Here is a 259,422-nt window from a genome sequence, read left to right as displayed (position 1 = left end):
AGCCATGTTCATCCCGCTCACCAGAGCTCAAAGCCTTCAGACAGCAAAACAGCACCACCTAGTGGACCCAGAGCTGCTTATACTGAGCCCGGCCTCTGTGCAAGGGAGGCCCAGTTCCACCAGGGCAAAGTCCACCTGAGAATCAGAGCAACAGGCCCCTCCCCTAGAAGACTGACAGGGACAACTGGCTGGTACCAAGTTTACTGACGGTGGTGGCTGCAAAACTTTGGCTCTTGGGGAAAACAGCATAGAGAATTCGTGGTTGTTTTATTCTCTAGTCTTTCAGTATTATTTTTCAGTTATTTTCTTATTCTTTCAATTCTTTTTAAATTCTTTTTAAATTTTTATTTTTATATATACATTATATATATTTTTATTTTTTGTTTCCTTCCATTGAATTTTATTTTCTTATATTTGTGTGTGTGTGTGTGTGTGTGTATATATATATATATATATATATATATATATATATATATATAATTTTTTTTCTTCTTATTTTGGGATCTTGTTTATTTTAATAAGCAGACCAAAACATACCCAGGATCTAGTTTTTTGTTTTGTTTTGTTTTTGTTTTTTTTTTCTGGTTTGTTTTGCTTTGTTTCCGTTGTCATTGTTATTGTTGTTTTTTTCTCTTATTCTTCTATTCTTTTCTGAACAAAATGATAAGATGGAGAAATTCACTCCAAAAGAAAGAACAGGAGGCAGTACTCACTGCCAGGGATTTAATCAATATGGGTACAAGTAAGATGTTTGAACTAGAATTTAAAACTGTTATAGAGATACTAGCTGGGCTTGAAAAAAGAATAAAAGACACTAGGGAATCCTTTACTGTACAAATAAAAGAACTAAAATCCAGTCAGGCTGAAATTAGTAATGCTATTTTTTTTTTTAGCTGTAGTCCCTAATGGAAGCAATAAAAACAGGATGAGCAAGGCAGAAGAACGAGTCAGTGATATAGAAGATAAAATGATGAAAAGTGAGGAAGCTGAAAAGAAGAGAGAAAAGAAATGATTAGATCATGAAGGGAGACTTAGAGAACACAGTGATTCCATAAAGTGAAATAATATCCATATATTAAGAGTCCCAGAAGATGAGCAGAAGAAAGGGGCAGAAGGTTTATTTGGACAAATTATAGCTGAGAATTTCCCTAATCTGTGGAAGGAAACAGGCATTCCAGTCCAGAGAACCCCCCTCAAAATCAATAAAAATAGGTCAATACTTTGACATATAATAGTTAAGTTTGCCAATTTCAAAGACAAAGAGAAAATCCTGAAGCACCTCAGGACTAGAGGTCCTTAACCTACAAGGGTAGACACATAAGGCTGGCAGCAGACCTGTCCACAGAGACCTGACAGGGCAGAAAGGACTACATGATATATTCAAGGTGCTAAATGGGAAAAATATGCAGCCAAGTATACTTTATCCAACAAGGTTATCATTCAAAATAGAAGTAGAGATAAAGAATATCCAGGAAAAACAAAAACTAGACGAATTAGTGAACCCTAAACCAGACCTGCAAGAAATATTAAAGGGGATCCTTTCAGTGAAGAGAGAGCCCAAAGGTAACAAAGACCTGAGAGGAACAGAGACAATCTACAGGAACACGACTTTACAGGTAATACAGTGGCACTAAATTCATCTTTCACTAATGACTCTGAATGTAAATGGACTAAATGCTCCAATCAAAAGACATAGGGTATCAGAATGGATTAAAAAAAAAAAAACAACACCCATTGATATACTACTTTCAAGAGATTCATTTTAGACCCAAAGATACCTCCGGATTGAAAACGAGGGGGTGGAGGACCATTTATCATGCCAATGGACATCATAGAAAGTGGGAATAACCATCCTTATATCAAACAAGCTAGATTTTAAACCAAAAACTAATGAGAGATGATGAAGGACACTATATCATAATAAGTGTCTATCCAACAAGAAGATCTAACAATTATAAATATTTATGCCCCTAACTTGGGAGCAGCCAAATATATAAACCAATTAATTACAAAATTGAAGAAACTCATTGATAATAATGCAATAATACTAGGGAACTTTAACACCCCATTCACAACAATGGACAGATCACCTAGGCAGAAGATCAACAAGGAAACAAGGGCTTTGAATGACACACTGTACCAGATGGACTTCACAGATATACTCTGTAAATTATATATAGAGATATAGATATATAGATATAGATATATAATATATCTATAATCAAAGACCCCACTACAAGGGAGATTTACAGATCAATATTCCTGATGAACTAGGATGCAAAATTCTCACCAAGATATTAGCTAATAGGATCCAACTGTGTATTTAAAGGATTATTCACCACAACCAAGTAGGATTTATTCCTGGACTGCAGGGGTGGTTCACCATCTGCAAATCAATCAGTGTGATACACCACATTAATGAAAGAAAGGACAAGAGCTATAGGATCTTCTCAGAAGATGCAGGAAAAGCATTTGACAAAATACAGTGTCTTTTCTTGATAAAAACTCTCCACTGTGTAGGGATCGAGGGAACATACCTCAATATCATAAAAATCATAAGTGAAAGACCCATAGTGAATATAATCCTCAATGGAGAAAAGCAGAGCTTTTGCCCTATGGTCAGGAACACAACAGGGATGTCCTCTCTCACCACTGTTGTTCAACATAGTACTGGAAGTCCTAGCGTCAACAGTTAGACAACAAAAAGAAATATAAGGCATCCAAATTGTCAAAGAAGTCAAATTCTCACTCTTCGCAGATGTCATAATACTTCATGTGGAAAACACAAAAGACTCCACCAAAAAATTGCTAGATCTGATACAGGAATTCAGCAAAATGGCAGGATATAAAATCAATGCACAGAAGCCAGTTGCATTTCTAAACAATAACAAGGAGGCAGAAGAAAGAGAAATCGAGGAATCTATCCCATTTGCAATTGCACCAAAAACCATAATATACCTAGGAATAAACCTAACCAAAGAGGTAAAGGATATGTACTCTAGAAACTACAGAACACTTATGAAAGAAATTGAGGAAGACACAAAGAAATGGAAAAATGTTCTCTGCTCATGGGTTGGAAGAACAAATATTGTTAAAATGTCTATTCTACCTAGAGCAATCTACAATTTCAATGCAATCCCTATCAAAATACCATCAACTTTTTTCACAGAAATGGAACGAATAATCCTAAATTTTATATGGAACCAGAAAAGACCCCAAATAAACAAAGGAATGTTGAAAAAGAAAACCAAAACTGGTGGCATCACAATTCTGGACTTCAAGCTCTATTACAAAGCTGTAATCATTAAGACGATATGGTACTGGCACAAACACAGACACAAAGATCAATGGAACAGAATAGAGACCCCAGAAATGGACCCTCTACTTTGTGGTCAACTAACCTCTGGCAAAGCAGGAAAGAATATCCAGTGGAAAAAAGACAGTCCCTTCAATAAATGGTGCTGGGAAACTTGAACAGCCACATACAGAAGAATGAAACCGGGCCATTTCCTTATACCTTATACACAAAAATAGATTCAAAATGGATGAAGGATCTAAATGTGGGACAGGAATTTACCAAAATCCTAGAGGACTACAGAGGCAGCAACCTCTTCGACCTCAGCTGCGGCAACTTCTTGCTAGACACGTCTCCAAAGGCAAGGGAACCAACGACAAAAATGAACTATTGGGACTTCACCAAGATAAAAAGCTTCTGCCCAGGAAAAGAAACAGTGGACAAAAACCAAACCAAACCAAACCAAACCAAAACAAAACAAAAAAAGCAAAGCTGGGGGCATCGTGTTGCCTGATTTCAAGCTATACTACAAAGCTGTGATCACCAAGACAGCATGGTACTGGCACAAAAACAGACACGTAGATGAATACAGACTCCAGAAATGGACCCTCAACTCTACGGTCAATTAATCTTTGACAAAGCAGGAAAAAACATCCACTGGAAAAAAAACAGTCTCTTCAATAAATGGTGCTGGGAAAATTGGACAGCTATGTATGGAAGAATGAAACCTGATCACTCTCTCATACCATACACAAAGATAAACTCAAAATGGATGAAAGACCTCAAGGTGAGACAGGAATCTACCAAAATCCTAGAGGAGAACATAGGCAGTAACCTCTTCGACATCGGCCACAGCAACTTCTTTCATGCCACGTCTCCAAAGGCAAGGGAAACAAAAGCAAAAATGAACTTTTAGGACTTCATCAAGATAAAAAGCTTCTGCACAGCAAAGGAAACAGTCAACAAAACAAAGAGGCAACCCATGGAATGGGAGAAGATATTTGCAAATGACACTACAGATAAAAGGCTGGTATCCAAGATCTATAAAGAACTTCTCAAACCCAATACCCAAGAAACAGATAATCAAATCAAAAAATGGGCAAAAGATATGAACAGACACTTTCCAATGAAGACATATGAATGGCTAACAGACACATGAAAAAATGTTCAACAACATTAGCCATCAGGGAAATTCAAATCAAAACCATTGAGATACCACCTTATGCCAGTCAGAATGGCAAAAATTGACAAGAAACAACAAATGTTTGAGAGGATATGGAGAAAGGGGAACCCTCTTACACTGTTGGTGGGAATGCAAGTTGGTACAGCCACTTTGGAAAACAGTGTGGAGGTCCCTCAAAAAGTTAAAAATTGAGCTACCCTATGACCCAGCAATTGCACTGCTGAGTATTTACCCCAAAGATACAGACGTAGTGAAGAGAAGGGCCATATGCACCCCAATGTTCACAGCAGCATTGTCCACAATAGCCAAACTGTGGAAGGAGCCGAGATGCCCTTCAACAGATGAATGGATAAAGAAGATATGGTCCATATATACAATGGAATATTATTCAGCCATCAGAAAGAATGATTACCCATCATTTGCATCAACATGATGGAACTGGAGGAGATTATGCTAAGTGAAATAAGTCAAGCAGAGAGAGACAACTATTATGATTTCACTCATTTATGGAACAAAAGAAATAGCAGGGAGATCGGTAGGAGAAGGAAGGGAAGAATGAAGGGGGGGTAAACAGAAGGGGGAATGAACCACGAGAGACTATGGACTCTGGGAAACAAACTGAGGGCTTCAGAGGGGAAAGGGGTGGGGGATTGGGATAGGGTGATGGGTATTAAGGAGGCCACATATTGCATGGAGCACTGGGTGTTATACACACACAATGAATCATGGAACACTACATCAAAAACTAATGATGTACTGTATGGTGACTAACATAACATAATAGAAATAAATAAATAAATAAATAAATAAATAAATAAATAAATAAATTTCACCAACTGTCAAAACAAAAACAAAAACAAAACAAAACAAAACCAAAAGACAAAAGACAGAATGGAGAAGATATTTGTAAATGACATATCAGATAAAGGGCTAGTACCCAAAATCTATAAAGAACTTCTCAGACTCAACAGCTGAAGAACAAATAATCCAATCAAGAAATGGGAAGAAGACAGGAACAGACATTTCTCCAAAGAAGACACCAAATGGCCAACAAACACATGAAAAAATACTCCACATTACTTGGCATCAGGGAAATACAAATCAAAACCACAGTGAGATACCACCTGACACCAGTCCAGAATGGCTAAAATTAACAACTCAGGAAACAACAGATGTTGGCAAGGATGTGGAGAAAGAGGAACCCTCTCATACTGTTGGTGGGAATGCAAGCTGGTACAGCCACTCTGGAAAATGGTATGGAGGTTCCTCAGCAAGTTAAAAATATGACCTAGCAATTGCACTACTAGGTATTTACCCCAAATGATCTGAGGGGGCACATGCACCCCAATGTTTATAGCAGCAATGGCCACAGGAGCCAAACTATGGAAAGAGCCCAGATGTCCATTGACAGTTGAATGGATAAAGAAGATGTGGTGTACATATACAATGGAATACTATGCAGCCATCAAGAAAAAGAATCTTGCCACTTGCAATGCAGTGGATGGTACTAGAGGGTATGAAGCTAAGCAAAATAAGTCAAAAAGAGAAAGACAATTATCATATGATCTCACTGATATGTGGTATTTAAGAAACAAGGCAGAGGATCATTGGGGAAGAGAGGAAAAAGTAAGACGAAACCAGAGAGGGAGACAAACCATAAGAGACTCTTAATCATAGGAAACAAACTGAGGGTTGCTGGAGGGGAGTGGGGGAGAGAAGGGGTAACTGGGTGATGGACATTAAGGAGGGCATGTGATGTAATGAGCACTGGGTGTTATATAAGACTGATAAATCACAGGCCTGTACCTCTGAAACCAATAATACATTGTATATTAATTAATTGAATTTAAATTTAAAAACATTAAAAAATAAAAAAATAAAAAGAGGATTCCTAAAGTTTGAGAGAGGAAATACACAAAAACACTGAGAACCTTCCAAGGTCTGCATGTTTGCTGGGCGTCCTCTGGGGGTGGAGACAGCAGAGGCTGTGAGGAGCCAGCTCGGAGGGGACTGTGTCCAGCCTGTGTTCAGTGCATCCTGGGCTTTGACATGGACATTTCGCAGCTGAGTCATCATCGCTGCTCCCTTGTCCCTGTCCTGCAGGGGAACCTTGTCCCACCTGGCCCTGGGACCACAGGGACTCTGATCTCTCCTGTCCCCAGGACCTTGTGCAGCACGAGCTTCCTGTGACCAGGGCAGCCTAGACTCAGACCTGGGTCAGGACTCAGCCCCCAAGGTTTGGGGGTTTTTTCTTTGTTTCTATGAAGAATTAGGCCTGTTCTTCTTATGTCTCATGTTCCTCTGGTGTTCCCCAGTCTGGGAGCGGCAGGGGACCTTTGGCCTCTCATTGTCCCACAAGACCCAGTGAGCCCCCGCACACAGGAGTCTCTGTGATATTGAAACATGAATTTTCAGACCCATCCATCTCTTCTCCTCCTTCTAGGGCTGTTCTGGATCGTTCTTTCCATATTTCCCCCATCTTTTTAAAACAGCAGAGTATGGAATTAAAGACAGGATCTGATCATTTCTCATCCTTAATAAATTTCAGTCAGTTTCTATCTTCTCTGCTCACCCACATGCCCCCCCCATCCCCCGCCCTTGGCTCTAGTGATCCTTGTTCTGGTTCTGGTCCTAATTCTTAAATGGTAAAACAGTGTGTAACTTGAATTCACATTTGTCTGGAATATGTGACCCATAAGCCTAGATAGAACTTTCTGAAGGGAGAACTGTCACTGTTTCCTGTGCTGTGCAGGCGGGATGGTGTGGGAAGGAGGACATGGGGACGTGGAGGACACACACTGGTGAGAGAACCGGCAGCTGCCACGAACAGCTGTGACCTGAGGCTCATAGAGCGAGGGGCTCTATGGGGGTCATTTGTCCAAGTGATGACTGAGTGTCAGACACAGGAACACGACTGTAGCGTCTAGGACACCTCAGTGAAGCAACAGCAGGCCAAGCGGCCCTCCTGGTGGGGCGTACGTGCTGGTAGCGAGGGGCAGACCAGCCCCTAGTCACTAAGGGAGTGTGTGTGTTAGAGGCTGGGAAGTGCAGTGAGGAAGGTGACCCAGAGGAGACCTGTGTGGGGACCGGCAAGATGGCTACTGCAGTACAGTAGTAAGCTTGAGCCTCACTGGGAAGGTGACCTCTGAGAGGTCTGAAGGACACGAAGGAATTGTGTAAGCGGAGGTCTGGGGGGAGCGCTTTCCAGGCGGGGGAGCTCCAGTGCACACGCCCTAGGGCAGGAGCGTGTCCTGTGTTCAGGGAAGGGTGCGGGGGCCACTGTGGCTGGAGCAGAGAGCAGCTGAGGTGAGGTCCGATGTCCAGGCCTTAGGATGAGAGGGGTCTGGGGATGCCTGGGTGGCTTCGTAGGTTAACCATCTGCCTCTTGATTTCTGCTCAGGTCATGGTCTTGGGGTCCTGGGATCCATCCAGCTTTGGGCTTGACACTCAGTGGGGAGTCTGCTTGAGGATTCTCTCTCTCCCCCTCTCTCTCCCTCTGTCTCTGTCCCTACCCTCTCTCATGGGCTTGTGCTCTCTCTCAAAAAAGAAAAATTAGAAGGGTTTGGAGTGTCCTCTGAGATGTGCAGCTACAAGATGGGTTTGAACAGGTGATCTACCTGGCACGACTTGTCTGTAGCAGCACCTGTTTGCCGCTGTGCAGAATCGAGAGGTGCAGGGCGAGCGACCAGTAGGGAAACTGCAGGAAACCAGTGCAGTGTCCCAGGAGGGGACATGGGATGTCCGTCTGAGGTGTGAGGAGGGGAGATAGAGGAAGTGATTGGCTGCTGGAGATATTTACAGATGGACTTGGCAGCATTTGCTAAAGGATTCATTCTGGGTGGTGAGAAGGAGGAATCCAGGAGGGCACTCAGGATTTCAGACTGCAGGTAGAAATGTGGGGTGCCTTCTGTGGAAACAGGGAAGACTCTGGAAGTGGGACACTGGGGGAAGCAGCATCACAGGCATCCGGGTTAGGCATGTGGAGTCCGCGATGTCTACTGGAAATGCAGTGAGGTTGGCAGTTGGATACAGACTGCAGGGTAGGAGACATATCTGGGTGGGAGAAATAAATTTCGGAGGTGACACCTCCGAAACACATGATGTTTAGAGCCTTCAGCAGAGATGAGGTCACCAAGGGGGTGAGGACCATAGAAGGGAAAGGAACAGGAGCGAACCCTGGACTCCTCAGGGCTCAGCACGCTGATCAGAGCGCACACCAGAGCGTACCGCACAGTCTGGTTCTGTGTCTAGAAGGCACGTAGGCCAGGGAGGCCCGGCCTTCAGTGCTCACAGGAATTTCCTGGACTGTGAAGATCTAGACAGGCTGGAGCAGAGCCTGAGAGTCTGGGGTGATAACGAGGCTGGTGCTGCTGCTGGTCTCAGATCCCACACGGAGTCGCAGGCACAGAGAGCAGGATCCCCACGTGGCCGTGCGTCAGCCCCTCCTGTAGGGCTTGTTACACAAGTGACTCCTGGGCCCACGGCCTACATTCTAAGATGTTAGGTCTGGGGAGAGACCTGAGTGTTTGGTAAGAAACCCAAAGCAATCCTGGGCTCCTCCAGACAGGGAAGCACTGAAGTCATTGAGGAGCTCCCTCATCGTGGGAAGGGTCTTACTTACACATGTATTGGTTTTTTTGTAGGAAGATAAATGCAAGGCATTCTGGGAGATACGTATTTTCTCTCTCATGGGCACAGTCAGGTGGCAGATGGAGAAAGTGATTATCAAGTCAACATAAAGAAAAATTCTGGTTGCTAAAAGAGTAAACCTTAAATGTTCCCACCACACACACAGACACACACACAGACACACAGACACACACACACAGACACACACACATACACACAGACACACACACACAGACACACACACACAGACACACACACAGACACACAGACACACACACACACACAGACACACACACATACACACAGACACTATGGTGGAGATCAGTTTGCCATATATAAACATACCAACTCAAAAGGTTTTACTCTTAACCCATTAAACGTTATACGTCAATTATATCTCAATGAAACTGGAAAACGTTTGTAAATCTGTGCTCTCAATATGTATTCCTTCATGGATTTCTCACTCTTTCTTTGAACAGCAGAGTCCAAGTTGTGTCAATTGAAACTATACATATTTATAGGGAAATACATTTATTGGGATATATGCATACATATACATTTCAAATATAATATGTAATATAAAATACGTTATATTTAATAAATATTAATGAATTTAAAATATTTTTAGATAAAATATGAATTATATTTATATGTTATAAATATGTATTTATAGGGAAATATTATATTATGTGTATATAATGTTAGAGAGAGTACTGGGCCTCGTTTCACCTCAGGGAAAGCCACAGAACAGTCTCGAGGCTGCAGAGCCAGGAACACAGTCCACCGTCCCACCCTAGGGTGAGGCCCAAATAGGAACCACTGCCCCCGGCACTGGGCACTGATGCCACTGTCCACACCACTGCACCTGAGGCCAGGACTGCTGTCGCTGCTGCTCCTGGCAGCTGGGAGACACGACGGCCACTCACGCCCCCTGTGCCAAATGCATGCAGCCCTGTCCCAGCTTCTGTGTCACCACATCCTGAGTCAGAGTCTGGCACGTGGTCACCTGACTGGTGGAGCCTCAGGCCCTGTCCCCCTGCAACAATGTGTGACATCCCGACTTTGATCTGGATTCCTGCGGAGTGACCACCAACACCCTTGGGCTTGAACTCTTCATTTAGTCTGGTCTCTGCGTTCCTAGTCACAGGCCTGTGAGAGGCCACGCATTCAGGTGGTTCCCAAGGTCACCCCTACTGTAGGCAGACTCTGCGATGACTCCAGTGTTCCCATCCCCCAGTATTCCTGCCCTTGTATAATACCCACTTTGGGACCAGAAGCTGGACATAGTGACTTGCTGGCGACACATAGACCAGGGTGAAGTCATGCAGTGAGCATTTGGAATCACCAGGAGACAAGATATGAGTCACCTGGAGTCTACAGTCTCAAGGTGGGCCATCCAAGCCAGGCTGGGTAAGTACAGATTTCTGATGGAACCCCATGACAAGTGACCCTGCGTTCCTTTTCCATCTGAGGGCATTCTTCTCCAGATCTCAACCCCCACAGCCACCGCCATCAGACAGGAACAGGAGGAGGAAAGATCACCAGCAGGGATTCTCATCCTGGCTGCAGTGAACAGGGGAATTCTGGGAAAAGGACAGGAAGGGAAGGGAAGAAACACAGGCTCCCAAATGTAGCAGCTGGTGAGCCCACGCACGACCCCAGGGCAGCCCCGTGGCTGCAAAGATGAGAGCAGAACAGTGTCCAGTCTCCCTGTGCTGCCCCTGGGGCCCAGCTCTCCCTTCCTCCAACACAGATCGTGTCCAGGGAGCCCACAGTGCTGCCCCCCGTCTGTGTATCTCTGCTCATCTCCAGAACAGACCACCATGGCCACCACCTCCCGGAAGTCCTCCCCTCTCCATGTGCAGTAGTTCAGTGTGGGCAACAGAAACCCAGCTAACAGTGGTGTCAATGGGACAGCAGCTGTGTGTCCCATGTGTGAGGAGAGCCGTCCAGGGCTGTAGGGTCACTGTGCACCACAGGGCTGTCCAGTGATGATGACCCTGGGACGTTCCCTTATTAGCATGACCAGGGCACCTAAGACCATGTCCGTGGTCCATGAGCAGGGCAGGGAGAGCAGAAAAAGAGAAGTTTCCCTCCTTTTAGGGTGACACCTGCTACCTCATTCTGCGTCACCATAATGGCCCAAATGTAGTCACACAGACAAAAGTAGCCTCCTGGGAGGCTGGTGAATGAGGCTGTTTTCAATCTGAGTGACCATGTGCTCCCATGAAATTGTGAAGACAGACATCCTGCTTCCTCCTCACAACGTGAATGTCAAGTTCTTACCATCCTACTTGCTTTCTTCTCACTCATTGGGAGGGCCCAGGAGGGAGCAGTAGGCAGGGTGGGAGGACGTGCCATGAGCAGGGGTGAGGCTAGACTTCCCCTCACCTCTCACCTTGGAGAGCAAGCATCACCAGGAAGTCAGATGGAGGAAGAGGAGTCGGGGGCAGCAGGATTGGAAGGACATGAGCGGTCACCCCAGTGTCTGTCAGGCCCACTCAGGCTGTGCTTTCAGACTGTGAATAAAACAGTGAGGAAGAAAGTCTGCCCACCCACTGCTGGTCTCCCCGCTTCTGCATTCTGCACAGCCCACCTCACAGCCCAGATGCAGACGCCACGGATTCCCTACAGCCCAGATGTGACCCTCCCGTCCCACCACCTCCACCAAACACACTCTGTCAGCCAATGCACAACCAACTCTCCTGTCGCTTCAAACCCCATGGACTCACCTACAGGGACAGTGAGGAATGCCTACTCCTGACAAGTCTCAGTGCTGGAGAAGGAGAAGCTGTCAGAGTCACAGAAGGAGGTGACCCTTAATGAGGCGGGTGAACAGTGTCCAGAGGTCCAAAACAATGGTGGCCTTTGGGCTCAGCACCTGACTGTTCTGTTAGAATCATGGCTCAGCCAATTGAGTCACTTATCTCTCAGTGACCTTGGTTTCCTCACCTATAAATTGGGGTTGGTACCTTTCTCTATCTCACATGGTTATTAGGATGATGTAAATGATTCAACTCATGTGCACCCCTTAAAACAGTTCTGACACTTTTATCAAGCAGAACCCTGGGGAGGAGGAGAGTCTCACCAATGTAGCTCCTGTTTTCTTCTTCCTACCATGACGTGCACCAGTTCTCCCCACCGCTCATCACCCCGAGCCCATCTCACTTGCAGATGGAGAGCTGTTCTGTGCTTATAACCCGTGGGGTGGCAGTGGGGCAAGCATGGACTGGACAGGGTGGAGGCAAGGATGAGGAATTCTCAGAGCAGCAGCATATGCTGGCACACACACACACACACACACACACACACACACACACTCACAGGCATGCATATACATACGAACACCCACACACGCTTGTACACACTCACTCACAAACACACACAAACCTCCACACACAAATACCCATACACATCTCTACAGGATTGCAACCCCCTCCCCCCCAGAGAGACACACACACACATAACACACTCCTTTCACATTTCCCACTTCAACTGGAGTCTGGCTTACTCCCACTTCATCTTTCTAAAAAATCTAGGATCTTGAGGGTGGATGTCTATCGACAGAAGAATGGATAAAGGAAAGGTGGAATATATATGATGGAATATTACTCAGCTATCAAAAAGAATGAAATCTGCCATTTGCAATGACCTTGATAGGACTAGAGGGTATTATACTAAGTGAAATAAGTCAGTCAGAGAAAGACAAATACCATATAATTTCACTCATATGTGAAATTTAAGAAACAAAACAGATGAACGTAGAGGAAGGGAAGAAAAAGTAAGATAAAAACAGAGAGGGAGGCAAACCATAGGAGACTCTTAAGTGGGGGTTACTGGAGGGGAGTGGGTGGGTGGGATGGGGTAACTGGGTGATGGGAATCGAGGAGGGCATGTGATGTAATGAGCCCTGGGGATTATATGCAACTCAGGAATCACTAAATTATACCCTTGAAACTAATAATAAAGTATACATTAACTAAATTGATTTTAAATAAAACATTTTTATAAAATTTTGGATCATGAGAGAGAAGGACCTGAGAATTTGTGTCCCACCAGAAAGAGACCCCCTCCCCTAGGAACTGTGGTGCTCTCTGGATCTCATGCATGCCTGCTCCTGGAACCCTCCTACAGGAACAAGAGATGTGACCTTAGGTCAAGATCCTAGAATCCAGAGGCAGCCAGTGCATTGCCCCAGCTGGTATTGGGGCTCTGGGAGTCCAGCAAGTCTCCAGCCTCCCACCTTCCTTTTTAAAAAAATCTTAATTTATTTAATTTTTAAATTATGTTCAGTTAGCCAACATATAGTACATCATTAGTGCTCAACTATTCATTAGTTGTGTATTATACCCAGTGCTCATCACGACCCTGCCCTCCTTAATACCCATCACCAGGTTACCTCATCCCCCTACACCCCGCTCTCTGTATCCCTGTTTGTTTTGCAGAGTCTAGAGTCTCTCATGGTTTGTCTCCCTCTCTGATTTCTTCCCATTCAGGTTTCCCTCCCTTCCCAAATGGTCTTCCGTGCTATTCCTTACATTCCACATATGAGTGAAACCATATGAAAATTGTCTTTCTCTGCTTGACTTACTTCACTTAGCATAATCCCCTCCAGTTCCATCCATGTCGATACAAATGGTGAGTATTCATCCTTTCTGATGGCTGAGTAGTATTCCATTGTATATGTGAACCACATGTTTATCCATTCATCTGTTGAAGGATATCTCAGCTCCTTCCACAGTATGACTATTGTGGACATTGCTTCTGTGAACATTGGGGTGTGTGTGCCCATTCTTTTCACTATATCTGTATCTTTGGGGTAAATACCTAGTAGTGCAATTGCTGGGTCATAGGGAAGTTCTATTTTTAACTTCTGGAGGAAATTCCATACTGTTTTCCAGAGTGGCCATACCAGCTTGCATGCCCACCAACAGTGTAAGAGTGTTGCCCTTTCTCCACATCCTCTCCAACACTTGTTTCCTGTCTTGTTAATTCTTGCCATTCTGACTGATGTAAGGTGGTATCTCATTGTGGTTTTGATTTGTATTTCCCTGATGGCTAGTGATGTTGAATATTTTTTTCATGTGTCTGCTGGCCATTTGTATGTCTTCTTTGGAGAAGTGTCTGTTCATGTCTTCTGCCCATTTTTTGACTTGATTATTTGTTTTTTGGGTGTTGAGTTTGAGAAGTTCTTGATAGATCTTGGATACTAACCCTTTATCTGCAATGTCATTTGCGAATATCTTCTCCCATTTCGTGTGTTGCCTTAGGTTTGATGACTCTTTCCTTTGCTGTGCAGAAGCTTTTTATCTTGATGAAGTCCCAAAAGTTCATTTTTGCTTTTGTTTCCCTTGCCTTTAGAGACCCGTCTTGAAAGAATTTGCCATGGCCGATGTTAAAGAGTTATTGCCTATGTTCTCCTCTAGGATTTTGATGGATTCCTGTCTCACATTAAGGTCTGTCATCCACTTTGAGTTGATCTTTGTGTATGGTGTAAGAGAATGGTCCAGTTTCCCTCTTCTGCATGTGGCTGTCCAATTTTCCCAGCACCATTTATTGAAGAGACTTTCTTTTCTCTATTGGATATTCTTTCCTGCTTTGTCGAAGATTAGTTGACCATAGAGTTGAGGGTCCATTTCTGGGCTCTTTATTCTGTTCCATTGATCTATGTGTCTGTTCTCATGCCAGTACCATACTGTCTTGATGATCACAGCTTTCTAATATAGCTTGAAGTCAGACATCATGATACCCCCAGCTTTGGTTTTCTTTTTCAACATTCCCCTGATGATTTGGGGTCTTTTCAGTTTCCATGCAAATTTTAGGATTGTTTGTTCCAGCTCTGTGAAAAATGTGAATGTTATTTTGATAGGGATGGCATTGAAAGTGTAGATTGCTCTGGGCAGCATAAACATTTTCACAATGTTTATTCTTCCAATCCATGAGCATGGAATGCTTTTCCATCTCTTTGTGCCTTCCTCCATTTCTTTCATAAATGTTCTGTAGTTTCTAGAGTACAGGTCCTTTACCTCTTTGGTTTGGTTTATTCCTAGGTATCTTATGGGTTTTGGTGCTATTGTAAATGGAATCGATTCCTTAATTTCTCTTTCTTCTGCCTCATTGTTAGTGTATGGAAGTGCAACTGACTTCTGTGCATTGATTTTGTATCCTGCCACGTTGCTGAATTTCTGCACGAGTTCTAGTACTTTCAGCCTCCCACCTTCTCTTAGACTGCCCTCCCACCAGCCAAGGTTCCCTGCGCTGCACAGCAGGATGTCTCCATACTTCCTTCAGAATTAACAGGAGTAGGAGTTTCAGTCGAGCCATTGGGGTCAGACAGTTATAGATCGGAATGAGGACACTAGATCTCTTCCCTGCCTCAGTTCTTATTGTTCTAGAGCACAACTCTAGCAACTACAGTTCCAACCATCTAAACTCCTGCTAACACAACCCCAACAATAAGAGTGCCAAGGGGAACCTGGCCAGTAAATGCCCCCTTAATGAGCACGGTGGGCTGGGCGAATCGATCTGAGGAGGAAAGGAAAAGTAAGAGGTGCCTCTGTGCCCTGACTCTGCTGAAAGTCTCTAGAAGGTTCCTGGGTCCCTGATATCTGGCTCCACTCCTCATCTCCTCCCTTCCGCTGTCTCATGGTGATGGGCTCAGGCAGCCCCTCATGCTGCACATGGCATGTGTATCTCTGCTCATCCTCAGAAGACAGCACAATGGCCACCCACTTCTGGATGGTTCCATCCCCTTCTGTCTGGTCTCCACAAGCTCCTATCCTAGGTCTGGTGCTCCCTGGCCCACTGCCAAGTCAAGGTGATCTCTGAAGGGCAGGAGCCCAGGGCACACAGCCCCACAGGGTGACCCTATAGTAAGAGAGGGGGTGCGGGGTCATGTGTGTTCTGGGAGGCTGTGTGGAGAGCAAACAGGGATGGCTAAGGCAAGGTCTTCTTGAAAAGCATCGACCGCATAGACCAAGTTGCCAAACCTGGTGAGGGTTTGGCTGCCTGCCAGGGTGAGGCAGGGAGTGGTCCCTATCAGGGGGTAGAAGGGACCAGCTCTAGCCAGGCCCAGGCCCAAGACAAAAGGATGGGAACCCCTACTGACATTTTCCTCCGAAGGAAGAGCCTTTTCAGAGGCTCTCCGCCCCCTTATCAAGCTTGTAACTCAGTATTTCTAGATAAATATTGATAGGTACTCCCAGCTACTGTATCTCTGGTGGGAAAGAGCCTAAAAAGTGAAACACCTTATGAGCCTCAGAGCTACTCCAGTGCTCTTCTGAGAGAACTTCCCCAGCGTGGGCCTAAGAAGAGTGTGTGACATGGCACTGCCCAGGGGACTGGGTGTGGGGGGGGAGGTGCTGTCCTCAGCACATGGCACCCCCATCCCACACTAGATGTCCTCCATCCCTGTGTGTGATTAGCTCTGGGGCGCCCCCACCACTCTGGAGAGAGGGCTGTCCCGAGCTGGGGCTGGGAAGAGCTGCGTGGCTGGGCTGTGCGGAGTCCTTACCAGTGTGGTTGAAGTTCTTGTCCCCAAACTCCAAGTGTCTCTGCAGCCACAGGAAGTCCTGCTTCTCCTGTCCATCTCGTCCCTCCATGAAGTGCCTACTGGCCTCCCATCTCCGCTGGTGTGGCAGCAACAATGAGATGACCATGGATGGCAGAAGCTCCATGTCCAAACTTGTCATTGTCATTGTCCTAGCCATCCTGTCACCTCCCCAGGGTCCCGCTGTCCTCCTGGAGCTCCCCGCCACTGCAACCTGCAGGGTGGAGGTCCTGCCCACCTCCCCCCAGGACCAGGCAGTGTCCGTCAGGGCAGCGCATGCCTCCAAAGCCTCCCCAGCATTTGTCCCTGTGCCCCACCCCCACTAGCTTCTCCGTGGGGAGCATTCACCCTATGGATAGATCTCTTCTTAGATTTTGATCCCAGATCCTGAAAAAGCTCTGGAAAGATCCTGGTCCCATCCTTCCACACTGTACCAAACTCCACCACGTACTGTCTCTCTCCTCTGATGCTGTGAGCCCTTAGAAGCCAGGACTCGGTCCGTGCCTGAAACATAAGCATCTGGGAAACTGTGCAATTCATGCTCCCATACGGATCAGCTGGGAAAATCTGAGCAGCCTCCCTCTCCAGCTTTCATTGTGCTGCTCACTGGTTTAGGCCTGGATTCCACATGCAGTCCCTTCACTACTGTTTCATATGTTACCCTCTAGACGTTAACTAGAAATGATTAACTACAGCCTACGTCCTGACGTCCCTGTGTCCACTGCCACCCACACCTTGCCCCCCTAACTGCTGACTGCTTGGAACCTCCCCCCCATCAACCCTGATCATACGCACATGTCGGGGTCTACACAGAGCTCCAGCTCATTCACGAACCTTCCCCAGACCACTGGAGGGTGTGGCTGTGACACTGTGAACTGTGTCTTCTTCTCACGTGACATCTAAGGAGGTGTGTGTCTTTAGTGGCTCCCAGTCTGCCTCCCACACTCAATCACGTGCCCACAGAAGCATGGGTGCCTCCCCAATTCACTGTAAGCTCTGTGAGGACAGACACGAGCTTATACTTTCTGGCTCCCCACCTACAGGGCCCTAAACTGTGGCCACGACCCTTTGAGTCTGCTCAGTTTCATTGAGTCTGCAAAGAGTTTCCAATTAGGCACTCTCGTTATATAGATCAATACTTGGTCTATAATGGGGTGCCTAAGAGATATATACTGATATATATGTGTGTGTATAAGAAATCTCTTAGGCACCCCATTATAGATCAAGTACTGATCCATATGTGGGTACCTAAGAGACATCCCTTAGGCACCCCATTATAGATCCACGGGGTGTCTAATAGAATCGGGGTGCCTAAGAGTTTTCTTATACACACATTTACATATGAAGTATTGGTCTATATAGGTGTCTATAAAATATTTCTAATACACACGTATTATAAAAGATTTCCTATACACACATATTATAGAAGATTTCTTATACATCCCTTTCTATACATTTCTTATACACATATTTATATATGTGTATTGATCTATATAGGTGTGTATAAAATATTTCCTATACACATATATTATAAATGATTTCCTTATACACACATATTATAAAAGATTTCTTATACACCCCTTTCTATACATTTCTTATGGACATATTTATATATGAAGTATTTATATATAGGTTTGTATAAAATATTTCTTATACACACATATTATAAAAGATTTCTTGTAAACCCCTTTATATATGAAGTATTGATATACATAGGGGTGCCTAAGAGATTTTTTATGAACCCCATTATATATGAAGTATTGATATATATAAGGGTGCATAAGACATTTCTTAAACACACATTTATATATGAAGTAATGATATATGTATAGTAATGATATATATATAGATATATATGATATATATATAGTAATGATATATATATAGGTGTGTATAAAATATTTCTTATATACACATATTACAAAAGAGTTCTTATACAACCCTTTATATATATTTCTTATACAGAGATTTATATATAAAGTATTGATATATATATGTGTGTATAAAATATTTCTTATACACACATATTATAAAAGATTTGTCTTAGACACCCCTTTATATATTATTATATATTAAATATTGATCTATACCAGGGTGCCTAAGAGATTTCTCGTAGGCATCCTGTTTTAGATCAAGTATTGATCTATCTCTTAGGTACCCCATTATAGATCAACGGGGTATCTAAGAGAATTGGGGTGCCTAAGAGATTTCTTATACACATATTTATATATGAAGTATTGCTCTATATAGGCGTGTATAAAATATTTCTTATACACACATATTATAAAAGAATTCTCATACACACATATTATAAAAGATTTCTTTACACTCCTTTATATACATTTCTTATACACACAGTTATATATGAAATATTGTTATATATAAATGTGTATAAAATATTTCTTATACATATATAATAAAATATTTTTAACACACATATTATAAAAGATTTCTTATACACTGCTTTATATATGAAGTATAGATATATATAGGGGTGCATAAGAGATTTCTTATACACACATTTATATGAAGTATTGATATATATATGTGTGTATAAAATATTTCTTATACACTCATATCATAAAAGATTTCTCTTAGACACTTTTTTTATAGTCATCCTAGGGATGTGGGCTTAAGCTGCTAGATACCGTGCCAGTGTTTGTTGAAGCCTCTTTGTGTGTGTGTGTGTGCGTCTGTGTGTGCGCGTGTGTGCGCGTGCCTGGAGGGCTGGGCAGGCACGGGGTGAGAGGGAGTCTGCAGTTTTTATAGACCAAGTTTGAAGCTTAGTCCAGAAGTGAGCTCAGAGGCGCCTCACCAGAGTTTGTCAAGATCCTTGTTGGGATCCAGCCACAGAAAGTTTTTCGAATGCTTTGATTTTTTATCTCCTTGGGCCCATAGTTTGAGTCAATGGTTTTATAGGAGGACCTAAACAGATATTAAGCAGAAGGACGAGATTAATCAAAAAGGGGAAAATGAGATGTGGGAAAAAGAGGAACCAGCATAAAGATCCTGCAGCAACGGGCTGGCTCCGTGCTGCATGTGAATTCGATTTTGACTAAGTGATGAATCTTGACCCCTTCTTGCAGCCTTTCCAGGTCTGAAACTCCCCAGGAGATCTTTCAGTCTTTCCTTCTGCAGGGGGACAGAGCTCAGTTCAGACAGAGACGGCAGCTCCAGCGCCCCTGAGTTGATTCAAACAGTGATCCAAAGACCTAGTGGACCAGTCTGGAAGCTCAGCAGTGTTTCCCCGAGACAGCTTTAATTCCTTCCATTGCTCCTTCCTTCTCACAGCTAAAAGACCTTGGTGAATACCAAATCCCCTCCATTAGCTCAAGGAGAGTGGTACTGGCCAGGCTAAGGCACTGGAAGCCAGGACTGGAGTTGGCCTGAGACCAAGGTTTGGTAAGAAAGAAGCGAGCAAGAACTCCATTCAAAACAAATTCTGAGTAAAGAAAGCAAGGAAGGAGAAACAGACAAGGGAAAAAAGGGAAAAGCTCTCCCTAGGACTGTGGTGGAGGAAGAGACCTCTGACCTAGTAAGAGCCCAGAGGCTGGGAAGAAAGCCTTTCAAGGTGCCTGTTGGGTTCTTAAAGTAACCAGTCAGAAGATCAAAATCAAAGAGCTAGTGAAAGGAGAAGCAGAGATTGTCCATTAAACCTGAGTAACACACCTCAGTCCTGCATGGATTTTTTTTTTTTAAACTCAGATTCCAGTTTTTATTCTCACAAAAACATACACAGTGTCAACACAAACCAGTCTGGATTACTGTTTCCCAAAGGGAGTTCCATGGGACTCTAGTCGAGTGGAACACATTTCGGTACTACAGAACTTTAAAAGATTCATGTGCATTGCAAATCTCTAGATAGAAGATGGACATGGTCTGCCGTCTTTCCAAACTCTTCCAGACATGTCCTAGGAACCGTCAACCTAAACTTGTCAGGGAGCAAAACTTAAGCAAAAACATTGATTTGAGATCAAAGAATTGCAATTCAGGGTACATAGATTTGGGTAGCAACCTAGAGAGTGTTAAGGTGCAAAAGTGAGAGGTTTCTAAAGAGAAAGGAGAAGCTTCTATACATTGTTTATGAAGAATTTTTGATTGGTATTGGTGGCAGAAAGCTAATCCTGGCTAAATATAATTGGTTACCAAGGCTATCGCTAAGCAAAGTCTTTACTGTAGCAAGTTGTAGGTGTTCAGGTCGAGTCCTCGGAATATTTGTGTTTTGGCCCAGTTCCAAAGTTCATGGTTCTACCACTGAGAACGTGCATATGGCCAATCTCCTAGTGGTCTCCTGGCTCCATTTTAAAACCCCTTGATGTGAGTTACTCCATTTCATTTTACCTTTCATGGAACTACGAACTAAGTACATTGAATTAATATTATAAAGATCACAGCTGAAGAAAGTCATCATACAAATGTATGTATGATCCCATGTTATCATCCTGTATTTTATCTCCTTCTTTCATTTAGGGCAATGTCCTTATTCACTGCAGTGTGGAGAAACAGCCTTCTGAGGAAAAGATTATAAAACATGCTGAGAAACTTTCTGAGAAAAAGATTGTAAAATGTCTCCATCAGTAAATTATTCCTTATGTATTAATTAGGATATGTGTTTAGTTGCTGTCAGTGAAGCCTGATTAACAGTCAACAAGGGGTTTATTTCTCTCTCATCTAACAGTTTAAGGCAGGCATGACGGGGGCCCAGGCTATCTTGGTGCTCAGCGATCTCTAGGACATTACTCACTCATCGCCTGAGATGGACAGTATGTTCACATTCCAGAGCGGGTTAGAGGCAAGGGGTTTAAGGACATGTTCTGAAAGTAGGACATGCTATTTCTCCTAACATCCCATTGGCCAGTACTTGGTCTATTGGAAGTTCTGCTGCTGTAAAATAAGGGATATTTCAATGATCTATGGCTATGTAACAAAACTACTCTAATACTCATTGGTTACGACACAATGACTTTTTTTTTATCGCTCACAACCTTAAATCAAATGGTGGTTCTTCTGCTGATTTCCGGTGTAATTGCAGTCAGACAGCGGCCGCCACTATAATGTCCACATTGGCTTACTCACCTCTGTAGCTCTCTGGCAGGGATAGCTGGAAGGCTGGCTTCAGCTGACAAGCATGGACAGCTGGAAATTTCTCTCCATGTAGACTCAAGATGTTTCCCTTTCTACAAGGCCTTTCCATGTGGTCTCTCCAGCAGGGTAGCCAAACTCCTTAAGTGGCCTCTCAGACCTCCCCAAAGTACAATATTTTAAATGCTAGGTCTTCCCAGGGCTTTGGCCCAGAACTGGCCCAGCCTCACTTCAGTCACCTTCTGTGGGTTACAACAAGCCATGGGCCCATCACAGTTTCCAGAGGAGTGGAGTGAGAAGGGCATAGATCCTGGGAGGCGTGGTTCCTTGGAGGTCACCACTGGAAGTGATGATTGAGTGCATTCGCTTCCTAGGGCCACCATAGCAAAGTGCCACAAAGCACATGACTTAAAAAACCGAAAACTTACTGTCTCACAGCTCTGGAGGCTAGAAGTCCAAAATCAAGATGACAGCCAGTTTGGCTCCTTCCTGGGGCTGTGAGGGGAGGTTCTGTTCCAGGCCTCTCTCCTTGACTTGTAGATGGCTGTCTCCTCCCTCTGTGTCTTCATACCATCTTCCCTCTATGCTTGTCTCCATGCCCAAACTTCCCCTTTTCCTAAGAACATCAGTCATATTACATTGGACCCACTCTTATGACCTCATTTAAATTTGATTATCTCTGTAAAGACCCCATCTCATATAAGGTCACATTCTGAGGCACTGGGGATCAAGACTCCCACATATGAATTTGGGGGAAGACGCACTTCAACCCATAGCACTGAGGAATAACTAATGGTCTTTGCCATATTCTGTAATACATTAATATTCTCCCTCCCTAGCAATATGCTGATAATTATTTCCTCCTTGCATTGCTCTTTCTATTATTTCTTGAAAAAAGAAATCAGACATTTTGAATGTCTTTTCTATTTTTTTTGCAATATATAGTATCTTATTATAAATCAATATCGTCACTAGCAGCATAAACTCAGTGTCACAAAAAATGATAGGAATATTCAATTCTTACTTTGTTTCATCTTTTCTGTTAAAGAAACTGACTTTCAGCTTGGAAGGGAGGAAGAGAAATTTTTTTTTAAGATTTTATTTTTAAGTAATCTCTACACCCAACACGGAGCTTCAACCCACAACCCCGAGGTCAAGAGTCTCATGCTCTACCAACTGAGCCAGCCAGGTGTCCCAGGAGTAAGAGAAAATTTTAAACTTAAAAAAAAAAAGTGAGAAACTTAAGAGAAAACCTCTAAATCAATCTCGTGCCCCAAAGGAATGAAGTTGCATCCTTTTGGGAGAACATGCAGAATAAATCATCCTGTTGCTATAGTTATCTGATTATATCAGGTCCACTTGAGCCTGTCAAGTGGGTGATGTGTCCAAAAGCAACATAAATCTAAACTCCACGAGGTGAACTGCTTGGGGATGTGTCATCGGTATCGATGCTTTTGAAAGCAAATGAGCAGTAATGTGTCCAGCTACAGTGTATGTTTTTATAACATACAGTAACTCTTCCATCATTGATAACTAGGGTAATGATGTCGGTATGACGATGGAGTTATGTTGGATCAGACACAGTTTTTCCCAGGCAAAGAAATCTGGAAGAGTGGAAATAGCATTAAGAACCTTCTAGAAGAAAGACAAAAGAGCTCAGATCAACTGTTGCACACAGGCCAGAGTCTTCAGCCCCATCAAATAAACAAATGATATCAGTGTCCCACCTCCTCCCTTCTTGCCTTGAGAGGTACATCCCCATCTTTGCACAGGTCTACCTTCCCGTGTCTACCTTAAAGGAAGCCCCCTTGGCTCAGAGCTTCACTTCCAGGTGCATAAGGATAGTGTTTTGGTGCATTTTTAGTATCTCCTTTAGGTAGCCCCTAGCCTTGATGACCTACCTTCCTGGGCTGTCTGGGAAGATTGTTCTATGTAGCCAGGTCAAACTTGTATCATAATAGGCTGAAGGTCAGGCCTGGAACGGGGGACTGAGCAAAGACAGTTATTGTTTTTGTTAGTGTTCTGGTTATAAAGCTGCATAGCTTTTGAGTCGTCTGCCCTAGCCCATTATTTTCCGTAAGTACCATTATTTGGGGAGCATGATTTTTCAGAAAATAAGATTTCTCATGAATGATTATATCTAGTAGGAGCACTAGATACAAAAATGGTAATTGTAGTAAAATTGTAATTGTATTTTGTATATGACCGAGCGTGTCTACTTTCCAGAATCAATCTTTGCAAGACTCATATGTTTACACAGGAAATATGTATGAAAATGGTCACTGCAGCATTGTTTGGAAGGGTAGAAAACGGGGGAAGCTAACTGTCCAACTCCCACTGGGGAAGTACTTAAATAAAATAGAGTATGTCCATACCATGGAATATTATGCAACAGTTGTTTCTCTTTTTTTAAATTTTTTAAAAAGATTTTATTTATTTATTTGACAGAGAGAGAGAGAGAGAGCACAAGCAGGGGAAGCGGCAGGCAGAGGGAGAAGCAGTCTCCCCACTGAGCAGGGAGCCCAATGTTGTGCTCAATCCCCAGACCCTGGGATCATGACCTGAGCTGAAGGCAGATGCTTCATCGACTGAGCCACCCAAGCGCCCCCTTTTTAAAAAATATTTTTAAGTTGGTTCCATGCCCAACATGGAGCCCAATGCAGAGCTTGAACTCACAACCCTGAGATCCAGATCTGAGCAGAGATCAAGGGTAGGATGCTTAACCAACTGAGCCACCCAAAATGTCCTGCAAATTTTTTTTTATGTAGGCCTAGAAGGATCTCCAAGACACAGTTCTGAATAAAACAAAATTAAAAAAAATAAAACACACCAACAATATTATGTATTTTCTATAATTACATATATACATATGTATGTGGGTTTATGTGTGAGCATATATGTGTGTACATGGGTATATACGGACACACACATACACATGCATACCTACAAATATACAGGAGATAAAAGATCTGGAAGAATATGATTACCTCTAAGGAGGAAAAGAATAAAAATTTGAAGATGGGGAGTGGTTCAGGGATGGTTTGTCTTACTTATAGTTCAATTTCTTTAGCAAGGAGCCTATCTTCATTTTTATATGTTTAATAAAAATCCAATGTAAAAAAGGAAAAGAAGACGCAGAATACAGTGGCTAAAAGCCCAAACTCAGGGGCCAGGTTGTGAGTTTGAGGCTCAGATTTGTCACTTTCTGCCCAGGTGACCTTGAGCTATTTATCTTCTTTGTGCCTTCGTTCCCTCAATAATTAAGTAGGAAAAGTAACTGTGCCCACCTCATAAGTTTATTATGAGAATTAAATTATCTGTAAACCACTTAGAAAATACCTGGTGCACGTAAACATGTTCGATAGTTATTTTTTAAATGTTTAAAATAACAGATTTAATTTTTTTTCAAAATGTAAAGGAAAATGATATAGGATATGTTGAACGAGAGTCATTGGGACACAGCCACCAGGGGACGGATAGGACATCACCACCCACAGCAGTCTAAAACTCCTCTCGTGTTTGACTTGTTTCTTTATTTCCTCCCTCCCCCCTCCTCCTTCCTGAATTTTCCTTACTGTGCCTTCTCCTTCAGAGAGGGTCTTTCCCCTACCTGGGCACCTTCAGTTTGACATCTCCACTCACTATTGCAAAGGCCTGGGAGCAAAGGAACAGGCAAAGGGTGGTCTGCAGGATGGGGGTGGGTGTGCTTTAATCTTGTCTTTTCCAAGTATGGTTGGTCGTTGCCTCAACGCCAAAGATACCAGAGCTGTTAATGGAGCTTCTGGGAATGCCAGAGGAAGCAATCGAAGTAAGTTTTTTCTAAGGCCTACCAACCCCACTGGTTGAGGTCCCTGGAGTGCACAGGGAAGCGCGGTGGTGGTGGTGGTGGTGGTGGTGGTGGTGGGTACAGAGCATCCTCCTGAGCTGCCAGTGCACGGGACAGCCTTAGCCCAGAGAACATATCATGCCTATTGTCTTGCTCCCTCTCCTTCTTCCTCCCTCCTCCGTCGCTCTCTCTCTCCCTTGCCCTCTCTTTCTCTCTCTGTCATCACCACCAGCCAGGTGGAAGGGGAAGGGGCACGAGGGGGCTTCCTCTGCAACAGCTGTTCATACAGAACAGGAGGAGCCCTCTCCTGTCCCACCCTGCGTCCATGTCAAGGTGACGCTCCTCAAATCGCTCCTGCCTGCTGCAAGAGGGTGAGTAGGCAAAGCAGGGCAGGGACACTGAGACAGAGGGAAGGGCCAGTTCTCAACCCTGCCTTAAGTTCCGACCCCTCCAGGGTACCAGTCTACAAACTAGCCATCGCCAGCAGTGTTCGGAAGCCATTTAGCTTAATCCTTTATATTTGTTTTCTGACTTCTAGAGAATAAGCTCACCTCATTTTACATAATGTTATTTTACTACTTTTATAGTGATAAGATAGTAAGCTAATTTTGAGGTCAGAAAATACTATTATTCTTAAATATTGGGTTTTTCTTTTTTTACTTATTGGGTAATTATTCTTTAACTTTTTTAAAAAAAAGATTTTATTTATTTATTTGACAGAGAGAGAGACAGTGAGAGAGGAAACACAAGCAGGGGGAGTGGGAGAGGGAGAAGTAGGCTTCCCGCTGAGCAAGGAGCCCGAGGCAGGGCTTGATCCCAGGACCCCAGGATCACGACCGGAGCGGAAGGCAGATGCTTAATGACTGAGCCACCGAGATGCCCCTATTCTTTTTTTTTTTTTTAAGATTTTATTTTTATTTATTTGAAGAGAGAGAGACAGCCAGCCAGAGAGGGAACACAAGCAGGGGAGTGGGAGAGGAAGAAGCGGGATCCCAGCATAGGAGCCTGATGTGGGGCTCGATCCCAGAACGCCGGGATCACGCCCTGAGCCAAAGGCAGACGCTTACCGACTGCGCCCCCCAGGCGCCCCCAGGTGCCCCTATTCTTTAACTTTTACATGCACTCTGATGATCCTTCTCAGCTCATTTAACATTTTTGTTTACCTATTTTCACACTGGAAACAGAAAATGTTGTTTTTAGAAAGGAACCGATACTCTCACACTCTACGCCTGGGGATATACCTTCTCTGTACTAGTTGGCCTTAAACAGGCCCTTCATAACTCAAACCAGATTGCCATGGCGATCTCAATGAGCACCTAACTACAGTTGGCTAGGACACACTGAAGGCTGTATTTTGAACCATCTAGTCACTTTGGACATGCTGAAACATCTCCAAAGGAGATGTTTGGAAACCATTCAAATGATGTTGCCATTTTCTTCTCAAGATCATTCATTGTCCCTTTGGAGATTGTTCTGCGTGGCTGGGCCAAGCCTACATCATAACAGGCTGGAGGTCAGCCCTGGAGGGGGGGGTGGGCTGAGGAAAGAAACAGGCAGCAACATCAAAACAGAAAAGGGGAAGCACACCTCTGTTGATGGATCTTCAGCAGCTCATTGGCTTTGGGGGGCTGCCAAGCCAAAGACCTCACTCTTCAGATCGTAAAGTGGCCGAGGACCTGAGCTGGCTCTGGAAGAGGCAAGTCCTAGCACTCTGTAGCACTCATTACTGCAGCCTCGATTGGTTCTTCAGAAACATCACAAGGCCGTGGCATCCCTCCCCTTCCCCCCTCCTCCCCACCTGAGCCCCAAGGGGAAATGAAAGAGGAATACACATCCTGATGGAGGAAAGGGACCAGAGAGGGCATGCACGGCCCTAACTACCCACGTACAAATACCTGCGTTGTGCTGGACAGCGCCTGGCCTCGGACTGGTGTCCTAAAAACAAGACACCGTTCCCTCTCTCGGTTACTCAAGGCCCAGCAGGAACTGTACTTCACCAACAGGGTTGCTGCCGTTTCACTGAACGACAGTAACAGCGGACATGACCAAGCTTTTCCTAAGCGCCAAGCACTGTTCTGAGCATGCTCTACAGGGCTGGAGAGAGTTCGATAATCCACCCAAGCTAGCCCAGCTAATAAGTGGTCCGCTGGGATGGGGCCGCCAGCACTGTTGCTGTAGAACCAAATGCTTTTGATCTTCACGTTCTCCCGCTTTCAACTTCTCTTTACCTCCGTGTCTTCAAAATAACAGTAACGGTCTCTTATTGTAAGGATGCTGTGAGGGTCCTAAATAAATAAATAAATAAACAAACAAAACAAAGCCTTGCCACCTGCCTAGTAAGGTCAAAAGCTCAAGGAGTGTCAGTCGCCAGGAGCAGGAGATAACCTGCCAAGAGTCACAGAAGGAGGTGGCTGAGCCAGGACCCCAGCTAGTGAGCCCGTTCTTCATGCTGCCTGTCCCACCACTTCCAGTCAGTGACGTCACAGGGGAGGTGCCCAGCACCACGCCTGGCCCAGAGTGTGCACTCGGGAAACGTCTTTTGTGTTCCTCTCCCCCATCTCCCTCCTCCTCACTGAGGGATGAACCACGGCACAGAAACACTCTTATTTAAGCTAGTGACCAACTTTGAAAGGAGAAGCCTGATTCAAATTCCACCTCATACTTCCTTTCTCGTGCTCACATAGACAGAAAGTAAAGCACATGAAATAGAGGACACAATTTTTAAAAACGTACCGTGTATTTGGCTTGATCCTCTTTCCCTCCTTGCTTTGCTGTATTCAGACTACCAGGATGGAACGTATCCCTCGTTAGTCATGAGGCATCATCTGCCTCGTGTCGATCAGAACGCTTAGATTACTCACAGGCTCACAGCTATGGTAGACACCTTGCACATTTCATTGTGAAATGACAGCGTCTGCTGCAAGCATGAGCATTCAGGTTTCAGCTATGAAGGAAGTTAGTAACGACCTAAGAAGCATTTAGCAATGAATGTAATAGCGCGCTTCTAGATTTTCCTCCTTAAGACATCTTGTACTCCACATGTTGCGGAAAACTCCGTCCTCTGATTTTCTCCGTGTGATGGAGTCATCTTTAAAATCATGAGGACATCACTCTGGCCTTCTTGGCTTATCTACATTGTGAATCAAACCTTAAATAGATCCAGAAAAATTTTAGCAGCTCAGAGTCTCTAGGAGAAAAATAGCACATAGTTTCATTCTTCACCACTCTTGTCTCTCGTCCTCCGTTATCACCTCCCTAGGTCGGTCAGGTCCACCTTCGCCAGCACTCCTGAACACCCCTTGCTGCCATATTTTAGGAACATACGTCTAATGTAAAACCTTTTATCTGGTCCAACTTAGCCCCAAACACTTGGTTTCACTCATTGCACACACACTCATCTGTACTATAGACCCTCCCACCTCTTGAGGGCGGAGGCTTTCTTGCTGATCTCTGCATACACAGATGTTATACTGGCCCAGTCCGTGGTAAACACCTATGAAATACTTTCAATATTGAATATATCCAAACCCATGTGGCTCAGTGTTGGTATCATGTTTATGAAACACAGTCCAAATGCCAAAAGTAAGGAAAAATAAATTGCATTCTTTACTGAAATATCTTGTAGGACAGTTAAAGGAATCCAAACACATTATCCACAGCACCACTTAGTGAAACTCCCAGTCTTCTCTTACTCACTCTTTCTCCCCCACGGCTGCTTCAGAGCAGCTGTCCTTAAGCCCCTTGTCAGAGGAAGCCCCTCTGTCCACCTTCTAAGTGCCAACTGTTTTCCTCTTTCATCTTCCCTACTTCCTCAAAAATTTACTATGTGGATGGATTTTGCTTTTGGTCTAGCAAGAAGAAGTCTTCCATGGACAGGGAGACTGGGTTGACAATGATAGAATTTCTATTAGGGTTCTGGAAACACGCTTCCATTCCTAATTGTATTCCATCGCAGTTACAATAACAAAAGAATTTGACCATCAATTTAGTGAGGAAGGAGGAAGGGGAGGGGAAAGAAGGTAAATCGTCGTCTTATAAATTCTCCAGATACCAGTGCTGTTGAAATCCCATCGTATTCTGTTTCCCTTTTTTATACATAATATAATATATATATGCATACATGTAGTATACATATATGTATGATACTGACACATGTGCATGTAGCGTATATGATAGTAAGTTTGTGTAGGTTTCTACTACAAAAGTTCTCTCACATAGGCACTGTCTTTGAAATCTTGCAGCAACGTAAGTTTGCTATTATCGGCCAATTTTAGATGGAAGAGAACAAAATCACAGTTTAACATGGCCAGAGTCATACCTTAAATTAAATGTCCTTTCCCTGTGCTTTGGCTTGTGGCCTCCATCCCATTGGTATGCTTATTTTAACTCCCTCTATTGAACTGAAACTAAAGGTACAGACATTATGTCTTATCTTTTACACCTATTATGTTCAATGCTCAATAAATACTTCTTGAATTCTTGACTTTAATCCTCAGGATTCTGTGTACTATTCTACAGTGTACCTGTCCTCTTGAATACTGACTGTGCCCCTTTACCCTGTTAATTCATTTAACATGGATTAACATCTCTTCAGAAATAGAATACGTTGTGTTAGAGATGGAAGAGAGCACCTCAGTAAAGAGGTGTTTGTTTTCTTTGTATCAGTGGGAAAAAATAGGAAAATCAGTCATGGTTTGCTAGCTGAATAAACATCTGAAATGTTCTAAAACTGCTGGTCAGATTGACCAATTTCCTGGTTGATGAGAAATGCTCCGTGGAGCCTAGAAAGGGGCTGACCGATGGTTCACAGAGCCTTTAAAAATAGCTGGTTTAGTTAATGAACTTAAGTTGTGACTACCAGATACCAAAACAAGAAGTCAATTTGGCCACATGGGTTAAGCCAACTCGAGGAAAAGCATCCATCAAGCCAGTTATTTATTTGAATCAATTTGGTGTTAGATTAACAAGAATGGGTTTAGCTGTCAAAATAGCTGATCCACACGCAAGCAAAAAACTGTTTGAAAAAGATCATCTCATTCACAGCAAATCTCCTTCCATAAGTTGTTGACATATTTTCAGGGTAAATATGGGGTTGGGTTAACATGTCCACTTTAAGTTTCATTAAAAGGCACCGAGTGGACTCTATTTAGTTTTTGGAATATGATGTCATTTTATGAAGTATTAATTTCTAAAAAGAAAACCCGATTTACCATTTGTATTATTCATGGGATCTGATTACCAGGACTATATTTCATTAGATCAGTCAAACCTTTAGATGCCGTTGAATGCAATGACATTTTTTCTAAGCCAGGAGACCATATGAGACTGAACTCAGTGCTATTTAAGTTTACAGAATGTTCTAGAGGGAAAACAACTATGGCTGATTTAATTAGAAAGAGTAGAATTTACCGAAGTTGGTACTGCTCTTTTGGTATGCAAGTGTTCCAGTTCTCAAACACTAAAAATGTTGCAAATGCTGAAAAATGCCTGCCATACACAAAATTATATTTGTCAGGGAAAGAAATCTAACTCCACAATTTACATAAGATTTTCCAAATTCGCACAACTCAAACTCAACATTCAATTTGCTATAAGTTCACAAATTGCCTAGTTGAAACCATGCAAAACAAAGTATTTTCATTATGCTCACATGGTATAGATCAAATAGCATTTTTTGTACGGTGCAAAGCAATGCTCTTATCTGTGCTTTATTTAAATAGTTGGGCATGCCATTGAAATCTGCCCTTGTGCAAGGAAACCACTTTAGGCAGAGGAGAGACCTAGAGGCTAGATGCAGGTTTCTTTCCCTTGATTTCACCACCTTTAGCCCTGGCTGCCAACTGCCACCTGCATCATGGAGCTTCCCCGGGACCAGAGCCCACTGGAAAAGTCAGGTTGGGTTACATTTTTTACTCTCTAGAGCCAAGAATGCATTTCTTGAAAGAAGGTGCGCCCCAGGTTTCAGAACTCGCCCTAATCACAGAAAAAGTCTCCTCTTTTGAAGCCAATATTTGCATTACTAAGTCTTGTTAGGAGTCTGAGCTTTTTGGACAAAACAGAGGAAATGCTTTTCGTGCTGAAAATGGAATCTTTGCTTTATTTGCTATTTCCTCTACTATATCTGTGTACTCCTTCCCAAAGAAGCAGCCTTAAGATATTAAATACGTACTTCTCACAGGGCACAGTAATTATAGGGACAGTTTCTAAATTTCTTTTGCAAGTGTCCAAATTCTCAAAAATGATGATAAAATGTATTTTCTTCGTAAAATTGAGTATAATAAAATTTTAAATTTATTACCCTGGGAGACATATTGCAATCTCAATTTTGAGAAGAGAACACTGACAATTGAAGGCAATATAGGCTTGGATGTTGGGTTGTTGGCTTTCCTCAGTCGCTAGCTAAGAGTTAATTTTCTCTGACACTTGGCTTCAGCAGAAAGACAAAATCAATATATTTTATATATACACACATATATAAATATTATGTACAAATATTATAATATTTATAATATAATTTATATATACATATATAAATTTTTTTTTTAAAGATTTTATTTATTTATTTGACAGAGATAGAGACAGCCAGCGAGAGAGGGAACACAAGCAGGGGGAGTGGGAGAGGAAGAAGCAGGCTCATAGCGGAGGAGCCTGATGTGGGGCTCGATCCCAGAACGCCGGGATCACGCCCTGAGCCGAAGCCAGACGCTTAACCGCTGTGCCACCCAGGCGCCCCTAAATGTTTTATATATATATATAAAATATTTTACATATACATATATATAAAACGTTTTATATATACATACATAAAAATATTTTACATATACATAAATACATAAAATGTTTTACATATACATACATACATAAATAATGTTTTACATATACATACATATAAAAATGTTTTATATATACACATATATATAAATATTTACATATAAAATATATATGTATTTACATAGAAAATAGATATATTTGCATAAGAAAATATTTATATACATTTACATAGAAAATATTTATATATATATTTACACAGAAGATATTTCTATATATATTTACATAGAAAATATTTATATATATATTTACATATAAAATATTTATATTCTTTTCTGCGACAGTCTTTGAAACTTTGGTGGGCTGGGTCATGATTCTAAAGGTAATTTCATACTGATTGATACCCTGGCGGTAGGTTTTATGCCAAATAAACCCACTCCCGATTTCCATAATGTTTTATAATCACAGTTGGCCGGTGACGGCAGGATCCTGAGGAAGCAGCTGCTGGCTTTGCCTCCCGCTTTCCAGGGGACTCTCTGGTTGTAGGGGTGGAGAAATGATGGCAGCAGCGAGGACAGAGCTTGTCAGGGAAGAGAAGGAGGTGGGGCTTCCAGATGCAAGTGTAAGGCTGTAGGAGAGACTTGTGAGGACTGACGCCCATGGGCTGGAATGATACTCCTTCCAAGTGAAATACTTGTGATGTACAAGATGCCTCATTATCTATGTAACCCTAACAAAGAAAAGATTTCAAACAAATGATGACATAATACTTTCTTTTTAAAATTTTATTATGATATGTTAGTCACCATACAGTACATCATTAGTTTTTGATGTAGTGTTCCATGATTCATTGTTTGTGTATGACACCCAGTGCTCCATGCAATACGTGCCCTCCTTAATTCCCATCACCAGGCTACGTCCCCCCCCTCCCCTCTGAAACCCTCGGTTTGTTTCCCAGGGTCCATAGTCTCTCATGGTTCTTCTCCTCTGATTTCCCCCTTCATTTTTCCCTTCCTTCTCCTAACGTCCTCCATGCTATTCCTTATGTTCCACATATGGGTGAAACTATATGATAATTGTCATTCTCTGTTTGACTTATACTTTCTTATAGTTTTTTTTATCTGAAAGAGAGCGAGAGAGAGCAGTCGCTTGGGAGCAGGGGAAGGGGCAGAGGAAGAGGGAGGGGGAGGGGCGGAGGGTTCTGGCTGAGTAGGGAGACAGGCAAGGGGCTGGATCCCAGGACCCCGGGGGATCATAACCTGAACAGAAGGCAAATGCTTAACCAACTGAGCCACCCAGGTGCCCTCTTTCTTATAGGTTTTTAAAAAGTTTTATATTTACTGAATACTTATTGCTGTTTTTCAGGTTTTATTTAGATATAGCTTTTTGTTCTGTAACATTCTTGTACATAGTCGGAAAATGTAAGCAAAATGTTGGTGAAGATATTCCTAAAACTTCTTTGCTTCAAAGCTAAATCATGGCGTAATCTTAAAAAATTTCATTTAAGGGGTGTCTGGGTGGCTCAGTTGTTAAGTGTCTCCTTGGCTCAGGTCATGATTCCAGGGTCCTGGGATCGAGCCCCATATCAGGCTTCCTGCTCAGCGGGAAGCCTGCTTCTCCCCCTCCCCCTGCTTGTGCTCCCTCTCCAGCTGTCTCTCTCTGTCAAATAAATAAATAAAAGCTTAAAAATTTTTTCATTTAAAAAGTCAATAAAGCTTAACATGTGAGATTCTAACCATGCACATATCTGAGCTCAAGTGGTGGCAATGTGAACAGTATGGCCAGATTCCTCCTAGCTCATGCAATACGCCCTTGGTCAAGGGCAGGTGTAAGACTTCCTTCACTGTAAGGCACACCATGATTTCAGAGATTTAAAGATGGCGAAAAAAACGTGCACCTTGGAATAAAAGTAATGTGGTGACTTTTTTCTTCTTTCCTCTCCTTCTGGCTTGAATGCATCCCTGATACTAACTTTTTCTTTGTCATCTGTTGAGTTAATCATGGAGAAAATCAGTTAGGCAGAGTTCAGGGTGTGCTGGGTTTTTAATAGGTAAAGTTTCACTGCATTTTAACTTAAACGGATTTAAAGCCTTCTTGTTTGTTCACATAGATGTTTTAAGAAGTGTTTTTCAAATCTATACCCCCTCAATGATTCTACTGCACTATCTGAAAATGTCACTGAGAAATGATCCAATAGGTCATAAAACCGATGGGCTGAAAAATATGGTATTGTGCAATCATTGAAACGTCTGCAGTTAGCTTATAATTATGGTAGAAATCAATATATGTGAGGAGGAAATACTAGGGTGTCTGGCCTCAATAATACTACCTCCTATGCAAGTCAAGGTCGTGGTGAGCGATACAAATTGCCTAAACTACAATTTCCAAACTTTGAATGACATCAGAACGTCATTGTTCACTAAAGCAGCTCTTCCCATTAATCCAGAGACTGGACTGCAGTTAATCAATAACTTCTGCACCAGTGACATAATTTCCTGCAAAATCGGTATTTTGTAATGGTTAACTTCTCTCCTGGCTGTTCACAGCAGGGGGTGGTTTGCTTTCATCAAAGTCTTCAATTTATTACAGTCCCCTGTGGCTTAAGACATTGTATCTTAAAACAAAACAAAACCCTCCCAGGTACTAAGAGATAGTACTATTTTACCTCATTAATCGTCAGTGATTTAAGGGAAGTCTTCCAAAGCACTTACTAAAAAATTGGTCTTCCAAACTGGGCACCTATGATTTTGCCGGAAGTAGCCTTTTAATGATGATAGAGCCAGACACAGAGCCATCTAAGCGTACTTGCTGCTGTTAAAGGAGAGTGATTTTAATTTTGGAACCAAAAAAAAAAGAAAGAAAAGCAAATTTTGTGCCGAGGTCATCTAGAATTAAGGTCAGTTAGCCTGTCCATCGTGTGAAAACACAAATAGTGGAGAATAGGCTTTAATGCTGTCTTGTTGCTTTGTTCTATTCTCCAAATCCGAATTATGAAAGGATACTCACAGTTTACCACCACCAACAACAAAAAATCAGCAACCTCGGATGTGCATTCCTCTATTTTCCACTGTTGTGAAATCGGATAAAAACTTGGAGAGGCAGCGAGCCCCATCACTGACCCAGAACTCCATGAATTCTCCGGGTGGGGTGGGGGAGGTGCATCACTGACCAGAACCCCCTGAATTCTCCGGGTGGGGTGGGGGAGGTGGTTAATTGCTCATTAAGCTTCGGCTTTATTTGTTTTGGTAAACGCCACTTCTGACTTACATAAATAAGGTATTTACACCTCTTAATGATTATGCAGATAAATAATTTGGAGCTGAGAGACAGAAAAACAAACTTAGTTTGGCACAGTAAAACCATTCCTAAGGTATGTGCCAGTTCACAGACTCAAGCGGACAAAATGAGTAACAATTTTATTAACTTGGAATCAGAGAAAGTCTTGCTACTGTTGAGTGACAAAAATAATTTAATTTTAAGTGAAGGGAATGGGGACTTGGCCGAAGTGTGGAAAGGATTTTGACCTTAGGTTGTCTACTTCTGTGAAAGCTCTTTTCTCCCCATTGCCGGACCGTTGAATCACCACAGAGGAGATATTGCTTTGTTTAAATAGCTTTTCTGTTCCAAGAACCAGAGTGTCCCAACAAACTCCTTGTGAGAGTCAATTGTGCCATAAGTGAATTACTCAAAGAAAAGTTTCTTTTCATTTTCTTTTTTAAGATTTTATTTATTTATTTGAGAGAGACAGAGCACAAGCAGGGGGAAGGGCAGAGGGAGAGGGATGAGCAGACTCTGTGCTGAGCGCGGAGCCTGATGCCGGGCTCGATCCCACGACCCTGAGATCATGACCTGAGCAGAAATCAAGAGTCCAACACTTAACCAACTGAGCTGCCCAGGGACCACAGAGAAAAGTATCAGTATTATATCTCCTTCCAGCTGTCCTGCAGGCAAGTTAAGGCAGCCTAGGAGCTTCTTGCCCTGCCGCTAAGCAGAAATCATTTAAAAAAGCCAAGCTCTTTGTTCTGGTTCTTACGGGTCACAACTGATTCATTCTCACAGGGGTTCTGGTATTCTGTGAGAGAGCATAGTATTCATTCTTCAGTTTCCAGAAACTAGACTGTATAAGAATAAAGGAGATCGGTGAACCAAATGATGTATATTGCCATGTTGGGGAAGGTCATTGAAAAGATATGACTGGGCTGTGAGCTAGACTCGGGCATCGGAGGCTCCGTACCCCCTCCCCTGTCCTGGGAATGTCGGTTCCCCTGGCCTTTCCCACTGCCAGAGGCTGCTCCAAGGACACAGCTTTGAGATGATGGTGTGGTGTTGAGAACACCTGCATGTATACAGGACTGAACCCAGTTACAGCCTCTTTATAAACGTTTAAGGTAACGGCAGGTGGATGTAGAGATCTGTTCGTCTTGCTCCGACAAGACAAGCCTCCTTGAATGTCTCCTTTGTTATTAAAACTGCCACCTACCAAACTGGAATGGCCTGCTTCTTCCTTCCATGTGTCCTTACAGCTGGTTTCAGCTCATATCCAGAAAGCGCCAGAGAGGGTATGAACCAACCTGACAACAGATAGAAACAGATCAAAGGGTGAATGAACCGGTGATCACTTTAGTTCTGACTCCTGCTACATTCTTCTCTGCTACCTCCTGCAACTGAGTTATCATTTAAAGGCTTTTCGAGGAGCGCCTAGGTGGCTCAGTTGGTTAAGCATCCAACTCTTTTTTTTTTTTTTTTAAAGATTTTTATTTTATTTGAGAGAGAGAGACACAGCGAGAGAGGGAACACAAGCAGGTGGAGTGGCAGAGGGAGAGGGAGAAGCAGGCTCCCTGCTGAGCAAGGAGCCCGATGCGGGGCTCCATCCCAGGACCCTGGGATCATGACCTGAGCCGAAGGCAGACGCTTAACGACTGAGCCACCCAGGTGCCCCTGATCTTGATCTCAGCTCAGGCCACGGATCTCAGGGTTGTGGGATCAAGCCCCGGGTGGGTTCGGAGCTCAGCATGGAGTCTGCTTAAGATTCCCTCTCTCCCTCTCCCTCTGCCCCTCCCACACACTGGCACACATGCACAGCAGGCACTCTTTCTCTCTCTAAACAAGTAAGGGGCTCCTGGTTGGCTCAGTGGGTTAAGCATCTGCCTTCGGCGCAGGTCATGATCCCAGGGTCCTGGGATCAAGTTCCACATCGAGCTCCTTGCTCAGCGGGGAGCCTGCTTATCCCTCTGCTGCTGCTCCTCCTGCTTATGCTCTCTCTCAAATAAACAAAATCTTTTAAAAAAATAAATCTTTAAAAAATTAAAGGCTTTTTGAAACATTTGATGGTTAGTTTTGCATTGGCCACCAGCTGTAAACTCAGCTTCAGTCCACACTAAGACCTGTAGGTCCGTGCACTTTCCCAGAAAGGGAGTAAATGGGTATAACTAATAGATATAAACCAGATGCTTTTAGGACAAACATTGTGTAAAAGAAAGGGGGTGGTGATTGGCTAGAATCGGGACGGCTGTAATTACAAATAATGAATATTATGAGCTGAATTGTGTAACCCTCGGAATTCATACGTTGAAGTCCTAAGCCATGTTGTCCCAGAATGTGACTGTATTTGACGCTAGGTTTTTAAAGAGATAGTTAAGTTAAAGTGAGGTTATAAGGGTGGGCCCTAATCCAGTCATTGGTGTCCTTACAAGAAGAGGAAATTAGGACACAGACGGGCACAGAAGGAAGACCATGTGAAGACACAGAGAGAAAACAGCCATGGACAAGCCACTTCAGGAGAATGTTTCAGAAGAAACCACGCTGCTTACACCTTGATCTACGACCTCTGGCCTCCGGGACTGAGAGATGACACGTTTCTGTTAAGCCGCCCAGTGTGTGTGGCTTTGTTATGGCCGCCCCAGCAGACTGATGCCATGGACACCTCTGTTCTGCGCTCAGGAGTTGTTCCTCCCCTGCAGCTCCATACGGCACTCTGAGGTGTTGCTGGGTTCTTCTTAATATAAATAGATAGTAGTTTATCTATATTATAGGCGAAATACGTTAGCCTCTGAATAGTATCATCATGTATTTATACTTTCCTCTTATGATCATACACACAAAAAGTGGTTTAGAATATGAAGATTTTTTTTAAAGATTTTATTTATTTGAGAGAGAGAGAGAGAGAGAGACAGCACGAGTGTGAGGGCGGGGAGAGGGAGATGTGGGGCTCGATCCCAGGACCCTGATATCATGACCTGAAGGCGGGAGCGTAATCACTGAGCCACCAAAGTGCCCCAAGAATACGAGGAGCTTTTTCAAAATAGAAGAAGCACTATGATTTATAATTAGCTGTACAAAATGTTCTATATGTATTATCTTGTTTAGTCCTCACTATAACCTATGAAATAGGTACTATCATTAAAAAAAATTTTTTTTAAAATTTATTTGAGAGAGAGAATGAGAGAGAGCACAAGCAGGGGGAGCTGCAGAGGGAGAGGGAGAAGCTGACTCCCCACCGAGCAGGGATCCCGATGGGGGGCTGATCCCGGGACCCTGAGATCATGACCTGAGCCAAAGGCAGACGCACCCAACTGACTGAGCCACCCAGGTGCCCCGAAACAGGTACTATCTTTGCTCCCATTTTACAGATGGGAAGACTTGGGGCATAGAGAAGGTAAGTGCCATGCCTGCTGTGCAGAATCAGAATTCAGTGCCTAATTCAGGCTATGTTCTTTGATTTAAAATATATATTAAGTATCAAAAAAATAAAATATATATTAAATATCTCACGCAGTACCCGTGGGACATACAGTATTTATTAAATGCTAGGTATCTCCTAGTTTCTTAAATGGTACACTACAGAAATCCTTTAAAAATGTTACAGGAGTTGGGTTCTTGGGGCCGACAGTGATAGCAATGAGACCGGACCCCCAAATCAAAGGCGCAGAAAGGCTCTATCGGGGCTATAGCTTGAGCTGAAAAGAAGCAGCACCAACATAATAGTTAGGCCGACCTCCCGGAACAGAGGGGACACCTGCTTATACAGAAAAAGTTCCTGCTCAGTTTCCCACTGTGGTCCAATATGCTAATGAGGGAAAGGAAAAAAAAAATGCCTCACCCTGATTGGGTGGAAGGGCCTCGTCCTGATTGGTCGATACTGGCAGGCAACTCAGGCCCCTCTTGGTGCTTTTTGGAGCCGGGGTTCTCTGATTTGAGTCCGGCTTATAGATGGGGCCCATCTTGGCAGTATCTGGGTTGTGCTCTGTAGGAGAAGCAGTTTAACAAGAGCAGTCGACAGACAGAGCCCCAGGTGCATAATGTTTTTCACTTGGGAGTGGTTCCCATGGTCCCCAACTGTCTCAAAAGCTAGATTCCAAACTATCTGGAGACTTAAGGGAAATTGACCACCACTGGTCCCGACCGCAGAGAGGATGGGGGTACAGAAGTGTGTGTGTGCACGTGACCCCAAGATCTGCTTGAATTCAGTTGCAAACGAACCTTTCTTCCCTTACTTCGTTTTCTTTCCCTCTTTCCCTTCCCCCCTTTATTCCTAGGTATACAGTTGTGTATTGCAGAGCACAGGAGAGAGAATATGTAGATGGATGGAGGAAGGGGAGAATACTAGCCACACTGTGTAAATGAGAAATAGTGCTATGTACAGAGTAGATTCTGAGCTAGCATTTTCTAGTGGATGGATGGAGGGATGGATGGATGGATGGATGGATGCATTGATGGATGGATGGATGCATTATGTAGGCAGCTAAGGTCCAGGACTAGAAGTTAGAAAGTCAGAATGGGGAAGGTCATAGGTTTGTATACAGTGACTAATTCGGAAATGCTTTCAGGGTAACTGGAAAGAAGCCCAGTGAGGATGTGATTTTGGGCGACATATCACAAAGGGCATCTTCCACTTGCTTTCACAGGGGAGCTCTGACATATGCCTTCTGCCTTGGAAGGAACCTGACCTAAAGCAGGGGTCTGGGCTTGCACACCCTTGCTCCGGGGGCATAGATTGAGGGACAGTGGGCAGGTGCAGGATGATTGGTAGATGGCAGCCGGGAAGAGGAAGACACTCTCGGGCACTTTGCTCTCTGCCGGTTCAGAAGATGCTGCTCCAGCAGCCTCCAGGCCACCCGTGAAGAGGAGTCTCAGGAGTGGCACACAGAAGGCCGGGCTAGGACACACCCAGGGTCACAGGGATCCGGAGCACCTGGGCTGAGCACCAGCAGTGTCTGTCTCAGGCAGTGAGGCACCTGACCTCAAGGCTAACCCTGAGACAGCGCTGCCTTCTCCGGGCTCTCTTAGGTTCTGCCGAGCCTACCGATTGCTCTCTAGGCAATATCTACAATTGACCACACTCATCTCCGCCAGAAAAATTTATTTAAAAAAATAAGAGCTAGTGTTTATTTGGTGCGAACTATGTGGCAGTCACTTCTCCAAGCACCAAACGTTCACTGTGTTTTAATCCTAGGGTTTGGTAGCTCGTTTTATAGGCGAGGGAACTAAGGTGTAGAAATGTGAAGCGACAGACCCGTGGTGACCCAGCTGTTCAGGGTTGGAGCCAGGATTCAAAACGACGTTACAAGTACCACGGACAAATAGAAGAACACAGCTAATCTACTTCGAAGCGTGGCGAGACTTTCAGCGAACCAAGTGAAGATCAGTTGTGAGCCCATCCCTAACACAGATGCGAATCTTTACCGAACCAAGAGATTTTAGCCATTCGATGAATGCATTGCCATGTGTATGCATTTTAAAGATTTTAGTTTTATTTGAGAGAGAGAGAGAGAGAGCAGGAGAGGAGGGGAGGGACAGCGGGAGAGGGAGAAGCAGACTCCCCGCTGAGCTGGCAGCCTGACACAGGATTTGATCCCAGGACTCCGAGATCACGACCCGAGCAGAAGGCAGACACTTAACAGACTGAGCCACCCAGGTGCCCCAACAATGTGTATGTGTTTTAAAACATAAAATATCTCAGCAATTTTCAGTTGTTTTTTGTAATAAAAGTCTATCGTCACTACCAATACCGAGTGAGTCAATTTTGGATGTCAGACTCTCTGTCATCTGGAATGTATGATTTTTGGTCACACCTACATGAGATCTAGTGTAGGAAGCGAGCAATCCTTCAAGAGCAAAGTTTTGTGCCTAACCGACTTGTGGCAGCTACAAAGGATCATCTGACATGTTGACTCCGATGAATTTAACTGTAGCTGAAAACCTCGGGCAATTTTTTTCATCCTTACTGTGCAATAATTGTCTAGAGATAGGAATTCTCCAGGTGGCTAGTTAAATGCCTCCAGAAGGCATAGGACATTGATGAATCCCTCTGAGAATTTCTATAGTTTACGAGTGGCCTTATTGGTCAAAGAACCTCATTAACCATACCCCTTAGAATGGGATCTCCAAGAGAGGCATGTTTGAGAAGTAGTCATGCCAATCTCAGCATCTCTGGATGAAACTCTAATGCAGAGTTGTTTCTTATCTCAAAAAAAACCCCCCAAACAAAAAACACTGATATTTAAAATAGTGACTAACTCATCTTTTTCACCGTGACTAGACTCTATTAATTTTTTTTAAAAGATTTTATTTATTTATTTGACAAAGATAGAGACAGCCAGCGAGAGAGGGAACACAAGCAGGGCGAGCAGGAGAGGAAGAAGCAGGCTCATAGCTGAAGAGCCTGCTGTGGGGCTCGATCCCATAACGCCGGGATCACGCCCTGAGCCGAAGGCAGGCGCTTAACCGCTGTGCCACCCAGGCGCCCCTAGACTCTATTAATTTTTTGCATATACCCCACTCCCTTGCTCTCATGACTCAAAGCCCTACATTTTCCCGGGCCACGGGGTAAAGTTGGTCAAAATTAATAAGGCACATCTTGGCAGGTTCTTGCTTCCTATGAAAAGTACAGGTGCATCCCATAACCCTCTGAGCCCCTGAAAGTTCCCTCCAGTGATTTCTAGGAGTTCCTAGGAAATGAGGTCTTTAACCAGCACAGTTTATGTAGGTCCCCCATGCCTTGCTCTAACTCCTTTTGGTGCTCTTTCCTGAGGTATTTACTGCTTGTGAAGGCAGGTGCCAGACCCTGTGCACCTTTGCCTCTTGGAGTGACGCTGTGTCCTGCCAGGTACCGCCGCGGTGGATGCCGCCTTAGAGTCCTCGGGGTCTGCGGGGCGGGGTCCGCTCCCTGCTCTAGAACGCCTCTCTTCTTCCCCCCTCCCTTCCACACTACATTTCACACACCATATAAAAGTAGGACCGTTTGTCCTCAATGCTTTATAGCATTTATAGTGAAATATTTATTGCAGGTCTTTCAGCCATAGTTTGTCGACCTCTGATAATGGATCGATACGGAAAAGCTAAAAAATAATAAACAATAAATTTCCACCTTCAGAAGTTGGGGGGAAAATGCAAAGTAAACTCAAGAAAATAACAGGAAAGGTATTTTTGTAAAGCAGCAGAAATAAATGACAAAGTGATAAAGCCTACCATAGAGATGATTAATAGAGGCAAAAGTTGGTCTTTTGGAAAGATTTATTAAAATTAACAGAAATCTGGTGAAATTAATGAAGGGTGAAAGAATGCACCGTAAGGGAACAATGGCAGAAATGGAGAAGACAGGGTGTGCCACATATGCCGCAAACTTTTAGAAGATAAGACTTTACGCCAATGAACTTGAAAAAGAAGGAAATGGGCATATTGCTGAAATATATAACTTCCCAAATCTGATTAAAACAAAAAATGACTAATAGGGCCCAAATGAGTTCCCTGGTGATTTCACTGGTGAGTTTTACCAAACATTTAAAGAACTATAATTTTGATCTACTACCAAACCTTTCAGAAGCTGGCATAACTTTAGCATAACAAAATCTGGAAAGGCCAACAACAACAACAACAAAAAAGCGAATTACATTAATGCAAGAATTCTAACCTAGATGTTAGCACACAAAATCCAGGCGCGCCTAAGTTTCTGAGCACAAGTATAAAGATCTATTGCATTTACATACATTGTCAGCCATAACTAGAAAACAAAGCTCTTAAATGACTTACTGAGTCCGATTATTTAGTTATATATTTAGAGAATGTTTTACTTTATTGGTTTTCAAAAGAATTAGTGTAATGTTATACATAACATGCTCTGATTTTCTTTTCAATATCTGTAGGATCTTCAATTAGCCTCCCCTTTTTCATTTCCAATTTAATTTCTTTGTTCTATCTTTTTGTTGTTGTTGTTATGGGGGAGCAAATGCCAAAAATGTCCTTAAAAAAAAAAAAGAAAAATATGTTAGGACAATGCCTCACAAAAATATCAGGACTTATTATAAGCCATAATACTGAAGATAGTGTAGTTTTCCTGCAAGCCTAGCCAACTGGACCAAAGGAACAGAGGAGAAAGGAAAGAAACAGATGCACGTTATATTTGGACAGTTGGTATATGGCAGAGAGAGCAGCATGTGATCAGAGACCATATAACAAACGAAGCCAACAGTATGTTGTCCATGTGAATAAAATGAACTTTGATCCCTCTCTCACAGCACACAAAAATCAGTTCATGGTGGATTAAACCTACCTGTGACGGGCAAAACTGACAAGCTTTTAGAAGGTAGTATAAGAGAATATCATTGCGACCTCAACGTAGAAATAATTTCTTACATAATACACAAAAAGCACAAAGCATAAAGGAAAAGACATCTAACACATCTGACTTAACTAAAATTAAGAATTTCAGTTCCAAGAAAGCCATAAATAGAAAACAAAAACCCACAAACGAGGAGGTGATATTTGTAAAATATATAACCAATAAAGAACTGCTACTGAAAATATATAAGGAGCTATTCAACATCCAAAAAGGTAAGAAGAAAACAAATATCTAACATTAAACTCAATTTTTTAAATGGGCAAAAGATTTGAACAGGTTCTTAATGAAAGGGAAACTTAGATGACTGATAAATATATGTGAAGGTATATTTAGCTTCATTAAAAACCAGAGAAATTCTTTTTTTTTTTTTTTTTGATGATTTTTTATTATATTATGTTAGTCACCATACAGTACATCCCCGGTTTCCGATGTAAGGCTCGATGATTCATTAGTTGTGTATAACACCCAGTGCACCATGCAATATGTGCCCTCCTTACTACCCATCACCGGTCTATCCCATTCCCCCACCCCCCTCCCCTCTGAAGTCCTCAGTTTGTTTCTCATAGTCCATAGTCTCTCATGTTTCATTCCCCCTTCTGATTACCCCCCCCCTTTCTTTATCCCTTTCTTCCCCTACTGATCATCCTAGTTCTTATGTTCCATAGATGAGAGAAATCATATGATAGTTGTCTTTCTCTGCTTGACTTATTTCACTTAGCATTATCTCCTCCAGTGCTGTCCATGTTGTAGCAAATGTTGAGAACTCGTTCTTTCTGATAGCTGAGTAATATTCCATTGTATATATGGACCACAACTTCTTAATCCAGTCATCTGTTGAAGGGCATCTCGGCTCCTTCCACGATTTAGCTATTGTGGACATTGCTGCTATGAACATTGGGGTGCATATGGCCCTTCTCTTCACTACGTCTGTATCTTTGGGGTAAATACCCAGTAGTGCAATGGCTGGATCATAGGGTAGCTCAATTTTTAACTTTTTAAGGGACCTCCACACTGTTTTCCAGAGTGGCTGTACCAACTTGCATTCCCACCAACAATGTAGGAGGGATCCTCTTTCTCCACATCCTCTCCAACAATTGTTGTTTCTTGCCTTGTCTATTTTTGCCATTCTAACTGGCGTAAGGTGGTATCTCAGTGTGGTTTTGATTTGAATTTCCTTGATGGCTAATGATTTTGAACATTTTTTCATGTGTCTGTTAGCCATTTGTATGTCTTCATTGGAAAAGTGTCTGTTCATATCTTCTGCCCATTTTTTGATTTGTTTATTTGTTTCTCGTGTATTGAGTTTGAGAAGTTCTTTGTAGATCTTGGATACCAGTCCTTTATCTGTAGTGTCATTTGCAAATATATTCTCCCATTCCGTGGGCTGCCTCTTAGTTTTTCTGACTGTTTCCTTGGATGTGCAGAAACTTTTAATCTTGATGAAGTCCCATAAATTCATTTTATCTTTTGTTTCTCTTGCCTTTGGGGATGTGTCATGAAAAAGGTTGCTTTGGCCGATGTCGTAGAGGTTGTTGCCTATGTTCTCCTCTAGAATTTTGATAGATTCCTGTCTCACATTGAGGTCTTTCATCCATTTGGAGTTTATTTTTGTGTATGGTGTGAGATAGTGGTCAAGTTTCATTCTTTTGCATGTAGCTGTCCAATTTTCCCAGCACCATTTATTGAAGAGACTGTCTTTTTCCCACCGGATGTTTTTTCCTGCTTTATCAAATACTAGTTGCCCAAAGAGCCGAGGGTCCATTTCTGGGCTCTCTATTCTGTTCCATTGGTCTATGTGTCTGTTTTTGTGCCAGTACCATGCTGTCTTTGTGATCACAGCTTTGTAGTACAGCTCGAAATCCGGCATTGTGATGCCCCCAGCTTTGTTTTTCCTTTTCAACAGTTCCTTGGAGATTCGGGGCCTTTTCTGTTTCCATACAAATTTAAGGACTGTTTGTTCCAGTTCTTTGAAAAATGTCCTTGGTATTTTGATCGGGATAGCATTGAAAGTGTAGATTGCTCTGGGTAGCATGGACATTTTAACTATGTTAATTCTTCCGATCCATGAGCATGGAATATCTTTCCATCTTTTTATGTCTTCCTCAATGTCTTTCAAGAGTGATTTATAGTTTCTAGAATATAGGTCCTTTACGTCTCTGGTTAAGTTAATTCCAAGGTAACGTATGGTTTTTGGTGCTATTGTAAATGGGATGGATTCCCTAATTTCTCTTTCTTTGGTCTCGTTATTCGTGTATAGAAATGCAACTGATTTCTGAGCATTTATTTTGTATCCTGCCACATTACTGAATTGCTCTATAACTTCTAATAATTTGGGAGTGGCTTCTTTTGGGTTTTCCATATAGAGTATCATGTCATCTGCAAAGAGAGACATTTTGACTTCTTCTTTGCCAATTTGAATACCTTTGATCCCTTTTTGTCGTCTGATTGCTGTTGCAAGGACTTCTAGTACTATGTTGAATAATAGTGGCGAGAGTGGGCATCCTTGTCGAGTTCCTGATCTTAAGGGAAAGGCTTCCAGCTTTTCTCCATTGAGAATAATATTTGCAGTAGGCTTTTCATAGATGGCTTTTATGAGATTGAGAAATGTACCTTCTATTCCTACACTCTGAAGGGTTTTAATCAGGAAAGGATGCTGTATTTTGTCAAATGCTTTTTCGGCATCGATTGAGAGGATCATATGGTTCCTGAGTCTTTTCTTGTTGATATGATGTATCACGCTGATTGATTTGCGAATATTGAACCACGCTTGCATCCCAGGTATGAATCCCACTTGATCGTGATGGATAATCCTTTTAATGTACTGTTGGATTCTATTAGCAAGTATCTTGTTGAGGATTTTGGCGTCCATATTCATTAGGGAAATCGGTCTGTAATTCTCCTTTTTGAGGGGGTCTTTGCCTGGTTTGGGGATCAAGGTAATATTGGCCTCATAGAATGAGTTTGGTAGCTTTCCTTCTGTTTCTATTTTTTGAAATAGCTTTAGGAAAATAGGTATTATTTCTTCTTTGAATGTTTGGTAGAATTCCCCAGGAAAACCGTCCGGGCCTGGAGTTTTGTTATTTGGAAGGTTGTTTATCACTGACTCAATTTCTTCATAATTAATTGGCCTGTTTAAGGAATCAATTTCTTCCGGTTTCAATCTTGGTAGTTTATAGGTTTCCAGGAAGGATTCCATCTCTTCCAGATTGCTTAGTTTATTGGCATATAGCTGTTGATAAAAATTTCTAATAATCCTTCCAATTTCAATGGTGCTCGTCGTGACCTCTCCTTTTTCATTCATAATTTTAATAATCTGGGTCCTTTCTCTTTTCTTTTGGATAAGTCTTGCCAGTGGTCTGTCAATTTTATTGATTCTCTCAAAGAACCAGCTTCTAGTCCTGTTGATCTGCTCTACTGTACTTCTGGTTTCTGCTTGATTGATTTCAGCTCTAATTTTGGTCAACTGCTTCCTCGTACGTGGATTAGGTCTGTCCCTCTGTTGCTGTTCCAGCTTCTTGAGGTGGGAATATAAAAACTGCATTTTAGATTTTTCTATTCTTTTGAGTGAGGCTTGGATGGCTATGTATTTCCCCCTTAGGACTGCCTTTGCAGTATCCCATAGGTTTTGGACTGTTGTATTTTCATTCTCAGTGGTCTCCATAAATTGTTTAATTTGATTTTTGATTTCCTGGTTTATCGAGTCATTCCTGAGCAGGATGGTTCTTAGTCTCCAAGTGTTTGAGTTTCTTCCAAATTTTTCCTTGTGGTTGAGTTCCAATTTCAGAGCGTTGTGGTCTGAGAATATGCAGGGGATAATTTCAATCTTTTGGTATCGGTTGAGACCTGTTTTGTGTCCCAGAACATGGTCTATTCTTGAGAATGTTCCATGGGCATTAGAATAGAATGAGTATTCTTTGGTTCTGGGGTGTAGTGTTCTATATATATCTATGAGGTCCAACTCATCGAGTATGGCATTCAAAGCCTTTGATTCTTTGCTTAGTTTTTGCCAGGGTGTTCTGTCTATTTCTGATAGTGGAGTGTTGAGGTCCCCTACTATTAATGTATTTTCATTTATATGTCTCTTTATTCTGGATAAGAGTTGGCTTGTGTATCTTGCTGCTCCCCTGTTGGGGGCATATATATTTATAATTGTCATATCCACTTGTTGAATACTTCCCTTAAGAATAATATAGTGCCCTTCTGCATCTCTAACTATAGTCTGTAGTTTAAAATCCAATTTATCTGATATGAGAATTGCTACCCCAGCTTTCTTTTGAGGACCATTTGCGTGAAAGATGGTACTCCATCCCCTTACTCTCAGTCTGAATGTATCTTTGGGTTCGAAATGAGTCTCTTGTAGACAGCAAATGGATGGGTCATTTCTTTTTATCCAATCTGCAACCCTGTGGCGCTTTATGGGATGGTTCAAACCATTTACATTAAGGCTGATTACTGAGAGATATGATTTTAATGTTGCCATGTTGCCAGTAAAGTCTTTTTTTTGTATTGGCTGTGACTTTCTGTTCTGTATCACTCTTGGGGCCTTTTTACTTTTATAGAACCCCCCGTAATATCTCCTGTAGGGCTGGTTTCGTAGTTACAAAATTGGTTAGTGACTGGCGATTCTGAAATGTCTTTATTTCTCCATCAATTCTGAATGACAGCCTTGCTGGATAAAGGATCCTTGGCTGCATGTTTTTCTCTGAAAGAGCTTTAAATATGCTCCCCCAACCCTTTCTCTCATTCCAGGTCTGTGTAGACAGGTCTGACGTAATTCTGATGCTTTTGCCTTGGTACGTGAGAAATTTCTTTGCCCTGGCCGCTTTCAATACTGTATCCTTGCATCTAATATTTGCAAAATGCACTATGACGTGACGTGGCGTAGGTTTGTCGTGGTTGAGCTTGGGAGGGGTCCTCTCTGCCTCTTGGACACGAATGTTTGTTTCCCTTGCTAGATTAGGGAAGTTTTCAGCTACAATTTGTTCAAATATCTCTTCTAGACCTCTGTTTTTCTCCACCCCCTCGGGGATGCCAATGATTCTGACATTGGATCGTTTCATTGAGTCAGTAATCTCCCGTAACCTACATTCGTGGGCGTGGATTTTTTTAAGACCATCTTCTATTTTCATTTTTTCCTCTATTAACCCATCCTCCAATTCACTAACCCTTTCTTCTGCTTCTGCGACCCTGGCTGTCAGAGCCTCTAGTTTTGCCTGCATTTGGCTCATAGAATTTTTAATTTCTGTCATTCGCTCTCATTTCTGTCCTTAGGGATTCTATATTCTCAGTAACCTTTTCGTTTATAGTTTTTTCAATTCTACTCATCATTTTGACCATCGTTACTCTGAATTCCATTTCTGATAATTTGGTTACATCCATATCCATTATTTCTGTGGCCACAGTCTCACTGTCTTTTCTTTGCTGGGGGGGGCTTCTCCTTCTTGTCATTCTGATGAAGAGAGGTTGTGGGGTTTCCAGAGCCCAAATTATTGACTGGGTCCCAAGCCGTGCCCCTTGTTTTATAGGGATCTTAGGGATGTGGGCTTCTTCTTTAAAGATTTTATTTATTTATTTATGTGGCAGCCAACCAGCGAGAGAGGGAACAGAAGCAGGGGAGTGGGAGAGGAAGAAGCAGGCTCCCAGCGGAGGAGCCCGATGAGGGACTCCTTTCCGGAACGCCGGGATCACGCCCTAAGCCGAAGGCAGGCGCTCAATGACTGCGCCACCCAGGCGCCCGGGTTGTGGGCTTCTTGATTTTTCAGCCTGCCTTCTGGGGGAGGGGCCTGCCGCGCCGATACTCAGGCAGCCATGTTTGGGTAGAGTCTCCGTGTCCCCTGCGAGGGGGGATGGGGATGGGCACTCCCTGAGCCGGTATTTCCAGGCTTTTGTTCTCTGGTGGCTTTCCCTGGCGGTTTGCTGTGCCTCTTCTGAGAGTCAGAGCAGCAGCGGCCGAATCTCAGCCTTTGTCACAGAACAGAGGGATTGCGGCCCGTTCTCTACTAATGTTCTGGCCACTTTAACTCTGTTACTGTTGGTGCTGCTCAACCCTGCAGCGTCCCGGGATGTGCGCCCCACACCCGGCGTCCCAGCCCTCACTTCCAGGGCCGGCGCGTCTCTGTCCTTTGTGTTTCTAACGCCGCCAGCTGCCCCGCGCGCGCTCCCGGATCTCCCGGTCTCAGTCTGGATCCCGTGAGCGCACCGGGATTCCGGGGTTCCGCGAGATGCCTGGTGGCGCGCGCACCCGGCTCACGGTCTCAGTCTGCTGTTTTGCGGGTGCCGACCGTGAGCCCCGCCCGCTCCCCCGTGCAAGTGGCTACCGCTTCCCGGCGCCCGAACGCGGCGGCTCCCTCCCCCTTCCGTTTATCTTCCGATATCTGTGCACAGTTTCATGGCTCCCCGCTTCGTACCTCAATACTCAGCGCTGGAGATGTTCATTTGTAGAGATCCAGATGTGTCTTCCTGCGTCTCAGGCTGGTTCCGTGGTTGTTTAGGCTGGTCTGGTACCTATCCAGCTCGACTCGGAGGACCGGCTGAAAACGGTGTCTCCTACTCCTCCGCCATCTTAACTCCTCTCTCCATTCTTTTTTTTTTTTTAATCAAGAGAGCGAGAGAGCATGTGTGCTAACAGGTGGTAAGTCACCGAAGGAGAGGGAGAGAGAGAGAATCTTAAGCAGGTTCCATGGTTGGAGCCTGACGCAGGGCTCGGTCCCACGACACTGAGATCATGATGTGAGCCGAAATCAAGAGTCTGCTGCTTAACGGACTGAGCCTGCCCCAGAAATCAGAGAAATTCTAACTAAAATCTCTAAGATTTTGCCCCAGATTGGCAAAAATGAAGAGATGAAAAACCGAGGTCGTGAAGGATGTGCAGCTGCAGGAGCTCGGCAACAGCTTGTCTGTGCAGTTGAATACTGCAGACCCTTAGAACCAGTGTTACTGATACTTTGTACATATCCTGGAGAAACTCCCACCAGGTGCATCAGGAGAAATCTACAAGAACGTTAAGCAGCATTTCTCATAAGAAGAATGCAGACAATGCTAGCGCAGAAGAGCAATAGAGTGGGTAAGCAAATAACGACGCAGTCGTCCCTGGAACACCACGGACGGGGAAAAGGAGCTCAGCAGCCTGTGCCAACGTGGAAGAATCTTCACAAACATAATGCGGTGTCCAAATAATAATGCACAAAACAGTACATATGGTAGAATTGTACTAGTGTAAAATTCAAAGGCATGCAGAACTAAATAATTCGCTGGTTAGGGCTCCAAAGTGGTAAAGCTACAAAGAAAGGTCAGGGAGAATGATAGACACAATGTTCAGGATAGTGGTTACCCATCAGGTGGGGAGGGGGAATACAGGGGTTGAGTCTAGCAGGAGCACACTGGGATATCATGGGAAAACGGTAATATTTTGTTCTTGAGCTGGTGGGGGGGGCATACATATCTTTGTATTACTGTTAATGTTTTATGCCCCTCACATACATTTGAAATATTATCATTAGACATTTAAAATATAGTAATAATTTTTTTCTAAAAGGGTTGAGATGAATAAGTTTATTATTTGGAAGGAAGGAAGGAAGGAAGGAATAGAAAGAAGAAAGTGGGGAGAGAGGAAGGGAGGGGAGCTATCAAGAGGGTATGAGTAAGAGTCTAGGATTTGAAGGCGTTCAGCAAAGAAGACATTAATGAAGCAACAGCAATCAGGGAGGGCTGCTCAGAGGAGGTGAGTTTTGAAATATGCCTTCAAGAACTGATATGATGTGATACAGTGAAAAGATGGAGAGGAAGTGAAAGGAATTCTCATGAGGAGAAGAAGATGAACAAAGACAATCTGGAGGAATGAGCCCAAGAAGCATCCACAAGGCAAATAGCCCTCTCTTCTGGACCCACTCAGGAGACGGTAGGAAGGCCTGTGTCTCTTGGGGAGCCTGTGACCAAGGGCAGTGATGCATAGATAGCAGAGGAGGAGGGCCCTTTTTAGGGAAAAATCAGTGAGGCTGTGTGAGAGGAGGCCCAGCCGGTGGCAACCACTGTCTTCTCTAAGGAGCTGAAAGGGAGACCCTGATTCTCATGGGTGCCCCCCTGAGTCCCTTAGCCACCTTGCGGAATCCAGGCTTTATGCTCCTGCTCTATCAGAATGCCCAGACAAGAGTGGAGAAATTCCTACTCTTCATCTCCTAGATCTTAGTTTTGTGGAATCTGGAATTCCCTGAAAATAAGGGATGGGGGGCCAGGGGGATGTAGGCTCCCCACTGCTTTATCCTCACTGTGATTCTGCACCTTGTCTGGGATTTCCCTGAAGTTCTCCTCCCTGTGGAATGAGGTTAGAAACCCTGAAAACCATATGCCCAGAGGCCCCATTAGAACGTGCAGTAAGTTGGAAATATGGCTGTGCCCCAAGAGGGATCTGCAGATGATCCCTACAGCTGAGAGCCCTGTGGGAAGTGCTCAAGATGGACTCCAACATCACACCTGGGTGAGTGGAACAAGCCAACCAGGGGTGGGTTAAGTGTAAAATCCCATCTCTTCCATCTTTAAGGGCAAGGGAAGCTCTCAGATCATGGCATATAACGTATAAGATATAAATATAAACACTGCTACTACCTTGCATGGAATGCTTCAATGCCAGGGTTTTGTGTAGCTGAGTCTCTCTTGTCATTTAGCTGAGCTGAGTGTTTACCTCATCAGGAAGACCTTCCCTAGTGGCGGCATCATTTTCATTCCCACCAACAGTGTAAGAAGTTTCCCCTTTCTCCTTATCCCTGCCAACACCTGTTGTTTCCTGTGTTGTTAATTTTAGCCATCTGACAAGTATGAGATAGTATCTCATCGCGGTTTTGATTTGTATTTCCTTGATGATGAATGATGTTGAGCATCTCTTCATGTGTCTCTAGGCCCCATCTGGATGTCTTCTTTGAAAAAAATGCCTATTCATGTCTTCTGCCCACTTTTTAACTGGATTATTTGTTTTCTTGGGTGTTGAGTTTTATAAGTTCTTTATAAACTGGTACAGCCACTCTAGAAGACAGTATGGAGATTCCTCAAAAAGTTAATAATCGAATCACCCTATAATTCAGCAATTGCAATACTAGGTATTTACCCAGAGGATATAGAATACTAATTCGAAGAGGCATGTGCACCCTGATGTCTCTAGCAGCATTATCTACAACGGCCGAACTACGGAAACAGCCCAAATGTCCATCGACAGGTGAATGGATAAAGAAGATGTGGTATATATAAAATGGAATATTACTCAGCCCTAAAAAAGAATGAACGCTTGCCATTTGCAATGACATGATGGAGCTAGAGAGTATTATGCTAAGTGAAATAAGTCAGTCAGAGAAAGACAAATACCACATGATTTCACTCGTATGTGGAATTTAAGAAACAGAAGAAGTGATTATAGGGGAAAATAAAAGAGAGGGGCAAACCAAGAAACAGACTCTTAACTCTAGAGAACACACTGCTGGTTACCAGAGGGGAGGTGGGTGGGGGGATGGGGAAATAGGTGACAGGGATGAAGGAGGGCACTTGTCCAGATGAGCACCGGGTGATGGATGTCAGTGTTGAATCACTGTACTGTACTCCTGAAACTCATGTTACACTGTATGTTAACTAACTGGAATTGAAATAAAAACAAAAGAAAGAAAGAAAGAAAGAAAGAAAGAAAGAAAGAAAGAAAGAAAGAAAGAAAGAAAGAAAGGCCTTCCTTAACCCCGTGTATCCCTGGTCATGGTCTGCCACAACACCCTTTTCCTGTTCATAGCACTTGGCATTCCCTAAAATGTTGAGAAGAGTGGGACACTATTTTGTCAAGTGCTTAGAGCAGTGCCCGCCAAAGAGTTGAGCAAAGGAACATTATATGTGTATGTGTGTAAAAGGAGAGACACACGACAGTGGAGGAGAGAGAAAGGAAGGGAGGGAAGGAGGAAGGGAAGGGGCGAGGGAAGGAAGGTGTCCAAGCTGGGGTCTCAGCTATGTCCACTACAGGGATTCACATCTATCTGAGCCTGTCTGCCAGACTGTCAGTTGGACCCACCGGGAATGTGTCTTTATGAGAAACTGAGGCATCACCGGAGAAAAACACTCACTCTAGAGTAAAGGTACTAAGAGAAATAAACTTGGTCCCAATAACAAAGGCTAGGACACAGGAGACAGGCAGGGTAAAGTTTAGCGTCTCACTTGTTAGCTTCCAATCCTCACGTACATCCAAATGCCTATGTCCATTCACCAGCTGATGGGGTTGTTCCCACTTCGGGCTGTTATAAATACTGTTTCTGTCAACATTTATTGCATGTTTTTGTGTAAACATATGTTTTCAATTCTCTTGGGTATATGCCTAGAAATGGAATTGCTGGGTCACATGATACACTATGTCTAACTTGTTTTTTTTTTAAGATTTTATTTATTTATTTGAGAGAGAGAGAGAGAGAGAGAGAACATGTGCGGGGGGTGGAGAGGAGCAGAGGGAGAGGGGAAGCAGACTCCCCTCAGAGCAGGGAGCCTGACCCGGGGCTCCATCCCAGGACCTTGAGATCATGACCTGAGCCAAAATCAAGAGTTAGATGTTTAACTGACTGAGCCCCCCAGTCACCCCTGTATGAGCTTTCTAATTTCTCCTCATCATCCTCATCAATACATATTTTTTATTGTTGTTTTTGTTGTTTTAAACTCTTACAACTATCCTAGTGGGTGTGAAAACAAGAGGTTCTTATAATACTTAAATTTGAACACTCCTCTCCCCATTTATATGCAATTATTTTCTAGTATATTAGTTCTTTTTTTAAGGCAGATTATTTTATTTAAATTTTTAAATTTTTATTTATTTTTTATGTTAGTTCTAATTGTATCATAAACACCATACATCAGACATTTTATTATTGTTTCATGTAATCATTAAAAATATTTACCACATAGTTAACAATGTCTTTGTCCATCATTCCTTCTTGCCTTTCAGACTTATTTGGGACCATTTTTTTTACGCTTAAGTTCTTTGGAATTTTCTTAGTGAATTCCTATTGGTGGCAAATGCTCTGAATTTGCACCCATTCCTGAGGAATATAGTTTTGCTGGGTAGAAATTTCATATTCACAATTATTTCCTCAACATCGAAGATCTTATTTCACTCTCTTCTAATTTCTATTGCTGCTTTTGAGAAGTCAGCTATTAATGTCTTTCTTTTGTAGGTAATTTGTCTTTTTCCACAAACTGCTTTTAGGATCATATTTTGTATATTTTCTATGGCAGATTCCCTTCAATATACATAGATGGTGATTGTTTGAATTTATCCTACTTGGGATTCATTTGATTTCCTGAATGGGAGGATTTGTATCCTTCAAAGATTCTGGAAGACACTTCAAATAGTGCCTCTGTGCCAGTGTATCTATTTCTGCTTCTGGAATTTTCATCATACCTCTGGTAAATAGTCTTAATTTAGCCTCTGACCTTTCCTTCATATTTATTTTTCATTTATCCGTCTTGCTGTGCAGCTTCTCGGTAACTTCTTTGAATATACTTTTCAATAACTCTCTCTTTGGATGTGACTAATGTGCTATTTAACTTCTCTGTGGAGTTTTTAATTTTAGTTTTTGTTTTTTTGTCTGGAAATTTTATCTTACCATTTTTTAAAACTTTGGTGATTTCTTAAAGTCTCTTGTTCCTTACTAATATTTGCAATAATTTTATTTCTTTAAACATATTAAGATTAATTATCTTATGTTCTGCCTCTGATGATTCCAGGATCTTAAATCCTTGCAGGTCTGGATTTTGTCCATTGTTTCTTCGGGCTCTCACTCATGGCTTGTTTTCTTCTAAGTTTTATGTGTTTTGGCTGTGAGTCCATGTTCCTTAGGACATGATGGGAATCACTGGTAGATTGAGTAGAAGTTGTGTTCCTCAGATAGGATTTGTGTTGACTTTCTCAGCCAGCTGGGAGCATTTCCAACCTAGAATCACTTTAAATTTAACTCACATAATTTAGATCACAAAGCTAGGGTAATTAATTTCAGTAGCTACCCAGAGTCAACTGTTACGATTATCAAGTATTGGGGGAAATTTCTCCATCCTTCCTTCCCACCTCTACTTCTAGCACGAATGTAAAATTAAGCGTATCTCCTAGCTGTGCTTGCTCTGTGAAGAGAGTTAATTCTTGTTGCCATTACCTTTACGGGGGAACTTGAGGTCCCATATCCACGTGGGGCCTCCTCTCAGTCTGTCCATCCTGGGAAGGTCCTAGACTTACCTCTTGTGTCTGTCTCCCTGTACAGTTATCAGAACATCATTTCCAGGTCACCAGGGCATGGGCAGGTGTATTTAGGGTTAAAGCTGACTTCAGTGCTTGCTTACCTCCCAAGCTGTTTTCACTCAGCTTTTGGCTTTTCTGAATTCTTTTCATTCTTGACAAATTGGCAGTGCATTTAAAAAGATTTCAACATTTTTTAATCCAGCATTTTTTAAATTTATTTATTTTTTTTTACTGTTTTAGAAGGACAGTGATTCAGGATATTTAGCTCATGCTGGAAATAGAGTTCTATCAATATCCTTTTTACGGGCTCACTAAAGGCAGAAATCGTATATGAACAAATATATTCCACAATAGAACTGAATGCAATGCTGGCCACATCATAGTGGCCATTCAGCTCTCCTCAAGATGTCTTAGTTCTTTCTTCTTCCTTCATGTCTGCATCACACTTAACTCTCAGATTAATTCATTTAACAAATATTTTTTGAACACCTGCCTTTACCAATGATGCTAAGTGCTGGAAGATTCAGGCAAGGTAATATTTCCTTCTGCAGTTCAGGGAAAATAGAAGCTCTCTGTGCAAATTCTCTCAACTTCTCTCTGCCTCTAAACTTGCCATTTTTCTGTTGGGCTTGCAGATCACACCCTAGTGAACTGCAAAGTTTTTCACTGATATTAAATCTTGCCATGAAATCGTACGTCTTTCAGAGGAAGAAAATAGTAACTCAGGAAAATGTGATATTTGGCTTATGTGGAATTTAAAGATAAATTGCTATAGGTTCCTTTGGGGTTTACTTTATGACAGGAAGCAATATAAAAAAAGAAGGATCAGGTTTATTGTTTCAAGAGATCGTGATTAGTCATCTCATACTCTAAATAGCAGTAAGTCAGCTAAAGTAGGAAACAATTATTTTTTATTATTAACAACTCCTTAAGTATGTGGCAAGCATTCTTACTAAGATCTAAACCAAGGTAGGAGAGGGGGCATAATGAGAAGGGGAAGGCTTAGGGCGTGTTAAGTAGATAGAACCTACATGATTTGGCTGTAAATAGGAGATGAGGAAAGTCTTTCTTACAGACACCTTTGGGCACTTTAAATATAGCCAACTGGGGTAGACAACCCAGGAACCTGGATATGAAGAAGAGTTTAGTTGTTACTGGAACCAACTGAGTTAACCGGACAAGAGGAATTCAGGACTCATCAGAAGCAGCCACTGTTATCCAAATGTTATCCAAGAAATGTAGTGTCAAGGAGCTGACTCCGTTGTTCTTTCTGAGACTGAGATATGAACACCAATTGTAAAGGTGATGACAATCTTTGAGGGAAAACTAGCAGAATATATCCCGCATTCTATAAATACGTCTATTGCCTTGAAAGACTGTCAAAACTCAGTGGTGGGTAAGAGTCTGGCTCCTCACTTGATGGAATGAGCATGGGTTTTATATGCAACCGATGAATCACTAAATTCTATGTCTGAAACTAATCGTACACTATATGTTAATTAATTGATTAAAAAGAAAAAGAGTCTGGCTTCCTGTGTAGGTGCTTTCGTCTGCATCCGGCTACGTATTTTCTCTCCAAAGCTAAGCAATTAGTTTTAGAATCTCTTTAGTTGTCAAGTACTTTTTTATTTGCTCATCTGAAAGTATAGTTTCTTCCACAGGAGCTTCTAAATATTCTGAGTTTCTAAATATTTTGAAGTTTTATCTTAATTTTTAAACTTAAAACATTTTGCCTTTATTCACTCATCAAATAATTACTTAGTACTAATACACACACACACACACACACGCACACACACACATATATTTATCAGCCTCTGTGGGATAAAATGGACATAGTTTTTTTCCTTCAGGGAATTTATACATATATACATATAGAAAGATTAAACACCTAGTTATACAAAGACAAAAATTAAATATATAATTTTACAAAGGTTTATAACTACAACTGATAAGACGTATGGGGGAAAATATGTAATAAGTGCAGAGCTATTCTGATCTGGGACATGAGGGGAAATGACATTTAATTGGGACTTGAAGTATTGGTTGAAAGGAGCCAAACACATGGCAGTGGGGGGAAGGAGCTGGAAAGTACGTACAAAGTCATATTCAAGGAAGTGGAAGGACAGGTCTTGACGTGGGGAAGACATAGGGAGAGTTGAGTGAGAAGAGAATGGAATGAAACCATTATGAGCCAACATATTCAAGGCTTTGGGATCATTGTGGATGATGTCGGATTTTATCTTATGAAAAACAGGGGGCCTCCACAAAGTTTTCAGTTGGAAAGTGACATGACTAGATGTGTGTTTTTCAACAGTCTTTCAGGCTGGCTGTCCTGTGGAGAATGGTGAGGAGGGAAACACAAGGAGACAGGGTGACACTTTAGGTGATGACAGCGGAAATGGATTTGGAGATGAGCAAATCGATTGATTCACATGTGAAGAAATATTTGAGAGGGAGAATGGATAGAGGTTGGTGACTGACTGAAGAATACTTATAAACCCAGGGAGCAATGTGATCTGCTTTAAGCACAGTAGCACAATGAATTAATTATTATTTTTGCAGAAAGATAGACTCGGAAGCATTTCAGAGATTTTACTCAGGCTCTTGAGGAAACGCCACGCACCTTTACGGTATTATATTTTTGCATATACTTCCTTAAGAATCCTCTTTTGCCATCTCTTACCCTCAAGGTGTTTCTCACACTTAGGAAGAAGCAGAAAAAAAAACTCCTGTCTGTGTGTGTGTGCTAACATTCCCCAGTATCCATCTAAAGCGCTTCTCATTCCACCTCAGCTCTTTGTGATCCGGGTTCATGTAGCCTTTGTGGCTTCCGAAATCCTTCTCCCTTTGCTTGGTGGCTTTGGGATTCTGCGCAAGAGCAAGAGAGCACGGCTCCAAGACGAATTCAGCAAAGAACAAGAGCAGAGAGGTTGACTAGATGACTGTGTTTGCTGTTTTTTTTTTTTTTTTTTTTTTTTCTCTGCATAGTCAAATGTGTTCTGTGAGCAAGAGAAAGGTGTGTGTTCAGATGGGTAGATGAGGGCCCATTCATGGAGATGCAAAACTTAGGAAAAGAGAAGGTGTTGGTGAAAACATGAGATCCTGTGAATGTGTTGCATCTAGGCTGCCTTTTGATAGTCTAGGGTAGCTGTTCAGGAGCATGGTGTGCCGAGAGCTGCCTTGTGAGAGTCAATTGCTAAATTTTCAAAAATTTCAAACACAGCCACTAAAAAATTAGATTGGATAAACATACAGTTAAATAAATTGTATTAAAAACAAAAGTAATAAATGAACTCAAAACTCATCACCACCTATATTTTACTATTATCTATGAAGTTGCACGTCTATAGTAACAGTACAATGGAAATACCAAATAAGGGCATGCAAGTGTGCATCTCTTGGCTTCAGTGAAATGAGATTGGTAGCTGGAAATCAGCCGCATTTGCACTATTTACACTACAAAAATGGGCAAAAGCTATGAATCAAGGCCTTTGCTTCCCCAACAGCCAGTAACTAAATGCTTGTCACCACATCACTAAGAGAGAGCTGGATAAATAAGTCTGGCCCTAGGAGACACATCTGCGCTGGAGATGCTGTTGTGGAAGGAAGCGAACGTACATATGGGGTGGTGGCTTCATGGACTTACAACAAGGCCCCACACTTAGGAACATCCCCGTGTTTGGTTTAATGCTTTGCTGTTGCCATCCTGACATTCTTAATATTTTTTTTTTAAGATTTTATTTATTTATTCGACAGAGATAGAGACAGCCAGCGAGAGAGGGAACACAAGCAGGGGGAGTGGGAGAGGAAGAAGCAGGCTCATAGTGGAAGAGCCTGATGTGGGGCTCGATCCCATAACGCTGGGATCACGCCCTGAGCCGAAGGCAGACGCTTAACTGCTGTGCCACCCAGGCGCCCCCTGACATTCTTAATTTTTGAATAAGGGGCAGCACGTTTTCATTTTGCACTGGGCTGGTATAAGTGGTAGAGAGGTTTGGGAGGCCTGGGGGTTGCTTGGTTTGCTGCCGTCCATCCCTTAAAACAGATATTCTCTTCTTCCCTTGCTTGGTAGCATATTTGCACACATATTCTTCCCATTCATTCCCTCAACCTGTGCATTCCTTACCACTGGCTCACAGAATTCCTTTCTCTTCTCTGTCTGTATTATTCTCTTCTCTCTGGTCCTCTTTGGAAAACCGTTAACTCTCCAGACATTAACGTAGTAGGTAACTTAAATAAAAAGTGTTTCTGCTCCAGGCTGCGATGTTTTACACATTCGCCTTTTAGCTTAATATGACATGGTGGTCAAGGCGGTTCTGGAATGACAGAGAACAAGGCTTGAATTTTTGTGTGTGACCCAAACTGAGTTCTTTGGTTTCTCTATTCCTTCCTTGGTTTCCTCATCTGAGGAAAGAATAATGTTTGCCTCTGAAGGTTATTGTGAGCATTCAATTAGACAATCTACATAAAGACCTAAATACAAAGCCTGCTACGTGGTAACATTCAGTGACTAGCAGTTATTATCAATTTTACTTTTGTTCATTATGATACATTAGAAACAGTCAGTAATGAAGTTTGCACACGACAAGGAGAATTTAAGGAGACTTTTCCTGGCTCCACAATATGTATGTCCCCGAGTGGATCGGGCAACACCTCTTTACCAAAGTTCCACGGTCGTACCTGTGCACTGACCCATACTACTCAAACAGCACGGATGTGGCGTCTTGGGCACAGGCAGCGGGAAAAAGTTCGTCCTCAGCATGAAGTTAGCAGGTGGTAGGCACTCAAAATAGTGCAGGCTGTCCCCTTCATCGCTGTATCCCCAACCTCTAGCATAGCGCCTGGCACACACGGGTCGTCCATTTATATTATGACAGCATGATAATGCCATCCAAGCTTCCCCTCCAGCCCCCCAAACCCTTACATCTCCACTGTCTCCGGGGAGGTCCCGGGCAAAGCCTGCGGGACTCGGGCGCGCGCCAGGACTCGTTCGCCAACTCGGCTCCGCGCGTGGCTGCAGTCGCTATGGAAACGGCGAGAAGTAACAAGTCCATCCCCCCTGGGGGTGAGGGAGGCCCGCGGAGGCAACGGCAGCGGAGGAACAGCGGGAGCGCCGCGCTGCCGCCGAGTTCAGCGCGGTGCCAGCCAAGTCGCCGCACCGCGCCCCAGCCCAGCCCCGCCCGGCCCTCGCCCGAGCCGCCCCTCCCCCAGCCGGCCCTCGAGTGTCGCCAGGTACCCCCGCGGCGGGCGCGTCCTCGGGGACCCCACCCGCTGTCTCCCGCCCTGGGACTCGGTTGTGCGCCGCGGTGTTCAAACGGTGCCCACGGGACCTTCGCCGGTGGTGGCGCGGATGGTCGCCCGAGGGAGCGAAGGGTCCCGGAAGCTCGAGCCTCCCGCATAGCCGCCCTTTTCTCTCTCAACGCACGTTAGGCTATTATTTTTCAGCAAATAAAAATTCGGGCAATTCCAGCCAGAAGCTTAACTGCTTTCATTTGGGGAGCAAGCAGGAGATCAAGGGGTGAGGGGGCAAGGCGAGAAAAGACAAGCGTTTTGGAAAAGTAACACGAATATGATGTGAGAGTTGGAGTTGGAGCATCTTTCTAATTCGTGTGTGCGTGTGAGCGCGCGTGCCCACCTCTCCCTCCGGCGCCCCCTCGGCTCGCGGGCGTAAAGTCCTGGCGTGCTCCTGTCCGGAGGTGGCTACACCTGGGCTCTGCCCGTAGCGTGCGAAGCAGGTGTGCTGCGCGCACGGCGAACGCTGATTGGCTGTGCAGACTATGGTGAAATACCTGGACGTGGACCGTGAGTCCCGCAGCCTGCAGGGTCTCCTTGGGGTGCACGCCTGGCGCACGGCCGTTGCTCCACTTTTTTTTTTTTTTTTTTTTTTTAACCGCGGGCTCGTCTGTTTCGCGTTGGTTTCAGGAGGCGACCCCGCGGGTTGCGTGCGGTGAGGCAGCTGGGCTGCAGAGGCACCTCCCCCGAGAAGCCAGCAGGGCGGCGTCCCGCGGGGAAGATGAGCCGCACAGGCGCCAGGTCCAGCCACCTGTCCCAGCCGGTCGTGAAGAGCGTGCTCGTATACCGCAACGGGGACCCCTTCTTCGCGGGACGCCGCGTCGTCATCCATGAGAAGAAGGTGTCCAGCTTCGACGTCTTTCTGAAGGAGGTGACGGGTGGCGTTCAGGCGCCCTTTGGAGCCGTCAGGAACATCTATACTCCCCGGACCGGGCACCGCATCCGGAAGCTAGACCAGATCCAGAGCGGGGGCAACTACGTGGCCGGGGGCCAGGAAGCCTTCAAGAAGCTCAAGTGAGTCCGTCTGTCCCCTCCGCCCACCATTTAAAGTTGCATTAAAGCGTGCGGTTCGCTTGAGCAAAGGAGTGAGCCCCGCCTCGCCCACCCGCTGTGATTCCAGGGGCTGGGGCTGCCCGGGTGGTTGCCTGTCTGAGCTCCCGCTGCAGCTGGGGTGGGGGGTTGAAAGTGTGACTGGGGAAGGAATTTCACTTGGGTAGGAGGAGGAACAGGAATCTTAGAAAAGTATTAAGTGACCACACTGGTACTTTAGCATATTCTGTTCTGTTTTTTCTTTCCTCTTTTTTCTTGGCACCTGCTTTTTTGAGTTTAAATAACGATTTCTTAAAAATCATTTAGAAGTATTGGATACTATGTAGTTACCAGAGGAGAAAATGGCTTTCTCCACTTCCCCCACACTGCTTAAATTCTTCCAAACTTTCATTCCAAGTAGAACTGACCACGCCCCACTGTTGTGACCCTCCTCCCACCGCCTGCAGGTTTATGCTATTAGCATAATGCTTGGAAAAGTTTATTGGCTTACCGTATTTGTCTCTATGTCTGTTTGTAGATACTTTGTGGCTACCCCTTCCCGCACAGGGCGTCAGTATGGGTGCTTATTCCCAGTTCCTGGCAGGGAGCTCACTCATAGTAGGTGTGCAGTGAGTTAGCAAGCTGTGCTTAGATCTGCGAAGAGAACAAAATGAACAAGATGTGACTCCTTGTCCTAAAGAGTTTGAGATCTAACAGAACAGACTACATGCACACTGATAAGTTTAACGTAAAGTACAAAGGAATAACTGCAATTAGAAAAACAAAGTCATGTGGAAGTTCACAGTTGAGGGACATTGTTTCTGGTGGGGGTGGGTGTTGGAGGACAGGTAGAATTTAATATTCCATAGGATTTTTTTTTTTACAGTTTTATTGAGATATATTTCACATAACATAAACTTTACTTATTTCAGTCATTTTAGTACATTCATGGAGTTGTGCAAACATCAGTATAAACTAATGTTAGCACATGTCCAGCACTCCAACATGAAAGCCTGTTCCTCCCAGTTTCCCCTTCTCCCCATCCTCTGGCAACTGCTAATCTGCTTACTCTCTGTCTCTATGGATTTGTCTGTTCTGGATATTTCGTATCCACGGAATCATACAATATGTGGCCTTTCGTGTTTCTGGCCTTTTTCACTTGGCCTAATGTTTCCCAGTGTAGCATGTATTAGCAGTTTATTCTTTGTATTGTTGAAGAATATTCCATGGTTATGGCTATGCCACATTTTGTTCAACCATTGATAGACATTTGGGTTGTTTCCCTTTGGGCTACTATGAAATAATGCTGCTAGAAACACTTGTGTACAAGTTTTCATTTTTCTTGGTTATATACCTAGGAGTGGAAATACTGGATCGCATGGAAACTTTATATTTCATAGTTGTTACTATAATATTTTTATAGTAATTCGGCTTGGGCCTCAGGATAGCAAAAAATTATCTTTACTGTAAAGTCTAGACTTGTGAATTCCCATTTTCACTATATAGAAATATTTCCCCAAATATCACTGATGTTGTCTCATATCATTTTTCCTTTCCTGAATGTGCTTAAACTGAGTTCTGAGCATTCTGCTTTTTTGTTCTGCTAGACATTCTTCTTAATGCAAGGTGATAGATACACTTGGGTTTCGTTTTCCCTTCCTGGAAACCTCCTTTGGCATACTTTGTCTAACTTCATAGACAAGAACTAAACGAAGTGATGTGCTTCAAAAATACTTAGAACTTAAAAATCAGGAGACATGAGGCTGAGCTGTTTATTAGCTGTGTGTCTTTGGGCAGGCCACTTGACTCAGCAAGTCAGCTTCCTGATACCCACAAGGAGCCTCACCAGGCCTGCCTCACCCGGTTGTTAGAAAAGTGAATTGCAGTGGATGTGAATGTGCTTTGTAAACATCAAAAGGTCATATAACTCCAAAGCATCACTATGGCCATGCACAATACCAGTTTCATCATGTATTTTGTTGATTTTTAAAAAATTAAAAAATTCCCATAAAAAAGCAGTGTCATGGGAATGGAACTCTGTTTCGGAATCTATTAACAGCTCAAAATTGCAGACCCACTTTTGTAACTCATATTCTCTTCTGCTTATTTGGCACTGCCAGCTCAAAAGATAAAAACAGGTCCAGTTCCAAACCAAATGGAAAGTGTACTTCAAGTCATTCTTTGTATAGATATAAGAGATTTGCATGGTTATTTTTGCTTTTAATTCACATACAGAAAACCCCCGAGTTTGTTATAACAGTTTCCATGGTTAGTTTTCCATGCTGACGGATGAATAGTTTATTTCTGTTAAAGTAGTAGTATCTATGGTTATAATGATAAGCCCAGAAGATTTAAATGCTGAATATATTTGAAGCTTAGCAGTTGCAAGTTTACATAACATGGAGCAATTGCTCCAGAACAGAAGAAAGCCCAGAAGATATTGAAGGTAATTTATGTCATTTAGGCCCTAAAGGATGTTGGGAAACTTATCAATGGTAGAAAAAAATTATTCAAATGAAAACGATCAACTTCCTTATTGGATTTTTTTTTACTCAGATTTTTCTTAATATTTTTGAAACCACAATTAAACTTGGGGTAGCTATTCAACCTTTATTTTATAGTGGAGAATTCTAGAGATAATTATTTTCCTTAAAATTTTCCTATGTGTTTTTGGAAGTTGACTTTACTTCATTAATGGATCTGAGATCACTTTTCTGCACGTGGCAGTTAAGCTCTTTTGCTCTTTTGTCAGAAATCAGTCCCTGCAGATTTGCAAAAGAGCCATTTTATTGCTAAACAGGGGGAGTCTTGCACTGTCTTATGTAAACACTGTTCATGTGAAAAAAATATAATTCCCAGTGGTATTGATTAACTAAAGCATTCTATCCAAAAATGCAACTACAGTAACAAAATGAAATTGAATTCTAATATAAACTCTTTTTTTGACAGCTCAGCAATTACGGTAGTTGTATCTTTGTATCTATGGGTATAAATTAAATGCTAGATTTATACTTATTTTTCATATTAAAACATTTCTTTAGCACCTGCTATGGGTGAAGGACGGTGGAACCAGATCACAGGGATAGACTTAGGGCTTGAGGCTGACAAAAGTGTAGTTTGCAGTTTGCACTCACACTATAGCTAAAGAAGGCTCACTAGTTAATATCTATAGCAAGTAGTAATTTAGTAATAGGGGTCTCCAGAGGTTAACTAGTCCACCCATGTGCATTTTAGCCAAACCAATGCCTAAACCATTCCCCATGGCTGAGCATTTCCATATCATGAAAGTGTTTTCATAGGGAAGAAGATTCCCCAGCCTTTCACAGATGGTTTAATGCATGCTATCAGTACTTCCTTTGTTGTTGTTTTTGATGTTTTTTAGATTTTATGTATTTATATGAGAGAGAGAGAGAGAGTGAGTAGGAGGGAGAGAAAATCTGAAGCAGACTCCAAGCTGAGCCCAGAGCCCAATGTGGGACTCGATCCTACGACTGTGAGATCATGACCTGAGCCGAAACCAAGAGTCATCGGGTGCTTAACTGACTGAGCCACCCAGGGGTCCCAGTACTTCCTTTGTTTTGACCTAAAGGCTATGATTAATGGAACCGTTAAGGACCTGTACACGCAGACTACTCTTTCAATCAAAACTGCTGTAAGAATTAGAAATACCGCATAGATAGTCAGGGGCCAACCATTGTGGGGGAAAAATGTTCCCTTGAAGAAGTATGTGTTTCTAAGACTTCTGTTTCATTGAAGTTGGTTGAAGAAGACATGTATCAGCTCTGCTGGTGATGCTCAGAGCAGTTCCTGCCACCCTAAGAGCTTTTAATTAGTAGCTATGGATTTTTGCTTTAGGCAGAAGTATTTCCTATGGTTTGCTTTAGTTTTCAATAATTGTTTGTAAGAAATTTATGTAACTCACTCCAAAGCAATAAAAGAAACCCTTACTGTTTTGTTTTCCTCCCCCAGTTACTTGGACATAGGAGAAATGAAGAAGAGACCTATGGAAGTTGTTAATACAGAGGTAATGTGAACAGTTATCTTGAACGTTCAAAAAAATAACAATGCCATTTTTGTATTTCTTATAGCATGTCTTAAAATTTGGGCGGCATTCTAATCATTTGTGGACACAGGTATCCATGTTTCAGGTTTTGCTTCTGTTATAGCTGAAGAATGACCACTAGTTAGAATCGGTAGCAAGTAGTAAAAAGTACGACAGCGCATCATTGGTTCTGGATGGAATTTTGTTTGAAGGATACGCAACTGTTCAAAGCAAGCTACCTTGCTTGAAATTGGTGACCAAGGCCAAATTTCTGTGATAGAATTTGAGGGGTGCGAATTCTTTAAAAGCGAGCATACATGTGCTCTGGATCCTACGTCTTTGATGAGGGTGTTGACAATGTGCAACAGGTGTGCAATGAATTTTTCGAATCCACTTCCTTAAACAGATTATCCTTCATAAGGGGAAGCGTTCACACAGACTCTAATGTGCTGAGTGTTCTTCCACTGGGGAGTGGCAGCTCTTCTTGGTGTCTCTTACCTGCAGGTCTGTGCACCAGCCCCACAGACAAGGTTCTGACTGATGGACGCACATCTTACCTGTGAGAAACCCACCCCTTCCTCCAACTAGGAGACTGCGTCTCTTCCACTTTATTTCTCGCTGGTGATTCCCTCCTCTTCTCCTTTCTTCTGACTGCATAGACCCTGCTGTCACCTTTCAATTCCGCTCGGCCCTTCCCCACCAACCCTCCAGAGGAGACAAAGAGAAAGAAGTAGAAGCAGTTTGGGCGTGCAGAGGAGATGGGAGCGGTGGTGAGAAGCAGCAGTCTGTGCTCTCCGACTACCCAAGCACTGCTCCTCCCTGGGGCCCTCTGTCCCCCTCCTGTCCTCCTCAGCCTCCCTCCCAGTCTAGCCAAGGATGTATTCCTTCCCCTCACCCACATCCCTGGTCTTGATCTTCAACACAGAGACGCTCCTCCCTGAAGTCCACACCAGGACCATGCCCAGTGCCCACTTTGAGCAAGGGGAGCCCCTGCTTTCATTGCCAGAAAGGGCAAGTTTGGGGTTCCTGGCATCCCCAAAAGGGAAGTGTGAGTGCATTTTCTCATAAAGACGTCACTCTGATTCTCAGTTCTACTGTATTATTCCTGTTGTTTGAGGCACAGCACTAGCTTTTGTGAGCTGTTCTGAGAACCTGTTATGTGTGTAATTCTTACTGTGGGGAAATACCTCTCTCCTTTCCACAACTGATTTACAATCAAACTTTTAGAATTCAGCAAGTTTAAAGTTAGAAGACTATCTGTGTTCAGAATTTGAGAACAGACTTGATGATAGACACCAGGCTTTCACAAAAACTATAGATGCTGTTTTCTTGATCTAAGGTGGTGATTTCATTCAGCATTCTATCAACCGAGAAAAAGTGGCACCCCTTGTTAAGGGCTATTGATGACCACTGTTCTTGGGAGGAAGATAACCTATCTTCTTCCCAGTCACAGGGAGGGGTCCAGAGAATTCTTGAAGTGGGTGTAGAACATGGATACATAGAATCGGATGGTGGAGGGTGGGTTCAAGGGGGGATATTTCAGGTAATAGTAAAGACCAAGCTTATTCAGAGATGTTCCAGTATCAAGGGTGAGTAACGTTACTTATCAAAATTGGGGGCATTTCCCTCAAACCTGAGATAAGGTCATACTGTTCGAGTTGCCTGTGTTGGGCTACGTAATGAAGGCCATCACACCAGTGTACATGATTCAGTTATCTTCATTGCTTTAACATATTAATTCTAGAATCCCCAGCACATGTTACTATAGGAAGACCCTTTACAGTTCAGAGGCATTCTGCTGGATGTGCAGCTTTGTGTCCTGGCCACCGCGGCTCCCTTCACACACGTGGTAGGAAGCCCGGCCAGTGGGTGCTGGGAGTTAGCGGCCTTCCTTCCCTTCTCCCACAGCACCCTCACCCAAGCCCACAATATGATCTGGGTGCTGTTTAGATAGTTAGTAATGTAGACACGGTGGTATCCACTTGCTGACCACAGATCACAGTAATGAGAATGTGCGTGTCACCCTGACATTTGAAGTCCTTTTGTGGTTTCGGTCACTGCTTTTCTGTTCCATGAGGCTCATCTTCAAAGAGACACTGAAAGGACAGCCAGGCCTGTACCTCTTCTTCGTGGCCGTATCGCCAGGACGGAGAAAGGCAGAACTCTCATGGACCTCTTCCGCTAACCCCGAAGAAGTGCATGCCCTTTTTTTTTTTTTTTTTAAGATTTTTATTTATTTATTCGACAGAGACAGCCAGCGAGAGAGGGAACACAAGCAGGGGGAGTGGGAGAGGAAGAAGCAGGCTCCAAGCGGAGGAGCCTGATGTGGGGCTCGATCCCAGAATGCTGGGATCATGCCCTGAGCCGAAGGCAGACGCTTAACGACTGAGCCACCGAGGTGCCCCGACTGCGCCACCCAGGCGCCCCAGAAGTGCACGGTCTTATTTGGCCAACACTTTGGACGGCAGGAGGAAAGGAGGAGAAGCAAAAGGAGATAAGAATTAGAAACTGAGAAGGCGTCTCTGTGGGGGTTTGCATCTGCTCCAAGATGGGGCAGCACGGTGGGCTCAGAGCAGACTTCCCTTGTCTCCCTACATACCCAGCTTGCTTTCACTAATATCCAGATAAAGGAAGCTTCTAGATCAAGCTTGGACTCTTGCTCCTAGTCCTCAGGCATTTTCTATAGCCGTATTCTCTTCTTTCTTCCCATACTCCCTCCATCAGTGGTGGTCTTAATAAAGATGATTGCTCATCTTCTGACCTTGGCAGCTCATTTCTTGTTTACGTCTTCCTGGTCCTCTCTTTGCTTCCTTCTCCCCTCCTCTCAGCCCAGGTATAGATCTCTTATGATGCTTCCACGTTCCAAGTCAACCCACCAGCTTTTCTCTTTCCTCTGCCACCTAAGCTGGCTGTGGGAGTCCTCTGCCCTCCAGGGCTGGGAGCCTCTAATCAGCACGTGGGCTACTTTTCCTCTTCCTTACCAGCCCCACTGTGCTCTTACCCTTTTGCTTTAAGTGAAGGAGTTTCTCCTTGTTTCTCCACCTCATCGGCTTTGCCTTCATGGGCTTGGACGCCTATTCAGCACAACACAGTAGGCAGAGCATGGGGGGCAAACTCAGCAAGACACGCATAACCTCTCACCCAGGAATTTATAGTCTTGCTGAAAAGACAGATGTGTGCGGCTGTCTAGTACCAGATGATAAGGGATTCGATTTGGTAGGGATTCAATCCAGTCTGTGCGGGGCTGTTGGAGTGCTCTTGATGCCATCACGTTGCAACAAAGTCATTGGTGAGCTCTTCAAATGGAAGCTTCCTTCTTTGACGTAGAGTTGTCGACCTTGCTGGCCATCCTGCCCTGTGTAGCGCGTCCTTTGGAGTAGGACAGTCTTAAGTGGTTGTCTGGAGTGCACAGTCTGGTTTACCACGTGAGAGGCCTTGGTACACATCGTATAGACGGAGACTAGCGGGGGCGCCTGGGTGGCTCAGTCGTTAAGCGTCTGCCTTCGGCTCAGGGCGTGATCCCGGCGTTCTGGGATCCAGCCCCGCATCAGGCTCCTCCTTTGGGAGCCTGCTTCTTCCTCTCCCACTCCCCCTCCTTGTGTTCCCTCTCTCGCTGGCTGTCTCTATCTCTGTCGAATAAATAAATATTAAAAAAAAAAAAAAAGACTAGCAGACGGCTTAGCTCGGGAGCACGTGTGCTGGGCTGGGGAAGGGGGGTGCCAGGCAGGAATGAAGACTTCCCCGCTCTTCCTCTTGAGGGGTGTAGAGTCTAGGGGAGGAGACAGGGAAGCAAACCCACCATCGTTACCCAGGGCACAGGTGCTGGGCTAGGGCTTTGCTTGGAGGACTGTGCAACTGCACGTGGGATTACAGTTATTGGTCAGGATGGTTCATATTTTCACCTGTTTCTCTTAGATGAAGGTTCTGAGAATGTCCCTTTCTACAACTTGATTAAGGGAGAGTATATGATACTTACATCCGTGTAAGAGTCAAAGCCTGCCTCTTACTGGGGGAGTGGAAGTCAGCTGGATAGAAGAGAGGGAGAAACAGCCTTGCCTTCGGTCAGGCTTGGATGATGGACCCGCAGCAAGCAAGCTGCAAAGTTCATTGACGACATCGCTTCTCCCATGGTTGTGGGACCCCTCTCTAAGTGGCTCCTGCTTTTTTACTGCTGAACGGTTCAGGCCTGCTTTGCGCTGCCCATATTTTCCTGGGAGACCCTTAATTGCTCAACTGTCCTCACCACATAACAACCCCTACTTAATCTCCGCTTTTGATCTCACCTCCAAGCCGCAGTCAATCCAGAACTGAATCTGCTTCCCGTAGACACGGCCTCAGAATCCTTCAAGGAGAAGCCAGACCTTACAAAAGATGATTCCCTCCCCCTTCTCTCTCAGCCTTGTCTTGGGCTTTCTCCAAGTGCTGTCTCTTGCTGCACCAAGTCAATAAATACAGTTTCATGGGACTGTAAGTTTGTTCCCATTCCTGGTTAGTCTCTAGCTGATTGGGCTGAATGCATGCATCAGCCCTGCCTGGTTAAATGGTCAGCCTCTGGGAGGTCTGCAGAGCACCTTGCATTAACAGGCTGGTAATAGTTTTAATCCCTGTCCTTTCAGATATTCCTTATCAACAGCTAAGAGAGACGTCTCTTTGCCTCGTGCATGCCTCGTTGTTCCGAGTGAGTGGGATGTTGCAAGTAACTTTAAGGTCTTCATGGTCACCATCTATTTAGATTTTGTTGCAGGGATAAAATTAGCTGTAGCTAAACCTTTTAGTGATACACTTATTGTCTCTCCAGTGTAATCTGGAGCTGTATGAAATGAGCGTTATTCACTTCACAAGGATTTATTGTATGCCTGCTATGTGCTAGGCTTTGTGCTTGTGCGCTGGGAGCCAAGCAACATGGCACCGTCCTCACGGACTTGACTACTCTTTAGCCTCTCTTGGTTGCTAGGATTGATTTTAACTCCATTGGCAATGACCTTTGTTGAAGAACTTGTACGTTTGCTTGGTTCAAGGCCCTCATTTTGAGGGCTAAACAGTTTTTGAACTGAATGTCAGACTTCCCCATTATTAAAAGTACCTTGGTCTCCAAGGCCAATTCAGGCTCTGGCCTTTGACCTTCCTTCTTGGCCTCCTCTGTCTTCTTCTTCCTCTGTCCAGTTCTTCTCTGCTCTACCCCCAATGAAAATTTCCATCGATGTCTCGTACAAAACCACTTGGAGCTTTCTCTTCTTGAATCTTGCTAGTGTGTGTTCTCAGAGTCAGCAGAAAAGATCATTTTTACCGATTCTTCACGTTCGTATTTCTGAAAAAAATCAAGGATCTGTTTGGTTTTGTCCTTCTTTTCTCTGCTCTTTCTCACGTGCTAGTGGAGGTAGGAGACACACGCGCACCTGATGACCAGCAGGAGATCAGGCTCTCCTTAGTCTAAGTGATCTGTGCATGAGGAAGCGTGCTGTCTGTAGTTTTGAGAAGTGGGGCCTCAATGAGAAATCTGCAGGTTAAAATCTGAACTAAGACCCTAGTGAATGCCTTTCCAAGGACGTGGGAGCCTCCTTGTTAGATGAGCGATCAGGTTGAATTCTCTCGAATCCACATCCCTCATCTTAGATTTTCAATTTTGGAGAATTTGGGTAAACTTTGTTTCTTTTTAGTGGGGTGGAGCACTTGCAGGAGCACCTGGGAGAGGGGGAGAGAGATCAGAAGAGAGATTTCTGGAATATCAAAACTGAAAAGTTTGTGGTAATAGGAGTTGTCCATACTTTAGGCAAGCTCTCTGGGGCACATCTTTAGGTTCTGCATATAAGTTTTTAAACTTCGTATTTCAGCTTAATCATTAGGTATAATCTCTAATGAAACATACTATGAGATTTGCTACTTAAAGGCTTTTGGTTGGAAATGGGATTCTAGACATTAAATGGGGTGTAATTATTAACCTTGCTGCAGGGAAGGCATGGGGCTCTGTGGTTTAACTCACTAATCTTTAGCCTGGGAATTCTGGGTTCAAAGGGAGAACTACTATATAGTTAAAGTCCCAAATGGTTCTTTCTTTAACTTAGGGAAAGATTTCCAGATTATGTTGGACAGGTTTACTAATTTATTGAAGAATCAAAGAAGACAAAACCCACATCTATGAGTTCTTTCAACAATAATTGTGGCCCTCCCCAATCTTTTATTTCTTACCTTCCCCCACCTCTCTAATATAACTGCTAAGTAAGAGGTATTTGTCCAAGGATAGCTAGTTCCCATCAGTGGTCATGGTGATTCCAAGGTGAGTATGACCTTGCCAAGGCTCTATGAAGACACAATTTTCTATTAAAAACAAGTGGCTATGCTTCATCTTCCTTTCACACGTTCTTGTTTTATTTTTTCCTCAGTATTGAGCTGTGTATGTGTGTGTTTGATCAAGAGTGAGAAAGAAGTGTTTCTGTCAATCGGGACCATAGTGGTCTAATGAAAACTATCCATTAATAGCCCTAACGAGCTCTGATCAAAAGCTAACAGGTTGGCGATTTTTAGTTTGTCCATTAGCATGAGTCATGACATTTGTTCCAAATAATTTGTATTCTCTATTTTGGATTTAGACAGGATTTTAGGAGATTCAGTGTGAAAGTGAAAGGCATGTATTTCGAACATGTATAATTTTTAAATTTATAGTAAGAAGTTATTCTAAGCAAAGACAGACGTACAATAAACATTTGGAAAATAATTACCGACCTTTTAAGAAGAAAACAGAAAAAGTGTCTAATAAAATAAATTGCTAACTAAATGTACATGTTTAAAGATAGCACTTAATTGAAGTGTCGAACTACTTGTAATAAGACATTTAAGTCCCCACTAAACAACAAAACCTATTGAACAGAGAAAAACTTCTTCTTCTTATACTGCATGGTCAGACACATCCAAGTTGAAATTTTAGGAATGTGGACTATGATTTGAAGTTCTGCCAAGGTAGACCAAGCTTCTGGTTGTGCACTTACCAGAAAATCAATACTTAGGTTCACATTTTAGGATCATTGTGAGAAGGAGCCTATTGAATTTTCTGGTAAGGTTAAAGGGACTATTCATGATGAAAGTATGATGATTTCCATATGGTAGGAATAATCGAGAAAGGGCGGCTGAACAAGTAGCAAAGTATAGCCAAGAAAGACAAATAAATTATACTCAGCCATTTATTGAATACTGCCCATGAATGATTTTACATTTTCTCAAGAAGATGTAGCAAGAGTGTGCTGAATGCCAGGCAGTGGGCTAGACTCCTGCCACACAGACATAAAAAGACACTTATCATGTGCAGATCAGAAAGTACAACAAGGTAATTGTTGTAGGGCTCTGGAAAGAGTTCGAAGAGATAAGATACACCAAAAAGAAGAACAAGATGGAAACATAATACCCGAGATTGTTACTCCAAGGGGTGAAAATGATTTATTTAGACCTAATTCATAATTGGCTTCAGTACTTACAAAGAATATGGTGACTAGCTCTTCTCCATCACAGCTGGGTACCAAAAAGGGAACAAAATTAAACTATAGGGTGAGGGCTGAAGCATTTGAGTCAGATTGAAAGAAAACTTTAAAAAAAAATTGGTGAAGACTACTAAAAACACTTACTGAAAGAAAGGGTCACGTCTCCTTTCTGCCTATTTCTAAGGATAGACCCATTCTTCTGACTTGCATGTCTCAGTTGCATACCAAGATGGCGGAGCTGAATTGAGATTGACAGGAGTTTCAAAATGCCCTCTGATCCAGGGTTTTGTGGGAGCCTTCCTGGGAAACCCGGGAAGACCCGTGCTTGGGTTGTCACACCCCTCCACGGAGGAGGGAGTAGGCAAGAGAGAACTGCTGGAATGAAGGTAGCCTAGCGTCCTCGACAGATACTGCAACCATCCTGAGAGACGTTTCGGTTTTTTCCCCACACAGTCTAAGTCTGGAAAAGAAAACTCAAGAGGGTGATGTGTTAAAGGAATAAGAGAAGTGAAACTCAGAGGAATCAGTGATGAGAAACAAGCATATAACATCATCTATGATGATATATTGGTTTGTTTATGGTATTGAAGCTTGTCAGTGTATGCCTAATTTTAAATTTTATTTCCCTTTAATTTAGAACAAATTCTCTCTGTGTGCGTTTGTTTTTCCCATTTTACTCTCAAATGGATTACTTGTAGAAACTTTACTTCAAGGATCCAGCTTAGCACAGAACAGCAATAAATCCTGGACTTCTGCGGGTGGATTAGCAATGGGAATGAAGCCACGGACTTCTGCTTGGACCCCATGGGCCTCTTAGTTCTGCTAGGTCTGTGGCCCCAGACTGACCCCCGGACAGCCCCCAGCCCTCTCAAGTGTGGTGCTGGTGAAGGCATGGGCGAAAGCGTATGCATGATTTAGCTTACCTCTATCACTGTGCTGGAAAAACACCTATAAAGTTCTCTATCTCGCAGGTAGGTAGCAGGATAATAGTTTTATCTTCATATACAAAATAACAGATTTCAGCATACTTCAAAATGGATGGATGGCGGTGCTCTTTTAAGATAGGGCTATTGGGGTGCCTGGTTGGCTCAGTCGATTAAGTGTCTGACTCTTGATTTCGGCTCAGGTCTTGATCTCAGGGTTGTGAGTTCAGGCCCTGCATTGGGCCCTGTGTTGGGCTCCCCACCCAGCATGGAGCCAACTTAAATAGCCTTTCTTTCTTTTTTTTTTTTTTATTTACATTTGGTTGATTTCAGTAGGAAGTATGCAGGTGTCTGGCTTGGTCAACAATGAGAACACCCATTTATCATTGTGAAAGACTCCTTTACAGGCAGCCAGCCAGATCAAGCTCAGATGTCATCCCATGATTACATAGTTTGGATGTTTGGTTTGTTGAAATAAGGTTGATTTCAGCCCACCTGTTAGCTGGGGACAAAACTTGAAGCGGGAAGGATTGTGGGAGAGAGAAAACTAAATTGACTTGGTATATTTGCAGTGTCTGATGTTTAACCTGGAACATTTCTCTCTAGGAAATTTCTAGTGGCAGTCTGTGCTGCTGCTGCTGTGTGTGTGTGTGTCTCACCTTGAGTTTCAGAGATTAATGAACTTCCGTGGTCATCTTTCCTGTTTCAGATTATACAACCTAATGTAACTGGGCTGCCAACTTCTAGAAATTTTTATAAAACAAATCATCTAATATTAGCCATGTTGTAAAGTGTACATTAATTGGTCAAACGCCATCTTCACAGCCTGTTTTCCTACAAGTGAACAGATAGCTCGATTTCTAGTGCTACAAGTTTTGCATTAGTGAGTATGGGATCTCCCACTGCTGTTTTTAAAAACTGGATTAAAAAAGGGATTGGAAATCTCAATTTTAAGTTATATATATGTATTTAATATATATGTATTAAACATGTAATTTATATTAGATATATAATTTATATATTAAATATACAATTTATATATTAAATATATAATTTATATATTAAATATACAATTTATATATTAAATATATAATTTATATATTAAATATATAATTTATATATAATTATATATATATTACTATAGCTTTTGCAAATGGATAGCTTGTTTCTCATGGATGCTAATTGGCTGATACTTAATTTAGTCTAAGAGTATTTGGAAATTGAATTAAATTACCTTTCTGCTAGGCAGTGCTTCTCCTGGTCAGATTGCTGTTCACTTGTGTTTTTCCTGTTTCAAATATTTTATCAATAATATTGATTAACTTTGGCTCTTCTCACCTATTCATCTGCCTAATCACATATGCCTGGGTCTGGATATAATGAAGTGGAGGGGATGTGGTTCGTCCCTGGGAACTTTCAGCATTTTAACTCCGTGACTGTAATTTATTTCTAAACTCTCCTAGCCTCCCCCACCTCCCGAATTCACTTGTTTCCACATAACCATATTCAAATTGTAGTTCTCCATCTGTTTGGGATTTCCCTTTGCTCTACTTTCTGGTATCAAGTCAGTAGAGTTGTGTGCAGGAAATTTGGTGTCAACAGAACATGTCCAGTGCTTACTACAAATGTGTTCATTCGTCGATGTGTACATCTCATCTGGGAGCAATGCTGGTTTAGCTTGGGTGTCCCAGACACCCTGGGACTAGTCTGCGTGTATAGGCAGAATCATAAAATCATAACGGTAGTCTTCTCGTACTCCATCGAAGCCATCCTGAAGACTTTGAAGCAGATGGCCGTGTTTGCGGGGCTTGGGAAGTGGAGTGTGCAGATGAATTGCTCTGCATCTCTGCTATTATTTTAGGCCTTCTTTCACGGAGGAGAAAGTTGGGAGCTTTAGGGAATGACACTAATCACAAGTTTTATGGCTCTTTTTGGTAGTAAAAAATTAATATCACAATTTTTTTCATCAAAAAAAGTATCGAGTCCCTATTTATGTGCCAGGCATCATGCTAAGTTGTACTTACAACGGCAGGGACCAGAGACGGTCACAGCCTTCATAAAGACCATTGTTCGGTGGAGGCGAAGAAGCCATCATAAGAGAGCACGCAGCCCAGGAGGTGCGGGGTCCTAGAGGGGCAGGGACCAGAGCCAGGGGACTCCTGAAATGTTTCCTGGAAGAAATGGCATTTCAGTGGAGCCCTAAAGGATGAGTGGGTGTCAGCCGGGCCGACAGGGTGTAGGTTGGGGGGAAGGTCCCCGCAAAGGGAACAGCACGTGTGAACATCTGAAAATGAGGGAACGTGGGGCACATTCAGAAACTCACACCAGTTCAGTTTGGCTGAAGAATGGGAAGGCTTTGGGGTGTCAGGGAGGGGATGGGGATATGTGAGAGACAAGACTCGGGAGGTAGAGGGGGACCCAGCGATAAGGAGTTTTTAAAGGAGCTTTGACTTTCTTCTAAAACCATTGAAAGTTTTAGAAGGGGTTCAGCAGGGAGTCGACAAGATGGCTCTTGCTGCCCCAGCCAGGCAGGAGGCTGGGAGACCACTTAGTGGAGAGGAACATGGTGCTTATGTTGGGGGAGGCTTAGGAGGGTAGAGGGACTAGATTTGAGAGGCAGGACTTCGTCATTGGTTGGGTGTGGGAGTAATGAAGAGAGATTAGTGGATGATTCTTGGATTTCTGGCTCTGTCAACTGGATAGATGGTTCTATCATCAATGGGCAGATAGATTCCCCCTCACAGAGACAGGGGGAACGGTATTTTTTTTTTTAAAGATTTTATTTATTCATTTTTAGAGAGAGAGAGAGTGGGGGGAAGGCGAGACGGGAAGGGAAAGGGACAAGCAAACTCCACGCTGAGCACGGAGCCTCACGTGGGGCTCAATCCCACGACCCTGAGATCACGACCTGAGCCAACACTAAGAGTCAGACAATTAACTGACTGAGCCATCCAGGCGCCACCCCCCATCTTTTTTCTTTTTTCTTTTTTTTTTTTAAAGATTTTATTTATTTATTTGACAGAGATAGAGACAGCCAGAGAGAGAGGGAACACAAGCAGAGGGAGTGGGAGAGGAAGAAGCAGGCTCATAGCAGAGGAGCCTGATGTGGGGCTCGATCCCATAATGCCGGGATCACGCCCTGAGCTGAAGGCAGACGCTTAACCGCTGTGCCACCCAGGTGCCCCCCCCCCATCTTTTTTCTTAATAACAGTGACAGTCAGAAATATTTGAAGTCTTAACTGTTTGGACATGGAGCCAACCAAAATGTTGGGGGTTGCATAAAACCAGAGCCCACCATGGGAAGAGAGCGAGAGACAGATGGGGGGGGGTTCTTTACTGTGTACCTGGTAGTGTTCCAGGCCCCTCATAGAGATTGTCTAACTCAATCCTCACAACAACCTTACACAGTAGGGGTTGTTACTAAGCCATTTTGCAGAGGAAGAAACTAGTGACCAAGACTGGGTCCTGCAGACTTCATAGTTGAGAGGTACTGACTGTGTCTTTTTTGGTGTTGAAAGGGCGTTGAGAGGGCAAAGGGTCTTATTTATTTATTGTACTTTAATTTAATGATGATAGGAAAGAGAAGATAAAGAAGACTACGGCTGGGAAGTCAATCTGGAAAAGGGGCACAGTTTTAATATCCTTCATACTCTTTAACAAGTTACCATTAATCGTGGTAACTTGCATGGCCTTATTTTAGTTGTATTCTCAATGGACTTTTTTTTTTTTTTTAACCTTTGCTAATATTCCCTCTAGGACAGGATATTTATGCTGAATGTTTCCAATACAGCACTTGAAATGGCTTTGGCATGTCTACTTATAAAACAGCTCCCCCAGGAAACCTAAAATATTTTTACATGGAAATTTACTACAGGGTGTGAAGAAGTTAGAGAAGGACACATCGAACCAAGAACCATGAATGAATTTTTAATTGTCATCGTGTTTACTGTCAAAGGGCCATTTGGTCTCTTCGGCAAACATCCTGACCAGATGTGTTGAGTAACCGCTAACAGCACAGCCTTCAGGATGGGCGGAAGGGGGTAGGGAAGGCATCCGTGTTGGACACAAATTGCATGTTCCCCCCCAAGATCTCAAGGTGTAATTCGCTTGATCTCTGTGGACCTCACTTGCTTCATCTGAAATGTGGAAATAATAATACCTCTTCAAAGAATTGTGGCGGAGATTAGAAGCACATAGATGTGTTAAACTCTCAGCGCTGTGCCAAGCACACAGTTTGAACTCAGTCGATGCAAATCGTGCCCCGGTGTTGTGATGTCAGTCATGTCTGGCCAGTGGAATAAGACATCATACTGCTGTTACAGGCTGTGGCCAAAAGGGGAAAATATAACTGAAGGTGCTTGTGGACGAGCAACCGTGCTGCGGGGCCCTTATCACTCCCTCTGACTGGGGTGGCCATAGAGTCGATGCCTGATAAACGGTTGAGATGATTGTTATATAAATACATGAATTAACTTAGTAGCATAAAACAGTGATTTATTTCCTTATGGGTCCTGTGTGTGTCTGGAAGTCGGGGAGGACACAGCAGAGAGAGCTTTTCTCTGCTTCAGGATGTCTGGAGTCCAGCCTTGAAAGCTGCGTGCTGGAATCCTTTGAAGGCTTGTTCACTCATGTGAGTGGTAGCGATGTCGGTCATCAGCTGGGCTTAGTTCCCCCTCACCTGCCCTGTCCCGTGTGGCCTCTCCTTGTGGGCTAGATGGAGCACCTTCACAGAGAGGTGGGGGGTGTCAGGGGCAAGTGTGGAGAGGGAGGGAGGGAGGGAAGATGGGAGAGAGAGAAAGGAGGAGGAGGAGGAGGAGGCAGAGAAGGGGAGACAGAGACAGAAAGGGCAGAGGAGAAGGAGAGGAAAAGAGAGAGAGGGAGGGAGGGAAGAAGAAGGAGGAGGAGACAGAAGGAGGAAGGAGGAGGAGAGGGGAGGGTGGGAGAGGGAAGGGGGGGATAGAGAGAGACATAGAGGGAGAGAGGTTCAGAGTCCTTTCCACTGCATTCTTTTCTTCCAGTCAGTCCAAGGTCCTGTCCAAGGTTTTCAGGGAGGGGAAATAGACTTTACCTCTTATGGGGAGTGCCGAGATTCTAGCAAAGAAGTGGGCCAGGAATATTGCTGTGGACAGTACAGTCTGCCACACTGGAAGTTCTTTTGCTGACAACATGTAGATACGGTTATCGCCTGCCTTCAGGCACCCATGGATTTGACGATAACCTTGTGAACTAGCGGACAGGTCTCCTCCTCTCTCTCTCCCCTCACCTTCTCTCTTTTCAGCATCCTGAAGAACACGGTATAAAAGTTTTCCCCAGCTGGAAGACATCGTAGAAGGAGACTTCACTAGTAATATGACAAAGGAGTCCCGATTCCCGCAAGTAGGCCAAGCGGTGTAGATGATTTAGAACGTCCTCTCAGTTAAACGTTGTCATCTAGTTATTAGAAGCGCAACTGCGAACAAGGATGCGTGTGTTTCATTTGCCATGTAAACCGCGTAAGGATTTTTTCCCCCTAATTTATAGGAGGTGCACCCTCTTTTTCAGAAGCTGATACATGTCGGTTGTCATTTAAAGAAATTAGTAGGGACTTTTCACGGAATTACAAAATGAAGCCATTTCTGTCCAATCATTTGCATGACCTGAGGGCAAGTCCGCAGCTGCCTTTCCTTGTTTCATGGTCCTCAGGCCCCCGGGGTGGGTTGCTTGTCAAGGAAGAGAGCGGGGCAGTCCTTAGGAGCTTGCATTGGAAGCAGATGGTGCTGAGAAAGGTTAGAAGACCCGTGAAACAGCCCTGAGCTAAGACATGGATTTCGAAACGGCTGGATGCGTGTTATAAGGCTGTGAGTGAGGGAAGACCGATGGAAATGACATGTTCCCAGACAGGATTCCCTTCCCTTCTTCACGTAAGTAGGAAAGATTTTATAGACTGGGTGAGATTATAGTAGTTGCTTGAGTAAAAGATGGGAGGACATCTGAAGAGCTGGGGATGCAGGAGGGGGCACTGACGGATGTTAGCATTTATCTGGAAAGAACACAAGAAGAGTCTTTTATTTCAATATTCCTTTTCTCCCCCAGATAATTGTACTTGTGGAGTAGAGAAAACGCTCCAGTAGCTTTTCACCGTGATTCGTTTTAATGACGAGAATACTTAGTTTTGAAAACTGCAATTTAAGCTTTTTGGGAACTCAGCCGGGCACGTCTGTGCTGGGGAAGAGTTCATCACAGTGCAGAAAAATTAGATTCAACTGCGGCCTAGCTTTTTCTTATTCAGACCGAATGACGTCCATTTAGGACCCTTCCTCGTGGGTCCTATTTCCCTGTCCCTCAGTGGCTGGGCTCTCTTTCCTTCCAAATTCTCTGTTCCTCTTGAATCGTGGGATCTTATCTATACGCAGTAATCTAGAAAGAGACGGCCCAGTCTCGAATCAGGAAGGTAGCCTGCGTTATGTATTAGCAAAGCAAATTTACAAGGATAAAAATTCTTAAGCATTCTTCTTCATGGTGGCCCATTTTAAAAGGCCAAGTTTTCAGATGGTGTAGGTGGCTGAATCTCTCCTCCTCTGAAGCCAGACAGAATGACTTTTCAGGGCAAGATTGCCCAACCAATACTGTTTATACGGGGTGACCCTTTTCTTTGATTTGTTATGCTATTCCCCATGGGTGTGAAGATTGCAAGTTATCTTTTGATGCATAGGGCAGGTTTTGGAGTCTTTGGAAAAGCATGTCTAGAAGTTACAGCCTGGGATTGTTTGGTAGTTGGTAACCTGGAAACCTAATTGCAACAACAAGCCAGCCAAACACAGTTGTCCTTCTGAGTGCTCATAATGAAAGCAATACCGGGAGGGGATCTGCCAGGAATTGACTAGACGGTCCTTGCAAACAAGACTGCCTTCTCGTTCGTGGTTATTGCTAATTGGGGTACAGTAATTCTGAGGCATTGTGCAGTGGAACTTTTTAAAAAATCATTAAATAATCCCACAATCCCTGGTAATGTGTTGGCTAAAGTTGTTAGTTGGGACTGACAGTGGAAGAGGTGCCATTCTTTTTCATTTGAAGGCTCGTGTAGCTATTTTTTCTCCATATCCAAGAAAGGATAAGAGGCTTGCTTTCTTTAAATAAATATTTTTTTTTCCTTCAGCATTTCATATTATGTAAGCACGACAATCAAATGGAAAGGAACACAGTGTGGAAATTAGAACACCAATAGCCCCTCTCCATTTTATTCATTCATGTCTTCATTTTGGCATGAGGAATATACGTGCTGGCGGACCAGCAGATAGATAGTGCAGGGAGGACTTACAGTTTCGGGGTGGGGGAAGCTGATTTTGTGTCATCTCAGTGGTTCCTTGAATTCTTTGTCCTGAATGTAATTAAAGCACCAAGTATATGAGACCTCTTGTAAAACCCAGATGAATCAGGGAAATGGGTTGTTTCCGGTCTGGGGGCAATGGCAGGCATCTCTCTTCAGTTTCCCATTCTGTTGGGAATTGAGGTGACCCACGTGGAGTGTTACCCAAGCTGTCTGTCTCCGTCCAGCGTATCCGTGGTTACTAGCGGTCCCCATTCTTCCTCACCTTTATAATCACGCGATCGCAGGGCGAAAGTGAGGAGTTGAAATGAAGCAGAAATGCAGTGGGATTCATTCCAACGAGTGTTTCCACGAATCCAAGTTGATGAAAAATTTAGTGAAACTTGCTTTTTCTTCCCCGTATGATACTTTATGCCCAGGAAAACCAACACGCAAACTTGGTGAAGGTGTTTCCAAGAAATCCATCTTTGCGCAGCGCAAGTAAGGGTGAACTTTCTCCTTCATTTGTGTTACTGTTTTATTTTGTATGTCTCCCCTCTTACTCCATATCTACGTACATTCTGGGTAATAAAGCGTATCTACCCTGGTTGACGTCTCCAGGCCTTCACTTACGTGTTTCCATCAGCAAGGGAATGACCATCTGCTTTTATTTGAAAGTCTTAGGTTAGCATTGTCGTGGACAGATGGCAGGGCCTGGAGGAAAGAACATGAATTTTGGAGCCGAAGAGACCTGTCTTTTAATCCCGATGCGGGGACCTAAAGCACAGTTTCCTCATTGGAAACCGGAGAGAAGTCTTGTCTCGGCGCTGTAGTTATCAAGAAACGTTAAGTGGAGGTCTGCCATGTGCCAGGTGCCAGGTATGGGAAATGAAAAGCAGGCGGCCCCCATTGTCCAGGGGTTAGTCTTGTGTAAGCAAGAATGACAGACAGGCGTCGAAGTGACAGTCACGCACCACAGTTAAGCCCAAAGTTGACGAGCGTCCGAGGGGACGTAGTTAGTACTGCCGTGGCGGGAGGATCGGAGAGAGAGGACGTTTCAGACAGGGTCGGGGTCTTATAAAATCAGTAGTTCAGTAGACGTATTGCAGATGAGGTAAGAATCCCATGAGCAAGGGCACAGAAGCATAACGTTTCACAGCTGCGGGGGCCTTCAGTTTGCGCAGCAGACCCGCGGGGTATGAGAGGCCATGGGCCTCACGTGATGGAAATGCCCCCTGGCGATAACCAGTCCCCAAAGCAGGGATCTCAGTTCCTGGAACATTCTAACTATACAAATTCCCCCTGTGCCCAGCGATGTTCAGATATAAGTTGTGGCCTCAAGTAGTTGGACTCACAAGCGTTGCATATTTGGAATGCCCAAAGCACAGCCAGCTTAATATCCCCGTCCTGTGCTTGACGGGAATCCAAGCTCTTCGTTACCTGGAGCCCTGCTAACCGTAAAGGTAGGTCTACACAGGGGAATCCGCTTGAAAATCTTCGGTTGCCGGCAACTCGGTGCCAATAGGCAGGGGATTTAGACCCTGTGACCTGAGCAGGAGCTTGTCAAGTTTCTGTATATATGGAGGAGTATTCCTCTGTGGTTCTTGAGCAAATGCCACGCATTAGACATCTTTCGACACACAAACTATTCTTGTGCATCGTCAGGGAATTTATACTTTACTCAGAAAGTAGTCTATACTGTCCTCCTTGAAAGGGGACAAGATTAATCTAGAACTCCTTTTTTTGTGCTTGCCAACTTAGTCGTCTGTTGGAGAGTAGCCGACGGTGCGCACGAAAGCGTCAATCAAGCTAGATGCGTATTAAGCGAGACTAATACAAGCAAGGGGAAAGACGCGTACAGTAGAGACTAGGCACTAAAAGCATTCTGTAAAGAGTATTAATTTTGTTGACTAGCAACACCCTATTTCTTCATTGTAAGTTTATAATGTTAACAGGTCTCTGTTGAGCGGATTGCTGCAGTGAGAACTAATTGCATCTGAGTGACTCAGACCCATTACACGCGGGCGGTTGCTAAAAAAGACCCGGAAGATTCTAGCAGAGATGAGTTTCAAGTTAGGAGGTCAAGAAAGAAAGTGTTGGTAGAGACGAAAACAAAATGCTTGGGTCCAGTTGAAGGATCTCAGGATTGACAGTCAGAGGTGCTGGGCTGGCTTGTCTTGTGGCCTCAGTTTCCCTAACTCTGACTGAGCTGTGCATGGCCCCCTGAAAACCCCCAGATGTCCGTTGCTGCTGCTCTCGGCGTGTCAGCCCCTGGGCTGCATGGGAGGAAAGCCTGAGGGGTAAAGTAGTCCCTGGGCTCACAGGGTGAACAGTCCATCCAGGGAGAGACAACAGTCACCAAATGTCCTAACCAGAAGGCAGGATGGTATGGGTTCAGTGAGGATGTAAGTGGAAATTCTTCATACATTCTCATTGTCCTTCCTTCCTTCCTTCCTTCCTTCCTTCCTTCCTTCCTTCCTTCCTTCCTATTCTTTGGTTTAAATGATATGAACGATGGTGGGGTTTTTTTCCTTCACGTGCTGGATAAACTATGACTTCTTTCCTCTGTCTGTTCTCTTGATGGCTAAGACACCTGCCAGCCAGCTCTTCATAATCTTCATGAGATGTTTGATTTTTTTTTTAAAGATAGAGACAGCCAGCGAGAGAAGGAACACAAGCAGGGGGAGTGGGAGAGGAAGAAGCAGGCTCATAGCGGAGGAGCCTGATGTGGGGCTCGATCCCACAACGCCGGGATCACGCCCTGAGCCGAAGGCAGACGCTCAACCGCTGTGCCACCCAAGCGCCCCGATGTTTGATTTTTTTAATTATCTATAGTAAACTTTGAAATTTGGACTGATTTTCTCATCTTGGGAGCCATCTAAGAGATGTCCTTTTGCTGCTTGATGTGTTCTAAAAAGGAAGACTTACTCTCACAATAGCTTCAGTTGCAAAGGGAGATAGTAAATACATTGGCAAAATGCTGATTTAATGAATTTTCATCTTAAATGACTTTTGGATTAGCCAGTGCTGTGATTATCCATATCCCTTCTCTCCATCGATAGGGAGAATTGGAAGTTTCGCGTAGATGTGCTTACTCACAAAACTGCAAATTATGTGTGGGCTCATATGCTTCTTCAATTACCTCAATTGACCAGACATTTTCTTTTCTTCCTGCCTTTTCCCCTTTTTTCTTTCCTCCCTCCTTCCTCTTTCCTTCCTTCCTTCCTTCCTTCTTCCTTCCTTTCTCCTTCCCTCACTTCCTTCCTCCTTTACTTCCTTCCTTCTGTCCTTCCTGGTTTGGGAACTTCCTGTGAAACCTGATGAACAATTTCAATTCTCTCTTCCCACATATGATGTTCAAGAAAAATTATACTGGTTTGTGGTCTAGGATTCAACAGGAGAGTGGGAGAGGAAGGTCTGAAGTAATATACGGTAGTGAGAATGGTGAGGTGGTGTGACTGAAAACAGTTTTTGGTCCTCTTACTTCAAAACTCAGAGACGTGGTGAGATAAACGTGACTCGTCTTGCACTTATAGGTATGCATTTGTTTCTTGAAAACAGACCTTGCTGTTACACTAAGGAATATACCCTATTGTGGGCTGAGAGATGAGTGTGAGGACAGAGAAGAGAGTGAGACCAATGGTCTCCAGTAATTTATTTTTAAAAATAATACAAATCCACTCCACCGGCTTGGAATTGCCGATGATTTTGCGGAACACATTTGTCGAAAACTCCTGGACTAGGACGTGCTGCTAACGTAACTAAAATCTTTAATTTGTTCTTTGCACAACCACGTTGCAGAAATGGGCCTCCCATGTGATGCGGGAAGGACAGTTAGTCTCTCAGCGTGGAGGGGGCAAAACACCTGCTGTCCTTGCAGGTGGGAGGGAAGGTCTAAGTTTTCCAGGATGCTTAGTTGGTTGAGGCTCCAAGACTTTCAGGGTTTCTCCATAGGGCGTATTAAAAGCATAATAACCTACACCCTGTGGTGCTTTTCCTATCACTAGGAGGACCTCCCAATGTGCCTATTTACTGCCTTTATCTGAAAAGCGGCAGAATGGGAGGAAGTGGACACCGTGCTCCCTCCTAGACAGTGTTGGATTTGAACAGGGCAGCTTTAGAGGTTCTGGTTTTGGACGATTCCACGAGATGAGGTTCACTCCAGGGACCTCTGAATTCCAAGGCTTTCCCTGCAATAGGCAGACCAGGAGTAAGATGAACTTGGCTTCACGAAGGTGTATTTGATGTGAAACTCTTCCTTCTGGCTCTCGTGTTCCTTGATTTAGTCAAACTGTTTTAGATACCGAAGTGCCAAGGCTCGGCAATGAGCTATCTTCACGCAAGCAATCTAGATGGAGAAGGAAGAGAAATATGAAAACATGGGGCACACAGAGGGAACAGACTGATTTTCTTGCTAACAATTATTCATAAGTGAGACACAAAGTATCTATCCTAAGCTTCCCCCCCAATCTTAAGTCTTTAATGGGCCAAATACAAAGTTTATTTCTTCCTGTGTTTTCCTTAAAACAGTTGCATTCTCATTAATTTTCTATTCTTCAGGGAATGTACTTCATTCGTGTAGGCAGGAGGGGAGCTCACAGTGAGTGAATTACATAAACTGGGGTGTTCCTGGGCCAGTGATAGTCTCGAACTGTTACTTTTTGAGCTTTTTCTTATGCTTTTAATTAAGGAAAAAAAAAAAAGTCTCCACTGAACCTTGAACATTCTTTATGCACATCGTGTGCTTTGACCCCCAGGATGGTGCAGTTTTGATATAAGGGTGAGATTCTCTTGAGCTAGTTGTACCCTAAGGGAATGCAGATATTTTCCCACCTAAGCTAGGTTCCCTGGTTAACAACAAACCATTGTTTCTTACTGTTCTGAGCTAGGAAGCCTGCTGTGTGAGAAAAGACCCCACCTTTGCATATTGGTGACAAACCCCACGACTGATCTTCAGGGAGAGAACTGTACCTTCTTCTCTGATTTAGGGTGCAAGCAATAACTAATTTAGTGTCAAATGTAGCTTGAGGGTTTTTTTCCCCTCTTTTCAACTTGTCTCAAGACAGTAATGGAGGATCCAGTTTCTTTGAAACTAACCCCCAAACTCAATGTAATCGCAAGTCAGAAGTGCTTAAGCTTAGTCTGGTTACAAATGGAGAGCCTATCGTTGATTTTCGCAGAAGGTATTTTTTTTTTCTCTTTCTGTTAACATTTCTGTTAACATTTGAAATGCAGAGTGGTGGTTGATAATGGGGAGAAGACAGGGCAGGGGAGGCGAAGACAGGGTGAGGGAGGCCTCCTAGGTATTAGATCTTTAGTTAGGGTAAAGGGTATTAAACATCACAGTTTTTAAACTTTTTATTTTGAAATAATTTTAGGCAAAAGTTGCCAAATAATGCAGAGACTCCTTCGCGTGCTTTGCTGCACCCAGCTTCCTTTGCTAGCAGCTTACACAATCCTGGGATTCCCTGATAGCAGGGAATTGAAGTCGATACGGTCCACTGTTTTACAAATCTTATCTAAATTTTGTCAGTGTTTTTTTTTTTTTTTTTTAAAGATTTTATTTATTTATGTGACAGAGAGACAGCCAGCGAGAGAGGGAACACAAGCAGGGGGAGCGGGAGAGGAAGAAGCCGGCTCCTAGCAGAGGAGCCCGATGTGGGACTCGATCCCGGTACGCCGGGATCACGCCCTGAGCCGAAGGCAGACGCTTTAACGACTGCGCTACCCAGGCGCCCCTAAATTTTATCAGTTTTGACACTGATTTTTTTTTTTCGGGTTCAAGATCCAATTCAGGATCCCACACTGCGTTTAGTCATCATATCCTCTTAGTTTCTACTAACCTGCAACTGTTCCTCAATTTTTCATGATCTTGACAACCTGAAAGGTTAGTGACTTTGTAAAACGTCCTTCGGTTTGGGTTTTCCTGATGTTTTTCTTGTGATCAGGTTGAGGTTGTGCCCCGTCCAGTGCATCGTGTCAGAGGGTACTGTTGGGGAAATAGAGTTAAATGCAAAATCTCCTCTTTCCAGCCAGAAATCCTCTCCACAAAGCAACAGAGGAAGAAAGCACTATGATTATCAACCAAGCATTAAACCAGAGTGCGATGGGCATCACAGGGCAGAGATCGCCAAGACACAAGGAAATCTTACTCTTTCATACAGCCAAGCAGATGCCCTCCGCCATCCACATTTTGAAGATAAAAAATAACTGCTCAAGTAGAGGACTTGAGAACACACACAGTTCATCCTGAATTCACCGGGTAACTGGGGTGACCAGTCTGTGTTAGCTAGTTGGCTTTATTCAGAAGAAAACCAAACTACTCATATTTTTATAACAGCACACGGTTTTGCAACGTGGAGCAACGTGCCCACCAACTTAGGCTCCTGTCCACCGGCTGACGCTGGGAGATAACGGTGCGATCTCGCTTGATGTTTATCGACATCCCCAGTCCTTAGGAAGACATTCTTGGGACCTGATGTTGATAAAAGAGTATCTAATCTTCAGAGGGCTGTTGCATACATTTCCGACACAGGAGAAAGTACCTGCAGCTGCAAGGTTTCTAAAGTAAATCCTCCGAGAAAAAGGTGGGGAGAGAAAACTTCTATTTTCATCAGGGAGGGCTAATCCTTTTGTTTCGTCTTTGTTTTTAGTCTACATGTTTCATATGCCTTCTCGTTAGCGGTATTAGTTTGGACCACTTGACTGAGGTGGTGCCTTGTCCGTGGTGTGAGATAGAGATGTAATTTTATCTTTTTCCAAAGATGCATGGGCTACCCAGCTGTCTCAGGATCATTTACTGAAAGCCTGTCTCTGCCCCAGTGATCTGAGATGCCCGTTTGACCATACACCAAATTGCCAGTGTACTTACTTTACTTTCGTCTATTCGAGTACCACACTGCTAAAATAAATTTTTAAAACCGTAGCTAAAAATTATCAAAATAGGGGTGCCTGGGTGGTTCAGGCAGTTTGGCGTCCATCTCTTGATTCTGGCTTAGGTCATGATCTCAGGGTCCTGGGATAGAGCCACAGACTGGCCTCCACGCTCAGCGGGGAGTCTGCTTCACTCTCTCCCTCTGCCCCTCCCCCTGCTCACGTGCTTGCTTTCTCTCTCTCTTTCTCTCAATAAATAAATAAATAATTTATTAAAAAATTAATAAAATTATCAAAATATTAGGTTAAAATAAGTAAAAAAATAAAGTGAAAATTGTATTTTCCCTAAGCCCGTCGTTGAAACAGTTGGATTTCATTTTTGTAAATTCTCTTCTACTTTTTCTCCATATACATGTCTGTCTTTTATTTATCTCTCTGTGTATAGAATTGTAATCACAGCATACATCTTTACAAATTTTATACATATCATATATATATTTTATAGACTTTATATTATTGACCGTATTTCACTTACATTGTTTCTCTATTTTTCACCTTTACATGGCGTTTGTCATCGTTTTTGATAGTAATGTATACTGTTTTATTGAGTTGATGCTTAAGTTACATTTATATTTGGATCAGCTCAATTGCTTTTGCTCTGTAATCTGGTTAACATCTTTAAGTATATAGCTTTTTCTACTTCTGAATGATTCTATCAGGATAAATGTGACAAATTCAGGGTCAGAAGGTATATACAGTACATTTTATGCCTCTGGATATGAAATTCCACAGAGTTTTGAAAAACTATTATATTAACCTAATGTTATCAGTAATGTAGTTTTGCCCCAAATCTCCTCGCATTGGAACAATGGTATTTAATTAGTCTCAAGAATATGTAGGAATTTCGATTTTCTTAAAGCACTCTGAGTTTGGTAGTATTTTGGTACGTGTTTCTCTTGTTGGTTGAAATGCTTCAAGCAATCTCTTTGGAAAGAGAAAAGTGGATAGTAATTTTGTACAAATTTTCCAGTTTGCACCAGTTATATTTGGATAATCCAGCTTCGTGCCCTGGTGCAGAAGTGGTTTGCTTTCCTCGGGCTCCTTCTTCCCTCTCCTTTGCCCAGCCGACCTCCTCTGTGCTCCTTCTGGTCAGCAAGGTCCCATGTCCTCTCGTGGCTGGGTTCAGCGCCCTCCTCATCCATGACTCCGTATATGTGACACATGTAATTTTGTGACCCCAAAGCTCTCCCTTGCTTCGCTTCTTGAGCTGAGCTGCTTCTGTGTTTGAAGGGAAGCTGGACGTTCTCTTTCCTTCTGTCCTGAATGCCTCCTACACGTCCTGGCTTTAGCAGGTATGGATACAGGTATAGATAGGAAGGAGCTTATCCCTAATTTATTCGGTGTTTCCTGCGGACACTAATAATGCCAAGCAGAAGGGTCCCTCTCCACTTCTTTGCCCTCTTTTCGAGCCCTGCACTCACTTCAGCAGGGTTCCATGCCTTGCATTCCTCTTGTGATGCTCTTGTCAAGCTCTCCCCAGCGGTCTGTTGACCAATTCAGCAGGCATTCTCCTGTCCTCATCTGAATCTGGCTGGGGACCGCTGGCCCTAGAATGTTGCACTCTCTTGGTTTACCTGTTCCTTGTCTGTCCCGCTTTGGTCCCGTCTCCTGTGGAATGATTTCTCCTCTGTAATCCAACCCCCGTCTTTGCTTTCTGCTCCCTCCCTCGGTGAGCTCACTCAGCCTCATGGCTTCACATCTGATCACCCCCACTTTGCATCTCGAGCCCTGGCTGCTTCCAGGAGCTCCAGCTCGCCTATGTGGTGACACGTCTGCTTGGAGTTCTCACGGGCATCTCCAGTGTAACGTACAAAACGAGACCCTTGATTCCACAGCTGGGGCGGATCTTCCTTCTCTGTCTCCTGTGCAGCACCCCTGGATACCCACCTGCTCAAGCCCTCTTTCCCTCGCTGTCCACATGCTTCTTCCAGTAGGTTCTAATTTCTACCTCCAATATCTTGGCTCTACCACTTTTTCTTTCCCCGTAGTCAGGCCCTAGGAAAAGCCACCCCTGTCTCTTACTTGGATAACTCAACAGACCCCCTTTTGGTCTCCTCACCTCCAGTCTTGTTTTCTGCAGTTCCTCTCCAGGCAGCAGCAGCTGGAGTGACCCTTGTGAAATCTGTCGTCGAGACTGACTGCACTTAGGCTGACATCGAGCCTCCCCTCCTTGGCTGGTAGGGCTGTGCATGGTGCCTGCCAGCTTGTCCTTTCCTGCTCTCACCCGCGTGCTCTGGCTACTCTCCACCTGTCTTATCTCACCACTGCCTCATCTTCCTCAGAGCACTTTTCATCAATTGTGATTATGCATTTTTTTTTTTTTTTTTTTACTTTTTGTTTGCTACTGACCCCTGAACTATGTTCTATGGGCTTCTTAAGGGTGGGAATCTTGACTCATTTACCAGTGAGCGCTCAGCCCTTACCCCAGTGCCCAGTACACAGCTGGTAACTGTGACAACTGACAGATGTCACTGAATGAGTGAGCCATCTAATGTGGAAAGAAAACAAACTATGAGATGTGTGGAGGGTGTTTTTTTGAACAGTGTGAGTCAGCGACTACTTGCTAATTCAAATTTCATTACTATCCTCCTTGTTCTGTGAGGTGTATGGTTGCAGACATGCCTCTTGCAAGCAGTTGAAACTGAAGTTTATAGATGATTTTTTTAAAAACCCAGTTGACTGGGTTTATCTAAGAGTTATGAGACTACACTTGTCTTGGACCCGCCTTAATGTACATAATGATGTTTTGTTCCGAACTATAGAGATCTCAATTGCCTTCCCAATTCTTTGACACATAGGGTTAGCTAATGATATTTTTAATCGTTTAATTTCAAAAGCTTTACTTTTCGTTTGAGACAAGTCGCATTTTGATCATAGGTTAATATTTTTGGATAATGTGGGAATTTGAAGGGAACTGAGAGATAACCAGAATGTGGTCCCCTCGTCCTACGACTGAGTGGACATGGCTGCCCAGGTTGGTGAGGCCACTGGCCTCAGTGACTCAATGAGGAGTGGAGCTCCTAAGGCCTTGAAGTTGCCTCCCAGCCCAGTGCTCCTCAGTAATGTTGTGCTGCCATGTTTACGCCCACATCCCACCCCACAGGTAGCTCCACGAGCGTGGAGACCCCCCCATCTGACCCCCTCAATACCCTCTCATCAGCACAGAGCACAACCAGCACGTGTGGGTGAAAGACTCACAGCCCCTCAGAACGCCAGGGGCCCTTCCCTTGGTCTCTGCTGGTGGGTTAATAACGTCCTTGGTGCTTATGAATGGCTGAATGAAGATCACGTACACTTGGCACATTCTTCTGTGGGAGTCCTGGGACTCAGTAACTTCCTTAAATGCAGGCGAAGCTGTTCTCTGCCCCGCCCACAGGACCAGGCTGCACACTCAGCATTGCTCACTTTCATCTTGCATTGTTATGGACACACTTCCCGCTGCTCCGCATTCCTAGTGGAAATTTTGCATTCCACTGCCGAGATTGGCTTGGTAACCAAAATCCCACTTGGGAAAACAAAACAAACAAAAATGACAGTGGTGAGATAGTAAGCGGGGTATAATGAGTAGAGAAGGAATAAAGGAAAGACAATTAAAAATTAATTTTTTTAATGCTTGGTTGGTGGTATTTCCTGTAATTTCTCCTGAGTTTTCTTGGGTTAATTGGTTATTTTTTAACTTCGTCAGGTCATACTATCCTCTTCAGCACAGCATTAGGGAGACTCAGGCAGACTTAACTTACAAATGCCTTAAAAATGACTCAAGTCATGTTCGGTTTTCCTATAAGGTAAAGTGCCCATTGCAAATAATATTTTTAGGATAAAGGTAATAAATGTGAGGTTTAGCATTATACATTCAGAATGTTCAGGCTTATCTGATTTAAAAAAATATTCTACAAAATGCAGTAAAGAGAAAATTGAATGAGAATGCCAGTGGTTTAAAAATTTGTGATATGCTGGGACATTGACTTGCTGATTCAAAATTTGATCACAATTGATGGCATTCTGCTTTTTAAGTCAAGGAGATTTGGCAATCTGGACACTTTATTTAAATTTGTAGTTATACTTAAGGGTTTTCCAAAGAATGTGTTACTTATACTTGATATCTTTTGGTTCACTTTTTAAGTTTTTTTTTTATTAGATGTTATTTTTTTTAGAGCATTTTCATGTTCATAGCAAAATTGAAGGGAAGATACAGAGATGTCCCTTGTGCCCTCTACCCTCACACGGGCACAGCCTTCCGCATTATCTGCATCACCTGTTAAGAGTGGTATATCGACACATTGTAATTGCCCAGAGTCCATATTTACATTAGGGCTCACCCTTGGTGTACATTTTATGGGTTTGGACAAATTCATAATGACACGTCACTCTTGGGTCACTTTTAAGCTAAAAGGAAGTCCTTTACCGTGCCATGGTTTTGAATGGCCATGCCATTTATTTGTGACTTTGTTTTGAATTGTTTTCCTGCTCCAAGGAAGGGAGGCATTCATTTAGAGAATAGTTCAAAAGACAAATCTGCAAACTGATGGCACTGTATCTTGTATTGGCAGAAAAATAACCCATGAATAAGAGATACTAATCCACACTTGACGGATGAATTTAACTCCTTCCTCTGGGAATCAGCCCTGGACTGGGTACAACAACATGGGGACCTACAGGGGACCCAGGGAGAGATGAGTGGTTTCATCAGCTCGTGGAAACTAATTGGACCCTTCTGGGAATGTTCTAAACAGCCTGTTCATTATAATTTGAGACATCTTCTATAACTAGGTCCTCACTGAAGTTAGAGTAGTTGGAAGTTTTATTATTATATAACAATGAATGTATTCTCTCCAAAGTATCTCATTGGCTGGGCTGATTTTGCCACTACGCCTTTCTGGAATTTCTAGAAAGTTCTGGGGGCTAAGGGATTTAAATGTTCATTCCCATTGAGGTTCCATAAATTATACTGATATAATCATGTAAAGGATATTTGAGAGAGAGAAAGTTGAATGATCTTGAGAAAATATGGGGACCACCGAATAAGGGCATTCTAGGTGTATATATGTATGTGTATATATGTATGTATATATATATGCATATATTCAGTTACAGATAATTCGAGAAAGATCTTATTTAAATAGGTGTGAATACGTGTCTGCTACACCTGCTAGTGGGCCATTTCTGTCTTGGGCCTAATTAGCAGTGGAATTGAATCCTGCTTGGGCTGGGAATCAGAAGTGGGTTCTTGGGTCTGCTGCTTTGCTTATCATGCGACCTTGACAGATGAAAGACTCATCTTTTCCCATTCATACAGTTAGAATAACACTAACTTCATAATGCTATTTTGAGGAACAAATGTCACTGTAAATGAAAGCATTTTATCTTTTTTAAAGATTTATTTATTTGAGAGAGTGAGAGAGTGCATGAGTGTGGGGAGGGGCAGAGGGAGAGGGAAAGAGAGAATCCTCAAGCAGACTCCCCACTGAGCACAGAGCCCGATGGTATTCAATCCCAGGACCCTGAGATCATGACCTGAGTTGAAGTCAAGAGTCGGACACCTAACTGAATGAGCCACACAGGTGCACCACTGAAAACATGTTATAAATTCTGATGTGTTTTACAATTATAAACTTATTTGAAAATAACTAGCTTGTGAAGATGATGTAAAAAGTTAAGATAACCTATGGAAAGTTGTTTGATGCAGTTCTAGGCATGGTATACACTAAAAAAAATTGGTTTGGTATCAGGAGAAAGATCTGGACTAAATATAGAGATTGATCATCATCAACAAAGTGCTGCTGATAATAAGTAACATCAAGTTGGATAAATGTGACCAGGGAGAGCGTTTGAGTTAAAGAGAAGAAGGCTGGGGTGGACTCCTGGGGGAAGAACCAACATTTAGGTGTGGGCAGAAGTATTTATTAGGCTAGGAAACTGGCAGTGGTCACAGAAGGATGGAGTTGGACAACATATTGCTGAACTCGGATGGAATTTCCAGCTACACATTCCATGTTTACTTTTCTTCACTATCATAGAGGATCATAAACCCCAAATATCTATTCCAGATTAACAGTATTTCTGGAACTTAGTCTCCCTAAGTCCAAAAGAGACTAGTACTAGAAAAAATCTGACTAGTATGTCAGATATTGTATAGGATATGTTTTGTAAGAAAGACCCAAGGTTAAAATGTGTATTTGTTTTAAAAAACCCTTTAATAGAAATCTGTTATGAAAATGAATAGAGCACATGGACATTATGTATCTCTTGTGATTTTGCACTGATACAAAAACATCTGGAGAAGGTTCAAGATGGCAGCCTCAGGAAGACCCTGAACTCACCACCTCCCACAGACACACCAAATCTACAACTACCTATAGAACAGTTGTCTGTGAAAGAGACCTGAAAATTACCTGAATATCTACTCCAAAACAAAGAATAAAAAGACCACATTGAGAATTCTAGGAGAGGCAGAGACACAGTCTTGACCAAAACGCCACTCCCAGTGCAGCGACCCACAAGATGTAGGGATCTTGCAAAAATGGAGCACATCCCTTGGGACCATGCTCTGGAGAGATGAGCCCTCCATAGGTCTGGCTTTGAAACCTGACAGGGCTTATGTCGAAGAGACCCAAACGGCTGTAGGAAACTGAGACTCTGCTCTCAAAGGGCTTGTGCACAGACTCGCTTGCCCTAGGACCCAGCGCAAAAGCAGCAGGTTGAAAGGTGCCCAGACTTGACATCAAGGGAGCTCTCTCTTTATGCTCTAGCCCCACCTCCAGCTTTTCACACCATGGGATTGCTGGTTCTGCTCTTTTACTGGGCTCTTCGCTTTTGTTACACTTTGCATGTATGTATGTATGTATGTATGTATTTATTTATTTATGGTTTTATTTTTTTGACAGAGAGACGGCCAGTGAGAGAGGGAACACAAGTAGGGGGAGTGGGAGAGGAAGAAGCAGGCTCCCAGCAGAGCAGGGAGCCCGATGCGGGGCTCGATCCCAGAATCCTGGGATCATGCCCTGAGCTGAAAGCAGATGCTTAACAACTGAGTCACCCAGGTGCCCCACTTCTTTGCATTTAAAGAGGTCCTATGGGGAAGAATTAGTGGGTGAGATAGACTCGCCCTACATCTGGGTCTCCTCTCTCCTGTCTGTGGAAGGTTTTTTCTTCTGCCTGCTGTGCCTCTGGGGGTGAAAGCTGCTATAGGTTTCTTCTCAGTTAGAAAGGGCTCATCCCTGTCTGATATTTAGTTCATTTAGACTTCTCTTTTTAGAAAATATGTTTATTTTTATTTTTTTAAAGATTTTATTTATTTGTCAGAGAGACAGAGCACATGGAGGGGGAGAAGCAGGCAGAGCAGGCAGAGGGAGAAGCAGACTCCACACTGAGCAGGGAGCTTGATGCGGGGCTTGATCCCAGGACCCCGAGATCATGACCTGAGTCGAAGGCAGATGCTTAACCAACTGAGCCACCCAGGTGTCCCTTAAAAAGATTTTTATTTATTTGTTTTAGAGAGAGAAAGAGGGAGAGAGTATGAGCAGGGGTAAGGGGTAGAGGGAGAGGGAGAAGCAGGCTCCCCTTTGAACAGGGAGCACAATGCGGGACTTGATCCTAGGACCCCAGGATCATGACCTGAGCTGAAGACAGACACTTAACTAACTGAGCCACCCAGGTGCCCCAGTTCATTTAGACTTCTTTGCATCCTACGTTCTTTGATGCATTAAAAAAAAAAAAATTATAGGTTCCAGTTTAAGATGGTGACATAGGGAGATCCCAGTCTTTGTGGCTCCCACCTGGGGGACACCTCTTGACTGCCTGATTCTGGAGGCCAAGGGACCTTGTGTTCCTGGTCCTGTGGGACTGTAATAATTGGTGTTACCCAGAAAGGAGCTTAAATCCCTATCTCACACCCCAATTCTTGCAGTTACTGATGGGAAACACTTCCATATTGCCTGGTTCCAGAAGCCAGTGGGGCTTACGCTTGTGGTTCCCACAGGACCATAACCAATGAAGAAAGAGTTCTTATACAGCTCCCATGCCCCCAGGACCAAGCAAGAGGCAGCAGATCCAGGAGCTCAGTCTTTCTGTGAGGGAGGCCTATAAGCTAATCATGATGGCAGCCTGAGGGGCAGGCTTCTAAATTATACATGCCGAGGGACTAACTGAGATCTTCTGGAGACCGTGGAAGGTGGGTGCTATCTTCATGTTCTCCCTCTGCCATTCTCCCGAGCACCAGTGTGTCCTAGATAGGAGCTGGACTCACAGCTGGTACCCTGGTTTTTACGTCTAGCACCCTAATTTTTGTGACTGCTGCCCATGGGACCCTGCCAGATCTCCGGGCCAGTGGGGCTTATGTTTGCCGTCCCTAAGGCTATATACAGAACTGTATATTTTTACATGCTTTTAAAAGCTGTTGCCTGAGGATCTAGATTCTAAAGAGCTTGAATCTAGGTGCTGAGAGCTTCTCCTTAGGGACACTGACAGGTCTTGGCACATCTTCAACTACTGGGAGCTCTTAAAAGTGTAATAGGCTGCTTGGGCAAGCTCAAAGGTTGGGAGGTGACAAAGGGCTGGGGCAGGGTTGAACAGTGCTTACCTGCTACACAAAGCCACTTCCTCAAGGCCGGGAGAGTTGGTTGTTTCGTATACTGTATGGAAACGAACACAGAGAGTCAAACAAAATGAAGAAGCTGAGGAATCCGTTCCAAATGAAAGAATAGGATAAAACCTCAGGAAAAAAACCTTAATATGATGGAGCACTTCCACTTCTGGGTATTTTCCAAAGAAAATAAAAGCATTAACTTGAAAAGAAATATGCACCCCCATATTTATTGCTGCATTATTTACAAGAGCCGAGATATGAAAACCACTTAAGTGTCCATCGATGTGTGATTGGATAAATATTGTGATATATACATTTTTTTAAAAGATTTTATTTATTTATTTGACAAAGATAGAGACAGCCAGCGAGAGAGGGAACACAAGCAGGGGGAGTGGGAGAGGAAGAAGCAGGCTCACAGCGGAGGAGCCTGATGTGGGGCTCAATCCCGTAACACCGGGATCACGCCCTGAGCTGAAGGCAGACGCCTAACCGCTGTGCCACCCAGGCGCCCCGATATATACATTTATAATGGAATATTATTTGGCCATGAAATATTATTTAGCCAATGAATTCTTTCCATCTGTGACAACATCAAGGGCATTATGCTAAGTGAAATAAGTCAGAAAGAGAAAGACAAATACAATATGATCTCTCTTATATGTGCAATTAAAACAAAACAAAACAAAACAAAACAAGCTCATAGAGACAGAGTATAGATTGGTGGTCGTCAGAGGTGAGAAGGTGGGTAGGGGACATGGGTAAGGCGTCAAAAGATAAAAGTTATATAGAAAGGATTGAGGTATAAAAAAGGGAAAGTACCTTTATAACATCCCCTCTACTTACTCTACTCCAGCCTACCCTCCAAGACTAACCACACTTAAAAATTTCACTCTGTGTTTGTGAGGGTGTGTACTAGTATGTGTTACAAGTACATGACATGGGATGTTTACACATAAAAAATTATGCTATTTAGCTTATCTTTCAGTTTTTGTTGTCACGTTGGGAACATTAGTCCCCTACAAACTTCTACCTCCTAACCCGAAGTGGAACTATCCTTTAGTTTACTTGAATATGGAAAAAAAACAAACAAACAACCTTTAAACATGGAAGAACAATCTGACACAGGCAGAGAGATGCATTTTATTTATCAAATTTATTAGAATTTACTTTCTCAGATATGAAAAGGGGAAATAGTGGTAGGGAAACGGTGTAATTTTTGTGTCTCTGAAGGATCTGTGTTAATCTGAAGGTTAGAATATGGCACAAGACTCATACTAATTGAGATGCAATGTAATGCCATTGATAGAAATCCAAGGAGAGAGTGAGTCAGCTGTTCTTTTGAGAAGTTTGGTTATTGTCCTTACCTCTTGTTACACAGCCTTCCCTTGCTGCACTGGAGTATCTCCATGATAAATGGTTTCATTCCATGAGGCTTAGGACGTATTCCCAACGTGAGCTATCCTCTGACAGAGGCATTTTCCGATTGTTAATTATCATATAAACCATCACCACAGGACATGTACCATCACCGTCCATCAGGCATCTTGGCCAGTCTTCCACGTAAAAATTAGTAGGGGTGCCTGGGTGGCTCAGTCTGTTAAATGGCTATCTCTTGATGTCATCTCAGGTCATGATCTCGAGCCCCACATTGGGCTGTGTGCGCAGCAGGGAGTCTGCTTCAGGATTCTCTCTCTCCCTCTGCCCCTCCCCATGCTTGCTCGCTCTCTTTCTCTCTAAAACAAATACATAAATCTTTACAAAAATAGTAATATTGAAAAAAGGATAATTACTTAAAATATTTCTTTGGAACAATTCCTAGTTTGGACGTGTCTGCTCTATTGACTGTTAGGCAAGTTATTTTCAACTCTGATGTCTTCTATGAAAATGTTTGGCCCTTTTCTTCTCACTTATCAAAAAGTGGTGAAAATTGATGAAATATTTTGTAAAGGACTTTGTTCTCCTCTTTGATGCTGTTGTGCTGTCTTTGCAAAGTAGTAACAAAGTTTCCCCAAAGATTACCATTTGGAGAACCTACTGTTTCTTAAATCCATACAATAAGGATAATAGAGTTGAAATTTCTTTGTGTGGGTTGGCATATATTTGGCAAATAAATGACTTTATTACATTTTTTCCTCTAAATGCCTAGGTTCATCTTTATTATGGACAGTCACAAAAACCGGATGTATTTTTAAAAAAGTTATTTAACATTGACTTTTAGAATTGTATAACGTATGTTTACAAGAGGTTGGCAGTCACTTGATTTTTGGGATGGTGCTCATTTAACAGCATCATTTTCTCAGGCCCTGAGACTAGTTTGATCGTCTTGGCCTGGATTTCGAGAAGTTTCAAGAGGTGATGAGTACTGAGATTTGAGGCAGGTGGATTCTCTGAAGCATTCAGCCTAACAGCCCTAGGGAGTGGCATTGCCTCTTGGTTAATTAGTTCATGGAGCCTCCCTTTGGGCTAGTTTAGCAGGATTATCCCTATTTTTGCAGATTAAGAAAATGAGGTGTGAGGCATTGAATTGGTTCTCATTGAAAGTGTTGGCAGTCAGTCCTGGAGCTCAGAATCGTAGACCTGTAGTCAATTACTCCGTTTGTAGACTTTGGCGTTATTATTTCAAAGATATATTTTCAAAGCAATAACTTTGTTTTCACTGAGCTCATTTTTATAACAAACAGATTCATATTTTTTGAGTCTTGTAGGTTTTTACTTGAATTTGACCCAGTGGTGGTTATTGTCCTAGGTGTCATGTGGAATTTGATGAACTTGAGTTAAATCACCTATCGACTTACTAGGTTCACATGAAGCATTGTGGGCTCTGAAAAAGTGTTTATTACGGCCATCCGTGACATAAACACAATCTAAAGAAGACAGAGACTAAGGGATATTTTGGAAAGCACCTGGGATTTGTATCCGGAGACCTGGTTCACCTCATTCTGCAGACACACTCTTTGATTTACGTCACTTTTGCAACCTTTGGCTTTAGAACTAGTTTCTAGAAAAAATATGAGCCAGATATTTATTCAGTTCTCTGTCTCCCTACCTACTGACCTACCTATCTGTTCACCTAACTTCCACTCAGGGAATGACTCTTCTCTCTGATTAATTAGGCTTACCCACTTCTCGGTATCCAAATAAACTGGCTTTTCCGAGACAATGTTGAACCCAGTGAAGAATGCAGGCAAGAGGGCAGCTGTGAGCATGTCCCCCCATTACTTTGTGGTGGGTTCCCAACTGACCAAACCAATTAGGAGGATTATTAGTGTGCTGGGTCCAAAATGAAAGTTGGAGTTTTGAATTGATATGTTTTCATTTGATTTGGTCCCATAGTCCTAGATTCCACAACTAACACTGGCCAGCCATTGATCAGTTACCAACAGAAGTCATTCCCTGGTACCCAGTGTCTGAGTAGGAGTACCTCATGTCCTATCCCTGGGTGTCCATCCCTCCCTAACTAGGTGTGTTGATACTTAACATTATACTCATATTTCAAATACTATTTATTTTTAAAGGGCAAGGGAAATTGTATGGGCTAATAAGGAAATTTACAAATTTTAGAGACCTAATTGATTATTATGTTTTCCATTATCTAAAGCCATAATTCTCTACATTAGTACCAGGTGACCAGTCCCTCATCCCTGAAAAGGTTCTGGAAAAACTTCCCTTACATGCAGTTGATTTGGTTTATTTTTGTGTGTGCGATTGAAGTTATTATTTGAAATGCCGATTAAAAAAATGCACTGTGAATTAAAAATAGTACCTTTTCCAAAAACTTTCAGTTGTTTTATACAATGGCCTTACTTTTTTTTTTCAATTCAGATATATTACTTGGATTATTTTTTCAGTTTCTATTATTAGTATATTTGAAAACAACCTAGTTAATTTAATTATAATGACTCAAAGAAATATATATTTAAGGTTAATCTTCAGTTTACCTGGTTAATCGTGAACATTTGGGGAAACTTTTTGCCATGCTGAACGAGGAAAACAATTATTATTCAAAACAAGTGGTTTGATTTAATGCCAGTAACAACTTATACACTCAGAATTATATAATTATTTTTAAGTAGTGCATTTATGAATTTATGTTATGTTTATAGATATGTATGCTCTAAAGAAAAATAGCACGTTTTAGCCAATTTAACAAGAATTGTGAAGTTATTTGTTTATATAATATGTTCACCTTCACCTTTAATTCAAGAATCCAATAGGAAGGTCTTAAATAATCAAAGTCAAGAGGCAAGACACTAGAGCAGAATTACTAGAATTTATGAAGTTATGTGCTCAGTACAGTACTAGGGAGTACTGAGGGTAGCACCAAAGGGACGCAGTAGGGACAAGCAATTGAAAATCAAATAAATAAAATGTGTCATGTGTCAGATATGGTAAGTGCTATGGGAAAATCAGCAGGGAAGGGTGCTGGGGAGCCAGGGATGTGGCAGCAGCTTTAAGACAAGCAGAAGATTAACGGATCCAGTACAGGTAGCTGGAGACAACCCCAAGGTGGAGGTTAGCTTTATAAAGGGCTCAGGTTCCACCGGAGACAGGCAGAAAGGAGAAAAGTGGCGAAGAGGAAGATGAGGTGGGTTGTAAAGGGAAGGGAGCTCTGGGGGCTTCATGCCTGTTGGCCCCCATTTCCTTATGTTTGGAAAGAAGTGATCTGCTGAGAGTGAGTGTGTCTGCAGTGGAATTTTAGAGTGCAGCGTGAGGGGTAGAGATTCAGGAAAAAAACCCATAAATAGTTGAGTAGGGAGGAGAGGGCTGCTGGAAGCCCAAACCTGGCCTCAGGTGAAGGGGCCATGGGGGGGCCTTGAGCTTCTTGCCACTGGCCCTGGAAAGCCTGGAAGCAAAGGCTTGGGAAAGTGGGCTGATGGAGAAGGGAGAAGTCGAATCCGTGGGGAAAATGGGATGGGGTCATGTGCCTGGGGGGTGGGGCTAGATTGGGTCACGTGCCTTGGGGACAGCGTGCCTAGATTCAGCCCCAGAGAGGAGTTCCAGATTTTGTAAGATTACTTTGTTCCTGTGTTAGGGAAAGCAGTGTTTAAAATGTTGCCTTAAAATTCTCAGGACAGGCCCGATTGTGGGCACAGATCATGAGCAGTAAGCCAGGGGTTAAGGGAAATTTTTTTTGAGAGCTTTGTTAAGGGCCTGCGATATTGCTAGAAAGTGGGCCCAGAGTGTTTTGTAATTGGGGAAAAAAGCGCAAGATTTTAACAAAGGCGCAACAGGTCTCAGCCCGTCCCTGAAAACCTGTAGTTTTAACTCCTAGAAAAAAAAGAGAGAACCTCACAGATGCTCAGTGACGTGCATTTCTTTGCTTTTCTAAAGGTGAAGCCGGTAATGCACAGCAGGATCAACGTGTCCGCTCGCTTTCGAAAACCCCTTCAGGAGCCCTGCACCATCTTGTAAGTGGAAGACTTTTACCTGAAGTTGGAAGGTTGCTTTCCTTGTGGTTTGGAATTTGTTTTGTAGCTTTAAAAGTATAACTGTTACAAATGGCATGGCTGGCTGGTTTTGTTTTGTTTTGTTTTTCTAGCTTGATTGCAAATGGAGACCTCATAAGTCCGGCTTCTCGCCTCCTCATCCCCAGAAAAACCTTGAATCAGTGGGATCACGTGCTACAAATGGTCACGGAAAAAGTAACTCTGAGGAGTGGGGCTGTCCACAGGTATGCCAGAGTCATCTTCCCTGGGGGGTTGGGTTTCAGAAGCGTTCAGGAGAATCCCACCATGCTCAGGAGTCACTGGTCCCCAGTCTGGCTCCAGAGCCTGTGCTTTTAACCACTAAACTGTTCTCGAAATAAATGCCATAAATTTATTATTCGTTATATATGAACTATCTGTATCGCCATTGCATGTTTATCTTATTGATTTATAGACACTCTTTACATATTAGGGCATCTGGCCCTGTCTCCCATGAGTTTTAAATATGTTTCCAGTTAGTATTTTTGATTCTTTATTATTATTTTTTTTATATACAGTTAAGTTGAATTTTGGTACAGTCAAATTTTCAGTCTTTTCTTGTGATCATTAAGTTTTGTGACTAGCTTAGCTTTTCCTCATTCCAAGGTTATAAAAATATTCTGCAGTGTTTTCATCTTATACTTTTAAATTTCATTAAACCTTTGATCCTTCTGGATTTATTTTGGTGTCAGGAGTGAAGGCAGATCTTAAAAGTTCTTTCTTTATTCTTTTAGATATACAGTTGTGTCTTTTGACAGATACATAAATGTAAACCGACTCAATAAATAATATAAAGCACCCAAAGATATATACAGTTGCATGCCCAGATATACCTGTTGATATGCATAGTGATTTGAACAAATTCACTCATAGAAATAAAATATATGCAAGTATAAATACAAAGTGAAAATATATGTTCCCCCACCCCCACTCCAATATTTGAATACTTGGAGAAACTTAATTCTCAGTATAATGCCAGATATGAGTGAGATGTGGTTGCCGGTCATTTGGGACATGCCCATTTTCCTTTAACAGAGCATTAAAAAGTCTTATGGTTGGACCCTCCCTGTGCCTCAGTATGTTTATATATCACAGGCATCCCATTAAAACTGGCTCAACTCCCCATTTATGTCTTGCCCTTTGTGAAAAAGGAAGAAAGCAGGTCAACCAAAGTCCTATAAATGAAGGCTAAAATCATGGGTTTGAATTTATTCAGTACGCTTAACTACCTGCAGAGGAAACCAGTCAAATCTTGGCTATTTCCGGATCCACAGTGATGCTCTTTTTTAATTTCAAGCCATAAAAGTTCACTATGGACTCAGATCTCCCTGTTTTGAAGGAAAATGAATATGGGATCCAGGCCAGGGGTTCTCAGCCTGGGACTATCTTGCCTCTAGGGGACATTTGGCAGCATCCAGTCATTTTTGGTAGTCGCGGCTGGGGATGGGATGGCTACCACTACCATCTACTGGGTAGAGGCCAAGCTGTTAGCTTCCTACAGTTAGTTTACAGGCAGGCTCCCACCCCTCCCTTCAGCTCCAACAATTATCAGATCCAGAATGCCAATAGCACCATTGTTCAGAAACCCTGGTCTAGGTTAAGGAGGGAAAACCAGAAAATCTGGATTAAGTGTTGATAATTAGACTCGCAGGGATAGATTTACAGGGTTATAAAGAAGGAACATCTTTATATTAAATCAACCCAAACAATTTCAGGGTTTTTGTGGCTGTTTTCTATGTACTTCTTGGCTCCTTTTGATATGGCCATTTACATCATCGGTGAAGAAGCAGACAGATCAGTGTCTTTCCTTTTTTTCCTTTGCAGATGCTACTAACCTTTATTAGGTAATATAAGAAGTCTGAGAGGTTTTTTTTTAATGATTTTCTTGAACTCCTTCCAGTCACGAACTCTGGTTTATAACCTTCAAAAGTAGGCATTGCTGTTCTCGTGTTGTTTTCTAATAGTCTGCTATTTCTTGTTCTTTAAAAAAAAAAAAGTTATGTGGATACTTTAAATCGTCTAGTAAAGTTTTCACTGTTCTTTTAATAAGTAACATATTCATGTTGTCACTTGTAGCAGCAGTTCTACAGTAAAGGGAGGTCCTTGTGAAATCCCTTGATTCTGGGAAGCTGAGGGGAGGCAAGGAAAAAAAAAGGAAGAGGCACGAATGCTATGCGGTTCTGCATCATTAAGCCTCGCCGTGGGCCCCTTTTTCTCTTGTTCTCTGACCCCGTTCTGTGTGTGTTTGGCTGTACTGTTTTGGCTGAGGGCTCTTGCACAGAATGCAGTAAGTTTGTCAACCTGACAAATACATTAAGAAAAGAAACTGTAAACATGCTCACAAAACAGAAATAGAAGATTCGATCTTCAGCGGGCGCTGAGCTCCATTTAAAGCACCACATTCGGGCACCTGGGGGGCTCAGTCTGTTCAGTGCCTGCCTTCGGCTCAGGTCACGATCCCCGGGTCCTGGGATCGAGTCCCGCACCGGGCTCCTTGCTCTGCGGGGAGCCTGCTTCTCCCTCTGCCTCCCTCCCTCTCTCTCTCTCATGAATAAAGAAAATCTCAAAAAAATGATAATAATAAAAATAAAGCACTACGTTCTGTGCGAGTCAGTGCTTTCCATCTGAAATCTCACTCGGGCAGCAGGAGAGGATTCTTCTGTTGGGTAGGTGGGTTTATTGGGATGAAGTGCCTGTACAGAGAGGGGGTAACTGTCTCTATGTTGTAACACTGGCATTTAGTCAAATCTAATGACTTTGAGGCGTTTCGGATTCAATAGTTAGAATAGTAACAAATGAGCAGCTTAAGAGAGGAATGTTTTTATTGAACTTTGTAATTTTATTTATTTATTTATTTATTTATTTATTTATTTATTTATTTATTTAAAGATTTTATTTATTTATTCGACAGGATAGAGACAGCCAGCAAGAGAGGGAACACAAGCAGGGGGAGTGGGAGAGGAAGAAGCAGGCTCATAGCAGAGGAGCCTGATGTGGGGCTCGATCCCGGTACGCCGGGATCACGCCCTGAGCCGAAGGCAGACGCTTAACCGCTGTGCCACCCAGGCGCCCCTGAACTTTGTAATTTTAAGTGGCTCTTTCATGCTCGTTAAAATTTTAACTGTGGGCATTCATGTTTCGGCAGACTTTACACATTAGAAGGAAAACTTGTCGAGAGCGGGGCCGAGTTGGAGAATGGGCAGTTTTATGTGGCCGTCGGCAGAGATAAATTTAAGAAATTGGCTTACAGTGAATTACTTTTTGACAAGTCCACCATGAGAAGGTCCTATGGGTAAGTGTTCATCCTCATTCACGTCTCCTATTTTAGTTATCACTTGAAATAACATTGAGTCTTATGCTGACCACTGGTATGTCTTCTATAATCTCACTCATCAGTTAGAATAGAAAGCATGTGTCATACATATTGACTTGATTTTTTTTTTGCCATGACTGGAGATTGGAGGTTTTTTTTTTTTTTTTTTTTTGGCACGAAAATATAATTTGGGGGGATCTATGAAAGGTTATATAGCATTTTTTAACCATTCACTTATGAATTTTTAGTAAATATAAAGATTTATTTTTGTGAAGAAGATACTATATTGCATACATCGTTCGAAGTTTAATAATGTCTCTGCTGGTTAGCTTGACCAAATAATTTTCAGTTGGTGCATATACAAACATCTACAAGTGTTAAAAACAATATTTTATATGCCTTTTAATGATAATAAAAACAATATAATTCTCCTTAGGCAAGTAAGTAGAGCAGCAATAGAGACTATAATTATTACATGTAAAATTTTAAAGATTACACTTTTAATTACAGTGCACTGTGACCCTTTTTTCTCTATGAAATGTCCTGTATTTGTGACAGATGCCTTATTTCAGCTGAGTTGAGGGCCAGCAAAGGCACACATGCAAAGCCCTGGCCCCCGGCAGATGCAGGCACCTCCTGGCTTGCTCATGGTGTGGCTTTTTAACACCTGTGCTGCTTTTCCCAGACATTCTGTGGCCACTTAGCTCTCAGAACCTGACTTTTCGTGGCTGTCCTCGCTGGGCTGTGTGTTACTTGCACAGAGATAGCAGAAGGTCACCAATTTGTTCTTCACTAATTTGCAGTTTGTGAAGCTTGATGGAGCGGGCGGCTGAGGGTTTCCAAATAAGTGAGGGATGAAATGGACTTTCAGGGCGGTGTTTGGAGTGGGTTTTCCAAGCACTTTAGAATTATTTACCAGCAGACTTATTGACAACCATCCTTAGCCATCCATGACGTCAAATTCTTCACAGTCTCTGCTGAGTGACACTGGATTCACTTGCTGTGGGCTAACGTGTTCTTAAGTGAGAAGTCTGTAGCTCATGGTGGCCTCTCTCCGACAAATTAGACACACCTTCATCTATGTGTGGTCTTCTTTTCAGAGGGGGTCATTGGGTTCCAAGCTAGGTCACTTCCTACCATCTGTGGAACAGCATTCCTACAGCCAAAGAGAATTTCTATTTTTTATTGAGAATGACCAGCCTAGAAGCCCCCTGGTTATAAATGCTAGTAGTTTTTGCCATTCTGAGCTTCTGACATAGACACTGCAGATATTAGGAAAACAATAGACATTTACTGTTTTTGACTCAATCTGGCAAAGCCATCACTCAGTTTGGGCAACGACTTTTTGAAATACATCCAGAAGGTTTGGGGATTTGAATAAAAATGCAACAAAAAAAATTTAAGGTGGTACTAAAAGTTTATAGGCAGCATCGATGAAAATAGTTCAACATTAAATATTAAAGATCTTTTGGAATGGAATTTAGTAATTTTATGGTTGGTCTGTGTGAAAGCAGGAAAGTATATGGTACTTTTTGTGAAGCATGCGTGTCCCTTAAACAGTTGACTTGCAGGTTGGGATGACAAGGTGGGATGACAGTTATCTTGCGTTATGTATTATTTGTCAATAACATTCAGATTTCTTAATTGCGATTTGTTTCCGCAGTCAGAAAGCTTCTTCACTACCTCCTATTGTAGGATCCAGAAAGTCTAAAGGGAGTGTAAGTATCAGATGCTTTACTCATTAATGTTCTCTATTTCTATACGATACGGAGAGGCTGTCCTCTGGGTTTCAATTAAATTTGAAGACATAAAACTGAGCTGCCTTGTGGTATCTGAGCAATTATGTGAAACAACGCTAGAACATTAAGGTTGCAGTTAAAGTCTTCAGAGTGAACTAACATTTTAAAAACAGAGGTTCCAAAGTAGGTGTCTTTTTCCTTGTGTATAGACCTGAGGTAACTTCTCTCACAGCTGAAATCTGGGCAACGATGCATAAAAGTAGAGGAAAGGCTGGATTAGGTCACATTAGTGGTCTGCTCAGTCTGGTTTTCTATGTCTGACTAAAAGAAGGAAGGTTTTGTAAAAAAAAAAAAAAAAAAAAAAAGCAATCCTCAAGTTATCTTCCTTTAAAAGATTGGGAGTCACTCTACCTCGTTCCCTCTCAGAATTCTTTCCGTCTGTGATTGGTCCAAGTGTTTGTTAACTCAGCGAATGTCCCTCAGTACCTCTCCCGGGGGAGCTGTGGTGAGCGTTTAGTAGGTGGCTCCGTGCCCTGTTTGTATTTTCGGGCCTTACCCCCTCGCAGGGAGGGGTGCGATGCCAGGCCGGAGGTCTACTCTGACAGGTTTTTTCTGGCGGAGGCTTCTCTCTCTGCCCCTTTGGCTGAGCTGCCTGACCCGCAGTGATCAGAGCTGGTTTGACGTGTCCCCCGGTCTGCACACTGCCCCCTGACTTAACTAAGAATTCTTCTGTTGGTATTTTGTGACAGAAACGATGGCTGGGCGATGATATGTCTCCTGATGATGATTTAGGTTCCCCCTCCTTCAACCTTTTTGTCTGTCATGCAACATTCTTTGGAAAAACAAAAAAGGAGAAATACTTTTGTGTGATGTAATGCTGAACTCAGCCCAACAAACAACAGATCTTTATCACCCACTCGTTAGCTGAGGCCCTTACACTGTTCACGACAAAGCTTTTGCTCCCAGGAAACGTACAATCTAGTTGAAGTGGAGAACAGAGCCCGAAGAGGTGACTGACGAGCAAACGCTGAACAGCGAGTACGCGGTGAGGTCGGTAAACGCGAGGCGGAGGGAGTGTGTGTTCGCCAAAGTACACGAAGGAAGTCGCGTGTGAGCGCTGCCTCTGAGGGCTGTTTGCGACAGATGAAGGTTGATGAGGGGGAGGGGTTTCAGATGGAGAGGATGGTGTGAGAAAGGAGCCCCGATGTGCTCCCCGAGGGCAATAATGCAGGCTGTGATCTGCACTTAACGGGAAGGGGCATTCCGCGCAGACAGTAGGAGGAGCACATCCCAAGGCTCCCTTGAGTCCAGATGGCCCGTCCGGTGGGAGCTCACGCTCATGACTGCGGGGCACAGGGAGTCCCTCCGGCTGACTGGAGCGGAGGACGCATCACGCGTGGAGGCTGGAAAGCCTGGAGCGGTAGGTGGTGGCAGTTTCGGATGGCCTTGAATGTCAATCAAGAGGCTAGTCCTTATCTTTGAGTAGAGGGCAGCTCACGAACCGAGAAGTGAGAATGTGAACCCAAGTCCATTCTAGGAATCATTTTCTGTGGGGGAAGACTTAACGTGGTGAGAGGCCATGCATGAGAGACGTCTGTTATGCGGCCATTGCAGGCAGGAACCTTGGCATCAGGTGGAAAGAGCTAGGCTAGGAAGGTGCCTGTTGCTCTTGAACACATGGAAGACCTTCTTGGTGGCGGGACACAGGGGCTTAATGCAGAGGTTGGAGCCAGAGATAACTGCAAGTTCTTGAGTTTGGATGGCCCAGAAAATGGTGCGACTCTGGCCAAGAAGAGGGCGGTCAGAGGAAATAATGACCTGCCTAGTTTCAAACTTACTGAGTTGGAAGAGTCATCACAAAATCTATTGGAAAGTGTTCAGCAAGCAGCTGTAACTGGTGGAGACCGAGGCCTGAGGAGGATCTGAGGCCCAGATTGCAAGTTCATCCGCAGAGCCGTCCTAGCTGGAGAGCAGATCCGTCGTCGCTCTGCTGTTCCTTCCTGGCACTGGGCCCAGCCCGGCGGGGGTTGGGGGGGCAGCTCTTCTCCTGCTGTCGAGTGGGAGCCTGGAGACAGTGCTCACACACCACAGAGGACCCGCCCCGAGGCAGCCTGACTGCACATGTCTACACAGGAGGAGGAAAGAGAATGTTCCAGTGGCTCAAAGATAGATATTAGTCACTACCAAAGCTAAATAAAACCCGCGAATTTAGGGTTTGGAGATTTTGTCCTCTTGCTCTTCTTCAGGATTTTGGGGCAGAGTCTCCCTGTCTACCAGGTATGTGTGGGCTGATTGATTCCCACGATGCCGATGCCTCTGGAAGAGTGGTCGTCAAACAGAGACCCAGGGGACTTCGTAAGTGACCCTAGGCCAGCTGGGAAAGTTGGTGTCAGAACCTAGACCATAACTCAACTCTTTGCATTCACAATTACCAGACTTTTGTAATTACAGGCTTATTTTTTTTTTAATATGATCTAGCATCATGAGAAATTCTTTTTTTTTAATTTTTATTTTTTTATTTTAATTTTTATTTTTTTTTAAGATTTTATTTATTTATTCGACAGAGATAGAGACAGCCAGCGAGAGAGGGAACACAAGCAGGGGGAGTGGGAGAGGAAGAAGCAGGCCCAGCAGAGGAGCCTGATGTGGGGCTCGATCCCATAACGCCGGGATCACGCCCTGAGCCGAAGGCAGACGCTTAACCGCTGTGCCACCCAGGCGCCCCTAATTACAGGCTTATTATTCTGAAGTTTGGAATGTCTAAATTTTTTATTAAAAACGTGCGATGTGTTTCCTGCTTTAAAATTCACGGGCAAGAGGCACATCCATGCAGTTTTCTTGCTTGCTTGCTTGCTTGGGAGTGATTTAGAGTCTGTGGCGTGAATGCTGGTTCATGTAATGGTAAATGGAGTTTCCTGCGTATCTGGAATGGAGCAGAGCCCCAGGGAGGTGGAGATGAGCAAAAAAGACAGGGTGCTCTGAGCTCAAGGCACGCCAGGGGGGGAACAAGTTTAAACTAACAATTCCAGAAATCAGTATATAACAAGGCGCGGTAGGAATGAAAGAAAAGTACAGAGCGATATGCGACAAGGAAAGGAGAACCTGTTCAGGCAGATAGGTCAGGACTGGTCTTCTCTGGGGAAGTGACCTTGGAGGAAAGACTCAACGTCGTGACATGCTTCCATCTCATAGAAAGCAGAGTCAAAATTACACGTCCACTTAGAAATGTAAACTGACGGTAGAGTTTACCTCTTTCCAGAACACTCCACAAGCATCTGCCCACCTGCTCGCTCAGTCAGCCATTTGACACACACTAACTGAGCGGTTATTAATGTGCCAGGAGCCACCTAAAGGACCAGCTCACAGGCCAACAGATAGGTTTCAGACCTCATGGCACTTTCCCTTTAGTGTTTGTGTGTGTGTGTGTGGAGGGGAGATGGAGCAGGAGGATGGGGGTAGACAACCTCTAAACAAATGTATACATAATTTCACATGGTGCCAAGCACGAGGAGGAAGATAAAATGTAGCAAAGCACGAACTGATAGAAAATTCTCTGAGAGCTTAATGACTAAAGGAGCCAGTCCTGCGAGGCAGGGCAGGACCAGAAAGAGCCTCTGTGGCAGAGGCAACGTTCACAAAGGCCTTTGGTGAAGAGCCTGGCATCTTGGCATGTGAGGAAGGCAGGAAGAGGGCCAGAGTGGTCTGAGATGAGCTTGGAGAGGCACGTAGGGCCAGGCTGTGGACGCTGTGCTAGGAGCTGGGTTTTATTCCTTGATGGGACAACATCTGAGGCTTAGAAGAAAAGAAGACAGGGGTATTGTTGGATTTACATTAGTGAGAGATCACTTCAGCTGTGGTGTCTACAGAGAAGTGGGTCGGGGGAGAACCGAAGCAGGAGGCAGTGGGGCGGCTGGACCCAGGCACGGGACACAGGTGACCTGGTCAGGTGGTAGCAGGTGAGCTGGACGTCTGTGACGATTCCTCCTCGAGTATCTTGTAACCGTTCTGATTGGTGCATTCAGCCAACAGGCATTTACTGAGTGCTTGTTATGTCCTGGGCCCTGTTTTAGTGCTCGTGGGGAGAGGGAGGCAGGGAATCTAGAGAAAGCACGAAAGGTATGGAGTGTACCTTGTAGGGGAGGAGATAGACAAATACGCAATACATTTGGTATTAATTGAGGACAAGCTTGAAGAAAAGCGCATCAAGGTATGGGAAGAGGGAGTGTATCATCTGGGTGGTCAGGGCAGGCCTCTTTTAGGAGGTTATATTCGAGCAGAGGGGCAGAACCCACCTGGCACACGGCAGGTTCGCACAACACCTGTGCAGTGGGTGTGTGAATGCCGGGCAGTGCGCCGCATGGAGGGACCATCTCTGTTGGCAATTCCAAAGTCACAGACTTGGTTTTTTAACAGAAGGATTATTTTACTCCTGTCCTTTAATTAATTGGGTCCCTGGAGAATGTACATGTTTTTAAAGATCGTTAACTGCTTGGCACCAAGTGGGGATGTAGGGGAGGGGGCGGGGGGAGACCTAGCTCAGGACTGTAGGGACCACCCCCGAGTCAGCGGGAAAGGTACCCCCAAACGGGTAATACAAATTGAAGGGGATGCAGAACTGGATTTTTAGGAATTCATTTCTTGCAAGGCTTTCTAGGAATCGCTCTGTTGCATAAGGAAGGGAGGGGGCCTGAGAGAACTTAATGAAAAAAAAAAAAAGGGGCGGGGAACTGCCAGAGTTTGCACAGGGGCTCCTGCTGGTGGGTCAGCTGCACCCACCCTTGTGGTAGGGAGCGCGGGTGGTGAGGGGGACTTCTGGGCTCAGGCAGAGCCTTTCAGAGCAGCTAAGGAACGCCTGGTGCAGAGCAGGAGTAGACCAGAAAGCCATTCCCTGCACAGACTCCTAGTGCTGGGGGACTCACACACGCGAGCAAATTGAGTTATTTTAGCTTGCAGTTCTGGCCTTGAAAACAAAAGGAAGATAGAAGTGAATCCTGTTAAATTCTATTAAGTGTGAAAAGCCACCCCCTCAATCGGGATGCTGCCCGGGCACACCACGCAGGATCGAGGCGCCCTCTCGTGGAAGATGTGTGAACTCAGCGTTCTTGTTCCTATTACCAATGTGGCTGATAACGTCTTTTGATCAGTACACAGACTCAAATGTTATCATTGCTAACATTCTGGAAAAAACAAAAACAAAAACAAAAAACCATGATTATCCATGTACCACAAAGCCACTGTGAAGCAAGATAAATTCCAGGGGCTCCCAAAGCTCCCTTTTGCATTTTGGGAAACTGAGTCCTGTATGGTTAAAAGGGCTTTTTGCACACTTGCCATCACCAGATACGCCAGTGAGAGAAATGCCAGCCCGAGTGTGGGTCTAGCTTCCTGGTGAGGAGTCTCCCTTCTGGGTGCATCTCCGAAAGACACCGAGGTGAAGGCTGCTCCATGAGACAACCCTCACAACAGTATCTTAAACTTGATGCTTTCGGCCCTCCGTGCCTGTGCTCACGGGGGCAGGGAATGAATTTCCTGTGGTAATGAAAGAAATCTGAGTTGAGTGACTCGTGTTGAAAAGAGTCTAGGGAGCTATTAAAAAAAAAAAAATCCTAGTTTCAGTAAAGTAGGGGAGAACGAAGGGCTCCTTTCAGTTTCTTGTTGATTTGAGCCAGAGGATTGCTGGTGCTGCAAGATACACGCTGTGTGGGGTGGGAGGCGAGGCGGTGGTCCACGTCCCGCACGGGTCCAGTTTTCGCGTAGGACATGCTGCAAAATCAGGTTGCTTCTTGATTGTCTCCACTTTGGCATAAAGCCACAGTCTGTCACTTCCCGGGGGCCTTCTCACAGAATCATGCCATATAATAAATATTTGCAGGGCCTTGGCATCAGAAAGCTTCCATGTAGTAGAAAAATCGGACCTGGGTGACCTTGAGAAGGTTAACCCCCTGTACCTGTAAAATGGTAACAGTAATACCATATTTGTGTTAAGCGGGTATTTACCATTAATACTGTTTTATCAGCCGGCGGAGCTGTACGAGAAGGGCAAAGCTCCTTTATTTCCTGTGCCCCCCAAATAGCCACACTCTCCATTTATGTATCCAGGTTATTAGTCACATGAGGAAGTCTCAAAAAAGGAAGGAAAATCCCCCTCTCCATTCCTTTGTCCCCCCGCCTTCTATAATTTATTGGTAGATCACCTATAACTTATGTAATTAACTATGTGAATAAATATGAATATATATAACATGTATTATATAGTTTACATTTTGTGTATCATTATTATATATTTCTTTTATATTGTTAACACTTTAGATGAAATCAACATTTTTTCTTTGTTAAAAAACACAGGCACTTACATTGTTTCCAGTCCTCTAGTTACAAAACAAATTCTTCCCTTTCTTTTTTTTTAACGTAGTCCTCACAAAGCGTCTGACGATCGGTCATGATTCAATGATTGAATGCATGGGTGTCCGTCACCAAACCCATGCCGTGTATCGTTACTGGAATCCAGCAGGATTTCTCGATGCTCCAAAATAAACCCTTTTGAGTGTCCTTACCAGAAACGGAGTAAATCAGAACTTTCTGTGCAGTCAATAAGAGAGTTGACTTTTAAAGTTGTATGAATCCTGGGCACAATCCCGCTCCTCCCGTGTCATACGCGGTTTGTGAAAATGCCTTTTCCCAGAAAGCTGTGAGGGACCGTCCTGCCCATATCCAGAGGCTCTCACTCACTAAGGTTCATTTTATTTCTCGAAAGTTCCACAGCATCTCTGAACCTTCCAGTAGGCTTGCTAGAAGGGTGACTCCGCTCATCCAAGGTTTTTGAAGTTTCAAAATCATGGAATGAATAGACGCGATGGAAAATAGGCTGGAATATGAGATGTGGCGGATGGGTGTGGAATCGCCACTTTAATCGCATGGTCTGTTTCTTCTGCCAGGCAGTCCACGGCCTCGTGAGAAAGAATCACTGGAGAAAAGGAGAGAAAATAAGCAACAACTCTGGTTGCAGTTAATGCAATAATTAAATGGAAGTGTATGTTTAAATTGCAGTTGGAATGGGAAATTAAATTGTGCAAAGGAGAGTTACAGATTTGGACAAGTTTTCATACTGTTAATAAATCTATGCATGATTCATTTTCTTGTAGGCTACGACAAGATAGCATAAATAGCTTCATTTGTAAGGCTGTGAATCTTTCTATTCTTAATTGGGTGATGGCTAAAACCATTTAAATGCTTCTGGATGACTGCATATATAAATGTTTAAAATGAGCAGTTATAATAGGTTTCTAGGCAGATTTGTTTATTTAATATTACTACGTTTATTTTCAGATCCTAGCATAGTACAGATGTTGCATAAAGATTTCACCCAATATGGTATGAGTCGGGTATGATTTTTAAGGAAAAGATATTAACTCTGCTCTTGGAGAAAGCACTCTGCTACTCATCGAGCAAATACTGCCTGACAGGCACTGTACTTGGTCTTTTATAAATGTTACCATTTCCTCCCCACGGTAGACCTAAAGGCAGGCAGTTAGCCCCACTCAACTGAGAAGGACACAGTCAAAGAAGGCAGGAGTTAGTTAGCCTGAGGTCCCATAGGTGGTCAGTGGCAGTGCAGTGGCTCCGGGCCACGTATTTTTGGTCTCTAAAACTTGCATTCTTTCTACTTCCTGCAGCCTCACACCTTACGCATTCAAGACATTCAAGTGGGTTTAGCACCTGAGCATCTGAGGACCAAGTTGTCTTGTTAGGAGGGAGGTACTTGCTGTAGCAATGGCCAAGCAGCGACTGAGGCTGAGCACAACTGTTCTTTGGGTGCTCACAGTGGCCATCACTGTGGTGGCTGTTAGTGTGGCTCCCCGGGATCTGTACGTGGGCCAGGGAAACCCAAACTCACCTTCGTGCTGAAAAGCCTCCTTTGCAGAGGCAAGGTTTTCGTTTCCAGAGGCGCGTGGAGACCACAGGAAACCACTGAATGTATGATCATTGGTGGCTGCCTTGCAAGAGCGTGGTCTTGAGCTGCTTGTGTCCACGTGGCTCTGGATTTGCGATTGTTGGGAGCACGGCAGTCACCAACAGATGAGTACGTATTTGAGGATTTCTACAAGCACAGTGGATGTTCCTTGTATGATGATACCTGCATATTCACAGTGACCACTAGTTAAGAAGGTATCTCCAGATTAAGTGGTCAAACTGAGGGCTGTTACCCTTCTTCATTCAGTAGATTTTTCTGGAAGTCACAGGAGGGAGAGGATGGTTAAGGCAGTGGCCTCGCTGGCTAGTGACCTTGGATAAGACTCCACCTCCAAGCCTCATTTCTTCCTCTCTGCAATGGGCGATAACAGTGGCTGTCTCAGGGTTGTGAGGACTGAAGGAATTTTATAGAATGTCTGGTACATATTAAGCATTCAATACTTTTTAGCTACTTTTATTCTCATGCCTAGGCTAGACCCTTCTCCTGGCACCAGGAAAAGTTAATGTACGTATTAAAACAGAGAGCAGGGAATCAGCAAATTACATCCACTCCCACGCCTGCCCCATTTACTGCTGGTTAATGACTGACATTGAGTAGGAGTCACTTTGGGACTTCATTAGCCCATGGTAAGGGTCTCATCTTCTGCCACTCAGGGAAATGATCGTCAGTCCAAGTCAACGGTTGGATCCAGCGACAACACGTCCCCTCAGCCCCCAAAGAGGAAAGGGAAAAAAGAGGAAGTGAATTTGGAAAAACCCAAGAAAGGGAAACAAAATGTAAAGTTGAAGAACTCACCACAAATAAGCCCAAACAGTGGTAAGTTTGTCCTTGTGATTATTCTATTGTTTTTATTGATTATCATCTTAAGGCTGTGGTACGATTTTAATTCTTAAATAGATCTGTTTATTTCTCTGGACCCACGGAAGATACTCCTTATAGTCCTGAAGGAGAGTTTTCAAAGAAGAGTTTTTGTTGTAGGAGAGATTCTTCTGTTTTTCCTGCCAAATTTCTGTTTGTAATTAGAGGCTGTGTACAAGAGCACATGTTTTGAGGTAACATATTTCTGGTGGTGGTCTCATATTAAAAAAAAGTGAATCTTATCATCCTTTTCTTCTACAAAAAGGGCTTGAGTAATGTGGATACCAATTACTGTTGACATTGGTCTTTCTTACTTGTGTGTCTGCAACCCTTATCCACGTTGATCACAAGTTACTTTGAGTCATAGATCCCTTTCTCCAAAAAGATGTTTTCCTAATTTTACCGATATCCGAGAGAATGTGACACACCCAGAAAACTTAATAGTAGGACAACATGTCCGCAAATTAGTTCTGTATCTTGCATCACCAGGTAAGAGATGCCATAAAATAAGTTTTTAAACATTTTCATCAGTAGAGATTTGTGCAGAGTTGTGAACTTTCATGGGAAGACTTTTCATGGGAATTTTTGGGAAGACAGGCTCTTTTTGGTTTCATTCCAAGCATGCTGTCGGTGGGACGAGCCCGCTGGGCCACAGCCCTGTGGAGGGGCTGCTTCTCCTTCACCCTGGGCTCCCCTCACACACCTGCCGGGGGACATGCTGGGCAGGAGGAAGGAGGGTGAATGGGCTGTTGTTTTGGATTCATGGTCAGCTCTCTGTCTTCCGCTTGGGAGAAGCTTCACCTTCTTTCTAATGTGAAGAATGACAGCTACTGTGGGCCTCACAACAAAGGGGACACGTGAATTTGTGGGAGTTCCTAGGATGTGGCAGGTGACAAAGGAGTTGTGGGAAAGCTGCGTGAGACTGAGAGGAGCAGGCTTCATGATGAGTCAGTTACAAAGAGGAGATAGAATGGAGGGGGCTTTACGTCATTTCAGTGATGGAGACCAGCTGGAGATGGAGGGTCCTGGATTCTCGTTGCAGCTCTGTGATGGACCAAGCCACATAACTTTTGGGGGCCCCATCAGCTCTCTGCAAAATGTGGGTTCATATTCAGATTTAGCTTGAAAGTTTGCTTATCGTTAAGTCTATATAATCCTTCGCGGTGACGAAGAAACGGGAGAGGCCAGGGTCCAATGTGGCCAACGAATGTTTATTGAATGCATATTTTATCTCAGGCACCGAAGGAAAGAAGCTAGCCTGGAAGAGTATGCCATACCTCAAGGATTTAAAATCATAGAGGCTTTGTTTTAATCGATATACCAGACTGTGAAGCCCCCAAGGCCCTGAGCTGGGTCTTACTAGTTGTTTTGTTTTTATTCACGACTGGCATGGGTCTGATGGATACGAGACACGTAATAAGTATTGGCAAACTAGTGCTGAACGGGACAACGTAGACAGGTCTCTCTCATACTTTGAAACCCATTACGAAGCAGGACCTACTTTAAACTTCTCACAAATATTTTCATTAAAGGCTTTTGTAAAATGAGGCTTATATTCTGTGAGGCTCGTCTTAGCCTGTGAAAAATCCCAATTCCTCCTTCTAATATGTATGTTTTGAAGTCTTTAGTTTCAGTAATTGCTTCTCAGAAGAAAGGGGACTTTCACCTTGTCATTTCTCGCAGAAATTCTGTAGAATGAGGTTACATCCACAGTTCCATCTTGCACTGGAAAGGAACATTTATTGAAAAGTTAAATGACCAGTATTTTTTGGTTTCGTAGAAATTCTCGGTTTTCAACAACGGTACCTACGGGGATGATAATAACAAGAAACGTGTTGAGCATTGAAGCAAGTTAGTTTTTAAAAAGTGCTCAGGAAAGGTGGAAGGCCATTGCTGTTTTTCCCTTGTCTTTGGAGAGCCTGGCCGTTGTTTTAGATAATCGCCCATTTTAAAGATTTTATTTTTATTTATTCGACAGAGATAGAGACAGCCAGCGAGAGAGGGAACACAAGCAGGGGGAGTGGGAGAGGAAGAAGCAGGCTCATAGTGGAGGAGCCTGATGTGGGGCTCGATCCCATCACGCCGGGAGCATGCCCTGAGCCGAAGGCAGACGCTTAACTGCTGTGCCACCCAGGCGCTCCCTCAGATAATCGTCCATTTTAAGTGTCTGTTTTCCAATGTCGTTTTATAATGAGCGGAATGTACACTTCTAACTGCTGGACCTCACTGTTACGTGGAGCAGCTGCTGGTGTGTTTCATTTTACTTTATTTTAAAGATTTATTTATTTGTCAGAGAGAGAGAGGGAGGGAGCACAAGCAGGGGGAGGGACAGAGGGGGAAGGAGAAGCAGACTCCCCACTGAGCAGGGAGCCCAGTGCGGGGCTCAATCCCAGGACCTGAGCCGAAGGCAGATGCTTCACCGACTGAGCCCCCCAGGTGTCTCCTGCTGATGTCTTTCAAGTGACAGTTTAGGGGAGTGGATTTTCCCCCCAGTAAGAAACTTACATGACCCAGAAGTGTACAGAAGAGTTGAGATGAAGCATTTTGTATCTTTTCTTCTCGATAGAAAGAACATATAACCTGGAAAATGAATCTTGGCCTCCAAAAACAGTTTTTTCCAGGGAAAATGAAAAAAAAAGATCTTGTGCAGTTCACTAGATTACATCATCACTTGACAAATTTAAGGGGATTAGCTTAAATCCGTACTTTTGAAAATTGAGCTATTTCCCCCCTATCAGATCTCTCTCCAGATGTCTTTGGCTATAGAAAATTTCCAGGTTATAGTATCAAATTTCTCTCTCTTTTTTTCACCCCTTAGTTCAGCTTCATATTCGTTTATTCTTACAATTGCTTTTTACTTTTATGTCCTCTAGTGATTGGAACCAAGTGTGTGCTTTTGGATAGTCTTATCTCAAGAGCACTCTCATTGTCTAGAAAATTAAAAGCAATAGGACTATAAGCAAAACAAAAAGGAAGGTGTGTGGTGAGTCAAGTTAATTAGTAAAAAATGCAAGAATTGAATACCAGATTGTATATTTGAAAGTTGCTAAGAGAGTAGATATTAAAAGTTCTCATCACAAGAAAAAAGTTTTTTTTTTTTGTTTTTTTTTGTTACCATGTATGGTAACAGATGTTAACTAGACTTACTGTGGTGATTGTTTTGTAACATATACAAATATCGAATAAAAAATGCAAGGATTTGATGTTAGAGATGAAACATAGTTTTTTTCTACTTACCAGTATTTTACATTTGGAATTAAGTGGTTGATTCAATTTTCTTTCAAAGTGTTAAATTTTAGAGGTAGAATGATCATCTCATAACATAGGTGAAATTGTGCAAATTTTTGGTCCAGCGTTCATTACCTATACTGTTCTCATGTTAATGAGAAGAGAGAGACTCTGTAGGCTGTCTTGATTTTTATTATAATGAAGGCTGTAATCATACCTGTTGTCTTTCTTTTACTGTTGATATTTACTGATATTCGGTGTCTAGTGCCATATGAATGAGCAGTGCTGATATCTGTCTGTAGATGGCAACCTGGCTCTAATTTTATTTTTTTCTTTTTCTTTTCTTTTTTTCTTTTTTTTCTTTCCAACTCTGTTTCTTTTCGTAATAGTAAAGCTTAATAATTCAAGCAGAGTTGTGACATATTTCTTCAGGGAAACAAATCCCATTTTCTTTTGGTAGCCAAGATGCAAAGTAAGATTGGTTGGTGATTGATGAAGTTGGGTGTGAAATGCATTTTTAGTGCCGCATTTAAATACCAGCTTAACTGGCCAGCCTGTTTCCCGTATACTTTCCACTTGATTTGTAATGCCTTGAGATACGTTTTAGAGGCTGTTGACTAGCTACCCTTTCCACCACGAGCAAAGTAGCAATGATGATTGTCTCGAAATAGTATTTCGGGATTGATTGTATTCGCTGATATTTTGAATATTTTCTGCGTGAAAAAAATTAGCGTCTTAAGAGCTCTTGGGACACAGGAAGTACAGTGAACTTAGGGCTCCTTAGAAATATTGGAAAGGCTGCAGAACAGGTAGGTGGGTCTGTGTTGCTGCGGCTTATGTGGCATTGATCATTATAAACACTTTTTAAAGCAGAATTTTAAAACGTAAGCAAAAACAAGACTTGTTTTCTTTTGAAGGATGTTTGATTCTCTGTTTGTGCATGTGTGTGCATGAGTACACACACACACACACACACACACACACACACACACACACAGAGAGAGACTAGTTAGTATCCTACTTGACGTAGTGCCTGGCTTATTCCCAGCATCGTTCTGTGATCGTTCCTAAGGAACTTGCCACGTTTAGATTCCTGATGAATGATGTGCAGCAGGTGCAGAGCCGGGAAGGGATGTCTGGATATTATGACCTTGCTGGGTGACTGCCCTTGAGCGGTCATGCTCCTGAATTTTCTAATAGCCACAATCTGCACATGGTTTGCTGCGTTGCCCCGGGCATGAAGCACACGCTTGAGCTGCTTCGGTTCAGCCGATGAACCGGCTCAGGCACTTGCGTGGTTCCCAGTCACAGGAGGCTCTGAAAAGAGAACAGGAAGCACGTTTCCGAATGCGCTCCCCCAAGCCTCAGACTCTGAGGGGCATCAGGTACGGGGAGACGGTCTATAAGAAGGCACCAGGATGAGTTCACAAAACAGGGCGCTGGGTTTGTTTAAGAGGCCGCGGTAAGATTTCGGCTCCGCTGGTGCGTGGTGCCACCCGCTCGGCTTGGGGCGGAGAAATGCGGGCTTTTCATTCCTTCATCGAGGGTGACTTCTCTGTGGGGACTGTGGGATACGGGTCACATCTTGCTGCGATCAAGTCCTAGTACGATAAAAATTTGTAAAACAGGCATTCCCCTTGTTGGAATGACCTATTTATTGTACGACGGAACTCTAGTACATTAAGGATTTTAGTAATTTCTTGAGGTTTTACTATGGTATTCCAATTCTATTACTAAAAATTCGTTTAGGAGTGTCTACTGTGCTGTTCACTTCAGAGCCGAGAGGTTGAAAACTTAGAGGCTGGCCGACTACCGGCAAGATGTTTATCTTTGAGAGGAGAACCTTTTCAAAAGAGAGTCTGTTTGTATCCTGCTTTCTTACACACTTTGTACCCCGGATGGAGAACCACTCTGAGAAAACCATTCTTTTACAGCGGATGTAGGGTTGAGGCCTCTGTAGGAAACGTCTTTTGGGGGGCTATTTTTTTTTTTTATGTAGCCCACCATTGGGGTGTGAAGATGCTTTTGGTTTTCACAAGGCAAAGTTAGGGAGCTGTTGAATTACAGAGCTGCTTCCAAACCTTTGGAAGATTTTTATCCCAGAAATTCACCTCCTGTAGGTGTTTTAGTACCTACCCCCCATTTTCCATACAAGCAGCCCGCAAGTTCTGTGTAACCCAGAATGCATTTTAATTCTTGCCCCATACCCATGTATGCCGTGTGCGTTCCCTGCCGTGCACGCTAGTGAGGCTAGTGGGAACATGAGCTGGAAGTTCCATCTGTGGGCCGAGGACTCATGGGACCCTGCTGCCCAGGCACGCAGAGTGGCCCTCGGACAAATTCCTGGCGTAGGCTGAAGAGGCTGAGGTCAGGATTCAACTAACTGGATTTGAGTCTGAGGAAGAATGCAGAGGTTGGGGGGCCAGACCTGGCATTATGGGGCTTGGGGGGGGACACTGAGGTTTGAAATGAGGTTCTTTTATTATTTGATATTCTGTAAGAGGAGAACGTTGGGATTGTCTCATCTTTATTTTTTCCCCTAGCTTCAGGCTTTGGCTCGATGCTGCCCATTACTTGTAGACAGGGCCTATTCCTTCTTGGCCCCTCAAAGACCCCAACGGATTCACAGTTATTTCTTTGATTCTGCTACCTCCAAAGTTAGCGGCAAACTTTTCTCTAGCGTCCTGTAGAGACAACGTGAAATCTATACCAGCGGTGAGTGTCTGGCACACAGAGGACTTGAGTGTGGCTCGTCAGCTTTTCAGGGAGAAGCTGAAACTGGGTTATCCCCAGCCGGGCCTTTCATCCTGGGGTCCGAGGTGGGGCCCAGACTGAGGCTGCGTTGGGGCGGGTCTCACGTCGGGGATGCCTGTGAGACGCTGATCGTGGGGCTGACATGGTGCAGGATGAAGAAGAAACAGCCAGGCCTCTTCCCAACTCTCCCTTTCTTCTGTGAGCAGGAGGTGAGGTAAAAGTAGGTTGGGGGGCCGGGTCCTTTCGGGTGTTGGCGACCCCTCAGCTGTCGTGCTCTCGTGAGACAAAGACTAGCCCCCGGAGCTCCCACTCGGAGCAGCACTTAGCATTAGTCGAGTGTGTGCGTGTGCGTGTGTGTGTGTGTAGGTCCATTATGCCTACCTCTGTGGTAACTATTGAAATTAAACCCCGATGAATGGCACAATTCTAATACCCATGCTCCAGGACATCTCAGTTGTGGATTTTAGTCTGGTATTTTATAAACTCCATCTACCAATCCTCAGAATTAGAGAAACAGCATTTCCCTAGGTTTACAAATGGGAGAGAGAAAGAGGAGAAACCCATTTTCCCAGAGTCAAAGGGTCTATCAGTGCTGAGAGATTTCCGGAAATAGCCACGCTGACCCATCGTGGGCCAAGAGGCAGACGTACCCGTGGGGTTATTTGTGGGGTGCAGACGCCCGTGAGGCTAGGGGAGAGTGAGGGCGGCTTCAGTGGGGAGGAGCTTGGAGCTGTCTCCCTTCGGTTTGATGTAAGAGTGTTGATGTGTCACAGCTGACCCTGTAGCTTGTCCGAGAGATTGCGAGGAGTTCCCATCTTTCTTCTCTTCCATTCTTCAATGTTTCATCTTCCTTTGTAAATGGGGGTGACGGATTTGAGCCCTTTCTGTTTTGTAGGTGGAAGGAGTGAATTATCACCAACGAGATTTTCCTCTTTAGCAATGTGGTGTGATGGTGGGTTTTCTCTACCCTCGGACCGAGTCCAGGCCTCCCGCTGTGTTCAGAGTTGGGGAGCCTTGAAGAAGGTGCATACTTTTGATGCTGACCTCTAGTTTATCAAATGACCAAATCTTATTTTTTTTTAAAAGATTTTATTTATTTATTTGACAGAGATAGAGACAGCCAGTGAGAGAGGGAGCACAAGCAGGGGGAGTGGGAGAGGAAGAAGCAGGCTCATAGCGGAGGAGCCTGATGTGGGGCTCGATCCCATAACGCCGGGATCACGCCCTGAGCCGAAGGCAGACGCCCAACCGCTGTGCCACCCAGGCGCCCCCAAATCTTATTTTTTTAAGAGGATTTTTAGTTACACTGTAGGACTTCAACTCTTAGAACCCAAGCCCTTCTGAGCATCTGAGTTTCCTTCTCCACATTTCATGAATCATTGGACTTAGGAGCCCCGACCCCCTTTCTGAGACTGCTGCGTTCATATCTTCAGTAGACATGGACTGAGTGCTTCCTGCGTACCACACATTTTGTAATCAGCAGGACACCTCCGTTCCCTCTCTTTTGTGCTGACTGCTCAGCACTAGCAGTTTCTTCCGGTAGCCAGCATGATACTGTGACCAAGAAATCGTCCTCGATAGAGTAGAAGCCATTCCCTTCTCCTTTTCAATGACCAGACTCTGTTTGCCACTCGTAAATGCTGACGTGTGTTTATGTGCTAGGCACTGACATGTTTTTCCTTCTTGCTGAGATGTCCCTGCATCCCTTTTGTCCATGGGGCAAATAGCATTTCTGCTTGCAGGTGCTTAGTCCGTTGCCTGGGACAGTGCAGAATACTACATGGTACCGCAAGACAGGACAGGGATCTTTCCCCACTCATATGATACACCGGGATGCCGTTGTACACCGGGGTCGATTTTATATACGAATGCTATTTTTATTCTTCTCAGGAACCCTCGTTGTTTTCTAAATGAGATATAACCTGTGTTTCAAATCACCACGTAGCATGCCACCGCCTTGGGGGTAAACATAAAATATCAACAAAGTACTTTTGAGCTTTGTAGCTTTAAAGCTGTTTACTCTTATTTTATACACCTGGATGATAATACCAAATTGTCTTTCTGAAATTGGGCAACGTATCACTCCCTTGAAAATTTCATCCATGGGGTGCCTGGGTGGCTCAGTGGGTTAAGCATTTGCCTTTGGCTTAGGTCATGATCCCAGGGTCCTGGGATCGAGCCGCATGTTGGGCTCCCTGCTCAGTGGGGAGTCTGCTTCTCCCTCTCTTTCTGCCTGCTGCTCCCCCTGCTTGTGCGCTCTCTCTCTGTCAAATAAATAAGTAAAATTTAAAAAAAATATACATGAAAAAAAAAAGAAAGAAAATGCCATCCATACTGAAAGGCATGTTTCATGGGTTGTGAAGCTGACTTTGACCTTTTGTCCCAGCAAGAACACGTCTGTCATCTTTGGGTTGAGTGGAGCTGGCTTTCTCCCGGGCTTTGTGGTGCTTAATGGGAAGGGTGCCAACACAAAGGGATAGACTTTTAACAGAGGAGTCTTACCTGCGCCATGGTAAGAAACAGGCGTCCTCTGCCCAGGTCATTGAGGACAGCTCCTGTGACCTTGGTGAGGCCTCCTGGCACTCTGCACCTGCCTCAGGATCCCTTGGCATCACCCAGAGCTTCCGGGTGACCTTGACGTGGAGGGTCTCACCCAGCGTTCCGTGGAACAATAGCTTTGTGTGCTCTGAATAGATAGTAAGAGAGCCAAGCTCAAATAGAAGTTTGGGAAATGCTGAATTATGCAGAGGTAAGCCACTGTCTTTGCTGCAGGAGTCCGCAGAGCCTTTCACATGGAAGTGTCCCTTGCTCCTTCGGACTCTGGATTCCCTGTAGCGGAAGCGCGTTAGTGGGAGGATGGTGGTGCCGAGCACAGAGCACAGTGTGAGGAGCACTGGGCTGTAGCCACACCGCATCGTGTCCCCGCAGGTTACAAGGCACAGGAGGATGTCTGCCGAGGGGTCAGTGAGATACCGTCTCTTCGTGTGGCTCTGATCAGAGCAATAGCTCACCCATAAGCATCTCACCTTTTCTGAGTGTCCACTGTGCTGGGGGCCGGGCTGAGCGCTGTAGGTCTACAGTCTCATTGACCTTCCGATCAGCCCCAGGACTCAGGTCATCACTGGTAGCACCGTCCCCGTTTTACAGATGAAGGAGCCAAAATGCTGAAGGGTTAAGAAGTTTGCATTTGACCGAATAAGCTGCCAGCAGTGGAGGCTCAGACCCATGGTTTCGGTCTGTTGTAGGATGCTGTCTGGGGGCCTGCGTGGCCTTGAGTCCTGGCAGTGAGGCCCGGGAGTGTCGTCCGCTGTCCCACTGAGCAGCAGACGGTGGGAATTCACACTGGCCTGTGTGTGCATACGGGGACCAATAATCACGTGTATTAGTGCAGGGGAAACAAAATCGACGGCGTGCTTCTGAAAGTGCTCGTGCTCAGACAGATCCAGGAATTCTAGCAGGAGGCAAGGCCAGTGCTGTTCGCACCCTGCCTCACCGTGTTCTGGTCCCTTATTGGCTATGAGGGGATTTAAGGAGATTTCATGGCAGTGAGAGAGAAGGTGTGGTGCCCTCTCTAAGAGGATGGACCCAGGGTTAGCGTGAGGAAATCCCACACCAACCATGAGTCCAGACTGTAAATTGGAGGTTCCCATGACCACTCCATGGATTTGACAATTTGCTAGCACAGCCCACAGAACTCAGGAAGACAGTGGACTTACCAGCCCCCCGGTTTATTGTACAGGATACAACTCAGGAGCAGCCAGATGGAAGAGACGCACGGGGCTGGGTGTGGGGGAGGGGACGTGGGGCTTCCAGGCCCTTCTAGCACCTCCATGCCTCAGCCAGTCTGGGAGCTCTCCAAACCCCTTCCTGTAGGGTTTTGCAAATAGAGGTTTCATTATGTAGGCATGACTGATTAGATCATTGTCATGAGTGATGACCTCCACGTCCAGCCCCTCTGCCCTCCCGGGAGGTGTGGGAGTGGGCAATGGGACAGGAAGCTTGCCACCCCCTAATCACACGGTTGGTTCTCCTGGCAACCGGCCCCCATCCTTAGAAGTTCTCTGGAAGTCACCTCACTTGCTTAAACTCAGATGCGGTTGAAAGGGCTTGTTATAAATATCAAGACACTTTTTCACCTCTGCTCCGGAACTGTTTTGGGAGCTGGAGTTATTTGAGGGCGAAAGACTGAATATTGGAAGATGCTCACTTTCCTCTTTATCACTTAGGACATTATAAGCATGTTAGGAGCTCTGCGCCAGAAACTCTGGACAAGGCCAAAATGTGTTTCTTACTCTATCCCATTCAGCGTGTCTGAGAATGTCTTCATCACGCTCTCACATTTAATTTTGAGTTTGGACAGACCTAGAATTCTTGGTTGGTAATGCTTCTCACTGAGCCTTCTGAATGTAGTACTTCATCGTTGCTGTTAAGAAATCTGATGCCGTTGTCACTCCTGCTTGTCTGAATGGGTTTCCCCAAAAGTTCGCTTGATAGGTGAGGATCTCAGAAAAGGACTTGAGTGCAATAGTTCATTTGGGAGGTGATCCCAGAAGCATGGGCAGGTCTGACATAGAAGAGAGGAGAGCTTAGAAGTGGGGTGGGGGTGGGGGGTGGGGGCTACTCCTAAGGAGGGCCCTATGTCGGCAAATGGGGAGTCTTGCTGCTGGAACCTTCGGAGAGAGCATATGAAACATACCTCAAAACTGCCCAGTGCAGGGGTGAGGACCCCGAGACATCTGTGTGCCGAATCCCATCCTTCACTGGTCGGCGGCGGCTCTTGGAACAGTAGCTCCCTGGTGCTCTGGGCTGGCCACACTCAGTCGGAACGAGCTTCTGTGGCCAGAGAAAGGTTTCAGGCAAAGTCAGGAGCTTGAAGTGCAGTAGACTTCTGGGTTGGGCCAAGAGGATGAGGGCAGGGCAAGAGGAGGACTTCCAGAGGTGGCCTGCCGGGGACCGGGACAGGGAAGATGTTGGACTTGACAATCTTTGATGGTGGATAGAGGAGAGAGGGCAGGTTTGAGAAATATGTAGGAGACAGAATGAATGTGACCCAAGGTCACGTGGGAAGATGTGAGAGAGTTAGTGGGTCCCACAGGGCCTGGGTAGATGGTCGTATCATTAACCTTTGGGGGGATGCGCCCATGAGGAGGGGAATACTGTACACGTGGAGGCAGAGGGGGCTGTCTGGCGTCCGGTGCAGGTGTACGTGGACCAGCTGGAAATGGAAAGACTCCTCTTGCAGAGGTACGTCCTGAGGTCATCAGCTGATGGGTGAGCATCAGAGTCCCGTGCCGGAGAAGATGTCCAGGGAGGGCCCGTAGCCCTAGAGGAGAAGGGGCAACCCTGACTCTTAGAGCAAGTTCAGAAAGAGGATGTGGAGAAGTAGGAATGAGAAAACAATTGTATAGCACTCACACCGCTCATTACCTCGCTCGTCTCAGGGGCAAACACCGCGGGGTAGGTGTTGTTCATAGACGGAAATGCTAATTTCCATTCTACAGATCTGAAGACTAACGTCCAGGAAGATTTAGTATCCCACCGTCTGCAGCAAGCCAGGAGGCGTGTGATAAATGACCTTTATTGCCCAGGTGTCTGGCATGTGAGCCAAGGTCCTCTGCCCTCAAGTTTAATGATCGCAGTGGCCTTAATCAGACTTTGGAGTTGTGTAGAGCCCAAATGTGTCACAGAGATTCTGTGCCTATTTAGGGGAAGCTGAGACCAGCCAGAAGGTGCTAAACCCTACGCCTATCACTATTAACCTGTACGCACAGCCCCCGTAGAAGTGAGAGAGCGTTGACGTCTCAGATGGAAAACAGAGCAGACTCATTATGCACGGTGATTGAACACCGAAAAATAATAGCAAGAAAATGGATTCAAACTGTACTTAATGAGGGATTATGAAGGAAATGATAGTTCAGAATCCTGAAATCGTTTTTAGTAAGAGGTGCACACATTGCCATCCATTTGGATATGAATGATGATTCCTCTCTAACTGTAGAGCTACCCAAAAAGGTCCAGCTGGAAAGGCTCCATATCAGACTAGCCCAAGAACTTCTGAGGGGCACAGGGGAACGATGGCTGTTTTTCTTTGATTAAAAGAAGAATTCCACCATTTACCTCTCACCGGGACCAGAGTTCTCAACGATCCCATCTGATGTTGGCATGAGTGCTGTGCCTGTCACTGCTCTCTGCATGAAATCAGAATAGCCACCCAGGACAGAAACAAACCATCGCTGACAGACGGTCTCCATATTTTTTCTGGTGCTTTCTGCCTTCGCACACGTGAGATTTATTGCATTTTCCATTTGGTAAGGTTTTCTAACTAAGACAGACTTCCAGATCTAATTAGTCCGGCGCTCAGTAACATTGAGATGGACAAACTCACCCCTTATGGATTTTTATTTTCTCAGCAAGCCTCGGACAGAAGGGACGAAGGAATAAAGTTTCTTTGGTAGCTAGATGGAGATGAGGCAGTTTTTCATTTGTGAGGCAGGTTTCCTGTTTAATTTTTAGAAATTAGCTTGGAAGAACAATCAAGTTTCTCTTTAGGCTTTATTCCCAGGTTGACCCCGAGGTTATAATTTAGAAGTGCGGTTATCGTTACTTAGCATTTTTATAATGATGGAGCATTAATGAAAATGAACGGGAAAACACTTTTATAAAAAGGGGCAAGTGCTTAAAGAGGCTGTTGGTTAATAGCAGTGTGTGTGTGTAAGGAGTCTTGAATTAGTTTGGTTTGGTCTCCAAAATGTTCCTCCAGAAATGAGGACCTTGAGTACTTGGAATCAGGGAGCCTGGAGGTGGGGGGCCGGGGAGCCCCTGTCACTCACTCACGCTGCCCCCAGGGAGCTGCCTTGTTCTTCCCTCCCTCTCGCCTCCCAGACTCCGTTGCTGTTCCAGTCCGAGGCCCGGCGCTGAAGTGTTCGACGGGTGAAGGTCAGCAGGATTAGAAAGGAGTAGGAGGAGACAGAAGGAAAAGGTCAGCCAGACAGACAATGTCATTTTTTCTAATAAAAGTTTTTTTAAAACTCTAAAAATATGGCATTCGGCATTCACTGTTTCTCACTCCAGTTAGTTTCTGGCTTAGCCCTGTTCTACCTAGTTCTGCCCCATTATTCTACAGTCAGCGGGGTGAGTGCTCTCCTGGGAGGAGAGACCTCATAATGGGGAAAAACATAGTTTTCTTCTCATGAAGATTAACATAGGGTTGGAGACTCAGAAGTGTGTCTAGGTCATGGTAGGACATGGCAGGTGGCAGGACAGAGTCCGTGTGAAAGGCTTTGAGAACGGGGGGGGGGGGTGTCGAATCTGATTACTGAAATCGGGAAGTGATATTTATTTGAGAGACAAAGCTCTGGGCATAGAATCTGGGGGCGGGGTGGGGTGGGGGCTGGTGGTGGGAAAGAATAGCAAAGCCAGGACTGAGTTCAGCATTTAAATCTCTAATGTATTTTAAAGCCAGAGTAGTTAAATGTTAATTAATCTTCCAAATTAGAATAGTAATTGAATTTAATATGAGCAGGGAAGGGGAGGGATTGTTCAGGAATTTGTTTATTGGACAGTGGAGAATTGCTGTAATTTTGTTTGTTTGTTTGGCGGTGGGGGAGCTTTTCCTTGATGGTTTAATCTTAGAATGTTATTTTTATATCATTTCTCAGATTAGCTTAAAAGTTCCCATGTACTTTTATTAAACATCATAATAGTGACAGCTAACATCACTGTTTATGCTAAAGGCCATTGCTCCCAAAACAACGAAAACTGGGACTTTTCCTTAAAGTGACTAGGAGACTTTAATTTTCATTCTCACGAATCCCTCACTAAAAGGCCTTCGGTACATTCTCAACAGCCTCATTTTGGACGTGACATTGGAACTTGCTTGCAGGCTCAACCACTTTTCGTAGGTGAAGGCCCATATTTGTGACTTTGGTGGACCCTTAAACAATGCGGGGGATGAGGGGTGCCTACCCCTGCACAGTTGAAAGTCTTGTATAACTTTTGACTCCCTAAACACTTAACTAATAGCCTACTGTTCACTGGAAACCTTACTGATAACATGAATAGTCAATGAACACATATTTTGTTTATGTGTTATATACTATTCCTACAGTAAAGTAAGACTCAGAAAGGAAAATGGTCTTAAAATCATAAGGAAGAGAAAATACACTTATGGTTCGGTACTGTACTTACTGGGGAAAAGATCTGCCTATTGGCGGACCTGCACAGTTCAAACCCGCGTTGTGCAAAGATCAACTGTACTTGAAATTTCTGCCTTGATTTCCCACAGGCACCCCATCTGCAGGTGTTACACAAAATATTATCCAAACCTTGCATTGCCTTTATTTACTTAATTTCCCTCACATAGTCCCTGGCTCAGGGTACCATCAAGCCAGAACCCTGGGGTAATCCATGTGTGTGGACCGGGTCTGTGGAAGTGTTTACAATTTCCATCGGCTCTCGGTGATGATTAAGGACATGAGCAGTCCCTGCCTGTCCTGTGGAAGGGAGGTCTATGCAAAATAGCCTCCAAAAACCCAGGGAGCCTGAAGACCAAAGGAAAAGGCTGACAGGTCCAGTTTGAGGAGAAATGGTTTATTCCTGGGACTTAAGGACAGAGGCATGTCTTGAATGACCCCACCTCCTGTAAGACCTTCTTTTGTAGCCTTAGAGGCTGGGAGCACACGGGGTGGGGTGGGGGGACCACCTGGAGGAGATGTTGGAGACTCAGTCCTGTTACCTCCCGTGCAGATGGGGGGCATTGTGCCCCAAGGGCATACTTGAGGGTGTAATTAGAATGTGTAGAGGGCAGTGCTCAGGGGGGCTTCAGGTCACAGAGTGGTAACCATGGCAATTTGTCCAAGATGGCGTTTGTCTGCTTCCTACACGGCCCATTCCTTTATAACCCCCTTCACATTACCCTTTCTGTCATCTTAATCTTGTTAACTTTAGAGTCGGCCTAGATCCTTCTATGCTCCTCACTGTCCATACGCAGTCATGACCCATTGGCATTGATTCTACCTTCTCAAAATCTCTTGAAACTGGTTTTCCTCACCATTCCTGATTGAAGCTCCTTATTTTCCATACCGACTACTGTAGCCTCCTAGATGGTCTCCTAAGCTCCCTCCTTGTCAGTCCTTCCCAATCCTGCCAGCCACACGTGCCCTTAAAACACAAAAACTCTTCTGATGAGATTCCTTCAGAAGCTTATCGCTTTCATGGCCTCTCTTCCAACCTCATCTTCCCCCAGCCTACCATACGCATGGTGGACATAGAGAACTTCTTAGAGTTTCTTGATTGCATGAGCCTTTTCCATATCCCTTTGTGTGTGCCTAGAATACTCTTCCAGTGCCCATCAGCTTTGTTCTCCTGAAGACTCCCTGTGCTATCCTCTCTTCTATAAAATCTGGTCTGTGAACAATGTGCAAGCCGGGATCCTCTTCATTATTGCCTTATTCATCCCAGCGAGCGCCTCATCTGGCTTGATTTCAAACATGTAGTGAGCTCTCTGTAAAGCCTGATGAGAGAATGACTGAATTTTTCCTAAGAGTGTATGATTTTTTTTCTCGTGCCTGTGCTTTTACTTGAATTTGGGCATTGCATTTATTAATGATATGTCTTACTCAGGGTTAGCTTGTTGAAATCAGATTGCTAATCAAACATCTCGTAGTGGCATAGCTGTGAACAGGGTCTGCCTGCACCCGCCACCCCTGGTGAGGCAAAGTAGATAGATAGCCGTGGAAGTAGATGCATTTTATTCAAATTCAAGGCGAAGTAATAGGTTAGAGACAAGACCTCTTACCTGACTTAAGAAATCAATATCAGTGCTTGGGTGCAGTATACGGCTCTCTGTGGGGAAAACTGAAAAATTTATCTTGTTATAATTTAATAATAATTTAAAAAACCACAACGTGGTTGAATGGCCCCTGAATTAGTACACTGTGCTGCTAAGATACCAGCTTGAAAAAGATGCCACTAAAAAAACGGAGGCTATTAAAACCAGAGTTGATGAATTTTCCTCAATTTATAATGTGAAATTATTCTTTGTGTAGTGCTGTCTACATGCTATCGGATTTTCCATTATGAGAGGATTTAAAAGCCACTTTGGACTAAAGATTATTTACATTTCTAATGTCTCACATTAAATGATGGAGCATAACTTTAAATCGCGGCCCCCTCGCAAACAAAATTATACAAAGGCTGCATGTTCAGCCTCTTGATGAATCCCTCTCCTGTTCTCACACAGGCTCAGGCTACTCACTGTTCTATTCATTTTTTTTTCTTGGACTCTATTCTCTTAGACGTTAACAGAAATATCCCAATATTTGGAGTCTTCTCTTTACCTGCCAGAGGGGCAGGGGGCTGCACAGACACACACATACGACATGGGCACATTTAAAAAAGAATTAACTTTTCATTCATGTATACGTACAGAAGAGTACTTGGATCATAAGTACATCTCTTGATGAATCTTTACGAGCTGAACAGACCCATGTAGCCAACAGCTGGATCAAGAAATAGAACGTTGCCAGTGTGAGGTTTTCTTTTCTTCTTGACACCTAACACCTGGTGTCTTTCCCAACACCATCTCTGCAGCACCACCTAGGTGTCCCACAGTCTGGTCCAATTCTAACACTACCTACCTGAGTCAGCGTCATATGGAGTCAGGACTCCATAGGTTTAAGGGCTCCCGTCCACAAGACGACCCTCAGTTGGGATGCCAGTTGCAAGTGTCAGTTGACCTCACTTCTGTCCTCCTTGGCTACAAAGTCAGGGATTTTGAAACTTGCCTCACCCCCATTTGACAATTTGCTCGAAGAACTCACAGACCTCAGAAAAGTCCTTTATAGCCTTCTTTTCCCTCTTACAGCCTTTCCCTTACTTGTTTGTACTTCCGTTACAAAATTGAACAGAATCAGTGAGAGTAGACATCTGTATCTCATCTTTGACCCCAGGAAGAAAGTCCTCAGGAATTCACCATGAAGAATGATGTTTGTTCTAAGTTTTTGCACATCCTGTCAGATTTAGGAGGTTCTATTTATTAGGGGAACTTTCCTTTTTTGTTTGCTAAGATTTTCTAAAAATTGGAATGGGTTTTAAATCATATCAAATGACATTTCTGTTGAAAGGATTGTTATGATTTTCCCCTTTGTTCTTTATAATGTGAATTACATTGATTTTTGGATATCAAACTTTCTGGATAAAATCCAAACTGGCCATGATATTTTATCCTTCTGATGTCTCACTGCTGCCATCACTTAGAGCTGGGGCTTTCTTTAGGTGAAGATTTTAAATTTCGGGTTTCATTTCTTTCATAGCTATAGGGATATTTATGTTTTTTATCTTTTCCAGAGTCAGTTTTGGTAAGTTGTGTTTTAAAAGTTCACTTTACTTAAAATTTAAAATTTATTAGTTCAAAGCTATTCCTCATGTCCTCTTTAGAAAGGTCTATAGGGTCTATACGAATGTACTGTTTTTCATTTCCCTATGTTGGTAATTTTGCTGCTTCTTTTTTTTCATTATCAGTCTTTCTAATTAATGGTCCATCAATTTTTTTTTTGGCCCATCAATTTTGTTGGTCTTTCAGAATAACTAATTTTGACTTTGTTGATCTTTCTGTATAACCTGTTTTATTTTTCACTGAATTTCTGCTCTCATATTTATTATTTCCCCTCTTTGGCTTTCTTTGAACATAACCTGTGATTCTTTCTCCAACTTCTTGAGATGAATATTTAGAACATAGATTTTCAGTCTTTTTTTTTTTCTCATATAGACATGCAAACCTATTAATTTCCCTCTAACCACAGCTTTAGCTATACACGTTTGATTTGTCTTATTTTTATTACTTATACCAATTGTTTAAAATTTCCATTGTCATTTTGTCTTTGATATGGGGATATTTAAAGTGGCATGACTTCGTTTCAAAACGGCATTTTTTGATTTTCCAGTTATCCTATTTTGATTTTGAGTTTAATTCCACTGCGGTAAAAGAACAGGCTTAAATAAATTAACCTCTTTAAATTGTTGAGATGTGCTTTGTGGACTTGCAGGGGTTAAACTTGTTAACAGTTGCAAAGGTGCTTGAAAATGTTGGTGCGCCATCACTGCTGAGTGCCCTGTCCTGTTTGCAGTTAGGGCAAGTTTCTTAATTTTGCATCTTGGCTTTGGAATGGCTCCAGACTCTTCCTCCCTTTACCATCCATCTGCTTTTCTCTTTTTTGCTCCTTACATCCCTTTGCTCTCTTGTTTGCTTTCACCATGGCTTCCTCTTTTGGCCTAGCTATATTTGAATTCACATATGTTTTCACATGGTGTCTTCTGGCTCTGACCTATCTTCTACTTAAGATTCTTGTTTCTGTTACTGCCCTTTACCACTTTGGTTCTGTGGCTTTGTTCAGTAGGCCAGCATGGCGCTCTCCCCTTCCTTTAGATTCTGCATGTTAAAGAAGCTGATCAGACAGCTGTCAGCAGGCATTCACGGAGCACAGGTCATGGGATTTCAGAAATATTTGACGTAGTCCATGCCCTCAAGGGCTTGTGATCCGGCTGGAATCAGGACCCCCACATACAACAAATACAAGGGTGTATTTAATAAAAATGATGTGACTGTAGTAGGAAGAAGGCAGTCATTATGGGCTGGAATGGCTTTATAGAGAGCCTGGAATTTGTTCTGAAATCAAAAAATAGGAAAACAGATATGTGAACCACAGGGAGTTTGCCTGAGTGAAAATCTAGAGGCAGGAAAACTTCACTGTGTTTGTATTTCATAGATCACAGAAGTTAGAGGGGACAGCATCAGTAAGCAGAATTACTGTAACCTGGTCCAAACAGGTAGATTGAGGTCAGATCACAAAGGGCCTTAAATGTCAAGCTGATGCATTTAGACATTATCCTGAAGGTATGCAGGGATGGCGCTGGAGATTATGATATGTGTACAGTGGTTTGATGTGGGGAAAGTCATGTTTTTAGGGAGAATGATCTGATAGTTGTGACAGAATGAAATTGGAAGGAGTTTAGAAAGATCCTGGAAAAATTATTTGATTTGAGATGGTAAGATACATAGCAAGATGGTAACAGATTAATAAGTCTTAGGGCAAGGGATAAGGAGGATTCAATGATAATTCAGGAAATCCAGCCTAGGTTTTAAAGAAACCAGAGGCGCTATTGACAGAAATAGGGATGAAAGGATGTGAAGCAGAATTCAGGCACAAAGATGGTGCCCAAGACCAAAGAGTCAGAAGTGGTGTTGTATAGGGGCGATTAGCTTAGGTGGGTCCTCAGAGTGCTGAGTGTGGGTATCGACACAGGTATTGGGAGGTGGTGAAGATGGTGGATGGAAGGACCTCACCTAGGCTTCTCTTGAAGATAGTGGAGTCTCGCAAGATCTGTGATGACTTTGTGTTTAGCTGTATGAGCTATGGAAGCCAACGTAACCCAACACTGCTGTCCACATTCCGCAGTCTCTAAAGTAACGGACTGAAACCAGTTAGCAGGAACGGTAGTAATAAGTAATAAGGGGAAAAGGGGGTAATAATAAATAATAGTAATGACGAAAAGCACAGCTCTCCTAAACCACAAGTGAATTTCATTTGTGACCATTTGGGGTTCTGTTTTAAAGGCAGAATCTATTCTGCATGTGTCCTCCCATCCTGAGGGTTCCGGTTTTGCCCTAATAAAGACAGTTTGCTGAGGAAACAAGGCAAAACCCTAAATTCCAATTAGCCAGTGCTATCAGAGATTAATAACACTTTAGACCTGCTGGAAGCGACTTCGCATTTGAGCCTCTTCCTGTGTATCACGGAAACAATTTACAAATTTTAATAATAGATGTCCTCTTTGAGAAATTGCCTTTCCTTATGCTATGGGAGTTTTTATGATTAGAACTATACTTCTTTCCTTGCAGTTGTTTTTCAGGCATTTATGTTACCATTTCTGCTTATCAGTAATGGTTCAAAAATTTTCTAACACAGAGCAATTAATATCTGTCAGTAGAAATAAATTACATTTTTCATCGCTTGTGACACGCTCTCAAATGCTGTTTGAAAGTGCCATAATTATGCATCATCATGCTATGTAATTTCGGTGCCTGATGTATTAGTGCTTTAGGGGTATGATTTATATTTTCTGGTGGGTTTTTTTGTTTGTTTTGTTTTTTGTTTTTTTAGTGCCGAATTAATAGGATGGGTATAAGGACGGGGATGTAAGTTGGGAAATGACATTTTGCAGAATACTGTGTATTATTTCCATCCTTCTAATGCAGTCCGTTTTTTTAGAGTTGTTCACATATTTTACATATTTAGTATATGCAAATTGTGTATGTTAAGATTGTGTTACCAAGAGCTCTCGCCTTCCAGCACTAGAAGGGGCAGTATGCTTTCAGAAGCTGAATGCATCAAATATGTGCATGTTCAGGACATGTTTTTTATTGCCCTGAGGAGGAAGCCTGTGCTATTTGCAAAATTGTGGACCTCTGTAGGGTCCCTTTGGTTCTTGTCCTTTAAGTACAGTGGGGCTACCCCAGTGCTGTACCTTATAATTACTGGTGACAGACAAGGGCTTGTGGTTCAGACCACCCTCTGCTTACCCTCGGCCCCGTTCTCTCCTTTGGCCCTGTCACCTGGACTTGATCTGATTTTGGCTCCTTTGCTTTTGGTGACTGGTCTGCACTCACCTGTGACTTAATGGATTTCAGCCTGCCTGGAGGTTCTTGCCCCACCCACCCCTCACCTCTTACTGCCTTGAGTGAGAGATTATCAGGAAGGTAAGGTCAAGAGGTTGAGTGTGGAGGCTACCCAGAAACAGGGGTGAAAACTTAGCAAATCACAAAGGACTTGACCTCTCAAATTGCACTGTGCTCAGAGTACAGACCACTGTCATCATCGGGGGTGAACGGACAAGCCCGCCACTGTCTTTGCTCTCATCAATATATGGGGCCATTCTCGAAGTGGGAGAAGAGGATCACCCAAATATGCCACCATTTGAGTGAAAGGCAATCGAGAAACAGCAGATGCCTAAAAGCAGAGTGTACATTTCCTTTTGTGAAAGTGTCTCTTTATCCCATACCAGGCAGAGGGCAGCCTTTCATCGTTGGAGAGGACACGGACCTGAGACTGCGTAAATGAACCTTGCTCAAATCACCCAAATCTTCCATTCGTTTCCCTCCTGTATTTACCTTCCCACAGTTTACCACCCCTGCTTTTCCCATGTCTGCCCACTTCTCCACAAGTTATCGCTCCTTGTTAGAATGGTATAAAAGCCCCCAGGCCTAACCACTTTTTTGGGGGTTTTCACTTCTTTTCTGTGAAGCCCCTGTGTGCATGTAGAATAGAGTTTTTCTCCTGTTAATCTTTTGTCTGTTTAATTAGCACACCCCCATCACTAAACCTGAGAGGGTGGCACGAGAGTTATTTTTCTCTGCTGCATAACATATTTCATCTGGTTAGACTGTAACCAGTGATTACATTATGAGACAGAAAAGAAGACCGTTAATTCTTAAATTTACAATTCAAAGAATATTGCAATCTTAATGTGTAAGTAAAGAAAGGGCAGTGGGGTTGGGGAGGGACTAGAGTCACTCATTCAACAAGTGCACGTGGGATATTTACTCTCCAACACTGAACAAGGGGTATGATATTCCTGAGGCCTGGTTTGCAAAAGAGTTGTCAGTAAATGACAATGAAAACTGTCTTCACTCTGCAACCGTTAACATTTTTTTTTTTAATTTAACACGCTCAGTGGAGCTTATTTAGGTTTAGATAAAAGACACACCAGGGATACGTTGATGGAAACCTAAAATACAGGCATTTTGCAACAAGCACGTCCACACCTTCTCTTGAGACTTTGAGATTATTCCTGTAGGAAAGGCTCCATTACCTTGTGTCTTAGCAGCATAGCTGTGAGCAAAGTTGGGCTTCGCTATTTGAAAAATTTAGAAGAGAAGCTGTATTAAATTTCTCAGTTGAATAAGGAAAAGTATCATAGTGAATAAAGAATTGTCTTCTGACATGAAACTCAAACTATCAGGTCCCTTAAGTAGAATTTTAGCAATTTACCCTAGTTAAATAGGTTTTAGCGAGTCAAACATCTCCACGGAGCTGTGATTGTAGTATATTTTTAATTATGGAGGCATTGAAAGCAGTCCGCTCACGCGAACTTTCCTTTAAGTAGAATCATAAAGCAGAGCCTTTCACTTGGCTAATTCCTTTGTGTGGGGGTCACCAGGTATTCTTAAGTGAGTCACTTTAGAATGAATGGCTCTTATAGGATTGAGTTTTACTCTATTGAAACAGAGTAACGGAAATCAAAGTCAAAAGGACCTTTGAGATTTTGGTCACTTCGTTTGACACCTTTCTATTTCCTTTCTGAGAACAAATACCTGAAATGATTTAATGCCAGCAAGAAGCTGGGGCTGTTCACTGGGCGGCAGGCTGGTGATTGGCATTTGCAGGTTTAAAGGAACAAGGGCATTAGGTTAATTGGCATAATGTGAAGACAGATGCTTTATGTTTTCGAACATCTGACGAGTTATTCCCTGGTGAACTCCCGTCTTAATTTAACATTGCTGCAGAAGTTGGTACCTTGAAAATGTTTATCGTGGTTTTTATCTGTTGCGTCTTTTCTGTGAGGCGGGTCGGCCTATCTCTCTGTAGGGGTGAGTCATTCACGTGCGGGGGATCTGACATGCAGTTGACATCGGCCTTGGATGGCGTGGGAGAACTACAAATTAAAATTTACCCCTTAGAGTCTTCATATTCCAAAGGTCACACAGTGACCCTTGTGTAATCACACCTTCCCTGCCAGTTAAACTGGGTTTAGGAGATTGTGCCCGAAAACAATAATGCGTCCCATGGACTAAGGGCTCCCTGTGTACCCAGCACTATACTAAGTTCTTTATGTATGTTGTATAATTTAATTTTCGTAATGGGGCCATGAGGCAGCTACTCCCTCAGTTTTAGAGGAGACATCTGAGGCTTGGAGGAGTTCAGAGCACGTGACTTGTGTGTGAAGCCCTAGGTCTGGGGAGTGAAGGGGTTGGTGTTTGAATCCAAGGCCCTGCTCCCCAGAGCGATACCGCACCATGTCTTGCGGGGCTAAAGATGGCTACGTTTCTTGAGCAGCTCCTTAGTGCTGCTGTTTGACGAAGCACTTTCTTTTTTTTTTTTAATTTAAATTCAATTATCTGATGTATAGAACATCATTAGTTTTTGATATAATCTCCAACAATTCATTAGTTGTGCATAACAGTGCTTATCATATCACGTGTCCTCCTTAATGCCTATCACCCAGTTACCCCATCCTCCCACCCACCTCCCTTTCTGCAACCCTCAGTTTATTTCCCAGAGTCAAGAGTCTCATATGGTTGGTCTCCCTCTCTGATGACTTCCCATTCAGTTTTCGCTCCCTTCCCCTGTGATGCTCTGCACTATTCCTTATACTCCGCGTATGAGTGAAACCATATAGTAATTGTCTTTCTCTGACTGACTTATTTCACTTAGCGTAATGCCCTCCAGTCCTGTCCATGTTGATCTAAACGGTAGCTTTCCATCCTTTCTGATGGCTGAGTAATAATCCATTGTATATACGAAGCACTTTCAACAACATATTTTCATTTTCCCAAACTGCCGATGGAGAAACTGAGCTGGAGAGAAGTTCAAGACCATACTTAAGATTACACTGCTCTTAAGGGACATAGCTGAGTTTCAGAAGAGACCACTCTGGCTCCGAAGCCCATTGCTACACCTGTATTTCCAATTGGCCCCACTGAAACCAGTTTCTCTTCGTGTGCGTCCTAGTGAACGCAGCCAGTCCTCATTTGAGTTGAAGACAGTCCAGCATATATCTGAGTGACTGAACAGTTTTATTTGGAAAGTTTAGAGCTTTCTCCTTCCTCTTTCCAGGATCTGTTCCCCATCTTCAGCACACCCCATCTTTCCTGTACCTCATCTTTGGGTGACTAGAGCCTCCAATCCATCTCTTGTTCCTTCCTCCCCAATAAAATCACATGTCGTAAAGACCCCAGTAAGCTCCTTTGTACCAAGTTACAAATACCAGTGCCTTAATATCTGGCTCTTCCCAGAGTTATGGGCAGTTTGTGGGGTTAATTTTCCTGGAATTCCAGGTAGCAGGCACTGGCTGGAAACAGATTTTTTGTGTGGTTTTCTTATACTTCAGAACGTAACAGTAGTTGACTCTCTTTACATATATAAAGATCAGTTGTTTTACGAGATGTTTTCATCCCCTTGGGGTTTATCTTTTTCTATGGGGACACTCTTCTGATTTTATAATGAAAGCCAGTGACGCAGAAAAGGTGAGAGTTAATTAAAAAACAAAATAAAGCAGAACTCTAAAACTGGGGTCTCTCCCATTTTACCAAGTTAAGACTTGTCATCATTTCTCTAAGACAGAGCTTATAATCAGGTCCGTTAAGTGAATGCCTGTAAGATGGCAGGTAGTTTAAATGGGGTAGGAGTTTGTTTTCTGTAAAATTTCACCACTAAACATCTAAGCATTTGGAATAATAGATTTTTTTAAAAAAAGAATGTAAATAATCCTTGGAGATATAAGCATATCATTTCCTGACAAAACTACCTTATGGGAAAATATTCAACTTGCTCTCGGTGAAATTTGATCTCTCATGATTTTTACTCTTATTGTCTGTGTTGTGTTCTGGCGATTTCTTTAGACCCGTCTTCCAGATCACTCATGCTCTCTTCACCTGAGAAAACCTGCTTGGTCTGTTTGGTATTCAATCTGTCCATTGAGTTGTTAATTTCAATGCCATTGTTTTTTCATTTCTACAGTTTCTATTTGATCCTTTTCCAGATTTGCCCGTCTTTGCGTATACTTTTCTTTCAGCCTTGTTTCCATTCTCTTTTATTTCTCTAATCATTTTAAGGTGCTTTAGAAAACATCATAATTAAAAGAGGCTATACCATTGGGCCTAATCCTTCTAACTTCTGCAAACTGATTCTATACATAAATTAGCACATGTGCCCAAAGATATAAGTTCAAGGATATCCAGTTGAGTATGTTAGGGACGGCAAAAGATGGCATGTGCATTTCTAAATACTCTCTTTTGAAATTGCCCTATTATCTCCTGCCCTTGGGAATGCCAGCTCTCTCTTGTTGTGTCTACCGACTCTCCTTCATGGTGGTTAGTTTGTAAATTTTAGTCTGTACATTTTCATGGTGGGTTGACGCTCACTGGGAAGTTGGTTCTGCTAAGACAGTCCCGTGTTCCTGGGATGGAGGAAGCCACCCCTGACAGTGTTTTTGCATTCTGCATTTGCTTTTACAGAGGCCACAGACACCGTCCTGGTTTTGGACCCGTTTTGAGGTTTATTTCTTGGCTGGAGGTATCTTCACCACTCAAACAGTATAAATTTAGATGTTGTAGCCCTTTGCATAGCACATAGTTGGAGTTTCAATTTCTCAAGGACCCCAGGGGGACACCCGGCTTTCTTGCTGCTCTCTGGTCTAGTGCACAGTTTAAATCCCTCTTCTCAGAGATGAGGAGTCCCTGGCATGGTCCCCGTTTTGTGTTGCAGTCTCCGTTCCAGCCCTCCGCCTTGTGGTCCTTAAGCTCCTAGTTCCTGGCCACTAGAGCTGATCTCTCTGTCCATCCCCCTTGAAGCACAGAGACGGCCTGCTTTATTGATAGCACCTGGGGACTGCCCTTTCTTTGGAGCTCAGTTATGATGAAAACTTCCAAGTCACGTATTATCTGCAGCTTCCCGTGTTTGTAGCAGGAGAGAGCCTGTGTCCCCCTCCCTCCATCATGTTGCTTCAAGTTCCAGCCACATAAGTTTGTGCTGAGGGATTTTGTCCAAGTTTGCAGATGGGTGAAAGACTGACTTGGGACATGGAGCTCTGCCAGCAGGGGGGGGCCTGGGCACCCAGAGGGGACCAACAGGAGCTGGTGGAGGAGGACGAGATGCACTGGTCTTCTGGGTGCAGCCCAGAAAGGAAAAGTGGGCGAGGGCACAGAAAGGGAGGCTGGAAGGCAGGGAGACTAGCTTCCTGCTCCTGCTTAGGGGCGACCCTGCTCTGGCCCTGTAGATACATAATCCGCAGTTCTCACCGAGCCCGTGACATTGACTCAGCCAGATCAAACGAAGGAGGACCTAAGGCGGAGGCAGTCATGAGCAGTCATGTGCTGAAAGGTCGGGGCGATTTCTACTCATCTCATGTGGTTTTTATGGTGGGGTAAGTTTGCTCCTTTTCCCTCCACCCCTGCTTCATTTTTAAACCAATCGCACGTACTTTTTTTTTTTCTTCTTAAGAGAAGTCTTTTGACGAGGCTTCTCGATTCCACATCATTCTGCACCTTTTCCATTGGGACGGTTAGGAGCCAAGGCGGGAGGTCCCCATTTCCGAATTTCCCTTTAGTGTGCCGTTAGGAGCAGAAGGACATTTTGATTGTCAGCAGAAACAGGAGCTCTTCCTTCGGCAGTCCTCTGGAGTTTACACTCTGGGCTGCAAATGTTCCGCTTATGGCAACTGTTGGTTCTGAAGCAGAAGCTTTGGCGTCCGCCCCGACACCTGTTGGAGGCTGCTGTCGATGCTGATTGGAGCTGAGCTCTCTTTCCTAGGAGGCCAGACCATCAGCCTTATGAACGCTCATCACAGGGTGAATCCTGAAATGAGACACGGGCATTGTGGCTGGAAGTTAGGTATTAGCCCAGGTTACGAAGCAGGTGGCGAGGACGTAGTTTTATCTTTAGACTCTTGTTGGTCCGTCTCTCTCGGGCCGTCTCTTCGCTGCCCACTCAGCAGCAAACCCCCTCCCCACACTCCCCTCCCTGTGGCTTTTGGGCTGCCTCTCTCTGCTTAGCCGATCCCACAGGCCGGAACCAGACTCACCTCAGAAGTCAGGGTCCCGGCCATATGGGGTCTCCAGTGCATGAGGAGTCGGTCATGGGAGCCACAGGCCCAGCCTGGGTCTTCCTTCCAAAGGAGCCCCCAGCCCCATGTCATCTGCAGCCCCTGGAAGCAATAGACAAGAGGGGTGTTGTCGTGCTCTTGACAATGGTAGTGTTCATAACAATTATAATAATACTACAGCCCACACTTGCCAGGTCCCCAGAACGCGGGGAGCTGGGACTCTCACTAGCCTTATCTGACCGATGGGGAAACAGAGGTGGGCTCGGGAAGTCGCCCAGAATCACGTGGCTTGGTGATGGAGGAAGGGCCTGGATTAGCTGCAGTCTGTCTTGCTCTCCAGAGGTGAACGGCCTCACGTGTGGCCTGGCTCTGGTCCCGTCACTCGGCTACCCCGCAGGTGGAGCTGCCCGCCCCTCTCCCCTGCTCCAGACAAGGAACTCGGGGGCTGGGCTTTCAGCGCTCCTCACCACTCTGATTCTCCGTGGTGGCTGAGAGGTTCAGCTTGTTTCCGAATCTGGCTGTGTCTTCGGCATTTTGCTCTTCTGTTTTCTCTCATTGCATATTGGGTTTGGACAGAGGCGATCCCTCAGAGAGTAGACCTCCAGGCTGTCTTGACTGGGAGTGTCCAGTGCCTTCTCCGGTGGAAAATTTTCATTCATTCATTCACTCATTCAGCGTTATCAACTGTCTGCCTCCATCAGGCTCCATGCTGGGCAGACAAAGTGCAGTGTTTGTCTTCGGGGAGCTCAGCATCTCCTATGAGGAATTAGATGTGGTTTCTGGGCTGTGTCAGGGCTGTAACACGGACTCGACTCTTTCTCGGGATGAGTGAGGCCGGGGAGAGGATGGGGAGAGGTCTGGGAAGAATGTGGGGCAGAGGCTGCGGTAAACCTCCTCCAGGTAAACAAACAGGGGAAATCTGTTCCGGGCAGAGAACCAGCATGCATCCAGGCTTGGCGGCTTGGAGGCTCGGAGGCAGGGGTGGCCATGGCGAGCCGGAGATGGGCCAGTAAAACGCACTCGAGGGGGTGGGATGACCTGGAGCTGGGAAGGGAGCCCAGGCCTAGAATTCGAAGGGCCCTGGGGAGCTGGCTGCAGTGTCTGGATTTTATTCTGTGGCTGTTACAGGTGCCAAGAAATAATAACAAGCTGAGAGTTTGCTATTTGGGTCATTTCTCTTTGAGGAAATTGTATTCTCCATTTGTACAGCTAGTAAAACAGAAAGTATACTCCTATATCCTACTGTCCTTTAGGAATAAGACATGAAAATATAGAAAGACGTAAAGTAAACAATCGCAGGTTTGAGGAACCTTGGGGAGGGTGGCCTATTTAAACACGGCTCTTTGGAGATGACTCTCCCAGTGCTTTGTAGGTCTTTAAAAACACTGCCAGAAGATATTGAAATACTCTCCCTAGGGAAGAGCAGTTTTTTGTTTGTTTGTTTGCTCTAGAGTTTTTGCAGTTGGAGAACATTCGAGAAATTGTTTCAAAATCCCAGGAAATGTATGTATTCTAAAAATATGGTTCACTGCTTATTTTTTCTCCAAATCTTCTAATTTTCTCTTCTTCCTTGAAACTTACCCATATAAATACAAGGGGAAGCTGGTGATTATATATATATATATATTTTTAAGATTTATTTCTTTTGTTTAGAGAGAGAGAATAAGCAAGCATGTGGGGAGGGGCAGAGGGAGAAGGTAAGAATCCCAAGCACATGCCCCGCTGAGTGCGCAGCCCTATGGGGGGGCTCAATCTGAGGACCCTGAGTTCATGACCTGAGCCTGAATTAAGAGTTGGCCGCCCAACCGACTGAGCCACCCAGGTGCCCCAGTGATTGTACCTTTTATTGTGACCCATAAATGAAACCTGCTCTCCAAACACAGTCAAGATTTAGGGTACGAAGACATGAAATATATTTATGTAAACCGTCCTGTCCTCCAGGGTGCTCCATGTAGAAAATTCCGGCGTTATAAAGGTTTGGGACTCATGGTTCTTTTTATTCTACTCGGTCATCATTTGGAAGGGCCTATAAGAGAACTGCAAGGTGTAAATCCCAAGAGCCATTTTTTTCTCTGTGACTTCATTTCTCAACCTGAAGTTAGAAGGTAAAGCTCTTTGCTTTGATGTTTGCTCCTGGACAATCCCAGAGCTGCCCGCAGACTCATTCCTGTCATGTGAAGGAAGTCTGTGTTCAAGAAGGGAAAATGAAGCCAAGGGGACAGCTGAATGAGGCAACGAGGATGTTGTGGGCATCCGTGCCCCTGGTTCCAGCCCCTGAGGTCCCTCACTTTGCCCTAGTCTTGAGAATTCTTTTTTTTCAATTCTGTTGAACATTCTGTATTGAAATCACCTATTTCAATATTCAGAGTCACTTTCAACAAAAGGATGCATACAATGAAATGGTTCTATAGAACTTAGAAAAGTTTATTTTCCCACTCCAAGCTGGTGTGCGATGTACAAAAGATAGAAACAAGACATTGAGATTATGTGTTTCCATTTGTTCAACCAAGAACACTGTTGGTATGTTGGTCGATCGTACCCTAGGCGTAGCCGTAAGGGGTCATTAAACTCCGTGTCCAGCCGTGGTGGTGGTGGGGTCACGGGTCTTATAATCCAACAGTAGAACGTCAGCCTGTACTCTGTTACAGGAATTGACAGGTACCCGAATCCCACAACCAGCAAAACATGATTGTGCCAACGACTTCCGTTCTTACTGGTTGTCTTGATAGCGGTATCAGGTGCTTGGTTATTAGACATTTTGACTTTACACAAATAGTCGTGCCCAAGTATGAGCCCATTATCTTGTTATAATACTCGATTTCCTTCCCATTCTCTTAATTGAAATGAAGCTGCCCCTGCTGCTTTTGGGCAGTGGAAGCTTTATGAATATTTTAAACTCTCGGCCGCACCAGGGATTGATTCTTTGTTTTCCCAGCTTTATCGGGTACTTCTGTGTGTGGGGCGCCTCTGTTTCTGCCCGCAGCTTGATGCTATGAGCCATGTTCTATCAATCCAGCCCGCGTCTGACGGCGGAGCACCGATTAGCCTCTCTGGATCACTTTGATTTTGAAATTGACTGGTTCCCTAGTCCGTTAGTCATTTATTCCAAAAGGGTCATCAAAATAATAGCGTTAATGATTTTCCACTGCGTAGGCCTGCTATGTGAATTTAGCTCATGGAAATTGCTAAGGCAAGCAGTGTGGCTGAACAGGCCTATTCTTGCCTTGTTGACCAAATAATTTCATAGAAGTCCACCACTTTCAAATTTAGCCCCAAACCCCCATGGAAAAAAAACTTTACAGTTCAATTAGCAGCAGATAAATTGCATGATGCCTGTAATCAGAAAAACTGGCATAAACTCAATGTTCAATTACTGCCTCTAACCTCTTCCTACTTCTCGATGTATCCCCTTAAAGCCACTGAGGATTCAAGGATGATAATTAATTTTTAGGGTGAATTAAAAGAAGCATTCTGACTATAATCAGGGCTGATTTTTAGCTGGTACTTAGCATTATGATCAAAACCCACACTAATTGTTTGTGATTTTCTAACTAGTCCGTGCCACTGTTCTTTTGTTCTAAAATACTTTGACTTTTTAACTTACAAATAATGCCACCATGATTTTTATGTGTATTTTTTTTTAAAGATTTTATTTATTTATTTGACAGAGATAGAGACAGCCAGCGAGAGAGGGAACACAAGCAGGGGGAATGGGAGAGGAAGAAGCAGGCTCCCAGCGGAGGAGCCTGATGTGGGGCTCGATCCCATAACGCCGGGATCACGCCCTGAGCCAAAGGCAGACGCTCAACCGCTGTGCCACCCAGGCGCCCCTTTATGTGTATTTTTAAAAAAAGATTTTATTTATTTGACAGAGAGAGAGAGTGTGTGTGTGTGAGTGAGGGGAGGAGCACAGGGGAAGGGAGAGGGACAAGCCGACTCTGTGCTTAAGCGCAGAGCCCCACGTGGGGCTGGATCCTGGATCCTGTGATCATGACCTGAGCCCAAACCAAGAGGCAGATGCTCAACTGACTGAGCCACCCAGGTGCCCATGACCTTTATGCGTATTTTAACTACGTTCCATCTAGACCCAGATCTATACGCACTTATATTGTTGTCTACATGGTTACTTGCTGTTTTGCATACCTGTTCTCTCCCCAACACCTACCCATCCTCTGTCACACTGTTAGTGCCCAGCAGTGTTCTTGGTTGAACAAATGGAAACACATAATCTCAATGTCTTGTTTCTATCTTTTGTACATTGCACACCAGCTTGGAGTGAGAAAATAAACTTTTCTAAGTTCTATAGAACCATTTCATTGTATGCATCCTTTTGTTGAAAGTGACTTTGAATATTGAAATAGGTGATTTCAATACAGAATGTTCAACAGAATTGAAAAAAAAATTCTCAAGACTAGGGCAAAGTGAGGGACCTCAGGCTGGAACCAGGGGCACGGATGCCCACAACATCCTCGTTGCCTCATTCAGCTGTCTCCCTACCCCTTGGCTTCATTTTCCCTTCTTGAACACAGACTTCCTTCACATGACGGGAATGAGTCTGCAGGCAGCTCCGGGATTGTCCAGGAGCAAACATCAAAGCAAAGAGCTTTACCTTCTAACTTCAGGTTGAAAAATGAAGTCACAGAGAAGGATTCTTGTTGGTCCGGCTTCATGGCACATGTCCACCCCTTGGGAGTATCATGGCTGGGGAATAATGGTTTACGATTCACTGGGTCACGTGCCCACCTCAGTGTCAGAAGGGTAATGTAGCTTCTCCTCTCCTCAGTCGTACTTAACATGTCGTGTAATAATTTGCTCACCAGCCGCCGCCTCCACTGTGGACTCCTTGTGGGTCGGGACCTTGCTTATTCACATTTGAAGATCTTCACGTTTGGACATGAGTGCCTGCAACTAAAGGAATGAACTTGGGAAGTAGAGTCTATCGGAGTTGAGGCACAGAATATAGTTGGATTACATGTGTCTTTTATTCTCCAGTTGCAACACAAAGCTGTTAAAGCTGATAAGCTTTGTTGTCTGGCAGACAGAATCTCCTGCACACCTTCGGGGAGCTCAAGGCCTCCCAGGGCGGCCATTTCTGTTAGTCTGAGTGTGATCAGTCCCTTCCTGTATGACCCGTCATCCATTCCCTTGCAATCTCCATCCATTGCTCCTGATGCACCCATCAGAAGGCTTCTGTTTGATAACCCTTTAGGTATTTGGAGATAGATGTTGCCCTTTGTCTTGGCCTTTCTCCAGCGGACACATCCTTGATTCTGCCAGCCATTCCTCAGCGAGGAGGATTTCTTGGATCCCCCCCATCCTTGTTACGTGCTCCCCATAAACTTTTGGCTGTGTCCGTGGCCACCTTCAGATGCGATGCCTAGACCCGAGCAGAGACACCCAAGATGCCATTTGACTTGTGCAGGATTTACAATGGGATGATTATAGCTTAGGATGATAATCAGTGGGTTTAATAGGGGAATGCTTTCATTGAAGGAAACTATACAAAGTCCACTTTGTATAATAAATAAAGGAGATCTTTTTCTGGTTGAGAGGAGTTTTCTGGACCCTTGCCCATGTTTTCCCTCCTCATATACTGTAGTGGCCAATGTAACATTTGGTGAAACTGTTGACGGATTGGTGGCCCACCTCAATCCGAAAAATGTATTGTTAGAAAATGTATTACATATTTTTACGGACTCCCAAGTTTGCAGACTTAGTATAGGTTATATTAAGTTTAAGTGCTACTAAATTTCCATTTATCTTCACATGAATGACTTTCACATCACATCTTCTGATCCCACAATGCAGGACTCCTCATGTTTTCCTATTAGATTTAATTTTGTTAATCTGTCTCTTGGTCTGTCATGATCATTTTGGTTCTTGAATTTGTTATTCATATATTTATTTATTTGATATCTTTTCCATCTTACCATAATCTGGATATTTGGCAATGGGCTATCTATATGGTATCCAATTATTTTGATAAGTTTATTGAAACAGGGGCCAATGAGAGCACCTGTCCTTCAAATTGCCACCCCGACAGCAGTGAGCATTTTGTGGGGAATGGAAAGAGTTCAAAGACATTCCTGAAACTAAACCAACCATCTTCTGCCCCAGAACTTTCCATATGGATCGGCATCATCACTTGTACTCCTACCTATGCCCGAAATCGAGGCACAGTCTCTACTCCTTCCTTCCCCTTAGCACATGTTCCCAGTTGTTGGCAGTGTTCTGTGGATTTCCTTGCTCAGTGTTGGGAGGGTGCCCTGATTTCCATCTCCCTACCACAATGCTTGTTTAGCTTCTGTTTGCTCTCCACAGGCAGGAGTGACCTCCTAACAGGTATCCATCCTTCTGATCTTTCCCCACTGTCTTCTGCACTCATTTCTGAGGTCCCCACTCTGAAACACAACTTGGCTCTGTGTGGGTCCCATGCAGAAAACCCTCCCATGGCTCCCTTGTGCCCTGCATGACAAAACCCAAGGTCTTCAACATAGCCCTCAAGTTCATGGTCCAGCTCTTCTGCAGCATCTCCTCCGACCCTCCCCAGCCTGGGTTTGAGGCTTTCACAATATCCAATGGCTTGTAAGTTCTGACATGCCCCACATGCTCTCTTGGTTCTTTTGGTCTTCTTTGTCTGAGCTTCTCCCCACTCCTACTGCCCCCCAAACTTCTTTTTGTCAAAGCTTACTTGTTTTTAACGTTCAGCTTGGGTGTGCTTCTTCCCTAAGATGTTCCCAAAGCCTTCTCCTGTGGATACAGAGGTCTCCTGCTCCCACCCATAGAACTGGTTATTGTATAGAGCTCTGTCCATATTTGCTGGTTATCCCTCACTAGACAGTGAGGTAGTCAAGTCAGGCTCCCTGGCTCACTCATTGTGGCATAGTCTGCATTTCATCTGGTCTTTTTTTTCCCTAAAGATTTTATGTATTTGAGAGAGAGAGTGAGCGAGCACAAGCGGGGAGAGGGGTAGAGGGAGAGGGAAAGCAGACTCCCCGCTGAGCAGGGAGCCCCACTCGGGGCTCGATCCCAAGACCCTGAGATCATGACCTGAGCCAAAGGCAGACGCTTAACTGACTGAGCCACCCAGGCGCCCCTCATCTGGTCTTTAATAGATACTCAGTAAATATTTGTTGAGCAAAGTAATGGATAAATGGACCTACTTAGATTCATATAATCATTTTATTTCCCATCTCAAATGTTACCATCGTATACACAAAGCTCTGTGGCCAGTGAATCCATTAGCTAGTATGTTGAAAGGCAAATACTCTCTGATGTTTATTCATCTATCAAACTAGCAACCTGGTTAAAAAAAAAAGACATTTTTCTCATTACTGTTATGCTAAGTGAACTTATTTTGGACCTTTTGCCATTGCTGCATCTTCTCTTAAATGCCCACAAACAATTCTGGAAGGAATGCACTTCTAATTAAACCGCCTGAGTGGAGAATTCTTTTTACATGGTTCCTTCTTTCCAGTGGCCTCCGACACTCAGGCCCCAGGTAAAATAGCATGGATTTATTGACTGCTCTCTGTGATGCTGTAAGATGTGCCTCCTGACACTGAGTGCTGGATAAGCTCATTGAGGGAAGGCGGCGTAAATATGAAACTAGTAACGATAAATCCAGAAAGTGGTCAAGGATCAAAAGGAATGGCACAGACGATAAGCGTCTGGCATTTTTATGAAATGGCGGTGATTTAAGCAAACAAAAAGCAAGCAGACAACCGCGCCACGTGATACAGGGGCGGACACTCTGTTACTTCTGAAGGGAATCAGGCAAAGGTCCCGGAAACAGGCCCTCCCTTGATTTCATGTTGAGCTCATTGTGAGGCTACGAGGATGATTTTAGAAATGAACCTAACCGTAGGCCTAAATGTAAAAATGACGAAACTTTTTGGAATAGTGGCAGACGATTTTATCAGAACTTTCCGACGAAGTCAGAGAGCCATTGGCATGAGATAGGACACCTCGCCTGCTGAGTTTGTGTCCGTGGAAGACACATTAGATCTGGGGGAAAAAACCAAAAAGAATTCAAGCCAGGAAGAACCAGTGCTGCCTGGTTAGTCATGCTGTCCTTGCTTCAGTTTGGGAATGCCAGTCCCCGTATTGCTCGGAGGCAGACACAGAACAGGAGGTTTGCTGGGTTTTCCCATGGCCAGGAGGAAGTATGATCTGAAGCAAATACACTTTTTCAAGAACTCCATCCAATCGTTCATTCACCTTTGGGAACTGTTCATGAGCAGTGGCTCTCTGGGCAGTACTCTGTTGAGCTCTAGAGACCGTTCCGTGATCACTAAAGCAACACTATGAATCGATAATTCATGTTCGGCTCCCCCCCCCCCCGCACCCCCCATAATATGTTGCCCATCAGCCCGATCTAGCCTACTGTAAATTAAGGAGCATGGCCCGCGTAAGTGAGAAATGTGGGTCTCGTCATGCCCTGGGCAAATTGTGCCACAATTCTGCTCTCGATTGGAAAATGAAAGGGTTGAACCGTTTGCATTCGACAGTCCTTTGAGGCTCTAAGATATAATGATCTAATTAGTTTTGATGGCCTTCTGGCTCGCACTTCAGTGTGTGTGAGTTTGTCTAGTGCCTGAGCATGCTGATTGGGTTGACTTTGTGAACCTGCGTAGGACAAAGTTCTGAGATGCGGGGACAACAGCACTCACGTCAACGAGGAAATATCCTGTGTGGAGAGGAGGCGTAAACGTTCACGGCTCAGGTGTCGGAACATGGAGTGAGTTCATGTTATGCTGCGGGAAAACAGTTAAAATATTTCTGAGCCTGGTTAATTGAGTTGAGGTGCTTTGATTTTATGGCATTTTATATGAATGCATTTTTAAATGCCGTGCTTGAGTACGTGGATATTACGATGCCTCGGACATCAGTAATAGGTGGCAGAGACATAGATCTTTGCATACATGCTGCCGCAGATGAAATTGCTGTATGAAGTTTAAACCGTTCCATCAACAAAACTGAGCATTTAAGTAAGAGAAATTTATACGTGTGCGTATATAATTATATATATTATAATTTCATATATATACATCTATATAATTACCAAAGTCACATAACAAATATTTTCTCAAAGTCATTTTTGAAAGGGAGTATTTTAATGTTCTCAGTGAATAATTTCTCTCTGCCTGAGAGCTACTGTTGTATCCTGGGAAATAGAGGAGAAGATAAAATTATTTAGATTTGCAGCTTCTTGTCATGGGAGGTGAAGGCCTTTTTATTATTATTATTAATGTGATGGGACTATTTCCACCACATCGTGCGTCTGCACAGCATCCCCAGAACAACCTTTTCATCACATAAATAATTACAGTTCTGTTTTTTTAAAATGCCTCCTGCCATAACTTCCCTCCAGCTCTCACTGCTTTCCGTCGGAGTGTGGAGAATAGCGCTCTACTCAGATGAAGGTTTCCCCAGGTAGTGACAGAAGGTAGGCACTCGTCCCAACGAGACCCAGGTCTGAGCTGGGTGGAAAGAAGTGTTTCAGGAAGCAGGTGCACATTTTTTTTTTTAACAATAAACGTCTTGCATGGAGAAATGGCAGTGTTTTTGCAGAGAAAGAATCCACCTCTGGCCTGGTATCTTTTCCTTCTTTGGGGACCTGCTTCTGCCACCAGGTGCCTGGCCTGTGTCTCAGAAAGAACACCCCACACATGATGATACCCCACATATGAAGGTGACCCTGGGCTACCCTCTTGGGGGGTGATACGGGGGGGTGAGGCGAGCAAGTCAGGCAAGATGCTTGCTCTTAGGGGGTGAAAACTCTAGTGAAGGAGACATGCAACAAAGCAGGAAACAGATACAGAGATCGGGCAGGGCAGGGAACAGAGATGCCAGGAAGGAAATGCAGGAGCTCTGCCCTGGGGGTCTGTGTTCTCCATGTTCCCACTTGTGCGTCTGGAATCCTCTGCATGGAGGGCAAGTCGTGGGTCAGGCACAGCGTGTGCCTCGTAAGCTCCCTCTTTCCATGTCACTCTGCCCCTCCGTGGTGATTTCTCGCCATTTCTCCTGGGTCCCCAGCCTTGGCCCTTACCACATGGCGTGGAGCATGGCCCATGCAGAGCAGTGCTGAGGAAAAGAATAACTAGACTGAGTCTTAAGATTTAAAAACAATGAAGATGGTTGTAGAGGAGAATTTTTTTTTTCTAAAAGATTTGATCTAGTCTTTTTGCATACAAATGAAGTTTAAGGGTAACTTTTGTAGTGAAGTCTATATCCTCCTGATACTTGGTAACCTTTTCTTTGTTTGCTCCCGCCTCAGGACCTTTACCAGCCATTTCCTCTGCCTGGAATATTTTCCCCTCACGTACCCATTCCTTGTGCTTCTCAGGTCTTCATTAAAGTGTTATTTTCTTCGGCGAGGCCTGCTCTGGTCGTCTGCTGAAATTGCGTCCTCTGGCAGGTACTTCATAGCTCTTGGATGATGTCATACTCTTCTTTTTCATGTTTTTGTCTCTCTCTCCATTGTCCCTCCTCCCTCCAAGCTCCGTGAGGCCAGAGACTTCTGCTTTTGTTCACCCTCTGCGTTTTTCATGCTTAGAACTAGGCCTGACACAGAGTCATAGGTGCCTAATAAAAACTGTCGAATTCATGAAAGGCTAAAAAAAGTATTTCTCAAGTGTTCCTATTTTTTAAAAAATCTCAAAAGGGCTGTTTGCTTTTGGGACTTAGGGGTTAGGACAGAAGTGCTAATCCTTTTCTGGTCCAGGGAGGAGGGGAATGTGGTCCTGGGTCAGGGGAGAAGAAGGCCGGCGACCAGACCACGGGCCTCTCAGGGAAAATGGTGTGACTGGGAGCTGGCCCGCGGTGGGGTGTGGGCTCAGCACCCCCTGACTTCTCCTGCAGCCCCTCTGAGATTAGTGGCTGTTAAGTGCAGACATGGGAATTCACCTCTGTGGTTGGTTGGTTCTAAAGACATGCGTATAAAATAATGTAACTGAGAGATGCTTACGATTCACCTTCCTTTACTGGTTGTTTGAAGACATGGTCGTAAGTGTTTGGGATTTTTTAAAAAATCATATTAGAATGTCAGTATTGTGAGGAAACCAGCTTTTCTATGTGAGTAGCGAATTTACTGTAAAAATGACTTGAAAACCTCTAGTGGGAATGCGATAGGCAGAATAATGGCCCCCACGGAGCCACATCGTCATGCCCAGGATCCGTGAATGTGTTATGTTACGGGGCCGGGGGGGGATTAGGGATGCTGATCAGCTGACCTGGAAACAGGGAGATGGTCCCAAATTAAGTTGCTGGGTCCTAGGGGTCCTATAAACATGGGAGAGCAGGCAGAAGAGTTGACATTATAAGAAACTCACAGGTAGGCCCTTGCTGGCCTTGACAATGGAAGGGGGGCCACAAGCCTGGAACGAGGGTAACGTCTGGAAGCTGGAGACATCAAGAAGACTGATTTTTCCCCACAGCCTCTAGGAAGGAAGGGAGTGCTGCTGACACCCAGGTTTTAGCTCAGTGAGATGCAGCTCAGACTCTGACCTCTCGATCCGTGAGATAATACCTGTGTGTGGTTTTAATCTGTTACCTCCACGATCGGAAACCAGGTTGGGGCAAGCAGCGGACGCAAACCTGCCTCCGTGTGTTGCCCCCCCCCCCCCTTGTCTCCTGTGCAATGTCGTGATTTCCAGCATTCCAGGGAAAATTAAAAGCCACACACACAACCGCAAAGCACTTGAGGGGTCCGTGGCTGCCACACCTGGCAGGTGGCCACCGGGGACCTCGCCCAAGGATTGAGGTCCAGGACCCTCTGTCCTCCACTGCGGCTCAGGGACAGCGACCAGAAGCTCACAGAGTGGGACCCGCCCGGGGCCAGACCACAAGGCGTGACTGCTCCCCCAGCGCCTGGGCCACGCGGAGGGGTCCATGTGGGGAATGTGGAAAGTCAGTGCGTGGGGCTGCTCTTGGAGATCTTCATTAGCAGGTGTTTAAAAGTCAGCGCTCTAAAATTACTCGCAGAAGCTTCTAAATATGAATTTCCTGTAATTCGCATCTTATAAGAACTCCTATCAGCTGTATCACAGCTTGAAAAATACCAAAAACGCATTAGAAAAATCTTTCTGTTTAAAGTTAGATTGATCCCACATTTCCATGGCAAAAGAAGGCCATTACACGGCAGGCAGCAAAAGCTTCATTTCTGAGAGTTTGAGAAAAAACTCAAAATAATTCACTTCTACCCAGGCCATTCGACAACGGTTAGACTTTTCCTTACAAAATAAAAATGAAATCTCACCACCTGCTGCTCGAAATCTCCAATTAATGCTATAAAAAGTGACTTCATTTAAAAAGCCAATGTGTAAATTTCTCCAAGCTGGGTGCAGACATTTCTTCAAATTTACTGTAACCTTTTGATCCTGTCTGCAGTAGGAAGAGGCTTCCAGATTCCAAAAAAGAAGCCAGAACTGATTTTCCCCTAATTATTTAAGAACGAAACCCCTTTCTGTTCATCGGGTTCCATTATGTAAGTCACTGATAATTCCCGCATAATCTACTGCTATGTGTGTTTCATCGAAATTAAGAAGCTGCCCAGTATTCCACCTATGAACTGCAACAGGGCTGTGTTTGCACGAGCCACAGAAGAGAAGGAAGAGGATGGGAGAGAAAAAGTGAACAGTGTTCTTTTTTTGCCTCGAAAGGCTCTTTCAAGATGGGATCAGCAGGTGTGAGAATCACCATCTTTGAATAATTGTTAAGCAGTGAGCAAGTCCAGGTCTTTTATCTCTTCCTTCCCACCCTGATAGTCAGGTTAATGAGAATTTCCCAGGGGTAAGCCGCTGGGCATCTTTGACGTGCCCCCTTAGGTTTACCAGATTAATGGGGGCACGGTCAGTTGTGCACGTGGGGCTGGCGAGGTCAGCGAGCGGAAGGATGGGCAGGCGGGGTCGTCTGCAGCCTGTGCTGATAGAAAAGCAGCGGGCTGATTCTGCCCTCCCGCCCAGCCTCTTGTTAGGGCAGGAGCTGGTATGGAGAGAGTTGCCAGGAATAATTTGGGGCTCTCATGGTCAGGTTTTGGTGCAGAGCAGATGGGACCCGTGGGTGGAGCCATGGTCCGGATGGGTCCCAGCGTCTCTGCTGGATTGTCAAGGCTCTTCAATAGCCCTTCAGCGGGTCCACGTCTATCTCCCACCACTCCTCAGTAGGATCCATGGAGACATTCCTTGCCTTAGGTCCCTTGATGATCCCTGCGCCTCCAATGCTCCGTTCTTGCTTTTAATTCCTGCCTGGAATGTCCCAGTGCTCTGCTTCTCTTCTTCGTAGTCTCATGCTCTGAAAGCCCAGGGGTTGTGCAGCGATCCCTGGAAGACCTTGTAATCCTCACCCTCACTGACCTGAACCTTCAGCATCTATTTACTGGACTCACGGACAGGCTCCATCTAATAGGGAAGCACTATTTATCACTTAGTGACGTCAGTACATCATGCTGCTGTTTCGTGGGTACCTACCATCTTCTCAAGCCTCCTCTCTTGGTTTTGGTGATGTTCCTGTCTGCTGTCTTCCCTTCTACCTTCCTGATCCTTCTCAGTCTGAGAAGAAAGATCAGCCTGCCTCTCTGTCTTCGAGTGTGCTGTCCCTTGGTGAGGTCAGAGGCTCTGTCTTTGGTTCCACATCGCTCACTTCCGTCTCTCCCTGCAGTGCTCGTCCTGCACCCCAGCCACCTGCTGTCTCCCTTCACTGATACCACTGGATTTTCAGGCCGAGAAGATTCCAGATCTAGCCATGCTTTGTGTGTCCCTCCAGACACATCTTCCTTGTATATTCTACTGAGATGCCTCATGAGAACCCTCAGCGTCCCCTTCAGCTGTCTTTCTTCCTGTCCACATCCCACAGGGCACTGTTTGGTCCCTTTCCAGTGTATATTCTAGAGTTATCTCTGCTTCTCACTGCCATTGCCCTGGGTCCTAGTCTCTCTACCTGTGGGCAGCCCTAGCTCAGGTGTTTCAGCCCCCAGCCTTCTTCCCCTTTAACCTATTCCTGATGGCCACACGTTATTGTCTGAAACACAGACGGGATCGTGACTCTCTCCTGGAAACCTCGGCGACTTCTTGCTCACCAGAGCCGGGCCTGTCTCTTACGTGTCGCTTATGAGTCTTGGCGGGTCTGCCTGTCTTCACTGCTCGCACTTGTGTGGGGACAGTCCCGCCACCGGGCTTGTGAATGCCTTGCAGGAGCCAGCTAAGATTTTAGTGCCTCCGTGAAGTCTTCGTAATTACGCCCTCCCTTGCTCACTGCTTAACAATCACTATTTTTTTTAGGGTACCGTTAGCTCTTTGCACACTCTCATGATGGTATCTAGTACATAGAATGTGTTTTTATTTATTGACATGATCTGTTTGAGGCCAGGGTCCACGTCTTTTGTCCGTCTTTGTGTCCTGAACGCTAGGACGATAACTGGGTCACAGAGGGTGGGAGTGGGTATCCATGAAAGCTTGTCAATCAATGGGTGTTCACTTCCAATTAAAATACAGATCCACCACTGGACAAATATTATACATGTGACAAAGGATAAATACTTGTCGACTAATTTGTGATTAAGACTATAAGCAAGGGGCTCCTGGGTGGCTCAGTCAGTTGGCCATCCGACTCTTGATTTCAGCTCAGCCACGATCTCAGGGTCATGGGATCGAGCCCTGCGTTGGGGTCCGTGCTGAGCATGGACTCTCCTTGTCCCTCCCCCCTCCCCCCGTTTGCACTCACGCTCTCTCTCTCTTTCTCTCTCTCAAATAAATAAATAAACAAAATCTTTTTTTTAAAAAAGCTTTAAGCAAGAGGGAGTAGAACAGCAGGAGACAGTGTGGAGTTGAAATATCAGATGCAATGTTTCACTGACGTGTGCTGGAGTATAGAGTCGTGCTGTGTTATGATTTGGCGTAATGCGCCATTTTTGTTTTGTTTTGTTTTTTACTGCTGTGGCATTAATGGGAGCACATGCATTTAAAGTGGGAAATTAATTGCCAGGACTTTGGGGGAATCTTTATTTAGGTTGAATTAGGTAGTGAAATTGAAAAAGAAAAAGGAGTTTCAGACTTAACCAAAGAGCTGTAGTCTCAAAACATGCGTATCCGTGTGTGTGTAGGATCGTCTAGGCAAAAGTTCCCACCGAAGGCTGTCTTTATGCAGTGCATAGAACATCAGCAGGTCATGGGCTTGCCAACATGAGAAGGTCCTTACCAGTTAAATGAAGAGTTAAACAGTCTGACTGACTGGTGTGGCACGCTGGTTGCATCTGTCTATATATACAAGTATGTGTGTGTAGACGTACATATGCACACTCATTTGTGTGTGTGTATGTTTGTGCAGTTAAACTGCATGCATTTCCACACCAGGGACAGACTTGTTCATGTATTCATGTCTACTTCCCTGTTCTAGATAGTTCACATGTAACACGTTGTTCAGCACACAGCAGATACTCGAGAATTACTTACTGACAGCCTGACCATCTTTGTACAACTCATTGAAATGGAACAAACATTTCATCCCACGTAGACATTTTCCAGAAGCACCCGGAGTCCCACAGCATGATGCATTTACAAGTTTTTGTTGGGGCATGGACTCAGCAGCCGCTTACAGAAAGTTGGGTGTGGTAGGAACCCCCAAATTGGAAGAGGAAAACCTGAGAGCTGAGAAAGTGTTTATGACTTAGAAGAAAAGTCTCCATCCCTAGGGCTCTCCAGGTCATCTTGGACACAGCTCCGAGAGGAGTATTTCTAAAACACGTATCTGCCAGAAACACATACCCACACATTTATTTTTTTATTGATTGATTTCATGGCCCTGTTAGATGCTAAGGATCCAAAAATGAGTAAGATGTGGTCCCTTCCCACAGAGCATTCACAGTCAGGTGCGTTGGTCTTTACAGCTGGGTGGTGGGTGCTTCCTGGGACAGAGGTGGGTCCAGGGTGCCGTGCAATCGTAGAAGAGGAATAGCCGAAATCAGACCGAGGGGCTGGGATGAGGGAAGTCTCAGGGAAGTGTGGAGAGTCGGGTGGTCATGAGTGGCTCCCTGCTATCCTTAGGACAACATCCTCCCCCCCGATCCCAAGAGGGGCTTACGAGATCTTCGCCTTCTGGCTGCTTTCTCCCTTCTCATTTTCAAGCATCAACACACACTGCACGTGTGCACGTGCTTACACACTCACCCGCCAAATGCTTCAGCTATGGAGAACGGAGCAGCTCATATTAGCAAAGACTTAGGTGTCACTGGCTTCTGTAAAAGACTCAAGTGTCATTGGCTTCCACCCCCAACCTCTCTAATTGCCCGCCTACAAGTCACGCTTCAACCTAACAGAAACATTTTTCAGTTTTCAGCTTCCAGTGAAAATGCAGGGGCACATGCTGCCCTTGACCTTCAGAAGGTTACATCCAGCTTCATCTCACTTGGCCGCTTGGCCTCTCCTGTGTCACTTCACACGCGTGTGACCGTGGACAGGTTACTCAGGTGCTCTCTGCCTCGATTTCCTCTAGCATAAAATGAGATGACAATAGTATTATTATCACCACAGCCTGTATTAACTGAGTTAATATATGCAGAGTGCCTGGCACAAAGTCTGCACTGTGAAGTGCTATTTAACTCTTCTGATCACTCTTTTTTTTTTTTAAAGCCATCTCTAACTTTGACAGCCCTCTTTGGTTCTCCTCCTACCTCTCTGTCTTTCCGTCATCTTCGTTGACTCCTCTTACTTACTCTGCCTCCCCTTCAATGTTAGAGTCTCCAGGTTCGTCACCTGATGTCCCAAGCAGACATGCTGTGATCCAGCCCCGGGGACTCTCCCGCCTCTCACTTTCCTGCAGCGTGCAGCTCACCCTCACCTGCTTCCAGAATGCTCTATCTAAAGCTCAGACCTCAGAACGTTCCTCATCTGCTTAAAATCCAGCCAGAGGCCCTCTTTCCAGGACCGAGCCTTTACCTGGCTTGTAAAACTCCTTCCGCTGTGGGCTTCAGCTGACCCCTCAGGACTTCTCTCGCCCTGTGTCCGGTCGGTCACCCATAGGCATCCTTCACAGCTCCTCAGATGAACCTGGACCGCTGGGCTCCAAACTCACGTGGCCTTGAACTTGCCGCTCATTCTTTCACACCAGCTTCAACACCCTTTCCTCTGTGCCTGTCTGCTTGGGTGTTTGATGACTCCATGCTCAGTGCCCCGTTGTACCCCACACAGATGTCCATCAGACCTCCAGAGCACCCGATGTGTGGTCTGCATATGTCGGGGCAAGGGCTGTCTTCTTCTTCGACCGGTTGGTACACAGTTCAGACAGCAAAAGAATGAATGGATGGACGGAGTCAGGGGAGGGCTTATAAACCGTAAAGCTGGATCTGGAGACCATTCCCAGTGCACTCTGGCAACGTGGGTTCCTGGCTGCCTCTGCCCTTCCAGAGAGACCTTCCCACTCTTCCTTGTCTTCCCTGAGAGGGTTGGTGGGAATCTGCATGCTGTGTGTGTGTGTATCTGCAGATCATCCAAATTGTCCCAATCCTCTGTGCAGAGGGGGAAGGTCAGGGGCAAGGTCAAGGTCATTGGAAATGTCAGACAAAAGCCAGTTCTCACTTTTACGTTCCACTGGTGGGAAAGCTCAGTACAGTGACGTTTAAGAACAGTTTTCACTCTTAAACTCTTTCCGATGAGCAGCAGTCTGAATGGTTTTATCTCCGTCTGGTTTACCTTTCTTGGTGAGTGCGGATGTGACGGTTACATAAGCACGTGTGGCAGGTGTGGCTGGCCCCAAATCCTCAGGCACAGGATAATTTGTGAAAAAGCCTGGTGGGCACGATCCCTGGGCAGTGCAATTTATAGCTTCCTTTTTGCAAGTTAATAAATCCAGGGAAGTATGTCAGATGTGCAACAGATTACATAGGTTGTTTATTTAATGCAAAAATTTCTTTCTTTATGCATTTATTTCTTTAGTTATTAATTTGCCAGCATGTACCATCTCTGGCTTGTAATTCAACGACCTTTCCAGAATTAAGGTAAAATTGCTGCGACCTGCATGAATTTTATAAAGGAGGTTAGTTGGGAAGGAGAGGGTGTGCAGAGCCGAGTGGGAGCACTGAGGCCCCCCCCTTGCTTCCCTCGGGGCCGCGTGTGACCCTGGCGTGCGCTTATACCTTCTGGTTTAAAATATGCTGCTTAAGTTGTATTTAAGAACAACGTGGAATACACTTAAATGTAAAATTGGACTGTTGAACTTTTTTGAATAGCATTCAGAATGAAGTCAATCCAGTTAGACAGTTTCAATATTAGGAGCTCCCTTTTTATTTAAAAGCTTTTTTTTTTGAAAGTTGTCTAATAGAGGTTTGCTCGGTTCTATTTAAACCCAGCTGTGGGATTCATTAATGTGTGCTAAACTCATCTGGCCACTGACTTTTCAAAAAGGAATATACTGATTTTTTTTTTTAATTCATACATAGTACTCCAATGAAAATACACTTTTCTCATTACTTTTTTTCCCAAAGAAGTTCAGCTTTTGTCCCCAAAAAGGAAAACATATTCCAAGAAGCGAATGTGATTGGAAATAAAAATAGTTTTGATTATGATGGAACTTTGTGACTTCACTGTTGAAAGAGGCCTTCGCTATTTTAATTGTTGTTATCTCGTCTGCTTTATTCTGCTGCCTGACGGGTATACTGTTCTATCTGGAGCGCAACTTGTTCCTCCTGCCTTATTTTTAACTCTCCTCTCAATGAAAAAGAAAATATATATCAGCTTGGGAACATCTAAGGGAAACAGATGGTTTTTCAGAGTTTCTTTACTCTGAAATGAAAGCTCTTGCTTTTCACTGTGGAGCTAAGAATGAAATTGTCACAGATGTTCTCATACGGCACTCACTGCCTGTTACACTCATACCCCACATTAACGTTTTTATCGCTGCCGGCATTTCTGATACAATCAGGTATTAAACCCCGTGGTTATTTTGGCAATCACACCTTGGATGGAAGGGTTCCAACAGTTAAACTCTCAGTCAGGAAGAGATATAGTTTTGCTTCACATGGAAGAAGAATTATTCTGAAGGATGGTTAGGGGATTCAGTAATAGGTTAAGGTTTTTAAAGAAAACATAGATAGTCGTCAGCTATCCATCCATGAAGCCAAAAGCAGACGAAACTTCTTTCTTTCTCCAAACTCCCCCTAGGGCACACACCAGATTCAAACTCATACTTTGAGGGGTGCCTGGGTGGCTCAGTCGGTGAAGCATCTGCCTTCAGCTCAGGTCATGATCCCGGGGTCTTGGGATCAAGTCCTGAGTCGGGCTCCCTGCTCAGTAGGGAGTCTGCTTCTGACTCTCCCCCCGCACTCATTCTCTCTTGCTCTCAAATAAATAAAATCTTTAAAATTAATAATAATAATTTCAAGGTGGTGACAGCACAGCATTAAGCTAAGCGGAGCGTTCTCCCTAGCAGGGTCCCCCCCACCACTGGTGCAAAGGTTTGGCTCCCAGGCCCATGAAGCTAACCCTGGTGTCACAATCCATTTTCTGGTTTCTTCTATTTTCCTTCAATAACACTACTTGCAACTCATTAAACTGATGTCACAATCCACTAATGGGTCATGACTGGCACATCAGAAAGCCTGCATTAAAAGAGTAGTCAAGCCATCTAGTTTCAATTGCCGTATCTGAATCTTGCTTCCAACACTTGCTGCCTGGGACTTTAGCATACCTTTGTGGTCTGTGTGGAAGATGCAGGTAGTGTCAGCAATTCCTTCATAAAGTTGTTTTGGGCATCGAATGAGTTTCACATGTAATGTGCTTAGAGCAATGCCTGTCGTATAATAAGCATCCAGTAACTATTAACTAATCATCATCATTATTAATGTTGTCACTATTATTATTATTACCTTGCTTTAGGTAAATGCCGGAAGAAAAAATCTTTCCTGACCAGATAATAAGCATTTCCACCCTATTCTAAAAGAGCTATTTTCTTAGGTTCACCATCTTTGTGTTTTATCTTAACTGCCAGTATGTGAAAACATTATATAACGAAGCAAATGTTAATTCTTACCCACTTAATGCAATGGGAATACTTAAAATATAGATGAATGAAAGATCCAATGAAAGATTACTTTATTTCTGTTTCCCCCTCCCCAAGATTGAAAGAAGTAGATTTTTGGGGGGGACCTGGGTGGCTCAGTTGGTTCAGCGTCCAAGTCTTGATTTCAGCTCAGGTTCTGATCTCAGAGTCGTGAGTTCAAGACCCATGAGCTCAAGACCCATGTTGGGCTCCACACTGGGCATGGAGTCTGCTTAAGATTCTCTCTCTCTCTCTCTCTGTCTGCCCCTCTTCCCCATGCTTGTGCACACGTGCACATGCTCTCTCTCTCACAAACAAAACAAAACAAAAACCCACAAGTAGATTATTGGTATTTCTCAATTATCGGTTAAGAAAGAAGCAAGGATATTTGAAAGGTACCATTCCCTGAGCTTTAGGAGCCAGAATTATTCCTTTTGGAAGGAAACTATTAGATGATGAACTTCAATTGTAGGCAAACATGCTAGAAGAGAATGTTTTCTATCTTTGTGAAAGTACAGCATCCACAGATTTTTGTTATAATACGGACTAAATCTCTAAGTCTCAACCCTAAATGAGAAGGCAGTATCTGGTGGGTGCCCGGTCAGTACGTGCGGTTGGAGCAACATGAAGTCTAAGCAAGTGAAGCGCACACTGATTTGTTTTTATCTGTTTCCTTCGTTGAGAGTTTCATAAGAAATAGTACTATCCTGTAACTAATCTGTGTATTTCCCATCATTAACTGAAGCTATTGGGATCACTTTTCCCACCGATGGTTTGACATTTTTTTGTTGCCTTGATTCTCTCAAATTTTGTACTAAGTCAATATATAGTCACTTTGTATCCGAAATTGGTGATATGTGGGCATATTTGTGGCTATATAGTCCTCTTATGATGGAATTCGGTAGACTCACTTAAGTGGATTTATCTCAGGCTGTTTTAAATAAAATTCGGAACGTGATAGATATTGCAGAGAAAAATATCTTATGCAAAAACTTATTTTTGCCTACTATGTTTTGACAGCAGCTCCTTGAATTATAGAGTTTATAGAGATGCTGAATTGAGTATATTGTAACTTCCCATTGTATGTTAACCAAAGCCAAGTTCCATTTTTAGCAGGGCATCAATTCTGACAAAAATGTATCATCCTCTCCAGAAACAATATAAACACCTGCAATACTAAGCGTTCAAGAGATCTCGCTTTGATCGTTTAAAGCGAGTAGAAGCCCGCTATCTGTAAAATGCTGAAATGGTTAAATTGAAATGCTCTCACTCAGATTTAATGAACAAGTCAGGCGTAATACCTGAGCCAAACAGATGAGATGAAAAATTATCCGATCCCTTTATTCAGAATGACTGGTTTGGGCCAGTTTGCACACCTGCCCTGCATGTCCCTTTACCCTGAGCGAGGACCACGGTTCACAGAATCCGCAGCACCTGTCTCAGGATTAGACTCGTTTTAAAAGTGGTGATTCTGGCTTTATTCTTCCAGTAGTATTGGCATTGTTGAGCATATTATTTTAAAGCGTATCCTTGCTGGTTGTTGAAAGAGAACTGAGGGCTTCAGAGGGGAGAGGGTGGGGGACTGGGATAGGCTGGTGATGGGTAGTAAGGAGGGCACGTATTGCATGGTGCACTGCGTGTTATACGCAAGTAATGAATCATGGAACTTTACATCAAAAACTAATGATGTACTGTATGGTGACTAACATAACATAATCAACAATTATTATAAAAAAATAAAATGGAAAATGAAAGCTGACAATGTTTAAAAGAAGAAAAAAAAAGAAAGCGAACGTTGGAGTCTTAGATTCTCAAAGGAGTAATTTAGTAGTGATTGGGATTAATAACCAACTTTTGAAAACGCACAGTTAGTCTCTCTTTATTTTCATGTTTGAGCTAGGTATTTAATCCCATAAGTATATGCCGCGTATGTAATTTGGAAACAAATATTTAGAGACGTATTTCACTCTTCCGTCTCAAGTTTTGTTGACTGCAGCTAGATTTTGAAAATTTTAAATCCCAGTTTTTCCTCAGTCTTTTGGGTCTTGAGATTTCTTGCATGAATTCTTGGTAGTTTTCTGGGGTTAAGGGGTCTTTTATTTCTCTGTCTGAGATGGTTGTTAATGACCATATCATTTAGGCGTGCAGGTGGACGGTGCCTTGTTTCCTGGGATGGCTGCTGCCCTGTCACCTCCTGGCCCCAACTCCCTGCGGACAGATGACCATTTACACATTTTAGCTAAGAAGTTTAAACTCCAGTACATGTCTGCATAGCAAGAATGATTGGTATTTTCATGACATAAAGTTCTAGTTACATTTGTTTTATCAAGATGAAGATGGTCTGCTTTGGTGTAACTCGGTCACAAGTGGCTGGGGGAGCTGTTTGAGATTTTGCAAGAGGGCTTGGATTTCATTAGACATGCTTGCGCACGGGGGACATAGGGTTAGCTACGGCTTTATGCTGCTGGCGTCTGTGACAAATTCATTGGAAGCCGGGAGTTAGAAAAGATGGGATTTGACCCCCGTTCAGCCTTCCCTACCTTCACGGCCTCAGGGCTCTGAGTTCAGTTTTACAAGTCTGCTCCTCTTCACCCCACATCATCTTGAAAGATAGCCCATAATCCTGTCTTCACTTCCTCACCACTGTTTCAGGCACACCCCAACATAATCTGATCTTCAAGTTCTACTGAAATTGCTCTCACCTCTTTGGCCAGATCCCTGGGATGCCAAGCTGGAAGACACTTTATTTATTTATTTATTATTTAGATTTTATTTATTTGACACAGAGAGAGACAGCCAGCGAGAGAGGGAACACAAGCAGGGGGAGTGGGAGAGGAAGAAGCAGGCTCCCAGCGGAAGAGCCTGACATGGGGCTCGATCCCAGAACTCCAGGATCACGCCCTGAGCCGAAGGCAGACGCTTAACGACTGAGCCACCCAGGCACCCCTATCTTTATTTATTTTTTTAAAAGATTTTATTTATTGATTTGAGAGAGAGACAGGGCATGAGCAGGGGGAGCAGCAGAGGGAGAAGCAGGCTTCCCACTGAACAGGGAGCCCGACGTGGGGCTCAATACCAGGACCCGGGGATCATGACCTGAGCCAACAGCAGACGCTTAACTGACGGAACCATCCAGGTGCCCCCAGAGGATACTTTTTAATACTGATTTCTCCTTTGTTGTTGCCTTCACTTTTCCCTGGGCTCCCCGGACAGCTCACTCTCTAATTTTTTTCTCATAGCTGTCATTATTTGTTTTCAATCTTTGTGAGTTCCTCTTCTGCCCATCCCTTAAATGTTGTTTCCTAGAATTTTGTCCCCTGTCATCTTCTAGTCTCATTGCAAGTTATTGTCCAGACCCATGATTTTCTTTACCAACTGCTTTCAGATACTCCCCAAATCTATATCCCCATCCTAGAACATGATCCTAGTCAACAGATCTGTATCTCCAAACAGTTAGCCGACATGTCTGTCGAGATGCTTCACAGGGCACTCTAACCAGGGCCTCCAATTCAGAACTCATCACCTCCCTTCTTAGCACCCACCCGCCTTGTCTTCTGTCCCTCATCCTGGTAAATAGCTCTACTATTTACCAATATACTGTCTACCATGTAGACACCCAGGCAGGAAACCTGAGAGTCCCCTGTGGCTCCTACACCTCTCCCCTCCCACATCCCGGGGGTCATGGAGCCCTGTGAGTACACCTTTGTGTCCCTCGTGTCCCTCCGCCCATCCTGCTGCCACTGTCTTCACATGGGAGCTACAAGTCTCATGCAGACCACAGTCCCCCTGAGCAGTGCCTGTCCCGCTGTCGCAACGGATGTGCGGGACCCATCCTTCCCAGCTTTAGTTCCCATCCCATTCTTGGAACCCTCCAGGCTACCAGCCTTTTGTTGCTTCCATCTGACCCATATTCCAGGCTTTCCTTTCTACAGTTGCAGCCAGCCTTCTCACTCTGACCTGTTACCTCCCACCAGGCAGTACTGTGCCAGACGGCCTTGACTAGTACCTTCCATCTCTCCCCCTCCTCGGTGCACACCCTGCTGGGAATCCCCACCCCCTTCCATCTGGGCAGCCCTCTTCCACGACAGTCCCCCACCCCAGGTCCCTCGGTTGCTCTTCATCATCTGTAAGACCAAGTTCAGAGTCGGTTCTATCACACAAGGTTTTCCGAGTTCTTCCCCACCCACCCTGCCCTCCCCAGCCCTGCAGCCCGTCTGACTGCAGCCCTCCTCTCACAGGTTTTGTACACACTGATCTTTCTGTCCTGATGCCCTTCCTCTGCTCCTCAGGGACGAGTTCTGTTCGTCTTTGGATTTGTAGCTTCTGTCTGTCAGAAGCCTTGACTGTCCCCCTGTCCATTCCCCTTTCCCGCTTCTGTGCATTCTCGCCAGACAGTCTGTGTAGCACTCGCTACGCTTTCTCTGTGCCATTGACGTTCTCCTCTGATTCCCCAGCAGACAGAAAGCACCTTGAGGCCAGTGCCTTGTTCATCTTTCTACGGCTGGTATCCAGCACATGCCTGAGCACGAGGTGGCTCGGGAGACATGGGCAGAATGAATGAATGAATGAACAAAAAGTTGAAGAATTTAATAGAACCATGTATTTCTATTATGTGCAAGTACTCTGCACATATTTCTAGGGTAGAGAAGTAGTTTGAGGAGGGCCGGCTCTTTTACAGACTGGAACACACGAGGTCGTTTGAAGGTAGTTGGACCAGCCAGAATTAAGAACAGGAACCAAGAATTTTAGGCCACTTATTAAGTAACTCCTGGTCACTAGGGGATAAAGAGGAACAGTTCAATTATTCTGATAAACTAAAACTAATTTGCTGTGGAATTTTTATAAGGTAACAAAATTAGAAATGGAAAAGTAAAGCCATATATCCTTGTTGACTTAGGCAAACCTATTCGGAGCTACTTTATTTTTCTTCGTCCCGTGTATCTGATACAGACTTTGGAAATTATATCGAAGTCTACATAGGTTATAAAATGATTAAGAGTTATGAATAATATGTATTGTAAATGTGTGCTTCATTCTTTGTCCTCTGAATATTTCTGATTTTGATGAAAATCTAAAACATCTGTATCTTTAAAAAGATTTAAAAAGGAATGCAGGGATAAGAACAAAATTCCCTGTGATCTGGGGAAATCCGTAATAATCATCCTGCTTTTAAGTTCTGTCTACACTTGGAAAATTTTGTTGCCCCTGTTTAAAGTCAAGGTAAAATAACCATCACGGTTAAGATCAAGTCTATGCAGGCTTCACAGTCAGATTTAAACCTCAGTTGTGTCACAGGTGATATTTAATACCCTGCAGTGGGAGTCAGGGAATAGAAAGAAGCCACATATTTTAAGCTGCAGTCGAGAAAATACAGTCTATATAAGCATATGGATAAAGTTGTTTTCATGTCATATTCTAAATTGCCAAAGAAAAATATCACTTGTGATATTCCTGTTTCTGTAAAGAGTTTCCATTTGGGTTTATGGGACATAATGAAACATATGGAGAAGATTAGTGATTAAAAAACATTTGGGTTATATTTCTGCAGTGCCTCAGACACGCTCAGAACATCCGCTGTCACGTGCCCTGATTCTTCGTAACGATAATATCCTTTAATGCAGAGGAGTGGTGTGAGGAGGATATTGTGTGAGTGGTAGCAAGGATCAGGGAGGGTCGGCCAATATCCTCTCACAGGGAAACGTTATTACACGTGGACGCATTCTTCTGCCCTGCCTCTCTGCTTGCTGAACGTTCCAGGGGCTGCCTGCCACTGGGTCAGCTTCTGGGAAGTGCTTCCTTTAAATTTCGATAAGATATGATGACAGTAATCTATATCTACGAAGAGTTATGTATTAGAAATTGAATATATTTCACGTGCAGATGTATTCCCATGAACATCAGCTAATGAAAGTAATTTTTATGTCACCTTCTTACCCATTTCAATTTTAATGCTGTCTTTGGTGACTGATGTGACACATAGAAAGGGTACATAGTTTTTCTTGTAAATAGGCCTATATATATATGTTTTTTCTTAGAATATTATTTTATACACTGAGAGCTATAAACTCCTCATTTCTCCACAGTTTTTTCCTCTACTGGGTTTAATGAGCTACATTTTAAAATTAATGTCTTGTTTCTAATTTAACATTTCTTTATGAGACAGTCTCGGTAGCAAATCATAGTAAAATGTTTATAGTCACATTAAACTTTTCTTGCTTACACGTGGCCCTTCCACTTAATAGATACACCGTATTTCCAGAGAGTACTCAGAACCGGGCATTATGCTGTTATTTTTCTTCTTATTTGTGCTCATAAGTTCCCATTGATTTCAGACATGAAGCTCATCAAAATATGGCTTACAATCCTATTTAAAAATGATTTTTAATAATTCCTGGTGAGGAGGTATGCTTTAAACAAGGTGGTTGGGCTTTAATATGAGTTATCTCCAGTTCCATGCACCTGTTGTTCATTCTCTGGTACCTTCTCTTCCTCCGGCGTGGAGGCTAAGCGCGCATGAGCGTCCGTTCTCCCCTTCTGTGGGGAGACAGGTTCCTACGCCTGATGAGCTCCGCGGTAACGCTGCCGCTGCTCCTATTTCCTTTTTTAGGCAATAAAATTCATAAGGGGATAAGTGAAAAATAATTGAGGAGCATTTTAATTTTTACTAGCGTGTTTGCTGTTGCTTTACGGCGTCCTATACACTCGGATGCCTACTCACGAGGCAGACAAGAAGGATTAGAGCTGCACGTGCACCCGAGCATTGAATTTGATCCTTAGTAGAGTCATTGAACGAGAGCGGTATTGTGTATCAAATTCATCCCTGCTCTTTAGTTTGTTAGCAAATGGCTTTTATTACAAAGGTTTCAGGGTAGGGGAAGCTGTTAACAAAAATGAAATCCCTTTCTTGCTGGCAGATGGGGGGGGGGTGTCTGGGGGCGGTGGTGGCTGGTTTCTGAACCTTGTAGGGGAGCGAGAAGGAGAAGTAATAACAGAGGAGGAAAACTGAAGCCAGCAGACTTGCAAGGGCTTTTTCAGACCACCGCGTGAATGACAGAGGGAGCAGACGGTGTTGGAGCTGGCCGTCCCCGTCCAGCAGGTACCTGCAGGAGTCAGAAAGGGGATCAGCCGTGGTGACGGCCCTCATGTTCTGTCTCGACCATGATCTTTAGACACATGGTGTATTAGTTTCCTGTTGCTGCTGCAACAACTTAACCACAAATGGGGAAGGTGGGGGGGGGTACTTAAAACAACATACAAATTCATTATGGTTCAGTCCCGGAGGTCAGAATTCCAAAATGGTCCTCACTGGCTTATAACCGGAGAGTTGGCAGGGCTTTGTTCCTTCTTGAGTCTCTAAGGGGGAAAATTTGCATCCTGCCTTTTTCAGTTTTCAAAGCTTGTCTGCAATTCCCTGGCCTATGTTCCCCTCCCTCTTCAAAGCCAGCAGTGACCAGGCAAGTCTTTCTCACACTGGATCACTGGAACCCTGATTCTCCTACCTCTCTCTTTCATTTATGAGGACCTGTGTGATTACATTGGGTCCATGAGAATAATCCAGGATCATCTCCCCATCAGGGTCAGCTGATTAGCAGTAGTAATTCCATCTTTCATCCTAATTCACCTCTGCGATGCAATGCGACATATTCAGTCTCTGAGGATTAGGACATGGACATCTTTGGGGGGCTGTTATTTTAACTACCACACAGCAGACGTAGTCGATCCCTGTGTAGGTTGTACTCCAACCTGCTTTCTTTTCAACCTGCATATCCCCCTCCTCATTTGACGGCTGTACTGCTGGTTATGGCCAGATGGGGCATCAACCCTGTAATAGCACGAAGAATTAATGGGCTGGGTTAGTGGCTTTTAAATGGTATGCCCCTTACATTTTACCGCCGTGCAGCAAATGTTTCTGGGTGCTTGCTCTTCATTCGCTCAACAGATACTTGTGAACGCCTACGGGCTGAGCCCTCTCACGTGCTGGGGATCAGCACTGAACAATATCGGCATGCTACCTGCGCTCTTGGAGCTTATGGTTTGGTGGAGACTGACAAACACTGAAACACCAAATAAACAGGAAGAATATCAGCTCATAGCAAATGCTAGGCAGAGGATTAAAAACAGCAGTACGAATGACTGGTTGGCTACTGGAACAGGGGGGAGGAGGGTTTCCAAGATCTGAATGGCGAGGAGGAGCCAATCATGTGAAAAAAGGGGAAAGAATATTCCAGGCAGAGGGCCTAAGAAATACAAAGGCAGGAATGAGTTTTCTGTTGGAGAAACAGAATGTGGCTGGAGTGTAATGGGCAAAGGGAGAGCGGTACGAAGTGAGGAAGGTAAGTGCCTGATCACATCCTTGCAAGCCATGGTAGAGAACTTGGGTTCTTTGCATGATGGAAAGACATTAGAGAGTTTCTAAATAGTTTTTCTCATTTATTGAGATGACTTGGCTATTTTGTGGAGGGTGAAGTATAGGATAGCAAGAGTGAAGAGGAGGGACACCAATGTGTAAACTTTGCGGTGGCCCACCCAGCAGATAATGGTGATTAGACCAAGATGATAGTGGAGATGGAAGTAATAGTCACAGATTTGGGATATATTTTAAAGGAAATTGAATTGACAAGACAAGAATGGAATGGATACAAGGAGTGAGCAATATGGAAGTGAGAATGACTCTCGGGGTACTGCCATTTCCTGGGCTGGGGAAGAGAGATGATGAGCAGTTGGCGGGGGGAGGACCTGAGTTCTGCTTTGACCATGTTACGGTGGAGATGTGCATTTGATGTCAAAGGTGAAATGTCAGGTTGGACCATTGGATATATAAGTTTTGGGATCTCTGAAGAGGCTGTTGTAGGTTAGAGAGTTGTTGGCATATGGCTGGTGTTCAAACCATGGTCTCGATGAGACTGTCTAGGGAGAGTGTGTGAATCCAGAAGTAGACCCACGATGCGCTCTGGGTGGTCCAGCACTCAGAAGGTGAACAGAGGAGGTTGGGTTGGGCAGGGAGGTGGAGAAGCAGCAGCTGGCAGTGATGCCAAAACGCGGAGAGTTTAACGGAAAAATGGAGAGAGAGAGCTGGACTGATGGACAGGTGGACTCCAACAGGAAGCAGCACGGGGACAAGGGTGAAAGGAGTAAAGTAGATGTCAGGACACACGCAGGAGACGTGAGCGAGCGCCGTGGGCTCTGCAGGTGGGCTGTGATGGAAGTGCTGACCAGGGCGAAGGGGTGCGTGCTAAAGTGGACTTGGAGTGGTCAGTGGAGTTGAGAAGCTGAAGTATTCAGGCCGCGGTGTGGACTGGCTCATCGCCCAGGTATTGAAACAACTCAGATGGTGGGTACAGGATGGAGAGAAACAGATTGGTGAGGTTTCCTCCAAAATGAGACACTCAGTGGAGAGACTGAGGATTCATATGAGATAATCATATCAGTGAAAGTTGTATTGAAACCGGGATGTCCTCAGGCTCAGGGGAAGTTTTGGAAGAGCAAATTCAGTACTTGGCAGAGTGCGCAGGGGCAGGGTGGGAGGGGCGCAGAGCAGGGACTTGATATGCCAGGAAGAGATGAAACTATGAACTTGTCTTCTCATTTAAACTTCAATGAGCGTTTATTGAGGGCTTACCCTGGGCAGTGCGCCGTGCTTCTTTTGGGAAACAAGGACCCACAGGGCAGAAAAGGAGCTACAGGGTAGGTACGCGGGAAGATAAATAACCCACGTGTCTGTGAACTTTCCAGAAGCTGCTAAGCTTGTCAAGAGCAACCCTTTGAGGTTTCCCAGAGTAATTTTTATATGGTGAATCTTGACACATATTTACCTATCAATCAAATGAATGAAATCTACCTATTCATTTAAAAACAATGTTTCATTGTTCAATATTGTCCGTTAATTACAGTTTGGTACACCCACACCACACCACACCCATTTAAGGATATGGGAAATGCCCAGGAAGTGATTTTAAAGTAAAAACACACTCAAAAATTATATATACAGTAAGATCCCACTCTTTTGAGTGTGTGTGTGTGTGTGTGTGTGTGTGTGTGTAAGGGAAAAAAAGAGAAAGGCAGGGAGAGTCCACTGTCAAATTCTTAGTGGTGGTTATCTCTGGGTCATGAGGTTAGAAGGATGCTTGTTTTCTTCATTTTCCAAACTTTCTAAAATGCATACATATTATGTAAACAATGTATCATCAGTACATGCTGTATAAAAATAGTTTTTCTCTAGACATTAGTATTTCTCTATTTTTAATTTTATATGATGTGTATAGTAAACATTAAAATCCTAGAAGGCTTTCTCCCATCACAGAGTAATTTCCTAGCTGTTCTTCCCTTTCTTTTTTGGCCACCATTTATTCCGGTGAATTCCCTCTGACCTTCCCTCCTTGCTCTGTGCTGCCGAAGGAGGTGGCTCACACGTCAGCTCGCTGGTGAACAAGGTGCCTCACCCACACCACAGACAGACACGTTCTCTCTCTGTTCTCTGTGTCGCTCTGCACAACGTGGACTTTTGTTGATTTGTCCCTTCACCTTTTATATCCTATGGCTGCCATTTTCCATTCCAGCACCCTTTCAATCTTATTTTATTTGTTATTATTGATTTTATTTTTCTTTTCCTGTGAAATGTTTATTCTAAAACACATCTGCAAGTCATTCGTAGCTCTGGTTGGATACAGTCAAGCATTTTGTTGGATGTATTTAAGAATGTATTCCTTTCATATCTGTAGGTTTCTCTTGGTAGTGTCTTTGAAGGCAAGTGCAACACTTGGGTGCCAAAATGTCATCCAAAAAAGTCATGTACTCGGGTCATAACTAGAATGCAATGCCTTTCACTGAAGGTTGACTCAAGGGACGTTTTGGGGATCGGTATGTTTATTGTCTTCTAAGGTAATCCAGAAGGTAACAATGAATGTCAAACATGCCTGATTTTCCTTTTAAAATTACACTGGAGATAACATTTGATAAATTGTGTCGCCTCTTTTTGAAATCTACCTCCGCACGTTTTCAGGGTTATGAACTCCACGTGTGAATAAGGCAGAAGTTATTTGTGTCGTTTCCGCCAATTGTTTTCTTGAGTTCCAAGTTCCGGAGTTTGATGGAGAGACCAAGAGCTTACCCTATCTCTGTTGACTCCCAATTTTGTAGACTTGATTCCTCCTTTCACTTTTCCTGCTTTACGACAGAATAAATCTGAGCTATTTTCCTAGCCCCTCAAAGTGGCCCTCCGTGCACTCTTGCTAGGTCAAGGATGGCTTCGTTGAGCGCATGACCAAAACGCTGTGCATTTCTTCCTACATCTGTGACGACGTCCGCACATTCTCTATTTCGCTTTCTATATTCTTTCTTCTGATGTTGCTGAGGTTTTGGCTAAGATGTCATTGTAGATTCATGTCCTCAGTTGTAAGACAAGACCAAGTCAGGACATAGTCCTTGGCTGTGCTGTGTGGGCCGTGTCTTTGGGGAGGATTAGTGCTAGTGATAATCCCAAATAGTTACCAATGCTGACATCCTCTTTTGGTGATGATTTTGTAGGGATTCCTGTGTATATGTGTATTTTCAGTTTTCATATACATGGAGGATGATTTAACTGAGAAAATGCTAATGAATGAAAAATTACTCTGGATTGCTTAAGCATACAAGAGCTGATGGAAGGAAGGGATCGTTGGGTGGGAAAACTTTTTTGGATGATAGGAAGAGCCAGTCTGGGATTAAATGATTGCTGTAGATAATCCTCAAAATGAGTCAATCCATGAGAATTAATCTAACGTGTATAATCAGCTTTGAGGACAGCTCTGTTGTCCCTTGTTTTTAAAAAGGAGAGCAGAGAAGCCAATATCCAGTCAAGTTACCAAAAAAAAAAAAAAAAAAAAAAAAAGAGTGATTAAAAAGGAAAGTGGTTTCTCTAGGAGAAACAAGAAGGGCTTGAGTTTGGTTATATTTCCTCCCTCCTTCCCTCCCTTTTGCACTTGGGCTATATCTTCTGAGTGCCCATGGTGCTCCGCTCCAGCCCTTACCTGTTGTAGCATTTCCGCCAGGGCGCCTTGCTGGGGATGTGTGTACACATCTCCAAACAGACACTCATTGGTCTATAAGCAACCTGAGCGAACAGTCTACCTCTCACGTATGTCTCGGGTGGCCACAATGACTCACGTGGGGCCTTACATATAATTGATCTTCCACGAATGTAGAAGTATGGTTTCCATTTAATCATGAATAACGAGTGACTTTACAACTTTCACACTATGAAGTGTCACTATGTGACATGTGTCAGATAATCGTGCTCTGGGAAACAAGCTTCCATTAGAGAAATAGAGGAGGTTTTAAGATGAAAGGTGAAACCGTATTTTCTAGACTGGGGTGGGGTGGGGGGAATCCTATAATAGATTACCAGAGAAGGAGGTGAAATCTTCATCCTTGGAGATCCTTAATAACTGGGCAGAGGAAACATCTGTGAGAAGGACAGAAGCCTTAAACCTATTTTGGGGCACGCGGATAGAATGACAAATGATTCTGATTCTTTGATGACTTGGCCTGGAGGAGAGCGGACGGAGGGGGAAAGAGGAAAACTACTTTGGGTAGTTTTGGGTACGGAAAACAGCTATCGTGGCTTTCCATGGGAAAACAAGTCACGGGAGCTTAAACCTAAAGCCTGAGAGAATTAGGTTACATTTTATGGTTCAGGATTTTGAGACCTAGGTTGTAGAAATCTGCAAACTAAAAGATTGAGTTGTGTGAGACCCAGAGTCAGCTCTGTGATTCTGTTGCAAGAAAAAATATATTTTTTAATATTGCTGCAAATAGAGAGAATTATGCCAACACACTATATTCAGTGCACGGCATTCTCTTCAGAAAGGAGAACCTCTCACACTAGTATTTTCAGGTACCGAGCATCGTCACAGCTTTTGGATGGGAAGGGGGGAAAGATGACAGGTGTGAGGTCCTTTCTATGGAAATACCTGTACAGGGACTGGATCAACAGCCAGAAGGTGAGGGGGAGTCTGGGACACAGCTCTGCTCTGCGGGGTCAGCCTTGTCTTTCCTGCGAAAGTGCAGAAGTGGGGGGGGGGGTTTGGGGGCGGAGAGGGCTGCCCAAACCCTATCAGTACAAAGGGAGGCAAAGTACCTGTTAAAAAGCACGATCTTCATTGGGTACTTGATTGCAGTTTCAGCATCCAGCCACATGATGTCACAATTGGATTTTGATTCTCACTGTGCGTCTGTCCCCAACAATAGATGAAGGCGTTTTCAAAGCTGGAGCAGAGAGGTCTGAGACACGGGGGGCAGCAGAAGTCCACGAAGATGAAGACACTCAAGTGGAGATCCCAGTTGACCAGGTAGTCGCCATGTTTTTAAAAATATGTATAAACCAATGTCCACTTTTTTTTTCTTTCAAGTCTTGTGTTATCTGCTCCGGGTTGTTTCTACTCTATGCTGGTTAGACCCTCTCAGGTGCTGGGTGGTCCCCTTTAGGTCTTCCTGGTATTCCTACAAAGAATAGCCATTTGGGCTCTTTGGGCTATCGTTGATGTAACTTTATGAAATCGCATTGAAGAATACGGTGGATGGGGCTAAGCCATGAGATGCAAAGAGGAAGAAGGTTTGGTACAGAAAAAGCATATTGGCTGGGGGGTTTTATCTAGAAAAAAAGTCTTCCATGCAGAAAAGCATTTAAAAAAAATGCTGTGACATTCTCTCCTTGAGGGTCCTTGAAATTGTTGTGGTTGGAATTTATTTTTCATAAAAGAATTGCTTATACAAATACAACTCGCATATTTGCTGTGTGTGTATTGGTTTTCTTTTTAGGCCAATGGAACACAGTACTTGCAGGAGAGAGACAATGAGAGTGAGTGTGTGAGAGTGTGTGTGTGTGTGTGTATGTGCATGTGCTTGTAGAACGGATGAAGTAATGTTAGTGTTGGTTAAATGATGCAAGAAAAAAGTCAGTTAGGCCTTTTAATAAAATTCAGCTGGATTTCTTACATTTCTAAATGGAGGATTGGAATTGAGGTGGGGAGCGGGACACCGTAACCGCAGGCTCAAGGGATGAGAAGTCACTAGGAATTGCCACTTGTCCTCTGACTATTATGTGCTATTTCCTTTACAGAAAGCAAATTTCACAATCCAGCAAGTTCCGTAGATGATCTTCTCAGTTGTATTTGTCTTAACCGTGTGGCGGTGAAATTGCCGCTTGCTTATTCCACAGGCATTTCCCATAAGCATCGCCTTCCTGATGAAAAGCCTAATGTGTTAAAAATCACACAGATTTCAAAAATCCAATTTATTACCCGGGATTAGCTACAACTTATAATTTTTCATAAACTGCAGTTATAGGGTTTTTTTTTCCTGAGGGAAAATGGCATTTTAAGTCTTCTGTGAAGCTATAATTAAATGTTACATTTGAAGACAAAGAAGAGTAATCATCAGGTACGTACAGCATCCGAACAGCTGCCCAAAAGAAGACGGATTTATTCCAGAGTCAGAATGCCAGCGATCAAGAGAAAATCAGACCACGATTACCAAAAGAGAAATCTCTTCGTTCATCTCTTAACAAGTTTCAAAATCTGTGATAGGTGTTTCTTTACTTGGAAGTTTGGTGTCACAAGGAAGGGGAGCAGACAGACAGAAGGAGCTGATCTCTGCCGCTACCTGAACAGCCTTGGTTAAGTGTCTGCAGAGCCCCATTTCTCAGTTGACTGGAGAGGGTTAGCTTATTAAAATGCGAGTATGCAGAGAAACTGAGTAAACAGATTGGCAAAAGCTGGGCAACGTCAACACACGGATGTCAGTTTGAAGGAAATAAAACCGGGTAACACAGAGGTCAGAATCCCTTTCTTCTTTGACCCTATTAGTGACAGAGCTGGAATTAGCGGTTGGCAAGAGATGCTTATGGGGTCCGGTCTTAGATTCGTTCTCCTGTGGCCTGCTGACCGTTTGCTCCACTTTCTCAGCAGCTATGTTATCAGTATTGTGAAGAACCAAGGGAGGGTGTGGAGAAATTAGTGTAAAGCTCCATGACAGTGAGGAACAACTCCTCATGAAGCAGTAGGTACCGTTGACCAAGTACCTACCGAGTGCCAGGCACCGTACTAGGCACTGTTACCTCCTGTAATTGTGATGACAGCCCTGGAACACAGGTCGTATCACCCCTGCTTTACATAGAGAAATAGTATTAAATGCAAAAACAAACAAACAAACCAAAAAACCAAAACCAGAACCAAAAAACCAAACCCAAAAAAGCCAATTGTTAGCTTAAGGAAGGAAAAAAATTCCCGCAGAGGAAAGGAAACGTAGTCATCATACGCTCCTTGGCTCAGCTATAAATGACACTTACATACACTCCCTTTTGGGCCATAGCTAGTTAATTTCTTTGAACTGATTTCCTATCATCTAAATGGTTCATGTTATAACTTCAGTCAAAGGGCCATGGGCAGGGTGTGTGTGTGTGTGTGTGTGTGTGTGTGTGTGTGTGTGTGAGTAACTATCATGTGTAATCGTATCTGTGCCTAAAAAGCAGATCAGGTTTTAGAAGTAAATATTGCCGGGAGCCAATTCTCCACGGATCTCTTGTGTTTCTGCATATCTTATGAGCAGAGGGACAGATTGCTTTTGTTCTGAACTATCTTTTCTTTTCTTTTTTTTTTTTTTTTTTTTTTTTTTGGACTATCTTTTCAAAGATGTTTGAACAAGCTTGGAAGACAGACAGAGTGACTTCCTCTGGTTCAGTCATTCTCAGCTGGAGGCAGTCTTGCTTCTAAGGGATGTTTGGCACTTTCTGGGGACATTTTTTGATTGTTATAACTGAGGCATAACCGGGCATCCGGTGGGAAGTGGCCAGGAATACTGCTTAATATCTTGTAATGCACACGACAGCCCTCACAACAAAAAGTTGTTCAGTCCAAAATGTTAATGAGACGGCGATGAGAGCCCTGTCGTGGAGCAAAGGCCAGGTTTGTTTGTTGTTCAGCGTCATAAAGATAATGTCTTCCTGCGGTGCAGGGTCAGGGAGGGTTAGTATCCGTTATAAAAGATACGGTGCCATGGAATTGTATGCTCAAAACTAGTCAAAATTGGGGGCGCCTGGGTGGCACAGTTGGTTAAGCGTCAGACTCTTGGTTTCTGCTCCGGTCGTGATCTCAGGGTCATGGGCTCGAGCCCTCCGTCGGGCTTGTGGAGTCTGCTTAAGACTCTCTGCCTCTCCCTCTGCCCTTCCCACCCCTGCACGCATGTGTTCTCTCCCTCTAAAATAAATGAATAAATATAAAAAAGAAACTAGTCAAAATTGTAAATGTTATGTGTATTTTAGCACAATAAAAGTATTCGGAGAAAGAAGATTGGGTTCTTTCCCTGGAATGTAAGCCGCTATTTGTATTACCTGCCCCCCTTCCCATTGCCCTGGGGGAATGGGGCCTCGGGGAGTGGGTGCCCATGGTTATACTCTGGCTGCTGCTATTGTCGTGAGCAATAAAGCTCTTTGTCTCTGATTCAGGAATCTCCTGTCTTCTGCCACATCCGTGAAATCATGGCAGGCTAATGGGTAAGCTCGTAAGTAGGGTAAAATTTCAGACCTGCCGGAGTCCTTGCCTCTACTGCATGTGTTTGTGTGTTTCAGTGTGTGTAAATGTGGACTCGTTCCACCAAGAACGTGGCTGAACTTTGTCCCAGTGTTCAGACTCTTGTCATTTTTTTAGACGATCCTGGATCTAATTCTACTTCCAAACCCACTGGAAACTGAAGAATGACACATTTTTAAAAATCTATGTGGGGAGGCTAGAATAAATATCTTTTCTCAGGAGAGAGTTTAGGTCTAGCAAGAATAAAGTATTCTTTTAAAATTAAATTTTTTTTTTTTTTTTTGCATGCACACTCCAAATCAGTCTGGTTTCTCATAAGCAGTGGGGCAAGTGCCTGATTAACCAGGACCTGTGGTTACGCTCTGGCATTGGTGACGCATGTGCCACTTATAAATCGATGCTCTTCCAAGCTAAAGAGGCAGCAAGTGAGCCTGCTCCGTTAGGTAAACTGCCCCTAGTAAGGAAAGATCAGGCAGGAGAACCCACCATCTCAGAAGCCCGAGCAAACAAATTCCTATAAAATGGGCAAAGAAGCAGCTATATTTTGAATTTTGATCCATTGGAGAGAAGAGGGCAGAAGATGGGGATAGTAACTTCCAAGTGGTTTCCGATTATTTTATAGCTCTCCTCACCCATTTGTAGTTGATTTTGAATAGTAATATAATGAGAATTACAAGACGTTTTTATGCGAAGTAGTTTCATTAAATGGCGTTTTAGCGGTATCATGAACACTGGAGCAGGGAAAGCTTGTTTTTTAGCTGGAGGTTGTGATATATATACTCTTCTTCTTTGTTTATTTAAATCTTAATTAACCATTAAGTTACACATATAATATATAATATTTTTAAAAGTTGAACAAAGATTACAACAAAAGTAGCAACCACGTGCCTCACCCCTCCTCACCTGGATTCAGCTCTTTCTCGTAGAACACACCAGTATATTGCTAAGCCATACACCCTTCCCTCCCTTCCACTTGAATATCTCTGAAATTTGGGGTCTTGCAAGCGATTGCATGTCATAGTTTAATTGGCTTTTTTTTTATTCTAAGAGGTACATAAAATAATGGAGATCCTTTTAAATAGGTGACATCTCCAATTTGATAAAATAAGTTTCTTGATTTTAGTTTTCAGATTTAGATACAGTTCACTTTATCTCTAATGACTATGGAAGATGGATGTTTAAATCTCTTACCAACTTTTCTCCGCCACCCCCCAATAAGGCCACATGCACACACACATACACACACACACGCATGCACGCACACACACACACGACCTTCTCCTTCTTTCTTTCCACTCTCATTTTACGATGATTTTTGCCTAAGTCTGTATTTAATCTGTACATTATTTTTACTATGTCAGCCTTATTGTTAGTCAAGCCAGAGTGGACTCTGGTCACATTTCCTTTCCTGCATAACACTCTTTTCCTCCTTCCTATTTTAGTAATCGCCTTTTTAAAATTCATTTGCTTAGTTTTCTGTGTAGCTGTTACCAAGCCATCTCTAAACTCCGCCAGGCAGTGGATTTCCTCTTGCTGTACGCTAGCGTGTGCAGTGACCGCGACATTTCAACTTCATCTTTTTCTCAGACACGTCAGTCATCGCTCTCAGGCTGGTTACGTGTTCTCTGGATCTGCTGTTTAGAGTTATCCTGGTATTTTTCTGGACCATCATCTTGGGAATTTCCTTCACTTCTTCAGGGGATGGATCTCCTACCCCTTGGATTCCACATCTTCCCCTTTTTTGGTCCCACCTTCATTTCTTGTCAGTTCACCCTGAGTGGTCTCCGGGGAGCAGCGGCACGGGAAGCACATTGTGCTTGAGACTTTGCATGTCTGAACGTGTCTTTTCTTCGACTCAAACTTGACTGTAGGTATGGCTGGGTATAAAATTTTAGGTAAGATGATGATTTCTCTGAGAATTTTGAAACCATTGCTCAGTTGTCCTTTCCATCCAGAAGGGCACTTGGAAAGTTTGATGTCATTCTGTTTGCTGAACCTTTGTAAATAATCTTTTTTTCCTCTTTGGAAGCTTTTAGGCTCTTTTCTTTGTTTCTGGTGTTCTGAAAATTTCCAGTAATGTGCCTTGGTGCAGTGTTTTTTGCTCACTAGACTGGGTACTCAGTGGACTTTTTTAAAAAAAGATTTTATTTATTAGAGAAAGAGAGAGCACAAGTAGGGGGAGGGTCAGAGGGACAAGCAGACTCCCTTCTCTGAGCAGGGAGCCCAATGCAGGGCCCAATCCAGGACCCCAAGGTCATGACCTGTACCAAAGTCAGATGTCTAACTGACTGAGACACCCAGGCACCCCTCTCACTGGGCTTTTTAATTTTGGTAATGTTTATTTCTCTGTTCTGGAAAAAAAAATTATTGAACTGTCTCTTTGACAGTTTCCTTCTCTCCACTTCTTTCTTTCTGGAACTCCAAATATTTGGATACAGGCCTTCCTAGACTGACCCTCCACTTATCTCTCCTATGTTCCATCTCTATAAATTTTTTACTATTTTCTCAACTTCTTTTAAAATCAAAAAGCCTCAGCACTTACCTTCCATCTATTGATTTTTTTTTCTTGTCATATTTTTCATTTCTAGGAGCTTTTTTCATATTCTCTGAATGTTCATAATTGTAGCATCCTAGTCTCGTTTTATGGATGTGATATCTTCCTTTATATCGCCAAGGATTAATCTATTATTTTAAACTTCCTTTTCCTGAAAAATCTGTTTCTTCTGAGTTTGTTTCTTTCTAGGTTTTGATCTCTGTCTCCATGTTAGGGGTGTTCCTTGGCTGTCTGGTTAGATTTTTTTTTTTTTAACTTGAAATATATCTGACATATAGCATTGTATAAATTTAAGATGTATGTCTGGTTAGATTTTAGGATGAAGCATTAGGGAAATTCTGTATACATAGGCTCAGCTCCTTGGGTTGGGGGATTTTCACTGTAGGGTGATTGGCTTTTACCATTTCGTTGGCAGACCTCCATTTTTCATTGTTCTTTTGGGTTGGTCTGTTTCGTTTGAATGGAATCTTTCAGGTGTCAGCCTGGCTGTGAGCATTTGGGGATCTGACTGTGGGACAGGTCTTGGGGATCTTGCTGTTAGGTAAAGAGATTTATTCTTCCTGATTTCAGCACGGTGCCCGTGGTGCCCTTGTTCTCATCTGTGCTGAGTCCAGCTCTCCTGTAGTTCAACATCTTTAAAGAAGAAACTTCCTGTATTTCTCAAGGGCAGGGAGGGTATCTGTCTGCTTCTTTTAAAGACTCTAAGCCAGTCCCCTTACTTTTAGTCACACCTATGCCCCTTCTTCCAGAGACAGATGTTTCCGCCAGTCCTTCAGCTTTGTGTAGGTCCCTCTGCGTGCAGAAGTTGGCTTCTTGGCTTCCCTTCCCACAGGAGAAATTTTAGCGGCATAAGTTCTGTTATTATTGGCTCTGTATCTGTTGGCTTTCCTGTTTTCCAAATTTTGTGGCTTTTGTTTCCTTTCCAGGCTTCTGTGCCCTTACAGGTTCATCCTTTTTTAAAAATTGCCTTTACCGACAATTTAGAGGGATATCAGAAGGGAGCTAAGAAAAAAAAACAAACCACATTTGTTCCACTTGCTGTATTTAACCAGAAATCACTTCCACACGAATTCATCACAGGGAAAATAAACTGTCTTTATAGAATCTCCGCTAGTGATGAGAAACTGGCAGCCTGTGACCAAATCTCCTACAAGAGACTCCTCTCTGGCTGACACAGGGCTTACGGAACCTCCTTAGTAGCCCGAGCACTCTTCAGCACTCCCCAGACCACAGCAGGCCATGTTACGAACACCGGTCCGGGGTTACACACTTCTGTCATCTGCCCAGCCCTGGGAGCATCTGAGCTTGTAATTATTTGTCTATGCATATAGAACATAATGCCATTAAAAAAAATCTGTAGTCAGGGCACCTGGGTGGCTCAGTCATTCGAGCATCTGCCTTTGACTCAGGTCATGATCTCAGGGTCCTCGGATTGAGCCCCACATTGGGCTCTCTGCTCAGTGGGGAGTCTGCTTCTCCCTCTCCCTCTGCTCCTCCCCCTGCATCTGCTCTCTTTCTCTCAAATAAATAAGTAAAATCTTTTAAAAAACCTGTAGTCTAACCAGAAAGGAGAGGTTTGAAATCCCAAGATGCCCATTAATCCTGTTCTCCATGCCCTCACGTGGTCTCACGTTATCTCACGTGGTCTCACCACTTACCCGACCTGCTGGCTTATGGGGACTCTGCTGCCACTTGCATTTTCTCCTGTGACAGGCAAGCTAGATGGAGAGCTTCTCTGCATCACTTTTCCATGTGTAATAAAGGACACAGAAAGGTGAGAGGGGGCTGCTTTTTCTGGCCTGACCTGGAAGTCTATTTCCATGGAATGTATTTGTTAAAATAAGACTTAGAAAATGTTTAAAACCAGAAGGGACATGTGTGCACACTCCTTATTTTGCCATCGAAGACACAAAGCCCTGTCTTCCCACAGAGCCACAGCCTGTTGAAGAGGGAGTCCACGCAGGCGCCCGGGGCTCTTGGCTTCCAACTTGGAACCCTCTCTCTGAGCACCTTGAGGAAGGGCAATGGGGGAGATTAGGGACTTCTAGTTTTCCCACAAATAGCAACACATTCCATCTGAGTGGAGGGCTCCTTGGCTGTCAGTGCCTTCACTGAAGTGAAAGGGATCATTGTAAAAACAGTATCTCCACCATTCTTTCAAGTCCTATCCTCTCCATGAATCGTGTTCACGTTCGCTGCTGCAAGGAGCAGGAGCTAAGATGGCGGTAATCTGGCTTCTTAATTTCCCCGTGCCTCCTCAACAAGGCTCTTTGTGACATCCTGTTACTAGATTTGTGTTTACTTGATGGAAATGGTGTTAAACATTAAAATGTAGCCCTCGGGGATTTCTGATGTAAGTGAGAGAAAATCAACATTTACTTCTAAAGTGAGAGAACTTAATGGGGATTTTTTTTTTCTAATGATGACTAAAATATTCTCATGCTATCTAAATAGAAGTTTGCAGTGTATTCTGTCTTTCCATCTGGGTGTCTCAGGAATGGGGGGAGCTTCGTGGGCTCGGGAGAGCCAGCTCTCAGCAGGTGGCTGCCAGAGCTTCCCTCTGTCATGTCTTTGCGGGGTCACATCTATGAACATAACCCCCCTTTTTTGTAGGTCATGGTACTTCAAACCGCATCTGAACCTTTTTATTTATTTATTTTTCTTTTCCCCTCTGTGAAAGCTGAAAACAGGAAATGGTACTTTGCTCTCATGAAAAATTGAAACGGATTTTTTCCAAACACCTCATTTCACTTGGGTACAAGATGACTTTTAGTTTCCATGGGAACCGAAATAAAAACAAGTAAGGTGACTTCTGTGTCTGCAACACCAATGCCCGAACTCTGCCGTGAAATCCAGAGAAACACCTTCCATCCCAGAGCCTGAATCAAACTCTCCCTCGTTCTCGAAGCACAGATGTAGTAAATGTTACATGAGAAGTGGACATATCTAAGGTCGTCATTTTGTTTCTTGTTTGCGCTGATCTTCGCTTCCTGGTGGAGTGGGTTTCAGGGAGGAGGAAGTGACAGGTGGGATTGGGGAGGAGACGTGGTGGTTAGGGAGGGTACCTTGACTAGAAAGGTCTAACTTGCACTATCCTCTCAGATAGCCAGGGTCTTAAACCTTAACATATATTCCTCGGGGAATTTGGACGCAAATATAAGGCAAATCAACATTTACTTACTAAAATGGGTGGGACATCAGCTGTGGTCTCTGTGTAGATGCCTTTCCAGTTTCTAATTTTGGGTGCTGCTGTGCTGTCGCTGTCAAAGGTGTGATGGGAGTTTAAAGCGCAAGTCCTCCGAGCAGCCCCGGCTGCCCGTGAATACCATCCAAGTAATTGACGCTTTCGACATTTTGTGACTCATTTCCATATGATTTCCATATTCCATCTCCCTTCCTCTCACCACTCAGGAATCCTGAGTTAACCTTAGTCACCGCATGCACACTCTCTAGGAATCCTGAATACTTAGAGCCGTCCCGGTTAGGACGCAGCCAGCGCTAATAACTACCAGACCTTTCCTGACTCGCCATACAAATCAGCCATCATCTCAGACTGTCTGTTACGAAATAAATAGTAAGATGTGCATATAAGTGAACGCAGGCAAAAGGCACTTAGAATACCAACACTGGTGTTGTATTAAGGAGAAATACGGGGGCGCCTGCGTGGCGCCGTCGTTAAGCGTCTACCTTCGGCTCAGGGCGTGATCCCGGCGTTATGGGATCGAGCCCCACATCAGGCTCCTCCACTATGAGCCTGCTTCTTCCTCTCCCACTCCCCCTGCTTGTGTTCCCTCTCTCGCTGGCTGTCTCTGTCAAATAAATAAATAAATAAATAAATCTTTAAAAAAAAAAAAAGGAGAAATACGGAACCTTTCTAGAGGACCTTTTTTTTTTACGTTTTTATTTTATTTTATTTTATTTTATTTTATTTTATTTTATTTTATTTTATTTTATTTTATTTTATTATTTTTTTTTAAATGATTTTTTATTATGTTAGTCACCATACAGTACATCCCCGGTTTCCGATGCAAAGCTCGATGATTCATTAGTTGTGTATAACACCCAGTGCACCATGCAATACGTGCCCTCCTTACTACCCATCACCGGTCTATCCCATTCCTCCACCCCCCTCCCCTCTGAGGCCCACAGTTTGTTTCTCAGAGTCCATAGTCTCTCATGTTTCATTCCCCCTTCTGATTACCCCCCTTTTCTTTATCCCTTTCTTCCCCTAACCGATCATCCTAGTTCTTATGTTCCATAGATGAGAGAAATATGATAATTGTCTTTCTCTGCTTGACTTATTTCACTTAGCATTATCTCCTCCAGTGCCGTCCATCTTGCAGCAAATGTTGAGAACTCGTTCTTTCCGATAGCTGAGTAATATTCCATTGTTCTAGAGGACCTTTTTAAGAGCAATTGCTTATGATAAATAATGTGCTTTTTTTAAGAGGGGGAGGGGCAGAGGGAGAGAGAGAATCTTAAGCAGACTCCCTACTGAGCACGGAGCCTGATGCGGGGGTTCGATCTTACGACCCTGGGATTGTGACCTGAGCCAAAACCAAGAGTCAGACGTTCAACCGACTGAGCCACCCAGGCAACCCTAAGTAACATGCTTTTTGAAAGGTAAAAGTTCTCAGCTTTCTTATACAAACTTGTATGTTTCAGGGTGCATATTGCTGCAATTTTAAATATATATGTAGCATGTCTGTTACTCTAGCCGTGCTGGGATGTTCCTGACGTCAGAGAGGCCGTGAGGCTGGAATCATTTGAGTGACTTCTGTGATCCTTGTACTATTATGTACGTCGGTTCAGTGAGTGTCACGGAGAAGGTCTAGTGAATACCCTTTCTTGACTCCAGCGAAGACTAGGAATTGTGATTTATACAGGACATAGGATTCCACAGTTCCTCACAGTCTCAGCTGGTCCTGAGAGTTTAGGATGGACATACTGTTTGGAGAAACAATTCCTACCTGAAAACTGGTTCTCTTAAAATTTTAGTCACAAGTTGGCTAAAATTTGAGGTAAATGTAAAGAAGAAGGTAAATCCCCTTCTTCGGGGGAGAAGACTTGAAGGATAGGTGAAAGCATCTTCCTGACTTGTTGCCTTTGCTATGCTTTGTCTCCTTTCTGTAACATGACTCTTTTTTTTTTAAGATTTTATTTATTTATTCGACAGAGATAGAGACAGCCAGCGAGAGAGGGAACACAAGCAGGGGGAGTGGGAGAGGAAGAAGCAGGCTCATAGTGGAGGAGCCTGATGTGGGGCTCGATCCCATAACGCCGGGATCACGCCCTGAGCCGAAGGCAGACACTTAACCGCTGTGTCACCCAGGCGCCCGTGTAACATGACTCTTAACAAAGAATGGCAGGGTGAGGTAATTAGACTAAATCTTGTAGAATTGTCTTTAGGGCTAAAGATCATTTTGTTGACAGTCAATCCTATTTTCTCCCAGCTTTCAAAAAAATTGGTATTTTTTAACATAAAAAATACTATTCTTGTTTAAAAAGGCACTATTTACATGCAACCAGTGAATCATGGAACACTACACCAAAACCCGATGATACGTTGGCTAATTGAATTTAAATTAAAAAAAAAAAAGAGGCACTCTTTCAAGGTACTTTTTACAATTAGAATTTTAACCAAAAATGCCTTCCCCAAGGGGTATATTTCTGACCGTATCGTGGCCGGGTACCTGGAGAGTGCCCAGGAAATGTGAGCCTCGTTGCCATCATCTGTCCCTTCCAAAGGCACATATTATGCTGAATTTTTGCCTGTAGCATACTTGTGTTTAATTCAAGACAATGACTGTATAATACCATGGTAAGTGTGGCAATGGATACAAAGATGAATAAGAAAGAGCTCTTGCTTCTAGAACCTTCCAGAGGGCCTCTGCAGAGCCAAGGCTGATATTTCCCCATTATTCCGTGATCCTTCCAAATATCGTTTGAGGCATCTAATCGGTAGCAACTCATGTCCACTATTTTCATATCACATAAATAGTGAATCTTTGCACACCGTGGGTAGAGTGTACTGAGGAGATCTGGCAGATCTCAGGAGGGCACAGGTAAGGCATATCGGCTGCTTGAGGGAGCCAGGAAGGCTTGAAGAGAAGGTGGGTCTAACGGGAAGGAAGAGCATTCTGGGTGAAGGTAGAGGGAACAGAATGAGTTAATGGCGTGGTGCAGGGGGCAGGACTTCTTTCAGCCTCTTCCACGGAGGACGGAGGATGTTCCCCAGCCCCCAGTACTCATGTCTGGGAGGGACTGGGTTTGCCCTCCCCACCCTGCCACATCCAGCCAGCCCTCTTCCCTTCGTGAGGAGCCCTGGTTTGTGCTGAAGGAAGAAGGAGGGAGAGAGAGGAAGAACATGAACATGAACATGAACGTGTGTGGGGCTGAGGAGGAAAAGGGAGGTAAGGTGGTACCTGGTGAGCATCGTGGTCCGGTCAGCTGCCGGAACAGCGTACCAGCAGCTGGGGGGCTTCAACGGGAGACACTTCGTTCTGGAGGCTGGGAGTGTGAGATCACGGTTTTGGCAGCTTCGTTTCTTCTGGGCTCTCTCTCTTCAGCTGGTAGATGGATGTCTTCTCCCGGTGTCTTCACGTAGTCTTTACTCTGTACGTGTCTGTGTCCTGTTTCTTGTAAGGACATCTGTCATATTGGATCATAGCCCACACTGTGGACCTCATTTTAATTTCATTACCTCTTTAGAGGCTCCAACTCCAAATACAGTCACCTTGTGAGGCACTGGTGGTTCGGACTTAAGCATGTAAATTCTGAGGAGACACAGTTCAGCACCAAAGAGTGAGAAAATGGGGTGTGTCTACTCGGCAAATCAAAAGACTAATTTTCAGTGGAGGAGTCAGCTTTTGAAGTCTTGTCTGTCAGACAGGTGCCTGGAGGTGAGGTGGTGTGAGGGGAGAGGCGGAGGTGTGGAGCCCAGCTCAGCCAGCCAGTCCCTCTGTCTTTCAGTCTGTCCCATGGGAAGGGTGGGGCTGGTTGGGTACCTGGTTACCATGGTGACCAGTATATAAACTACTGGGACCAGTATCCCTCAACTGGAATCCTTGTTAATTTTTTTAAAAATGTAGATGAAAGATACCACCCACTGGCCACATAACCCTTTGGCAAGTTGCTTGACTTTTCCTCAGGCTCAGTTTCCCACTCTGTATAATGGGGATAACTCTGCCTGCCTACTGCTCGGGAAGATAAAATGAGAAAGTATTTGTGAAGGTACTTTGAGAAGCGTAACGTGCTACCTACACGTCTGTCATTATCGTCCCCCTAACTGGCTACCGCCAGCTTGCCCTCCCAACTGAAGATGAAGGGCGTGACCTGCTTGGAGTGTAATTGTACTCGGGCCAGGTGTGGTGACATCGCTGGCCAGGAGCAGAGTCCCAGCTGCCTCACCCTGCACAGTGTGTATTTGACGTTGGCAGTAGATGCCATCGCTGCAACAGACATCAGCAGTCACAGATCTTGTGCAGAAGTCCCCGTGATCTTGCTGGGGTAGGAACACGATCTCTCGGGATCACCTGAGAACTGGCTTCTGCCAGGGGGAGGGGTGAGGTCATGCATGGGAGTGCTGCTTCCTTATCTGCAGGAGGGACCCTGTAATGGGACCTGGGGAAAAGGATATTTTTTCCGTTTCTCTTCCTCCTTCTTCAGCTCCTTCAAGATGAATTGCCATTTCTTAATCTTACCTTTTCCTTTGGGATCCCTGCTCCTTCCTCCCCTTACCCCCCAGCCCCTCCCTTTGGCTGGTGCGTCTACCTTTCTCTTTCTAAATTATTAAGGTTATCGGGATCTTTGTAGTGTTCTTTGAGGTGGAAGTGGAACATGGGCTCTGTGCACCTGAGCCTTGCTCGCTGACTTAATGCTGGTGCCTGGCTAGCTGTGACTGTTCCCACACCCCGACAACAGGGCATTTCCAGCTAAGTGCACAGAGCCTGAGAACTACTTGGGGATTTTGAGGAAATTAAATAGTTGTAAAGATTTTTTTGTTGTTGTTGGGGGAGCCAGGGGACTAGGAATATTTTTCTAGCACATTCGGTGTTTTAATTCCAAGTAAGCTGCTTGTCTCAGATCTATTTGTTAGTTCATTCATGCAGCTTTCTCATTCATTCAGCACCCCAGTGACTTCCTGCTTGGAGTGTAACTGCAGAATAAAGTAGGGAGATAACTAGAGGTTGGTTCCTCGGTTAGGCGACACGTTCTGTGGGCATCTTAGACACAGAGAGGTGGCCACATAACTCTACCTGGTGGTCAGGAGTTGGAGCATACAAAAGTTGAAGCAGGAGGGGTGCCTGGTTGGCCTGATCAGTTGGGCATCTGACTCTTTGATTTCGGCTCAGGTCACTATCTCAGGGTCACTATCTCAGGGTCATGATCTCAGGTCCTGGGATAGAGCCCCACATCAGGCTCTGTGCTGGGTGTGGAGCCTGCTTAAGATTCTCTTTCCCTCTGCCCCTCCCCAGCTCTCCTGCTTGTGCTCGTGCCCCCCCCCAAAAGAAAAAAGAAAGAAAGAAAGAAGGGAAGAAAGAAAGAAAGAGAAAGAAAGAAAGACGTTGAAGATTTTCCTAACAACGAACTATTAACCATTCTTAAATATACAGATCTGTGGCCTTTCAAACATTCACAGTATTGTTCAGCTGTTCCCTCTGTCTAGTTCCAGGGCATTTTCTATCTTCCCAAATGGAAATCCCATGCCTATTTTTTTTTTTCAAGATTTATTTATTTGAGAGAGAGAGTGAGAGACAGAGAGTGTGCGAGCAGGGCGGAAGGGCAGAGGGAGAGGGAGAAGCAGGCTCGCTGCTGAGTGCCGGAGCCTGGCATGGGGCTTGATCCCAGGAACCTGAGATCATGCACTAAGCCTTAACCCAAGACTCGATGCTCAATTTGACTGAGCCACTCAGGTGCCCCGAAACCTCCTGCCTATTAAGCAGCCTCTCCCCATTCCCCCTTCTCCCCAAGCCTGGCAACCACGACTCCCCTTCCCATCTTTACAGACTGACCTGTGCTGAATGTTTCGTGGAAATGAAATCAGACAGCATGTGACGTTCTGGGTCTGGCTTTGCGCAGAGCTATCTCACAGCCTGCCCGCCGGGAAGGGCTGTTCCAGCTGTGAGGGGAGAGCCCAAGGCCTCTAAGAACGGCATTCATTCGCGGTGTAGACTCTGCTTTGTAGGCATCCCAGCGCTGGGGCCAAACGTCAGGCCAGGCTCGTGTGAGGGGCACCGGCATCCTCCTGGAGAGTTTCTCTGCGTCAAGAGAAGGGGGGCAAGGGTTGAGGAAGTGTGCAGCTTGCTGACTCTCCCTCCTTTCTTCCGCCCACTGTGGACCCCCACCGTCTTGTGCAAGGGGTGTTCTTTTGCTTCTCTGCAGGTCCTCATCATGGTATAGATTTTATCTGTGTGTGTGTGTGTGTGTGTGTGTGTGTGTACGGGTGTGAAACCCAGTGTTCCTTCTGGGGTGATTTGATTGTGTGTGTGTGTGTACGGGTGTGAAACCCAGTGTTCCTTCTGGGGGTGATTTGATTGATGTATGCACTGGAAACATCTTTAATAATTTAATGCCTGCTTCAAAGGAGATTACACCAAAAAGCACATTGCTTTTCATTTATTCATTATGGGTCTGTCATAGCAGAATTTTTTTTTTTTTGGCCTGAGTTGCAGTGTCGTCGTAATAATAAATTGTGTTCCACACTGTGGATATTTTAAAGCATTATAAACCTTTTAACTCCTGTTACCGTCTTATTTAAATTGATCCGGTTGGTAGCGCAGCACCTTAATTTTGCATTTCGTGAAGTTGAGGTAACCAGACGTGGTTTCCTGTGATGACGGTGAGGTGGCCATGGTGGGAAAGTGCAACAGAAAGAATGGGATGGAAGGGTCGCGCTCATCGTGGTGGGGAGAACAGAGCCTCAATTTCAGGGCGGGGCGTCTCCTTCCTTGGAGAGAGGTTAGGTCTGTCCCAGCTGCTTGCATGGGAAGAAGAAAAAAAAATGCATATGTGTTTGGGAATTGGGAGTGAAGACTAAGGGTAAGATGAGAAACACAAAACTAAAAACTAAAACCAACTCACATGATTTTGCCACATTTCGGTATACACCCAGATTTCAGGAAAGGGAAAGCAGACTTCTCTGGACACAGAAGTAGTCAGTCAGCTTAGCAGACGTTAGCAAGTTCCTGTACTAGAGCCTCAGACAAGGAACACATCTACATCCCTAACTGATCGCAGTAAATTTGGGGTTTTCTCTGTTGTTTTCATTCAATGTTTTTATTACAAAATTCTGCATAACTTCTCTGTAAAGCCAAAACCAGATGTGGCTCTGAATAGCGCAAGTTTAGATACACTAATGGTTTCTAGCAGGGTGATACGCAATTATCCAGTTCTCAGAATTTAGAAAGAACTCTGCTCCTGTTGGCCATCAGTGCCGTTGTATCTCCGGGGTTTTGGTCCGTAGGCTCTGGGGACTCTGCCTGGCCATCTTTACAACGTGCCCTCCCTAGATGACACCGGAGTCTTCCATAGAGATGCAGAGATGTTTTGTTCCCAGGTCGGTGATGCTTCAAAGGCGGAAAGCAGTGTCGCGTCTGCAGCGTCCTGCCTTCGGCCATGGAAGGTACACGAGCGTGCTGGCCACCGTGACTGTGAAGCAACGGCTTCCCATGTCATTTTCTTAAGGAAGAACGTCGGGCCTCGGGGGCAAACTATCGTCCTGGGTTCAAATCCTCGCCCTGCGTGGTCATCGCTGTGTGATGCTGAAGTATCACGTGGCTTTTCCTTTTCCTGATGTGTGTGCGGGGCTAAGAGGGAGGTCGCTTTCCTGACCCATGCGCTGGGCACCTCTCTTCTTGGGCCATGTTACAGTGTGCCTGTGACTGCACGGCTCTGAGCACCTTGAGTCCTGTCGTATTTGTCTCTGAATGCCCAGCATCCAGAGTCCTGGTCAGGACGGATGGGTACTCCAGGCCCATCCATGAGTCACAGTGACCGAGCCTTGCAGATGTCTCTTAGGGTGGCACAGTGAGTACCCCCCACATCCTTCAGAGTCCCTGGAAAGGAGCGTGCAGTCTCTGGGCTTGAGACCCCTCGGCCTTTTCTTGGCCTCTTGTGACATGGGACTGGGAAGCCACCCACCGTGATCTGAATTGGCTCCTTGTTCTAGCTTCTTGCTGCCTGGAGTCCCCTCTCTGTCCTAGTGTCCTATTGAGGAAGCCCCCTCAAAGCCCTTGCCGCTCAGGGGTGCATACACACCAACTCTGGCCCCCAACATTTCCTCTCTGCTGCTTTCGTGGGGGCAGTGCCCACCCTCTCACTCAGCACACTCTTCCTCGGCTCAGCGCTTTGCCATGAGTGTTCTCTGTAGAGACAGTGGGACAGGGGTGTGGGCATGGGAGCGTATATACTGTTTTGCCTCTTGGAAATTAGAGGTTTTGCTCACCTTCATTCATTTTGGTCGTATACATCAAAGCTGGAAATCCTTACCAATCATCATAGGTTCCACTTCATAAGTCTTCGTCTTCTGTCCTGGCACCATCTGGCAGATTCGCCCCCCTGCATGCCCATTTCCGTCCAGCATTTGGCCTTCCCAAGGGCCTCACCCTGGGAGCAAGCTTAGGGATGGCGGGGGCCCCACGCTGTTCTGTTCGACATTAAGCATCCAAATGGAAATGTGAAAGACAGCCTCACTGTGCTATGGTTTTTTTTTTTTTAAAGATTTTTTAAATTTATTTATGAGATAGAGACAGCCAGCAAGAGAGGGAACACAAGCAGGGGGAGTGGGACAGGAATAAGCAGGTGCATAGCAGAGGAGCCTGATGTGGGGCTCGATCCCATAACGCCGGGATCACTCCCTGAGCCGAAGGCAGACGCTTAACCGCTGTGCCACCCAGGAGCCCCATACTGTGCTATGGTTTAAGCCGTGTGATGACAAACGCCACGGGTATTGGAATATCTTAGGAACAGCTATTTCTTTTTCTTTCATTTTTTTTGAAGTGCATCCTTGATATCATGCGGTAAAACTGAGACTCTATTTTGGGCAGAATATAAACACGGTTCAGCTCTTTTCCTCTTCAAAGTAATGTGTGTAGTTTTGCCCTGAACTTTTAGTCCGCTCTGGTTTTTTTTTTCTTTACTTCCAAAATGGAGAGTATTGCGTTAACTTTTACAAGAAGACCATTAAGACGTCATAACAAGCATTTGAGCAGTTTGAGGAGAATGGACTTCTAGAGCTGAAAGGGGGGGTGGTCAGGATGATCTGCATCTCAGACCCTCCTGTTACAGGTTCTGGGGGACTGCCTGACCTGTGCAGTGTCAACCAGAAAGAGGCAGGTCTAGGTCCTAACTTAGAACAAATCCTGTGTTCTGTCTATACTATACTTGAAAAGAAAAGCTGTTATTTTATTGCAGGCAGTGAAAAATACGAGGGCTCTAGGACAGAGCATGTCATGCAAATGGGAAGCGACTCTAATGTTTTCTTAGGATGTGATGTGCCAGGTACGGTGGTAGGTGCTGCATATAACTTCTCTCGTTCATTCCCCCTGGATGTTTTATTTTATTCTCAGATACAAGTGGGGCTCCGGCACTCACAGCAGTGACCTGACAGCCAGGAAGTGCTTGGCCAGGGCTTGAACCTGGGTCTTTCTCCAAAGCCTTGGCTCTGGAAGTCAGCCTCCTGCTGTCTTTTAAAGCAGATTTACATGTATCCAAATAACTTGGAAAATGCCTCATTTGAGCTCATCAGTTCTTGAGCACTTATCATTTTTTGTAGAAAGGACATGGAGTTTCTTGGCCTTGGATCTGCTTGGCTGTGTTTGTGTTTTGAGAGGCACGGTGAGCCCCCAGGCGCTGTGTGGGCAGTGGGCCGCGTTGGTGCTGGCAGGCCTGGCTTCACGTCCTGGTGCTACTACCATTGCCCACTTTCTGTATTTAGTGATCGAAGTACACACCAGGCAGTCACGGTGGGGTGATGACTTCTCCGCAGAGACTTTTTTTTTAAACTTCCTCCCCTGGGCTGGATATTCCGCTAGGTACTGGCCAAAGGCCCTGCAGTCTGGCTTCCTTTCTGCCGCGGGCTTACGAGCACTGCTCCTGGAGTCACACGCCTTGTTCTATCTCTTCTGCTTGCATACAGAGGGATTTGGGCTAGATGTTTGGTCCCTTTGCACCCTAGTTTTCTCACCTGTAGAAGGGGACTAATACCAACCTCACAGGATTGTTTTGAGGAGCAAATGAGGAAATCCTTGTGAAGAGAGGCACTCCGTAGGAACTCGGTAAGGGTTAGCACGTTACCTGCTGCAGAGCACGACGCACGTGTCAGGAGGTCTTACTTGACTGTCTTATGATAATCATCGCATCAGTGTGATGCGCTGCGGAAAATCTCCGTTACCCTGCTTACTTTTACGCATTATTCATTCTGACCCGCCAGAGGCCCGCAGAAATCATAGATGAGGAAGAAGACGGAGAAAAAGCGAACAAGGATGCAGAGCAGAAAGAAGATTTTTTGGGAATGAATGGTGAAGTTGAAGAAGGAGGAGAGGAGGAGGCTACAGGTGCCTCTGAGCAAGTCGAGGGGGTCCCGGATCACAGCGAGGAGCAGGTGGCTCCCGCCCGTGGTAACGGAGGCACCGATGAAGAAAATGGCGAGGAGCTGGATCAGGTTAATACTGAGCCTCAGGAGGCAGTGGACGAGGAGGTGAAGTCGCAAGGAGCTGTCAGTGGACACGATGAGGTATTTCTATTGCTTTTGCTCACTTGTGTTCATGCGTGAATGTGTGTGTGGTGCACACGCCCATGCACTTAGGGAACTATTCAGGCACCTAAGACTCACATTGAAACCACTTACTGTTGAGCAGGGAAGGACTCAATACGATTTACTTGACTATATTATTTCAGTCATTTAACAAGTACTGTCATCCACTGATCAGAGAATCCACACATCTGTCCTGTCATCTACCCATCCAGCCACCCACCACTCATCCATCTGTCTACCCAACCACTCACTCATCCACACATCCACCCAGTAATCACCCACCCATCCATCTACCCACCCATCTACCCACTCACCCACCCAGCCTTCCACCTACCTACCCAGCCACATATCCACCTGCCCATCCACTCTTCCACCCATCCACCCCTCCACGCACTCATCCACACATGCACCCACTCATCTACCCATTTCACCCATCCACCCATGTATGTATGTATCCGTCCATTCATCCATCCATCCATCCCTCCATCCCTCCCTTATCTCATTCTACGGAGTTTGCCGAGGCTCCTGAGAATGTATATAACAAATATAAACAAATACAAGTAAGTTAAGTTCAGGGGAGGTACAGACAAGAAATGAACATCAAGGCCATGAGACCAAGACAGGAAAGAAAGAACATCCCCTCTGTCATGGGTGACTTCTTTGCACTCTGGAGATGTTAAAGTTTCACTTGTTCAGTCCACGTTAAGTGGATTAACTGAATTAAGCATTCAGTGCACCAGACACTTAATAATATGTGGTTCTATTTATTATACAGAGAGGGTAAGGAATTACATGGTAAAGCTCGTTCCTAGCCCGTTTTCCCACCAGGGGCCCTGCAGCGGGATAGTCTCACGTGCAGGCATTCTTCCAGAGGATGGATGATTAAACTGGAGACTGATGAGTAGGCTCAAGTTCACCGTCATAGTGTAAGAGGCAGGGTGATCTCCACAGCCTTCTTCCCATCCAGGAGAATGAAGCCTTCCTGTCTGTCCCTCTGGTCAGGGCCCACCTCCCTCAGACCGTAACCTCTCAAGCGGCCCTTTCTGTCTTTATTCCTCACACCTGGTGTCATGAGTGTGGTTTTCTTGATGGTTTATTATTGACTCATCTGTTTTGTTTTGCTTAGGGGGGGATCAAATTTAGTAATGGTCAAATGCAAAACCTTCTTGTGGCCAGGTTTTAATAACCAGCCCAGAGTTGTGTGTAATCTGTTTCTGGTTTATACAGAAACATTCTCAACATCTAAATGAAAACACTCAATGTGTCTCCTGGTTCCTCTTTCCTCAAGGTGAGGGAATCCCAGTCGTAGTCGGTAAGAAATTCCCCATCTGCCGTTCTACATAGTTCCCTAAATTGAGTGAAAATTTGTATCCTGAAGTTGTTTGTAGCTAAAGTTAGAAAAGGAAATCAGTCAATTACATGATTCCCTTTCCCTCAATAAGGGAACAAAATGAACTACTCAAGGAACACACACACACACACACACACACACACACACACACACACTCTTTCTCAAGGGAAGCAAAATGGTTCATCTGGGGATATCATCTGGAAAGCACAGTAACGTAGAGGACAGTGTCCTTATTGCCGTTGATACGGTAACTACAATAGTCGGTTTCATGGCTTCATGAAGCTCTTTGTTATCGTTGCTTTTGGTGAAAGTCTACAGCATGAAATCAAAGTACAAATCCTATGTGGGACCTAGGTCATAAGATCCTAGTAGGTCCTCTTCCGATGCTCTAGGTTTTAATTCAGTGTTATAACCTGAAATGGTTGTACAGAAATGAATGGATTACCTATCTTTCTATTCTGTAAATTTAACTTTTAAAAATAGGCCTCTTACAAGAATCGGGCCCCAGTCAAGATCAAGGTCACATAATGCGAAGTACGGGGCTTCCCGGGCTGTACGGATGGTGAATCTAAACTTGTGGAGCTGCAGATGACCACGGGCTGCTATGTGACGAGTTAGGGACGTTAACTCTGCCGGTGCCCAAGCAGAGCAGTCAGCCACAGAGAGATGGACTCTGACCTGACTCATCTCTCTTCTAATGGAAATGCGTGTTGTTTTCATTCTCCCCCAAGGACGCGTTCGGGTACATTTGAAGCATTATCAAATATATGGAAAACAAGATTCATGGGAATTATAAATTTTACATTAAAAATTAAATTTTTCAAAAGGATTGTTTACTTCTAGAATGACTAAGGGTTCAGTTTGTCACATAACATTTTGTTCCATGTAACCGTTCTTAGGCACAGTGCGCTGTGATGACAGGAAGACAGCAGGAAACACAGGAGAAACACACCGTAAGCAACGGACATTTGTTGAGCTCGTGCTCTATTTGAGACACTTGATGAGATAACAGTGTGAAATAAGGGACAGTCCCAGTATTTTTCTTTTTCTTTTTTAGAGCATAAATTATGGCTGTAGGGGCAGGGGCCTTGGAGCTAGTTCTCCTGTCCGCACATGGGTGGCCCTTATAGGGGCCTCCAGCATTCCACGGAGCAGAGTTCAAAAACCAGTGAATTCTAATCTCATCTCCTTGGATTTCAGTCTAGTGGGAGAAGGGCACATTGTATATGAGACAGGATCCTTGACACCATAAGAGAAGTCCAAGTATAGGGACGCCTGTGCCGTTGGAGAAATACTGCCTCTGTACTTGGTTTCCTTCCTGCCCTTATCTCTCTGATATTTGATGGTATGGAGTATGGGGCTGGGTTAATGTGACATGAGGGTAGAATTGCTGTACTTTTTTCTCTCAAAATGCTGAAATGAAAAGTGTAAATATGCTGTTGAAAAGAAAAACTTAAAGTGAAATCAAGAAGAAAAATTGGGGGGCACCTGGGTGGCTCAGTCGGTGAAGTGTCTGCCTTCGGCTCAGGTCATGATCCCAGGGTCCTGGGATCGAGTCCGGCATCGGGCTTCCTGCTCAGCGAGGAGCCTGCTTCTCCCTCTGCCTGCCACTTCCACTGTTTGTGCTCTCTCTCCATTTTCTCTCTCTCTCTGACAATTAAATAAATAATTTTTTTTAAAAAAGAAGAAGAAAAAAAATTTGAGAAAAAATGAAGCCTGAATCACAAGCAATGAGTCTGTGCTCTTACGGTCCCAGGTAGGGCTTTTTTGCAAGTGAGGTGTTGAGGACGGCACGTCCAGTGGGAATGGTCAACTAAAACACAAAGGGGACCCAAGGAGCTACTTTTAGTTGAATATTTATATGATTACCTGAAATACGGAGTCATTTTTTGCCTTGTGAATTTTATGATCTTTGGGACTAAAGAGCTTAATATCTTTGTTTGCTCTCTTTTCTTCCAGGCTGACTCAGACCCTCAAAGACCACCAAGACCAGAAGTAAAAATCACGAGTCCGCAAGAAAATGAGAACAACGAACAGAACAAGGACTATGCTGTTGTAGCGTAGATAAATTTTAAAAAGAGAGTGCATTCATTATCAGGAAAATGAAGGGTTATAATACTTGAATAATAAGGATATAGTTACTGCTGAACATAATGTGACAATATGGTTGAATACTACCTATGGAATTCTAAGATTAGAAGCTTAATAGAAAGACTAGATAATTTTGAATAGCTACTAAAGGAGAGTGGCTTCTTTTCATGGGATGCGTTGGTAAAAGTCATTTAGAAAAATTAAGTAAGAGGAGTAGAGGGGCACTTGCCCAGACAATTGGCCACTTGCCTTGGAAAGCGATGAAAAAGGATAGGACCACACCTATTGTACACTTGTCTACAAATTTAGAAGTGAGGTTATTAGATGGGAGCTTATTCTAAAGCACTTACCTAGGAAGGCATAGAATTTTAAAGAGATGATAATAGGAAAGCATGTACTATTTTTTTTAAAGCAATAAACTCTTGGATAAACAAATTGTAATTTAGTTTCAGAGATGGCGGTAGATTGAAGTGTTTCCGTGACTTGTTGACATTCCTTCCTTTCTTCCTCCTTATCTCAAATCCATCTTCCATGTATTAAAAAGAGCACATTTTGGAAGGAGGAAGTCTCCACTCAGTGTGTTAGTGATTAATCTTGGCACCCCTCCCTCAAGTGCTTCCGGTTTTAATCCGTATGGCTTTAAGGACACACTCAGGAAGGAATTTTACAGTGGAACACCCAGCTGCGGTCACTGAGCCTGGCTGGCTGGTTTGCAAGTTCTGATTACCCTGTGGATTTTCATGGATCTAGTCTGCCTTCACCAATGATACCCATCTCTTCTCCATCAAGTTACTATGTTAGAAAACTCAGGATTGGCTAGTCTAAAGATAGAATTCTTGCCAATTTTTTTTTTTTTTTTTTTTACAAAATAACAAAAAAAAACAAGACTGCATAATAGCAAAAAAGGAGGCTCTATGAAGTTTTGTTACTGCTCCATTTGACTCGCTTTTTGCCTTATTTCTATTCGGGTTAGCCTTGTCATATTTTTGCCCTTGGGGATATCAGCAAATGTTTATTTTAATGGCCAGTTATATTTAGACTTTCAAGCAGATTCCTTCCTATTTAACTAGAAGCTCTCTGATAGAAATTGTTGAAAAATGTTTAAATTGTCATGATGAAACCAGTTTCTTATTATAATTTTGTGGGCTAATTAAATGAACTCACAATGGCCTTGTTAGGTGTATATGGGGAAAAACAGAATTGTATTAGTTTTCTGAATTTTTAAGAGATGACACAGATCTTCCTTAAATATAGAAATAATGTATTTTTCTCATATTAAAGAATATTTTTGTTAATTACGTAGATGTTATAAATTTGAAAGGACACTTCTAATGCTTTCATGGAATTCATTATTAATCATAAGGTTAAAAGATTTTCTTCCCCTCCAGGTTTCATAACCAACCCTTTGGAATAAAGGTAGTTAGATCGAACACTTCATAATACTACAGAAAATGAATGTATTTTTTTTCCTAGCAGCTATTTTAATATTTTCTACAAACAGGAAGCATATAATGTAACAGAGTATTGGAAGGAGATGGTGATATAAGGGTATATTGATCTGGGAGGATAAATCATAAATGGGGGTTCTACATTTCTGGTATAAAATCTAGATTGTGTTTATTACGGGTAGGCTTATTTTTTCAGCGGGGATAATATGAAGCACTGTAGGCTACAAGCAACAGTCTTGTGTTGCTAGGGAGATCGACCAGCTGGTTTTTTGATGTTAAATTCCGGTGCCATTACTGGGCCTGGGGTTAATGCTATTAAATAGTTTATAGAAATCAGGAATTAAATGCAAGAAATTATAACTAATTATCAAGGTGATTCTTTCACTTTTCTTCCTTTAATGAGTTTCTCTTTTTTCCTTCTTTATAAGAAATATCTTGTATTTTTTTTTTCTTCTGTTTGTCATTTTACTACAAAGCTTAGGTTTTCAGGGCCTTTTTCAGAGTCATCCCAGTGAAGCCCAATGTTGTTTTATACGAACAACAAAACATACAAATACTTCAAGAAGACGACAGGCCACAGGAACTGTAACAAAAAATGGAAAAATCAAGATATAATTCTTCTCTTGGACGTGCACATTTTAGCACCTGTTGACAAGATGTAATTGTGACCCATCTTGAGGAGATGAACAGCAACCCATCACCTTAAAACACTTGGTAAACATATGCTACTACTACTAAAAAAAAAAAAAAGAATGAAATATGCCGTCCAACCACGGAAGACATCGTTCACAGAGAACGGGAAGCGTGAACACCATTTTGAAGATGACATCGACACGAAGAAAGAAAGCTGATTCACCTCGCACGTGTGGACGTGTTCTCCGTGGAGTCGTGGTCTCCGTGGTGGGCTAGCTGCGCGAATTCAGCTGGATTCACGGGCAGATCTGGAGAGCATTTACGTGAGCGAGCAGAAGAGATCTCGGTCAGGCTGCAGGTATTGTTTGCAGGAGAGAGGACATGGTGACAAACTCACCGAGCTCTAATGTGCTCGCCAGTGGGAAGCTTGGCCATGTCAGTTGTGTGTGAGGCTGCAGGTACAGACCCCCTCGTTGTAGTTTTATGGAGCTCATTTCTCAAGCTTAATTGGGTTTTAAGACATTCCTAAACAACTGGTTTCTGAGTTGAATTGGAATGTTAGAGACGTGGAGAGCAAAATACAGATTTTAGCTAACATCATTTTCATGCTAAGGACACCGTCTCGCTCAGTAGCTTCTGTTCAATACCTACTGAACGTCCATGGATTTCTAGTTACAGAACGTGATACTATGACCATATGGTAACTCTTTACTCGTTGTTTTTCTCTGTAGCCAGAGAATGACTTTCCACTTATTAAGACGTTGGTTTTCCCCGTATGTGTTTTGGGGACTATTCGAATGCCAGACTCAACAGGGAAAGCATGATACTCTTCACGCCTCCTGTTTTATTCTGAGAGTGTTGGTTTCTGCTGTGGTCCGTAAAGACAGAACCATCCCATTTATATGTGGCTTGGAGTCCGTTAGGTACCTCTGCGGGCTCACAGTTGTCAAGCCATACTAACGTGAACTTACTCATGCTAACTTTTCCAGCGTATAGCTCATAAACCAACCTCCTGGAAAATTTCGCTAAACGACCTATCTTACACACAAGGGATAAAATTCATTCACCTAGGAAACGTCTGTGTATTCAGAATTGTGGCCATAGGACGTCAGGAAGATTTCTTTATGTTATTAGCTGACCATTCTAAAGAATTAGCTCCGTCCTTTCAATTTTTGCTCAGTAAGCAGCGATGTGAAATTTTTCAAAAGCAGATTAAATGACTAAAGAGAAAGCATCCCATCTGAACTGTTGCCAATCTGAACAGAAAGAGAATATATAGATATTCACGTACACATATCAAACCCTTTTACAGATGCACTCACACACTTTAAAATATTGAACGGGCCTCCTCAGGCACAGCGTTATTAATAGAACGAGGCTCTTTTGAGAGAAGCAATGTGTAAAAAAACACGTGGAGAGGAAACGCTAAGAAATGATCTGTATCATGGTGCTTTAAAACTTGTTTCCTGAAGGCTTTAAGAGATTTAAAATTTTCAAAGTAAGAAAGCTACCAGAATTTTAATGAAGAATTTGTTCTATGAAGGGGTGGTTGCAGATAGATAGATAGATAGATGACAGATCATCTTGCTTTCCTGACCTAATGACAGAGTACAGTCTCTTAGTTCTTTGTTATCAGCCTTAACTACCATATGCTTTAGATGCTGAATATTTCACACCAACAGAGGCTCTGTCAAAAGGTTATCGCTGTTAGTGAATGTGCGAGCATGATTTATAGGAATGCGTGGAGGACTGTCTTTGGTACCAAGCAGCCAGGTTCTCTACAAATAGGATGCAAGACTGACTTACTATTCTACCACTCTATCTATAATGTTCTAGTTCAGCACAGAAGCTTTGAGTGTCCTTGAGTGACTGTCCTATCCCGGAGTGGTGAAACTTTCTTGTTTTCTTTTTCTTTTTTTTAAGGTCAGTCTGTTTTTCTAAGGTGACAAGCACATGCAGTTCTTTGTTATTAAATATCAGTCTTGTAAATACTCTAAGATTCTTGCTTTCCAGAAATCATCCCAGTATGGAAATGGGTCTGATTTTTGTTCTTACTACATACAATTTGCATGTTTCCTACCGTGAACTCTTAAGTGACTCGGAGAGAGCGTGAGAGTGTATCCCCACATGTTGATAAAGAAGGGAATCTTGCTTGGGAAGAGGCGTGACATCCTGGAAGATACGGGGAATTAGGAAAGAATTTTAAAATGTCCGTATAACTGTAAAGCATGTATAAAATCAGGTAAGTAATGGAGCTCCGTTGACTTAAGCCCACGAGAGACTTAGCTTCCATCTACAAACGCGACCAAACGAATTCTCTGTAGTTTCTCTGTAGTCGATCAGCTTAAATCACAGTCTAATTGAGTGACTGAGTTTTCGCCACAAATGTCTGGCAAGTAGGAAGAGAGAATGACCATAGTCCATTTCAGAAGAAGTTTGGAGCAAACTCACCCTGGTTTTCCCTTTGCTGCTGCTTTTCATGCCTTAAATCCTTACTATGTACAATGATAATGGGTGATTATTATTGGCGTTGTAAGTAAAGGTTAAGTTGCGCTTATCATTTTTATGTGATTTATGTTTAGCACTTCTCTTTGTAAGGAAAATTATTTGTGCTTTGATCAAATTATGAGCATTAGTTGTTTTTTTTTTAATTTCTGTATCAGTGCTCACTCTGGAAGTTTATGTGAAGTATATATGGAAGTTTACTGTATCTTTTGAGTAAATAGATCTTTGTTTTATTTAACTGAAATGTGTCCGGCTGTTTTATTGTTTGTTTATGATGTCGTGTGGCTGATATTTCATTTATCAATTCTCTGCATGACGTTTCTCACAGTAGAAACTTTTTGATTTAAACCATGTGGAAATTCAACACACCGAACAATACTTCTGTTTCTATTTGGCATGGATATTAAACATCATTATGTAAAGAAAAATTTTTTTACATCTTCATATACATGTTGTTTAGTTAGTGAAATTTTCAAGTGTATTAAAAATTGTCTTTTCTTTTGTGAAATGGTATTAGGGAAACACAGGTCCAAGTTTTTGTTACGTGATAAGTAAAGATATCTTAAAAACAGAACAAATTGCCCAAATTACACGTATTTTGTGTAGAAGTAGCTATGGGAATAAACTTACAATTGTTTTTTAAACTTAAAATTTTTCAAAGAGGTTAGCTAAAAGTCTGCTCCAGTTCGTGGGCGAATCACTGCCTTCATTCTGAATTGAAGTCATTTTGTGTTTTCCCTTCACATTTGAGAAACAAAGGTCATTAAGCACAAGTATTTTGCCCTCTTGATATAATAACAAAATGTGTGGGTTGGGGCACTGCACTGAGGAGAATACCTTTTTTTTTTTTTTTTAAAGATTTTATTTATTTATGTGACAGAGAGACAGCCAGCGAGAGAGGGAACACAGCAGGGGAGTGGGAGAGGAAGAAGCAGGCTCATAGCAGAGGAGCCCGATGTGGGACTCAATCCCGGAACGCCGGGATCACGCCCTGAGCCGAAGGCAGACGCTTAATGACTGCGCTACCCAGGCGCCCCAGGAGAATACCTTTTTGAGCAGTTGACCCAAATATCTTTGTTATTCCATGAGAGTGAGAAGGGAAACCTCACCAGCAAAGAAGGCATCTGGATTGCCAAAGTCAAATCTCCTTACACACTTCCCACGACCAGCAATGACCGTCATTTCTACAAGGTATTGTAAAGTGACTAGCCATGCACTGCTTACAAAATTCTTATTTATGAAAATAAACATACAGCATTTTTGCAGGTTTCCAAGTGTTTTTCTCCCCCCTAATGGGACCTTAATCTGTTAAATGTTTGTACAGATGTCTCAAATGCCCTCACAAACTCAATCTTCCATTAAAGAGACAAATGGTGCAGAGATGTCCTGCATGTCCCTTTCCATTTGTTACGGGTTTTATAGTAACAAAAATGATTTAAAAATGCAAAAAAAAAAAAAAATGGGGCATCTGGGTGGTGCAGTTGTTAAGCGTCTGCCTTCGGCTCAGGGTGTGATCTCAGCGTTCTGGGATAGAGCCCCACATCAGGCTCCTCCGCTGGCAGCCTGCTTCTTCCTCTCCCACTCCCCCTGCTTGTGTTCCCTCTCTTATTGGCTGTCTGTCTGTCAAATAAATAAATAAAATCTAAAAAAAAAAAAACAAAAAAAAAATACTCATGAAGTTTAAAACTCGAGTCAATGCCCCTTGGTTTCCACTGTATTTTTCCTTTGTGGATACAGAGAAGCATGAGGATTACCGTGGTTCTCCCCCTACTCTGGCTGTTAATTTATTGATCTCCCTTCTCTATGAATTTTTGTGTTTTCCCTGAGCAAACTCACATGCAGTCATGATCTTAACAGCCACCTCTACTTAAAATCTTGGTCTCCAGGCCAGGTGTCTCCTGCATGGGTGCTCCAGACCCGGGCATACAACTCTCAGTTGGATACCCCATAGTTGCCTCAAACCCAAATGTTCCATTTTCTTGAAAATATATTTATTTAAAAAAAATTTTTTTTTCTATTGCTTCTGTGAGTAGCCAGCCGGTCTGGGAACCAGAACCAGTGTATTTCTTCTTCTTCTTCTTCTTTTTTTTTTTAAGTTTTAACTTTAATTCCAGAATAGTTAACATTCAGTGTTGTGTTAGTTTCAGCTGTACAACATATTGATTCGACATTTGTATACATTACGACGTGCCCACCGCAGTAAGTGTAGTTACCCTCTGTTGTCGTACAAAGTTGTAACAGTATTATTGACCGTATTCCCTATGCTGTACTTTACATCCCATTAGCACCGTTTATTGAACATGCTGTCTTTTCCCCCATCGATTCGTAGTGGGAACTATACCAAGTTTCCATGTGTTTTAGGGACATTCTTGGGTCAAGATTGGAGGAGAATCTTATTATGGGCTACATTCTGATCCTCCCCACCCCAAATGTGTATGTGGAAATCTCCGACCCCACAGGGTCCTCATGGAGGCATTTACGGTTAGAGGGGGTCATAAGGGTGGGGCCTAAACCTACAGGGCTGGTGTCCTTACAGGAAGAGAAGAGACAGCGAGTTTCTGCTCCCTGCTGGCGCACACACAGCAAAGTCTGCGTGAGGACACCGAAGGCATCCTCTACAAGCCAGCCCTCTGTCTCTCCAGAAACCAAACCCACCAGCCCCTTGGTTATGGACTTCCACCTCCAGAGCAGTGAGAAAATAAACGCCTGTTGTTGAAGCCACCCCCTCTGAGATGTCTTGTAATGGCAGCTGAGCGGACGAACACAGACCGCTTCTTGCTGGGTCCTGAATTATGTAATAGGGTTTATTTATTTGGTCAGTGACTATACAGGAGAAAATACTAGTTTAGAACGTTCATTTTCAACAAATTCTCTTTATACTCAAGATAACACTAATTTTGTATCCTGTATTATCCACATTTGTTTTTCCAGGCTGCTGCTAATGAGCGCCCTTCCTTAGAAGAGTATGAGAGGCTGCGTCAGCGGAGACGTGGGTCCAAGGAGGCCCTGCCCAGGGTCGAGCTCCCCGCAGAGTCTGGACGCTGTGCTGAGTCTGGACGCTGCTTCTCCACCTGTGTGGTGACTAGGCATTTCTTTTATATCCAAGATGGTTGACAAGAGTGAGATGCAATGGAAAACATGTCTCATCGAAGGTATTGCCAGGCAGGGTTCCTCTCTGATTAAAAAAAAAAAAAAAATCAAAAAAGGAAGCATGCAAAAATGGTCATGACAATGCGCTAATTAAAAATGCAGGTGATACGACTCCATGCTTGATGCCTTCCCTTCCCTGAAACTTTTAGGTATGATCTCTCTCTCTCATTTATTTTTTTATAATAATATATTTTTTTATAATATTGTGTTAGTCACCATACAGTACATCCCTGGTTTCTGATGTAAAGTTCGATGATTCATTAGTTGCGTATAACACCCAGTGCACCATGAAATACGTGCCCTCCTTACTACCCATCTTTCATTTATTTTTTTAAAGATGTGATCTCTTGGGACAGGAATGACCCAAGCCTTGGAGGTACCCAGCCCTCCTCGTGATCGTGTATTCAGTTCTTGTGTTCATAGATGAAGGAAGTATGTTCATGACAAATGGCCTATAGAGGAGGGTCTGTCCATAGATTGGCCCCTCTGTTTTGTTGGGCTCCTTATGCCGAAACTTCACTTTTAAATACTATAGCTTTATAATAAGAAGGGGTGTTTGGTTGCATGAACCCCCTACGCCATTCTAAACTATCTTGGCTCTTCGCTGTTCTGTAGACATGTATAGGCTAAACTTGTCAGGATCTGTGAAAAGCTCTGTTGAGATTTTGATTAAAACTGCATCTTTATAATATTGAGATAGCTATAAATTTGAAACTTTCATTTATCCAGGGCTTTTTAAAAAATCCAAAAATTTGCATATTGTAAAGGTCTTGAACGTCTTCTAATATATTTATTCCCAGAGAGCTTATAATTCAGTGGCTATTGTGAATTGAATAATTTTTTAAGATTAGGTTTTCCAGTAACGTATTCATGATATCGAGGGATGTCACTGTTCTCCGTAAATTGATTTTGTATCTAGCACCTTGCTGAACTCCTTTATTAAAAGCGGTTTATAAGTTTCTGTGGGATTTTAAATGTAGACTATAATACTGTCTGTAAAACTAACACTTGGGTTTTTTTTTTCCTGTTCCTTTCAATCCTTGAAATCTCCCCCCCCCCAATTCTTATTGAACTAGCTAGTGTCCCCAGCATATCTTGAATGGAAGTGGCAATAGTGGATATTGTTGTCTTCCCCTGATATTAAGGGAATGCTTCTGGTATTTAACATTAAATGTAATGTTTGTTTATATTTTTGGTAGGTACCTTTTATCAAGTTAAATTTCTCTTTTGCTTGTAGTTTCCTAGGAGGTGGTTTTATTTGCAAACTCCGAAAGGGTGAGTTTTTTATAAAACTCATGCATGATTTTTATAAAACTTGGCATCTATTAAGATTTTCATTATTTTTTCCCATCAGTTTTTCTTTAATGTTGTGAATTACATTACTTTTTTCCCCCTAATGTTTAACTGTTACTACCTTCTGAGGACAAACAGTAACTGGTAATACGTACATGCATCTTTATATGTTGATGGACCTAATTTGCTAGTACTTAGGATTTGTATAGCCGTGTTTGTAAATGGAATTGAGCTCTTTCAATTGAGTCTCATATGACCTTTTTCTGGTTTTACTCTCAAAGTTATAATTCCTTCCTAAAATAAGGAGGAAAGCTTTCCTGCTTTTTTGGTTCACTAAACATTTTTCAGGGGTGGGTCATCTCTTTCTTGAGGGCTTGAAAACTGCCCGCGCCTGGTGTTGTGTGTGTGTGTGTGTGTGTGTGTGTTTGAAGTCGGTTTTTTTTTTAAATTAAATTCTTTAATGGTTACATGTCTAATAGATTTTCTGTTTATTGAATCAAATTGGTAGTTTATATTTAGCTAGAAAATTGTTTCCTTCATGTTTTCAAGGTTGTTTGCCAAAGCTATTTATAGTATTCTTTTAAAACTCTTGTCTAAATGTTGTCATGTTCTCTTTTTATTCATTTCTAGGATTGTTTATATCTCCTTTTTCTTTTGTGTTCAGTATCACTGGATATTTGTTTTTATTAATTTTAAAAAAATTCCCAATTTTCTGATCCTCTATACTCTTTTTCCATTTCATTATTGCTCTCAATTCTTACCACTCGTATTTCCTTCCCTGTTTTCTGTGTGTTTTCCGTAACTCCATAGGTCAAATGCCTTGCTAATCTTATTTTGGCTTGATTCATTTCTCATGTGCACTTTTGAGGCTCTCCATTTACCAATCTGTGCCATGTTACCTATAACCGTGTGTTCCAATAGAAGTAATTTTTTAGTGTCATTTGACTCTAAATAGTTTTTATAAGGTTCTCTATTTTCTTCACCGACTCATGGGTCAGTGGGTGTGGGCAGGGGATGCTGTTGGCGCCCCATCCACATCCCATTTTACTTGGCCAGTGCACCTACCCACTGAATGCTGGGAGTGTTGACTTCCTGTGAAGAAGTCAAGCAGAAGCTGCCTTGCCCAGGAAGCTTCAATCTCACAGTGACGGCTTGCAACCGATGACCGACTGACACGGGAGGAAATAATGTGAGCCCCCCGTCTCAAGAGGACACCAACTCAGTGATGCAGTTTGTGCTCCAGACCTCCCTGTGGGATCAGGTTACTCTTTAGTGGGGCCACCTTCTTGCTTTACTTTCCCCTCTGCCCTCTCCTGTTTCTCTCCCTCTTCATCTCCTCCCTCCCTCCAACGATCATACAAGAATCCTCATCTCAGGTTATGCACCTAGATGATACAACCTAAGACGGGGGGAACAGAATAGCATGAGCTTGGGAAATAGATTTTTTGGGTAGAATTTTGGAGGTGGAGAACTCACAAGCCAGACAGCAATGGGCATCCCATTCCTGGCAGTAGGTGGAGTTTTGATAGTCTCTGGTGTACCGTGTCATCTGTGGTAAAGTTGGAGAACTTGTAGGTGGAAGGCAGTGCACTCGCTGGTGTGATGTCTCTGGGATTTGAGAGGTACGTGGGGAAAGTGGTTACACTAAGGAGGATGGCTGGAATTAGGTTGCTCTTGCTAAGTGCTCCTTAAACACTGAAGAAAGAAAATGACAGGTTCAGGTCTGTTAGTCAGCAATTTAAAGCAGAATGTGAAATTCCAAGAGCCTCACTGGCAGCATTTAAAAGAATTCTTTCCTTGTATGTTCAGAGGCAGATAGAGCTGAAGACCAAACCCAGGATGTAATGAGAGAAGAAGAACTCAAAGAAGGCTGAATTCTTAGCCCAGGCAAGTCCCCTGTGGCAATGCCAGGTTCTTAAATGGGGAAGGACTGGGAACCCAAGACTGGGTGTGGGACCGTGTGGGCAGATGCAGTTGAGAACCTTAAACCTACTCTGGTTTCTCCTGAACCCTCTGGGTCTGAAGACATCGCTCCCTCTCATTGGGAATTAGAGCCCCCCTTTGCTTGAGTACTATGCAGAGGTCTGGTTCGAAGGCAGACCATTTACTCGATTGTGCTTACCATCTTGCAAGAACCGGGGTAGCATGGCTGCAGTGGAGGCTGGGGACGTTGGATCAAGGAGGGAAGAATATACGGCTGGATGGAGAGCTTGCCAACTTGGAGGCATGCTCTGGTGACACAAGATTGAATTCCCCAGAACAGGCCCTGGGACATAGTTCTAATATGCTACTGGGATAGCCCTTAGAAGATTGGAAAAAGCACTGGTTCCAATTAAATGAAGTATAGGTGTCAGGCAGTCAGGTCAGGCTATGAAGGAAGAGACAAAAAAAATACCTTGATGTTAGCATGCTAGAATAAGTCTCCTGTGTAAGACAGGAAGGTGTCAGGAGAGCTTGGAAGTTATGCCACTTATGAAGGCAATGAATGTGCCAGTGAGCACCAGCATGTTTTAGAAGCTTGGCAGTAGCTGTATTTTGTAGGCTGGAATGGATGGTAGGAGATGCTATTGCAGAACTGGGCTTTGTAGCAACAGTAAAGATGCAGGGATCCCAGAACAGCACTTAACCAAAGCAAAGTTGGAGTAATGACTGTTGTGGACAGCAATATTGGATTGGCGTCCACAGGACCCTGCCTTGCAGGATCCACAAGGATGGTCGATAGAATATGGTGTTCCTAAAGGCAAGATAGATGGGCCACTAACGAGGATGTTGCTTAATATATATGACCAAATGGAGTAAAGAATGAGCAGAAGGCTGAGGACAGTGGCCCCAATAAATGGTCATGATCCTTTGCCTGGTTTTCAGCCTGAGCTATAATTTTTAGTCCCAAAACCAATTAACTACAAAAGCCAGGTCCCCATGGAGAAGGACCCTGAAACACTGTGACATGGGCAGTTAAGTAATTTCCTCAATCCTTCCCCAAAAGGAACTATAGATGTGTACTTGGATAACCATACATGGAGGAAAGGGATATGTCCAGTTTTTTGGAGCACTGTTGGATACCGGTTCCAAGTTGACACTGATTCTTGGAGACCCAAAGTGATATCCTGACCTCCTCTATCACTGTAGAGACATATGGGAGTCAGATCATACATGGAGTCCAGGCCAAGGTCCATATCACAGTGGGTCCGCTAGGCACACAGACCCACCCAGGGTCATTTCCTCAGTCCCAAATAAATAATTAGAGTGACCGTTCTCAACCCTCATCTTGATTCTTATGACCTGTAGAATAGGAGTTATTACAGTAGGAAAGGCCAAGAAACTTTCCCTCCAGGCCAAGAAAATAAATATCACATGTTGAGGAAATGACAGAGATCAGTGATATTCTTAAAAATTTAAAGGATACAAGGGTGGTAGCCCCATCATATCCCCATTTAATTTACTAGGCCTGGCCACTGCAAATGGTAACAATAATATGCTACCACCTTGTAACAAATAGCCCCAATTCCAAAAGCTTGTGTCAAATGCAGTATCTTTATTAGAAAAGATTAGCATAGCCTCTGGTGCATGGTATGTACCTGTACTGATCAGGCGTATGTGTTCTTTTCCATACCCAATAAGAAGGAGACTCAGTTTGCATTTCCACGGGCTGGTCAAGAGTAAACATTTGTGGTCTCACTAAAAGGCTATATTATTTCTTTGGATATCCATACTACTGTTCAAGCCCTTTTTGGTGAGTATTTGGTTGGCCCTATCTTATTTCATTCTTTTACTTTCAACCTCTCTGGGCCATTATTAAAGTATCTCTTGTCAGGGGCACCTGGGTGGCACAGCGGTTAAGCGTCTGCCTTCGGCTCAGGGCGTGATCCCAGCGTTATGGGATCGAGCCCCACATCAGGCTCCTCTGCTATGAGCCTGCTTCTTCCTCTCCCACTCCCCCTGCTTGTGTTCCCTCTCTCGCTGGCTGTCTCTATCTCTGTCGAATAAATAAATAAAAAAATCTTAAAAAAAAAAAAGTATCTCTTGTCAATGGCATTTAACTGGATTTTAAAAATGGAATCTATGAATCTTTGTGCTTAAAAAAGGGGGTTTACTTAATTTACATATATTTGTACCTCATTCTATGATCTCATTTTGATATATCTATTTTTCATATGCACTTTGTTTCCTTATTCTAGAAAATTCTCAAAGAATTTCTGAAAATTCTCAGGTTTACCATTTTAAATAATACCTTAGTTCCATTCTATTTTTTTCTGTCCTATAACTTTCCTTAGATATGTATTGGGCATTTAATTCATTTTCCAAGTCACGATCTTCCTTTATATTTTTACCCATTTATGTTTTATGCTGACTTATGGGTAATTACTTCAGATATTTCTTCAGTTCCCCAAATCTTTCTTTTTCTTTTTTAAAAGATTTTATTTATTTATTTGAGAGAGAGAGCGTGAGCAGGGGGAGGGGCAGATGTAGAGGAGAAGCAGACACCCAGCTGAGCAGGGAGCCTGATACGGGGCTCGATCCCAGGACCCTGGGATCATGAACTGAGCTGAAGGCAGATGCTTAACCAACTGTTCCATCCAGGTGTCCCTCTCCACATCTTTCTTTAGCAGTTTTAACCTACTGTTTTTCTTGTTTTGTTTTGTTTTACTTTTTTTTCCTTTAAGATTAATGACTAAGGTTATAACAGTTATTAATATATATGCAGCCAACATAGCATATAAATATATAAAGCAAATATTAACAGACTGAAGGGAGAAATAGACAGCAATAAAATAACAGTAAGGGACTTTCATAACCCAGTTTCAACAACAGATAGATATCCAGCCAGAAAATCAACAAGAAAACAGCAGACATGAACCATACTTTGAACCAAAGGGAGCTAACAGACATACATAGAACATTCCATCCAAGAGCAGCAGAAATCACATTCTTCTCAAGTGTGCATGGAACCTTCTCAGGATAGATCATATGTTAGGCCACAAAACAAGTCTTAATACATTTAAGGAGACTGAAATCACATCAAGAATCTTTCGCAATGGTATGAAACTAGAAACTAGAAATGGTATGAAACTAGAAATTAGGAGGAAAAGTTGGAAAGTGGAAATGAAGGTAGAAATTAAGCAACACTGCTAAACAACCAATGTATCAGGTAGGATCTTGAGACAAACAAAATGGAAACACAATATACCAAAACTTATGGGATGCAGCAAAAATAGTTCTGAGGGAATTTTACAGTGATGAATGCCTACATTGAGAGAAAAGAAAGATCTCAAACAAACCTAGCCTACACATCAAGGAACTAGAAAAGGAACAAAAAAATAAGCCAAAAGTTAACAAGAGGAATGGAAATAATAAAGATTAGGGCAGAAATAAATGAAATATACTAGAAAGACAATAGGAAGATCAATGAAACTAAGAGCTGCTCTTGAAAATATAAACAAAATTGACCAACCTTTAGCCAAACTAACCAAGAGAAAAAGAGAAACTCAAATAAGGTGGTGAAAGTGAGATGTTACAATTACAATGTCACTCACAAAAGTTAACCTGGAATGGATTAAAGACTTAAATGTAAGACCTAAATCCATAAAACCCTTAGAAGAACGCATAGAGGAGAAAGCTCCTTGATGCTGATGTGGCACTAATTTTTTGGATTTGACACTGAAAGCACAGGCAATAAAAGCAAAAAACAAGTGGACCACAACAAATTAAAAAGCTTCTGCACAGCAAAAGAAAGCATCAACAAAATGAAAAGTCAGGCTACATAATTAGAGAAAATATCTGACATGGCGTCAATATCCAAAATCCATAAGGAACTCATAAAACTAAATAGCACAAAAACCCTAATAACCTTTTTAAAAAATGTGCAAAGGAACTGAATAGACGTTTTCTCAAAGAACATATACAAATGGCTAACAGGTATATGAAAAGATGCTCAAAATCACTAAGAATCAGGGAAATGGCAAAACTACCATAAGATATCCCCTCAAATCTGTTAGGATGGCTGTTACCAAAAAAACAAGAGGTAACGTGTGTTAATGAGGATGTAGAGGAGACGGGTCCCTTGCACAGTGTTGATGGGAATGTTTTATGGAAAACAGTATGGACCTTCCTCAAAAAATTCAAAATAATACTACCCTATGCTCTAGCAATTGTACATCCAAAGAAAATGAAGAGAGTAACTCAGACATTTGCATTCCCATATTCATTGCAGCATTATTCACATCAGCCAAGACGTGGGAAAAAAAAAACTTAAGTGTCCATCAACAGACAAATGGATAAAGAAAATGTTGTATCTAAATATAATGGAATATCGTTCAGTCACGAGAAAGAAGGAAATCCTGCCATTTGTGCCAACGTGGATGGACGTAGAGGACATGAGGCTAAGTGAAATAAACCAGACAAAGAGTGGCAAATACTGGATGATCTCACCTCTATGTGGAGTCTCAAAAAGTCAAATGCACAGGAGCAGAGAGTAAGATGCTGGCTACCAGGGGCTAGGGCTAGGGCAAATGAGATGTTGGTCACGGGGCATATACTTTTCGTTAGTTATAAGATGAGTAAGTTCTGGAGATTAAATATACAGCATGGTGACTAGAGTTGACAATTTTACATTGCCAAGAGAGTAGATTTTTGAGGGTTCTTACCACACCCACACACAAAAAAGATAACTATGACAGGTGATGGAGGTGTTAATTAGCTTGATTGTGGCAGTCATTTCACAGTGTATATGTGTATCAAATCATGTTGTACCCCATAAATATATACTTATAAAATTTCACTGGTCGATTATACCTCAATATATCTGGGGGAAAATGACCGGTTCTTTTGTAGAAGCTCTACTTTGTTTTTTAAATTGGTCTTTCTGTCTCTTTGGAGTTTCTGTCTTTTTATTATGTCTCCGAGCTCTCTTTCCAAATTTAATAATTTTAAACATACTTTAATTTAAATAATTATAGACCCATACGACTTTAAAAGCTACTCCTTGGGGTCCATTTCCCCGTTTGCTGCGCCTGCTGACTTGACCTCCTGAGCTCTTTTCCTTGCATGGCTTACATATTGTTACCATGAACTCATCTTATCTTTGTTCTTTATTTTGCATGAGACAAGTATACTCCGGGTTCTAGAAATGTCTCTGAAGAGGCTTCACGTTTCCTTTTGCCACTGCCCTAGAAGTTTCATGGTCTTCGGTTTCGTTGTCTGATTGAGGAATCCCACAGTACTGGCGTAGTATAAATTTGGGACCCCGTGAATATTGCTAGGCTGGATTTGAATTGTACACGTATATGTATTTTTTCCTATCAAGAAGGTAGTGTGGAGAGCAAAAGGTCCATGCTATTTCTAGGAGCCTGTGAGTGGAGTTTTCTAATTGCTCATTCATAAACTGGCTGTTGTTTGGGGGTTCCCGTCTTGGTCTGTTCAGGCTGCTATAACAAACTACTCAGGGCTCGCTGCCTCCTCTACTCTCTCCCACTTTCATCTTGGGTCACTCCCACTGTCTCTGGTGCTTAAGTACACAGGCTTCAGTTTGAGTTTTGGCATTCAGCACTACGGTGTGGCTTAGGCAACTTTTTCAACCTCCCTGAGTCTCAGCTTTCTCATTATGCAAAGGAGAAAATAACAGTAATTTGTTGACTTGTGAGGAATAATGGAGAGCAGACATGGACAGCACTCGGCAGAGGGCAAGCACTCCGCAGCTGTTAGATGTTAGGATCACTAGCTTTGACTTGGTTTTTGGCATCTTCTTCTGAAACTCCTGCCAACTTTCCCTGGCTTCTTACTGCTTCTTTATTATCTATGTTTGAACCAGAATCGATTTTTTTAAAAAATTGGTGCTTTTCCATTATTGACAAAAATACTCCCCAAAGTACCACTTTTGGTCTTGCTATACCTGCATTACCTTGGACCTACTGAGTTCATGACTTCTCTCTCTCGCTAAAGCTGCTGATTATTTCCAGAGCGTCCATATAAAGAGAGGGAGATGGTATTGATGGTGTCTGAGTGTTGTCCATATGAGAGTGGGGATGGGTCAGCCATATTGTGTGTGTGTTTTTAAAAGATTTTATTTATTTATTTATTTATTTATTTATTTATTTATTTATTTATTTGAGGGGAGAGGGGCAGAGGGAGAGGAAAAGAGAAAATCCTAAGCAGACTCTGCACTGAGTGCAGAGCCCAACATGGGGCTCGATCTCATGACCCTGAGATCATTATCTGAGCCGAAACCAACAGTCGGATGCTTAACCAACTGAGCCACCCAGGCGCCCCATGTCAGCCATATTGTTTTATGTGTCATCATCTTGACGTTAGTTTTATTAAGCTTTGCCACATTGAATACACAGACTGTTTATATGTAGATTCAGGAGTTTTGTCTTCATATCTACCTTAGAGCCTTAATTACTGTTGATCCTAACCCCTGCAGCCAAAACAGAGTAGCCACAGGTGATTTGAATGTTATACTGGAAAGTTTCTGTTACACAATCTGTGAAGTGGTCAGTGTTAGGCTTCCTTTGAAATACTAGTGGGTAGCCAGACCCCTGTTTGGACATCACACTAGTATGAGTATGAAGTTTTAAGCATGATCATCTTTATTATTAATGAAAGGTTTATGGAGCTCCCAGCATGTGTAGCACGGTGCCTCCCAGCTCTGCATCCCAGCGTCTCTGCTCCTGTCCGTGGACGCGACCCCAGTACAAGGAGGGAGGAAATCACCAGACAGTAACCCGTTTTCCAACTGTGGAGTCATATCCCTCTGTGCATTTCTGGAAGACAGTCTCCACTTAGAAAATAAAACAAAATCGTGGTGACGATTTGGGCTATCCAGACCAGAAGGGCAACTTGTACTTCATTTCTAGGAGTGAAATTTTTAAGCCTACTGAGATTATTTCAAGGTCCATGTTCATCATATCCATTTCCTGAAGGAAATTTCCTAGGAAGAGTGTCTGGTTACTTGATGCGGAAATTGCTTTCCTTTCTGGATGGAGACCATCATCCTCAAACTAATTTCCTGTTTGGTGCTCAATATTTGAAAGCAGGAAATTGTCATAATAAATGGGAAGCTTGAGATGATGGTGGAAATGTGTTCAGAAATCTGGTTGCTAGGGAAATCACTGTTGCCTCCTTTAATTTATTAAAAACCTAGACCTTATTTGGCATTTCCCCCCTCATTCCTATTCTCATCAATAGCCCATTATCAAAAGAACTTTATTAAATATCGATCTCTGCTTGGCACTATGGGTGATTGGGCCCCTGCCCATTAGCACCTTGTAACAACAAAAACAATGAAGAACCACAAGAACAAAATGACAGTATTAATTTGATACTTAATTATTGATAGACATTCTTTTAAGAACCTTAGTTGGCTTTTAAAAAAATGTAGTCCTCACGATAGCCATGTGAGGAAGGGACTGTTATTACTTCCATTATATTGATGAAGTGCTTGAGACACAAAGTCAATAATTTACTCAAAGTCACACAACTAGTGAATAGAAGAGTCTGGATTCACCCCTTCCCAGCTCACATCATTAACCACTATGTTCTATTGCTTCTAATGTAACAAGAAAAAACTAGAAAGAACAGAGAGAATGCACATATAGACCAAAAATACAAATGTGGATTTATTATCGCATGCTAGAGTTTAGCACATTTTGCAGGACGGGGGTGAGAAGAGAATTTGAGGAATTGGATATTGAGGCAAATTCCTGGTTTGCAAAACAGTGAGATTCTGAAAAGGAGACTATGTATTTGTAAATTGATGGAAAGAATGGGAAAGGCAGGTGGAGAAGCAGAAAGATGACATTTTATTTTACTTTTTAAAAAAGGTTTTATTTATTTGAGAGGGAGAGAGAGAGAGCACGAGCAGGGGGAGTGGCAGAGGGAGAGGGAGAAGCAGACTTCCCACTGAGCAGGGAGCCAAATGTGGGGCTCGATTCCAGGACTCCGGGATCATGACCTGAGTTGAAGGCAGACGCTTAGCCAACTGAGCCACCCAGGCGCCCCGGAAGATTACGTTTTAGAAATGGAAACGGTCTGATAGGCCAAATGGAGAGCAGAGTAGGTTAGCTTAAGGTTGGTGGGCTCAGGTGGTTGGCCTGGAGGAAGCAAGGTCAACACCTCACAGAGACTCAGCTCCTCAGAACTTGATGACTCCATCCACTCTGCCAGCTCCCCTCTACAGTGAGGAGAAGTGGGATATGGGGCCAGCCTGATGTGGCCTCATCATGTCAGCCTTTTGTGTGTTACAGATGCAGGTGAGTTTTAATCAACCACCACACCTGTTGAAGCTTTTTATCCTCATGTTGGAGCAACATGATCTAGTGACACAAATGCCACCTAGGAAGTCAATAAAGCTGGATTCTATTCTTGGTGTTTTCTGGGATAAGTAGCTGGCTGGGAGTAGTAGTCATTCCGAGTAGCTCACTAACAAGACATTTTAATGAGTTAATAAATCTTTCTTACTGAACTACATGGAAAGACATGAAACATTACACTTTAGCTACTCACCAGCCTTAATTAAACTTGATGTTGAAAAGGTCAGTGCCCTGTCTGGCGGGCTCCAAATCACTTCAGACCTGACAGTAGGGGTGGCTGTAGGGGTGAAACAAACGTGTGCACAGGCACATGGGGTCTTAGGCCGACCACTGGTGCCTTCACTGGGTGCATTGTAAACGAGCCATGTCCCAGCGGGCGACATTAGCATTTATATTGAGTGCTGGCTCTGTGTCAGTCATTGCTCCAAGAGTTTAGATGCATTAATGCATTTAATCCCCAATGACAACTCTAGTAGGTACATGCTCTTATAATTCCTGATAGATAAGGAAACTGAGGCACGGAGAATTGTAATGACTTGTCCAAGGTCCTGCAGTCTACAAAGTGATTACAAAGTGATAGAGCTAAGATGTGAATGCATGGATTCTGACTCCAGAGTCCATGTGCTTGAACACTAGTCTTTGCTACCTCCTTCCGTCAGGGGTTGGGTTCTGTTCACATAGTTAAAAATGCACCAGCCTCCTGTGGGTTTTGAGGCACCACTGCCTTCCAGGAATTCCAGCAAATGCATTTTAGGATAGGTCAAAACACACAAGGCAGGTGATTCTCACCGATACCATACGGATTGGTAGGGGTCACTGGGAGATTGGGTTGGTAAGAACAATTATTGCAGTTTTTTGAACTAAAATACCTTGATTTAGCAAACATTTCTTGAGCTGTTGTGAACTTGAAACTATGTTAGGTGCCAGGGAGAAGTAGGAGTCAGATGTGGTATTGACCTTCAAGGCGCTCAAAGATGAGCAGGTCTGCCCTTCCTAAGATTTCTGGGAAAACACGGAAATAGTCTGGATGGATCTTTTGTAAACTCGGTGCTTGAGTTCCGAGGGGGGACTCGCTTTCATTGCTCACACTGGTTTAGACTGAGTTCCCATGTGGTGGTAAGATACATATGCAGTAGTTCCTGCCCACGTTTTTAGGCTCCGTACATGTGCAGAGCTCTGTGATAAAGGACATGTTTAATGTGGGACACTTTGAAGAGAGATGAGATGCACCTACTTTCTCCTCATTTCCAGCAGAATCTATCCAAGGGGGGGAAGTCTCTGAGCCAGGCCCCCTGGTGTAAATGCCAGCTTGATCACTTTCTGGCCATATGTGTTTGGGAGACTTACTTCATCTCTCTGTAACGTGGAGGAAACAAAAGTGGTCACCTTGGAATTCTTTCCAGGATAAATTAAATGCAAAAAGGCAGAAGGGTGTTTATCACATTGCGGGCAAGAGAGAAAGTGCTCAGTACGTGAAAGCTATGTTGATTCCTTTCCCGAGTTCCATCTCATCAGGCAGCACTCTAGAAAAAACTCTCTGGCAGAACAAAAATTACGTTCCACTCTTTCTTTTTCCCCTCAGAGCATATAGTAAATTGGGCCAGTAACCATGGGAGTAACAAGCTCAGCGTTTCTGGCTGACGTTGTCTCCTTCTCAGGAGGAAAGAGAAGAAACAAGGGAGCAGCTCCTCTGGACCAGACTGAGGGGGGTGATGAGCGGGAGATGGGTCCTTGAGAGAAAACCAAGGGGCGCAGAGCGGCTGCTCTCCTCATCAGTGCATTCAGGTCCGATCCGCACTCCGCTTTCCCGCGCATGGCTGCGCAGAGCTGTCCTCTGCGGTCCTCAAGCTTCCCTTTCTCCTCTGGCCCCGTTTTGGCCTTCTGCAGAAAACCTTGCCCTCTGCCACTACTCAGCCTCATCCTCCAGTGGGTGCATCTGGGTGGCCTTGTCCCAGATGCTTCCCTGCCCCCCTCCGCTCCCCCCTCCCCGGTCCCCCCAGCCCAGTCCTGAGCTGCTTTAGTTAGAGTGCACTTCATACAGTTCCCCAGAAACATAATCTAGGACAGATCCCTTTGTTTAAATGGGATCCCTGGATGCTCCTTTTTTGTAGCCTCTAACACAAGAGCGATTTGCTTCAAGTCTGTGTCAAGGTCTCGGGGACAGGGACGCGGTCTGTCCTGGTCTTCCCTGTGTGAACGAAAATAGTCCTGCCTCCGCTCTGGCCTTCTTCCCGCAGCCTCTCTGAGAGGCGACCTCTTTTTAATAATTTAATAATTTAATAATTATTCCTGTTTGAAGCTCTAATCTTAGGGGCTCCTTCCGTAACTGCAAATAACACACTTATTTACGATTTCTTGATTTATTAACTGAGATCATATTTTTTTTTTAAAGATTTTATTTATTTATTTGACAGAGATAGAGACAGCCAGCGAGAGAGGGAACACAAGCAGGGGGAGTGGGAGAGGAAGAAGCAGGCTCATAGCGGAGGAGCCTGATGTGGGGCTCGATTCCAGAACGCCGGGATCACGCCCTGAGCCGAAGGCAGACGCTTAACCGCTGTGCCACCCAGGCGCCCCTAACTGAGATCATAATTGACTGATTGTCTATCATGGAAAGAGGAGGGTTTCCTTTATGTTTTCTGTAGCTCATTTTATTCCCTCTCTTCTTTCTAATGTTTGTGTTTCATTTTTAGTTCTTTCATTGGGCTATCTTTATAATGACAAATTATAAACTGAAGCCATAAACTCTTTTTATTGATTGATTGAGTGAGAGAGAGAGAGAGCGTGTGAGCATGGTGGGGGGGGGGGTTGGGGCAGGGGAGAGAACCCTAAGCAGGCTTCACACCATGAGCTCCATGTGGGGCTCGATCTCACAACCCTGAGATCATGACCTGAAATCAAGAGTCGTAGGCTTAACCTACTGAGCCACCCAAGCACCCCTTTTTAAATTAATTAAATTAATTAGGTTTTTTTTTTAGAGAGAGTGTGTTTTTTAAATTTTTCTTTTTTAAGTTCTTAATTTTACATCCATTTCTTCTTTCCCTAACCTTCAGATAGTTACTCTTAATTTCTCACTCGATCAGATGATGATGTCAGTTTTCCCACCCAGACCTCCCCTTACCCTTTCCCTTCTGCTTTCCACATCTTGCTAGCTCTCCCTTTATTGCTACAGCATCAGATGGATCACATGTGCGGTCCATGTCATAATGATGTCTTAGGCATTCTGTTTGTCTACAGTTTGATTCTTAAGCTTGAAAATAAGTAATCGGTGTGCACTATTTTGGCTTCGTTGTGGCAGAACCCATCGAGGGGGGAGGGTGCAGTCCTCTGTCTGTGGGCTCACGTCCCAGCTCCTGTCCCACCAGCAATAGACCGTGCCCAGTGGAAAGCCCAGTTTCGCGTGGCTTCTCTTGTCTTAGACTCTTTTCAGTTCTTCCCCATGATTCCAGAATTGTGCTTAATAATTTGGTCCATGATTTTGTTGTGCACCATATTTTTAAATTTCCTTTCTATCTCTCTCTTTTTAAAACTTTATTTATTTATTTATTTATTTATTTATTTATTTATTTATTTATTTATTTGACAGAGAGAGAGAGAGCCAGTGAGAGAGGGAATACAAGCAGGGGGAGTGGGAGAGGAAGGAGCAGGCTCCCAGTGGAGGAGCCTGATGCAGGGCTCGATCCCAGAACCCCAGTATCACGCCCTGAGCCGAAGGCAGACGCTTAACGACGGACCCACCCAGGCGCTCCTATTTATTTATTTTTAAGAAAGCTCTAGGCCCAACATGGGGCTTGAACTCATGACCCTGAGATCAGGAGTCACATGCTCCACTGACTGAGCCAGCGAGGCACCCCTATATTTAAACGTCATTTGGGGTTTCTGTTGCTTGTCTTTTTTTCTCCTTGAGAAGAGTCAATGTATCTTTCTGTAGACTAAAAAGTAACCTTCCCATCTATTGCCTGAAATCACAGCCCTTTTCTCTTCCCACTCTGATTTTTATTATTTTGTAGATGTCTGTTTGTTCTCTCTGGAAGCTTCTTGGATGCTTTTTTTCTTTTTTATCCTAAAATTTCACAAAAATGTGCCTCTTTCCTTTAACCATTCACAATGTTGAATATTCAACAGACACATCCAATCTGAAGATTTCTGTATTCTGTAGCCAGGAGAAATTTTCTTCTGTCATTTTATTGCCAATTTTTCTCCTTTTTTCTCCTGTTATCTTTTTATCTTTGATGGACTCTGTGTGTCTTTTATTTTTTATCTCTTTTTAAAATTTTTACGAGAGGGGATTTTACTTTTTGGGAAGGACTTTCAAATTATTTACGTAGTAATTTGTTATTTAAAAACTATTTGATGTTCCTTTTTTATAGTATTCTGTTTTTGTCTTATGGGTGCAATTTCTTCTTGAAGACTAGTTAGATTTTTTTAGAGTTCTCCTGTGGTTTCTGAAATACTTATGTTTCCCATGGAATCTGTTATTCTCTGTGTATCGTCTTTCAAGGTGCTGACTTTCCTCAGGTGCCTGATGATTCTGACTGTACTTTCGTATTTCAGGATGAAGGACCCCGTGGTTGGTTCAGGAGTGTTGGAGACAGTGACTCTGCTCCCGACCAGCCCATTCTGGGTCTTCCATCCATCTCTCTCAGGAATGAGAAGTGTGCTTGCTAGTTCTATGTCAGTGAGCAGGGCTCCTCCGCGGAAGGATTTTGCTTTTAGATGTCATAATGGCAAGCCAGCCGTTAGACTGGGCTGCCTCAATCCAAATGTTAGATTGAGGACAGCTTTGGTTTGAGGCACCCATGTCCATACTCTGGTCTTAGTTCTGTCCAGGACATCCCCTGTATACACACACACACACACACACACACACACACACACACACACACACACTCACATGTTAGGAATGCAGAAATTTTAGTGCCCCTATAGATTGTTTGTTTTCTGTAGTGCCTGGCTCTAAGTAAAGCTGCAATAGTTGTTTTAAATGACCACGTAATAGTAGCACATAGCTTTTACATATGCATTTTTGAGGGTTCACCCTCATTAAGATGTAGTCCCTGTACCCAAACAGCTAATAGTCCAGCCGCTAATGGAAGAAACAGATGTGTAAACCAATCACTATAATAGAGACAGGTAAGTGTGATAGAACATGTTTGTACAAATTGCTGGCTGTATTGAGGAAGAGACTGTGAGTCTGAACCAGGGGTCGGGGAAGGGAGAGAGGAAAAACGGCAGAGAGCACGTTGGATGAAACGGGAGCTTGCAGACTCTGCAGCCAGGTGGCTGAGATTTGAATCTGGTTTCTTCTCGGGCAAGTGGTTCTCTCTTTGCCTATTTCCTCTCCCGTCAGTTGGGCATATGACAGTAGCTCTGACCTCACAGGGTTTTTTGGTGAGAATCAGATGAATTACTTACATAAAATGCTTCTACTCAGTACATATTAGGTCTTATGATTATTGCTATTACTTCCTCATGGGGCCTCGAATGATGGTTCAATCTCCAGCGCAGGTGGTTATGGCTGGGAAGATAAGCCCCGTGAGTGAAGGCACGCTGGGAGAGGAGAGTGGTGGCGCGTGGCCGGGATGCAGGGCTCTGGAGTGAGTGTCAGAGTTAAGACTGGGAAGGAGCTAGATCGGATCCCGGGAGGCCTCAGATGCTCATGGAGAGGCTGCTACACAGTCCCCTGCCATCAGTTCTCAGGTTTGAGGTTTCGTGCACACAGTATGTTCTGGGATCTATAACCTATGCACACTTGAAAACTGGTAGGGACCCCATTTCATAGGTTGCATGGATGAAATAGCAACAGTAAGAACACACAGGCATGTCTCCCTGCAGAAGACACTGCGGAGGGGACAGGAAATAGTTGAATGAAAATCTTCCTAGCCTGGGGCTGCAGTGGGGTGGTGAGTGAGCCTTTGTAAGTGAGAATAGGCTTGCAGTAACTTCGAATGATGGGATTTGGTCCAATGCATGGAAGGTATAGAAGGGAAGATTTTGGAAAGATCTGAGGATAAGCTTACTAACCACATAGAGCCACGGTAAGACGCAGGAGCTTGCCCTGGGAAGCAGGAGGGGTCCCTCACTGCAGCTCCCCGAGTGCTTGTGGGACCTGTGCCGACGTGGGCAGGCCTATATCATCTAGGGTTGGTGCCGATTGCACGCTATTCCTGTGTGATCTCCGTGCCTGAACGCATTCTGTTTCTCCAGTTGCAGTGTGGGCACAGCCTACCTGGCCTCCCTCCCTGGCGGTGGGCATGCACTTCCACGCACCTATGGGAATTTCAGTAGCAGGGAGGAGGGACCGGCTCCCGGAGAGCAGGCAGAATGAGACCGAGGCTGTAAGGCCATTCTGCCTGCCATCCCACTGCTGTCTACTCAGCAGGTAGTCCTTGCTCTTTCCAAAGATCAAACTGCATTTCCTTTTCCTCTGCTTTCCCACAGTCCCTCCCAAGGGCGCTGGGAGGGTCCTCACACACCTGCGCTCAGCTTCTCCTCTCCCTGTTTTGGTTTTCTTTAGGTCCTTGGGGGAACAGAGCTGCTTTTTTATGGCTATCCTGCCTGTACCTGAAGGTTCCCAAGCCCTGCCACCATTATTTTTCATTCTGGAGGCTTTTACAAGTCAAGTCGCATCCTCCAAGATTCCTTGGTACACAACGCAGAAGGAAGCATGGAAAGCTTCAAATGATGCTGCCTCGAACAGATGCTTGGGCTTAGGTAAGGCTTCAAAGCATACAATTAAAATGCGATTTCCATGGCAAGGTGAGAACCTGAGGACACTGGAATGATTTCTCCCCTATCTGGCCCATGATCCTTGTTGAGGATGACGATCTGCCCCGTGTTCCCTGCTGGACCGGGCAAAACAAACAGTGTGCACCGAGAGCACTAATCGCTTGCTTTGTTCTTCGTTTCACCAGGGAAACAGGAGAGCTTGCCCATCCAGCCTCAGGATGGAGACTCGCTCCTTGGAGAGAAAACAGACTCCTTGGAGAGAAAGAGCTGCAGCACAGGAATGACGGTGCAACTCAAGTTCTGCTCGGTCACATATTTTATTTATCCAGTGAAGGAAGAAAGAGAAGGGAGACACAATTTCTGAGAGAATACCAAGGTCACGTGTTCCTTAGTCCAGTTTAAATCCACAGATTAAGTAAAAGTGCATAGGGGTGAGATGAGCATCTTGCTGGAGAATAAAACATCTTATTATAGGAAGAAAACCCTTTTTAAGGTTAATATCTACTCACAGGTTTCTTATTTGAGGATGGCTTACTTTCATCTTTATAAAAACACGAGAGCGCTGTATAAACTGCTGGGGTTGGATATTGAAAGGTGAGTAGCTGCTGATTCGGAGATTTTCTGGGAGTCCAGATCTCAAACAGTCCCACCGAGCTGAGAGCCCCAGGGACATCACAATCATGGCCCCAGGGATACACGATGACACGTGGCAAAAAAGGAATCTCAGACACCACAGTCCAGGATCTCTGTCCTATACATGGGGAAACTGAGGCCGGGGGAGGTTAAACGAATCCTCCAAGATCACACAGCTAGGTAGTAGTAGCATCTCGTTCCCCGGCTTTCGGACACTGCATAGATACTCCTAATGTTAATTTCTTCCCCAAGATTGGCAATTTTAGCTTTTCAAGTGAAAACCCTGGAGAAAACAAACAAGACCAAAAAAAGATTGGCAGAACGCTCCAATAAATTTGTTTCCAATCTCACTAACCTCATGTGAAGACAGAGTTAAAAGATGAATGTTTGGGTCAAAATCAAGGAGCTCAATTTTTCTATGAACACGCACGACACTATCTTACACGTAGTGAGACAGGAATCAAAGCAGCACCACACAAGAAAGATCAGGAAACCGATATTAGAAAATAAAACACACTGCGTTAGCCACTGGTCATCCAACTGGTCTAAACTGTTGGGTGCTCTCAGTAACGCGGGAAATGACAACAGAGTCACGATACTTGAGAGGGGAGCTCCAGAGGGCACACAGAGGACCCCCAGAGCAGCTCAGTGCATATGCACGGGTCTCCATGGGCATCACCTCCTTCCGAGCCCCCCAAACCGAGCCAATGTGAGCTCAGGCACCGCGCTGCCCGCAGCTGAGCCCCACCCTGGGCCAGCCAACGCCCAAGCCCCATCATCTCCAAACCCGGCCCCGCTCCCTGTGAACACTGTGTGCAATCAGAGAGGGGAGCCTGGAGTGGGAGGCGTCTCAGGTTGCCGAAACAGGCTGGACATTTTGAACCCTGGACAGAGTGACTGGAATCTTGGTTTCGCCGGGGCCCGGGGCTTTTGTAATGGGCTGGGTGTGGGCCTTGATGTCTGCAATGCGCTCTTTAAACTTTTGCTGAAGGAATTTCTCCTCTTTGGAGTAGCTTCTCACGAACACCGAGGTCAGCAGGCACCCTGCCATGGATGTGCCCCCGAGACAGAAGAGAACGGCCCCTGCCAGCTTGCACGCCTCTAGGGCTCCGTTAAACTGCACGGCGTGCGTGTCGACCACCACAAAGTCGGCTTCGCCAAAGGCTTCAATTTTGGGGGGCACCAGAAAGCCCACTGCCAGAACAGTCAGTCCGAGAATCACGAAGACCGTGCCGGAGATGAGTCCGACCTGGAGAAAGACACGGGGAGGCAAGACAGAGTAAGCTCAGCGCTGCGGCTCTCCTGAGCCATCCAGAGTGGGACTTGGTTTCTGGGAGCAGTTAATATTCCCATGCACCCCAAATTTGCAACAAGAAGCCTACATCATTTCCTAATGATAAAAGAAGGTGAAAGGAGGCCCTTCTGATTTTAATGCCAACCAGACATGGCAGCACTGCCCTGATTTTTCCGTGGAGCTTTCTGGTTGTCCAAGCTTTGCAGCTGACAGAGCTGCTTTTGGTTTTGGTTGTCTCCTGCAGTCTTTGAGGAAGAGCAAAGCAGCCCCGATACCTGGGAACTAGCCTCACTCTCTCCACTGGGTCCTGGTGCTCTCAGAAGCTGGCCTGGCCCTCACACTGAGGCCACGTTGTTCGCCTATGGATATAATCTGTGACGCAGAATGTCCACATCCGTCAAGCTCATTCTGCGCCTGTCACGGAGGGACACGAAACAAGTCCGCACCATCGTTTCTGTCTAAGCACAGACAAAAGCAGGGTCATTGTGCAAAGCACACACTATCCACAGCCTCCCCTTCACCCCCAGTAATATGAACATCGGCTACTTCTTCACCCATTACAGCTTTAGTCTTACCCTAGTCTGCCCCTCCCCGTGGGTAAGATTTATTATTTATTTATTGCCCAATCATAGAATTGGCCCTGACAATCCAGAGTGAACTCCAGCTCCTGCAGACCCTCTGCCCACCCAAAGCCCTGTAACACATCCTTCCTCACACTCTTACTGAAATGCCCCAGGAGACCCTCTGGTGTCACCTCTCTCCCTCTGATGAGGAATCAACTCAACTTGTCTAATATACAGGTATGTTCCCGGTGATTTGGATGGAGGACATTGGCAATCCACGTAACCACCCACCTCTTCCCCTAAGTTACCGGGAAGGAACCATAATTGCTAGTATACAGGTCAGGAAATGTCGCCTCAAAGAGAGTGGGTCACTGGCCCAAGGATGGTTGACAGCTAGCAAGTTGCAGAGAAACTGTGTTAGCTCCAGTTCGAGTTCAATGTAACACACTGAAGTGGGAGAGGACTGTCTACCATCTGGTGGTTTGGAAGCTTGGAAGGGACAGATTTCAAGCTTGGGTTCCGGCACTGCCAACTAGTACTTCAAGCATATAAGGAAAGTTACTTAAACACTTTCATCGTTAATTGCCCCATCTATAAAATGCTACATGATAATCGCAATTGTGGTGAGAACCAAGTGAGGCCAGGCTCGAAGGCACTGAGCCCCGTGCCTGGAGAAGCAATGCATTGGTAATAAGCAGCTATTATTACATCTGTTTGGAAAGGCACCTCTTGTGAAATGATGCTGCATTGGCAACAGCGTTATAACGATCTGAGCACTTGAAGAACAAGCTAATATAGTTATTTTTTAAATACATTTTTCATTTCCTCCTGTTCCTAATTGCTTTTGGTTAGCATCACAAAGTTGGAAAAAACCAAACGCACAACACTTCTTAACCTTGAGCTTTGAGTTTAAAGCATATTTATTTAACTTATATATTAAATTTTAGGGTAATACACTAATAAAGAAGGTTTGGATAATAGAAGGAAAACATATTGACAAATCCATCAGAGAGCTAGTATTATTGAGTATCTCTTAGGCATAGTGTTTGATATGTTTTTCACTTGGTCCTCAGCAGCCTCTTATGCAAAGGAGGTATTTTTATTCCCATTTCACCTGTAAGAGACCGAGGTGAGTGGGGTGGAAGAAGCAAAATTCAAGGTCTTGCAGCTAGCAGGTGGCGTGACTGGGCTCTAACCCAGGTCTGTGTGACTTCCAAGCCTCATGCTCCCTTCAATTCTCCCATGATACCTCACCAATGACTGTTTAATATATTATCTGCTATTATTATTTTTTTAAACTACCACAGAGTTTTAGTCACCATATAGGGACAAATTTCCATTATGTAATATTATAAAGAAACTGAAGAAACAGAGTCAATATAATGTCTTCCGAAAAGAACAGAAACTTTCCTACATAAGATTTAAGTACTATAGGAAAAGTTGGGTTGTAAAATACAACATTTTGGATGGCTTTCTACATTTTTCCAAAAACAGTGGCAAATTCACTTCCAAAGCCTAACCCTTATTTGTAACTTAAAAAATGAGTCACATTGGAAAATTCTGAATGCAAAAGCTAAATTAAATATCCACGGTGACATGCTTCATATGTCACTCAATCCTGGTCTTCCTCAAGAATCGGCATTCACTTTCAAAAACCGAGGACGGTAAGAATGTATCCATCGTAGTGTCTGAGGTTCTGAGAGCCACTGAGGCCAGGGCTCCGTGTCTTCTGTTCCTGCCTTCCACTCTGTAAGTATTCCTAACTGACTGACTGAACCCGCCAGACTGCTGACTACGGAGCCAGGTGACTGGTTCTCAGAGCAGGCTGTTCCCAACTGAGCAGTGCTTTAGAGATTAAAATCCACTCTTGGAATCTCACTCGGAAGCTAAAAGGCAAACCGTGCCTTGCAGATGGCAGAACTCCTGCTCGCTTCAAGCACTGGGGAGTGGCTGGCCTCCCTGAGCCTGCTCCCTTTTCCCCATTGAATCAGAGGGTCCCAGAGAGGCCTGCCGTCTGCGGAGGGAGCGTGATGGTGGCGAACGGCCAACTCCAGGATCCAGAAGGTGCCCTCCATGCCCGTCAGAAGAGGATCTCCAAGACATGGGCCCAGAAAGGGCCCCAAACATTGTGACAACATGTCTGGGAGAGTGTGGGGTGGTGGGAGTGGAGGGAGTGGAGGGGCAGCCATGGGATCTAAATATGCTGTGTCTTAACCGAGAGTCGGACAGAGGTGAGAAGGGACGTTGGGATGCATCGGCTTAATCCTGGTACCATCTTGGAGAATCGGAAGGAATAAAGATTTTGGGAGTGATGCCACACAGAATCATCGAAACTGTCTCTGGACACAGCTCTGAGGTGGAGTGGCCCTCGGTCTAAGAGGAAGGGGGCTCTATTTAATAGAGTTTAAAAAATGCAACACGGGTCCTTAAGGGTCCGAGTGTGCAAACAGCCCTGTGTGGGTCCATGCAGAGAGCTGGAACGCCATGAGGTGAGGGCTCCCTGGGAACTGGCAGAAAGCCTGGGACAGCTGGTGGTCAGGCCAGCCCAGTGCTGAGAGAGAAGGGCCTCTCTCCGCTGTGACAGACCTTACAGACAACAGCAAGGACAGTGACTTCTGATGGCCCTCCCGGCTATGGGGAGGATGTGTGAGAATCCAGCATCTGCTGCTGGAAAGGGGACTTGGATAGGGAGGAGAACCCGGATTCCAGAAACCCTGCTGTGACTCAGAACGACATCGCCGTCGTCATCTCTGTGTGAGCTGATGAGGTCTGAACATACCTCCGTTTGCTCCAAAACAGCAGGGCTGGCAGCAGGAGCTGCGCAGCTGTCCTGGCGCCGAGGACGTGGTAATGACCGATGGAAGCGAGAACCAGCGTGGCAGGAAGGACGGTGGGGGAGCTAGGGGAGCTGAAGGTGAAAGGAGCCATCTGGCTTCGAGGTAGCACTCAGGGGAAGCACAAGAAGGCGGAAGTCTGGCCCGTCTTCTTCCTCAGCCCCAAGGGCCACTCTGACCTCTCCTGAGCAGGGCCAGGGCTCTGAGTGGTGTCCCCTGCCAGCAGTGACGCAGAGAAAACTCCTCTGGCCTGACCTGCCTGTAGGACACTGAGCTTTGTGGAGCAACCACCGGTGTCCGGCTGGGACCCAGGCCCACGCCCTCCAGGCAGGATACCTGGTGTCCCGCGCTCGGGGCTCAGCATCCTACCTGATGGAGGCTCGGTTCCTCCCGCGTGGGAACACATTCAATTGTTTCAAAAGCGATTCCAGAGCCCCATGTCTCTCTCAGGCTACTGCTTGAACTCATCCGACCCTTGATATTCAAGCTGAATCCCACAATTTCACTGAAGTTGGTTTCTCTGAGGTCACTAAAGCCCTCCTAATTGTCCAATCCAATGTGACCTCATTCAAATATTCTGCAGTCAGTGATGTTAAGCAATTTTGTCTCCTTAAAAACCTTCACCTATTGTTGTCCCTGACACGACTCTCCTGTTTTCACATCTGCATCTTTAACAATGCACTCTCAGCCTGTTTCACCAGATGTTCTTAAATTAATGGTGTTCCCCAGGGTTCCGCCTTGACTCACATCTCTTGTTCAAGATGATCTCTCTAGGGTTGAATGTGTGGCTGCAGTTTCAACTCCCACCTGTATGCCAATGACTTCCAATCTCCATCTCCAGCCAGGATTTCCTTCCTGGGCTCTAGCCCGTACTTCTGACAGCCAATGGGAAGATCTACATGAAATGTCCCAAAGGCTCCTCAAGCCCCAAATATTCAAAATGGTACTCCTTCCTTCTTTCTTTCCTCTCTTCCTCTTCCCTTCCCTTCGTTCCTTCCGTCCTACTTTCTCTGTGTTCCTGCCATCCACCCTTTCACCGAGCTCCTCTCATTTCTAGTATAAAACCAACTCTGTAACCTCTAGCAACACTTTGAAGAGAAGTCTAAGACAGAAGTATAAACTCCGACTTAGCTCAGGGGGAAAACTAGAGATCAGGACAGTTAGGAGGAGGGTCTTGGGGAAAAGAGAGGGGCCAGAGTCTCTCCCGTTCAGTGAGGCTATGGAGGAAGCAGTCTTATGTTGTACCTGCATATTGCTGTGGGGACGCTGAGAGGTTTCTAGTATGGGTTGAGGAGAAGGTTAGAAGGAGGGTGACCCTGAGGTGAGGAAAGCATAAATGGAGTAAGGAGATCGCTCCCCTTAGTTTATACCTGCCTTACTGAGATGATTTGCTACACAATCAGGTGGCAACAGCTTTCATCAAGGTCAAGTGCAAGACTAAGAAGAAAAGTCCTACCACAGCCAGTTTGGTTCCTGGTCAGGGCAGTGGGTACCAGGGGGTCGGTGGGAGCCCATCACAGAGACCTTTGCAGGTGGCAGGAGTTGTAGACACTGGGATAAAGGAGTGTGGCTGAGGCAGCCCCGGGGTACAGACTGTGAGGCACAAAGATTGTGTGTAATCCTACGTGTGCGTGCGTGTGTGTGTGTGTGTGTGTGTGTGTGTGTGTTTACACCTAACTAAGAGACAACCTCCCCAAGAAAGCCTGTGTTAATTATCTTGCCCCTTCACTGTACTCAAGCTGGAAGGTTCTGGAGAAATTTCCGATTTCAAAGCTTTTCAAAGTCTTCTGCGATCCAGCTCTTAAATACATTCCCCCCACTCATCTCTTGTCCCCTCTCCTCCAACTTCCCCTCTTACCCCAGCCGTACAGAGCTGTTGGCCATCTCCTGAATGTGCCATCATCTCTCATGACTCAGCTTTCGCAACACATTTCTTCCTACCGGGATGCCCAGCTCCTGCTTGTTCACAGGTGCTCTCTCTGGGGAGCCACTCCTTGCCCAGGCTGCATCAGACCCTCCCTGCCCTCAGACCCCATGCTCCCAGTAAGTACTGGGACTATTTTAGGGTAGTGTTTATCATGCTGGATTGTAACTGTCTGTGGACATGTCTGCCCTTCTTCTTTGTCTGCGAACCCCTTCAGGTCAAGGTTGTATCCGATTCACAGGTGAAGACAGCATCTTATTCACAAATGAATCCCAGAGCCTACCGCATAACTGTGCACACAGTGGACACGTAAACATTTGTAGAAGGAAAGGATGAATAGCATTGTGAGACACAGGCTACATGGATCCATGTGACCAGGCAAAGATTCTAACTCAAGCTCATTAGATTCCAGTCTCCATTCTCATTAAGCCCCTCCAAGCTTTCGGCTGCTAAGGAGCCAGCTCAGTGGCAGTGTCCTAGCCTCTAGCAAGAGACCAGCAATCCCTTAGCACCACTTTGCTGGGAATGGGGAAAGGGGAAGCCCATAACTTGAACCACCTACACATGCAGTTTGAAATGAAAGAAAAAAAATCACGAAAAAGAATCATAATTAGAAACGTGCACAATCATTGCCTTTCTCTGTACTGATACAAAACATTTCATAAAACCCACTGGAATGGATTCACTTGTCCTTCCTAGAAGAAAACCAAACAGTTAGTTTGTTCCCTTAGTAGAGGGGAGGTCTGTAAGACAGTGAATTCTTAGGTGATTCAGGCTGACTCTAAGCTTCTGAATGCCAGTGTCATGTTTTGTGATTATGATCTGAGTCTAGGATTTGGATTTTCCTGGAATATAATCTCCCTGAGGCCATGGACTTTTGCCTGTTTTTCGTCTCTGAAGTAGGTCTGGCACAATAGGGAACAAATACTCTGAATCTTGTTTATGTAAAATAGAAGAGAGGATTCTGAAATCTGAATTCTGGGGTTGGTAATTTACTGTGAGTTCTTTATTTTAAATCCATACCTATGTACTACTTGATGGATTTAGAGCTTCTCAAGTCTCGAACTGGTAGTGCCTTGGAACCATGTGAATGCTTTCAATGTTCTGTATGACAGTGGCATTTCAGGCTCTTGGCACGACGGATCTGTCAGCCAAATATTTGTTTTTTGACACATAGGGAAGCAACCACCCACTTAACTGGGTAAATACAAGATGTGCCAAGCTTGGCTATGTATTTCATCGGTCCAGGCCAGTAAGGATTCATCAGAGATGACATTTCTACAGGGCAAGGATGCTGCCTCAATCACTTCTAATGCAGAGTCCATGACACTTGTAAGATACTGAATTAACGCAGGTCTTGGGTAATCCATGTTAAAAACTGTGTTGCCCGGTACTTTATTTATTAACTAGATTTCAAATTTTCTTTCTACTTCAGGATCCAATGTTTCATAGGACCTCTGATAGTAGGAGTTAACACACTGAATGCTTGAATGCATACGAGACATCTTACTTAATTCTCACAACTTAACCTGGTAGGTACAATAAGCATCACCACTGGGGCCCACTAAGGTCAATTAACTTGCCCAAAGGTACAGTGCTACTAAATGGAAGAGCTGAGGTTTGAACCCGTGTAATCTGAGGATGCAGTCCGTGCTCATAAGCTTTATGCGACATTGCCTCTTGTTAAACTATATTGCCAATAAGTTGTAAGTTTATGTCAACATCAATGTAAAACATTCTGTGATCTTTTGGGAGAAGGTTGGGGATGATTGGGATCCCCGAGCTGGGGGGGACCTGAGGCCCCACCTAAGGCTGTACCTTCTCAGCCTCTCTTCCTAAATCTTCACCCTTTTCTTGATCTCTAAATGTTCGGACATGCTGATGCCCTCTTCTCTTCTATGTCCATACTCTCTTCCTCGGTCATTTTATCTAGCTTGTTGCCTCTTATATATTCTGTATGTCAGGGACTCCCAATCCATGAGCTGTGTTTAAATTACCACTAGAGACCCCCACTCACATGTCTGATAGGTATCTCCAGCATATCATGGCCAAACTCAAACTCTTGGTTCCCCACCATTCCCGCTGCTTTCCCAGTATTTCCCATCCCAGAAAATTAGAACATCATTCAGAAAATGGCTCAGGATGCAAGCCTTAGAGGCATGCTTGACTCTTCTTTCTCTCATGTCTACTTCATCAGCTTGGTCTTTAAACTTTACGCTAAATCAGACTACTTCTCACCATCTCTACCAACGCCACCCTAATCCAAGCCATCATCACCTCTTGCCTGCATGCTTTCGGAGCCTCCCGAATGATCTGGCTGCCTCTACTCTTGTCCTCCTATAATCTATTTTCCATACTGTAGCCAGCACAATCCTGTTGAAATATTAGTCAGATCATGTCACTCCTCTGCTTAAAATGCTCAAGTGGCTTCCCATGTCTCTCAAGGTAAAAGCCAGTGTCCTCATCATCATCTACAAGGTGCTACACAAATCATCTTGTGTCCTGTTATTTCACTGGGTCCATCCCCTGTCCTTTTTCTCCTCTCATTCCACTCCAGCCAGGTGGGAACTCTTGCTGTTTTTCAAGCACGTGAAACTGGTTCCCATTTCAGAGCTTTGGGCTTGCTATTTTCCCAGCCCAGAAGGGCATGCATGTTATGATCTGCTCCCTCAGCTCAGCCTGGTGCTTGCTCAAATGTCATCTCCTCTGAAGGGCTGTCTACAAACAGCATAGTAAATACCAGGCCTCCATCACTCCCTACCGTCTTGCCCTGCTTCGTTTCTCTGCACAGCACTTGTCACCTTCTATTATGTGGTTTATTGGCTTATGGTCTGTTTCCCGTGATAGGTTGCGAGTTCCAAGAGGGCAAGGGCTTTTCCTTTTCGTTGCTTTAATTTCTAGCACATTGCAACTTCTCAGCACAGAGTAGGTGCTCACTAACTATATGCTGAATGACTGAGTACATTGTCCAATGTGGTGCTTTCATGTGAAGAAGCCGAAGGTCATAGGGCCTCATGATCACGTCTGGTAGAGGTCAAGACTGCACACTGACCATTGTGTTACATCTCAGCATCAACTCTCTCTCAATGCCCAATGAATTTCTTTTCAGTAATTGTCGCAATTTGTCAAATGATACTTACCAAGCCAATAAGGGAGGCGGGAAGCATATAATGTTTTGCCTATGGGTGGCTTTGCAGCTGGTGAATTTAGCGGCGCATCAATAACAGTAGCAAAAATAATAATGATGACATTTATACCTATTTATGTTTAATCTGCAAATTAGCCACTGTGCTGCACTCAAGGGCTTTCTTCAGCCCCAGATCTATATTCTCCTTTCCTAAGGGAAGAAGACTGCACTTAGTATCATCAAGACAGAGGCACACAGAGAAGACCACACCTCTCAGTTCCTCATAGCTACAGGGTTTACCATGTCCAGTAACGTTTCCATTTCTTGACTTACACACGTGTTCTTTCCTTACCTTCCAGAATACTGAGCTCCACCTATTAGGTGATCTCTGGATCTGGAAATCATCCTCATACTCCCAGATAGAGGTGGTACAGTCCTCATAAAACTGATGCAGATAGGACCGGACTCCGTAGCGCTGGTACGTGCCCTCAGTAGCAGCAGCCTGTGCCTGCTTGGACCCACAGATGTTGCTGCAAGAACTCATCCTTCCCAGCTGGAATGAGAACATCCACAGACATCAGCCCCATGAGCTCTGGCTTCAGGATTAAAAGGTATATTAAAGGTGAGAACTGGGCTGAGTAATGTTAGTCTATCTGAACAATGCTCTTTTCTTAAGGGAAAAGACATTTTTAAAGACCTGCCTTTCTTATAAGCTGCTCTGCTTTTTGACTCAATGCAAAATTACCCGCAAACACTCGATGGCTAGAAACTGGTTCTCCGTAAATGAAATGAGACATAACGGCACAGCTCACTTAAATTATGCAAAAATGAAAGCAACAGAGAAGCCGAGATTTTCATTGTCTTGACAAGAAATCTTTAATCTCTTAGAAACCAGCAGTCTTCACACTTACATGTTAAAGAATTAGGCGGGTACTCTCACTTGGTACAGATGGAATTTGTCTTGGATTGTCCTCTCGGATGCTTAACTCCGTTCCCTGGTGGAAAATACATGATGTTACTCTTTCGCAGTCTGCAATTTTGCTTTCAGATCTCATGGATCTTGCTCTCAGATTTGAGCTAATTGTCATGTTGTAGAGAAACTGTGTTTGAAGGCTGCTGGGCAACTTACGCTTCATGCTTTATTAATCAGAAATGGCTCGGCCAATCCTTTACACCTCACTGACTCTACCACTAGATACTGCAGTCATTATTTGTGAATCCATCTGTCCAGGCGGGATGGTAGAGCATAATGGAGAGGGTAGACCTAGCCTTCCATCATGTTGCACGAAGTGTCTATTATACACAAGAGGCAGGGAACTATTAAATGAAACTATGCTCTGGGTGGGTTGTTTGGGACTCGGTCTTCTTAAGATGGAAATTGCTACTTGATTTGATCTAATCAATACCTTTAGAGAGAAGCATTGGTTATTAATTCATGTTAAAAAAAAAAGGAATTGCTGAGGGACAGCAATTTTGGTGAGTAAGGAAATTTTTAGTAATTCTCTGTTTGGTGTTTGGTTTTCTTATCTCCATATAGGCAGATACATATGTAGCTGGAAATGTGAAATACTTTTTTAGATTTTCCAGTTATCCTCCAGATGGTTTTCCCTGTGTGGACATAGTCAGTCTCAGAATGACAAAGCAAGGAACGATGTAGAAGAGGATTTTCCCATTGAACCAAGTTCTCTCAGGACTTGTCTTGTAATCCAGGCTAATAGAAGACCTAAAATCTTTCCAATTCCTTATCTGGAAATCATGTTGTGATGTTTATCTACAAGGGAAAAATTAATCTAAGCTGCCAGCAAGTGCCCCTGTGTGGACACTGAGTTTAGTTGGAAAGAATTATGGGTTAGGGATGACTGGGTGGCTCAGTCTGTTAAGCGTCTGCCTTCGCCTCAGGTCATGATCTCACGGTCCTGGGATCGAGTCCCACATTGGGCTCCTTGCTCAGCAGGGAGCCTGCTTCTTTCTTTGCCTGCTGCTCCCCCTGCTTGTGTTCTTTCTTGCTCTCTCTCTCATTCTGACAAACAAATAAATAAAATCTTAAAAAAAAAAAGACTTATGGGGCTAAAATCAAAGTTGAAGCCACAGATAGTTAGCATTGTCCTGTCCCATGGCCACAAAGTGAATCCATAAAATTATCTTGTAATGTGTGTTCTTAGCCAAAAATGCATTCTGGTTAGAAAATGTCATCAAATTCAGAAAAAAAAAATATGGCCCTGATCTTAGAAAAGTGATGCAGATTGGTGCTACTGATGGTGACCAATACTCTCATCTTTTTAACCGTTGGTCAGTATTACATTCAGGGCCTTTCACCCTGTTTCAGATCTGGCAGCCAGGAGAGATGATCCAGGAAGAGAGAGCAGGGGAGGAAATATAAAAATTTCTTTTTTAACTTTTAAGCATTTCAGAAGGATATTATTTCATAAAATATAAAGATTTTAGAATGTATTTTGCCTGATTGGAGCAGCAAAGTGTAATGGATCAAGTTCTTTTGTTAACATAGTTTTCATATTTTAAGTGTTAGGATGATATCTTCAGTACCTTTAATTTAATACCTTACAATGAAGATGATTAATAAGGGTCTATTAGTAATGATATATAAGTAGAATAATTTTATTTTTTAAAGATTTTTAAATTTATTCATTAGAGAGAGAAATCACGAACAGGGGAAGGGGCAGAGGGAGAAGGAGAAGCAGACTCCCCGCTGAGCAGGGAGCCCAACTTGGGACTTGATCCCAGGACCCTGGGATTATGACCTGAGCAAAGGCTGATGCTTAACTGACTGAGCCACCCAGGGGCTCCCATAAGTAGAATCATTTTAAAGGCACTTTTAAAAAAAGATATCCTAATAAAATTTTGATCAAGGTGCACTGGGTGTTACATGCTACTGATGAATCACTGAACACTACATCTGAAACTAATGATGTACTCTATGTTGGCTAACTGAATTTAAATTAAGAGAAAGAAAGTAATTATCGATATAAAATTTTGATCAAGGGGAGAAGGGATTAGTATTTTACTAATTCTGCTTTGTCTTTGAAGAAACTGAGGCACCAAAAAGTCATCTGCTAAAAGGTGACACCATGAGTCAGGGAGCAGATGAAGGCAGGAGTATGGACTGAATCATGTACTTGCATAATCAGACCAAGTCATCCAGATATGTATTTCCAGATTTTCTATAAAACATCAGAGACTTTGACATGGAGAAAGGACAAAAATAGATAGGACCAGAGCACAAAGAAATTCCTCATAGCAACAGTCCGAGTTATGCTCCTTCAATGCTGAAGTCCCTCTCGCTCAGGGGTGGAGCTCTGACGCAGAGCTGGACGTGTGACATGGTGTAGCCCCTCTCCGCACAGCTGGTTTCCGGCACATGGGGTCAAGTGTTTCTCTTTATAGGGTGGGACTCAGGAATTCAACTTCGTTATTAAACAAAATACGGGTCAAATCATGAAAGAGCTAGAAAGTGTCCTAAACAAATGTTTTTGAGCCTGAGTGATGGAAGTCAGAATAGATTTTTAGTGATGCTAGATCTGTGCCAGGAAAGGAATCCCAAAAAGCCTTACTTTCTTCTCCAGGATATAAAGCGCAAGACACAGCCTGCACTGAGCTAACCACACAGGGCAGAGAATGGGTTCTAATCCTAGTTCTTGATCGCCAATGTATTGGTCATGACATCACAGGTAAACTCATTCACCTCCCTAACCTATGGTTTTATCATCCTTAAAATAAGATGTGTGGGCCAGACAGCCTTGAATTCCTTCTAGATATAGTTTTCCAGGAGTCTTTGGCCATGAATTTATAGAATGAGTCAATTATTTTTGTTGGATAAACAACTGGGTTTACTGATTTCCCACCTTCTCCCATGCACTCATGGACGGATTGTCTGATTGTCCTCAATGCTTTATCATTATAGTACAGTGGAGCTTTGGTTTACAAGAACATATAAACGACTAGTTAGATCAATTACTTGGTATTAGGTAGACTAAACGGTTGTGTATTGTTTGTTTCACAACTTACTTCAGGACTGTGTACGTTCCTAAAGAGTGTAAGTGTATCTCAGATAATTCCAGGTTTGGTTCCAGACCCCCACGATAAAGCAAATAGATAAAACAAGGCAAATGAACTTTTTGGTTTCCCAGTGCCTATAAGTGTTATTTTTACACTATACCGTAGTCTACTAAGGGTGTAATAACATTATGTCTATTAATTGAAAAATTCTTTATTGCTAGAAAATCTGAACTGGCAGCAAGCCATAATCTTTTTGCTGGTGGAGGGTCTCTGCCTCAGTGTTGACGGCTGCTGACTGATCAGGTGGTGGTGGCTTAATGGTGGGGGTGGCTGTGGCAATTTCTTAAAACAAGACAACAATGAAGTTTGCCGCATCAACTGACTCTGCCTTTCACTTGAACTCCTAAGGGCCACTGTAGAGGTATTGATTGTCCTAATTTCAATTCTGCTGTGTCTCAGGGAACAGGGGGGCCCAAGGAGAGGGAGAGAGACTGGGGAACGGCTGTTTGGTAGAGAAGTTAGAACACACAGAGCATTTATTGATTAAGTTTGCTGTCTCTATATGGGCATAGTTCCTGGTGCCCCCAAAACCATCACTATTATAACATCAAAGATCACTGATCACAGATCGCTGTAGCAAATACAGCAATAATGAAAAAGTTTGAAATTGCAGGAATTACCAAAATGTGACACAGAGACATGAAGTGAACAAATGCTATTGGGAAAAGGGTGCTTGATAGACTTGTTTGATGCAGGGCCGCCACAAACCTTCAATTTGTGAAAAATACATTATCTGCAATGCCCAGTAAAGTGAAGTGCAATAAAATGAGGTATGCTTGTAGTTTCTGGGGACCTTAGGGGTTTCATACATCTTTCCAGGTGGATAAAGGATTGGATTAATTCTTAGAGGAGAACGATCACTAGAAAGGAGTTTTAAAATATAACAGGTTACAGTGAGAATTTTGCACCTACAAAAACGCAACAGAGTTATAATTCCTCATAGTGAAGCCAGTAACTTTTCGTCCCAATATAGAAAATGTTACAGTTATTTAGAATCTACTTCTTGGATTGACACCTCCAGTATCATAAAGAGGATACATGATGTCACTTCATAAAGTCCCTTTTAAAAGCTGGACAATTATTATGAAATAAACTAGGGCTGAGAAGAAACGGAAGGTATGTACAAAGGCTCTCCAGCTTGGCTCAGCATTTACTTAGTGAGCAAGGTTTCCTGAGCAATCTCGTGTTTGTATTGGAACAACTACAGCTATGGTAGCAGCTGCACAAACGGTAATGTTCTATCTGTGACTCTTGTTAAGTGATGGGCTCTAGAGATGGCTTTTCTTTAGGGAAAGCCTTAACATCCCAGGAAATGCATGAGTGGGGGGGTGGGGCAGTGAGTGAAAATATTTTCCAGTGTTGTACTTAAATGAGTCCACGTGAGTATTCCTTTTATAAACAGCCTAGTTCCTGTTTGATGCCGCGTCCTCACTGCCAGCATGGCCATCATGATGGAGCGCCAGGAACAGTAGCATCTGGCTGTTTGGTCATCTATGAAGAGGGAGTTATTTTCACTCTCCCCGAAGGACATTCTAGGTGCTGATTAGTGAGGATCTGTGCATGGTTTTCTTCTTTTTATAATCTATCTATGGTCTCTATCTCAACTGCATGCACGGTTATACATTTAGATGGATATTCAACTCTTGGCCGTACAGCACACCTGTCATGTCCCAGAGATCCCAGGAGGAGAAAGTCATGCCTTAACTCCCTTTCCAAACTCTCCCGAGAGGCTTCCTACAATTAGCCTGTTCTGTGTCAGCCCTCTATCCCTCTCTGTTCTCTTGTCCAAGTTTGTTTCTTTTTATAGTGCTTGTTACCATCTGATGCCCCCTTATGTGGTTTATTTGTTCATGGTTCAACAGACCAAGTGTGTGATGAACTGTAAGCTTCCTGAGGGCGGGGGCTCTTCCTGTCCTGGTGACAAGCACCTCGAAACTTCTTGGCACAAAGCTGTACATGGGTTGGTGTGGATGATGGTCCGAGTTGTCCTTCCTTTTCCATTCCTCCCTTCCTTCCTTGTTTTGGCTGCACTAGCTTTGTCCCCGATTATGTGAGATAGTACAGGTGAGCAGGGCACAGTGTGCTCTCAGTGGGTAGTTAGAGTAGGAGAAACACTGCTGAAGCAAGAAGGGCAACAAAACTGGCACCAAAAACAGATGCTCGCTGGGGCACCTGGGTGGCTCAGTTGACTGAGTGTCTGACTCTTGATTTCGGCTCAGGTCATAATCTCAGCGTCTTGCGATCAGGCCTCATTTCAGGCTCCACGCTCAGCACGGAGTCTGCTTGAGATTCTCGCTCTGCTCCTCCCCCCACACGTGCATGCACTCTCTCAAATAAAAATAAGTAAATAAGTAAACCAAAAAAACCCAGGTATTTGTAGCTGAAGGAAGTGAAAATGCTGAGAATCCCTTGGATAACTCCTCTTTTTAAAAAATTTTTTTCTTTAAATTCAATTTAGTTAACATATAATGTATTATTAGTTTCAGGGGTAGAATTTAGTGATTCATCAGTTGCCTATAACACCCAGTGCTCATTACATCTCGTGCCCTCCTTAATGCCCATCACCCAGTTACCCCATCCCCCCACTCTCCCCTCCAGCAACCCTCAGTCTGTTTCCTACAGTTAAGAATCTCTTCTGGTTTGTCTTCCTCTCTGATTTCATCTTATTTTATTTTTCCTTCCCTCTCTCCATGAACAATTCCTCTTTCAGCAAGTAAACCCATATAGGTACTGTTATGATCTCTACATGTACCAACATGCTATAGTATCAATTTGTTGGCAATTTGAATCTCAAATAAATGCAATTACTTTTTATTTTACTTAAAAAACGTTCATAGCCATGAAAACAGAAATAAGTCTTTATGCCTCATGAAACTCCAAGAACATCACAGACTCTGTATTATTTGTCTTCATGGTCTCCTTGAGAGAAGAGAGGCAGAAAATTGAGGCACAAAAAAGATTAGTGTTTTCCCATGGCTCCATGTGTGAGTCAGTTGTGAGGCCAGGCACAGGCCCTGTTCTATTTATTCTCTTTGAAATATCATTCGATTTTTTCATACTGCCTTTCTCTCCCATAAAATCCCTCTGAGATAATGAGAGTGAAGTCCCCATTAGAGCCACTTTTCCACAGAGCCGGTGCTGCAGGGTATAGGCACAGAACCGCTTTACACCATTTATCCAACACCAAACCAAAAGGTCAATTTGCTTAAAGGACTCAGTCTCAGTGTGGATGCAGGAAGGCATGAAAGCCTGCTAACAGCTCTTTCATTTTAAAATCAGGCATTCTAGAATTGTATAAGCATGACCTTAAAATGAAAATGTGTTTCTACCAAAAGATCATGGCAGAGGTATTTTATTTTCTTGGAACAGTGGTAGAGATTGTGACTCTACATTATAAGCTTTTTAATACCTTCTAAGTCAGTAGGCATGCAGCCACTTTTATAATTTTTTTACAGATTTATTTGTTTGTTTTAGGAAGAGAGATTGAGAGAGAGAGAGAGAGCACGAGCAGAAGGGGCAGAGGGAGAAGGAGAGAATCTCAAGCAGACTCCACACCTCCATGCCAAGCATGGAGATGAACTCAGGGCTCAATCTCATGACCCTGAGATCATGACCTGAGCTAAAACCAAGAGTCGGCCCCTTAACCAACTGCACCACCCAGGTGCCCCCACTTCTATAGTTTTTTTTTTTTTTAAAGATTTTATTACTTCAGATAGAGATAGATAGATAGAGAGAGAGAGAGAGAGAGAGAGAGAGAGAGAGCACAAGCAGGGCAGAGAGGCAGAAGAAGAGGGAGAAGCAGACTACCCACTGAGCAGGGAGCCTGATGTGAGACTCGATCCCAGCACCCTGAGATCATGACCTGAGCCGAAGGCAGACGCTTCACCAACTGAGCCACCCAGGTGCCCCCACTTTGATAATTTTTAAAAGAGGAATAATGATATGCAATTACCACATTACTTCTTCAAGATATGTTTGTAAGTAAGGTATACAAAGTCCATAATCAAAATGAGAAGAGAAAAAGGACCAATATATTCTCCTTAAACCTCTTCTTTATCGACATGTAAACCACAGGTGCTTATGAATTTGCTTGTGACAAGGTTGGAGGCTTACCTTTGAAGTCTTCCTCTTTCTCTTCTCCTTGTTTAGTCTTTGGCCTTTCTTTTTAACGGCACATCATCCTTCAAACCTATTTAAGAAAAAAAAAATCTCTGCAGATTATGATACAGATAAAAATCCAAATTTCATAAGCCATTTTATGACCTGTAAAGAGTCATTTTAATGTTGACAAAAACATTGACAAAGGACTTCTTGTTGAAGAGCAGGGAGTTATTTGTTTTTAACACAAGTATACATATTTCATAGCTTTTTAATGCACTCTCAGCAGATTTTATAGGGTAAATGAGACAACATAAATGGGCTTTGTAAACTAAAACACACTATGCGAATGCGATTCTTATTTTGATATAATTATATTCTGCATAGTCAGTAATACAACTAGACTAATACATTTGTATTTTAAAAATTCTAAATAAAAAGTTTATTTGCTCCCTAGATACTCCAGAATTGATCTATTTGGTGCCTGTTCCATTATATTGTAAAATAAATCAATCTTATAGCCATTGTATTTTCTGATCCATTAACATGCATTTTAGACTTATTAAGGTTCTTTACATGATTTACTCATTGGGTTGATTTTTTACTCCTATATCCATTTCTTCCTATCATGATCACTTCACTTTCCTTCTGCCTATGAAAAGCAGGTGCCCATGCAAGATTTAATTAAAACGTTACTGCCAGCTATAGAGCTGCTGGCTTCCTACATTACTCTAGTCATGTGAAATAAAATAATAGCTGGGCATTATTTTTCAAGAGGTCACTAAAAATTCTTGTTGATGAGCAGTTCCCTATGCATTTGGAAGAGAATCTGAAAGACTTGAGGTGAGCAAGTCTAGTTGAGGCCTAACAGACTGTTTTCAGTATTTTCCAGTTTCAGTCTGTATGAGCCATAGTCAAACCTTCTTCAAGACTTATTTCCTTCCCCTAACATTTTATTTTGCAGGTGGTATGTGAGCAGATTTAGGGGAAAAAAGCAAATTATATTAGGATCCTGGATCTGGATAAGCAAAAAAACCCAAAAAACCCCCAAAAAACAAGTCTACTCCCCTCCCCCATTCGTGCCTCTCTCTGAATTAAACGTCCCTTCTTTTTGTCTGTCTCCTTGCCCCTTTTCTCTGAAGGAAATGACTCCATACACGCCCTTCACCAAAGGCTGGCCTGGTCTGGAGCCTGGGGATCTCTCCAACGTGCTGAAAACATTTCTGCTACAGAGCCAGGAACCAATTAAGTAAACACCAGCTGTTGAACTCCAGCTCTGTTTTCTTTGAGGTCATCAGCTTTGCTCTGACCCCCACCCAACGCCTCTTTCTAACAACGCAAAGAAGTAGGTCCTGAGATTATAACAAAGCACTCGCATATCTTTGAATATGGCAAAGGAATGGGGAGGGCAAGTGGGGGTTAAATTCAATTGGAAAACAAATCAAACCAGCTTTGTAAACTCCAAATACATATATTTGACTCTTAACCTAATACATAACTTTTCTTTCTCCCGGGAAAGAAACTCTTAAGTTTTCCCTGTATACCTCCCCAATTCTTACGTAACACAAACCACAAACCACCAAAGCATGGAGTTAGCTACCCCTAATTTGGATGTGTTCGCGGATTTTAATATGCATGATCTTTGGAGAGATTTGTGCACATATTATAAACGTGAATGAGTAAGGGGAACGTGCGTGTGTGTGTGACAGGCACAGAAAAACAGAACACGAATATGTGTGCGTGAGGAGAGAGGAAGGAGAGAGGAAGGGAGGAGAGGGAGAAGTGGGGAAAGACAAATGCAGCACAGAAAACCTCCCCTGGGCTCCGCATGGCTTTACCTGCCCCCTCCGATCCCCTGACCCGTGGAGCAAGTGCAGCCAGCTAGCCGCAGATCTCTCGCCGGGGTCCCATCGTCGCCGTCGCCGTCGCCGCCGCCGCTCCCGCCGTGCGGAGCTTAGCCCGCGCGTGATTGACAGCTGGGCGGCCCGCGCGCCCGAGGCCCGCGCAGCTGCGGCGGCCGCCGGAAGGGCCACGTGCGTCCGCGGGGCGCGCTCGGGCGGCGCGTGGGCGGGGCCCTGCCGCGCGCGTGCGCCGACCCGGTCCCTGCCTGGCAGCGCTGGTCGGAGTGGGGGTGGGGGGAGAGGGAAGAGGCGGCTGGCGGTCCGTGTGGCGGGTCGCTGTGTCCTGGGAGAGCGCCGCAGCGGCTGGGCGCCAGCTCTGCGCTTCTGTAGTCCTGGTCTCTTGTCCTGCCCAGCATGGGGTCTGGCACAGCAGGTACACCACACGGTGTTTCTAAGTGGAGAAGGAAGGCCGACCTGAGGTGTGCTTCTTGCACCACAACCCCGTTTGAGATACATTTGGGGTATGCAGAGGCTTCTCTGGACCCTGAGTTTTGTCCTTGATGAGACACGCGAGGTGAGGAGCTCCGCTAGGCTGGCAGAGCGCGGCCCTGCTGAAAGAACTTTCTCGCTTTTGCACCACCAAGGCACTTTGAGCCCCTCACCTCGCCCCTGACCCCAACGGCAGGGACTCCCCATGGGCGAGATGGAAGAACGATGAAGAGCGTGAATTCTGTGATGATATTCAAGAAAAAACACACACAGATGCGTGAAAGCAAGAACACACTAGAAATTACCTGTGAAAAATCTCAGAAAATGTGTGTAGGTGTGGGCAGGTTAGCAGGTAAATACAGTGACCCCTGCTTCGGGAGACTCTGCAGACCACTGGTAAGTGGCATTTAATGGAAATGATTGCTAAAATAGTTAATATTTGCCCAGCCATTCTACACACAGAATTAACAAAACCTCAGTTTACCTAGTGCTTACTACGTGCTAGGCAGGCATTGTTTTAGGCACATTATGTATATATTAATTATAAGCATATTAAATCCTCACATCAGCTCTATGTGTGTGTTATTATCCCAATTTTACAGATAAGGCGGCCGAGGTATAGGGAGAAGTGGCTTGCATCCATGATGACACAGGCTCACAATGACTTTTCACAGGTCACACAATTACTACATGGGAAAGGAGGACTGGAATCTATAGATTTATCTCCTGGACAGGATTTAGGGTATTAGTGATATTTTGCCTGAAAAACAGGAAGAAGCAACTCTATTTTTATTAAACAGGGGACAGACCAAAGAAGGAACCATAGGGATGGCTGTGTGTTCTCTGTTCTTCTGGTTCTCAGCTCTTGCCCCGAGTTTCAACACTACTTTTCAACACTGTTGAAACCTGTTGTCCTTCCCAGTCTTCAGAAAGTACATCTTTAAGGAGTTTTGACATGTTGCTTGTTAGCTTGCTTTTCTTATATTCAGTGAGTGGATCTGGTGAACATTTATTTATTCTTGTGACATGGCTGCTGTGTTTTTCATCCTTGAAAGACAGAAAGAAGCAGCACACATGGAAAAAATCCAGAAGCTCTCAGTCACATTCTATCAGAGGTTAGACTTTGGATGGGCATGGCTGACTTTTAATTGCCTATTGTGTTGGTTTCTGCTAAGTGTCCTGGTCTCTTTGCACAGTGCATGAAGAATCTATCACCTGTTAGGCATGCAGAGAGGTAGTCTAAGTAGGGCTTGGAATTGGACAGACCTGGGGTTTAATCCTGGCTCTGCCAACTCTTGCTATTAAACCTCGTCTGGTTGCTTCGCCACTGCATACCTCATTCTCGTCTGTAAAACAGTTATAGTAATATCTACTTCATATGGTAGTTAGGAGAATTAAATGAAATTCTGTTTATAAAGCATTTATCACAAGGCCTGGTACATAGTAAGTACTCAATAAATTATGATGACGACGATGATGGTGGTGGTGTGGTGATGATTTAGCTGAATATTTTGAGAGCTTATGAATATTTTCAGCTGGGAGTCTGAAGTCTTCTCAGTTTCTCAAGCATTCTCCATGTGCTTCATTTCCTCTTTCACCAGGTCTATTTTCAACATATGCTGTCTCTGGACTCTTGGTGGATGTTTCCATAAGGTGGCACGGGGGGTGGGGGAGGTATATGCCTATCCAGGAGCCTGGGGGCAACACAGGTCTTCCAGGTTCCTCTAGCAAATCTGCCTTTGGTTCCTTCTCAGTCTGAAGTAACTTGAGATAAAGTAAATGATTTACACATCTCAAGATGCCCTTAAATGTAAGTTATCACTATTATCTTGCCTTTCTCAAGTCCATAGGTTTTATTTATTAGTCTTGCAACCATTAGGGAACAAAGATGATCATTTTGAAGCAACTCAGTTTTCACTTAGAATATACTACTCAATTTCCCTGAGTTGTATTACATAAAAACATTTACCAGGGAATGTCTTATTAATTCATTATTCAACACACATTTATGCAATGGCTGCCAGTCAGGGCACAGAGGCTGAGATGCAGACAGAAGCATTATGGAAAGTCACAGAGAAAAGAGGGCAGGAGAGGTCGTCAGTGCTCAAGTTGTTTTCTAGAAGGGATGCTATGATTACGCCTTAACCTGCCTTTGTAGGTATTTCATGATTCCTTTCTAAGTTCATTTCACATCACACTGAATGTCTTTGGTGTTCTGTAAACATAGCTTGCACATTCTTCCTTCCCTTTATTTCCTTTGGTGGTTCTTTGCGCTTCTTCCTCCATATCTGTGTCTGCAAGTGCTGCTCATTCTTCGAGTCCAAATGTGACCACCATCTTTTCAACGAAGGATGTGCTTGAGTAGAGGTCACTGTTCTTTATTTTGAACACCTACAGAATCTAGTCTTATCTGTCTTATGGTACCACCACTTTTTTTTTTTTTTGGCCTTCTTTTGGCATTATTTGTGTGTTTATTTGCTCTCCAGGCTTATAAACATCGTGAAAGAAGGATCTCCCCCACAAGCCACTTTGAATTCTGCACAATGACCAGTACATCACCTTGTATAAAGTAAGTACTCGTTTTTGGTAAATGAATAAATCAGTGAATGAATGAGGTGGATCTGGAGATGAGCCTTGCCAGGTGGATGAGATTTGAGTAAAAGAGGGAGAGAGGAGAGTATTATGACAGGCTTAGGGAATGAAAAGCACAAGATTCAGCCTACAGTCTCACGTCTCAGATTTGTCCCCAGAATCCAGGATCTCTAAGGGGAGGGGTGGAGACAATGATGGAGAAGGGGCTCCATAGAATTTGTTCATTCCCTGCTGAGAGGCAGGACACTTGGGTGGTGGCCTCCCTTGCTCCCGGGGTGACTGCAGCCTGTCCTAGGCTGGGGCCGCAGTGTTCCCTACCAGGCAGTCGCTTGCGATTAGTATGCTCCTTGTGTTCCCGGACAGAACAGATGTCTGTCTGCTTTCTTTCTGTTTAATGATGATGGCAGGTTCCCAATGATCAAGATCCAATTTCACATTTTCTGAAATGCCGTGGCTGAGAAATCCTGTTTAGCCCAGTCCTCCTTTGCAGGAATCTTGGCTTCGCAGATTCATGTGGACTGAGGGTGCAGTGGGCAGGACTGGTCTCAGCCTTGCTCAGGTTGAGCAGGTGATTGGAGGGCATTCCAGGCATGGTCTCTACCCAAGTATGTTTGCTTTTCCACATTCCCTTTTCCCCAACAATAAGTAACACTACGGCTTTTGTGGATCTTGTAAACCAGTTGGTACAAGAGACTATTGGGTATTTGGGTTTCTTTGATAAGTTTATCTTGGGAGGGGGAAAATATATTAGCTGCTATTTTAGCAATTAGTGAAAAAGTCAATTAGATCCTTTCTGGTTAACAGGTTGGTTTTAGGGGTGGAGAAGGAATACCATAGGGCTGGAAGAGAAATACAGGCTTAGAATCTGAAAAGCTGCCCCAAGACCTCAGCAGTGTCTTTCCATAGTGTTTTTTTCCTCCTGTGTTCCCTCCCAGAGCTTTATTGAGATATGATTGACATGCAGTATTGTATAAGTTTAAGGTATAAACACGCTGACCTGTACACTTACATCTTGCAAAATGATTACCCCCAGAGCATTAGCTAATACTTCCATCATTTCACGTAATTACCATTCCTTTTCCTGGTGAGAACATTTAAGTTCTACTCTCAGCAACTTTCAGTATATGTACACAATGTAATACAGTATTATTAACCATAAGCATCATGCTGTACATTGGATCCCAGAACTTAGTGGTCTTATCACTGGGAGTTTTTGACTTTTGACCAACATCTCCCCATTTTCCCCCTTCCCCAGCCCCTTGTGCTAGGTTATATTGAGATTCACAGATACATAGATTCTGTCCCCCAGAGGTTTCTAATCTAATCTGGCCCAGGAAATAAATCATGTACATAGATAGTTATGATACAAGTATCCTAGGAGAGAAACAGATTAGCTGCTGTGGGAGTTGAAAGAATTGAGAAATTACTTCTGATTTGGGGATAAATGAAGTACATCTTAGATTTGAGGCTTTGAAAGTCTGAAAAAAGTGTGTCTAATGACCTGGATCTTGAAATATGAGTGAAATTTTTAAACTTGTGACTACAGGGAGGAAATCCAGAGATGGGACTGGAAAAAATGCCCAGTGTGGACCCCTGTAGCTCTAGACACCAACACGTTTTTACTTCTGGGTTATTACTTTCTTCGTTCTGTTTTTTCTCTACCTCCCGCAATTAGATTTGAAGTTTCTAAAGTATTTCTAATTCTTGTTCCTGGCACATGTTGGAACATGAATCAATGTCTAGTGATCATGATGGTAGCTGCCTTCTGAAGTTTTATGTTCTTCGTGAAAATGGAGACAGGAGTGTCAAGATTTAATCTTGAGTCAAGGCTAATGTTTGGAGGGAAAATGTTTTGGAACCAGTTGGTATGATGTGAGAATGGGCTGGACCATGTATGTGTGTGTGTGTGTGTGTGTGTGTGTGTAATACACACATATTAAACACAAGGATTAAAGGTTTTAAATACGGGGATTGATTTCAGGTATGCTTTCTGGTCACTACTCTGGTTTCGATGTCATCATTACTCTGGTTTCGATGTCAAGGATGAGGTTATTATTTGAGACAGAAACTAATAGGTAGGTACGTAGGTAGATAAATAGGTAGGTTAAGCATAGCAGTATGTGGATAGGGATATGTAGAAGATGCTTGGTAAGTAGGTTGTTCTCAAAAAGCTAAAACCCATTCACTTACCTTTTTGGTAGGTCATGGCTGTGCAACTCACCGTTGCTTAGTAGGATGGAAGAAAAGTGTTGATTCCCTTTGTTCTAAACCTTTGTTAGCCAGGCAGCCTTCTAATTTATTATGAAGGACAGCCTGGGCCGGGTACACATTTCTCAGGCTCACTCTTACAGCTTTAGGCAGCTTCTAAAATCATTTCAGACTTAGGTGTTCAGCTTTGAACCCTAAGAAAAGCTGGCAGGTCCTGAGCTTACTTGTAAGTAATTGGTTCATGTTAAAAGTTACTGGTGATCCATAAAATGATGCCTGGTTGGCATCATGCCTGCTGGAAGGGATTTTATGTGACAGGACACACAAAATTGGCTGACATGTAGGAATACTCTGATTTCAGGGGCTCTAGGGAAGATCATTGCTCAAAAAAGTCTTTTTCCAACTTCTACCTAATTTCAGAAATATTCCAAGGTATCCTCCTTCTAGTGTGTAGCTTTTTTTTCATGTCAAATTCTCCAAGAGTGGTTGATAATTCTTTGTATCTGTTAGTTAAGAAAGAGCCTGAGAGCATTGAAGGGAATGGCCCAAAGTCGAAAGGACCAGAGAAGAAATTTTGGGTTAAAAGTAGACAACTCCCCCCACCTTTTTTGTGGCAAATGTAATACCATCAGCACCAATAATAGCATATTTACTACTTTACAGTATTAATGGTATAGGTCGAAGTGCCTGATAATGTCCCTACCTTTTGAGGAGCCAGTAACTAAAGATTTCTTCCATTCTAAGTTCTGTCTTACAGTATTAACCTGACAGTCTAATGAATGAATTCTTTGAGTTCTTGGAGGAGGAATGAAATATATGCTATAGCTTCTTTTTCTCAGCTCGTCTGGGCTCCAGCTTTGCTGGCTGCGTGCACATGCCTTAAAAAAAGTCCATCTAACAAAATGGCAGACCTTGTATAAGTAGCTTCTCTAAATTCCGGAGGAATCAATGCCAAAGGCTTCCTCTGCTTTTAATTGCTTCTGTGGAGACAAATCTTATGCATAAGCTAGGTGTTATTCAGCAGGTGTCCAAATACCTGGATAGAATACTTTGTCCTCCAAAATATTCAGACAATGAACATATAAGACCTGTTTCAGAATAAATAGAAATTTAATTAGATTTTGGAAGAAGAGTTGAGAGATAAGACTGTTAAAGTTTAATGGGGACACATTTTTAAAAGGAGGTGATCAATGATGCCTGGAGAGATGTCTGCAAGATTTCATCACTAGAGACAAAACCTTACCTAAGAGCTACGATTCCTGATTCATAAGCTAGTTCTATTTCCACTGCTTCCTGGTGTGGTGTCTGATTCATTTGTGTCACACTGAAGAAGGAGGGGGTGTCATTAGTCATCTTTTCCCCAAGGTCCACTGAAACTTGATGTAATAAAAACAGTAGAGGAGAGTTATGTGTCACTATTATGATGCCTGTACGACGACCAAGACCATAATGGGGAAATGGAACTTTGGGGACATATCCCCTCTATCTGGAAGCAGCAGATTTGAAGAGCAGTGTGATTTGCACAAGTTAGAAACAGTGCTGTTCACTTGGCTTGTCAGAAACAATGGATGTTGGTACATGAGGCAGTCTAGGTTGGGTCTTCCGGTTTCACAGGCCCAAAACTTGGACACTGTATTTTGGAGTTAGAGAAAAAGATTACTGTGACTTTTTTTTTTAATGCTTTGATATTCTATCAACCTAATTTTACCCAGTCCTGAAGCATTAGTTCAGCTGCTATAATTATGATCCCATCTTTTGCCAGGTGGCTCAGTACCCTTAGGCCATGTCTTTGGGTGTATGGAAATAGTCCTACAGTTGCTTAGTCAAATATGAGTCAAAGTAACATTGCTGTATGCTGCCTAGAACTTCAGCGTTAGAGAGAATATTAGAGTCCTGTCCATCTTCCTTTATAATCGAGGTGTCCTTAAGTGGTGGCCTTTGGAAACCCATGTAAACCCAAGATTCATCCTTTAAGACCCAAGATTCTGTGCTCTTTAACATCTTCTCATTAAATCTCCTTTATTCTCTGTTCTAATTATTTCCTGCCTTGCACTTACATTTTCTTTCCTAGGTGTTCTTCTTTTGCATATATTTTTCTCACCTGTTATCCCTCTTCCTTCTGCTATTCTTATACTTGAGAATAGCTTAACTCAATTCAAAAGCATTTATTAAAACCAGTATCTATAAAACATTTATGCATACTTTGTGGGAGGCTATGTAAGGGTTAAAGATGCAATCTCTAGCTCATGCTTTAAGATCAGAGCTAAAGCAGACTGCGTAGAACATCTACATCACCTTTCTAAAGCAACGGGTGACCCATTGTACGGGCGGGACTGAGACAGATGCCAGTCCTAACAAAGCGGCTCAATATGCCTGCTGAATGAGAGAAAGTCAGGCTGGATTTAAAGTCAGGAACAGACCACGGAAAAATGACCGTGCTCATTAGTGGTGAATTCAGGCTTAATCTGGATAAACATTTTGCAACTTTTTGCAAGTTTCCATCAGGCCTTCTGCCCACCCTATGCTCCAGCCACACCAAGGTAATTACACAAACTTCCTTGCACACTACCTTGGGCTCGTCCCTCATTCCCCCTTCCCATTTGGTGAAATTATAGTCATTTTTTCCAGGCCCAACTGAAAGGTCACCTCATATGGGAGACATTCTCTAAACTGCTCCAACTGCCACACTGTAAGGGTGTGCAGATAATCCCTCCAGTTCTCTCCCCATGTCCCTCTATCCTGCTCCACTCTTCGGCTGAAGAGGCCACATCAAGCTTTCAAAATCTTCCTCAAAAAAACACATTGACTGTATTGAGCACAAACAGAGGATGTAAGCCGGGAAAATGCAAAAAGAAACAAATCATGACCCTGAAATCAAGAGCTCATAGTCTAGTATGCAAATAAAACATAGTCCAGTATGTACGTAAAATAATACAGAGCTTTAAGGTTTATAATAGAATCAGGGTTTACATTTGATAACTTCTTTGAGTATTCCCAACTGGAGAATCATTAGTTTGAGAGGAAAACAGAAATAGGTTACTTGTGAAAAATTACAACTACGGATTGTATTTAGAAATCCCTAAATAGGAGAAGGGTGTATAGTTTGAAAGTACCCAGTAAGCAACTGACGCCATAATGTGTCTGTGGCCAGCTTCCTCTGGAGAGAGACAGAGGCTGTGGCTTGCTATTGATGGGGAAGAGAGAGGGCTGAGGGAGGGGAGCAGGCTGCAGATTCTCATGCCTATGAATTCCTATGTCATAGTGTTGGTGGTTTAAGGATAGGTGGCTTGGGTGAAGAAGGGAAGGCATAGGGAAGGAAAATACATCCTGTCCTCTTGGGCTCAGTCAAGAGTTTGACAATAGTAAGAGCCCCAATCAGGCAATTATGCATTATGTAATGTTCCTAAGCTGTTGTACTTGTATCAATTCTACAGTCCTGGAACAGGAAATGTGCTTGAAACATTGGAAGTAATTTAAGCTAAATAATTTTGCATTGAATCTGTTCTCTGCCAAAGAGGAAACTCAGGTCAGTGGCCAAACCAACCCTTGGAAGGGAACTTAGGGGCAACTGAGGGGATCAGATTTTAACCTTCAGAGTATTGGGTTCCTACTCTGAGTAGAGCGAGGGAGACTCAGGGGGCAGCTAAGTGATCAGCCCTGGAGCTACCCCAGAGCCCTGGGCTGGAGTGCTGAATAATTCTCAACCTCAAGAATTACCTTTCCTGGAAGGTGTGAGCAGATAATTCTCATAAGAAAGTATGGGGACCAGTAAACATGGTGAAAAATATTGGCTGGGCCACCTTCATTGACCTTGTTTCCAGATAAGAGCCCACTCACAGGTACTGGGAATTAGGATTTCAGCACATCTTTTTCAGGAGCACAATTGAAGCCATCACAGGGGGTATCGGATCATGTCATTGTTTTTTGAAAATCGAACAGCTATATATTATTCCATTTTATATATTATTCCATTTTATAGATGCAGCATAATTAAAATATCCATCCAAGCAAAAAAATTTAAATGATTATACTCAGTTTTGGTAAAGATTTGGAGAAATGTGTATACTTTTATTTTTATACAGTTAGCGTGACCATTACTGGATACCATTCTCCTTGGCTGAGTAATCTTACTTCCACTCAGAGGTACCCTCTGTCAGGACGAGTGAAGGCTCATTTTGCAAACACATCAGGCCCGAGTCTCTGACATCTGTATGGGAGTTTTATAGTCTTTGGAATAGAAACGAGAGTTAAAGCTATCCAAATAGTAAGCAAGTAGGAAGTCACCCCCTGTCCATTCCCACTCCACCCTCGAAGCCCCTAGGCCTGATGATGATTCCTTTCATAGGCACTACCAGCCCCGGGCAACTCCTCTGTATGCTCCCTGCCCACCCCTTTCCGTGTGCTCTGAGTCCAGGCCAGGAGCTGCTTTGTCACTGGATGTTGCACACGGACTGACCTTTGGAGCCCTGCTCGAACCAGGTGAGCAGCAAGTGTGCAAGGTATGCAGGTGGTCCTTCTAATATTAGCTCGTGAGCTCCTCAAGGGTCAGGCCTGTGCTGTGCTCATTTTTAAAGACTCAGCATTAGGATGATCTACATTTAGTGGAACTAATCAGAAACTTGTGTGTTGGCCTTTCTGGAATATTCCTGGGAGACTCTTGGTTAGCAGACAGCTCATCTAGAGACCACTGGAAGGGGCCACCCAGGGTTCCTTTTACCTAATAGCCAGCCCTCCCTTTCCCCTCACTGCCTACCACACTCTGTGGCTTTCTGTGTTTCTGCTGTGTTTTCTGACCCCCGGGGTCTGTGGCATCCTTAAAACAAGCAAATGGCCACCTGACCCCATATCCAAGCTGGGCCATCCCTGGGAAGGGGTGGGCAGCCTCCAGCAATCAGTGAAAGCTCTCCCCAGGGGAGCTCACCAGAATTCTGGCAGCCTGGGTGGAGGGAGTATACCAAAACTGCTCTCCTCACTCTTCTGGAAGGAAACAGCATGGGCAGTTCTGTTGGGGAAATGCTCAGTTTTTGAGCAGGGGCTTGTGTGGAGTTATGGAGACGCTAGATTATTCTGGAAAGTCTTTCCTTCCTCTTTGTTTCCTGTGCCACTCAGGACATTTCTCAAGCTCGTGTGTTAGCTGGCTTTGGGAGGAAAGACAGCCCAACCCAGACTCCGCTCTCTGGGGCCGCCTGTGTAGAGTATCATGGTAACATGGCCAGTGGGAGGAATGCAGCTGAGTTCTTGGGATTGGTCCTGCTCTGTTAACAACAGAAAGAGAAACAGTTTCAGGTGGGAGATGAGAATGGTAACAGAAAAGGTATTTCTTTTCATTTACCCCATTGTTATAGATTCTGAGCAAAATTGTGAAAGCCCTCTCCAGTTTGGAGGAATAACACTTTGGTAACATGTTGGAATAGATAGAGCCTCTTGATTAATAGTAAGCAAGTCCCAACGTGATTGGGACACAAAAGCACAGAAAACTGTGTCATCACTCTTACTCTTTACAATAATCGGGGAGCAAAGAATCACCTCTTGGGGGATCGAATGCTGAAACAGCTTCTGATTAGAATGTGTTCTTACAGGTTTCCCGATCATGCCCATGTATGTGGAAGGATGTGAGAAAAGCTGTTCGGGCAGGGGAGAGATACCTGGGGTGACTCCAGCCTTTGGTCTGGGCCCTGGCATTGTCTTAATGGTTTTCCAAGAGGGCAGTAACACAGTTTGAGAACCCCACTCTTCCCAGGGTTTCTTTGAAATAGCCTCTTCCCTGTGATCAAACCATAAAACCCTCTGCTCGGCACCAAGACTCGTGCACACGCACGTTTGGATGCATGCACCTTTGCTTAAAGTGCTCTCTGCAGATATCCTGTGGTCATTTTATGATGTTTATCCTACTGGGTGATAATCAGAAACTAATGGGGGAACTTTGAGTGTTAGTTAACCAGGTATCAGAAGCTATACTTTATCTGCATTATCCCATTAATCCTTTATATCCTCCCTTGGAAGCAACTATTAGTGGCCCTCCTTTAGAGACAAGGAAACAGAAGCTAGAGAAAATACATGATTGGCCTCAGTCCATGAAGCTAGCAAAGGACCAAGCGGAGATCTGAAGTCAGGTCTCCGTACCACTCACCATATTTTGATGGAAGAGACATGTGAGGGTATGAGGGGGAAGACCTCACTGGGACCTCACAGTCCCTTTGCAGGGACCCTCCTGGGCTGCTTGGCTGCTAAGTCTGCCCCTAGAGATGCTCATCCGGACTTGGTGCCATTGCTTCTGCCCTGGACACTTACAGTGCCACAACTGTGGGGGAAAACGGTGAGGCTGCTGTATATTTTGGTTTATATTCTTAAGATCTTCTTGTCTCGTATTGGTCACCCCCTGCCTGCCTATCTGTCAGTGGTGGGCATGAGCGGGGTGAGGTTTTGTCACAAGTGAAAGCAAATTTGCTCATTTTCACTTACTCACCCACCCATCCGCTCCCTTACCTACTCATGCAGTACATCTTCGAGCCCTTTTCTTCCTGTGTGTGATGCATGGTGACAAGAGGCCGGCAACACTGTGGGGGAATTAGACTGCAGTGGACGTGTGTTACTCATGGAACCTGTCTGAAGACTCCCTCCTCATGGTCTGAGGGTGACAATACCAACCTCAAGAAAGAGATGAGAGTATTAAATAAGACAATATATGAGAAAGTACTTCAGCAATTCTGAAGTGCTAAAGAAATAAAAACCATCGCTGTCATTTATATCTTAATGGGTCACCAGGATGGGACCTTGTCTCAGCTCCCAGGATGCCTGCCAAGAATCAGCATCTGCTCTCCTTGCTGGTTGATTACGTCAGCGCTCCTGAAATTCAAACCCAAACCATACTTGAGTTCCTGCTGTGCTCAAATGTGTAATCTTACTCAGTCTCTGAAAGTGCACTGAACGAGGAATCAGTGCCCAGGACCCAGTTTTGCAAAAATGGCAACATTTTCTGTATATTCGTTATGTATCAAGGACACCATTCCGAGGATAGCCCTTCCTCTGCGATTTTAAGAGCACTTTATTCTTTTTAACAGTTACATGGTATTTCATTACATAATTCAGCATCCTACAGTTACTCAGTCCCCTATTCATAGGCGTGTGTATTGTTCTAACTGTTCCCATTGCAAACAACGCTTTAATGAAAATCTTCGTACATGTGTCAGTGTGGATTTGTGTCTGTATTTCTGTAAGACGAAAGTAAGATTGTGAGTTGGAGGGAATTTATGTTTTATATTTTGTTAGATACTGTCAAATTGTCTTCCAAAAAGGTTGTACCACTTTATACTATTTCACACTGCATGTGTGAGTTCTCCACATTCCTGCCAACACAGGATATTACCAATCTGTAAAAACAT

The 259,422-nt window shown here is 43.8% G+C and overlaps 2 protein-coding genes across 2 annotated transcripts; one reads left to right on the top strand and one right to left on the bottom strand.

The window, feature by feature from the left end:
* Positions 1-61,287: 61,287 nt before the first annotated feature.
* Positions 61,288-206,552, top strand: DCDC2 (doublecortin domain containing 2). Its single transcript, XM_045795716.2, has 11 exons — positions 61,288-61,425; positions 62,116-62,499; positions 66,484-66,538; positions 103,082-103,158; positions 103,290-103,421; positions 106,361-106,507; positions 108,192-108,246; positions 116,893-117,055; positions 177,209-177,309; positions 196,533-196,835; positions 200,167-206,552. Exons 2-11 carry the CDS (start codon positions 62,207-62,209, stop codon positions 200,269-200,271), a joined length of 1,431 nt encoding a protein of 476 aa, XP_045651672.1. The 5' UTR covers positions 61,288-61,425; positions 62,116-62,206; the 3' UTR covers positions 200,272-206,552.
* Positions 206,553-226,644: 20,092 nt separating this feature from the next.
* On the bottom strand, positions 226,645-246,927 carry NRSN1 (neurensin 1). The gene is made up of 5 exons (XM_045795717.2): positions 246,749-246,927; positions 244,926-245,001; positions 237,650-237,733; positions 237,091-237,291; positions 226,645-228,245 (listed from the first exon to the last, which is right to left on the bottom strand). Exons 4-5 carry the CDS (start codon positions 237,280-237,282, stop codon positions 227,847-227,849), a joined length of 591 nt encoding a protein of 196 aa, XP_045651673.1. The 5' UTR covers positions 237,283-237,291; positions 237,650-237,733; positions 244,926-245,001; positions 246,749-246,927; the 3' UTR covers positions 226,645-227,846.
* Between the last annotated feature and the right edge of the window lie 12,495 nt (positions 246,928-259,422).

The sequence above is a fragment of the Ursus americanus genome, chromosome 32 (genome assembly GCF_024610735.1).
Source record: "Ursus americanus isolate L20-20 chromosome 32, mUrsAme1.1.p, whole genome shotgun sequence".
NCBI classification, from domain to species: Eukaryota; Metazoa; Chordata; class Mammalia; order Carnivora; family Ursidae; genus Ursus; species Ursus americanus.
Note: the sequence above shows the minus strand (reverse complement) of the source record. Positions and strands in the feature narration are given on the sequence as shown.

Bases quoted from the DNA above. Each gene is read 5' to 3' on its own strand.
- DCDC2 (XM_045795716.2), top strand. From the start codon at position 62,207: ATGAGCCGCACAGGCGCCAGGTCCAGCCACCTGTCCCAGCCGGTCGTG. The intron at 103,422-106,360 runs GTATGCCAGAGT...ATGTTTCGGCAG, and splicing joins AGGAGTGGGGCTGTCCACAG to ACTTTACACATTAGAAGGAA. The intron at 106,508-108,191 runs GTAAGTGTTCAT...TTGTTTCCGCAG, and splicing joins ACCATGAGAAGGTCCTATGG to TCAGAAAGCTTCTTCACTAC.
- NRSN1 (XM_045795717.2), bottom strand. From the start codon at position 237,282: ATGAGTTCTTGCAGCAACATCTGTGGGTCCAAGCAGGCACAGGCTGCT. The intron at 228,246-237,090 runs GTAAGGAAAGAA...GTCTTTCTCCAG, and splicing joins GGAGCTCAGTATTCTGGAAG to GTCGGACTCATCTCCGGCAC.